General features: G+C 46.2%; 1 protein-coding gene across 1 annotated transcript; it reads right to left on the bottom strand.

The window, feature by feature from the left end:
* Positions 1-53,421: 53,421 nt before the first annotated feature.
* Positions 53,422-251,053, bottom strand: LOC149438005 (receptor-type tyrosine-protein phosphatase kappa-like). Its single transcript, XM_089660339.1, has 28 exons — positions 250,909-251,053; positions 201,568-201,744; positions 199,976-200,158; positions 169,295-169,477; positions 161,357-161,620; positions 156,151-156,248; positions 146,779-146,968; positions 144,659-144,740; positions 139,776-140,031; positions 134,383-134,422; positions 133,408-133,513; positions 132,605-132,654; positions 126,015-126,151; positions 125,619-125,706; positions 120,284-120,354; positions 120,148-120,184; positions 119,270-119,367; positions 94,294-94,409; positions 85,229-85,384; positions 83,112-83,247; positions 82,134-82,283; positions 78,595-78,694; positions 74,440-74,519; positions 68,989-69,123; positions 66,481-66,606; positions 61,913-62,070; positions 58,206-58,341; positions 53,422-53,915 (listed from the first exon to the last, which is right to left on the bottom strand). The coding sequence occupies exons 1-28, from the start codon at positions 251,048-251,050 to the stop codon at positions 53,841-53,843; spliced, it is 3,570 nt and encodes a 1,189-aa protein (XP_089516465.1). The 5' UTR covers positions 251,051-251,053; the 3' UTR covers positions 53,422-53,840.
* Between the last annotated feature and the right edge of the window lie 37,305 nt (positions 251,054-288,358).

Raw genomic sequence — 288,358 nt, 5'->3', positions numbered from 1 at the left:
AGCATAAAATACACATCTAATTTTCTGACTACCTTTCACATTGCTGGAGGCCTGGAGTGCCAGGACAGGAGAAACACCTACAGAATGTAAGGTTCTGCACTTGGGGTCTACGAATGTGCATGCATCATACATACTAAGGGAAGTACAACTGGGGGGAATCAATGGTGGAGAAGGATCTGGGAGGGTCAGTGGTGGAGAAGGATCTGGGAGGGTCAATGGTGGAGAAGGATCTGTGAGTTCTGGTTGATCAGAAGCTTAATAATGGCATGCAATGCCAAGCTGCGGGTCAAGCAAGCAAAATCCTCTCTTGTATTAGGAGAGGTATAGACTCCAGAAAGATAGAGAACATCCCTCCCCCCGGTACAAATCATTAGTAAGACCTCATCTGGAATATGCAGTTCAGTTTTGGGCTCCAATTCACAAAAAGAACATTGGGGAACTGGAGAAAGTACAGAGAAGGGCAAGCAAACTGATACGAGGCATGGAGGAGATCAGCTATGAGGAAAGATTAGAGGAACTGAATTTATTCTCTCTTGAGAAGAGGAGATTAAGGGGGGATATGATCTCCATGTATAATACATAAGGGGGGATATGATCTCCATGTATAGTACATAAGGGGGATATGATCTCCATGTATAATACATAAGGGGGGATATGATCTCCATGTATAATACATAAGGGGGATATGATCTCCATGTATAATACATAAGGGGGGATATGATCACCATGTATAATATATAAGGGGGGATATGATCACCATGTATAATATATAAGGGGGGATACAATCTCCATGTATAATACATAAGGGGGATATGATCACCATATATAATACATAAGGGGGGTATGATCTCCATGTATAATACATAAGGGGGGATATGATCTCCATGTATAATACATAAGGGGGGATATGATCTCCATGTATAATACATAAGGGGGGGATATGATCTCCGTGTATAATACATAAGGGGGGATATGATCTCCATGTATAATACATAAGGGGGGATATGATCTTCGTGTATAATACATAAGGGGGGGGGATATGATCACCATGTATAATACATAAGGGGGATATGATCTCCATGTATAATACATAAGGGGGGATATGATCTCCATGTATAATACATAAGGGGGGATATGATCTCCATGTATAATACATAAGAGGGGGATATGATCTCCATGTATAATACATAAGGGGGATATGATCTCCATGTATAATACATAAGGGGGGGATACAATCTCCATGTATAATACATAAGGGGGGATATGATCTCCATGTATAATATATAAGGGGGGATATGATCTCCATATATAATACATAAGGGAGGATATGATCTCCATGTATAATACATAAGGGGGGATATGATCTCCATGTATAATACATAAGGGGGGGATATGATCTCCATGTATAATACATATGGGGGATATGATCTCCATGTATAAAACATAAGGGGGGATATGATCTCCATGTATAATACATAAGGGGGGGGATATGATCTCCATGTATAATACATAAGGGGGGGATACAATCTCCATGTATAATACATAAGGGGGGATATGATCTCCATGTATAATATATAAGGGGGGATATGATCTCCATATATAATACATAAGGGGGGATATGATCTCCATGTATAATACATAAGGGGGGATATGATCTCCATGTATAATACATAAGGGGGGATATGATCTCCATGTATAATACATAAGGGGGGATATGATCTCCATGTATAATACATAAGGGGGGATATGATCTCCATGTATAAAACATAAGGGGGGATATGATCTCCAGTTATAATACATAAGGGGGGATATGACCTCCATGTATAATACATAAGGGGGGGGGGTATGATCTCCATGTATAATATATAAGGGGGGGGGATATGATCTCCATGTATAATACATAGGGGGGATATGATCTCCATGTATAATACATAGGGTGGGATATGATCTCCATGTATAATACATAAGGGGGGATATGATCTCCATGTATAATACATAAGGGGGGATATGATCTCCATGTATAATACATAAGGGGGATATGATCTCCATGTATAATACATAAGGGGGATATGATCTCCATGTATAATACATAAGGGGGATATGATCTCCATGTATAATACATAAGGGGGGATATGATCTCCATGTATAATACATAAGGGGGGATATGATCTCCATGTATAATACATAAGGGGAGATATGATCTCCATGTATAATACATAAGAGGGGATATGATCTCCGTGTATAATACATAAGGGGGGATATGATCTCCATGTATAATACATAAGGGGGGATATGATCACCATGTATAATACATAAGGGGGGATATGATCTCCATGTATAATACATAAGGGGGGGATATGATCTCCATGTATAATACATAAGGGGGGGATATGATCACCATGTATAATACATAAGGGGGATATGATCTCCATGTATAATACATAAGGGGGGGATATGATCTCCATGTATAATACATAAGGGGGATATGATCACCATATATAATACATAAGGGGGGGTATGATCTCCATGTATAATACATAAGGGGGGATATGATCTCCATGTATAATACATAAGGGGGGATATGATCTCCATGTATAATACATAAGGGGGATATGATCTCCATGTATAATACATAAGGGGGGATATGATCTCCATGTATAATACATAAGGGGGGATATGATCTCCATGTATAATACATAAGGGGGGATATGATCTCCATGTATAATACATAAGGGGGGATATGATCTCCATGTATAATACATAAGGGGGGATATGATCTCCATGTATAATACATAAGGGGGATATGATCTCCATGTATAATACATAAGGGGGGGTATGATCTCCATGTATAATACATAAGGGGGGGTATGATCTCCATGTATAATACATAAGGGGGGATATGATCTCCATGTATAATACATAAGGGGGGATATGATCTCCATGTATAATACATAAGGGGTGATATGATCTCCATGTATAATACATAAGGGGGGATATGATCTCCATGTATAATACATAAGGGGGGATATGATCTCCATGTATAATACATAAGGGGGGGATATGATCTCCATGTATAATACATAAGTGGGGGATATGATCTCCATGTATAATACATAAGGGGGGGTATGATCTCCATGTATAATACATAAGGGGGGGATATGATCTCCATGTATAATACATAAGGGGGGGATATGATCTCCATGTATAATACATAAGTGGGGGATATGATCTCCATGTATAATACATAAGGGGGGGTATGATCTCCATGTATAATACATAAGGGGGGGATATGATCTCCATGTATAATACATAAGGGGGGATATGATCTCCATGTATAATACATAAGGGGGATATGATCTCCATGTATAATACATAAGGGGGGATATGATCTCCATGTATAATACATAAGGGGGATATGATCTCCATTTAAATATTTTTGGACTGATCATATACCAGATATTGTATTTTGTGAATTATAAAAATTAACCAACTGAATGACAATCAATGTACAGTAATGGTGGCCTCTATACAAGTGGTCGGGGAATACAGCTTAGTGTAGCATCACCTATAGCAGCTCCCAGTTTCTAGAAGTCAGGCGTGCCTAGCCTACTGATTCTAGACATATGGATGTGACCTCCTGAATCAATGAAGCTCCAGCCTGGCTGTTTATATTCAGTGGCCGGATGGGAGGTGGTTGAGATGGAGATTAGAGAGGTTGAGGTGGGGAGGCTCAGAGGTTTTCCTATGGAGCTCCGTCACTATCACACAAAGACCTGCTGCTGGCTACACATGACAGACATGTGGGTCAGTGTCCACCACTAGGCCAGCTTCCATAATGGAGATCCTGCATTCAAAGTTCAGAAATTACATACACTCATCTTAACGAACACTAAAACAAGCCCACATTAACCACTGTGGCTATCAGCATTGTGGAGAAATTCATCTTCAAAGTTTTCAGCAGAGATTGAGCGCTCAACTCATTTCTGAATATTCTCCAGCAGTCTTCCACCCCTCCAATATAAATACACGGAAGATGATGAAGCTGTTAGAAACAGACTTCAGTTGGAATCTCCTAGAGTAAATAATTTCACAGTATTAGCAGCTAGAGAGTTCAGTGATGTCTTATATACAGTTGTGTTCAAAATAATAGCAGTCAGACATCACTAACCGGATCAATCACTGTTTTTGGTGGAAATTAGAGATAAGCGAATTATTCAAAAATTTGATTCGGCTGATTCGCTGAATTTGTGGAATAAATTTGATTCGATGCAAATTTATTCGCTGCGAATTTAACTTATAAAAGGGTGTTTCTAGGCTTCAGAGAGCCTTTATATTAGTGCAGAACACTGTACCTTTAATTTAAATGCCCTTGGAGTCTGCTGGGGAAGAGAAATAATACTGTCAGTCAGTATGACATGCAGATGAGTGCCGTCGATCTTAGAATCACCGCACACTTCACTCATTTGGGCAGTCACGGGGCCAAAACCAGAGTGTGGAGCCACAGTGTGGCGGTGGAGGCAGCAGCAATGGGAGGCCATACAGCACCCGCGGCAATAGTGGGCAAATCGGACGATTTTTTGCCGATAAAAAATCTGCGCATGAGCAGTGACCTGCAAGAGGAAGACAAAAAGAAGAAAAAGAAGAAGAGGAAGAGGATGAAGAAGAGGATGAAGAAGAAGACGAAGAAGTAGGATGAGGATGAAGAAGAAGAAGAAGAAGAAGGAGGAGGATGAGGATGAAGAAGAAGCAGAAGTAGGATGAGGATGAAGAAGAAGAAGAAGTAGGATGAGGATGAGGATGAAGAAGAAGAAGGAGAAGAAGGAGAAGAAGAAGTAGGATGAGGATGAAGAAGAAGAAGAATTAGGATGAGGATGAAGAAGAAGAAGAAGAAGTAGGATGAGGAAGAAGAAGAAGAAGAAGAAGTAGGATAAGGAAGAAGAAGAAGTAGGATGAGGATGAAGAAGAAGAAGAAGAAGAAAAAGTAGGATGAGGATGATGAAGAAGAAGAAGAAGAAGAAGAAGAAGAAGAAAAAGTAGGATGAGGATGAAGAAGAAGAAGAAGTAGGATGAGGATGAAGAAGAAGAAGAAGAAGTAGGATGAGGATGAAGAAGAAGAATAAGAAGAAGAAGTAGGATGAGGATGAAGAAGAAGAAGAAGAAGAAAAAGTAGGATTAGGATGAAGAAGAAGAAGAAGAGAGAAGAAAAAGAAGAAGTAGGATGAGGATGAAGAAGAAGAAGTAGGATGAGGATGAAGAAGAAGAAGAAGAAGAAGTAGGATGAGGAAGAAGAAGAAGAAGAAGAAGAAGTAGGATGAGGATGAAGAAGAAGAAGAAGTAGGATGAGGATGAAGAAGAAGAAGAAAAAGAAAAAGAAGAAGTAGGATGAGGATGATGAAGAAGAAGAAGTAGGATGAGGATGAAGAAGAAGAAGAAGTAGGATGAGGATGAAGAAGAAGAAGAAGAAGAAGTAGGATGAGGATGAAGAAGAAGAAGGAGAAGTAGGATGAGGATGAAGAAGAAGAAGAAGAAGAAGAAGAAGAAGTAGGATGAGGATGAAGAAGAAGAAGTAGGATGAGGATGAAGAAGAAGAAGAAGAAGAAGTAGGATGAGGATGAAGAAGAAGAAGAAGTAGGATGAGGATGAAGAAGAAGAAGTAGGATGAGGATGAAGAAGAAGAAGAAGAAGAAGTAGGATGAGGAAGAAGAAGAAGAAGAAGAAGAAGTAGGATGAGGATGAAGAAGAATAAGAAGAAGAAGAAGTAGGATGAGGATGAAGAAGAAGTAGAAGAAGAAGAAGAAGTAGGATGAGGATGAAGAAGAAGAAGAAGAAGTAGGATGAGGATGAAGAAGAAGAAGAAGAAGGATGAGGATGATGATGAAGAAGAAGAAGAAGAAGTAGGATGAGGATGAAGAAGAAGAAGAAGGATGAGGATGATGAAGAAGAAGTAGGATGAGGATGAAGAAGAAGAAGAAGAAGAAGTAGGATGAGGATGAAGAAGAAGAAGAAGAAGAAGTAGGATGAGGATAAAGAAGAAGAAGAAGAAGAAGAAGTAGGATGAGGAAGAAGAAGAAGAAGAAGGATGAGGATGAAGAAGAAGAAGAAGAAGAAGTAGGATGAGGATGAAGAAGAAGAAGAAGGATGAGGATGAAGAAGAAGAAGAAGAAGAAGAAGTAGGATGAGGATGAAGAAGAATTCCATTCCAGCAAAAAGTGTATCTGCAGAGAGCTCCGCTATTTCTGACAGTTCTCTGACAGTTCCTTCACATTTACAGCGGTTGAAACATTGTATCTATTTGTTTCCGAATAAAAACATCTGTATCCTAAATGGAAACAAATAGATACAATGTTTCAACTGCTGTAAATGTGAAGGAACTGTCAGAGAACTGTCAGAAATAGCGGAGCTCTCTGCAGGAACACTTTTTGCCGGCTGTAGAAGGGATGAAAATCGGCCGATCGGGGAAAATTCGATTCGCGCATCCGAAGTTTGCTAATATTCGGATTCGACGCAAATCGAATTTTTCCTAATATTCGAAACGAATTCCACTTCGCCAGGTTCGATTCGCTCATCTCTAGTGGAAATGATATTTCTACATGGCAAATAATTTCCTAGCAGGTGTAGTAGAGTCATAGAAATCCAACAGACCCAACAGTCATGACATGCATGCTGCTGATTCTGTGTCATTGAATCACTCATTGAAAGGGGCGTGTTCAAAATAATAGCAGTGTGGAGTTCTATTAGTGAGGTCATTCATTCTTTGATAAACAGGTGGCAATTATTGCCCTTATTTAAGGAAGGAAGGCAGCAAATGTTGGACATGCTGGTTACAGTGCATTTCTCTCTGAAATTCTGAGGAAAATGGGTCGTTCCAGACATTGTTCAGAAGAACGGCGTACCTTGATTAAAAAGTTGATTGGAGAGGGGAAAACATATAAAGAAGTGCAGAAAATGATCGGCTGCTCAGCTAAAATTATGGCAAATGCTTTAAAATGGCAACCAAAACCTGAAAGACGTGGAAGAAAGCGAAAAACTACCATTGGAATGGATAGAAGAATAGCCAAAATGGGGCGGACTCAGCCAACAATCAGCTCCAGGAAGATGAAAGAAGGTGTGACGTTCCCTGTGAGGACTCAGCCAACAATCAGCTCCAGGAAGATGAAAGAAGGTGTGACGTTCCCTGTGAGGACTGTTACAATTAGAAGACGCCGATGTGAAGCCAAGCTATCTGCAAGAAGTCCCCGCAAAGTCCCACTGTTGGGAAAAAGACGTGCTGAAGAGGTTACAATCTGCCAAAGAGCACATTGACCGGCCTAAAGAGAAATGGCGCAACATTTTGTGGGCTGATGAAAGTAAGATTGTTCTTTTTGGGTCTAGTGGGCGGAGACAGTTTGTCAGACGACCCCCAAACACTGAATTCAAGCCACAGTACACTGTGAAGACCGTGAAGCATGGTGGTGCAAGCATCATGATATAGGGATGTTTCTCATACTACGGTGTTGGGCCTATTTATCGCATACCAGGGATCATGGATCAGTTTGAATCCATCAGAATACTTGAAGAGGTCATGCTGCCTTATGCTGAAGAGGAAATGCCCTTGAAATGGGTGTTCCAACAAGACAACGACCCCAAACACACCAGTAAATGTGCAACATCTTGGTTCCAGACCAACAAGATGGACGTTATGGAGTGGCCAGCCCAATCCCCGGATTTTCATCCAATAGAAAACTTGTGGGGTGACATCAAAAATGCCGTTTCTGAGGCAAAACCAAGAAATAGAGAAGAACTGTGGAATGTGGTCCAATCATCCTGGGCTGGAATACCTGATCACAGGGGCCAGAAGTTGGGGGACTCCATGCAACACAGATGTACAGCAGTTCTCAGAAACAGTGCGACTACAACCAAATATTCATGAAGTCATTCAAAGGAAAGCAAAATCTTCAAACATTTCTCAGTTTATATAGTGAATGTTGGAGTTTGTAAAGAAGAATACAAACACGGCCATTTTTTGAACCGTCTAATATTCACTTTTCTTCTATTTTTTTAGAGGAACAACACAAATTTGATGTATTTTTCTTCATGTTGTGATTTGGAATAGAATGTGTCGTGTTCCCAATGCATTTGTGTGGATGGAAATAAAAGGATTAGAAGGATTTTCAGCTTTATTCACTTTTTTCAGCACACGGCTATTATTTTGAACACAACTGTATATAGAAAGTGTAGCGCTTGTTTTAGAGCTTTTTTACTACTTTTTATGAATATGCAAATACTTTAATTTCGATGGTCTGGGCAGAGGGCACTTTAAGGTTCAGTGCGTTGTGGATTCCAATATACTCTCCATCTCAGAACAGTTGTATGTAGTGATTATCTGAGTGATCAGAGCCTTTCTGTCAGCTCCAACCAGTCTGGCCATTCTCCTCTGTCCTCAATCAGATATTTCCCTCCTAAACTCTAGAGAACCCTTTCTTCATCTTTTTAACATGGGGGAACCCTTGAAATAATTTCCTGTGCTGGAGGATCCCTTGCTAATAATATCTCCATCTTTCAGCCTGTGATAGTAATAAGCGTTGGACCTTACCTTCCCCCTCCGGAGAGTTGCCATCAACTGGTATCACTTGGTGGAGGAGACAGACGGTGATCAGTAGATAAGACCCCAGTGCAGACATGGCAGGTGGACCCCCAGCTACAGTCAGTGTGCGCAGTGCTCCGTCCTATCGCTGCCTGTTCTGCACATCTGACACTCTGACAGAGGAAGACGTTCACAAAGACTGTAATCAACAACACATATGAGAGAGTCCTTCTTCCTCTTTTGTGGTAAAAGTAAAGGTCTGCTCAAGATTTTGAAACCCGGAAATTCTTAAGACTCAAAAAGTCGAGTGTGGCCTCCCTGGTGGGTACCACGGCTTCTCCATGACCAGTACACCTCAGGATCCCCATTTTATAAATCCACATGTACACGGGAGAATTGGCAGAGAGTGTTCAATCAATCGAGGAACTGATAATTCTATGTAAGACACATAGAATGCTCCCAGACTGCACCGTGCAGACACACCACCCCTGGCTATTCTCCAGCAACCACATGGGCTCCTCAGGATGGTGGAGCCCTCAACTGCTGACATGCCTTAAGTTATAAAGGTCGTGGTCACCTGTAGACTCAGCCTGCTGGTTCCTGGCAAGACCCGGACTCTAGATTGGAGACTCCTCACCTCCCAAACCATTTTGGGGAGACTGAGCTCCAGCCCCTGATTGGGGAATTACAAAACCCGGAGAAGGAATAAAACCCGCCTCTCTCCACTCAGAACTGGCACTCTGGAGTCCCACACTCAGCATTGGTGCAAACCCCGGGCCACATTCTCCAACATCCCCTGTCACACCCCCATTGATCAACCTGGACTCAGGGGGGGAAATGGCACCCTGTTTAAAATTTCATTTTGCAAAAATATTTTTTTCATTTTAACTTCCTTAGCGGTATTCCCGAGTGTAGCTCGGGGTAAAATTTCTATACCAAGAGCGGTAACCCCCCCCCCCCCCAGAACAACACTCGGGCTTACCATACGGCACTGCTCAGGGAGTCCCTGCAGCACTTACCTTGTCCTTCGCTCCCGCAATGTGTCCCCTGCAGCGTCCCCGGCCATCTCCTCCGGCCGATGCCGGCATCCGGCTTCCATGTTTCGGTCCCTGTGACGTCGGGACGTACGGCGGGAAATTTGAAATTTTTCAAAAATGTCATTTTTGCTGTCATTGCTGTTTCAATGCATTTCACATACATTTTGTCCCGAGTGCTTTGTCCTGCGCCCTGCCTGCATTTTGAATGTTCTTTCTGCCTGGAAACTGAGAAACGTCCATGGCGTCCAAAAAGCGTCCCTTTAGGTCAAAAGCGGTTTTAGACCGGCTAGAGAACAGCGATAGTAAATCAGAACCACTTGCAGAATTGAGTGATAATGATTCATGGGGGAAATTCGTCATCAGACACTGAAAACGATTTTGCGACTTTGCTCAGTGATGTGCGAATTTGCCTCTGTATTTCAAATTTCAGTGTTTTTGGTTTGATTATATTATTGAATTAAATGTATTATTATATTATTATTTTTTATGATTAATCAATTATAATTTATGATTTTGTGTTTCAAGTTTTATCCTCCCCGGGATGTTTACTAGACTCTTGTTCGGACAGATTTCAGTGAGTTATTCCTAAAAATTACAGCCTACAAAAAAAAACTACATATTTCCATGCAAAAAAATGTACCGCTTTCCGCACAAAAAATCGGAAAGAATCATACCGCCGAGGAGGTTAAAGCATTTTCTGCCTAGTTTTCCAGTAATAGGTTTCTATTAATAATTCTAATTTTTAAAACATAAATAATTCACATTTTCTAATTAGATTCAGTTAGGAGAATCCTTGGTGACAATTGTGTGAATCTCGTGTGAAAACATTTATAAACTGACCACTGATACTGAAAGTAAAAGGTGAAAAATGTCTTCTTTGATTTATTAATAATGAGACTAAAATTACATTTCTACTGGAAATGACGGCGAGGTGATTTACAAATGAAATTTTTTTTAGAATTTTGTGCATTTTGTTTATAAATGTAAAAAACAAAAATAACAACAATGAAAAAAAATACATTTAATATAAAAAAATCTTTAATCTGGATCTTCACCCTTCTCATAAAAATGACAACACAGACACCTTTAGAAATGTTCAGTAATGGCAATGTTTATAGCAGACTTTTTATTCTTTCAAACTTTAATTTGTTTACTCTCCATTCTTGTCAGGGTGGCCATTTTTAGTAAGGGCAGAATAATCCATTTCCTTTAATGTCATGGAACTCTGGGACAGCCTCCTGGAACATGTCACAGGAATTTCCTAGGATGCATCTCTGAGGCCCTGGTTACATCAACAACATCTCAATCAACCAGGAAGTAAAAAAGAAATATTGGAAATAAACTAGTTTTGGATACTGGACGTGTTACACACGCCCAAAAAAGTCATCGTAATACACAGGACAGGTGTAGCACATCCATCCCTTCCACCCTGCTGCCATGACCAAGTCCCCCCAGCTGCCTGGAAATTATCAGACGGGAGATACAAAGTAACATTATTTATCTACAACATAAAGATGTGAGATAGAAAGATACAATGTAATACTGTTTATAAACATCGATCAGAGGGGAGATGGAGGGATACAAAGTAACATTGTTTATAAACATCGATCAGATGGGAGATAGAGAGATACAAAGTAACATTGTTTATAAACATCGATCAGACGGGAGATGGAGGGATACAAAGTAACATTGTTTATAAACATCGATCAGACGGGAGATGGAGGGATACAAAGTAACATTGTTTATAAACATCGATCAGACAGGAGATGGAGAGATACAAAGTAACATTGTTTATAAACATCAATCAGACGGGAGATAGAGAGATACAAAGTAACATTGATTATAAGCATCAATCAGACGGGAGATAGAGAGATACAAAGTAACATTGATTATAAACATCAATCAGACGGGAGATAGAGAGATACAAAGTAACATTGTTTATAAACATCGATCAGACGGGAGATAGAGAGATACAAAGTAACATTGATTATAAGCATCAATCAGACGGGAGATAGAGAGATACAAAGTAACATTGTTTATAAACATCGATCAGACAGGAAATAGAGAGATACAAAGTAACATTGTTTATAAACATCGATCAGACGGGAGATAGAGAGATACAAAGTAACATTGTTTATAAACATCGATCAGACGGGAGATAGAAAGATAAATGATCGCTAAAAATACTCTAACAATAATTGTTATATAGTTGTCTGCCAGTATACAGTGCCTTGAAATACAAGTGCCTTGAAAAAGTTTTCCTCCCCCTTGAAATGTCCCCCATGTTGCCATGTTACAATGTATCCCCCCCATGTTGTCATGTTACAATGTATCCCCCCCATGTTGTCATGTTACAATGGATTGGGATTGGATGTGATGGACCGACACAACGTGAAGTGGAAGGAAAATTAATACATTGAATAAATCCCAATAAATACATTGTAACATGACAACATGGTGGGGGGGATACATTGTAACATGACAACATGGGGGACATTTCAGGGGGGGAATACATTGTAACATGACAACATGGGGAACAATTTAGGGGGGAGGGGGAATACATTGTAACATGACAACATGGGGGACATTCAGGGGGAGGGGAATACATTGTAACATGACAACATGGGGGACATTTCAGGGGGTGTGAAGACCTTTTCAAGACCCTGAGAACAGACATATCCTGCCTTCCTCATTATAGTCAGACAAAAGAAAGTGTTGCCGGAGGAAAGAGGGAAGGAAATGGTTGCGATAACCTGAGTGATAATGTTGCTCTGCTCCCCGCAGTTCACTGATACATTGTATCTTCTATCCAATCATAGAGACTCCAATATACTCCCCGTCCAGCCCCAGCCAATGTCAGCCTCTCATAGCGTTTGACCTGCTGCCAGCAAACCGTCAAAATCTGCACACCGCGCCATACAATCTATACTACACACAGACCCGCTCTGCACACTGCTCTGTACAATCTATACTACACACAAACCCGCTCTGCACACTGCGCTGTACAATCTATACTACACACAGACCCGCTCTGCACACTGCGCTGTACAATCTATACTACACACAGACCCGCTCTGCACACCGCGCTGTACAATCTATACTACACACAGACCCGCTCTGCACACCGCGCTGTACAATCTATAATACACACAGACCCGCTCTGCACACCGCGCTGTACAATCTATACTACACACAGACCCGCTCTGCACACTGCGCTGTACAATCTATACTACACAAAGACCCGCTCTGCACACTGCGCTGTACAATCTATACTACACACAGACCCGCTCTGCACACTGCGCTGTACAATCTATACTACACACAGACCCGCTCTGCACACCGCGCTGTACAATCTATACTACACACAGACCCGCTCTGCACACTGCTCTGTACAATCTATACTACACACAAACCCGCTCTGCACACTGTGCTGTACAATCTATACTACACACAGACCCGCTCTGCACACTGCGCTGTACAATCTATACTACACACAGACCCGCTCTGCACACTGCGCTGTACAATCTATACTACACACAGACCCGCTCTGCACACTGCGCTGTACAATCTATACTACACACAGACCCGCTCTGCACACTGCGCTGTACAATCTATACTACACACAGACCCGCTCTGCACACCATGCTGTACAATCTATACTACACACAGACCCGCTCTGCAGACCGCACTGTACAATCTATACTACACACAGACCCGCTCTGCACACCGCGCTGTACAATCTCTACTACACACAGACCCGCTCTGCACACCGCGCTGTACAATCTATACTACACACAGACCCGCTCTGTACACTGCGCTGTACAATCTATACTACACACAGACCCGCTCTGTACACTGCGCTGTACAATCTATACTACACACAGACCCGATCTGCACACCACGCTGTACAATCTATACTACACACAGACCCGCTCTGCACACTGCGCTGTACAATCTATACTACACACAGACCCGCTCTGCACACTGCACCGTACAATCTATACTACACACAGACCCGCTCTGCACACCGCGCTGTACAATCTATACTACACACAGACCCGCTCTGCACACTGCGCTGTACAATCTATACTACACACAGACCCGCTCTGCACACTGCGCTGTACAATCTATAATACACACAGACCCGCTCTGCACACTGCGCTGTACAATCTATACTACACACAGACCCGCTCTGCACACTGCGCTGTACAATCTATACTACACACAGACCCGCTCTGCACACTGCGCTGTACAATCTATAATACACACAGACCCGCTCTGCACACCGCGCTGTACAATCTATACTACACACAGACCCGCTCTGCACACCGCGCTGTACAATCTATACTACACACAGACCCGCTCTGCACACTGCGCTGTACAATCTATACTACACACAGACCCGCTCTGCACACTGCACTGTACAATCTATACTACACACAGACCCGCTCTGCACACTGCGCTGTATAATCTATACTACACACAGACCCGCTCTGCACACTGCACTGTACAATCTATACTACACACAGACCCGCTCTGCACACTGCGCTGTATAATCTATACTACACACAGACCCGCTCTGCACACCGCACTGTACAATCTATACTACATACAGACCCGCTCTGCACACCGCACTGTACAATCTATACTACACACAGACCCGCTCTGCACACCGCGCTGTACAATCTATACTACACACAGACCCGCTCTGCACACCGCGCTGTACAATCTATACTACACACAGACCCGCTCTGCACACCGCACTGTACAATCTATACTACATACAGACCCGCTCTGCACACCGCACTGTACAATCTATACTACACACAGACCCGCTCTGCACACTGCGCTGTACAATCTATACTACACACAGACCCGCTCTGCACACCGCGCTGTACAATCTATACTACACACAGACCCGATCTGCACACCGCGCTGTACAATCTATACTACACACAGACCAGCTCTGCACACCGCGCTGTACAATCTATACTACACACAGACCCGATCTGCACACTGCTCTGTACAATCTATACTACACACAAACCCGCTCTGCACACTGCGCTGTATAATCTATACTACACACAGACCCGCTCTGCACACTGCACTGTACAATCTATACTACACACAGACCCGCTCTGCACACTGCGCTGTACAATCTATACTACACACAGACCCGCTCTGCACACTGCGCTGTACAATCTATAATACACACAGACCCGCTCTGCACACTGCGCTGTACAATCTATAATACACACAGACCCGCTCTGCACACCGCGCTGTACAATCTATACTACACACAGACCCGCTCTGCACACTGCGCTGTACAATCTATACTACACACAGACCCGCTCTGCACACTGCTCTGTACAATCTATAATACACACAGACCCGCTCTGCACACCGCGCTGTACAATCTATACTACACACAGACCCGCTCTGCACACCGCGCTGTACAATCTATACTACACACAGACCCGCTCTGCACACCGCACTGTATAATCTATACTACACACAGACCCGCTCTGCACACCGCGCTGTACAATCTATACTACACACAGACCCGCTCTGCACACCGCACTGTACAATCTATACTACACACAGACCCGCTCTGCACACTGCGCTGTACAATCTATACTACACACAGACTTGCTCTGCACACCGCACTGTACAATCTATACTACACACAGACCCGCTCTGCACACCACGCTGTACAATCTATACTACACACAGACCCGCTCTGCACACCGCGCTGTACAATCTATACTACACACAGACCCGCTCTGCACACCGCGCTGTACAATCTATACTACACACAGACCCGCTCTGTACACTGCGCTGTACAATCTATACTACACACAGACCCGCTCTGTACACTGCGCTGTACAATCTATACTACACACAGACCCGCTCTGTACACTGCGCTGTACAATCTATACTACACACAGACCCGCTCTGCACACCGCACCATACAATCTATACTACACACAGACCCGCTCTGCACACCGCGCTGTACAATCTATACTACACACAGACCCGCTCTGCACACTGCGCTGTACAATCTATACTACACACAGACCCGCTCTGCACACCACGCTGTACAATCTATACTACACACAGACCCGCTCTGCACACTGCGCTGTACAATCTATACTACACACAGACCCGCTCTGCACACTGCACCGTACAATCTATACTACACACAGACCCGCTCTGCACACCACGCTGTACAATCTATACTACACACAGACCCGATCTGCACACCGCGCTGTACAATCTATACTACACACAGACCCGCTCTGCACACCGCGCTGTACAATCTATACTACACACAGACCCGCTCTGCACACTGCGCTGTACAAGCTATACTACACACAGACCCGCTCTGCACACCGCGCCGTACAATTTATACTACACACAGACCCGCTCTGCACACCGCGCCGTACAATCTATACTACACACAGACCCGCTCTGCACACCGCGCCGTACAATCTATACTACACACAGACCCACTCTGCACACCGCGCTGTACAATCTATACTACACACAGACCCGCTCTGCACACCGCGCTGTACAATCTATACTACACACAGACCCGCTCTGCACACTGCGCTGTACAATCTATACTACACACAGACCCGCTCTGCACACCGCGCCGTACAATCTATACTACACACAGACCCGCTCTGCACACCGCGCTGTACAATCTATACTACACACAGACCCGCTCTGCACACCGCACTGTACAATCTATACTACACACAGACCCGCTCTGCACACCGCGCTGTACAATCTATACTACACACAGACCCGCTCTGCACACCGCGCTGTACAATCTATACTACACACAGACCCGTTCTGCACACCGCGCTGTACAATCTATACTACACACAGACCCGCTCTGCACACTGCACCGTACAATCTATACTACACACAGACCCGCTCTGCACACCGCGCTGTACAATCTATACTACACACAGACCCGCTCTGCACACTGCGCTGTACAATCTTTACTACACACAGACCCGATCTGCACACCGCGCTGTACAATCTATACTACACACAGACCCGCTCTGCACACCGCGCTGTACAATCTATACTACACACAGACCCGCTCTGCACACCGCACTGTACAATCTATACTACACACAGACCCGCTCTGCACACCGCGCTGTACAATCTATACTACACACAGACCCGCTCTGCACACCGCGCTGTACAATCTATACTACACACAGACCCGCTCTGCACACCGCGCTGTACAATCTATACTACACACAGACCCGCTCTGCACACCGCGCTGTACAATCTATACTACACACAGACCCGCTCTGCACACTGCGCTGTACAATCTTTACTACACACAGACCCGATCTGCACACCGCGCTGTACAATCTATACTACACACAGACCCGCTCTGCACACCGCGCTGTACAATCTATACTACACACAGACCCGCTCTGCACACCGCACTGTACAATCTATACTACACACAGACCCGCTCTGCACACCGCACTGTACAATCTATACTACACACAGACCCGCTCTGCACACCGCGCTGTACAATCTATACTACACACAGACCCGCTCTGCACACCGCGCTGTACAATCTATACTACACACAGACCCGCTCTGCACACCGCACTGTACAATCTATACTACACACAGACCCGCTCTGCACACCGCACTGTACAATCTATACTACACACAGACCCGCTCTGCACACCGCGCTGTACAATCTATACTACACACAGACCCGCTCTGCACACCGCGCCGTACAATCTATACTACACACAGACCCGCTCTGCACACCGCACTGTACAATCTATACTACATACAGACCCGCTCTGCACACCGCACTGTACAATCTATACTACACACAGACCCGCTCTGCACACTGCGCTGTACAATCTATACTACACACAGACCCGCTCTGCACACCGCGCTGTACAATCTATACTACACACAGACCCGCTCTGCACACCGCGCTGTACAATCTATACTACACACAGACCCGCTCTGCACACCGCGCTGTACAATCTATACTACACACAGACCCGATCTGCACACTGCTCTGTACAATCTATACTACACACAAACCCGCTCTGCACACTGCGCTGTATAATCTATACTACACACAGACCCGCTCTGCACACTGCACTGTACAATCTATACTACACACAGACCCGCTCTGCACACTGCGCTTTACAATCTATACTACACACAGACCCGCTCTGCACACTGCGCTGTACAATCTATAATACACACAGACCCGCTCTGCACACTGCGCTGTACAATCTATAATACACACAGACCCGCTCTGCACACCGCGCTGTACAATCTATACTACACACAGACCCGCTCTGCACACTGCGCTGTACAATCTATACTACACACAGACCCGCTCTGCACACCGCACTGTACAATCTATACTACACACAGACCCGCTCTGCACACTGCTCTGTACAATCTATAATACACACAGACCCGCTCTGCACACCGCGCTGTACAATCTATACTACACACAGACCCGCTCTGCACACCGCTCTGTACAATCTATACTACACACAGACCCGCTCTGCACACCGCACTGTATAATCTATACTACACACAGACCCGCTCTGCACACCGCGCTGTACAATCTATACTACACACAGACCCGCTCTGCACACCGCACTGTACAATCTATACTACACACAGACCCGCTCTGCACACTGCACTGTACAATCTATACTACACACAGACCCGCTCTGCACACCGCGCTGTACAATCTATACTACACACAGACCCGCTCTGCACACCGCGCTGTACAATCTATACTACACACAGACCCGCTTTGCACACTGCGCTGTACAATCTATACTACACACAGACCCGCTCTGCACACTGCGCTGTACAATCTATGCTACACACAGACCCGCTCTGCACACTGCGCTGTACAATCTATACTACACACAGACCCGCTCTGCACACTGCGCCGTACAATCTATACTACACACAGACCCGCTCTGCACACTGCACCGTACAATCTATACTACACACAGACCCGCTCTGCACACCGCACTGTACAATCTATACTACACACAGACCCGCTCTGCACACTGCGCTGTACAATCTATACTACACACAGACTTGCTCTGCACACCGCACTGTACAATCTATACTACACACAGACCCGCTCTGCACACCACGCTGTACAATCTATACTACACACAGACCCGCTCTGCACACCGCGCTGTACAATCTATACTACACACAGACCCGCTCTGCACACCGCGCTGTACAATCTATACTACACACAGACCTGCTCTGTACACTGCGCTGTACAATCTATACTACACACAGACCCGCTCTGTACACTGCGCTGTACAATCTATACTACACACAGACCCGCTCTGTACACTGCGCTGTACAATCTATACTACACACAGACCCGCTCTGCACACCGCACCATACAATCTATACTACACACAGACCCGCTCTGCACACCGCGCTGTACAATCTATACTACACACAGACCCGCTCTGCACACTGCGCTGTACAATCTATACTACACACAGACCCGCTCTGCACACCACGCTGTACAATCTATACTACACACAGACCCGCTCTGCAGACTGCGCTGTACAATCTATACTACACACAGACCCGCTCTGCACACTGCACCGTACAATCTATACTACACACAGACCCGCTCTGCACACTGCGCTGTACAATCTATACTACACACAGACCCGCTCTGCACACCGCGCTGTACAATCTATACTACACACAGACCCGATCTGCACACCGCGCTGTACAATCTATACTACACACAGACCCGCTCTGCACACCGCGCTGTACAATCTATACTACACACAGACCCGCTCTGCACACCGCGCTGTACAATCTATACTACACACAGACCCGCTCTGCACACTGCGCTGTACAAGCTATACTACACACAGACCCGCTCTGCACACCGCGCCGTACAATTTATACTACACACAGACCCGCTCTGCACACTGCGCTGTACAAGCTATACTACACACAGACCCGCTCTGCACACCGCGCCGTACAATTTATACTACACACAGACCCGCTCTGCACACCGCGCCGTACAATCTATACTACACACAGACCCGCTCTGCACACCGCGCCGTACAATCTATACTACACACAGACCCACTCTGCACACCGCGCTGTACAATCTATACTACACACAGACCCGCTCTGCACACCGCGCTGTACAATCTATACTACACACAGACCCGCTCTGCACACTGCGCTGTACAATCTATACTACACACAGACCCGCTCTGCACACCGCGCCGTACAATCTATACTACACACAGACCCGCTCTGCACACCGCGCTGTACAATCTATACTACACACAGACCCGCTCTGCACACCGCACTGTACAATCTATACTACACACAGACCCGCTCTGCACACCGCGCTGTACAATCTATACTACACACAGACCCGCTCTGCACACCGCGCTGTACAATCTATACTACACACAGACCCGTTCTGCACACCGCGCTGTACAATCTATACTACACACAGACCCGCTCTGCACACTGCACCGTACAATCTATACTACACACAGACCCGCTCTGCACACCGCGCTGTACAATCTATACTACACACAGACCCGCTCTGCACAATGCGCTGTACAATCTTTACTACACACAGACCCGATCTGCACACCGCGCTGTACAATCTATACTACACACAGACCCGCTCTGCACACCGCGCTGTACAATCTATACTACACACAGACCCGCTCTGCACACCGCACTGTACAATCTATACTACACACAGACCCGCTCTGCACACCGCGCTGTACAATCTATACTACACACAGACCCGCTCTGCACACCGCGCTGTACAATCTATACTACACACAGACCCGCTCTGCACACCGCGCTGTACAATCTATACTACACACAGACCCGCTCTGCACACCGCGCTGTACAATCTATACTACACACAGACCCGCTCTGCACACTGCGCTGTACAATCTTTACTACACACAGACCCGATCTGCACACCGCGCTGTACAATCTATACTACACACAGACCCGCTCTGCACACCGCGCTGTACAATCTATACTACACACAGACCCGCTCTGCACACCGCACTGTACAATCTATACTACACACAGACCCGCTCTGCACACCGCACTGTACAATCTATACTACACACAGACCCGCTCTGCACACCGCGCTGTACAATCTATACTACACACAGACCCGCTCTGCACACCGCGCTGTACAATCTATACTACACACAGACCCGCTCTGCACACCGCGCCGTACAATCTATACTACACACAGACCCGCTCTGCACACCGCGCCGTACAATCTATACTACACACAGACCCGCTCTGCACACTGCGCTGTACAATCTATACTACACACAGACCTGCTCTGCACACTGCGCTGTACAATCTATACTACACACAGACCCGCTCTGCACACTGCGCCGTACAATCTATACTACACACAGACCCGCTCTGCACACTGCGCTGTACAATCTATACTACACACAGACCCGCTCTGCACACTGCGCTGTACAATCTATACTACACACAGACCCGCTCTGCACACCGCGCCGTACAATCTATACTACACACAGACCCGCTCTGCACACCGCGCCGTACAATCTATACTACACACAGACCCGCTCTGCACACCGCGCCGTACAATCTATACTACACACAGACCCGCTCTGCACACCGCGCCGTACAATCTATACTACACACAGACCCGCTCTGCACACCGCGCCGTACAATCTATACTACACACAGACCCGCTCTGCACACCACGCCGTACAATCTATACTATACACAGACCCGCTCTGCACACCGCGCTGTACAATCTATACTACACACAGACCCGCTCTGCACACTGCGCTGTACAATCTATACTACACACAGACCCGCTCTGCACACCGCGCCGTACAATCTATACTACACACAGACCCGCTCTGCACACTGCGCTGTACAATCTATACTACACACAGACCCGCTCTGCACACTGCGCTGTACAATCTATACTACACACAGACCCGCTCTGCACACCTTGCTGTACAATCTATACTACACACAGACCCGCTCTGCACACCGCGCTGTACAATCTATACTACACACAGACCCGCTCTGCACAATCTATACCACACACAGACCCGCTCTGCACACCGCGCTGTACAATCTATACTACACACAGACCCGCTCTGCACACCGCGCTGTACAATCTATACTACACACAGACCCGCTCTGCACACTGCGCTGTACAATCTATACTACACACAGACCCGCTCTGCACACCGCTCTGTACAATCTATACTACACACAGACCCGCTCTGCACACCGCGCTGTACAATCTATACTACACACAGACCCGATCTGCACACCGCTCTGTACAATCTATACTACACACAGACCCGCTCTGCACACCGCGCTGTACAGTCTATAAAATTTTACATATAATCTATGTAAAATCTAAGCTGCCCTAGACTCCCTAGCACCCCTAACCACATGTAGCATTAGACCCCGACCGCTTCAACCCTGGCAGAAGGACCACACTAAACATCTAAACGATGCAGCCGCGCGCTGGAACAATTATGGCACAAAACCAGATCCTCTCAAGCGTTCTCCATCTACAAATCCACCTTCCTCACCTCGCCTCCTCCCTCCACGCCACCAAACAAGCCTACTTCATAACCCTCATCAACACCCTCTCCACCTGTCCTCACCGGCTCTTCTCCACTTTCAAATCCCTACTCTCTCCCCCCCACCCCCACCCAGTACCTCACTCACTGCCCACAAGATTGCCAATCACTTCCAAAATAAGATCGATGCAATCCATAAGGACATCACCAATGCTCAACCTACCTCCCTACCCAGCCTCCCTCCCACCATTACCCCATCAACTCTCCCCTCCTCTGACCTTGCAACCGCCCTGCCCCCCACCACACCTATCGTCCCGCACACTATTGTAGTGGATTGTGATAGACAGTCCACGTTTTATTAGATGATCAGTAAAATGACAATTTTATAGTCTTGCTACTTTCTGTTTCTTGCTCTTTAAAATTCCTTACTCTCTTAAGTAAACAATCAGATATAGGTTGACAGAACAATGATGATAATTAAGACGGCGCCTTCATCCGGAGTCTCACCCTTGGTGACTCATTAGGAGAAAAGTATCTTTTAATGTTAACAACCCCCATAAAAGGGAATGAGTCTCTTTGGGGACAATGATTGGAAGGTATCAACACGGATGGACGAACACGCAGAAACCCAGTGGACTTTTCACCCAATCAATGTATATGCTTTGCCTGCATCATAAGCCCTATAAATGATACTGTTAGTTCCTCAATAAAACAGAATTTTAGGAAGTTGGCAAACTGCGAAGTGTCAGTGTCTTACTTCCACGTGCACGTCTTCTCACATTAATTTGGCCCACTGGTAGATCACGGTAAATGGTCTGTAAGTGACCGAGTCCAAAACACTATAACCTCCCCAACACTCCGCTCCTTCAGCCTTGCTACCACTGAAGAGGTTACTAAGGTCTTCTTAGAAGCCCATCTCACCACTTGCCCACTTGACCCTGTCCCCACACAACTCCTCCGGTCTCCCTCCTCCTCCATCCTACACTCACTCACCCACATCTTCAATCTTTCCCTTTCTACTGGCACATTCCCCTCCCCCCTAAAGCATGCACACATCACCCCCATACTCAAAAAACCCTCCCTGGACCCCACCGACCTGAACAACCTTAGACCCATCTCCCTGCTGCCATTTACTTCCTTGAGCGCTTAGTCTACAATCAACTAAGCACCCACCTCACTGACAACAATCTCCTAGATCCACTACAGTCTGGCTTCCGTCCCCTACACTCCACCGAAACCACTCTACTCAAAATCACTAATGACCTGCTAACCGCCAAACCTAATGGCCACTACTCAGTCCTCCTACTCCTCGACCTCTCCGCGGCCTTCGACACAGTTGACCACCCCCTCCTCCTTAATAAACTACATTCCCTTGGCATAAGAGACTCCGCTCTCTCCTGGCTCTCCTCCTATCTATCACAACGCTTCTTCAACATTACCTATAATGCTACCACCTCCCCCACCCTCCCCCTCTCTGTTGGGGTCCCCCAAGGCTCTGTCCTCAGGCCCCTTCTCTTCTCCATCTACACCTCCTCTCTCGGCAAACTCATACACTCCCACGGCTTCGACTATCACCTCTATGCCGATGACACGCAAATTTACCTCTCCACCCCTCAACTCACCCCTTCAGTCTCCGCCCGTATCACCCACCTACTGAACGACATATCAGACTGGATGTCGCTCCATTTCCTCAAATTGAACCTTTCCAAAACTGAACTCCTGATTTTCCCCCCAGCCCGTGCCCCCCCCCCCACCCTCTCCATCACGACCAACAACGCCACCATCAGTCCCACCCCACAAGCCAAAGTCCTAGGTGTCACTCTAGACTCAAACCTGTCCTTCCAACCCCATGTCCAATCGCTGGCAAACTCATGCAGACTCCACCTCTGCAACATCTCCAAAATACGTTCGTTCCTAACCCCAGACACTACTAAACTACTCGTTCACTCCCTTATTATCTCACATCTGGACTACTGCAACTCCCTCCTCACCGGCCTGCCTCATCGCAGACTATCCCCGCCTCAGTATATCCTAAACTCAGCAGCCAGATTCATTCACCTCACCAACCACTCCGCTTCTGCCACCCCCTCTGTCGTTCCCTGCACTGGCTGCCGATTGCCCAACGCGTTAAATTCAAACTACTAACACAGACATACAAAGCCATTCATAATGCTGCCCCATACTACCTCACTGACCTGATACCCAAATACCACCCTACCCGTAATCTTCGCTCCTCACAAGACCTCCTACTTTCTAGCTCCCGGGTATCCACCTCCCACGCTTGACTGCAGGACTTCTCTAGGACTTGCCCCATCCTCTGAAACTCACTACCCCTATCCGTCAGACTGTCACCTATCCTCCTCACCTTTAGGCACACCCTGAAAACCCATCTCTTCAGGGAAGCCTACCCCGCCCTCACCTAACAGCCGATCTCCTCCACTCCTCCTACCACTCCATCCCCCACAGCCACTTCCTTCTGTACCACTACCCCCTCCCTCCTAGATTGTAAGCTCGAAAGAGCAGGACCCTCGATCCCCTCATGTTCTGTTTTGTTACTGTATTGTCTCATGTTCTGTCCCCACTATAATGTACAGAGCTCAGCAAACCTTTTAGCGCTATATAAATACTGTATAATAATAATAATATTGTAACCATTCTGTCTCCCTGTATATTGTAGAGCGCTGGGCACACTGTTGGCGTATATAAATCCTGAATAATAATAACAATGATAATAATTCCGGGATATCTTGGTGTTCCTGTATATACCAGGACTCTTCTTTACCCGAGGTGATGGGTTTTCCTGTGCCTGGTGGGTAGGTGTACATACTATATACTAAATATAACATCGCGAAGACAGAAGTATGAGATTTGACAATTGATGTCATTTGTTTCAACATTTTTAGTATTCAGAGATTGCATCCGAGAATATGTGAGATTTGCATAACATCTGCTTTTATTTCCCTTTTACTGAAATCTTGTCTGGCCGGCAGATTTGAATTAGAGGATTTCCTAACCATGAAGACGGCCTTCCCCATTTCATTCATCGAGTTACATAAACTTCAGAAGGACTTTCATTGTTATAGATTGTTCACATTCAATTCATTCCCAAAGTCCCTCCTGAACACCTGTCTGTAAAAGGCCGCCTGGGACATCTCCATCATCCAGGGATCGTTCAGTAACTGTATGAAAATATAACTAACGTCACAATATACAGAAACAGGAACATTCTTCAGGAAGGTGCCATCATTTATGATTGAAAAGTCCTCCATGACCTCCAGTCAGTGACTTTGCCTGGACTGAGATGAAGTCATCAGTCTGCTGCAGGTGAAGGACCCTGACCCAGTGGGAGATCCCTCCCTACCCCTTCAGCATAGTCCTCTTCTGGAAAGAGATGTATTTACTGCAAGGTAAACAAGGTGCTTGCCTAGGGTGGCATTATTCAGGAGGATTACGCCACCCCCGGAAGAAGAGACACATGTGGCATGGGGACCGGGTGGGATTCAAGAGAGGTTCTTGAGGTGCTTGATGGTGTATGCAGAGCCCAACTCTCGTTCCCAGTGATATCCAGAGCTGTGAAGGCGAGTGTCTTTCCTTCACCGGGGAAGGAGGGGGGTGGCGGTGGTTGTATGGAGGGTGGTGGTAGTGGAGGGCCAGGGGGTGGGGTGGTGTTGGTCGGTGGAAGGCGGCCAATATTTGTGTTGCCTAGGGCTTCACAAAACCTAAATACAGCACTGCTTCTGCCTGTAATATACCCAAATGGTCTCCTGCCCACAATGACCATCCATGTGAACGGCAATTTCCCACAGTTATGCAGTGTGAAGGGTCACTTCTTCACCGATCACCAGTGCAAGGGGGCTTTTCTCCACTCCCTACTAATGTAAGGAGGCTTTTCTCCACTCCCTACTAATGTAAGGAGGCATTTCTCAACTCCCTACTAATGTAAGGAGGCTTTTCTTCACTCCCTATTAATATAAGGAGGCATTTCTCCACTCCCTATTAATATAAGGAGGCATTTCTCCCCTCCCCACTAATGTAAGGAGGCATTTCTCCACTCCCTATTAATATAAGGAGGCATTTCTCCCCTCCCCGCTAATGTAAGGAGGCTTTTATCCACTCCCCACTAATGTAAGGAGGCTTTTCTCCACTCCCCACTAATGTAAGGAGGCATTTCTCCACTCCCTACTAATGTAAGGAGGCATTTCTCCACTCCCTATTAATATAAGGAGGCATTTCTCCCCTCCCCGCTAATGTAAGGAGGCTTTTATCCACTCCCCACTAATGTAAGGAGGCTTTTCTCCACTCCCTACTAATGTAAGGAGACTTTTCTCTACTCCCCACTAATGTAAGGAGGCATTTCTCCACTCCCTACTAATGTAAAGAGGCTTTTCTCCACTCCCCGCTAATGTAAGGAGGCATTTCTCCACTCCCCACTAATGTAAGGAGGCTTTTCTCCACTCCCTACTAATGTAAGATTTTTCTCCACTCCCCACTAATGTAAGGAGGCATTTCTCCACTCCCTACTAATGTAAAGAGGCCTTTCTCCACTCCCTACTAATGTAAAGAGACTTATCTCCAATCCCTACTAATGTAAGGAAGCTTTTCTCCACTCCCTACTAATGTAAAGAGACTTTTCTCCACTCCCTACTAATGTAAGGAGGCTTTTCTCCACTCCCTACTAATGTAAAGAGACTTTTCTCCACTCCCTACTAATGTAAAGAGACTTTTCTCCACTCCCTACTAATGTAAAGAGACTTTTCTCCACTCCCTACTAATGTAAGGAGGCTTTTCTCCACTGACCGCTAATGTTAGGAGGCTTTTCTCCACTCGCCACTAATGTAAGGAGGCTTTTCTCCACTGACCGCTAATGTTAGGAGGCTTTTCTCCACTCGCCACTAATGTAAGGAGACTTTTCTCCACTCCCTACTAATGTAAGGAGGCATTTCTCCACTCCCTACTGTCAGGGCAGGGCTGTGGAACGGACAGGTAGGCCTAGTGGCAGGGTAACGCACTGGCTGACAACAACCACCACCAACAGACCGAAGTCCCTCAGGGCGCGGAGTCTAGGTCCCAGGCTGCCCTTCACCAGGGCCCCTGATGGTGGGGATGGATTTGACGCAGCCAGGTACCAGGTCGCGGCCCCCGAGACACCCCGACTGCGGTAATGGCCGCCGCCAATGGCATGTAGCTGGTGAGAATGACAATAGCGTAGTCAGGCAAGCTGGGTCGACAACAACGGGACAAAACGGTACAGCACAATAGACAGAGAATCACAGGTCACGGGCCGGGTTCAGCAACGGAAGGTCAGATTGAAGGAAAACACAAAGAATGGTCTTAGTCACAAGCCGAGTCAGAATACCAGAAGAGTCACGAGCGTATACACAGAGCTGTAGGAAGACAAAGACACAAGACACAAGTGCAAAGAGCATGTGCGGATCACAGGCTTATATGTACTCAGCCACACCCCTCTGGGGGATGGACCTCAGAGACCTGAAGGCATAAAAGGATTCCCATCATGCACAGCAGAATCCAAGATGGACGCCAGCACATGGAGTAACAAAACTTCAGGGAAAAGGTAGGACCTTGACACCTACTAATGTAAAGAGACTTTTCTCCACTCGCCACTAATGTAAGGAGACTTTTCTCCACTCGCCACTAATGTAAGGAGACTTTTCTCCACTCGCCACTAATGTAAGGAGACTTTTCTCCACTCGCCACTAATGTAAGGAGACTTTTCTCCACTCGCCACTAATGTAAGGAGACTTTTCTCCACTCCCTACTAATGTAAGGAGACTTTTCTCCACTCCCTACTAATGTAAGGAGACTTTTCTCCACTCCCCACTAATGTAAGGAGACTTTTCTCCACTCCCCACTAATGTAAGGAGGCATTTCTCCACTCCCTACTAATGTAAGGAGGCATTTCTCCACTCCCTACTAATGTAAAGAGGCCTTTCTCCACTCCCTACTAATGTAAAGAGACTTTTCTCCAATCCCTACTAATGTAAGGAAGCTTTTCTCCACTCCCTACTAATGTAAAGAGACTTTTCTCCACTCCCTACTAATGTAAAGAGGCTTTTCTCTACTCCCTACTAATGTAAAGAGACTTTTCTCCACTCCCTACTAATGTAAAGAGGCTTTTCTCCACTCCCTACTAATGTAAAGAGGCTTTTCTCCACTCCCTACTAATGTAAAGAGGTTTTTCTCCACTCCCTACTAATGTAAGGAGGCTTTTCTCCACTCCCTACTAATGTAAAGAGGCTTTTCTCCACTCCCCACTAATGTAAAGAGGCTTTTATCCACTCCCTACTAATGTAAAGAGGCTTTTCTCCACTCCCTACTAATGTAAGGAGGAATTTCTCCACTCTCTACTAATGTAAGGAGACTTTTCTCCATTTCCTACTAATGTAAGGAGGCATTTCTCCACTCCCTACTAATGTAAGGAGACTGTTCTCCACTCCCTACTAATGTAAGGAGGCATTTCTCCACTCCCTACTAATGTAAGGAGACTTTTCTCCACTCCCCACTAATGTAAGGAGGCTTTTCTCTACTCCCCACTAATGTAAGGAGACTTCTCTCTACTCCCTACTAATGTAAGGAGACTTTTCTCCACTCCCCACTAATGTAAGGAGGCATTTCTCCACTCCCTACTAATGTAAGGAGACTTTTCTCCACTCCCCACTAATGTAAGGAGGCATTTCTCCACTCCCTACTAATGTAAGGAGACTTTTCTCCACTCCCCACTAATGTAAGGGGGCAATTTTTCAGTGACCACTAACCTATATGCTTGGGAACTTTCTGGATTGGCTCTGCAATGCCGGAATTTTGAACCAGTTGCTGGGTCATTGCGTTGTTAATATTCAGGCTATGTGTGTGATATCATTCCTATGAGTTGTACACACTGTGCTCTGCACTGATTGGTGGGCTGCCTGGAGAGGAGGAGGAAGGAGGTTTGGAGTGCTGTGCCATGCAAGAGTCTGGCAGTGGTGGTCCGAGGTCTCTGAGTTGGGGGCACAGACAGAACCAAGGTAACAGCTCAGCAGGTAAGTGAGACCCACTACACCCCCAAGAGTGGCCGTATTGGGCAAGTGCGGAGGGTCTGGGCTGGCCAGCAAGAGACCCAGGAAAAGTTACCACTTACCTGGTGATGGGTGGGTAGGTCTCAGCCAAGTGCACTGTGAATGTCACTGGAATAGTGTTTCCACTTGGCTCCCACCTATCTTACCCCACCTATTCACCACTGAAGACACCGGACCTATCCTATAAGTCCTCCCCCACTTTAAAACACATCTTGTTCACGCCTATCATTGTTGCTTAGCCCTGCCCATCAATCCACTCACAATCTTGGGAATAAAAGTGAATCTGGAGTGCTGGCGACACTATGCCACTCCGAAACCTTCATTTTGTTTTTTTAGCCATTTAGAGGTGTATTTGCTGGTGTGTTTTGGTTCATTGTCCTGCTGTATAACCCAAGTGTGCTTGAGCTTGAGGACAGGAACTAATGGGCAGATATTCTCCTTCAGGATTTTCTGGTAGAGCGCAGAATTCATGGTTCCATCAATTATGGCAAGTCGTACAGATCCTGAACCCAGACACTACCACCACCATGTCTCACTGTTGGGATGATGTTCTTTTTATGAAATGCTGTGTTAGTATTACACTAGATGTAACGGGACGCACAACATTAAAAAAGTTCTATTTTTGTCTCATCAGTTCACAGAATATTTGCCCCACATTATCTTGGGGATAATCCAGATGTTTTTTGCCCAATGTAAGATGTGCCTTAGTGTTCTTTTTAGTCAGTAGCGGCTTTGGCCTTGGAACCCTCCCATGGAGGCAATTTTCACCCGGTCTCTTTCTTATTGTTGAATCATGAACACCGACCTTACCTGAAGCAAGTGAGGCCTGAAGCTTTTTAGATATTGTTCTGGGATCTCTTAATGACCTTCTGGATGAGTCGTCGTTGTGCTCTTGGAGTCATTTTGGTAGGTCAGTCACTCCTGAACGTTCACCACTGTTATGGCTCTCACCATAGTTGACTGGAGTCCCAAAACCTTAGAAATGGCTTTGTAACCCTTTCCAGACTGATACATGTCAGTTACTTTGTTTATCATCTGTTCTTGAATGATGTGTTGCTTTTTGAGATCTTTTAGCATGCTTCACTTTGTCAACCAGCCTCTATTTAAGCAAATTCTTGATTCAACAGGTCTGGCAGTAATCAGGCCTGGGTGCGGCAAGTGAAATTTAACTCCAAAACATGTGGTTCATCACAGCTCATTCACAATTCAGCAAAGGGGGGGCAATTACATTTTCACATAGGGCCAGGCAGGCTTGGACAGCTTTTTTCCTTGCAAATTAAATAATTCTGCATTTCGTGTTATCTTGTGTGATAGTAGAATTTGTTTGATGATCTGAATCCATTAAGTGTGACATATATATATATATATATATATATATATATATATATATATACGTATTTTTTATATGCATGTTCAGAATTGAGTATTCAGGATTCCTGAGTGCAGCAATCCATCTCTGTATTCAGGCAAGCGCGAGGTTTCAATATATATTTTTTACACAAGTGTGACCAATGTGATGAAAAAAAAAATCAGGAAGGGGACAAATACTTTTTCACAGCACTGTATACATATATATCTGGATTGGGACGCACTGCTATTCATTCTAAATGGCACTCCAGATCACATATACAGTACCTGTGCTATAGCGCCCCCTGACACACAGATGTGAATCCTCTGTACACCGTAATGGGCTGCATGGTCAGAGATAGTGCGGGTCCATCGTGTGCTGAGCTGTGTTGGGATCTCATTGGGAATGAATGGACGGCCTGGACACAACACAAGTACAAACTCTACATCAAACATTTCCTACAATTGCTGGTCGGTGAAGTCCGCCATGAACTCGGCTTCTTAGTTGATGAAGAGAAAGATTTATTAGATGCCGTTTCAGTAACATTGTGATAATGTCTTCACACTTCCAGCAAGTTCCTCTTTCTGCAACTTAGAAGTATGAGTGAAGTACGAGAAAAGCTGAGATTTTGTATTAATGAAGAAGCGGCTCAAACAAATCCAGCTCATCATAAAGGGGAAGTGCAGAGTATTCTCAGCGGGGGCATATTCTGGGCTATTATTACTTCCAGAAAAGAGAGCTTTGTCTATGCATGGCAAAGCAGCAGCACATACTCACCTGTCCTTCAGTTCTTTGTTGCTCCATTCATCCTCTGAGAGTGAGATTACACCGGACTTTCTTTTTCATGTGATGGTGCTTGTGATTAATTGGCCAAATGTCAAAATGTGCTCCATGTTTGCTGGAGAGGTTAATAGCAGCCCTGGGAGGATGCATCCAACAAACCAACCAACCAGTGTCTGCTACCTCTCTCTGCCAATCTCTCCACTGGCCTCCATTCAGTGTCCTCTACCCCTATCTACCAATCCCTCCACTGGCTTCCATTCAGTGTCCTCCACCCCTCCCTACCAATCTCTCTACTGGCCTCCATTCAGTGTCCTCCACCCCTCTCTGCCAATCCCTCCACTGACCTCCATTCAGTGTCCTCCACCCCTCTCTGCCAATCCCTCCACTGACCTCCACTCAGTGTCCTCCACCCCTCTCTACCGATCCCTACACTGACCTCCATTCAGTGTCCTCCACCCCTCTCTGCCAATCCCTCCACTGACCTCCATTCAGTGACCTCCACCCCTCTCTGCCAATTCCTCCACTGGCTTCCCATTGCCCAACTTATAAAATTTAAAATACTAACAACTTCTTACAAAGCAATCCACATCTCTGCCCCCCGGCTACATCACCAACCTGGTCTAAAAATATCAACCAAACTGCTCTTTTAGATCCACCCAAGACCTTCTACTCTCTAGTTCCCGTGTCACCTCTTTCCATGCTTGCCTCCAGGATTTCTCACGAGCTTTTCCCATCCTATGGAACTCCCTACCTCAATCTCCTAGTCTATCCACCTTTAGACAATCCCTGAAAACCTCTTTCTTTAAAGAAGCCTATCCTACTTCTAACTAAACTGCCTTTTATTTCCCCCATCAGCTCCTCCCCCCACAGCTATTACCTTTTGTATCACTCAACCCTTCCCCCTAGATTGTAAGCTCCCAGGATCAGGGCCCTCTGTCTCCTCTTGTACCAAATTGTATTGTAACTGTAATGTCCGCCTTCATTTTGTACAGCGCTGAGCAAACTGTTGCACTATATAAATCCTGTATAATAATATTAACCATGTGGGGTACCCAGAAAACTTGAGGGGGAGTGATGCTGGAAGAAACCAGAGTGCAATGAGGACAGGCCAGTGATTGGGTGGAGACATTTTGGGAATGCAGTGGCAGTTGGGGCCTAGTTATAAACTGAATGTTTTACAATTGGGTGTTGTGCTCAGCTCACATTCAAGACCTTGGAAACACTAGTATGTGTTAAACTGCAATTAGATTAGGATGATTAAACAGAACCTGTGCCTCATTATATCAGGTGTCCCTATCAGAGTCCCATTTACATCATGAGTACTCCTCATCAGTGTCCTCCTTTATGTCATGAGTACTCCTCATCAGTGTCCTCCTTTAACTCATGAGTACTCATCAATGTCTTCCTTTATATCATGAGTACTCATCAGTGTTCTCATTTACATCATCTGTACTTATCAGTGTCCTCCTTTATGTCATCAGTGCTCATCAATGTCCTCCTTTTAGTCATGAGTACTAATCAGTGTCCTCCTTTATATCACAAGTGCTAACCAGTGTCCTTATTTATGTCATCAGTACTCATCAGTGTCTTCCTTTACATCAGGGTCCCCATGAGCTTGCCTCTTTACATTAGGGTCCCCACCAGAGTGCCCCCTTACATCAGGGTCCCCACCAGAGTGCCTCCTTACATCCGGGTCCCCACTGGTGTGCTTAAATACATCAGTGTCCCCACCAGAGTGCCCCCTTACATCTGGGTCCCCGCCAGAGTGCCCCCTTACATCAGGGTCCCCACCAGAGTGCCCCCTTACATCAATGTCCCCACCAGAGTTCCCTCTTACATCAGGATACCCACCAGAGTGCCCCCTTACATCAGGGTCCCCACTAGAGTGTCTCCTTACATCCGGGTCTCCACCAGTGTGCTTACATACATCAATGTCCCCACCAGAGTGCCCCCTTACATCAAGGTCCCCACCAGAGTTCCCCCTTACATCAGGGTCCCCACCAGAGTGCCCCCTTACATCAGGGTCCCCACTAGAGTGCCCCCTTACATCCGGGTCTCCACCAGTGTGCTTACATACATCAGTGTATCCACCAGAGTGCCCCCTTACATCAAGGTCCCCACCAGAGTGACCCTTTAAATCCGGGTCCCCAACAGTTGCCTACATACATCAGTGTCTCCACCAGAGTGCCCCCTAACATCAGGATCCCCCTCAGAGTGTCCCAACTAGCATTCCTCCTTACATCAAAGTTTCCACCCCCCTTGCCTTCTGTCCCTCTGTCCTTTTCATTTGATCAGTCCCTTCCTCCCCCTTGCAGATTCCTCTCCTCCTGCCACAGCCTACATCAAAGGCTGTGCAGGAAGGGAGGAAATGCCCCCTGTGGTGTGGGTAGCAGCTCTCTGGCCCCCCCACCAGGAATCCCTGGCGCAGGCCACCGGGGTGTCTCCACACGTCCCCCCGGCAGGTGCAGCGCGGGCACGAGGCTTCCCGCGCTCTGCGCCTGCCGTAGACATAGGTCGCGGTCCTGAAAGCGCAGCCAGAGTCAGGGGGCGTGCCTCATTGCCCTGGCAATGCAACGCTGGGCCAGCCATTGCTGAGGCAACTGGAAAGCATCCTGCTCCGGCTTAAGAAGGCCAAAGCAGGACCCAGCCTGTGTATTTGATCTCGGTCACCGTGAGCTGCTGCTGGGAGGTCTGAGCTGAGGCTAGACCCCCGCAGCCATCCCCGCTGAGCACACTGCCGATCCCTGGGACTAGGGTTCCCTGCTGCCTGTTACCCGCTGTGTGCCTTGGATTACCGCTACCTGTCTGCTGTGTGTGTGCCCAGGAATACTCGGCTGTTACCCGCTGTGTGCCCAGTAGTATCATTACTTGCTGGCTGTTGCCCACTGTGTGCCTTGGATTACCGCTACCTGCCTGCTGTGTGTGCGCCCAGGAATACTCGGCTGTTACACGCTGTGTACCAAGGAGTATCATTCCCTGCTGGCTGTTACCCGCTGTGTGCCCAGGAGTACCGCTACCTGCCTGCTGTGTGTGCGCCCAGGAATACTCGGCTGTTACCCGCTGTGTGCCCAGTAGTATCATTCCCTGCTGGCTGTTACCCGCTGTGTGCCCAGGAGTACCGCTACCTGCCTGCTGTGTGTGCGCCCAGGAATACTCAGCTGTTACACGCTGTGTGCCAAGGAGTATCATTACCTGCTGCCTGTTACCCGCTGTGTGCCAAGGAGTATTGTTGCCTGCTGCCGGCTGTGTGTGCCAGAGGTGACCCCTACCAGAACTTTGAGTGTCTGTCAGGGATACAGGTGTGACCAGAAGTGTGTGGACTGACACAGGGAAACGCAGGCTTCAGATATGGTATAAATAAGACGCTTTATTAAAGACTAACAATACAAACATAAACGCAGTGCACCCAACCCCAAGCTAACACAAATACATACAACAAGGTGAAACAAACCCAAACCTAAACGGATACAGATACACAGGTACATACACATGTAGAGCACAACGTAGTCAGGCAGGCCGGGTCGATAACTATCGGGTAGGTAGGTACAGGAGGAGCAGGCGGAGAGAATGGTCAGGGTCACAAGCCAGGGATCAAAACAGGAGAAGTCAGCAGAGGTCCGGATCAGGCCGGGTCGGCAACAAGTCAGGCAGGAACAGAAACAGGAACAGGAACGCAGGTTACAAGATACAGGGGCCCATGGAAAAACACACACCAAGGCACAGACTGCAGGTCTGGCCATCCCTTAAATACACCTGCAATCAGCCCCAGGTGATGGCTAATTGCTGAAGTGAACCTCTGGTTGTTAAGAGCACCCGCTGGCCAGCCCTGGTACTGCAGCCCACAAGGCAGGTGAGTCCCACCACTATTGGCAAGTCTATTCCTGACAGTACCCCCCCCTCAAGGAGCGGCCTCAGGACGCTCCAAACAGTCCTAGCTGGGCAAAATGTTCCACCGCCAGGGTCCGGTGACTGGCGGGATATCAAAGACTGGCACATCAGGCTGGGCACCGGATGGAGGCACTTCGAGCTGGGCACCGGACGGAGGCACTTCGAGCTGGACACCGTACGGAGGCACTTCGAGCTGGTCACCGGACGGAGGCACTTCGAGCTGGACACCGGACGGAGGCACTTCAAGCTGGACACCGGACGGAGGCACTTCGAGCTGGACACCGGACGGAGGCACTTCGAGCTGGACACCGGACGGAGGCACTTCGAGCTGGACACCGGACGGAGGCACTTCGAGCTGGACACCGGACGGAGGCACTTCAAGCTGGACACCGGACGGAGGCACTTCGAGCTGGACACCGGACGGGGGCACTTCAAGCTGGACACCGGACGGAGGCACTTCGAGCTGGACACCGGACGGAGGCACTTCAAGCTGGACACCGGATGGAGGCACTTCGGGCTGGACACCGGACGGGGGCACTTCGAGCTGGACACCGGAACTTCGAGCTGGACACCGGACGGAGGCACTTCGGGCTGGACACCGGACGGAGGCACTTCGGGCTGGACACCGGACGGGGGCACTTCGAGCTGGGCACCGTACGGAGGCACTTCGGGCTGGGCACCGGATGGAGGCACGTCGGGCTTGGCAACGGACGGAGGCACATCAGGCTGGACGCCGGATCACCAGGCGGAACAGTGGGCACCGGGCCACCAGGCGGAGCAGCGGGCACCGGGCCACCAGGCAGGGCAGCAGGCACCGGGCCACCAGGCAGGGCAGCAGGCACTGGGCCACCAGGCGGAGCAGCAGGCACCGGGCCACCAGGCAGGGCGGCGGGCACCGGGCCACCAGGCGGAGCAGCAGGCACCGGGCCACCAGGCAGAGCGGCGGGCACCGGGCCACCAGGCAGGGCAGCAGGCACCGGGCCACCAGGCAGGGCAGCAGGCACCGGGCCACCAGGCAGGGCAGCAGGCACCGGGCCACCAGGCAGGGCAGCAGGCACCGGGCCACCAGGCACAACATCGGGCACCGGGTCATCAGACATTGGATCGTCTTGCTCGATCGCAGGCACCAGGTCATCTGGCTCAACAGCGGGCATCGGGTCACCAGGCACGACAGCGGGCATCGGGTCACCAGGCATCAGGTCATCTGGCTCGACAGCGGGCACCGAGTCACCAGGCGTGACAGCTGGCTCTGAGTCAACTGGCACGACAACGGGCATCGAGTCATCAGGCACGACAGCGGGCATCGGGTCACCAGGCATGACAGTGGGCACTGGGTCATCAGGCATTGGATCGTCTGGCAAGACTGCGGGCACCGAGTCATCTGGCAAGACCGCGGGCACCGAGTCATCTGGCAAGACTGCGGGCACCGAGTCATCTGGCAAGACCGTGGGCCCCGAGTCACCAGGCACAACAGCGGGCTCTGAGTCAACCGGCCCGACAGCGGGCTCTGAGTCAACTGGCGGAACAGCGGGCACCGAGTCGTCTGGTAAGACTGCGGGCCCCGAGTCGTCTGGCAAGACTGCGGGCACCGAGTCGTCTGGCAAGACTGCGGGCACCAAGTCATCTGGCAAGACTGCGGGCACCGAGTCAACTGACGGAACAGCGGGCATCGAGTCACCTGGCAAGACTGCGGGCACCGAGTCGTCTGGCAAGACTGCGGGCACCGAGTCAACTGGCGGAACAGCGGACATCGAGTCGTCTGGCAAGACTGCGGGCATCGAGTCGTCTGGCAAGACTGCGGGCACCAAGTCGTCTGGCAAGACTGCGGGCACCGAGTCAACTGGCGGAACAGCGGGCATCGAGTCGTCTGGCAAGACTGCGGGCACCGAGTCAACTGGCGGAACTGCGGGCATCAAGTCGTCTGGCAACACTGCGGGTATCGAGTCGTCTGGCAAGACTGCAGGCACCGAGTGGTCTGGCAAGACTGCGGGCACCGAGTCAACTGGCGGAACAGCGGGCATCGAGTCGTCTGGCAAGACTGCGGGCACCAAGTCGTCTGGCAAGACTGCGGGCATCGAGTCGTCTGGCAAGACTGCAGGCACCGAGTGGTCTGGCAAGACTGCGGGCACCGAGTCAACTGGCGGAACAGCGGGCATCGAGTCGTCTGGCAAGACTGCGGGCACCAAGTCGTCTGGCAAGACTGCGGGCATCGAGTCATCTGGCAAGACTGCGGGCACCGAGTCGTCTGGCAAGACTGCGGGCACCGAGTCCACTGGCGGAACAGCGGGCATCGAGTCGTCTGGCAAGACTGCTGGCACCGAGTCGTCTGGCAAGACTGCGGGCATCGAGTCGTCTGGCAAGACTGCGGGCACCGAGTCGTCTGGCAAGACTGCGGGCATCGAGTCAACTGGCGGAACAGCGGGCATCGAGTCGTCTGGCAAGACTGCGGGCACCGAGTCGTCTGGCAAGACTGCGGGCACCGAGTCAACTGGCGGAACAGTGGGCATCGAGTCGTCTGGCAAGACTGCGGGCACCGAGTCAACTGGCGGAACAGCGGGCATCGAGTCGTCTGGCAAGACTGCGGGCACCGAGTCGTCTGGCAAGACAGCGGGCACCGAGTCATCTGGCGGAACAGCGGGCATCGAGTCATCTGGCATAATAGGATCATCAGGCTGGATCAGTTCATCAGGCTGGGTAGAAACATCATGCTGGGTAGAGACATCAGGCTGAATGGAGACATCAGGCTGAATAGTGACATCAGGCTGCGTAAAGACATCAGGCTGAATTGTGGGCGCCGAGGCACCAGGCTGCACCATGGAAGGCAGGTTCTCAGATGGGAGGCTGACCGGTTTGGATACTGGCAGGATGGTATTGGTTGGAAAGAACTTTCGCCTTTTCCTGGTTTTAGTTACCGGAGCACTGCAAGTAAGTGCAGGTTTGTAAACGGATGGAGCAGCTGGAGATAGAGAAGAGCTGGAGGATGGAACAGAGGAGGGAGCAGTTGCTACAGAGGACTTCTTTACAGGGTTAAAGGCAGGATAGGTGCAGCGAGTGGGAGCAGAGGACTGATATGTGGTAGTTAGCAGAGTATACTGGGCCGTCACTGGGGGTGCTGTCGGGGATGCAGGAAGAGTGCCTTGAGCAGAGGAATGATGTTGCAAGCCAACTGAGGCTGGGTGTAACAAATCTGTCCATGTCTGCAGTACTGGTTTAACAAAACTCAGCTTACACCTAGCCTGTCTGATCAAAGACTGCACTGCGTTTATGCAATCCATAAGCACATGTGATGGACATGCTGCATAGTGCTCATGGAAACAATCTGGATCATCCTCCAACAACCATACCAGTGATTCCACTTGATCCACACTAAATGGGGGAAAAAAGTCATTCCTGCTTTCAGGGGTACAGGACCGAGCCAACTCAGCACAAACCTGGATCAATGGCTGCACCTCAGAAAACTCTGTGCCCTGATCTACTAGAACATGAGCGATCCGTATACACTCTAGTAGTTGATCCCGGGGATACTCCTTCAGAGTCTGATAAGCATAGTCTTTGTCATCAAACACTAGCAGAGATAAATACACAACCTCATCAAGATCCATCCTTCCCAGCAACAATAAGCCAAGATGGCCTCCCTGTGCAGCCACTTCTGGTCAGGATTGGCCATGGTGTAATGTCAGGGATACAGGTGTGACCAGAAGTGTGTGGACTGACACAGGGAAACGCAGGCTTCAGATATGGTATAAATAAGACGCTTTATTAAAAACTAACAATACAAACATAAACGCAGTGCACCAAACCCCAAGCTAACACAAATACATACAACAAGGTGAAACAAACCCAAACCTAAACTGATACAGATACACAGGTACATACACATATAGAGCACAACGTAGTCAGGCAAGCCGGGACAATAACTATTGGGCAGGTAGGTACAGGAGGAGCATGCGGAGAGAATGGTCAGGGTCACAAGCCAGGGATCAAAACAGGAGAAGTCAGCAGAGGTCAGGATCAGGCAGGGTCGGCAACAAGTCAGGCAGGAACAGAAACAGGAACAGGAACAGGAATGCAAGTTACAAGATACAGGGGCCCATGGAAAAACACACACCAAGGCACAGACTGCAGATCTGGCCATCCCTTAAATACACCTGCAATCAGCCCCAGGTGATGGCTAATTGCCGAAGTGAACCTCTGGTTGTTGAGAGCACCTGCTGGCCAGCCCTGGTACTGCAGCCCACAAGGCAGGTGAGTCCCACCACTATTGGCAAGTCCATTCCTGACAGTGTCCATACCCCCCCCCCCGCCTGGACTGTCTGTGAACTCCCTATTTGCCTCACCTGGACTATCCGTGAATCCCTCTATTTGCCCTGCCTGGACTATCCGTGAATCCCCCTATTTGCCCTGCCTGGACTATCCGTGAATCCCCCTACTTGCCCTGCCTGGACTATCCGTGAATCCCCCTATTTGCCCTGCCTGGACTATCCGTGAATCCCCCTATTTGCCCTGCCTGGACTATCCGTGAACCCCCCTATTTTCCCTGCCTGGACTGTCTATGAATCTCCATTACCCCGCCTGGATTAATACTTGCTCGGGCCATCGCTACCCAAATCGCCCTATCGTGGGCCGGATTACAATTATTTTGGGCTCTTCCCCTCTCTTGGACTGCCCATTGAACACTCATACCTTTTATGCTGGGATTGCCCCTGGAACCTCTCTATTACCCTTGCCGGACTTGCCCGCTTGGATTAATACTTTCTGGGGCCATCGCTACCCAAATCACCCTATCGTGGGCCGGATTACAATTGTATCAGGCTCTGCCCCTCTCTTCCCCTTTTTTGGGTACCCGGACACTACCTTCCTACCCTGATTGAGTGTCTCCCATATTTCAATAAAGCTTTGTGTGTTTATCATCCTCCGTGTGTGTTCTGTCCTGCCTACGCTTCCATCACAATGTCCATCTCAGGTGTCCCCACAAGAGTCTCCCTTACATCAGGGTCCCCATCAGCATGCACCCTTACATCAGGTGTCCCCACCAGCATGTACCCTTACATCAGGGTTCCCACCAGCATGTACCCTTACATCAGGTGTCCCCACCAGAGTGCCCCTTTACATCAGGGTCCCCACCAGCATGTACCCTTACATCAGGTGTCCCCACCAGAGTGCCCCCTTACATCAGGGTCCCCACCAGCATGCCTACTTACATCAGGGTCCCCACCAGCATGTACCCTTACATCAGGTGTCCCCACCAGAGTGCCCCCTTACATCAGGTATCCCCAACACAGGGCTCCCTTACAAGGGTTGTCCCAAACAGAGTGCCCCTTACATCATTAGACTGGTTTCTGGATCAGTGGAAGCATTCTCAGAGACCTGGAGAGGTGCAGCCTAAATCTGGGGGAGCAAAGCCCACCCCTGCAGCACCCCCTAGACTAGGCGCCGGCTGTAATCAGCCTGCAGTATGGAGTAACATTGTTGTGTCCAATGAAGAGAGGATATTGGTAGCCATTCTCCTTTACTGAGTTGCTGTAAAATGCCTGATATTTATAGAGGGGAAAAGCTGGAGCTCAAACTACACACACAGCTTAATGAGTCAGCACAGTAACCCCTCCCCCTCATCCTGCTCTATGTGGCTCAATAAGGCTCCATTCACATCTGTGTGTAGCGTTTCTCAGCAGTTTTTACACGTTTTTTTGTGCGTGTTTTTTGCATGTTTTCATACAGTGATTTTATCCGTTTTTGAGCGTTTGCGGTTTTTCATTAGCCAATAGAGAAATATGTCATCTGTCGCATCATTTGTTGCTATGTTTTTCTGGGTTTTTGTTGTAGTTTTTCCATCAGCTTTTATATTTTGCTATTACTATTATTCATTTTTTACTATTTTGTTTGGGTAAGGGGTTAAGAGCTAAGGGGAGGGGAAGGAGGGGGAAGAGGAGGAGGAGGGGGAGGAAGAGGGGGAGGAGATAAAATAATAATACTAATAATGTATTATTATTAATGTCTTTTGGTGTTTGGGTGTTTATTAACTTATCACAATTTTTTTGATTTATGTGTATTTATTTTACATGTATTTATTCATATATTATTACTATTTTCTTCTCTTTTTTTCATTTGAACAGAAAATTGCACAATACATGTGCAAAAATGCACAATTTACGCGTTTCTATTCCTTTCTATGAGAATAAAAATGCGCCAAAAACATGCGCATCTGCCTAAATTGAACTCCAAAAGCATCTCCAAAGCTTTTTTGAGCTTCAGACGTTCTGCTTCCCGTGACTTGGAGTGGAGATGTGAACCATCTCCATAGAGGAATATTAATTTTGCCCCCCCTCAGTGTTTTGGAGCATCGAGCTTCGCGCTACAAAACACTCAGGTGTGAATGGGGCCTAAGAAGCAATCAGAAGGGAGAAGGCGCTGCTGTACTCTCTTTTCAGAAAAGCAGAATGTTCTAAACACGAGGGTCATTGGGGCCCATATATTCAGGATTTATTTGTAAAATTTGTATTTTATATTAATATTAATGATTCAAATGTAACGATATTTTAACCTAAATAGAAATATAAAAACATATTGTTTAATAAAAGATTACATCGATCCAAATCCAGTATATTTTCTTTTACTCTGTATAGGACTTTTATTGAAGTAAAACATTCAGTACGAATATCAACGTCAAATATCACATGAATATCAACGTCAAATATCACATGACTATCAACGTCAACTATCACATGAATATCAACGTCAACTATCACATGAATAGCAACGTCAAATATCACATGAATATCAACGTCAAATATCACATGAATATCAACGTCAAAAATCACATGAACATCAACGTAAAATATCACATGAATATCAACGTCAAATATCACATGAACATCAACGTCAACTATCACATGAATATCAACGTCAACTATCACATGAATATCAACATCAAATATCACATGAACATCAATGTCAAATATCACATGAATATCAACGTCAAAAATCACATGAATATCAACATCAAATATCACATGAATATCAACGTCAACTATCACATGAATATCAACATCAAATATCACATGAATATCAATGTCAAAAATCACATGAATATCAACATCAAATATCACATGAATATCAACGTCAACTATCCCATGAATATCAACATCAACTATCACATGAATATCAACATCAAATATCACATGAATATCAACGTCAACTATCCCATGAATATCAACATCAACTATCACATGAATATCAACATCAAATATCACATGAACATCAACGTCAAATATCACATGAATATCAACATCAAATATCACATGAATATCAACGTCAAATATCACATGAATATCAACATCAAATATCACATGAACATCAACGTAAAATATCACATGAATATCAACGTCAAATATCACATGAACATCAACGTCAAATATCACATGAATATCAACGTCAACTATCACATGAATATCAACATCAAATATCACATGAACATCAATGTCAAATATCACATGAATATCAACGTCAAAAATCACATGAATATCAACATCAAATATCACATGAATATCAACGTCAACTATCACATGAATATCAACTTCAAATATCACATGAATATCAACGTCAAAAATCACATGAATATCAACATCAAATATCACATGAATATCAACGTCAACTATCACATGAATATCAATGTCAAATATCACATGAACATCAACGTCAAATATCACATGAATATCAACATCAAATATCACATGAACATCAACGTCAAATATCACATGAATATCAACATCAAATATCACATGAATATCAACGTCAACTATCCCATGAATATCAACATCAACTATCACATGAATATCAACATCAAATATCACATGAATATCAACGTCAACTATCCCATGAATATCAACATCAACTATCACATGAATATCAACATCAAATATCACATGAACATCAACGTCAAATATCACATGAATATCAACATCAAATATCACATGAATATCAACGTCAAATATCACATGAATATCAACATCAAATATCACATGAACATCAACGTAAAATATCACATGAATATCAACGTCAAATATCACATGAACATCAACGTCAAATATCACATGAATATCAACGTCAACTATCACATGAATATCAACATCAAATATCACATGAACATCAATGTCAAATATCACATGAATATCAACGTCAAAAATCACATGAATATCAACATCAAATATCACATGAATATCAACGTCAACTATCACATGAATATCAACTTCAAATATCACATGAATATCAACGTCAAAAATCACATGAATATCAACATCAAATATCACATGAATATCAACGTCAACTATCACATGAATATCAACTTCAAATATCACATGAACATCAATGTCAAATATCACATGAATATCAACGTCAAATATCACATGAACATCAACGTCAAATATCACATGAATATCAACGTCAACTATCACATGAATATCAACGTCAAATATCACATGAACATCAACGTCAAATATCACATGAATATCAACGTCAACTATCACATGAATATCAACATCAAATATCACATGAACATCAACGTCAAATATCACATGAACATCAACGTCAAATATCACATGAACATCAACGTCAAATATCACATGAATATCAACGTCAAATATCACATGAACATCAACGTCAAATATCACATGAATATCAACATCAAATATCACATGAACATCAACGTCAAATATCACATGAATATCAACATCAAATATCACATGAATATCAACGTCAAATATCACATGAATATCAACATCAAATATCACATGAACATCAACGTCAAATATCACATGAATATCAACGTCAAATATCACATGAATATCAACGTCAAATATCACATGAATATCAACGTCAAATATCACATGAATATCAACGTCAAAGCCTAGTGCCTACCTGTGACTGACTGTGCGACTCACGTAGGCAGGCAGTTGTGGCCCCCATGCTTCTACTGCACAGTGCAGGCACCACAATGTGGTAGGCAGGTCGCTCAGCACAGGAAGATCGGCTATTATCGAGTCTTAGCACACGTGTCACCTGAGCAGGTACAAAGGGACCCATCCTGTGGTAGGCAGCGCACTCACTGATTTTTTTTTTTGCCCTTTGTACCTACTCATACTGAACACTCACAACCTTAGAGCTCATTCACACTCAAACTTGGGGGATAAAACCATATGGTAGAACAACATTTTTACTGCCCCCATCTACTCCCCCTTTGCTTCATGGCTGTGAATGGATTTGATCCCCTTCATGTTCGGTGGCACTATGGCCAGGCAAACTTGACCCATTTAGGTGAATGGGGCTGAGCTGCACCTGCAATGCACGCGGTTGTGGTTTGGCTTTCAGGGGGTTCAAACAGGAAGTGAGACATATCACCTCCGCACCGCCTATACAATACCTCTGAAAGCAATCCAAGCGTGGATCACTTTTCAGAGAAGTGGCAGTCTTTGCCTAGAAAGCCCTCACTGAGCAGATGCAAACAGTAACATCTTGTGTCAGGAAGAGCACTCACAGATTTATATGTTTTCATTTGACAGAAAAGATCCCTTGTCCCTGCCCTGACCTGGGATTCCCCCGCTGATTTAGCTAAAGTAACAGCCAGTGACCGGACCTTAGACCCCTATAGACAGAGGGCTGGGAGTGATCCTGGGGGATTGGGAGATGTGAGGTATGAGTGGGATCAGGGCAAGTTGTACAGGGTCCACGGGGGAGCAGGGGTGGGCGCTGCCCAAATACCTCACCGGCAGATGGTAGTACAGAAGAAGTATTGGTGTGACCTCCTCCAGATTACGCATGATATTCCCCTTGCTGGGCATTTGGGCAAGCGACGGGCCCCGCATCGCTTAACCCAGAGTTTCTTCTGGCCAGGAGTATCGGGGAACGTTCTGGACTACTGTCGGTCTTGTGAGGTCTCCCAGAAGGTAGGGAAGCAGGGAGACAGGCCCAGGGCCACTCTGAGGCCCCTACCCATAGTCGGGGAACCTTTCAGTCGTATCGCTGTGGACCTAGTGGGGCCCCTGAAAAGGCCTAGTCCCACAGGCAAGAAGTATATCCTGACCATTGTCGACTACGCCACCCGGTACCCGGAGGCCGTAGCGCTGAGAGATGTGCAGGCAGAAACAGTTGCTCAAGCCCTGCTGCAGATATTTACTCGGGTAGGATTTCCTTGGGAGATCCTGATCGACCAAGGCACGCAGTTCACGACTGAGCTTACCCAACAACTTTGGAAGTTGTGTGGGATCAGACCACTGTACAGCTCTCCCTGCCACCCCCAGACCAATGGGCTCTGCAAACGGTTTAACGGTACGCTGAAACAGCTCCTCCGAACATTTACCATGTCCCATAAGGACTGGGAGTGGCATCTTCCCAACCTCTTGTTCGCCTACCGAGAGGTACCGCAGGAGTCCACTGGGTTCACTCCCTTCGAGCTGCTGTACGGCCGGTGGGTTCGGGGACCCCTGGATCTCCTACTCGAACACTGGGAGAGAGCAATGGCCAAGGAGGGGACCTCGGTGGTGGCCTATGTGCTGCAGCTCAGGGAGAGGCTACAACGGTTGACGAACTTAGTACGAGACAACCTTGAGGCTACCCAGAGCCAACAGAAACAGTGGAACGACCGATCTGCCCGAGACCGAAAGTTTCACTTAGGACAGAAAGTGTTGGCCTTGAAACCAGTCAGGCATGACAAATTACAGGCTGCCTGGCAGGGTCCGTACCAAGTGGTGGAGCAACTCTGTGATACCACATACATTGTAGCTCGCTGTTCGGATGGAAGGATCCGGCAAACCTTCCATGTGAATATGCTGAAACCGTTCATCGAACGACAGGAGGACATGATCTGATCCATGCTCCCATTTTGGCTGCTCCTGACCCTTCCAAACGGTTTTGTGTTCACACCGATGCCTCCACCTCTGGATTGGGCGCTGTTCTGAGCCAAATCGGGGACAACGGGAATGACCATCCAGTGGCCTACCTAAGTAGAAAGTTGTTACCCTGGGAGGTGGCCTATGCTGCTGTGGAGAAAGAGTGTCTTGCCTTGGTATGGGACCTCAAGAAATTGAAGCTCTACCTGTACGGGCGCTCCTTCACCGTATTCACTGATCACAACCCCCTGGTATGGCTAAACCGGGTCTCTGGGGATAATGGTCGTCTGCTGCGGTGGAGCTTGGCCCTCCAACCCTATAACTTTACAATCCAGTACCGACAGGGGAAGCAAAACGCCAACGCGGATGGGTTGTCCCGGCAAGCCGAGTTGGAGATGTAACCCTCTGAACTGACCAGCCCCAAGAGGAGCCGTTTGAAGGTCTCGCTAGGTCTGGCGGGGGTTACAAAACGGGGGAGCCTTGTGAGGAACTGTCCCTTTGTGATAACATTTTGCCCTTTCTGTTCCAGTTTTCTCCCCTTTGTAAAGCTGTATATGTTTCACAGACATTCTACATGGTTTGTTTAGGGAAATGTGACCTTCACTTCTAATAGAGTTCATACTGTATTGTTGGTTGTAGGGTTTTGTTGTGGGTGGGGGAAACCCAGTGCCAGGCTGTCTGGTGGGGGTGAAGCTGTATATACTGAGCTGTGTTTAATAAAGAGTCATTCATTTTCACCTACATGAAGTTCCAACTCGTGGTTTGGGAGAGCAGGGAAGGGAGTGTTTTGAGCTATAATACCTGCCTTGGCAGAGCACTGAAAGCCTTGCTGGAAAAGGGGACCATTGGCTGAGACACACTGCTCCACACGAGGAAGCTCAGGCGGAACAGTTCCACCACACCTAAGCACAGGAAGTACACTGATATGAAAAGGGATATGAGAAGTGCCTAGGCACAGGAAGTGCACTGGTATGGAAAGGGATACAAGTAGTTTCTAGACACAGGAAGTGCACTAATATGAAGAGGGATACAAGCAGTGCCTAGGCACAGGAAGTGCACTGGTATGGAGAGTGATACAAGCAGAACCTAGGCACAGGAAGTGCACTAATGTGAAGAGAGATTTAAGAAGTGCCTAGGCACAGAAAGTACACTGATATGAAGAGGGATACAAGCAGTGCCTACGCACAGGAAGTGCACTGGTATGGAGAGTGATACAAGCAGAACCTAGGCACAGGAAGTGCACTAATGTGAAGAGGGATTTGAGAAGTGCCTAGGCACAGAAAGTACACTGATATGAAGAGGGATACAACCAGTGCCTAGGCACTGGAAATACACTGATATGAAGAGATATGAGAAGTGCCTAGGCACAGGCAGCGCACTGATATATTTCCGAAGTTAGACAGGACTGAAGGCACATCTTTCAGAGCACTGCTGAGGCACAAGTAACATTTTCAGATGTTCTCTATAAGATGACAAATCACCCTTTTTGAGTCCCTGTCCTCCTCTCTGTCCTCCTCTCTGTTCTCCTCTCTGTCCTCCTCTCTGTCTTCCTATCTGTCCTCCTATATGTCCTCCTCTCTGTCTTCCTATCTGTCCTCCTCTCTGTCCTCCTCTCTGTCCTCCTCTCTGTCCTGCTCCCTGTCCTCCTCTCTGTCCTCCTCTCTGTCCTCTCTCTGTCCTCCTCTCTGTTCTCCTCTCTGTCCTCCTCTCTGTTCTCCTCTCTGTCCTCCTCTCTGTTCTCCTCTCTGTCCTCCTATATGTCCTCCTCTCTGTCTTCCTATCTGTCCTCCTCTCTGTCCTCCTCTCTGTCCTCCTCTCTGTCTTCCTATCTGTCCTCCTATATGTCCTCCTCTCTGTCTTCCTATCTGTCCTCCTCTCTGTCCTCCTCTCTGTCCTCCTCTCTGTCCTGCTCCCTGTCCTCCTCTCTGTCCTCCTCTCTGTCCTCTCTCTGTCCTCTTCCCTGTCCTCCTCTCTGTCCTCCGCTCTGTACTCCCCCTGTTCCCCTCCCTGTCCTCTCTGTCCTCCTCTCTGTCCTCCTCTCTCCTCTTCTCTGCCCTCCTCCCTGTCCTCCCCCCTGTCCTCTCTCTCTTCTCTGTCTTCCTCCCTGTCCTCCTCCCTGTCCTCCTCTCTGTCCTCCTCTCTGTCCTCCCCTCTGTCCTCCTCTCTGTCCTCCTCCCTGTTTTCTCTGTACTCCTCTCTGTTCTCCTCTCTGTTCTCCTCTCTGTCCTCCTCTCTGTCCTCCTCTCTGTCCACCTCTCTGGCTTTCCTGTCCTCTCTGTCCTCCTCCCTGTCCTCCTCTCTGTCCTCCTCTCTCTCCTCTTCTCTGTCCTCCCCCCTGTCCTCTCTGTCTTCTCTGTCTTCCTCCGTGTCCTCCTCTCTGTCCTCCTCCCTGTCCTCCTCTCTGTCCTCCACTCTGCCTCCCTTTGTCCTCCTCTCTGTCCTCCTCTCTGTCCTCCTCTCTGTTCTCCTCCCTGTCCTCTCTGTCCTCCTCTCTGTCCTCCTCTCTCTCCTCCTCTCTCCTCTTCTCTGTCCTCCCCCCTGTCCTCCTCCCTGTCCTCTCTGTCTTCTCTGTCTTCCTCTCTGTCCTGCTCTCTGTCCTCCTCCCTGTCCTCCTCTCTGTCCTCCCCTCTGCCTCCCCTTTGTCCTCCTCTCTGTCCTTCTCTCTGTCCTCCTCTCTGTCCTCCTGTCTGTTCTCCTCCCTATCCTCTCTGTCCTCTCTGTCCTCCTCTCTGTCCGCCTCTCTGTCTTCCCTGTCCTCTCTCTCCTCTTCACTGTCCTCTCTCTCCTCTTCACTGTCCTCTCTCTCCTCTTCACTGTCCTCCCCCCTGTCCTCCTCCCTGTCCTCTCTGTCTTCTCTGTCTCCCTCTCTGTCCTCCTCTCTGTCCTCCTTACTGTCCTCCTCTCTGTCCTCCTCTCTGTCCTCCTGTCTGTTCTCCTCCCTGTCCTCTCTGTCCTCTCTGTCCTCCTGTCTGTCCTCCTCTCTGTCCGCCTGTCTGTTCTCCTCCCTGTCCTCTCTGTCCTCTCTGCCCTCCTCCCTGTCCTCCTCCCTGTCCTCTCTCTCTTCCCTGTCCTCCTCCCTGTCCTCCTCTCTGTCCTCCTCTCTGTTCTCCTCCCTGTCCTCCTCTCTGTCCTCCTCCCTGTTATCCTCCCTGTCCTCCTCCCTGTTCTCCTCCCTGTCCTCCTCCCTGTTCTCCTCTCTGTCCTCCTCTCTGTCCACCCCTCTGTCTTCCCTGTCCTCTCTGTCCTCCTCCCTGTCCTCCTCTCTGTCCTCCTCTCTCTCCTCTTCTCTGTCCTCCCCCCTGTCCTCCTCCCTGTCCTCTCTGTCTTCCTCTCTGTCTTCCTCCCTGTCCTCCTCTCTGTCCTCCCCTCTGTCCTCCTCTCTGTCCTCCTCTCTGTCCTCCTCTCTGTTCTCCTGTCTGTCCTCCTCTCTGTCCTCCTGTCTGTCCTCCTCTCTGTTCTCCTGTCTGTCCTCCTCTCTGTCCTCCTGTTTGTCCTCCTGTCTGTCCTCCTGTCTGTCCTCCTGTCTGTCCTCCTCTCTGTCCTCCTCTCTCTTCTCCTCCCTCTCCTCCTCTCTGTCATCCTCTCTCTCTTCCTCTCTGTGTAGTCACGCTCATCTCTCCTTCTTGCCTCCCCCAGGCACTGGCGGTACGGCGGCCATCATACCTGGTTGGTTTCCGATCTCCGAGGAAAAGACGAGTGCGCCTATCTGGTGGGCGGACATTCCTGGAATCATGACAACTGTTCCCTCCAACTGATGTACATCTGTGAGAATAAACGCATCCTACTGTAATGGCGGGAATCAGAAAATCGTCCAGCCGGCCTCATGATCTCTCTGCGATGCCCTCTAGTAGCGGGACTTTACTGGGGGATAATTATTATATCACATACATTGTTCCTGGCATTGCAACATTTTATTGTTTTTGCATTTATTTTAATTGATTAAAAGTTATTTTGTTATTAAAAAATAAGGTGATTTTTTTTTTCCTGATGGGGTTTCATAAGGTCCTTCGATGGATTGACGTACATCATTTATCCCCGGTTCACATCGACGCAACTTATCATGCGATTTGCAGCGCAAAAAGCCGCACAACAATTCAAAACATATTCATTTTAACCACTTCAAGTCCAAACACTTTCACCCCCTTCCTGCCCAGGCCAATTTTCAGCTTTCAGCGCTCTCACACTTTCAATGACAATTGCGCGGTCATGCAACACTGTACCCATATGAATTTTTTAGCATTTTTTTGAGATAGATAAAACTTTATTTTGGTGGTATTTATTCACCGCTGGGATTTTTTTTTTTTTGCTATATAAACGAAAAAGTCCAAAAATTTTGAAAAAAAGTGTTTTCTTGTGAAATTTTGCAAATAAATAATCTTTCTTCGTAAATATTGGCAAAAATGTATTCAGCTATCTATTTAGTAAAAAATAACCCAAATTAGTTTTTAATCAAAAATTATAATTTTTCAAAACATTTCTTTTACATTCTTATTTTATTTTTTTTATTATTATTATTTTTTTTTTTTAACATACTATCACCCTAGCAGTATAGGATCACCATGGTGACACTGTACTACTTGTGGGGGTTGATGAAGATTTTTTTTTTACATTGATTGCTTTTACACCCATAAAGGCTGTAAAAGCAATCATTTCTCCTTCTCTCTGGCTGCATTCTTGCAGACATTGAGAAATACTGTGCGAGCTGTGATTGGTCACAGCTTGTCACATGGTACAAGGCTGCTGTGAATAGCCCTGTACCATGTGATCTCTGTGATCATTCACAGATTTCACATGTAGTAAGCAATGATGTTAGGAAGTGACATTACTACTCTTCATGTGATCACTGATTGGCCAATCAGTGATCACATGATCGGGACCTCACACAGAGGTCCCGTACAGCGATCGGTGTTCCACTGTGTCCTCACAGGATCGCGCATAGGGAGGGAAGTAGGAGGACATTTATTAACGTCCACCCGCTCCTGCAGTGCTCCCGTCCAGCTGTTTATGTACATGGGCCGGACGGGAAGTGGCGCAGCAACTCACGTCTCCTGGACTACTTTCCCAAGTCTTTGGAGACAGACGCAATCTTTCTCGGTCTGCCTGACCTCGGCTCAGTATCAAGAGATGCCCAGTATTTCCACTTCTTAACATCTTCGCGCCGGCGCCTACAAGCCCTTTAAGAGTTTTGGGGGGTAGGGTTTTAGGGTCATGTGACCGCCATGATTCTCTGTCACGGTGGTCACATGATCGGAAAAGGTCCTGATCGCAAGGGGAGATCGGGACCTTTCTATGTGTCACGGACATACGTACTGGGAGCGCGCTCTCAGCACATATGTATTTTTTAATGGCATGCAAATATGCGGCCACGTGGTGTCAAGGGGTTAATGAGTGCCAGATCAGCACTGACTGATGTATTCAAGGCTTTGTATATCCTTTTCCATCTTTATAAGTCTCCATGCGCACTGGGGAGTGTTTTAATAATGCTGATAACGTTAGCTGTGTAACACGTGAGTTTTTCAGCTTTTTTTAGCGTTTTTGCATTAACGTTTAGCGTTTTTTAGTGATCTTTTTTAACTAAAATAAAAAAAAAATTGGTTTTGTCAAAAAAAAAAATTACCTTGTTTTGTTGCATTCTTCAGTCTTTTATTACAGTCTATGTGCAAATGATACATTAACTTGTTACGCAGGTCTTTTGACAGTTCTTGTCTGCTCCCCATGGCTCAGTATCCAGCCTGCTCAGTTCATCCACGTGAGAGAGAACAAGCTCACTGACTGTTTATATGAAGACACTGATTGCAATTTTAAAAGCCACAGATGTGGGGAATTAACTGTTTAATTGGCATTGGCCCCCGTGTGTCTGTACCAAGGCCGAACATTCCCGGGGAGACTGGTCTGGAGACACTGAGACTGGTATGACAGTGATCAGAAATATTGTTGCTAGCTTATACTGTTCTGGTGACACTGGGACTGACCATTCTAGTGATCAGGAACACTGTTTCTGGCTTACACTGGTCTGGTGCCACTGGGATTGGTGCGGTGGTGATCAGGAACACTGTTGCTGGCTGCACTAGTCTGGTGACACTGGGACTGGTGTGGTGGTGATCAGGAACACTGTTGCTGGCTGCACTAGTCTGGTGACACTGGGATTGGTGTGGTGGTGATCAGGAACACTGTTGCTGGCTGCACTAGTCTGGTGACACTGGGACTGGTGTGGTGGTGATCAGGAACACTGTTGCTGGCTGCACTAGTCTGGTGACACTGGGACTGGTGTGGTGGTGATCAGGAACACTGTTGCTGGCTGCACTAGTCTGGTGACACTGGGACTGGTGTGGTGGTGATCAGGAACACTGTTGCTGGCTGCACTGGTCTGGTGACACTGGGATTGGTGTGGTGGTGATCAGGAACGTCGTTGCTGGCTGCACTGGTCTGGTGACACTGGGACTGGTGTGGTGGTGATGAGGAACGTCGTTGCTGGCTGCACTGGTCTGGTGGCACTGGGACTGGTGTGGTGGTGATGAGGAACGTCGTTGCTGGCTGCACTGGTCTGGTGGCACTGGGACTGGTGTGGTGGTGATGAGGAACGTCGTTGCTGGCTGCACTGGTCTGGTGGCACTGGGACTGGTGTGGTGGTGATGAGGAACGTCGTTGCTGGCTGCACTGGTCTGGTGGCACTGGGACTGGTGTGGTGGTGATGAGGAACGTCGTTGCTGGCTGCACTGGTCTGGTGACACTGGGACTGGTGTGGTGGTGATCAGGAACGTCATTGCTGGCTGCACTGGTCTAGTGGCACTGGGACTGGTGTGGTGTGATCAGGAACGTCGTTGCTGGCTGCATTGGTCTGGTGACAGTGGGACTGGTGTGGCGGTGATCAGGGACACTGTGCCTGGCTGCACTGATATAGCAACAGTGTACTGAAATGTTTAGTGCGCACTGAGTGGCTGTATTCGCATACTGTGTCACCAAAGCAGCCAGTCAGTGTCCCTGACCACTAATCATCCTGCATGGTGAACATGAATCATTTCTTGGCTGTTGGAGCTGACGGTAAGATTTGCTGTGATTGAGGGAAACAGCGAAGTGCAATCACTGTGCAGCACCACCAGATACAATGAATGGATAGACATGATACAGAATTACAAACTATCCATGGAAACAAGGTGTCGGCACTGACACACATTCATAAAACTCATCACTGGAATAATCACAGTGTTTATTATTGATATAATTATTATGCAGGATTTATATTGCCCCAACAGTCTGCACAGCACTTTACAAAAAAAAAAAGATTTACATATAGAACACATTAAAAAAAATCAAATTAATGCTTAGATCCCTTTTTTACAGTTAAGTCTCTATATTGTGAGCTGCGTAATTTACAGAAAGGTCCAAAAGCCCTTCAAGTGTGACGGCACGTCCCCCTTCATCCTGTACTCCCCTTATCCTTCGATGGGTCCCATGTGGACCACCATGCAGAGACCCAGAATGCATTGACGGCATGTCCAGTTCTGTCCATAATTTGGAATTTCATTGAGCCGGCTTACTGGCTGGATTCTGCTGGTTCCATGGCTGGGGACATCCCTGTATAACAGGTTTATTATTTAGGGATTATTCATTATTTGAAGTTCCCGTAGGTTTCAAATGAATCCAGATAACTCTGAGCCAGGGTGTAGCAGAAGGAGTGTTGTTCCTGCAGAAAGAGGAAAGCACACTTATTTACAGTCACATTATGGCATCCAAATGGAACTAGACTCTGCTGAACTCTACATTTCCAACATCCACCCTTCTTAACCACTGACACCACCAAGATAATAATGGACTTCCTTATCACTTGCCTTGACAATTAGAATGTCCTTCTCATTGGCCTACCTCTACACAAACTATCCCCCTTCAGTCTATTATGAGTGCTGCCGCCAGACTTATCCATCTTTCCAACCACCCATTGACCTCCACCCCTCTCTTCCAATCCCTCCACTGGCTTCTATTCAGTGTCCATGACCCCTATTTACCAATCCCTCCACTGGCTTCTATTCTCTATTCTTCACCCCTCTCTTCCAATCCCTCCAATGTACTCCACTCAGTGTCCTCCACCCCTCTCTTCCAATCCCTCCACTCATTGTCCTCCATCCTTCTCTACCAATCCCTCCACTGGCTTCCATTCAGTGTTCTCCACCCCTCTCTGCCAATCCCTCCACTGTCTTCCATTCAGTGTCCTCCACTCCTCTCTGCCAATTCCTCCACTGGCCTCCACTCAGTGTTCTCCATTCCTCCATCTTTCTCTACCAATCCCTCCACTGGCTTCCATTCAGTGTTCTCTACCCCTCTTTGCCAATCCCTCCACTGTCTTTCATTCAGTGTCCTCCACCCCTCTCTGCCAATTCCTCCACTGGCCTCCACTCAGTGTCCTCCATCTCTCTCTACCAATCCCTCCACTGGCTTCCATTCAGTGTCCTCCATCGCTCTCTGCCAATCCCTCCACTGGCTTCTATTCAGTGTCCATGACCCCTATTTACTAATCCCTACACTGGATTATATTCAGTGTACACGACCCCTATTTACTAATCCCTACACTGGCCTCCATTCAGTGTCCTCCAACCCTCTTTGCCAACCCCTCCAGTGGATTCCATTCAGTGTCCCCCCCCCCTTTGCCAAACTTTCCACTGGCTTCCGTTTACCCAATGGATAAAATTCAAAATACTAACTACAACATACAAAGCCATCTGCAACTTTTTCCTGAGTTGCATCACCAACATCATCTCAAAATGTCACCCAAAAGGTCCACTTCACTGCTCTCAAGACCTCTTGCTTGCTCCCTAGTAACGTCCTTCCTTGCTCACCTCTGTAACTTCTCCGGAGCCTCTCCTTTGTTCTGGAATTCCCTACTCTGATCTATCCAGAGCCTCTCCCATCCTCTGGAACCCTCTACCTCTATCAGTCTACCTGACTATCTCCTAATCTGTCCACCTTCAGGCAATTCCTGAAAGGTCAACTCTTCAGGGAGGTCTTCTTGAGTAGCCAGGTTAGGTTTATGTAACTCCAAGGCATACTGAGCTGAGCATGTATGGCCAAAGGAGCAGTCAGGAAACAATTGCTGGCAGGTAGCTGGGAAACTTTTATTGTTGTATATCTAGATTGTCTCTTTAGAATCTCCCCTGTAATAAAAGCCTGCAGACAATGTTTTGTTTGAAAGTCATAACTGCAGTTTAACTGCTGGTGTTGGTCCACTGTGCTTCATTAAGTCCAGGATCAACGCAGCCGTCTACCAGGAGATTTTAGAGCACTTCATGCTTCCTTCCGCAGACGAGCTTTATGGGGATGCTGACTTCATTTTCCAGCAGGACTTGGCACCGCCCACACTGCCAAAAGCACCAAAACCTGGTTCAATGACCGTGGGATTACTGTGCTTGATTGGCCAGCGAACTCGCCTGACCTGAACCCCATAGAGAATCTATGGGGCATTGCCAAGAGAAAGATGAGAGACATGAGACCGAACAATGCAGAAGAGCTGAAGGCCGCTATTGAAGCATCCTGGTCTTCCATAACACCTCAGCAGTGCCACAGGCTGATAGCTTCCATGCCACGCCACATTGAGGCAGTAATTGCTGCAAAAGGGGCCCAAACCAAGTACTGAGTACATATGCATGCTTGTACTTTTCAGAGGTCTGATATTGTTCTATGTACAATCCGTGTTTTATTGATTGCATGGAATATTCTCATTTTCTGAGATTGTGGATTTGGGGTTTTCATGAGCTGTAAGCCATAATCATCACAATTATGACAAATCACGGCTTGAACTATCTTGCTTTTCATGTAATGAGTCTATCTCGTATATTAGTTTCACCTTTTAAGTTGTTGCACTGAAATAAATGAACTTTTGCATGATATTCTAATTTTTCGAGTTTCACCTGTACATACCAAATTTTCCATTTAGGACTTTCTTGCCCATTTTTATTCAGAAGAAAATTCATATACCAGAAAATGTTACCCTTACCTTTACGGATTGTCATACCTTCTATGCATCACGGTACTGAAACTCTGGAGAACACAGTTGGCACCAAATGTGTCAAAATCTACTGCTCTAATGAGAGTCAACTATTGCTAATGAAAAATCTCTGTCCCCAAGCATTGCCTTCTAAACCACCTTTGAGAAATGATAGAAACACTGGGTCAATTGGTGTAACAGCAGAATCTCTGATTGTGAGGATTGTTCTTGGAGTTTTATTGTTGTACTGTAAACCCAATGTGAAATATAAGGCTGTATTGTTTTGCAGTTTTACAATGGAATTGGCAAATGCTCCTTTGCATTAAAAACCTATTGCAACAAACCCCCTGGCCATACCTGCACCTTTGGCTGATCCAGAGGGAGGAAGGAGCTCTGAATTGTTACTAACAACTATACTAAAAGGGCTACACCTACAGTACATGAGTTCTGGTAAAACATGGACCCAGGATTGGAGAATTCATCCCTTCCAAGTCCTTCAAAGCCTCCATCCTCTCTACCTCATATCAGGTTCCATCAATCTCTGAAACCAAAAATTCAGTTTCCTCCACATGGCATAAGAACCATGGAGCCCCTCAACTCATATCCAGTGAACGGCAGTTGTGTGGAGGAAAATGCTTTGTTGATGTCAGAGGAGAATGGGCAGACTGGTTCCAGATGAGAGAAAGGCAACAGTAACTCAAATAACCACTTGTTACAATCAAGGTATGCAGAATACCACCTCTGGATGCACAACTCTCCCAACGTTGAAGCACATGGCCTACAGCTGCAGAGGACCTCACTGGGTGCTACTCCTATCACCTAAGAATAGAAAACGGAGTCTACAATCCACACAGGCTCACCAAAATTGGACAATAGAGGATTGGAAAAACCTTGCCTGATCAGTCTGGATTTCAGCTGTAACAATCAGATGGTAGGGTCAGAATTTGGCGTAATCAGTATGAAAGCATGGATCCATCCTGCCTTATATCAACAGTTTATGGATGTGAAGCCAACATATCTGCAGCAACTGCATCATGCTATCATGTCAATATGGACCAAAATCTCTGAGGAATGTTTCCAACACCTTGTTGGATCTATGCCACAAAGAATGAAGTAGGTTCTGAAGGAAAAAGTGGGCCAGCCCAATACTAGCAAGGTGGACCTAATAAAGTGGCCGATGAGTATATATTGTGGGGAGATTATACTCGTGTGGCAGATGCTTTTCCATTGAGTTGTGCCAGTCCAAACTGTAATTAAGGGCATGGCAGCCCACTTTTATTAAACCAAATGGAAAGTTCACATAGACATCAGTTGCCCATTTAGGGATACTTTCACATCAATATGAACAAAATAAAGTACCGAACCACCTAAATCCCTTCTTGTCAGCACCACTGCTTTTCTTACCAGTTCCTCTGACTATGTTGTCCAGCTCTACTGGTTCCCTTGGCTCTCTTAGCCTTTAGTTGCAGTGCTCTGTCCTGGCCTCTGGATATGGTTTCTCCTGACACCAAGAAAGGAGACCTCTGCCCCCTGGGACAAGACCTCCTGTCTCTTGGCTCCTGGCTGGGGCTCCTCTGACCCCTGGGTGAGACCTCCTGTCTCTTGGTTCCTGGATGGGGCTCCTCTGACCCCTGGGTGGGACCTCCTGTCTCTTGGTTCCTGGCTGAAACTCCTAACCCCTGGGTGAGACCTTCTGTCTCTTGGCTCCTGGCTGGGGCTCCTCGGCCCCCTGGGTGAGAACTTCTGTCTTTTTTCTCCTGGCTGGGGTTCCTCTGACCCCTGGGTGAGACCTCCTGTCTCTTGGCTATATATATATATATATATACACATACACACACTTTTTTTTTACATACATAACACACATACATATACACACATTCACACAGTATCTCATTTCCCCCTTAGTTGTCATCTATAGGGGGCTGGTGTATTGGGAAGGAGAAGATACAGGGTATAGGATGATGACATATCTCAATAGTGCTAAAATACACAACATACCACATCAGGAATGAACTGGCAGCGTCTCCTCCGGAGGGAACGCACAGCCTGCGACACATCTAGACAGCCGTCACTGCGGATCTGGTCACAGAGTATGATTCCGGCACAGAAGAGACCTGAGCGGCTTGCTCCATCGCTGTGCAAACACAAAGGATATAAAGAACGCTGGGTAATTATTCTGTTGGCCATTTTTGGTGAATACAATGCATGATGCAGACATTTTGTATCTTTGCAGCAAGTCTAGTATATATTTATAGAATGGCTGGTGGCCATGTAAATACAATCAAAGCATCCTGCACACTTACAAGGCCTGAGCAGACCATGAGAGCGGTAATAGACCTGAGATAACCCACTTGAAAACAGCAAAATTGGGCCAGCCCCTATGTATGGATAACCTAAGCTCCAATGAATGACACAAAATAGATGTGCAGCCTGATAAATGATGTGTGCAAAGTTACAGGACCAGGGATGGACTGACCATTTGGAAACTCCGGCACTGCCCGAGGGCCCGGGGTCAGTAGGGGGCCCCATGAGATGCCCCTGGTACCTTTTTCATAGGCTTTTTTGAGTTTGGGCAAGGACACAGGGGCCCCATGATCCCCTATTGCCCGGGGGCCCCATGAGTTGTCAGTCCGCCCCTGTACAGGACTGTTCAGAAAGTTAACCAATGATACCACAAAGCTACTAATTCACTCAATTATTGCAACTCCCTTTCCACTGGCCTACCTCTGCAAAGACTATCCTCCCCTTCAGTCTATCATGAATACCTCTGCCAGACTCACTTACCAACCCCTCAGTGTCCACCACTCCTCTCTGCCACTTCCTCCATTGGCTTCCACTTACTCAAAGAAGAAAATTTGAAATGCTAATAACTTCTAAAGCTATATGCAACCCCTCTGAAACCTGCTACCCCAATCTGTCTCCCACTCTGTTGGCTTTTGCCATTCCCTGAAAATGTATCTCTTTTTGGAATGCTATCCCACCTCTACATAACAGCTAAATGTACACTTACCTATCAACTCATCCACCCACAATTACTGCCACAAGAGTGGACAACAACATCACCCCAGTGTAATTCAAGCATGTCTTCTTTGGTGAGAATTGGGTACTATCAACCAAACATGAGAAATGTCCTCCACCATCCCACCGTTCTTCATCATCCCACTGTCCTTTACCATCAACACCATCCTGACATATACAGTGAGGAACAGAAGTATTTGAACCCCCTGCAATTTTGCAAGTTCTCCCACTTAGAAATCACGGAGGGGTCTGAAATTCACATTGTAGGTGCATTCCCACTCTGAGAGACAGAATTTAAAAAAAAATTCAGGACATCACATTGTATGTTTTTTAAAGAATGTATTTGTCTCGCACGGCTGAACAGAAGTATTTGAACACCTGAGAAAATCAGTGTTAATATTTGGTACAGAAGCCTTTGTTTGCAATTACAGAGGTCAAATGTTTCCTGTAGTCCTTGACCAGCTTTGCACTGCAACAGGGATTTTGGCCGACTCCTCCACACAGATCTCCTCCAGATCTGTCAGGTTTTGGGGCTGTCGCTGAGCAACACGGAGTTTCAGCTCCCTCCAAAGATGTTCTATTGGATTTAGGTGTGGAGACTGGCTAGGCCACTCCAGAACCTTGATATGCTTCTTACGGAGCCACTCCTTGGTTCTCCTGGCTGTGTGCTTCGGGTCGTTGGCTCGTGGCTGGGTCTTCCAACATGACATCTTCAATTCTCTGACTGAGGGAAGGAGGTTGTTGCTCAAAATCTCACAATAAATGGCCCCATTCATCCTCTCCTTAATACAGTGCAGTCGTCCTGTCCCCTTCGCAGAAAAGCACCCCCAAAGCATGATGTTACCACCCCCATGCTTCACAGTAGGGATGGTGTTCTTGGGATGCAACTCATCCTTCTTTTTCCTCCAAACACGACGAGTGAAGTTTAGACCAAAAAGTTCTCCTTTGGTCTCATCTGACCACATGACTTTCTCCCATGCCTCCTCTGCATCATCCAGATGGTTATTGGCAACCTTCAGACGGGCCTGGACATGTGATGACTTGAACAGGGGAACCTTCAGACGGGCCCGGACATGTGATGACTTGAACAGGGGAACCTTCAGACGGGCCTGGACATGTGATGACTTGAGCAGGGGAACCTTCCATGCAATGCATGATTGGAAACCATGACGGCGTAGTGTTCTACCGACAGTGACCTGTGAAACTGTGGTCCCAGCTCTCTTCATGTCATTGACCAGCTCCTCCCTTGTAGTTCTGGGCTGATTCCTCACCTTTCTTATCATCAGTGATACCCCACGAGGTGACATCTTGCATGGAGCCCCAGTCCGAGGGAGACTGACAGTCGTCTTTAGCCTCTTCCATTTTCTTACAATTGCTCCAACAGTTGATCTATTTTCACCAAGCTGCTTGGCAATTACCCCGTAGCCCTTTCCAGCCTTGTGGAGGTCCACAATTTTGTCTCTGGTGTCTTATGACAGCTCTTTTGTCTTGCCCATGGTAGTAGTTGGCGTCTGACTGACTGTGGGGTGGACAGGTGTCTTTAAAGAGCTCAGACAGGTGCTACTAAGTTAGATGAATGAGTGGAGTAGAGGTGGACTTTTTAAAATGGCGCAGTAACAGGTCTTTGAGAGACAGAATTCTTGCTGTTTCTCAGGTGTTCAAATACTTCTGTTCAGCAGTGCAAGGCAAATCAATTCTTTAAAAATCATACAATGGGATTTCCTGAATTTTTTTTTTTAATTCTGTCTCTCAAATTGGGAATGCCCCTACAATGTGAATGTCAGACCCTCCATGATTTCTAAGTGGGAGAACTTGCAAAATCGTAGGGGGTTCAAATACTTCTGTTCCTCACTGTACCTTTTCCTTCCCTTCCCCTTTATATGTTAGGCTCTCCTGAGCAGGGCCCTACTAACCCTCTTGTCTTGATTTATATTGTAAATGTACTGTCCCCCCTTACCTACTCCAGGGATACTGTAAATCATTTTTGTAGCTCCTGTGACATCATCCTAGGTGCTACAGAATTCTGACAGCCACCGTAGCCAGGAATGAAGAGAGTGCCTTTAGGCCCTTGTGGGATGGCAATTGCTCCTCCTCTCAGCCATCATAGGCCATGCTGTCCTCTCAATCACAAGGCTTGGGGGTGTGGCCATATTTGATTGGCATTGGGGAGAATGGGTCTCTCCTGTAACAATGGTAAGAACCCTCCACCACTGCCTACATATTGGTGAAGTGCTCAACAGGGTGACAACAATACAATTACTTCACTGCAAATGAAGATTTTGTTGTCAGAATGCTGAAGGAGGTTTCAAGCATTGGCAGAGTCACAAGGCATAAAAGCCCCACAATAGAAATCATACAATGCAATATGCAGTGTGTTCTTTTAACATTTTAAGCTGCTGTTTTTAAAAAAATTACTATAGTTCTGTTTTAAGTCCTGTGGTGCTAGTCCTGGCCTCCCTGGCCTCAACTCACACTTGGCATGAAGTCTGTATGTATGTCTGGGCTTCCTCTGTGCATTCTGGTTTCCGCTCACAATTCAAAACAATTCCACCTAAATCAGTTCACCAGTAGGGCACCAACCCATCATACATCACCAGTCCCTGCATGAGCCATGATCCAATATCGGAACAATTTAAGGTACATTTTTATAGCCAGCTGCCATACCACAGAGGAAATGCTGAACTTACAGGCAGGTCACCAGGATGTGACTTTCCGGCACAGTCAACTGGTGCTTCTCCACCTCTCCAAGTAGGCTGATGAAGGCTGATGGATTCTCCGGGAGAGGTTTGTCCAAGGGCCAGGAGTCCAAGCACCACAGCTTCACCTCCAGGATGTTGTCATAGGTCTGTGGATAACAGAGCTCACTTGTTAGTTAGATCCATTGTTCCTGCTATTGAATATACAATACAATCTGAGAAAGTAGAGCCTAAAAGAATTGATCTCTGTCATTTCAAAGCCATTGTTTCCAAAATTTAGAGACTCTGTAATGACTGGCATAGTACCACTTGATTGGCGTAAGGCCAACGTGGTGCCAACATTAAAAAGGGGTCAAAATCTTTACCAAGTAATTCTAGACCTGTTAGTGTAACTTCTATAGTTGGGAAGATACTGGAGAGTGTAATAAAAGACCACATAGATGAGTTCTTGCTGGAAAAAATATTTTAAGCAACAGACAGCATGGATTCATGAAAGACAGAAGTTGTCAAACAAATCTGATTTCTTTTTATGAGGAGGTGAGCAAAACCTTGGACAGAGGGGTGGAGGTGGACGTGGTATACTTGGACAGAGGGGTGGCGGTGGACGTGGTATACTTGGACAGAGGGGTTGCGGTGGACGTGGTATACCTGGACAGAGGGGTGGCTGTGAACATGGTATACTTGGACAGAGGGATAATTGTGGACATGGTATATGTGGACAGAGGGGTGGCTGTGGACGTGGCACACTTGGACAGAGGGGTGGCTGTGGACATGGTAGACTTGGACAGAGGGGTGGCTGTGAACATGGTAGACTTGGACAAAGGGGTGGTTGTGGACGTGGTAGACTTGGGCAGAGGGGTGGTGGTGGATGTGCTATACATGGACAGAGGGGTGGCTGTGGCCATGGTATACTTGGACAGAGTGGGGGCGGTGGATGTGGTATACTTGGACAGAGGGGTGGAGGTGGACGTGGTATACTTGGACAGAGGGGTGGGTGGTGGACATAGTATACTTTGACAGAGGGGTGGCAGTGGACGTGGTATACTTGGACAGAGGGGTGGTGGTGGACATGATATACTTGGATTTTGCAAAAGCATTTGACACAGTTCCCCACACACGGCTAATGTGTAAGGTAAAGTCTATGGGCTGGAAAAGTCTGTATGTAAATGGATAGAAAACTGGCTAAAAGATCGTATTCAGAGAGTAGTGGTTAATGATTCATACTCTGAATGGTCTAGGGGTGTCAGTGGTGTACCCCAAGGTTCAGTGTTGTTAGTGGGGTACCCCAAGGCTCAGTGTTATTAGTGGTGTACCCCAAGGTTCAATGTTATTAGTGGTGTACCCCAAGGTTCAGTGTTGTTAGTGGGGTACCCCAAGGCTCAGTGTTATTAGTGGGGTACCCCAAGGCTCAGTGTTATTAGTGGTGTACCCAAAGGTTCAGTGTTATTAGTGGGGTACCCCAAGGTTCAGTGTTATTAGTGGTGTACCCCAAGGCTCAGTGTTATTAGTGGTGTACCCCAAGGTTCAGTGTTATTAGTGGTGGACCCCAAGGTTCATTGTTGGAACCCTTACTTTTTAATCTATTTATAAACAATATGGGGTCGGGGATTATAAATCCCATTTCAGTCTCTGCAGATGACACCAAGCTGTGCCGGGAATAACGTCCTTACAGGATGTCTCCAACTTACAAGCCGCCCTCAATGCTCTGTGTATTGGGGGACAATTGGGCCAATGAGGGCTAATGTTGATAAATGTAAGGTTCTGCACTTGGGGGCTAAGAATATGCATGCATCATACATATTAGGGGGGTACAACTGGGGGGGACAATGGTGGAGAAGGATCGGGGGGGGTCAATGGTGGAGAGGGATTGGGGGGTCAATGGTTGAGAAGGATCTGGGGGGGGGTCAATGGTGGAGAAGGATCTGGGAGTTCTGGTAGATCACAAGCTTAATAATAGCATGCAATGCCAAGCTGCTGGTTCTAGAGGTATAGACTCCAGCCAGAGAGAGATATAATTTCCCCCGGTACAGATAATTAGTAAGACCTCATCTGGAATATGCAGTTCAGTTCAATTCACAAAAAAGAATATTGGGGAACTGGAGAAAGTACAGAAAAGGGCAACTAAACTGATAAGAGACAACTATGCTCAACTATGAGGAAAGATTAGAGGAACTGAATTTATTCTCTCTTGAGAAGAGGAGATTAAGGGGGGATATGATCTCTGTGTATAATACATAAGGGGGGATATGATCTCCATGTATAATACATAAGGGGGGATATGATCTCTGTGTATAATACATAAGGGGTCTATGATCTCCATGTATAATACATAAGGGGGGATATGATCTCCATGTATAATACATAAGGGGGGATATGATCTCCATGTATAATACATAAGGGGGGGATATGATCTCCATGTATAATACATAAGGGGGATATGATCTCCATGTATAATACATAAGGGGGATATGATCTCCATGTATAATACATAAGGGGGATATGATCTCCATGTGTAATACATAAGGGGGGGATATGATCACCATGTATAATACATAAGGGGGGATATGATCTCCATGTATAATACATAAGGGGGGGATATGATCACCATGTATAATACATAAGGGGGGATATGATCTCCATGTATAATACATAAGGGGGATATGATCTCCATGTATAATACATAAGGGGGATATGATCTCCATGTATATTACATAAGGGGGATATGATCTCCATGTGTAATACATAAGGGGGGGATATGATCACCATGTATAATACATAAGGGGGGATATGATCTCCATGTATAATACATAAGGGGGGGATATGATCACCATGTATAATACATAAGGGGGGATATGATCTCCATGTATAATACATAAGGGGGATATGATCTCCATGTATAATACATAAGGGGGATATGATCTCCATGTATATTACATAAGGGGGATATGATCTCCATGTATAATACATAAGGGGGGTGATATGATCTCCATGTATAATACATAAGGGGAGATATGATATCCATGTATAATACATAAGGGGGGATATGATCTCCATGTATAATACATAAGGGGGGATATGATCTCCATGTATAATACATAAGGGGGATATGATCACCATGTATAATACATAAGGGGGGGGATATGATCACCATGTATAATACATAAGGGGGGATATGATCACCATGTATAATACATAAGGGGGGGATATGATCTCCATGTATAATACATAAGGGGGATATGATCTCCATGTATAATACATAAGGGGGGATATGATCTCCATGTATAATACATAAGGGGGGATATGATCTCCATGTATAATACACAAAGGGGGATATGATCTCCATGTATAATATATAAGGGGGGATATGGTCTCCATGTATAATACATAAGGGGGGATATGATCTCCATGTATAATACATAAGGGGGGATATGATCTCCATGTATAATACATAAGGGGGGATATGATCTCCATGTATAATACATAAGGGGGGATATGATCTCCATGTATAATACATAAGGGGGGATATGATCTCCATGTATAATACATAAGGGGGATATGATCTCCATGTATAATACATAAGGGGGGATATGATCTCCATGTATAATACATAAGGGGGGATATGATCTCCATGTATAAATACATCAGTGGTTCATATAGTGAACTCAGTGTAGAGCTATTCACCCTGAGGTCATCACAGAGGACAAGGGGGCGCTCTCTATGTCTGGAGGAAAAGAGATTTAATATCCAAATATGGAAAGGCTTCTTCACAGTGAGAGCTGTGAGCATGTGGAATAGACTCCCTCAAGAGTTGGTTCTGGCCAGCTCAGTGGATTGCTTTAAAAAAGTCCTGGATAGGTCTCTCCCAAACGGTGGACACGGGTAACTTCTGGAGAATGGAAAGTCCTAAGTCTCTCTTTTCTTTCTATCTTTTTCTACTTCTTTTTGTTCATTATTGTTTTCAAGACACACATCCAGTACTTTGTCTTCGAGGTGGACGGTCATATTGTCTATATTACTGATAGCCTAGCAAAGATCTGTCTGATTACCTGTAACATCTCTGATCCAGGGCTGCCTCTTCTGAGCTAAACTTTCTCTTCATATGCTATTGATAGGATTATTGTCCATCAGGCACTGTTATCAGTTTACCTGCCTGCGTGCCGCCATTATCCCTTGCAATTGTATTGTATGTTGTACAAGATGATTCATTTAAAAAGTAATAAAAATTGCTAATTATACAAAAAGTCCTGGATTCTTTCTTGGATACACAGAATATAACTGGATATAACATTTATAGGTAAAGTTGATCCAGGGAATATCCGATTGCCTCTCGGGGGGTCAGGAAGGAATTTTTCCCTGCAGGAGCAAATTGGATCATGCTTTGCTGGGGGGGTTGCCTTCCTCTGGATCAACTGTGGATAAAGGATATACACTCCCCCCCCCCCTTTTATGGTTGAACTCAATGGGCTTGTGTCTTTTTTCAGCCAGACTAACTATGTAACTATGAATATAGAGATTTTCCAGGTTACTGGCTCCTTCAGGTAGCTGCCCCCTGATCTCACCTCTTTGGCCTTCCTCAGGCTGAACGTAAAGCCTGTAAATCCATTCCTAGAGGTCCTTGAGGTCATCCTGACCTTGTACATCCCGTAATTGTTCTCTCCTTTATGTGGGAAGAACCAGCAACTGTTCTGTAGAAGATAAAATGGTTATACTCGTTCCAAGCCACAGGGTTCCAGAATACATGTGTACAAATGATAAAAATTACAAAGTACTCTTAAGCTAATTGTGTGCAATATTTTCTGAAATGTTGCTATGCTGGTGGAGTCATCTTTCCCCTTTGTTGATACTACAGAATGTCCTGAATAGCCATGTTGGAGAGCTCACTTTTCTCTGCTGCAGTCAAAGAATGCAGAGTGGTCACCTCCCCACCAGCAGCCTCTGACTGGACAATGAAAAAGCAGCAGAAGTTAGAAGAGGTCATCTCTCTCTTCACATTAAAACCAATTGACTCCTAGTGCTGTCCCTCCCTCTTCCGGTACTATACCACAGATAACAGGGAACTGATAGCAAAACATCTTAAAGAACTTACACTCCTTTCATTAAAAGAAAAAAAACATGGATAATATAATAATGAACATAAAGGAATGTGGGATGGTGAAGGACAGTTGGATGGTGAAGGATGGCGAGATAGTAAAGGAAGGTGGGATAATGAAGGACAGTGGGATAATGATGATGGTGAAGAACAGTGGGATGTTGAAGAAAGGTGGGATGGTAAAGGAAGGTAGGATGGTGAAGGACAGTGGCATAATGAATGAAGGTGGGATGGTGAAGGAAGGTGACAAGGTGAAGGACAATGGGATGGTTAGGGATTGTGAAGAAAGGTAGGACGGTGAAGCAAGGTGGGAGGTTGAAGCATGGTCAGATGGTAATGGACAGTGGGATGTGTCATGGAAATTTTGTATTGTTGGTTGAACTTTAAATGTGTCATATATGAGCGTTATTCATATGTCTCTCGTGTGGCTTAATTAAAGCTCTGAAGGCTGCAATTGGGCCATGCGCATGTACAATGTATGTATTACAGTACTCAGCTCAGTAATGGATGAGATAGCAGATCTGCGCTTATAGACCGGCGTGTATACCACCACGGCATTCGATGCGAATGCCGCCGGCGGTAGGCCGCGGGCCTGTATCCACATATCAGCAGCATAGTACCACATGGATTTCATAATGCAAGGCGCCAAGCGGTGTGAACACCGCGTGTAGGCTTATCTATATCTTACAACCCATTACCGACCTGAAACTGTATCTGGATGGATGTGTTTTAATAAAGATCGTATCGGGCCCATCCAGGTACAGACTGATGTTCCTAGGGAATGCTTGTACAAAGAATTTACATACCAATAGGAGCTAGTAGGACAGGAAGTCTGCTGACCTCAGAGGGCTCATGGGGGGAAGGGGAGGAAGTCTGCTGACCTCAGAGGGCTCATGGGGGAGGACCAGTGATAGATAATAGGAAAGGCTATGCTCCAATCGGAATGTGCATCCTGTGTATAGGCACTCCCCATGCATTGTTCTGTGGGAGGGGATTGACCTTATTCATGTGGGGGGCATGTGTGTGCTTGTAATAAAACCAGAGGCTGAGAATGAAAACGCTCTCTATGTGAATTCAACCATCAACCTGAGAGTGTCGTGTGATCATTTCCAGGTATAGGGAGCTCCATTCCCCACATCTCAACATAGCTAAAGCAGTTGGAGGGGCAGGAATCTTGGGGCTAAGCTGCAGTCGTGGTAAGCGAGATTCGCACAGCTTTATGGGGGATTTCTGCGCATCCAACTGCGAGTACTCACGGTAAGGAGAAATTCGTTAAAGCGAATTTCCAAGACAGATGGTAAAAGATGGTGGGATGTGGAAGGATGGTGGGATGGTTAAAAAACATAGGGTTGTGAAGGAAAGTGGGATAATGAATGAAGGTGGAACGGTGAAGGACAGTGGGATAATGAATGAAGGTGGGATGATGAAGGATATTGGCATAATAAATGAAGGTGAAATGGTGAAGGAAGGTGACATGGTGAAGGACAATGAGATGGTTAGGGATTGTGAAGAAAAGTAGGATGGTGAAGGAAGGTGGGAGGGTGAAGAACGGTGACATGGTAATGGATGGTGAGATGGCAATGGACAGTGGGATGGTAAAAGATGGTGGGATGTGGAAGGATGGTGGAATGGTGAAAAAAAATAGGATTGTGAAGGACAGTGGGATAATGAATGAAGGTGAGATGATGAAGGACAGTGGGATAATGAATGAAGGTGGGATGATGAAGGACAGTGGGATAATGAATGAATGTAGGATGGTGAAGGACAGTGGGATAATGAATGAATGTAGGATGGTGAAGGACAGTGGGATAATGAATGAATGTAGGATGGTGAAGGACAGTGGGATAGTGAAGGACTGTGAGATGATGAAGGAAGGTGGGATAGTAAAGGAAGGAGGGATGGTACAGGATGGTGGTATGGTGAAGGACAGTGGGATGGTAAGGAATATGAGTAACAATGGAGTAATGTCCATGCTAACCTCATGCAGGTCCTGAGCTCTCTGCATCATCACCATCACTGTACATTTATAATCCCAGACCAGTGCCCAGAAATCGACCAGCGTCTGCCTCATGGGTAGTTGGGTGGCGATCAGGATGTCTTCCTTGCTGTTGGACTGAAAGAACAGAGGAACACTGTAGTTAAATAATATTCCTAGAAGAGAAGACCACTAAGATACAAAAATAAACTACTAAAATAATGATGCTCCTCTAATGCCGTGTAGGATTTTTTTTTTCAAAGTTAAAAGGGGAAAATGATCACTTTGATGTTTTACAACCATGTCTGGAGGTGCATTTAAAGTGTGTTTCAGTAGAAGTGAATGGGGATGGTTACAAAGCGTCAATACCTGCTGAACTCTGCAAGCAGCATTCATTTTGTGTGGCAATGCTAATGCTGCCGTATATGTACACGGCTCAAAAAAAATTAAAGGAACACATTTTAATCAAAGTCTAGCATCAAGTCAATGAAACTCCTGGGATATTGATCTGTTCGGGTAAAGTAGCAGAGGGGGATGTTCATCAGTTTCAGCTGCTTTGGTGCACTAGATGGGCAATAATGACACAACCCCCAAAACAGGAATGGTTTTACAGGTAGAGGCCACTGACATTTTTTTCTCTACTCATCTTTTCTGACTGTTTTTCACTAGTTTTGCATTTGGCTCGGGTCAGTGTCACTACTGGTAGCATGAGGCCATACCTGGACCCTACAGAGGTTGCACTGGCAGTCCAACTCCTCCAGGATGGCACATCAATACGTACCATTGCCAGGTTTGCTGTGTCTCCCAGAACTGTCTCAAGAGCATGGATGAGATTCAAGGAAACAGGCAGTTACTCTAGGAGAGCTGGACACGGTCGTAGAAGGTACTTGACCCATCAGCAGGACCGGTATCTGCTCCTTTGTGCAAGGTGGAACAGGATGAGCACCGCCAGAGCCCTACAAAATGACCTCCAGCAGGCCACTGGTGTGAATGTTTTTGACCAAACAATCAGAAACAGACTTCATGAGGGTGGCCTGACGTCCTCTAGTGGGCCCTGTGCTCACTGCCCATCACCATAGAGCTGGATTGGCATTTGCCATTGAACCCCAGAATTGGCAGGTCCACCACTGGCGCCCTGTGCTTTTTGCAGATGAGAGCAGGTTCACCCTGAGCACATGTGACAGACGGGAAAGGGTCTGGAGAAGCCGTGGAGAACGTTCTGCTGCCTGTAACATGGTTCAGCAGGACCGATTTGGTGGTGGATCAGTGATGGTCTGGGGAGGCATATCCATGGAGGGACGCACAGACCTCTACAGGCTAGACAATGGCACCCTGACTGCCATTAGGTATTGGGATGAAATCCTTGGACCTATTGTCAGACCCTACACTGGTGCAGTGGGTCCTGGGTTCCTTGGTGCAGGGGGTCCTTGGTTCCTCCTGGTGCATGACAATGTCCGGCCTCATGTGGGAAGAGTATGCAGGCAATTCCTGTAGAATGAAGGAATTGATACTATTGAATGGCCCCCACGCTCGCCTGGTACCTAAATCTAATAGAACACCTCTGGGATGTCATGTTTTGGTCCATCTGATGCCAGGTTGCACCTCAGACTGTCCAGGAGCTCAGTGATGCCCTGGTCCAGATCTGGGAGGAAATACCCCGGGAAACCATCCATCATCTCATTAGAAGCATGCCCCAATGTTGACAGGCATGCATACAAGCATGTGGGGGCCAAAAAAACTACTGAGGACCATTATGAGTTGCTGCAATGACATTTCAGCCAAATGGACACGCCTAAATTCAGTCCTCTGTAGATTGATAATTTTAATTTCCATCAAACAATGGGGCATCCTTACATCCCTAACACACTACCACGTCTATATCAGTATAGAGATCCAGCAGGAGATTCGTCCCCATTGAGATCTGATGTGTTTTCAAAGTCTTCCTTTCATTTTTTTGAGCAGTGTACTTCCATCCACTCCTTCATTTAACCATTTTGAGTGGTGTTGATAGGCGGTTGGTAAGCAGAAAAAGTTCAACCCAACTGCTTGTGAAGGAGCCCCTACAGAGTAAGAGAATTAAACTATACTGCCAAAAGTACTGGGATGCCTGCCTTTACACGCACAGGAACTTTAATGTCCGTAGAGTTCAACATTGAGTTGGCCCCGCCCTTTGCAGCTATAACAGCATCAACTCTTCTGGGAAGGCCATCCACAAGGTTTAGGAGGGTGTCTATGGGAAGGTGGGACCATTCTTCCAGAAGCACATCTGTCAGGTCAGGCACTGATGGAGGGGGAGGAGGCCTGGCTCGCAGTCTCCGCTCTAATTCATCCCAAAGGTGTTCTATGGGGTTGAGGAGGTCAGGACTCTGTGCAGGGCAGTCAAGTTTCTCCATCCCAAACTGGCTCATCGATGTCTTTATGGACCTTGCTTTGTGTACTGGTACACAGTCATGTTGGAACAAGAAGGGACCATCTCCAAACTCTTCCCACAAAGTTGGGAGCATGAAATTGTCCAAAATGTCTTGGTGTGCTGATGCCTTAAGAGCTCCCTTCACTGGAACTAGGGGGCCAAGCCCAACCCCTGAGAAACAACACCACATCATAATCCCCCCTCCACCAAACTTTACACTTTGCACAATGCAGTCAGGCAAGTACCGTTCTCCTGGCAACTGTCAAACTCAGACACATCCATTGGATTGCCAGACAGAGAAGTGTGATTGGTCACTCCAGAGAACACGTCTCCACTGCTCTAGAGTCCAGTGGCGGCATGCTTTACACTACGGCATCCAACGCTTTGCATTGCACTTGGTGATGGAAGGTTTGGATGCAGCTGCTCGGCCATGGAAACCCATTCCATGAAGCTCTCTACGCACTGTTGTTGGGCTCATCTGAAGGCCACACCAAGTTTGGAGGTCTTTATCTATTGACTCTGCAGACAGGTGGCAACTTCTGCGCACTATGCGCTTCAGCATGTGCTGACCCCGCCCTGTCATGTGACGTGGCCTACCACTTGGTGGCTGAGTTGCTGTTGTTCTCAGTTGCTTCCACTTTGTTATAATCCCACTAACAGTTGAGCGTGGAATATTTAGTAGCAAGGAAATGTCACGGATGGACTTATTGCCCAAGTGGCCACCTATCACGGGACCACGCTTGGAGTAACTGAGCTCCTGAGAGCGATCCATTCTTTCACCAATGTTTGTAGAAGCCTTCTGCCTGCCTAGGGGCTTGATTGTATACACCTGTGTCCATGGAGGGGATTGGAACATCTGAATCCAATGATTTGGAGTCCGGAGCCAATACTTTTGGCAATATAGTGTATATCACAGCCCCACCTCCTGATACATGACAGAACTGGCACATTCAGTATATAATACAAATCTGTTAAGTTAATAAATATTCATAAACCAGTGAATTTGTGTTAATTTTTGATTGGTGGATGTAATGTGAAACGCACACTTTATAGGGACTGGGATCTTTCAGCTTGGCTCGGCTTGGTCCCTCCTGTTTGGGAAGTTACTTTCCTTTCAGAATCAACATTTTCTCTGGGGTACTATACTACAAATTCCTCCCACAAATGCTGACAATTGATTGCAGACAAGATTTATTCATTTGCACACACAAAAAAGTATTTTTCCTACCAAATTCATCCCAGATCATGTTGCAAAAATGAATACACCCCAATGAAAGTCTAAGGAGCAAAGCTACATTTTAGACACCAAAATCCTAATGAACAAGAATTCAACTCCAGGTGAGTCTAATTATTCATTAAACAGGTGTCCAGCAGACAGGTGATTATAAAAGGGCGTTACTTAACAAAGAAAACCCCGCTTCACTTCATGCTGTCAGCGATGGCACCACATGGAAGAGAAATGTCACAAGGCCTGAGAAAGAAAATAATTTCTTTATACAAGAAAGGTGAAGGCTACAAGAAGATCAGCAAAGCTTTACTTATCAGTCAGAATGTTGGAGCAAAAGTGATATAAATATTTAACAAAGATGGGACTGCAACCATCTCACAGAGATGTCCAGGCCGTCTACAGTAGTTAACACCTCGACAGGAGCATCTTCTGATGGGAGTTTTTTTTTTAAATTGCCACGCAAGTTCACTGCAGTTAGCTAAAGAAGTAGAACACCAAACTAGGGTGATTGTTTCTCGTGACACAATACAGAGTACACTGCAGAGGAATGGCATGCATGGGTGTTGTCCATGAAGGAAGCCTCTTCTACAGTCCATGCACAAAAAAGCCCACCTAAAATTTGCCAGAGCCCAGGCTGGAAAAGAAGGAGACTACTGGGACTCTGTACTCTGGAGTGATGAGACCAAGATAAATGTTTTTGGAACTGATGGCTTTAAAATTGTATGGTGTCACAAAGGTGAGGAGTACAAAGAGAAATGCATGGTGCTTACAGTGAAACATGGTGGTGGCAGTGTCCTCCTGTGGGGCTGCATGAGTGCTGCTGGTGTCGGTGAGCTGCATTTCATTGATGGTGTCATGAATTCACAGATGAACTGCTCTATATTGAAGGAGAAGATGCTCCCATCACTCCATGCCCTCGGTCGTTGTGCACTTTTCCAACATGACAATGATCCAAAACACACATCTAAGGCCACTGTTTGCATTTCTGAAGAAGAATAGAGTGAAAGTGATTCAGTGGCCAAGTATGTCTCCTGATCTGAACCCAATCCAACACCTATGGGGAATTCTGAAGAGACAAGTTGAGCATCACTCAACATCCAGCCTCCAGTATCTAAAAGAGGTTGTTCTTGATGAATGGAAAAAGATCGATGTTGCAATATGTCACCAACATGTTCATTCCATGCCTAGAAGACTTGGTGCTGTCTCTACAAATCATGGAGGTCATACAACATACTAGATGGAGGAGTTCTTGTTGTGGGGTGGATTCATTTTTGCATCAACTCATTTGAGTAAAACAGAAGATTTTGTCATCAAAGTTCGATTATTAACCTTACTTTCATGTCATGAGCCTAACAAATGTTTGGAAATTGTTCTTGATTGATTAAAATCTTAGTTTTCAAAAGGGGTGTTCTCGTTTATGCTGAATACTGTGTATATATATATATATATATATATATATATATATATATATAAAATATCTAAAAAAAAATAATATATATATATAAAATATATATTATATATATATACACACACACAGTATATATATATACACATATATATATATATATATATATATATATATATATATATATATATAAAATATCTAAATATATATATATATATATATATATATATATATATATATATATATATATATACACATACAGTATATATATATAAATAAAATATATATTAAAAAATGTTGCAATAATATATAAATATACTATGTTTATGTTGCTTTCTAATAATGATGCTCCTTTATAATAATCCCGCCTTTTTCCGTGACCGGGAAGCACTGAGTTGGGATGATCCTTACATTCACAAACACAGCATTGATATATCCAGGAGCCCCCCGCGTGTTCAGTGCGGACATCAGGGCTGGCCGCCAGTGATCACCTGCAGACAGAGAGAACACTTTAGGTGAGAAGACATCTGGCCATGTGTCAGAGTTTTACTTTATCTTTTGGCTGTAAAATCCCCACCAAAAACCTGTTTCTTAGTTTTGTAAGGATATTGGGAGGGTTAGAAGGGTCAGCATACAAAGGAGTGCTTTATAGTAAGAGTGGTACAGCTGAGGAAAGTCACAGACTGTAAAGGAGGACTTGTACCTCACAACTTGTTATAGGATCACATGTGAGCTGGAAGCTTCATTGACAATTAAACCTTCAGCCTGAATGTAAACGCTGCCACCTACCTGCTGCAGTGGGATCTGCCGTACCACTTGTTTGATAGTGTAATTGTCAGATACAGTTGCATTATTAAAAATAATAATACATTTATTGTAAAGAGTAGAAATGTTATTTTCCCTAAATTATTGTCAATGTCTAATAAATACAATATATCCAAATAAAGATTTTTTTTTAGGTATTCAAATTAGTCATAGAGTTATTATCAAGTTAACTGATGCATGGCTACACTGCGTACAAATAAGGTTTCATTTGGAAATATTTTGATCCAGGGACTACTTCTAACTGCCTTTGAGGTATTTGGGGAGCGACATAGGAAAAAATGATAACAGGATCTCCAAATGTTGCAATAAAGTCTTTTTTTTTTACTTCTAATATACACTCACTGGCCACTTCATTAGGTGCACCTGTCCAATTGTTTGCTGACACAAATTGCTAATCAGCCAATCAGATGGCAGCAACTTAATGCATTTAGGCATGTAGATGTGGTGAAGACCACTTGCTGAAGTTCAAACCGAGCATCAGAATGGGGAAGAAAGGGGATTGAAGTGACTTTGAATGTGGCATGCTTGTTGGTGCCAGACGGGCTGGTCTGAGTGTTTAAAAAACTGCTGATCTACTGGGATTTTCACGCACAACCATCTCTAGGGTAAGAACCCTGGAGCCCCTCAGCTCAAGGTCACCATAATATCACAATATATACACTCAGCAGCCACTTTATTAGGCCCACCTGCTCAATTGCTTGGTAACACAAATTGCTAATTAGCCAATCACATGGCAGCAACTCAATGCATTTAGACATGCAGATGTGGGGAAGACTTGCTGATGTTCAAACCGAGGATCAGAATGGGAATTTAATGGACTTTGAATATGACATTAATGTTGGTGCCAGAGGGGTAGTCTGAGTATTTCTGAGTATTTCAAAAACTGCTGATCTACTGGGATTTTCACGTACAACCACCTCTACAGAGAATGGTCTGAAAAAGAGAAAATATCCAGTGAGAAGCAGTTGGGTGGAGGAAAATGCCTTGTTGATGTCAGAGGAGAATGGGCAGACTGGTTGGAGATGATAGAAAGGCAACAGTAACTCCCATAACCACTCGTTACAACCAAGGTATGCAGAATACCATCTCTGAATGCCCGACACATCCAACCTTGAAGCAGATGGACTACAGTAGCAGCAGAAGACGACTCTGGGTGCCACTCCTGTCAGCTAAGAACAGGAAACGGAGGCTACAATTGGCACAGGCTCACCAAGATTGGACAATAGAAGATTGGAAAAACGTTTCCTGGTCTGATGAGTCTGGATTTCAGCTGCGCCATTCAGATGGTAGGGTCAGAATTTGGTGTAAAAAACATGAAAGTATGGATCCATCCTGCCTTGTATCAACGGCTCAGGCTGGTGGTGTCATGGTGTGGTGGATCCATCCTCCCTTGTATCAACGGTTCAGGCTGGTGGTGTCACGGTGTGGTGGATCCATCCTGCCATGTATCAATGGTTCAGGCTGGAGGTGGTGGTGTCATGGTGTGGTGGATCCATCCTGCCATGTATCAATGGTTCAGGCTGGAGGTGGTGGTGTCATGGTGTGGTGGATCCATTCTGCCTTGTATCAACAGTTCAGGCTGGTGGTGGTGGTGTCATGGTGTGGTGGATCCATCCTGCCTTGTATCAATGGTTCAGGCTGGTGGTGTCATGGTGTGGAGGATCCATCCTGACTTGTTTCAATGGTTCAGGCTGGTGGTGTCATGGTGTGGAGGATCCATCCTACCTTGTATCAACGGTTCAGGCTGGTGGTGGTGGTGTCACGGTGTGGAGAATCCATCCTGCCTGGTATCAACGGTTCAGGCTGGTGGTGGTGTCATGGTGTGGAGGATCCATCCTGCCTTGTATCAATGGTTCAGGCTGGTGGTGTCATGGTGTGGAGGATCCATCCTGCCTTGTATTAATGGTTCAGGCTAGTGGTGGTGGTGTCATGGTGTGGAGGATCCATCCTGCCTTGTATCAACAGTTCAGGCTGGTGGTGTCATGGTGTGGGAGATCCATCCTGCCTTGTATCAATGGTTCAGGCTGGAGGTGGTGGTGCCATGGTGTGGAGGATCCATCCTGCCTTGTATCAACGGTTCAGGCTGGTGGTGGTGTCATGGTGTGGTGGATCCATCCTGCCTTGCATCAACGGTTCAGGCTGGTGGTGTCATGGTTTGGTGGATCCATTCTGCCTTGTATCAACGGTTCGGGCTGGTGGTGGTGGTGTCATGGTGTGGTGGATCCATCCTACCTTGTATCAACGGTTCAGGCTGGTGGTGGTGGTGTCACGGTGTGGAGAATCCATCCTGCCTGGTATCAACGGTTCAGGCTGGTGGTGGTGTCATGGTGTGGGGGATCCATCCTGCCTTGTATCAATGGTTCAGGCTGGTGGTGTCATGGTGTGGAGGATCCATCCTGCCTTGTATTAATGGTTCAGGCTAGTGGTGGTGGTGTCATGGTGTGGGGGATCCATCCTGCCTTGTATCAATGGTTCATGGATGCGCAGCTGACAAATCTGCAGCAACTATGTGATGCCATTATGGACCAACATCTCTGAAGAATGTTTCCAATACCTTGTTGGATCTATGCCAAGAAGAATGAAGGCAAAAGGGGGTCCAACCCGGAACTGGCAAGGTGGACCTAATAAAGTGGCTGGTGAGTGTACATCTAAAAAAAACAGGTGCAATACCAAAATCATGTATAATTCTACATTCCTGTAAATAGATCAAATATCACATGAAGTGGAATATATGTCATCCGTATATAAAAAGTCTGAATGCACAAATGGCAGCCTCAGTGTAGAACTTGAAGCAGGTTCTGTATGTTGGATACAAAATGACAGAAGAGAGGCGCCCCGAATATTCGAATAATGAAACATTTTTCCGAATTTCGATTCAGAACAAAACAAACCGCACATGTATAGCAACCAAACAAGCACAAACTGTGCTTGAATAGCTACTTTGGAAGGCAAGGGAGACATCAGGGAGCTGATAGACCCCTGATAACTCCATAAAGAGAATCTGTCTCCTGTCCAGGCTACCACATAGGAGGCTTGTTAACACCCTGTTATAGCAATAAGGAAAAAAAAAGTATAAAAAAAACTTTTATAAAATAAACAAAAATAATAATATGTTCTGTGTCTAAAAGCAGTGGTTGTACCACACGTGATGTATCATCGTAAACAGTGAGTTTACGAGTGAGAACAATAATTCTAGGACTGTAACTCGCGGTTATCTTTGAACGGATAAGCTGTAAAGGTTTATATAGCGTCACCTATGGGCAATTTCAGGTACTGTAGTCTGTCACTATTTCACAGGTGAGCCCAATTTTACATATTTGGTATCTTGTTACTTGACAAAACCACATATTTTATATTTTACCATCAAGTGTGGATATTCTATTCTGTGTTTTCTGCATTAAAATTCATTTTGGTGTGTTTTTTCCCTGAAGATATGCACTTGTAAATGACTGTGGCAAATATCATTGCGACATAACAAATTTGCTACATAAAACATTGCTACAGCCGCAATTTTATTCTCCGAGGTCTTTTCTTTAAAAATATACTGTATATAATGTTTGGAACTTCCAAGTAGTCTTCTAGTAAAAAATGCTGATTTGAGTGTGAAAAAAAAATTGCTCCAAAGGGCAAGTGGTTAATCGATAATTAATAAAATACATCATTTATTTAAATAAAAAGAAAAAAAAAAGACACAATTGGCCAAAAAAATTACATTGTTCCCCAATAAAACAGTCATATCACCTGGCAGGATATGGGGGTTGCGATTCTTCTCCAGGTTTTCCAGTTTATTTCCTTCTTTACATTGATAGATCTGATATAATTCTGTGAGTTTCTCCAGATCCTGAAAGGAAAATATTTTATTAAAGATTTACACTATATTCCCAAATGTATTGTCCCCGCCCTCCCAATTATGTGATTCAGGTGCTCCAATCCCCTCCATGGACACAGGCGTATACAATCAAGCCCCTAGGCATGCAGACTGCTTCTACAAACATTGGTGAAAGAATGGGTCGCTCTCAGGAGCTCAGTGACTCCAAGCGTGGTCCCGTGATAGGTGGCCACCTGGGCAATAAGTCCACCTGTGACATTTCCTGGCTACTAAATATTCCATGCTCAACTGTTAGTGGGATTATAACAAAGTGGAAGCAACTGGGAACAACAGCCACTCAGCCACCAAGTGGTAGGCCACGTCACATGACAGGACGGGGTCAGCGCATGCTGAAGCGCATAGTGCGCAGAAGTCGCCAACTGTCTGCAGAGTCAATAGCTAAAGACCTCCAAACTTGGTGTGGCCTTCAGATGAGCCCAACAACAGTGTGTAGAGAGCTTCATGGAATGGGTTTCCATGGCTGAGCAGCTGCATCAAAACCTTCCATCACCAAGTGCAATGGAAAGCATCGGATTCTGTGGTGTAAAGCACGCCGCCACTGGACTCAGTGGAGACATGTTCTCTGGAGTGACCAATCACACTTCTATGCCTGGCAAGCCGATGGACGTGTCTGGGTTTGGCGGTTGCCAGGAGAACAGTACTTGCCTGACTGCATTGTGCCAAGTGTAAAGTTTGGTGGAGGGGGGATTATGGTGTGGGATTGTTTTTCAGGGGTTGGGCTTGGCCCCCTAGTTCCAGTGAAGGGAACTCTTAAGGCGACATTTTGGACAATTTCATGCTCCCAACTTTGTGAGAAGAGTTTGGGGATGGCCCCTTCCTGTTTCAACATGACTGCGCACCAGTGCACAAAGCAAGGTCCATAAAGACATGGAGGAGCCAGTTTGGGGTGGAGGAACTTGACTGGCCTGCACAGAGTCCTGACCTCAACCCCATAGAACACCTTTGGGATGAATTAGAGCGGCGACTGCGAGCCAGGCCTCCTCCCCCGACATCAGTGCCTGACCTGACAAATGTGCTTCTGGAAGAATGGTCCAACCTTCCCATAGACACCCTCCTAAACCTTGTGGACGGCCTTCCCAGAAGAGCTGAAGCTGTTATAGCTGCAAAGGGTGGGGCCAACTCAATATTGAACCCTACGGACTAAGACTGGAAGGACATAAAAGGTCATGTGTGTGGAAAGGCCGACGGCCCAATACGTTTGGCAATATAGTGCATATTATCTTTTATATATGACATAGAAGAATTATGACCAAAAATTTTGAATGAGGTGGTGTGGAGTAGAGAAGGTACAGGACGGTGTACAGAATGAGGAATTGTGGAATAAGCAACATACAGTTCAATGTATAACACACAGTATATACAGAGCAGTATAGAGCACCACACTCCACAGGTGTGAGATTGAGGTTTCCAGAGGTTCAGCTTATGAACCAGTAGAAGGTCCTCTGAGACTTCTGTCCAATGCGGACTTCCTGCTCGAGTCACACACTGGATTATGTGTGCCACTCACACAGCTTCAGAATCTGAGGTCTGGCAGATGGATACAGAGGAAGCAGAAGTGACTGCACCAGGCAATGGCAGCCGCCACAACACCAGCCAGTTCCTGAAACTACTTCTCAGTGTCCTGAATCATATGGGACAGCCCAAAGGACATGGGCACTGCAGGACACTGGACTGTTCCACAAGATCTGGTATACTTGGCAACCTTACAGTCGACATACCAAATGTACACCTGTGTAAGCTCTATCTATGACCAACATGGAGCTTACATAGGAATTAGAGTCATGGCTCTAGAAGAGGAACACAGCAGAGTTACCAGGGGTAGCGGTCGACCTATCAGGAGAACCTGTTGCCATACCTGGGATGGGCAGTGTGACAGATTCCCTTTAACATGTTTAGCACCCTCCTAGGAAAACTAGGGGGAGTTAGATAATTATTTTTTAGACAGGAGGCTGAATAGCAGCTGGAAGAAATAGCCAGAGGGGTCAAATTTGGGTCAGGGCTGAGAGGCTCTGCAGATCAACTCTCTGAAACCTTCCCCTGATCTAGAGATTTGGAGAAGTCTCTAAAGCACAGTGGGCGGGGGTGACGAGTGGCTGGGCTGTTTGCCTAAAGGATCTCAAACAGTCCCCAAGCAGGAGGTTTGGCAAGGGGTTGGGACAGCTTTTAGGCAGAGCTGAGCCTGCTCAGTAGAAGAGGGAGAGTTCGGGTGGAAGGTGTGAGAGCAGGAGCTGGAGTGTGAAGCCTGGGATGGGGCTCAGGAAAGGGGCCTGCTATGAGGATAGATTTGACAAAGGGAAAGCTGAACATCCCCAGCTATCTTAGAGAGGACCATCTGTGGAGCTCCCCAGCCCCCTGAGAGAAGACCATCTGTGTAGCTCCCCAGCCCCCTGAGAGAGGACCATCTGTGGAACTCCCCAGCCCCCTGAGAGAGGACCATCTGTGGAGCTCCCCAGCCCCCTGAGAGAGGACCATCTGTGGAGCTCCCCAGCCCCCTGAGAGAGGACCATCTGTGGAGCTCCCCAGCCCCCTGAGAGAGGACCATCTGTGGAGCTCCCCAGCCCCCTGAGAGAGGACCATCTGTGGAGCTCCCCAGCCCCCTGAGAGAGGACCATCTGTGGAGCTCCCCAGCCCCCTGAGAGAGGACCATCTGTGGAGCTCCCCAGCCCCCTGAGAGAGGACCATCTGTGCAGCTATTGAAGGAGCCAGCTCAGCAGAAGGCCTGAAGGCAGCTGCCAACCTACAGCTTGCAGAAGAGGGACAGTGAGTACTTCTACATCTCTTGGACTGGAGTAGGGGAGAGGGCATTTGGGTGGGAAACCTGACTAGCCCCCGGCTGGACTGTGCTTTTAAAGTGTCAGACACTAGATCCCCTTGTCCAGGGATTCTTACACCAGGAGAGGCTGGATAGCTCTCCTAGAACATAAACCCTTCTGAGCACTTGTACATAGTTTCAGGAAGTTGTCCTCAGCTGAACAGTTCCTTGGGCATCCCATGCATTCCTCATCCCCATCCATGTTCCATTCTCCTAATAAAATCTAAAAAAAAAGTTCAAGGACTGTCTCTGTTATTGTCTCTGAAGTACAAGTCTAGAAGGGACTGCATGTTGCCTAGCTGTGCAGGACAATAAGGGGACCCAAAATGTCAGCAACTCCTAAAGGGGTAGTGCTTCAGTGGATAAAAAGTTCTTGGAGAGCCAATATCAAATAAATTCCTGACTGAATGAGGTACCATTAATAAAGTCCACTGAGGGTTGGGTTGTTTTGTGGAGATGTGACGGCCTCCAGTGTTGGTGGTGGTGCGGCTCTCTCGTGTAGAAAGCGTTGGCTCACCATATGTGGTGTTTGCTTCCACTATACAAATTCACTTTATATGAACACAACTGTCTCATTACCTGGAATTCCTTGTCGTACCCGCTCATGTTGGTCCTCCTATCCCGTACTGACATGTGACGGATGTGTTTCTGGATGTCTGATACCGAAACAATGGTGTTCCCACAGAGGAGAGCTTCCAGCAAGGCGTCATAGAGGAAGATGTACTGCTCCTACCGGGAGGGGGGAAAGGTAATATATTCTGACCATTGTCACCTGGTGAAGTCATGAGGAACAGAGAGGCTGTGGGGGGACATTAGAATGTAAGCTCCTTTGGTACAGAGACTGAGGTGACCGTGGGGGAGGGGACATTAGTAAGCTCCTCTGGTGCAGAGACTGATGGGACTGTGTGGGGAGGGAACATTAGAGTGTAAGCTCCTCTGGTACAGAGACTGATGGGACTGTGGGGGAGGCAACATTAGAGCGTAAGCTCCTCTGGTACAGAGACTGATGTGACTGTGGGGAAGGGGACATTAGAGTGTAAGCTCCTCTGGTACAGAGACTGATGTGACTGTGGGGGAGGGGACATTAGAGTGTAAGCTCCTCTGTACAGAGACTGATGTGACTGCAGGGGAGGGGACATTAGAGTGTAAGCTCCTCTGGTACAGAGACTGATGTGACTGACTCAGTGTTCTCTGTACAGCGCTGCGGTATATGTCAGAGCTAAATGTATAATAATAAGAATAGTGTGTGACTGTGGGGGAGGAGACATTAGAGTGTAAGCTCCTCTGGTACAGAGACTGATGTGACTGTGGGGGAGGGGACATTTGAGTGTAAGCTCCTCTGGTACAGAGACTGATGTGACTGGCTCAGTGATCTCTGTACAGCGCTGTGGTATATGTCAGAGCTATATAAATAATAAAGAGTATCATCTATAGCCATTTATTAGCTATTTGTTGTCTATCAGGGAGAATAGGGAATCAGGTGACATTGGATTAGGTGTCATGTGATGGTGAAGTCAGTGGTGTGACATAAAGGAGGACAATAGAACATGAACAAACCTTTTCCTGCACCATCTTCACTCTCTTCTTCCGCAGTTCTGACACACACTTATACACATTCACTTTCTTCACTGCATGCGCCATCTTCAGGAGAATATCCAGTGCTATAAATGTGCCCGTTCTGCCAATCCCAGCACTGCAAACATGGAAGACCACTGGGGTGTGAATTGGATTTATAGGAAGAAAGAAATTACTTGACCCCCCAAAGAAAGCATGCCCCCTACATGAAGCCAGGCATACAAGACTCAAAGGAGTCTAATAATAAACAATTTGCTGTGTGAATGGCTCAGCACAGCCACCATGATTAATCCCCATAATAAATGTATTTCCTATGATCGTTAGCTCCATCCAAAGGCCATACAGTGGGGCAAAAAAGTATTTAGTCCCCACCAATTGTACAAGTTCTCCCACTTACAAAGATGAGAGAGGCCTGTAATTGGCATCATAGGGAGACCTCAACTATGAGAGACAAAATGAGAAAACAAATCCAGACAATCACATTGGCTGATCTGGAAAGAATTTATTTGCAAATTATGGTGGAAAATAAGTATTTGGTGAATATGAAAAGTTCATGTCAATACTTTGTTATATATCCTTTGTTGGCAATGACAGAGGTCAGACGTTTCCTGGAAGTCTTCACAAGGTTGGCACACACTGTTGCTGGTATGTTGGCCCATCCTCCATGCAGATCTCCTCCTCCATGCAGATCTCCTCTAGAGCAGTGATGTTTTGGGGCTGTCGCTGGGCAACACGGACTTTCAACTCCCTCCAAAGGTTTTCTATGGGGTTGAGATCTGGAGACTCGCTAGGCCACTCCAGGACCTTGAAATGCTTCTTACGAAGCCACTACTTCGTTGCCCGGGCGGTATGTTTTGGGATCATTGTCATGTTGGAAGACCCAGCCACGTTTCATCTTCAATGCCCTTGCTGATGGAAGGAGGTTTGCACTCAAAATCTCATTATACATGGCCCCATTCATTCTGTCCTGTACATGGATCAGTCGTCCTGGTCCCTTTGTGGAGAAACAGCCCCAAAGCACGATGTTGCCACCCCCATGCTTCACAGTAGGTATGGTGTTCTTTGGATGCAACTCAGCATTCTCTCTCCTCCAAACACGACGAGTTGTGTTTCTACCAAACAGTTCTATTTTGGTTTCATCTGACCATATGACATTCTCCCAATCCTCTTCTGGATCATCCAAATGCTCTCTAGCAAACTTCAGATGGGCCCGGACATGTACTGGCTTAAGCAGGGGGACACGTCTGGCACTGCAGGATCTGAGTCCCTGGCGGCGTAGTGTGTTACTGATGGTAGCCTTTGTTACGTTGGTCCCAGCTCTCTTCAGGTCATTCACTAGGTCCCCCCGTGTGGTCCTGGGATTTTTGCTCACCGTTCTTGTGATCATTTTGACCCCACGGGGTGAGATCTTGCGTGGAGCCCCAGATGGAGGGAGATTATCAGTGGTCTTGTATGTCTTCCATTTTCTAATTATTGCTCCCACAGTTGATTTGTTCACACCAAGCTGCTTGCCTATTGCAGATTCAGTCTTCCCAGCCTGGTGCAGGTCTACAATTTTGTTTCTGGTGTCCTTCGACAGCTCTTTGGTCTTCACCATAGTGGAGTTTGGAGTGTGACTGTTTGAGGTTGTGGACAGGTGTCTTTTATACTGATAACAAGTTCAAACAGGTGCCATTGCTACAGGTAATGAGTGCAGGACAGAGGAGCCTCTTAAAGAACAAGGTACAGGTCTGTGAGAGCCAGAGATCTTGCTTGTTTGTAGGTGACCAAATACTTATTTTCCACCATAATTTGCAAATAAATTCTTTCCAAATCAGCCAATGTGATTGTCTGGATTTGTTTTCTCATTTGTCTCTCATAGTTGAGGTCTACCTATGATGCCAATTACAGGCCTCTCTCATCTTTTTAAGTGGGAGAACTTGCACAATTGGTGGTGAATATATACTTTTTTTGCCCCACTGTATAATGGTACGTTCCTGAAATACTGCAATCAGGAAAATATCACATTATGGACACTAGATGGAGCTGATAATGATAGGAAATAAACACTACTCGGGGCAATGTACTTTTATGGATGCGAACTGTACCTAGCACCATACCTGCAATGTACGATGGTGGGTCCGGACCCGGGGGTCCTACGCTTGTCCATCAGTTCTATCAGTTGCACCAGGTCAGACGTGTTCCTAGGCACCCCATGATCCGGCCAGCGCAAGTACTGGAGCTGATCCACCGTAACCTGCACCATAGCCTGAACCGGAGAGATGTACATAAGACAGCATTGCCACCGTATTACAGGAGGAAAAAATAAGATATCTACTGGTGGGATCAACAGATAAAAGAAGGTTACGGGGGGGACTCAAAAACAAAGACTGCTGTAATGCTGCTCACTGACCTCATCATATATAAGGTTTGTATTTGCTTGCTTTAACATTGTTAATAAACAACGATCAAATGGGAGATAGAGAGATACAAAGTAACATTGTTTATAAACATCGATCAGACGGGAGATAGAGAGAGGGGCGGAGCCTGAGCATGGCGGTGCAGGAGAGCACGCGGTGAGTGCTCTTCGGTAAACCTCCATAGCCACCACCCCGAGAACCCGCATGTAGCGGTGCGTGGAGACCTACCTGAGTCGGCTGGGCCTGGGACATGAGATGCTGTAGCTGGGAGAGGGGCGGGAGTGGAGACTGGCCCCAATCCCTAGGAGACGATCCCCCGAAGACCTGAGAGACGGCAGTGGAGCTGCCGAGGTGACGGAGTGATGCGGCGTGACCACGTGGTCTGCCGCAAAGTAGCATTGGGAAGGGGAGAAGCTGGCCGGCATTCAGGGAGGAGAGGAAGAGGTCGACTTACTCCCTAACCCACTGGGCAGCAGAAGCAGTGGAGGCAGCGGTCGAACAGCCATCAGCAGACGTCAGAGGACTGAAGGAACCCTGTAGGAATCCCCCGGGACATATTCTAGGAGAGAGAGGTGGACAGTCGTGGTCTGGGGCCAGCTCACAGGAGAATATACATGAAGGAGGGTGAGTGAAGATGGCCTAAGTTAATAGTAATATGTGAATTCTATGGTGTCTTGGACTGTGTGATATGTAGCTAAAAAATCCTGTAAAGAAGAGCAGGGGGATTCCCAGGGGGATTCCCAGGGGGATTTTAAGACATCTGGAAGAAGATAAGAGATTACTGGCTTGGGAAGAGAAGAGGAAAAGAACTCTAATATATATCCTAAAGTCTCCCATTAGGCTGTCTAAAGAGAAATAGATACACAGAAGGGATGAAGAATAAGGGTGAAAAGGAAGCGGACTTAAAGGGTCCCAGACAGGTACGATTAAAAAATATACGTCCCAGGGGAATGTGACTCCAGAAAGGTCTCAAAGTGGAAGTGAAAAAGGGGAAATGGAAATCAGCCTGGAAAATAGCCCTAGATTATCGCTGGGCCTGAATAGTAGCAGCCAACAAAGGTCAGAAAATATAGAGAGGAAGGACCTGGAAAATGACTTACAAATGCCGAATAAAAGAGAAATGGCAGAAATGTTTAAAGATCTGGAAAAAGCCTTAAAGCAAGAAATGACAACTATACGACAGGATTTGGGGCATTTGTTATTGAGAGTGGAAGAAACGGAGGAAAAAGTTAAAAATCATACCCAAAACATTTCAGATCTAGGGAAAAGGATTGCTACTATTGGGAACACTCAGAAAAATTGTTGTATAAGATGGAAGTACAAGAAAATAGAGATAGGAGAAACAACCTTAGGATACGAGGAGTCCCAGAAATCTTTAAAGGAGAAGAATTGAGAAAAACAGTTTGTAAAATTTTTAACTCCATTCTGGATAGACCTGAAACAGAGTTGGTCAAGTTGGAGGGAATCTATAGATCAGGAAAGTTTCACCAAGGAAAGGAGAAGGAAAAAACAAGAGATACAATTGCTCAGCTGCACAAGTATGGGGATAAGGAGGAGATTTGGAGAAGGATTAAAGGAAAAACAATTATTAAGTATGGAGAAATGAACATTCAGATCTTTGCGGACTTATCACTTGAGATTTTATGGAGAAGGAGATCTTTGAAACCCCTGCTTGAGCAGATGAGAGAACGGAATGTACACTATAGATGGGGTAAACCAGAGTGTTTAATCGGATGGAAGAATGGTGTTACAGCATACCTGAGATTTCCAGAGGACCTGAGAGACTTTTGCGATAGACTGGAATTACATAGAACAGTTATTAGTGGGTGGGAAGAAGAGGGAGAAATGGAGGTTAGTGGAAAGGAGGCTTGGAAGATTGTTAGATAACGGTAATGAGGAGGAGTAGAGAGGTGTTGGGGACATGTGTGGGTTTTTTTTCTCTTTCTCTCTCTCTCTCTCTCTATCCCCGCACCATTTTTTCCTCCCAATGACGCTTCCTCTAGATGACGTCTCAGTGTTTTTTTTTTCTTTTTTTCTCCTCACACACCGTGAAAAATAAAGTTAACAGAAATAAATAGATAGATGGAGGGTATTTGGGGTGGTTGGAAGGAGGTAGTGCCGTTCATGAGTGGAGTTCAACCCTAAGGTTTAATCAAGGGTGGGTATAGACCCACAAATGATTAATAGGCAAATTAGAGGCCTAAAAATGGGAGGGGTGGTGGGGGGGTGGGAGGGGAAGAGAGTAACAGGGGAGGGTGGATAGGAGGGAAAGGGGAGCTGGTACTAAAAATAACACTCTGCATAAGGAAGGGTAGTACAAGGGAATTGAGGGTGGAAAAGAGGAAATTGAGGAGAACAAAAAAGATACAAGAAATATGGAAGAGCTACGGTTTATAACATATAATGTAAATGGGTTGAATTGTCCTGGGAAAAGATTTAAGCTATTTAAGAAGTTACAATTTTGAGAAGCTTCTGTGGTCTTTTTGCAGGAGACACATCTGGAGATCAAGTCAAATAATAAGTTGAATTCTAGAAACTATCCAACATGGTATTATGCAGATTCCCCAATTTGGAAAGCAAAGGGAGTAGCAATAGGGTTTGCAAAAAATATAAGGCTTGAGCTGGAGGAAAGAGTAATAGATCCAGAAGGGAGATTTTTGTTTTTGAGAGGTAGGTTGCAGGAAATGGAATGTACAATCTCGAATATTTATTGCCCAAATAAGAGACCGGAGTTGTATTTGAAAAGTGTTTTGAGAAAATTGATGGCCTTTAAAAAGGGGTGTTTGATAGTGGTGGGGGACTTGAACTTTTGTATGTATCCAAAAATGGACACGACCTCTCCTGTGCAGTGAGAGGGAGGTAGGTCTCTGAGAATTTTAAAGAAGGTGATGCATGAGTGCCAACTGGTGGATATTTGGAGAATAATACATGGAAAAGAGAGACTATACCTTCTTCTCTAATGCACACGAGATGTACTTGAGATTGGACTATATATTGGTGGATCATCAACTTACTGAGATGGCGGCTAAAGTAGAGATAGAGGCAATGTCTCTCCCAGACCATGCCCCTGTTATATTGAGATTAGGGTGGGGGAGGCGGAGGACAGGGGGTATTGGATGGAAGTTGAATGAGGCTCTTCTCTTGGATCAGGAGATTGATCAGAAGATTAGAGAAGAGATCAAAAGATTTTTTAAGAAGAATGAGAAAGGGGAAGTGTCGGCAGCCACAGTATGGGAGTCCCACAAGGCTTATATAGGAGGTATACTGATAGCGTCTGGGGCAAAAAAGAAGAGGGAAAGAAGAGAGAAACTTACTGGGCTGTTGAAATAAATATTTGACCTGGAGCAGATACATAAAAATAGAATAACAAAAGAGATAAGACAGAAGATAATAAAAAAGAAAGAAGAACTAGAGATACTGATGGAAGAGGAGAGAAGAGTTTTTATTAAAGTGGCAAGTGAGAGGTATAGATGGGGAGATAGACCAGGAAAATTTTTAATGAGAGCTTTGAGGAAAAAGAAAAACAGGAATTATATAGAAAAAATAAGAAACCCCAAGGGAGAAATGGTTCATTTTACCAAAGAGATCGCCAAGGTGTTTAAGGAATATTATAGCAAGCTGTATAATATTACTTCCCAGGATTCAATAAATAAAAGTGGGAATGTGAGTAAAGAAAAAAGAAGGAAATACTTAAAAAACGCTGGACTATCGAAGTTAAATGAAGAGCAATTGATGTCCCTCGATTTAGAAATTACACAGGAGGAAATAAAAGTAGCATTAAAAAGTTCAATGACGGGGAAAAGTCCAGGCCCAGATGGTAATACTGCGAGGTACTATAAAAAATATAGTGATTTGTTGATACAGAAATTGAAGAAATATATGAACGCTCTAGGTGGAGAGATGGAGATGAGGCGAGAATCTTTACAGGCCCATGTGGTACTTATTCAAAAGGAGGGGAAGGATGCGTCTCAGTGCTCTAGCTATAGACCAATCTCACTGTTGAACATAGACACTAAGTTATATGCAAAGGTTTTGTCAAATAGACTGAAAGATTTAATGCCAGAATGGATCCAGGGGGACCAGGTGGGATTTGTAACGGGGAGGGAGGGTAGAGACAATGGGTTGAGAACTCTGTTGCTTATCCAAAAAGCCAGGAAGGGGAAAACTCCGGCGGTGGTGCTTTCAATCGACGCTGAGAAAGCATTCGATAGAGTGGATTGGAGTTTTATGATAGACACTCTGGAGACTCTAGGATTGGGAGTTAGAATGAGAGAGTGGATAGGAAAGCTGTATAGAAAGCCCTCCGCGGTTATATTGGTTAATGGAGAGAGGTCGGAACCTATCGGGATGTCAAATGGAAAAAGACCGGGATGCCCACTGTCCCCATTGTTGTATGTATTATCATTGGAACCCTTGCTGGCAACAATTAGGAATAATATGGATATAAAAGGAATAGAGATAGGAGGAATAGAACATAAAGTGGCTGCCTTTGCGGACGATCTGTTGTTCTATGTGGGAAATCCTAGGATAACACTTCCAAATTTAATGAAGAGCTTAAAGGATTATGGGGAGTTATCAAATTTGAAAAAAACTGAGATCTTAAATGTAAATCTTCCAAATAGTGAAAAAGAAAAGATATAAAAAGAATTCCCTTTTATATGGAAAGATAGAGAGATAAAATATCTAGGGGTTAAACTCACTGCTTCACATATGGATTTGTATAAGATAAATTATATCTTACTTTTAAATGAGATTAAGGAGGAACTAAAGAAATTAGGAGGAGGTAACCCGTCTTGGATAGGGCGCATAAATCTGATAAAAATGGTAATCGTACCTAAAATCCTATATAAATTCCAGATGATCCCAATTAGGCTTCCGGAGGTTTTTTTTTTAAGGTAATTAAGAAGATGTTAACAAGATATATATGGAAAAATAAAAAACCCAGAATATCTTATGACTTGTTGAGTAGAAATAAAGAGAAGGGAGGATTGGGAATGCCAGATATCAAGAGGTATTATAGAGCAGCAGTTCTTGCAAGAATTTATGACTGGACACACAATCCAGAGGGGAAAAGGTGGGTTAAAATTGAAAATGAACTAAGCGGAGTTAACTTGAGTAGAGTAGTGTGGGTGCAGCACAATATAGAGGATTAAAAGATCCCACGAGTGTTTATACATTAAAAGTTTTAAGGGTTTGGGATAAATTGCACAAGCTTATGAAGTGAGATTTTAACTCACAATTAATGTCACTGAGGAACACGGAGTATTTTCCCCCAGGGAGGGAGGAGAGCACAGGAAAATGGTTTAAAAAGGAGGATATTCAGCTGAGAGATACTATGGAAGGGCAGGAACTGAGAACTCTTAAGGACTTGAAAAAGGATAAAAGGGAACTATTTATTAACCACTTCCTGTCCGGACACTTTTACCCCCTTCCTGTCCAGGGCAATTTTCAGCTTTCATCGCTATCACACTTTAAATGACAATTGCGCGGTCATGCAACACTGTACCCAAAGGAATTTTTTACCATTTTTTTGAGACAGATAAAGCTTTATTTTGGTGGTATTTATTCACTGCTGGGATTTTTATTTTTTTTTTGCTTTGTAAATGGAAAATTCCCAAAATTTTTAAAAAAGTGTTTTTTTTTTTATAAAATTTGCAAATAAATAATATTCCATCATAAATCTTGGCCAAAATTTATTCTGTTATCTTTTTAGTAAAAAAAAAAAAAATCCAAATTAGTTTATAACCAAAAATTATAATTTTTAAACATTTTTTTTTACATTTTTATTTCATTTTTTCATATTATTTTTTATTTTTATTTTTGTTTTTTACATACTGTCACCCTAGCAGTACAGTGTCACCATGGTGACACTGTACTACTTGTGGGGGGTGATGAAGATTTTTTTTTTTTTTTTACACTGATTGCTTGTACACCCATATAGGATGTAAAAGCAATCATTTCTCTTTCTCTCTGTCTGCATTCTTGCACTCATTGAGAAGTACTGAGTGAGCTGTGATTGGTCACAGCTTGTCACATGGTACAAGGCTGTTGTGAATAGCCTTGTACCATGTGACCTCTGTGATCATTCACAGATTTCACACGTAGTAAGCAATGATGTCACAAGTGACATCTTGCTTACTACTTTGCATGCGATCACTGATTGGCCAATCAGTGATCACATGATCGGGACCTCATACAGAGGTCCCGTCCGACGATCGGTGTTTCACTGTGTCCAGAGGACACAGCGGGCACCGGATCGCGGTGCTGCATGCTCCCAGGGAGCGCGCACAAGCAGGGTGCGGGGAGGCCGTTTATAAACGGCCACCCGACCCTGCAGTGCCACCGTCCGGCCGTTTATATGCAACGGCCAGTCGGGAAGTGGTTAAGATAGATGAGTGGAGATATCACCAATTGAAACACTTTGTTGGGAGTCTTCCGATACCTTTGAGACTGAGAAAGGATTGGAATATGTTTGAGAAGCTGTTGGAATCACGTGGAGATGGGAAACGGGCACGGCAAGAGTTTATAGGATTCTCACTGAGTTAGACACACACACAAAGCCAATGTACATAACAAAATGGGAAAGGGATTTGGTAATAGGGATAGATGAAGATAAACAGAGGAAAATATATAGATTAACACACGAGAACGTAAGCATGAGAGAGGTGGAGATAAACTATAAGTGTTTAACAAGATGGCACATTTTACCGAACATAGAATATAAGATGAGTGGGGAGAATACACCAGAGTGTTGGCGGGGGTGTGGAAAGGTAGGTACTTTATATCACATATGGTGGGAGTGCCCAAAGATTCAAGGTTTTTGGGAGACAATGGTTCGCTTAATTGGGATAATCTCTGGGATAAAGATAGGATTGGGAAAATGGGAGGATTTTGTGTCCAAGGTGAAATATATGAAGCAGTAGAGTGGGATATGTGAAAATATGTAAGAAAAAATGTAATGGAGAAATACAGAGTGGGTGGGGGTATTAGATAGGTGGTGGGGGGGGGGGGGCAATGGGAATAAAGATAGAAAGGGATATAAATGATGGTTTTGTATGTTATATGAGAGTAATGATGGAATGTTGTATTTTGTATGGAAAATTAATAAATATTTAAATTAAAAAAAAAAAAAAAAGACGGGAGATAGAGAGATACAAAGTAACATTGTTTATAAACATCGATCAGATGAGAGATGGAGAGATACAAAGTAACATTGTTTATAAACATCGATCAGACGGAGATAGAGAGATACAAAGTAACATTGTTTATAAACATCGATCAGACGGGAGATAGAGAGATACAAAGTAACATTGTTTATAAACATCAATCAGACGGGAGATAGAGAGATACAAAGTAACATTGTTTATAAACATCGATCAGATGGGAGATGGAGAGATACAAAGTAACATTGTTTATAAACATCGATCAGACGGAGATAGAGAGATACAAAGTAACACTGTTTATAAACATCGATCAGATGGGAGATGGAGAGATACAAAGTAACATTGTTTATAAACATCAATCAGACGGGAGATAGAGAGTTACAAAGTAACATTGTTTATAAACATCGATCAGATGGGAGAGAGAGAGATACAAAGTAACATTGTTTATAAACATGGATCAGACCGGAGATAGAGAGATACAAAGTAACATTGTTTATAAACATCGATCAGACGGGAGATAGAGAGATACAAAGTAACATTGTTTATAAACATCGATCAGACGGGAGATGGAGAGATACAAAGTAACATTGTTTATAAACATGGATCAGATGGGAGATAGAGAGATACAAAGTAACACTGTTTATAAACATCGATCAGACGAGAGATGGAGAGATACAAAGTAACATTGTTTATAAACATCGATCAGACGGAGATGGAGATATACAAGGTAACATTGTTTATAAACATCGATCAGACGGGAGATAGAGATACAAAGTAACATTGTTTATAAACATCGATCTAGACGGGAGATAGAGATACAAAGTAACATTGTTTATAAACATCGATCAGACGGGAGATGGAGAGATACAAAGTAACATTGTTAATAAACATCGATCAGACGGAGATAGAGAGATACAAAGTAACACTGTTTATAAACATTGATCAGACGGGAGATAGAGATACAAAGTAACATTGTTTATAAACATCAATCAGACGGGAGATGGAGATACAAAGTAACATTGTTTATAAACATCAATCAGACGGGAGATGGAGATACAAAGTAACATTGTTTATAAACATCAATCAGACGGGAGATGGAGATACAAAGTAACATTGTTTATAAACATCGATCAGACGGAGATAGAGAGATACAAAGTAACATTGTTTATAAACATCAATCAGACGGGAGATGGAGATACAAAGTAACATTGTTTATAAACATCGATCAGACGGAGATAGAGAGATACAAAGTAACATTGTTTATAAACATGGATCAGACCGGAGATAGAGAGAAACAAAGTAAGTAAGTTAGTTTCCTGATGATTTTTTTTTCTATTTTTATTAATAAATAATAAAAATGTTTTTGTTTTTATTTTGCTTGCTAGGATTTTAGATTAAAAAAAAGCACAAAAATGCAAAAATATAAATAAATAATTTGTAAATAATTTTGCAATGCTTTGTTGCATAGTTTTAGTTCCATTTCAATGAGACAAATTAGACAAAAAAAGAATATAAATAGAAAAAATAGAAAAATAGAATTTTTGGTTCTATTAAATTTTTTTCTATTTTTAGGATTTCATAAAAAATAATAAAATTTTTACTTTCTTCAGGCTGAAGGTGCGGCTGATGATGGCGGCAGTCTGGGTGATTTTCTGGACAGACACTGTGATGTCACCGTAGGTCTCGCTCTGCTCCGGCCAGTAGCACTCACATTTGACCTGAGGGGATTCAACATTTAAAACTGAAATGAGTTGGGACGTTTATAAACAAATCTGAACTGCAGACATAAAAGACACAAACCAATGCAGTGCTGTAATCATGAACACGTCATTCCGTGTGTTTTATAAATACAAGCAGTGTCAGTACTGGAATGTCACCTGGTATCAGCTTTTGCACTCACTGGACAACAGCAGATCAGACTTTGGGTTTGAGAAGCAGCACCAGAGGCCAATCAGCTCATGTATTGACAATGAGCATGCTGATAGGATGTGAGAACAGAGTAAAAGAGAGCGGAGCTCATCCAAGTGCTGCTTCACATTTCATTATCCAGTCAGGGGCTGGGGGTGGATCCATGATGGCTTGGGCTGGATCCATGATGACTTGGGCTCAGAGGAAATGGGTTGTCTGATGCTATCCATGATTAAAATCTCATCAGACTGAGGACATCTAGTGGCAGAAGAGTACTTCAGGGGACAGATGCAGGTTACTGGTACTGCTTTAAGTACTGTGTACTGCACCACTTTTACAAAATAGGACTCTGAGCAGAAACGGAGAGTCTACAAGCAGGAAGAGTTACACCATCTGGACAACATCACATCCACCTTTACTGTCCAGCATCTTTCCAGTCTATAATCTCTCCCTCATTGTCCACCCTTCCATACCCACAGTTCACCCTTCCGTACTCATCACAGTTCACCCTTCCATACCCACAGACCACCCTTCCATACCCACCGTCCACCCTTCCGTACCCACCGTCCACCCTTCCGTACTCATCACAGTCCACCCTTCCGTACCCACCGTCCACCCTTCCGTACCCACCGTCCACCCTTCCGTACTCATCACAGTCCACCCTTCCGTACTCATCACAGTCCACCCTTCCGTACTCATCACAGTCCACCCTTCCGTACTCATCACAGTCCATCCTTCCATACTCATCACAGTCCACCTTTCCGTACTCATCACAGTCCACCCTTCCGTACTCATCACAGTCCACCCTTCCGTACCCAGAGTTCACCCTTCTGTACTCATCACAGTCCACCCTTCTGTACTCATCACAGTCCACCTTTCCGTACTCATCACAGTCCACCCTTCCGTACCCAGAGTTCACCCTTCTGTACTCATCACAGTCCACCCTTCCGTACTCATCACAGTTTACCCTTCCGTACTCATCACAGTCCACCCTTCCGTACTCATCACAGTCCACCCTTTCGTACTCATCACAGTCCACCCTTCCGTACTCATTACAGTCCACCCTTCCGTACTCATCCCAGTCCACCCTTCCGTACTCATCACAGTCCACCCTTCCGTACTCATCACAGTCCACCCTTCCGTACTCATCACAGTCCACCCTTCCGTACTCATTACAGTCCACCCTTTCGTACTCATCACAGTCCACCCTTCCGTACTCATTACAGTCCACCCTTCCGTACTCATCCCAGTCCACCCTTCCGTACTCATCACAGTCCACCCTTCCGTACTCATCACAGTCCACCCTTCCGTACCCAGAGTTCACCCCTCCGTACTCATCACAGTCCACCCTTCCGTACTCATCACAGTCCACCATTCCGTACTCATCACAGTCCACCCTTCCGTACCCAGAGTTCACCCTTCCGTACTCATCACAGTCCACCCTTCCGTATTCATCACAGTCCACCCTTCTGTACTCATCACAGTCCACCCTTCCGTACTCATCACAGTCCACCCTTCCGTACCCACAGTCCACCCTTCCGTACTCATCACAGTCCACCCTTCCGTACTCATCACAGTCAACCCTTCCGTACTCATCACAGTCTACCCTTCCATACCCAGAGTTCACCCCTCCGTACTCATCACAGTCCACCCTTCCGTACTCATCACAGTCCACCCTTCCGTACTCATCACAGTCCACCCTTCCGTACCCAGAGTTCACCCTTCTGTACTCATCACAGTCCAGCCTTCCATATTCATCACAGTCCACCCTTCCGTACTCATCACAGTCCACCCTTCCGTACTCATCACAGTCCACCCTTCCATACTCATCACAGTCCACCCTTCCGTACTCATCACAGTCCACCCTTCCGTACTCATCACAGTCCACCCTTCCGTACTCATCACAGTCAACCCTTCCATACTCATCACAGTCCACCCTTCCATACCCAGAGTTCACCCCTCCGTACTCATCACAGTCCACCCTTCCGTACTCATCACAGTCCACCCTTCCGTACTCATCACAGTCCACCCTTCCGTACTCATCACAGTCCACCCTTCCGTACCCACAGTCCACCCTTCCGTACTCATCACAGTCCACCCTTCCGTACTCATCACAGTCCACCCTTCCGTACTCATCACAGTCCACCCTTCCGTACTCATCACAGTCCACCCTTCCGTACTCATCACAGTCCACCCTTCCGTACTCATCACAGTCCACCCTTCCATACTCATCACAGTCCACCCTTCCGTACTCATCACAGTCCACCTTTCCGTACTCATCACAGTCCACCCTTCCGTACACATCACAGTCCACCTTTCCGTACTCATCACAGTCCACCCTTCTGTACTCATCACAGTCCACCCTTCCGTACTCATCACAGTCCACCCTTCCATACTCACAATCCACCCTTCCATACTTATCACAGTCCACCCTTCCGTACCCACAGTTCACCCTTCCATACTCATCACAGTTCACCCTTCCGTACCCACAGTTCACCCTTCCATACTCATCACAGTCCACCCTTCCGTACTCATCACAGTCCACCCTTCCGTACTCATCACAGTCCACCCTTCCGTACTCATCACAGTCCACAATTCCGTACTCATCACAGTCCACCCTTCCGTACCCATCACAGTCCACCCTTCCGTACCCATCACAGTTCACCCTTCCGTACTCATCCCAATCCACCCTTCCGTACTCATCACAGTGCACCCTTCCGTACTCATCACAGTCCACCCTTCCGTACTCATCACAGTCCACCCTTCCATACTCATCACAGTCCACCCTTCCGTACTCATCACAGTCCACCTTTCCGTACTCATCACAGTCCACCCTTCCGTACACATCACAGTCCACCCTTCCGTACTCATCACAGTCCACCCTTCCGTACTCATCACAGTCCACCCTTCCGTACTCATCATAGTCCACCCTTCCATACTCACAATCCACCCTTCCATACTTATCACAGTCCACCCTTCCGTACCCACAGTTCACCCTTCCATACTCATCACAGTTCACCCTTCCGTACCCACAGTTCACCCTTCCATACTCATCACAGTCCACCCTTCCGTACTCATCACAGTCCACCCTTCCGTACTCTTCACAGTCCACCCTTCCGTACTCTTCACAGTCCACCCTTCCGTACTCTTCACAGTCCACCCTTCCGTACTCATCACAGTCCACCCTTCCGTACTCATCACAGTCCACCCTTCCGTACTCATTACAGTCCACACTTCCGTACTCATCCCAGTCCACCCTTCCGTACTCATCACAGTCCACCCTTCCGTACTCATCACAGTTCACCCTTCCGTACTCATCACAGTCCACCCTTCCGTACTCATCTCAGTCCACCCTTCCGTACTCATCACAGTCCACCCTTTCGTACTCATCACAGTCCACCCTTCCGTACTCATTACAGTCCACCCTTCCGTACTCATCCCAGTCCACCCTTCCGTACTCATCACAGTCCACCCTTCCGTACTCATCACAGTCCACCCTTCCGTACCCAGAGTTCACCCCTCCGTACTCATCACAGTCCACCCTTCCGTACTCATCACAGTCCACCCTTCCGTACTCATCATAGTCCACCTTTCCGTACCCAGAGTTCACCCTTCCGTACTCATCACAGTCCAACCTTCCGTACTCATCACAGTCCACCCTTCCGTACCCAGAGTTCACCCTTCCGTACTCATCACAGTCCACCCTTCCGTATTCATCACAGTCCACCCTTCTGTACTCATCACAGTCCACCCTTCCGTACTCATCACAGTCCACCCTTCCGTACCCACAGTCCACCCTTCCGTACTCATCACAGTCCACCCTTCCGTACTCATCACAGTCCACCCTTCCGTACTCATCACAGTCCACCCTTCCGTACTCATCACAGTCCACCCTTCCGTACTCATCACAGTCAACCCTTCCGTACTCATCACAGTCAACCCTTCCGTACTCATCACAGTCCACCCTTCCATACCCAGAGTTCACCCCTCCGTACTCATCACAGTCCACCCTTCCGTACTCATCACAGTCCACCCTTCCGTACTCATCACAGTCCACCCTTCCGTACCCAGAGTTCACCCTTCTGTACTCATCACAGTCCACCCTTCCGTACTCATCACAGTCCACCTTTCCGTACTCATCACAGTCCACCCTTCCGTACCCAGAGTTCACCCTTCTGTACTCATCACAGTCCACCCTTCCGTACTCATCACAGTTTACCCTTCCGTACCCAGAGTTCACCCCTCCGTACTCATCACAGTCCACCCTTCCGTACACATCACAGTCCACCCTTCCGTACTCATCACAGTCCACCCTTCCGTACTCATCACAGTCCACCCTTCCGTACTCATCACAGTCCACCCTTCCGTACACATCACAGTCCACCCTTCCGTACACATCACAGTCCACCCTTCCGTACTCATCACAGTCAACCCTTCCGTACTCATCACAGTCCACCCTTCCGTACACATCACAGTCCACCCTTCCGTACTCATCACAGTCAACCCTTCCGTACTCATCACAGTCCACCCTTCCATACCCAGAGTTCACCCCTCCGTACTCATCCCAGTCCACCCTTCCGTACTCATCACAGTCCACCCTTCCGTACCCAGAGTTCACCCCTCCGTACTCATCCCAGTCCACCCTTCCGTACTCATCACAGTCCACCCTTCCGTACCCAGAGTTCACCCTTCTGTACTCATCACAGTCCACCCTTCCGTACTCATCACAGTTTACCCTTCCGTACTCATCACAGTCCACCCTTCCGTACTCATCACAGTCCACCCTTTCGTACTCATCACAGTCCACCCTTCCGTACTCATTACAGTCCACCCTTCCGTACTCATCCCAGTCCACCCTTCCGTACTCATCACAGTCCACCCTTCCGTACTCATCACAGTCCACCCTTCCGTACTCATCACAGTCCACCCTTCCGTACTCATCACAGTCCACCCTTCCGTACTCATTACAGTCCACCCTTTCGTACTCATCACAGTCCACCCTTCCGTACTCATTACAGTCCACCCTTCCGTACTCATCCCAGTCCACCCTTCCGTACTCATCACAGTCCACCCTTCCGTACTCATCACAGTCCACCCTTCCGTACCCAGAGTTCACCCCTCCGTACTCATCACAGTCCACCCTTCCGTACTCATCACAGTCCACCATTCCGTACTCATCACAGTCCACCCTTCCGTACCCAGAGTTCACCCTTCCGTACTCATCACAGTCCACCCTTCCGTATTCATCACAGTCCACCCTTCTGTACTCATCACAGTCCACCCTTCCGTACTCATCACAGTCCACCCTTCCGTACCCACAGTCCACCCTTCCGTACTCATCACAGTCCACCCTTCCGTACTCATCACAGTCAACCCTTCCGTACTCATCACAGTCTACCCTTCCATACCCAGAGTTCACCCCTCCGTACTCATCACAGTCCACCCTTCCGTACTCATCACAGTCCACCCTTCCGTACTCATCACAGTCCACCCTTCCGTACCCAGAGTTCACCCTTCTGTACTCATCACAGTCCAGCCTTCCATATTCATCACAGTCCACCCTTCCGTACTCATCACAGTCCACCCTTCCGTACTCATCACAGTCCACCCTTCCATACTCATCACAGTCCACCCTTCCGTACTCATCACAGTCCACCCTTCCGTACTCATCACAGTCCACCCTTCCGTACTCATCACAGTCAACCCTTCCATACTCATCACAGTCCACCCTTCCATACCCAGAGTTCACCCCTCCGTACTCATCACAGTCCACCCTTCCGTACTCATCACAGTCCACCCTTCCGTACTCATCACAGTCCACCCTTCCGTACCCAGAGTTCACCCTTCCGTACTCATCACAGTCCAGCCTTCCGTATTCATCACAGTCCACCCTTCCGTACTCATCACAGTCCACCCTTCCGTACTCATCACAGTCCACCCTTCCGTACCCACAGTCCACCCTTCCGTACTCATCACAGTCCACCCTTCCGTACTCATCACAGTCCACCCTTCCGTACTCATCACAGTCCACCCTTCCGTACTCATCACAGTCCACCCTTCCGTACTCATCACAGTCCACCCTTCCGTACTCATCACAGTCCACCCTTCCATACTCATCACAGTCCACCCTTCCGTACTCATCACAGTCCACCTTTCCGTACTCATCACAGTCCACCCTTCCGTACACATCACAGTCCACCTTTCCGTACTCATCACAGTCCACCCTTCTGTACTCATCACAGTCCACCCTTCCGTACTCATCACAGTCCACCCTTCCATACTCACAATCCACCCTTCCATACTTATCACAGTCCACCCTTCCGTACCCACAGTTCACCCTTCCATACTCATCACAGTTCACCCTTCCGTACCCACAGTTCACCCTTCCATACTCATCACAGTCCACCCTTCCGTACTCATCACAGTCCACCCTTCCGTACTCATCACAGTCCACCCTTCCGTACTCATCACAGTCCACAATTCCGTACTCATCACAGTCCACCCTTCCGTACCCATCACAGTCCACCCTTCCGTACCCATCACAGTTCACCCTTCCGTACTCATCCCAATCCACCCTTCCGTACTCATCACAGTCCACCCTTCCGTACTCATCACAGTCCACCCTTCCGTACTCATCACAGTCCACCCTTCCATACTCATCACAGTCCACCCTTCCGTACTCATCACAGTCCACCTTTCCGTACTCATCACAGTCCACCCTTCCGTACACATCACAGTCCACCCTTCCGTACTCATCACAGTCCACCCTTCCGTACTCATCACAGTCCACCCTTCCGTACTCATCATAGTCCACCCTTCCATACTCACAATCCACCCTTCCATACTTATCACAGTCCACCCTTCCGTACCCACAGTTCACCCTTCCATACTCATCACAGTTCACCCTTCCGTACCCACAGTTCACCCTTCCATACTCATCACAGTCCACCCTTCCGTACTCATCACAGTCCACCCTTCCGTACTCTTCACAGTCCACCCTTCCGTACTCTTCACAGTCCACCCTTCCGTACTCATCACAGTCCACCCTTCCGTACTCATCACAGTCCACCCTTCCGTACTCATTACAGTCCACACTTCCGTACTCATCCCAGTCCACCCTTCCGTACTCATCACAGTCCACCCTTCCGTACTCATCACAGTTCACCCTTCCGTACTCATCACAGTCCACCCTTCCGTACTCATCTCAGTCCACCCTTCCGTACTCATCACAGTCCACCCTTTCGTACTCATCACAGTCCACCCTTCCGTACTCATTACAGTCCACCCTTCCGTACTCATCCCAGTCCACCCTTCCGTACTCATCACAGTCCACCCTTCCGTACTCATCACAGTCCACCCTTCCGTACCCAGAGTTCACCCCTCCGTACTCATCACAGTCCACCCTTCCGTACTCATCACAGTCCACCCTTCCGTACTCATCATAGTCCACCTTTCCGTACCCAGAGTTCACCCTTCCGTACTCATCACAGTCCAACCTTCCGTACTCATCACAGTCCACCCTTCCGTACCCAGAGTTCACCCTTCCGTACTCATCACAGTCCACCCTTCCGTATTCATCACAGTCCACCCTTCTGTACTCATCACAGTCCACCCTTCCGTACTCATCACAGTCCACCCTTCCGTACCCACAGTCCACCCTTCCGTACTCATCACAGTCCACCCTTCCGTACTCATCACAGTCAACCCTTCCGTACTCATCACAGTCAACCCTTCCGTACTCATCACAGTCCACCCTTCCATACCCAGAGTTCACCCCTCCGTACTCATCACAGTCCACCCTTCCGTACTCATCACAGTCCACCCTTCCGTACTCATCACAGTCCACCCTTCCGTACCCAGAGTTCACCCTTCTGTACTCATCACAGTCCACCCTTCCGTACTCATCACAGTCCACCTTTCCGTACTCATCACAGTCCACCCTTCCGTACCCAGAGTTCACCCTTCTGTACTCATCACAGTCCACCCTTCCGTACTCATCACAGTTTACCCTTCCGTACCCAGAGTTCACCCCTCCGTACTCATCACAGTCCACCCTTCCGTACACATCACAGTCCACCCTTCCGTACTCATCACAGTCCACCCTTCCGTACTCATCACAGTCCACCCTTCCGTACTCATCACAGTCCACCCTTCCGTACACATCACAGTCCACCCTTCCGTACACATCACAGTCCACCCTTCCGTACTCATCACAGTCAACCCTTCCGTACTCATCACAGTCCACCCTTCCGTACACATCACAGTCCACCCTTCCGTACTCATCACAGTCAACCCTTCCGTACTCATCACAGTCCACCCTTCCATACCCAGAGTTCACCCCTCCGTACTCATCCCAGTCCACCCTTCCGTACTCATCACAGTCCACCCTTCCGTACCCAGAGTTCACCCTTCCGTACTCATCACAGTCCAGCCTTCCGTATTCATCACAGTCCACCCTTCCATACTCATCACAGTCCACCCTTCCGTACTCATCACAGTCCACCCTTCCGTACTCATCACAGTCCACCCTTCCGTACTCATCACAGTCCACCCTTCCGTACTCATCACAGTCCACCCTTCCGTACTCATCACAGTCCACCCTTCCGTACTCATCACAGTCCACCCTTCCGTACTCATCACAGTCCACCCTTCCATACTCATCACAGTCCACCCTTCCGTACTCATCACAGTCCACCCTTCCGTACTCATCACAGTCCACCCTTTCGTACTCATCACAGTCCACCCTTCCTTACTCATTACAGTCCACCCTTCCGTACTCATCCCAGTCCACCCTTCTGTACTCATCACAGTCCACCCTTCCGTACTCATCACAGTCCACCCTTCCGTATTCATCACAGTCCACCCTTCCGTACCCAGAGTTCACCCCTCCGTACTCATCACAGTCCACCCTTCCGTACTCATCACAGTCCACCCTTCCGTACTCATCATAGTCCACCTTTCCGTACCCAGAGTTCACCCTTCCGTACTCATCACAGTCCACCCTTCCGTACTCATCACAGTCCACCCTTCCGTACCCAGAGTTCACCCTTCCGTACTCATCACAGTCCACCCTTCCGTATTCATCACAGTCCACCCTTCTGTACTCATCACAGTCCACCCTTCCGTACTCATCACAGTCCACCCTTCCGTACCCACAGTCCACCCTTCCGTACTCATCACAGTCCACCCTTCCGTACTCATCACAGTCCACCCTTCCGTACTCATCACAGTCCACCCTTCCGTACTCATCACAGTCCACCCTTCCGTACTCATCACAGTCAACCCTTCCGTACTCATCACAGTCCACCCTTCCATACCCAGAGTTCACCCCTCCGTACTCATCACAGTCCACCCTTCCTTACTCATCACAGTCCACCCTTCCGTACTCATCACAGTCCACCCTTCCGTACCCAGAGTTCACCCTTCCGTACTCATCACAGTCCAGCCTTCCGTATTCATCACAGTCCACCCTTCCGTACTCATCACAGTCCACCCTTCCGTACTCATCACAGTCCACCCTTCCGTACCCACAGTCCACCCTTCCGTACTCATCACAGTCCACCCTTCCGTACTCATCACAGTCCACCCTTCCGTTCTCATCACAGTCCACCCTTCCGTACTCATCACAGTCCACCCTTCCGTACTCATCACAGTCCACCCTTCCATACTTATCACAGTCCACCCTTCCGTACTCATCACAGTCCACCTTTCCGTACTCATCACAGTCCACCCTTCCGTACACATCACAGTCCACCCTTCCGTACTCATCACAGTCCACCCTTCCGTACTCATCACAGTCCACCCTTCCGTACTCATCACAGTCCACCCTTCCATACTCACAATCCACCCTTCCATACTTATCACAGTCCACCCTTCCGTACCCACAGTTCACCCTTCCATACTCATCACAGTTCACCCTTCCGTACCCACAGTTCACCCTTCCATACTCATCACAGTCCACCCTTCCGTACTCATCACAGTCCACCCTTCCGTACTCATCACAGTCCACCCTTCCGTACTCATCACAGTCCACCCTTCCGTACTCATTACAGTCCACCCTTCCGTACTCATCCCAGTCCACCCTTCCGTACTCATCACAGTCCACCCTTCCGTACTCATCACAGTCCACCCTTCCGTACTCATCATAGTCCACCTTTCCGTACCCAGAGTTCACCCTTCCGTACTCATCACAGTCCACCCTTCCGTACTCATCACAGTCCACCCTTCCGTACCCAGAGTTCACCCTTCCGTACTCATCACAGTCCACCCTTCCGTACTCATCACAGTCCACCCTTCCGTACTCATCACAGTCCACCCTTCCGTACTCATCACAGTCCACCCTTCCGTACTCATCACAGTCCACCCTTCCATACCCAGAGTTCACCCCTCCGTACTCACCACAGTCCACCCTTCCGTACTCATCACAGTCCACCCTTCCGTACTCATCACAGTCCACCCTTCCGTACTCAGAGTTCACCCTTCCGTACTCATCACAGTCCAGCCTTCCGTATTCATCACAGTCCACCCTTCCGTACTCATCACAGTCCACCCTTCCGTACTCATCACAGTCCACCTTTCCGTACTCATCACAGTCCACCCTTCCGTACTCATCACAGTCCACCCTTCCGTACTCATCACAGTCAACCCTTCCGTACTCATCACAGTCCACCCTTCCATACCCAGAGTTCACCCCTCCGTACTCATCACAGTCCACCCTTCCGTACTCATCACAGTCCACCCTTCCGTACTCATCACAGTCCAGCCTTCCGTACCCAGAGTTCACCCTTCCGTACTCATCACAGTCCAGCCTTCCGTATTCATCACAGTCCACCCTTCCGTACTCATCACAGTCCACCCTTCCGTACCCACAGTCCACCCTTCCGTACTCATCACAGTCCACCCTTCCGTACTCATCACAGTCCACCCTTCCATACTCATCACAGTCCACCCTTCCGTACTCATCACAGTCCACCTTTCCGTACTCATCACAGTCCACCCTTCCGTACACATCACAGTCCACCCTTCCGTACTCATCACAGTCCACCCTTCCGTGCTCATCACAGTCCACCCTTCCGTACTCATCACAGTCCACCCTTCCATACTCACAATCCACCCTTCCATACTTATCACAGTCCACCCTTCCGTACCCACAGTTCACCCTTCCATACTCATCACAGTTCACCCTTCCGTACCCACAGTTCACCCTTCCATACTCATCACAGTCCACCCTTCCATACTCATCACAGTCCACCCTTCCGTACTCATCACAGTCCACCCTTCCGTACTCATCACAGTCCACCCTTCCGTACTCATCACAGTCCACCCTTTCGTACCCATCACAGTCCACCCTTCCGTACCCATTACAGTTCACCCTTCCGTACTCATCACAGTCCAGCCTTCCGTATTCATCACAGTCCACCCTTCCGTACTCATCACAGTCCACCCTTCCGTACTCATCACAGTCCACCCTTCCGTACCCACAGTCCACCCTTCCGTACTCATCACAGTCCACCCTTCCGTACTCATCACAGTCCACCCTTCCGTTCTCATCACAGTCCACCCTTCCGTACTCATCACAGTCCACCCTTCCGTACTCATCACAGTCCACCCTTCCATACTTATCACAGTCCACCCTTCCGTACTCATCACAGTCCACCTTTCCGTACTCATCACAGTCCACCCTTCCGTACACATCACAGTCCACCCTTCCGTACTCATCACAGTCCACCCTTCCGTACTCATCACAGTCCACCCTTCCGTACTCATCACAGTCCACCCTTCCATACTCACAATCCTCCCTTCCATACTTATCACAGTCCACCCTTCCGTACCCACAGTTCACCCTTCCATACTCATCACAGTTCACCCTTCCGTACCCACAGTTCACCCTTCCATACTCATCACAGTCCACCCTTCCGTACTCATCACAGTCCACCCTTCCGTACTCATCACAGTCCACCCTTCCGTACTCATCACAGTCCACCCTTCCGTACTCATTACAGTCCACCCTTCCGTACTCATCCCAGTCCACCCTTCCGTACTCATCACAGTCCACCCTTCCGTACTCATCACAGTCCACCCTTCCGTACTCATCATAGTCCACCTTTCCGTACCCAGAGTTCACCCTTCCGTACTCATCACAGTCCACCCTTCCGTACTCATCACAGTCCACCCTTCCGTACCCAGAGTTCACCCTTCCGTACTCATCACAGTCCACCCTTCCGTACTCATCACAGTCCACCCTTCCGTACTCATCACAGTCCACCCTTCCGTACTCATCACAGTCCACCCTTCCGTACTCATCACAGTCCACCCTTCCATACCCAGAGTTCACCCCTCCGTACTCACCACAGTCCACCCTTCCGTACTCATCACAGTCCACCCTTCCGTACTCATCACAGTCCACCCTTCCGTACTCAGAGTTCACCCTTCCGTACTCATCACAGTCCAGCCTTCCGTATTCATCACAGTCCACCCTTCCGTACTCATCACAGTCCACCCTTCCGTACTCATCACAGTCCACCCTTCCGTACTCATCACAGTCCACCCTTCCGTACTCATCACAGTCCACCCTTCCGTACTCATCACAGTCAACCCTTCCGTACTCATCACAGTCCACCCTTCCATACCCAGAGTTCACCCCTCCGTACTCATCACAGTCCACCCTTCCGTACTCATCACAGTCCACCCTTCCGTACTCATCACAGTCCAGCCTTCCGTACCCAGAGTTCACCCTTCCGTACTCATCACAGTCCAGCCTTCCGTATTCATCACAGTCCACCCTTCCGTACTCATCACAGTCCACCCTTCCGTACCCACAGTCCACCCTTCCGTACTCATCACAGTCCACCCTTCCGTACTCATCACAGTCCACCCTTCCATACTCATCACAGTCCACCCTTCCGTACTCATCACAGTCCACCTTTCCGTACTCATCACAGTCCACCCTTCCGTACACATCACAGTCCACCCTTCCGTACTCATCACAGTCCACCCTTCCGTGCTCATCACAGTCCACCCTTCCGTACTCATCACAGTCCACCCTTCCATACTCACAATCCACCCTTCCATACTTATCACAGTCCACCCTTCCGTACCCACAGTTCACCCTTCCATACTCATTACAGTTCACCCTTCCGTACCCACAGTTCACCCTTCCATACTCATCACAGTCCACCCTTCCATACTCATCACAGTCCACCCTTCCGTACTCATCACAGTCCACCCTTCCGTACTCATCACAGTCCACCCTTCCGTACTCATCACAGTCCACCCTTTCGTACCCATCACAGTCCACCCTTCCGTACCCATTACAGTTCACCCTTCCGTACTCATCCCAATCCACCCTTCCGTACTCATCACAGTCCACCCTTCCGTACTCATCACAGTCCACCCTTCCGTACTCATCACAGTCCACCCTTCCATACTCATCACAGTCCACCCTTCCGTACTCATCACAGTCCACCTTTCCGTACTCATCACAGTCCACCCTTCCGTACACATCACAGTCCACCCTTCCGTACTCATCACAGTCCACCCTTCCGTACTCATCACAGTCCACCCTTCCGTACTCATCACAGTCCACCCTTCCATACTCACAATCCACCCTTCCATACTTATCACAGTCCACCCTTCCGTACCCACAGTTCACCCTTCCATACTCATCACAGTTCACCCTTCCGTACCCACAGTTCACCCTTCCATACTCATCACAGTCCACCCTTCCGTACTCATCACAGTCCACCCTTCCGTACTCATCACAGTCCACCCTTCCGTACTCATCACAGTCCACCCTTCCGTACTCATTACTGTCCACCCTTCCGTACTCATCCCAGTCCACCCTTCCGTACTCATCACAGTCCACCCTTCCGTACTCATCACAGTCCACCCTTCCGTACTCATCATAGTCCACCTTTCCGTACCCAGAGTTCACCCTTCCGTACTCATCACAGTTCACCCTTCCGTACTCATCACAGTCCACCCTTCCGTACTCATCACAGTCCACCCTTCCGTACTCATCACAGTCCACCCTTCCGTACTCATCACAGTCCACCCTTTCGTACTCATCACAGTCCACCCTTCCTTACTCATTACAGTCCACCCTTCCGTACTCATCCCAGTCCACCCTTCTGTACTCATCACAGTCCACCCTTCCGTACTCATCACAGTCCACCCTTCCGTATTCATCACAGTCCACCCTTCCGTACCCAGAGTTCACCCCTCCGTACTCATCACAGTCCACCCTTCCGTACTCATCACAGTCCACCCTTCCGTACTCATCATAGTCCACCTTTCCGTACCCAGAGTTCACCCTTCCGTACTCATCACAGTCCACCCTTCCGTACTCATCACAGTCCACCCTTCCGTACCCAGAGTTCACCCTTCCGTACTCATCACAGTCCACCCTTCCGTATTCATCACAGTCCACCCTTCTGTACTCATCACAGTCCACCCTTCCGTACTCATCACAGTCCACCCTTCCGTACCCACAGTCCACCCTTCCGTACTCATCACAGTCCACCCTTCCGTTCTCATCACAGTCCACCCTTCCGTACTCATCACAGTCCACCCTTCCGTACTCATCACAGTCCACCCTTCCGTACTCATCACAGTCAACCCTTCCGTACTCATCACAGTCCACCCTTCCATACCCAGAGTTCACCCCTCCGTACTCATCACAGTCCACCCTTCCTTACTCATCACAGTCCACCCTTCCGTACTCATCACAGTCCACCCTTCCGTACCCAGAGTTCACCCTTCCGTACTCATCACAGTCCAGCCTTCCGTATTCATCACAGTCCACCCTTCCGTACTCATCACAGTCCACCCTTCCGTACTCATCACAGTCCACCCTTCCGTACCCACAGTCCACCCTTCCGTACTCATCACAGTCCACCCTTCCGTACTCATCACAGTCCACCCTTCCGTTCTCATCACAGTCCACCCTTCCGTACTCATCACAGTCCACCCTTCCGTACTCATCACAGTCCACCCTTCCATACTTATCACAGTCCACCCTTCCATACTCATCACAGTCCACCTTTCCGTACTCATCACAGTCCACCCTTCCGTACACATCACAGTCCACCCTTCCGTACTCATCACAGTCCACCCTTCCGTACTCATCACAGTCCACCCTTCCGTACTCATCACAGTCCACCCTTCCATACTCACAATCCACCCTTCCATACTTATCACAGTCCACCCTTCCGTACCCACAGTTCACCCTTCCATACTCATCACAGTTCACCCTTCCGTACCCACAGTTCACCCTTCCATACTCATCACAGTCCACCCTTCCGTACTCATCACAGTCCACCCTTCCGTACTCATCACAGTCCACCCTTCCGTACTCATCCCAGTCCACCCTTCCGTACTCATCACAGTCCACCCTTCCGTACTCATCACAGTCCACCCTTCCGTACTCATCACAGTCCACCCTTCCGTACCCAGAGTTCACCCTTCCGTACTCATCACAGTCCACCCTTCCGTACTCATCACAGTCCACCCTTCCGTACTCATCACAGTCCACCCTTCCGTACTCATCACAGTCCACCCTTCCGTACTCATCACAGTCCACCCTTCCATACCCAGAGTTCACCCCTCCGTACTCACCACAGTCCACCCTTCCGTACTCATCACAGTCCACCCTTCCGTACTCATCACAGTCCACCCTTCCGTACTCAGAGTTCACCCTTCCGTACTCATCACAGTCCAGCCTTCCGTATTCATCACAGTCCACCCTTCCGTACTCATCACAGTCCACCCTTCCGTACTCATCACAGTCCACCCTTCCGTACTCATCACAGTCCACCCTTCCGTACTCATCACAGTCAACCCTTCCGTACTCATCACAGTCCACCCTTCCATACCCAGAGTTCACCCCTCCGTACTCATCACAGTCCACCCTTCCGTACTCATCACAGTCCACCCTTCCGTACTCATCACAGTCCAGCCTTCCGTACCCAGAGTTCACCCTTCCGTACTCATCACAGTCCAGCCTTCCGTATTCATCACAGTCCACCCTTCCGTACTCATCACAGTCCACCCTTCCGTACCCACAGTCCACCCTTCCGTACTCATCACAGTCCACCCTTCCGTACTCATCACAGTCCACCCTTCCATACTCATCACAGTCCACCCTTCCGTACTCATCACAGTCCACCTTTCCGTACTCATCACAGTCCACCCTTCCGTACACATCACAGTCCACCCTTCCGTACTCATCACAGTCCACCCTTCCGTGCTCATCACAGTCCACCCTTCCGTACTCATCACAGTCCACCCTTCCATACTCACAATCCACCCTTCCATACTTATCACAGTCCACCCTTCCGTACCCACAGTTCACCCTTCCATACTCATCACAGTTCACCCTTCCGTACCCACAGTTCACCCTTCCATACTCATCACAGTCCACCCTTCCATACTCATCACAGTCCACCCTTCCGTACTCATCACAGTCCACCCTTCCGTACTCATCACAGTCCACCCTTCCGTACTCATCACAGTCCACCCTTTCGTACCCATCACAGTCCACCCTTCCATACCCATTACAGTTCACCCTTCCGTACTCATCACAGTCCTGCCTTCCGTATTCATCACAGTCCACCCTTCCGTACTCATCACAGTCCACCCTTCCGTACTCATCACAGTCCACCCTTCCGTACCCACAGTCCACCCTTCCGTACTCATCACAGTCCACCCTTCCGTACTCATCACAGTCCACCCTTCCGTTCTCATCACAGTCCACCCTTCCGTACTCATCACAGTCCACCCTTCCGTACTCATCACAGTCCACCCTTCCATACTTATCACAGTCCACCCTTCCGTACTCATCACAGTCCACCTTTCCGTACTCATCACAGTCCACCCTTCCGTACACATCACAGTCCACCCTTCCGTACTCATCACAGTCCACCCTTCCGTACTCATCACAGTCCACCCTTCCGTACTCATCACAGTCCACCCTTCCATACTCACAATCCTCCCTTCCATACTTATCACAGTCCACCCTTCCGTACCCACAGTTCACCCTTCCATACTCATCACAGTTCACCCTTCCGTACCCACAGTTCACCCTTCCATACTCATCACAGTCCACCCTTCCGTACTCATCACAGTCCACCCTTCCGTACTCATCACAGTCCACCCTTCCGTACTCATCACAGTCCACCCTTCCGTACTCATTACAGTCCACCCTTCCGTACTCATCCCAGTCCACCCTTCCGTACTCATCACAGTCCACCCTTCCGTACTCATCACAGTCCACCCTTCCGTACTCATCACAGTCCACCCTTCCGTACTCATCATAGTCCACCTTTCCGTACCCAGAGTTCACCCTTCCGTACTCATCACAGTCCACCCTTCCGTACTCATCACAGTCCACCCTTCCGTACCCAGAGTTCACCCTTCCGTACTCATCACAGTCCACCCTTCCGTACTCATCACAGTCCACCCTTCCGTACTCATCACAGTCCACCCTTCCGTACTCATCACAGTCCACCCTTCCGTACTCATCACAGTCCACCCTTCCATACCCAGAGTTCACCCCTCCGTACTCACCACAGTCCACCCTTCCGTACTCATCACAGTCCACCCTTCCGTACTCATCACAGTCCACCCTTCCGTACTCAGAGTTCACCCTTCCGTACTCATCACAGTCCAGCCTTCCGTATTCATCACAGTCCACCCTTCCGTACTCATCACAGTCCACCCTTCCGTACTCATCACAGTCCACCCTTCCGTACTCATCACAGTCCACCCTTCCGTACTCATCACAGTCCACCCTTCCGTACTCATCACAGTCAACCCTTCCGTACTCATCACAGTCCACCCTTCCATACCCAGAGTTCACCCCTCCGTACTCATCACAGTCCACCCTTCCGTACTCATCACAGTCCACCCTTCCGTACTCATCACAGTCCAGCCTTCCGTACCCAGAGTTCACCCTTCCGTACTCATCACAGTCCAGCCTTCCGTATTCATCACAGTCCACCCTTCCGTACTCATCACAGTCCACCCTTCCGTACCCACAGTCCACCCTTCCGTACTCATCACAGTCCACCCTTCCGTACTCATCACAGTCCACCCTTCCATACTCATCACAGTCCACCCTTCCGTACTCATCACAGTCCACCTTTCCGTACTCATCACAGTCCACCCTTCCGTACACATCACAGTCCACCCTTCCGTACTCATCACAGTCCACCCTTCCGTGCTCATCACAGTCCACCCTTCCGTACTCATCACAGTCCACCCTTCCATACTCACAATCCACCCTTCCATACTTATCACAGTCCACCCTTCCGTACCCACAGTTCACCCTTCCATACTCATCACAGTTCACCCTTCCGTACCCACAGTTCACCCTTCCATACTCATCACAGTCCACCCTTCCATACTCATCACAGTCCACCCTTCCGTACTCATCACAGTCCACCCTTCCGTACTCATCACAGTCCACCCTTCCGTACTCATCACAGTCCACCCTTCCGTACTCATCACAGTCCACCCTTTCGTACCCATCACAGTCCACCCTTCCGTACCCATTACAGTTCACCCTTCCGTACTCATCCCAATCCACCCTTCCGTACTCATCACAGTCCACCCTTCCGTACTCATCACAGTCCACCCTTCCGTACTCATCACAGTCCACCCTTCCATACTCATCACAGTCCACCCTTCCGTACTCATCACAGTCCACCTTTCCGTACTCATCACAGTCCACCCTTCCGTACACATCACAGTCCACCCTTCCGTACTCATCACAGTCCACCCTTCCGTACTCATCACAGTCCACCCTTCCGTACTCATCACAGTCCACCCTTCCATACTCACAATCCACCCTTCCATACTTATCACAGTCCACCCTTCCGTACCCACAGTTCACCCTTCCATACTCATCACAGTTCACCCTTCCGTACCCACAGTTCACCCTTCCATACTCATCACAGTCCACCCTTCCGTACTCATCACAGTCCACCCTTCCGTACTCATCACAGTCCACCCTTCCGTACTCATCACAGTCCACCCTTCCGTACTCATTACTGTCCACCCTTCCGTACTCATCCCAGTCCACCCTTCCGTACTCATCACAGTCCACCCTTCCGTACTCATCACAGTCCACCCTTCCGTACTCATCATAGTCCACCTTTCCGTACCCAGAGTTCACCCTTCCGTACTCATCACAGTTCACCCTTCCGTACTCATCACAGTCCACCCTTCCGTACTCATCACAGTCCACCCTTCCGTACTCATCACAGTCCACCCTTCCGTACTCATCACAGTCCACCCTTCCGTACTCATCACAGTCAACCCTTCCGTACTCATCACAGTCCACCCTTCCATACCCAGATTTCACCCCTCCGTACTCATCACAGTCCACCCTTCCGTACTCATCACAGTCCACCCTTCCGTACTCATCACAGTCCACCCTTCCGTACCCAGAGTTCACCCTTCCGTACTCATCACAGTCCAGCCTTCCGTATTCATCACAGTCCACCCTTCCGTACTCATCACAGTCCACCCTTCCGTACTCATCACAGTCCACCCTTCCATACTCATCACAGTCCACCCTTCCGTACTCATCACAGTCCACCTTTCCGTACTCATCACAGTCCACCCTTCCGTACACATCACAGTCCACCCTTCCGTACTCATCACAGTCCACCCTTCTGTACTCATCACAGTCCACCCTTCCGTACTCATCACAGTCCACCCTTCCATACTCACAATCCACCCTTCCATACTTATCACAGTCCACCCTTCCGTACCCACAGTTCACCCTTCTATACTCATCACAGTTCACCCTTCCGTACCCACAGTTCACCCTTCCATACTCATCACAGTCCACCCTTCCGTACTCATCACAGTCCACCCTTCCGTACTCATCACAGTCCACCCTTCCGTACTCATCACAGTCCACCCTTCCGTACCCATCACAGTCCACCCTTCCGTACCCATCACAGTTCACCCTTCCGTACTCATCCCAATCCACCCTTCCGTACTCATCACAGTCCACCCTTCCGTACTCATCACAGTCCACCCTTCCATACTCATCACAGTCCACCCTTCCGTACTCATCACAGTCCACCTTTCCGTACTCATCACAGTCCACACTTCCGTACACATCACAGTCCACCCTTCCGTACTCATCACAGTCCACCCTTCCGTACTCATCACAGTCCACCCTTCCGTACTCATCACAGTCCACCCTTCCATACTCACAATCCACCCTTCCATACTTATCACAGTCCACCCTTCCGTACCCACAGTTCACCCTTCCATACTCATCACAGTTCACCCTTCCGTACCCACAGTTCACCCTTCCATACTCATCACAGTCCACCCTTCCGTACTCATCACAGTCCACCCTTCCGTACTCATCACAGTCCACCCTTCCGTACTCATCACAGTCCACCCTTCCGTACCCATCACAGTCCACCCTTCCGTACCCATCACAGTTCACCCTTCCGTACTCATCCCAATCCACCCTTCCATACTCATCACAGTCCACCCTTCCGTACCCATCACAGTCCACCCTTCCGTACTCATCACAGTCCACCCTTCCGTACTCATCACAGTCCACCCTTTCATACCCATCACAGTCCACCCTTCCTTACTCACAGTCCACCCTTCCGTACTCACAGTCCACCCTTCCGTACTCACAGTCCACCCTTCCGTACTCACAGTCCACCCTTCCGTACTCACAGTTCACTCTTCCGTACCCACAGTCCACCCTTCCGTACCCATCACAGTTCACCCTTCCGTACTCATCCCAATCCACCCTTCCGTACTCATCACAGTCCACCCTTCCGTACCCATCACAGTCCACCCTTCCGTACTCATCACAGTCCACCCTTCCGTACTCATCACAGTCCACCCTTCCATACCCATCACAGTCCACCCTTCCGTACTCACAGTCCACCCTTTTGTACTCACAGTCCACCCTTCCGTACCCACAGTCCACTCTTCCGTACCCACAGTCCACTCTTCCATACCCACAGCTCACCGTTCCATACCCACAGCCCACCATTCCTTACTCACTGTACACCATCCTATACTTATGGATCACCATCTCATTATCATGGCACATTATCTCTTTATGGCCCATCACCTCAGCTTCAGGATCCATATCCACATCCACTTTACACTCCACCACCTCATTCTCAGGGTCCACTGTGACAAACTGTCTGACACCCTGACTGGGTATCTCCACCAAACTACAACTTCCTCACCCCTGGAACCAGAATACAGCAAATTTACTCCAGGCATCAGACAGAACCAATGTTGGAGTAAAACAGGACTGACTTAATTAAGAAACAGCACAGAATTTATACACAAAAACCTTCCCCGTAGACAGGTATGGCACACACTACAAGTCCCAGGAGAAAATTACATTGCATAAAAAAACCAAACAATCAAACACAAGAAAACAATGGATTTCTTCCAGACACCTGGAAGTCTGGACTCTGGAAGTGATTAAACAAAGGTTTATCACCTAAATCTAATTACAGCAAACAACAGCTGATGCCAGGAAACCTGTCACAGAAAATAGGGTTCCTTAACCCCATGTATACTGAAATCCCCCCCCCCCACATAACAGATCACTCTAAGATAAAAGTTACACTATGCACAGTATGCCAAGGGGTCCTATAAACAGTCCCTCCAGCCCTAATTGCATGGAAAATGTAGCAAGGATGATTCACTGCCAGCCAGATACTCAGGAAGGGGTATAAACCTCTTGGGCAAAAGGTTCCTGGTAACTTCAAGAGGTGGGTCTCCTTAGTTTTGGGTCCTTAGTCAGTGGAAAGGAGGCTGGCCCCTCCAGGAGCCCAAGTCACGGTGGTTTCTGTGACATTTCTTAGCCCCAACCCAAGGTAGACTAACCAGGTCTCAGACCCCCAACTGGTCTGGATCTTTGTTAGTTGGGTAGTAGGGATCCACATAGTCTGTCCACATGATCTACTGCCTTGACTGCTGGGGAGAAGCAAAGACGATGGCTTCTCCCTGAGATTTCTGTGTTGCTGTAAGTGTGGAGCAGAAGCTGTGGATGCTCTCTCCGGTTGCCAGCACTTCAGCTGGGAGATCTTTACAGTTCCAGGGCTTGATCTGGTGCTGAGAGAGGGGCCAACTGCCCTAACTCCCTGGAGCCATGAAGGCACTGTAGGTGCTAGGCAGAGGTCTGTCCTGTTGCCAGCGCTTCAGCTGGGAGTTGGAGCTTAATTACATCAGCCTATCACTTGGGGGAGGGGCCACCTGCCCTGAGATGTTGCTGGTGCTGGGCAAAGTTGTTTGCACTGTGCCCTATTGTCAGTGCTTCTGCTGGGGGATCCCACATCCTCCGCTCTGGCTGGCTGATGGGGTGGGGGAGGACAACTTCCTCTTCTCTTGAGACTCTTAACTGCCACTGGAGAGGGAAAACAGCTACCATCTGCATCTCAGACTACCGCTGGGGAGTGAGGAAGGCTTCCTCCCCTCCCTGCTGCTCCAGAATTGCTCAAGATCTAAGGCACAAGCTGGCGGCACTCAGACCCAGGGCCAGTGCTTTGGTAGGTGACTCATAAGAAATTAAATTCATGGGTGCTGGGGCATAATGTTGAGCTTCATCAAACAGTCTCTTATGTGCTTTTTCCTGCTCTCATTCTTGTGTGACTATAAAGTCCAAGTCACTGCTCAATCCAAGCTCACTAGGAAGGTCCAACTCCCTAAAATCTCAGCTGTCCTCCCATCTTTACTCCTCTGCACTACCAAACTGCAGATCCTCCTGAAGCATCTCAAAAATCATTCCCAGGCAGCCAAAGTCATAGCCTTCTATGGGATTGTTCTCCAGCGATGGACACACTTGGGTGGCATATCATTGCAATACCCGATACCCATCACCCAGCATCAGCACCAGCCTATCCAGCTCCGTCAGCCATTCCTCCGAGGATGCTCTTCTAAGAACAGTATACACAAGTTCAGCTGCAACCAGTACTGATCCATGGGCATAGGGAAGACCTTTCCATAACGGTCTTGCTCCACCTAAAGTACCTCCCTCCAGAGCTTCTGGCGGATTGCGTCTCTCAATTCCACTACGTCCCGGGCAGAACCAGGCTCTCCTTACTGGGTGAACGTCTCTTTCATTCACGACTGGAACTCTTATTCCATGGTGACCGGTTCTTGGAACACTTCTGCAAAATCATCCAACACTGGGTCCCAGTGGTGGTTTGGACTGCCTGTAGGGAAGAAGCAGATCCCACTGCTGCCACCAAATGTGATGGACTGCCTGGCACCCCTACTGGATATCTCCATCAAACTACAGCTTCCTCCATTTTGGAACCAGAATAAAGCAAATTTACTCCAAGCATCAGGCATAAGCAATGTTGGAATAAAACAGTACTGATTTTATTAACAAACAGCACAGCATTTATATAAAAAATCTTCCCCCTAGACAGGTATGGCACATATTACAAGTCCCAGGAGAAAATTACATTACATAAGCAAATAAACAATCAAGAAAACAATGGATTCTTTCCCAGCACCTAGCAGTCTCCAGTCTGGAGGTGATAAAACAAAGCAAGAGATTATGACTCAAACCTAATTACAGCAAACAATAGTTGGTGCCAGGAAACCTGTCACAGACAATAAAGTTTCTTAGGCCCACATATGCTGGAATTCATCCCCTGCACATAGTTCCATTATAAATAGTATGCCAAGGGGTTCCAGAAACAGTCCCTCCAGCTCTAATTGCATGGAAAGGGTAGCTGGTATAATTCATGGACAGCCAGATACCAAGGGAAGTGATATGACCCTCTTGGGGAAAAGGTTCCTTGTAATTCCAAGAGGGGGATCGCCTTAGTCCTGGGTCCATAGTCAGTGGGAAGGAGGAGGCCCCCAGGCCCCTCCAGGAGCCCAAGTCACGGTGGTTTCCATCCACCATCTCAGTCCTAAGGTCCACCATTTCATCAAATGGCCCATCATCTCAATTATTATGGTCCATCATCTCAGCCAGAGGGTCCACCATTCAATACTCATTGTTCACCATATCACACTCCTTATCAACTATTCCATACTTGGGGCCCACTATCTTATTATCATGGCACACCATCTCAGTGTCATGGACTATCATCTCAGTCTCATGGTTTACCAACTCACCGCATGGCCCATCATCTTATTAGCATGATACATCACTCAGTTTCGTGGTCCACTAACCAATGTTCACTGTTCACTATGTCATATTCATTATCCACTATTCCATACTTTGTGCCCATCATCTTATTATCATGGCCCACCATCTCAGCTTCATGGTCCACAATCTTATCTTCATGAGCCACTATCTCACATTATTATTTTTTCTATCTTTACTGCCCACTGTCTCATGTTCTCTTTCTACCATTCCACCTTCACTATTCACCATGGTCCTCCATCTCAAGCTAACCATACTTTTTCTTATTTTCACTGAATATTTATCTCACTTTTATTACCACCTCAAGTTCACTGTGTATACTTTGTCAGCCTTTTACAACCTGACCTGTCTTCTTGGACATCTCACGTTTACAGTTTATCACACACCACACATTCACTATCCATTATTTACCCTTCACTATATCTATCAAAGATTCCTATCCTCTCAGCTTCATTGTCCTCACATCCATAGTCACCGCTCCTTCACTATTCATCACCTCACCTTGTTCTGCTCCTGCAATCCCGTCAGCATGACAATGACGGAACTGTTCTCCTGCCACACCATGCTCCAGAAGTCTGCCAGAGTCTCAGGAAGGGGACCTGGAAGACGAGTAATAAGTCTGAAATAAATGATCATAAAACATTCCACGCCATTCCTGCAGACAAATGTCATTAGACTATATTGCTGTTATAAAAATACATTCCATGTAGAAGACTTTGGGCTGTACAGATCTTACTCAACCCATTACTGGAGGATATATGAGCTACAAATTCCCAGCTCTGCATCCCTTTACATACAGACTTAAAGCAGAGCTCCACACAAAAGGGGAAGTTCCACTTTAAGACTTTATCCCCCACTACCTGGTAAGGACTGGCATCTTTGGGGAGCAGGTACCCAATCCCACTGCGATTGCCTAGGCGATCAGAAGCAGAAGTTGTCCTTCCTCCCTCCCTGTAGTCTTCTGGAACACGTGACAGATCCCAGAAGACTACGGGACCATTCACAAGGCCCAGTGCTACTCGTGTATGTACCGTGGGCACCCGGCTGTGAAGTCGCAAGCTGCTACAGCTGGGTGCCCACACTTAGGATGCCACCGAGCGAGAATGGCCAGTGAAACCGGCTGCGGTGAGGACAATGCTGGATCGAGGGACAGGTGAGTGCCTGTTTTCCTAAAAGCCAGCAGATACAGTTTTTGTAGCTGCTGACTTATTTTTTTTAGATTTTGACTGGAGCTTCGCTTTAAGTCTGGTCGACAAGACGTTACAGTGATTTACTGATGACCTCATGGCAACTGGGCAGTATGAAGCCTTGATGGCAGAGTCTGATATGTAGAGCCTTATCTGGTGCACACAGTATAATATGTATGAGCGGTCACTCACCTTGTGTTGCTATGTATAATTTTGGAGCTTTGTATCCCTGGAAAATAAGATATTTGACACACATATACTGTATTGTACAGTTTTATTTATGAATAGATATATACAGGAACAAATCTGGATAGAGCTCAATACTTACATCAACGTAGGAGGCATTTATATAATCTGATCTGGAGGGACTGGACCTCAGGACCACCCGAGAGTCATCATCTGTATAACAAAGACAGAAGTCATGATACCCCCAGGTATGGCACATTTGTATACTGAGAATATGAACACTCTGCTAAACAAAATATTGAGACTTTCCAACCCCAATTTTGTAGAGTTAGGAATTACAGAACATCGGGGTGCCGTGATGTGGCTCTGTGGCTTACACATGTATTTGCAAATGTGTGCCAACTAAACCCCTGTTTTGAACGCATACTGTCAGACAGGATAATTCGGTTTGTTTGCAGGCTGGTTGGCAAGTTAGAGCTGGGAATTTTTCTCTTTTGTTGTATGACATGTGTCGCTCTTCCATGCGCTCCTTGCTGTGAAGGCCAGTTATGGACTGGGGCAGTGGTCATTTTTTGTACTGTTGAATGTTTGGTTGAAGGGGTACACTGGACACCTTAGCTGCCATTGTGCTACATGCTGGGTGTCCAGTGAGCTCCTGTACCTTTAAGGAGGGGTGGGCTCCCTCAGGTCCACCTGTCCTTGGTCTATCCATTAAATACATGCTTCTACTATGGGGGCTCTCAAAATTTGTAGAGTTAGGAACTACAGGACATCGGGGTGCTGTGACGAGGCTCTGTAGCTTACGTGTGTATTGGTTGGCAAGCTGAGCTGGGAATTTTTCTCTTGTTTTTTGACATGCATCGCTTTTCCATGTGCTCCTTGCTGTGAAGGCCAGTTATAGACTGGGACAGTGGACATTTTTTGTATTTTTTGTTTTATTAGGATGTAAGATGATCTAAGAATTGGGACTTCTGTCACTCTGGCAGACTATGCCCCTTTCTGGGGGCCCAGTTGGGGTTCCCTATGGGGCTGAGAACTCCTATGGACTTTTAGCTGCCACCCATTGACTTTGTGGATTACTGCCAGATCATGGACTGTAAAGGACTACTTGCTACCTCTGGATTCACTATCTAAATGGACTCTTGCCTTGATGGGATTGCTTGAATGAACTTACCATCTGCCTAAAGTACAGGCACTTTATGGGGCACTTTGAGAACCCTGTACAGGAATATAGGTGAAGTTGCTTTGGAAGAACCGTTCCCGTATGCCTTTGCACTACTTCAGTAAAAATATTTGTTATTTCTTAAAATGCCTGGTCTGACGTCTGTCAAGAAGATGCAATGCATGGCGTAACAAAAGAACAGGGCTTATAACAAGGGATAAACACCAAAGGTTCACGAGTGGAGAATACTGCAAGTAACAGATCTAATTGCCATGAGTAACCAGTGGAGTGTTCGGTGCTTAAGCTGCCAGCTGGGGTGTGTACCATGTGACTAGGTAAGGATGACGGTGTGCTCTGGTCACAAGGAGGTTACTAAGTGAACCCCATCCCTAGTGGCCGGTGCCCCATACCCAGGACCGGAACCACAACACGGAGTCCCCATGTATCTAGCTGTGTGTCAAGGGAGAGAAAATGCAAGAGGATCCTCAATAGCAAGTCACTGATTGTGAAATGGCATCAAAGCTGGGCTGGAGGGCAGGATGAAGGTTCCACAGTATCCCCTCACAAGTGCTGCACCATGGAAGGAAGTCTGTGTACAGTCAGTCATGTAAAATCCCTATGAAGTGAGTGAGACTTGACAGGTTAATTGTGCCACAACAAGTGCTCATTTCTAAGTAGGAGTCCCGCTTTAATGCAGATTTCCCATGACCGTGGCCTCCACCTACATGGTTGGGCATTAGCAAAAGAAGAGTTTAGAGTTCCCTTTTAAGCCCCGCCCACACCGACTCTGCTTCTTAGTATCAGAACACAGTGATTGTACCTTACTGCTTCTGTATCTCATTGTATATGGTCAAAACCGTAAAAACACATATTAAAGAGGAGCTGGGATGGGTCTATGGAGGTTGGTCAATGCATAAAGTTACATTGTAAACAGAACACAAACCTTAGAAACATATGAAGCACCCCCTTGTGTACATAGTGTGGATAGGTTAGGTAAGTTTAGTTCAGCTTCACTGCTAGTGCAGTCAGGGTTATTTGGGGTTGTTTACAGGTTAGCTGGCCAGCTATGAGGGCTGAGCCTCTGTCACCTCCCCCTGGCTTCTGGAAGCTTCCAGAACTTAGTGGGTGGAGGTATAGAGATAGAAGCCTGAATATTTATGGGAGTGCTACCAATCCCTGTGTAGGTAGAGTCCAGAAGGTGGAGAGTTGGCTCATATATTCTTAGGAGCCTGGTCATGTGGGGATAGAATCCAGGATCCAGAGGCCTGAATGGGACCCCTGTGCTGGGGGGCTCTGCCTCCCGGCAGAACATAAGAGAGAGACAGTGTGCTGAGAGAAAGGAGGAAGGAAGTTGAGAGGAGCCCTCACCCCTTCAGTCTCCTCTTGACTGATTGAGACACCCTGTCAAGGCCTGGACAGAAATTGCCATCTATGCGGCAGGAATAAAAGGGACTAAGTTAGTCTGTTTCACCACCCAAAGCCTATAGAGGAGAGGCAGCCAGGTGCAATACCCAGCTAACCATCCGGGAGGGACAGTTTTTGACCTTCAACCCCTGCTTGGGATACTCTTGTGCTAATGTGCCAGTGCTGGGATCAGTATTGGAAGTGCTATACCAGTCTGTTAAAAGTAATTTCATCTGAGAACACAATCTGGAGTTTTGTGCTAAGAAAACAGTTTAGCCACAGTTGTCCTTGAAGTTCTTCTACACTTTTCACCCCCCAGAGCCTATGTAGCGCTACCCCCTTAGGAGTCACTAGAGATATGGGTCCCCCTATAGTTCTGCACAGCCAGGCAACACGCATTTCCTTCCAGACTTGCACTCCAGTGACAGCAAACAGTCCTTGAACTTGGTTTTTTGGATCTTATTAAGGGGTAAATAACTTGGATGGGGTGGGATGTCCAAGGAACTGTAAAACTGAGGAAAACTTCCTGGAACTATGTACATGTAGTCAGAAAGGATTTTTTCTCTCCTTGGAGAGCTAGCCAGCTTCTCTTTGTGTACCTCCTCAGACCCCAGATGAAATCTCCTCTTCATCCAGCTGCCCGAGGGAATCCCTGGCCAAGAGGTCCCAGAAGCTGCCACCTTAAATGAAAGAAGTTCCAGATGGGGGTTAGTCAGGTTTCACACCCGAATGCCCTTTCCCCTACTCCAGTCCAGGAAATGTTGAAGCACTGTCCCTCTTCTGCAAGCTGCAGGTTGACATCTGCCTTCAGGCCTTCTGCTGGGCTGTCTCCTTCCATAATTCCTCCAGGGGGTATGGCGTTACTCACTCAGTCTCTCCTGCAAGCTTGTGGGTTGGTGGCTGCCTTCAGGCCTTATGCTGGGCTGGCTCCTTCTCTGCTTCCCAGGCTGTCCTTCCTCAGGGAACAGTGAGGCTGAGAGATCCTCTCTTCCAGCTCCTCTTCCTGCAGGTAGGCCCCTCTCCTTGACCCCCTTCCAGCCTCCACACACCATCCTGCTCAGTCCATCTTCCACCCAAACTTTCCTGCTGCTGAGCAGGCCCAGTCACTCTTTAGGGGTGTCCTGACCCCATGCCAATCTTCCTGCCTGGGGATTGGCCAGGATCCCTTCAGAGTGCAGACCAGCCACTCCTCACCCCCTCCCACTGAGCTCTAGAGATTTCTCCAAGTCTCTAGATCAGGGGGGAGTTCCAGAGAGCTGGTCTGCAGTGCCTCTCAGCCCTGACTATTCCACCGGGCTGCTACTCAGCCTTTAACTAAAAAATAATCATCTAGCTCCCCCTAGCTACCTAGGAGGGTGCCACATGTACAAGGGAGATCGCAGCCTGGTGTGATATTCAGCTATCGTTCAGGAGGGACAATATACTGTTATCCTCCACCCTTGTTTGGGGAATTCTCAGTTGCAGCCAGGTGCGCTGGCATTTTGCAGGGAAGATTAAAGTACTTGAAATCAAGTTAGGACTTTTGGCTAGCCAGGATGTACAGATATTTTGGAGGGAGTACATTCTGGGATCTTTGCTAAAAGTCTGTGATCACTCAAGTTGTCCTCAAAGTTCCACATTGACCAAGTTCTGGGCATTTCATGACCCCCCCAACCCCATCCAAGTTATTTACCCCTAATAAATAACAAAAACAAAGCCTTTGGACTGGCTATCTGACTAAGTGTGCCTTCTGAAAATGGATGTTGCCTGGCTATGAAGATGAAGGGGGGACCAAAATCCAGCAGCTCCTGAGGAGGGAACAGGACACACAGAAAGGAGGAACAGAGCAAAAAAAAAATGGAAGAGTTCAAGATCATTGAAATTGTTAATAAAATGGTCACGTATTTCCAAGACCAAATCTCTCCTTTTTCATCACATCTCAACACGAGATAAACCTTGAATGGGCAGCCACCATACAGGTGAAACTCAAAAAATTAGAATATCGTGGAAAAGTTGATTTATTTCAGTGCAGCAACTTAAAAGGTGAAACTAATATATGAGACTCATTACATGCAAAGCAAGATAGTTCCAGCCGTGATTTGTCATCATTGTGATGATTATGGCTTACAGCTCATGAAAGCCCCAAATCCACAATCTCAGAAAATGAGAATATTGTGAAAAGGTGCAATTCACATGACACAATTCTCTGCTCCTTTAGTACATCAACTCCAATGTGTAGAGCAGTGTTTCTCAACCAGAGTGCTGTGGGGTGCCATTTGGATTCCCATGGGGGACCACAAGCATAATACCCATTTTGTCCATGATTGGAGATAGATGAGAGGACTCTATGATGGGGGCGTTCCATGGTAATGGGGATATTGTGATGTAAAGGGGGGAAATTTGTCATGGGGTACCCTGATGTGATGGGGACTTTATGTATAGGGGGGAAGTGATGTGATGGGGGGTTTTCAATCTGTGATGGGGAACTTTATGGTGATGGGGGCCTCTGATGTATAGAGGGAACTTGTGATGGAGTACTCTGATTTGAGGGGGGGGCTCTGACAGAATGGGGTCTCTGACATAATGGTTGAATCTCTAACAGGATAGGGGCCTGTGATGTTAAAGGGGACTCTGAAGTAAAGAGGAGGCTCTGATGTGATAGAATGTCTCCTCTGGTGTGAATGGGGGCTTCTTATGTGATGGAAGATCTCCTCTGGTGTGAATGGGGGCTTCTTATGTGATGTTAATTTCATCAAGGTGCTTGTGTGCATTTTCCTAGGCTCAAGTTTCCCCCCTGATAAGACATTTACATTTTATTACATTTCAGACTGGGGGGTTCTTCAAGATTTTGTGTCCAATTAAAGGGTGCCATGACTGAACAAAAGCTGAGAAACGCTGGTGTAGAGTACATTATCGGAGAGCTCATACTTACATGGTAAGACCTTTTTGTAGCGATTCTTAGCTTGGTTCTCCTCAGCTTGGCCTACAGTGCAGGAACTCATCAACCCCCCGGGAAGATCCTACACAGAGATATTGGAATCACTTGAAGTAAATATAAACCCAACCATTAAAATCTCATACAAGCTTCATCATGTTAAACCAATTCTAAAAGTAATTTTCAGTCTTTAAAAATCTGTACTTGGTCACACAGAGGACTTCCAGTCTAGTGGGGGCATTTTATGTGTACAACAAGAGTTTCCAGATCTTGGATGAACTCATCCTCTCCATAATCCCATCATAGTCTTGTCTTTGTATGGAAGACTCCAATCTGTTGAATGTCTGACAACTCTTGGGCCATGTGTGAACACCAAACCGTACGGTGTCCTACCTGGTATTCCAGGTACCGTCCAACCGGGGAAATGTTTGCGTTCTCTTCCTCCACTTCAACCTGGTCCGCTAATTCCTTCTTCCGGAAATTTTTCACAACTTCCAAGAATTTGTCTACAGGGATGTCTCTCTTTTTACCTGGAAGGGGTGTAGGAAAATAGTTATCCATCAGGGAAACGGCTGGACAGGAACAATGCAGGAGCAGGTTGCCATTTATAAACGTCCTCCTTCATTCCCTGCCTGTGCATGCTCCCTGGGAGCTCATGCACCACGATCTGGTGCCCACTGTGGAACATCAATCAATGTACAGGACCTCTGTGTGAGGTCCCGATCATGTGATCACTGATTAGCCAATCAATGATCACATGAAGAGTAGTAAGCAAGATGTCACTTCCTGACATCATTGCTTACTACGTGTGAAATCTGTGAATGATCACAGAGATCACATGGTACAGGGCTATTCACAACAGCCTTGTACCATGTGAAAAGCTGTGACCAATCACAGCTCACACAGTATTTCTCAATGGCTACAGGAATGCAGCCAGAGAGAAGGAGAAATAATTGCTTTTACAGCCTTTATGGGTGTAAAAGCAATCAGTGTAAAAAAAAAAAAATCTCCATTACCCCCCACAAGTAGTAGTGACACTGTACTACTAGGGTGACAGTATGTTAAAAAAAAAAAATAATAATAATAATATAAAAACAATAAAAAATATAAAAACAATTTTTTAAAAACTAATTTTTGGTTATAAACTATTTTTTTTTTTTTTTTACTAAAAAGTATATCTGAATACATTTTGGCCAAGATTTATGAAGAAAGATTATTAATTTGCAAAATGTTATAAGAAAAACACAATTTTTTCAAAATGTTTGAATTTTTCACTTCTATAGCAAAAAAATAAAAATCCCAGCGGTGAATAAATACCACCAAAATAAAGTTTTATGTCTCAAAAAAATGCTAAAAAATTCATATGGGTACAGTGTTGCATGACCGCGCAATTGTCATTCAAAGTGTGATAGCGCTGAAAGCTCAAAATTGGCCTGGACAGGAAGGGGGTGAAAGTGTCCAGACTGGAAGGGGGGGAAAGTGTCCGGACAGGAAGGGGGGGAAAGTGCCCGGACTGGAAGGGGGGGAAAGTGCCCGGACTGGAAGGGGGGGAAAGTGTCCGGACTGGAATGGGGGGAAAGTGCCCGGACTGGAATGGGGGGAAAGTGTCCAGACTGGAAGGGGGGAAAGTGTCCAGACTGCAAGGGGGTTAAAGCGTCCGGACTGGAAGGGGGGGGAAGTGTCCGGACCGGAAGTAGGGGGAAAGTGTCCGGACCGGAAGGGGGGGGAAAGTGTCCGGACCGGAAGGGGGGGGGAGAAGTGTCCGGACCGGAAGGGGGGGGGAAGTGTCCGGACCGGAAGGGGGGGGGGAAGTGTCCGGACCGGAAGGGGGGGGAAGTGTCCGGACCGGAAGGGGGGGGAAAGTGTCCGGACCGGAAGGGGGGGGGGAAAGTGTCCCCGGAAGGGGGGGGGGGAAGTGTCCGGACTGGAAGGGGGGGGGAAAGTGTCCGGACTGGAAGGGGGGGGGGAAAGTGTCCGGACTGGAAGGGGGGGGAGTGTCCGGACTTGAAGGGGGTGAAAGTGCCCGGACTGGAAGGGGGGGAAAGTGCCCGGACTGGAAGGGGGGGAAAGTGCCCGGACTGGAAGGGGGGGAAAGTGCCCGGACTGGAAGGGGGGGAAAGTGCCCGGACTGGAAGGGGGGGAAAGTGTCCGGACTGGAAGGGGGGGAAAGTGCCCGGACTGGAAGGGGGGGAAAGTGCCCGGACTGGAATGGGGGGAAAGTGTCCAGACTGGAATGGGGGGAAAGTGTCCGGACTGGAAGGGGGTGAAAGTGTTCGGACTGGAAGGGGGGGAAAGTGTCCGGACTGGAAGGGGGGGGAAGTGTCCGGACTGGAAGGGAGGGGGGAAAGTGCCCGGACTGGAATGGGGGGAAAGTGTCCAGACTGGAATGGGGGGAAAGTGCCCGGACTGGAAGGGGGTGAAAGTGTTCGGACTGGAAGGGGGGGAAAGTGCCCGGACTGGAAGGGGGTGAAAGTGTTCGGACTGGAAGGGGGGGAAAGTGTTCGGACTGGAAGGGGACGAAAGTGTCCGGACTGGAAGGGGGGTGAAAGTGTCCGGACTGGAAGGGGGGTGAAAGTGTCCGGACTGGAAGGGGGGTGAAAGTGTCCGGACTGGAAGGGGGGGGAAGTGTCCGGACTGGAAGGGAGGGGGGAAAGTTTCCGGACTGGAAGGGGGGGAACAAAACCCCTAGTGTGCATGGAGCCTAAAAGTAAGAGTGCAAAATCTGGGGCAGCTGCGCATGGTAGCCAATCAGCTTCTAACTTCAGCTTGGACAACAAAACCTGGAAGCCGATTGGTTTCTATGAAGAAGTGAGCCTGATTTTGCACTCTCCAGCTTTAGTACATAAACCCCATAGATTGACGTCACAATTATATTTATATAGATGACCATTAAGTGAGATATCAAACAAACAGAGTGATTGGGTGGAGTTAGGACATGTGCAGAATGGAAAAATGTATTTTGTTGTGGATAAATTTGTTATATTACTAATTTAATTTTGTGGATTAATTTCATAATTCGTTTAGTTTACATTTTTTCTATTATAAGGAATTCCACATTTTCAAAATGATTTGAATTGGTTGAAAATTTGATCTGAATTCTGTGTGAAGAAAAGCTGGTTGTTAAGAAGAGGACCGGGAAGTCGGTCTCCACATCCTTAGCAACCGATGACTCCTCAGCTGTCAGTGGTTTCCCCACTGATGGCTGAATGTAAAAAAATGAATGAAAAAATAAGAAAAAAAAATGGCGTGGGATACCCCCCATCCATACCCTTTGGGTCTGGTATGAAATTTAAAAAAAAAAGAAAAAAAAGGCATGCCCCCCCCCCACAATCCATACCAGGCCCTTATCTGAGCATGTCAGGAAAGGGAGCGCCCCCCATGAACCATACCAGGCCACATGCCCTCAACATGGATGGCAGCTTTGGAGTAGGGGGGCTCCCCCCCAAAGCACCTTGTCCCCATATTGATGGGAACAAGGGTCTCTTCCCCAAAAACCTGGCCTGTGGTTGTGGGGGTCTGTGGGCAGGGGACTTGTAAGAATCTGGAAGCCCTCTTTAACAAGGGGGCCCCCCAGATTCCAGCCCCCCCATTTGAATAAATATGGGGTATATAGTACTCTTGCTCATTCACCAAAAAAGTGTAAAAAGTGAGAAAAAACACAACACCAGTTTTTGACCTCTATTAACAAACAAAAAATAAAAAATAAATGTCCCCCGAAGTAGATCCATCATCAATCACAATGAACACCGGCCACCGACCTGAAGGAAAAAAAAAGATCTCCGTACCCGACAATCGCACCCACCATCTGACAATTCTTAAACAACAAAGGGACAGGCCCACCCGATGATGTCACCATGTGACCCCGCCCCCTTGTGACTTCATTGACCCAGCATGACCCAGTCAATGATGTCAAAAGCTGGCAGGATCACCCAGCAACATCATTGGGTGGCCCTTCCCCTTTGTTATTTACCCGCCTCCCACCCGCCATATAGTCCAATGATGGGTGCAAGGTGGTTTTCTCGTTCTGGGAGGATGTCAAATGACGTCCTCCCATTTTCACTGTGCATGTGCGGCTCCGGGAGTGCGCAGCGCGGCGATTGCCAGTGCACTGTGTCCATCGGACACAGCAGATCACCAATCCACAGAAAGAGCTGAAGATGTCGGCTCGGTCATGTGATCAGCTGTGTCCAATCACAGCTGATCGCATGTAAACAGGGAAATGCTGGTTATCGGCATTTCTCTCCTCTCGAGCTGTCACGCTGACAGAGGAGAGGAGAGCCGGTAATCGGCATTCCTCGGAGGGGACATCTACTGATCATCGGGGCACTGATCAGTGTAGCCCCAGCAGTGCCACCTGTCAGTGTCCATCAGTGCCAGCTGTCAGTGCTCATCCACGCCACCTGCCAGTGCCCATCAGTGCCACATCAATGCCACTTAGTGCCCATCTGAGCTGCCTTTCAGTGTCACCCATCAGTGTCAGTCAGTGCCACCTATCAGTGCTTCCAATCAGTGCCACCTATCAGTACTGCCAATCAGTGAAACCTATCAGTGCCAGTCAGTGCCGCCTATCAGTGTGCATCAGTGCCCATCAGTGCTGCCTATCAGTGCCGCCTAACAGTGTCAGTCAGTGCCACCTAACAGTGCCAGTCAGTGCCGCCTATCAGTGCCACCTATCTGCCGCCTATCAGTTCCGCCTATCTGTGCCATATATCAGTGCTGCCTTTCAATGCCCATCAGTGATGCCTGTCAATGCCCACCAGTGCCACCTACCAGTGCCCATCAGTGCCACCTATCAGTGCCCATCAGTGCCACCTATCAGCGTCCATCAGTGCAGCCTATCAGTGCCCATCACTGCAGCCTCATTAGCGCACATCAGTGAAGGAGAAAAATCACTTATTTACCAAATTTTATAACAAAAACTAAGAAAAAACTTTTTTTTTTTTCAAATTTTTTAGTGGTTTTTTGGTTTAAGAAAAAATAAAACCCCCGAGGTGATTAAATACCACCAAAAGAAAGCTCTATCTGTCACAAAAAAATTATAAAAATTTCATATGGGTACAGTGTTGCATGACCGCGCAATTGTCATTCAAAGTGTGACAGCGCTGAAAGCTGGAAATTGGCCTGGACAGGAAGGGGGTAGAAGTGCCCGGTAGGCTAGTGGTTAAGAACTGTCATTCAGTGGAGCTGTCAGACGGCGGGAGCCTTCGTAGGGTGCGGGGCTCTTTTTTTTTTTTTCTTTCTTCAGGTCAGCGTCTGGCGTTCATTGTGACTGACGTTGGATCTGCTTCGGGGGACATTTGTTTTTTGTTTTTTAAAAAAGGACTTCCAGATTCCAATAAGCTCCCCACCCGCAGACCCCCACAGTCCAGGGTTGTGGGGAAGAGACCCTTGTCCCCATCAATATGCCCTGGTATGGTTCAGGAGGAGGTGGCTCCCGCTCGCCCCCCCCTTTTCTGGCCTGTTGGGCTTCATGCTCAGATAGGGGCTTGGTATAGATTTTGGGGGGTCACATGCCATTTTTTAATTCTTATTTTGGTGTTGGGTTCCCCATAAAATCCATACCAGACCCATAGTGCCTGGTATGGATGGGGGGGGGGGGGGGGGGGGGCAACGCCATAAATAAATAAATAATTTCTGGCAATTCTTTTTTTTTTTTTACATTTCGTTGTCAGTGGGGAAACCACTGACAGTTGATGAGCCATTGGTTGCTAAGGAGTCCAGTTTCCCAGCCCTCTCCTAAACAACCAGCAATTCTTCATACAGAATTCAGATCGGTCAATTAATTTTTGGCTGATTCAAATTGAAATCATTCTGAAAATTTGGAATTTGTTAGAAAACAAACTAATGAAACTAAAAGAATTTTAATGAAATTTGTTACTATATTTATTCGGAAATTTGGATGCATCCAAATCTCCGAATAACCAAAAATCAGTTTGAATTTAGATTCGGACTGAAATAAATTGCACATGTCTAGTAGTTAGAGTAATAGTGACCTTTCTAACAAAACAAAACAGATCTTTTTGGCTCCTCTCTCTCTTTCTGTTGGGCTACCCCAAGGCCCCATCCTTGGACCTCTCCTTTTCTCACTCTACATCTCCTCCCTGGGCCATAAAATGCTGTGCAAACTGTAGGCACTATATAAATCCTGTATAATAGCAATAATACTGCCACACTCATCTTTGCTGGGATCCAGTGCTGGGTGCCCTCTCCAGGAGGTGTCCACCACCACTTCATCTGGATCACTGGTGCCATGACCAGTAAGGAGTCAGCTCTTCCGTTCACTGTGGCAGCCAACAGGGAAACAGTTCTCCTGATTAGCAATGCTTTAATTGTGAATGGTTTGGCTGTCAAGCAATACATCGCTGTGCTTTAGCTGAACCTCCCATATGCAGTACTCATCTGTACCCTCCATACCTGCTTCCAGCGGTAGTACTCACCAGTACTCATCGGTTCTCTCCATGCCTGCTTCCAGTGGTAGTACTCATCTGTACCCTCCACCATACCTGCTTCCAGCAGTAATACTCACCAGTACTCATCTGTTCTCTCCATGTCTGCTTCCAGTGGAAGTACTCATCTGTACCTTCATGCCTGCTTCCAGTGGCAGTACTCCCCAGTACTCATCTGTACCTTCATGCCTGCTTCCAGTGGCAGTACTCCCCAGTACTCATCTGTACCTTCATGCCTGCTTCCAGTGGCAGTACTCCCCAGTACTCCTCTGTACCCTCTATGCCTGCTACCAGTGGCAGTACTCACCAGTACTCATTTGTAGCCTCCATATCTGCTTCCAGCAGTAGTACTCATTTGTTCTCTCCATGCCCGCTTCCAATGGCAGGCCTCACCTGTACTCTCTGTACCCTCCATGCCTGCTTCCAACCTCTCTTCTCATGAAACAGATAGGTAATTAAAGTAGACTTGGGGTGTTTGAACCCCCAGTACCCTCCACCCCAGATATTTTCCAAAAAATATAACGATTTTCAACTTACCCAATCCAGTTTGAGCCTTTAATGGGATATCAGATGAACGTCTTGATTTACTGCTGAGAAAAAAAAAGCTATATTTATGGGTCACACCAAGACTACTAGTGATAGAACTGAAGCAGGGGCAGACTGACAACTCATGGGGCCCCCGGGCAATAGGGGATCATTGGGACCCCGTGTCCTTGCCCAAACTCAAAAAAGCCTATGAAAAAGGTACCAGGGGCATCTCATGGAGCCCCCTACTGACCCCGGGCCCTCGGGCAGTGCCCGAGTTTCCAAGTGGTCAGTCCGCCCCTGAACTGAAGCCCTTCCTATGCATATGACTAGTTTAAACACTTCTTCAAATCAGATAATATTGGCATTTTGAAATCCATAAATAAATTTAAAAAAAAACAAAAAAAACATGGTGGACACCTCTCTGGCACCCACATCTCTGGCACCCAATTTCAGCTCGTGTGCTCCCCTTTTGGCTGGCCAGTCTTGGGCAGTTGAGTACAGTAGTTGCCCTGTTACTATACTGTGTCTTCTAATATTGCTTTGGCTCTGCTTTTACTGTAAATGTACCAATGTATTACATGTATTAAAGTTGATGCCGTACACTATTCCAGTATGATTTGAAGGTACATCAATTTGAAGGTTCCTTTTGTTATCCAATTGATATATCTACCTATGCTTAGAGTTTGGAAGAAGCATGGGTACACTTTATTATGTTACTTCCAAGTCTGCAATCCAAGGATTTCATCCAGAGGAATTTTAATCTAAATGACAATTTAAAATATTTTCCTATATTCTCAGAAACAGACACAAACCGTGAAGAGCGTCTCCTCCATAGGATCACCAGGAGAAGAAGGATGAGCAGTAAAATGACAGTGGAAATCGACCCCACAATGATGTGAATGTTGCTGCTCACAGGAACTGTGATGGAAACCAAAAGAGAGAACTATTATTAGATAATACATTCCAGGGTATTGATGTGGACAATGCACTCTAGTATATCAATATGGAATGGGTTCCATGTACACCAGTCAACAGTGGTCAATTGAGGTACGTGAGTAAGATGAGATAGAGCTCTCTCTGTTTGTCCTGGTGAAAGAAAGTAAGAGGAAATCCAAAACGTTAGAGTTGTCCCCCCCAAAAAAGGTGAGAGGAAAACTTCTAATAGGGACTTCTGTTCCAGGTGGGGTTCCTCTCACTTTGGGAGAATTCCTTCAATTTCCCATTGCGCCTGGGACAGAAAGTGAAGGTTATTTCCCCCAATGGTGCACAGACAGAGAAAAAGGGGTTTTAACCCTTCACTGCTCTATCTTAAACTACAAAAATAGCTATACACATGAAGGAGAAGAATAAACCTTTTTTTGTAGGAGCCTGTAAAGCATTCAGCAGGTTGCGGGTGCAATGCAAGGCTCCTGCAGACTGTCAGAGTATTTGTCTGCTCATACATCACATGGGCAGGCCGTTACAGAAAGAAAGGAGGACTCAATGGACTACAAGAGTGCTCACCAGCGCCCCTGCATTGAGAACTACAAACTGTCAGCCACAAAGGCTATTGGCACTTGCAGTTCATTTATTCACAGAAGCCTGTGCATGAATGATGTGACTGTGCGGGGCTCCGCCTCTTTTCAAAATGTGACAGCAGGTGTGGGCAGAAGATCCCCGGCCTGCTGTCACAGAGAAGAGGGGGGCAAGGAGAGGCTACAGGAGTAGGAATATGTTGCATGTTCCCAAAGGTGAACTTAGCCTTTAAAATCATAAAACAGCATATATATACAAACACACAAACTTACTTTGAAGGAACCCTGAAAAAGCACATGATGATTTCTCCACCTTGGAGCAGAAAAAAAATAAATAAATACATTACAACTCATGTGGGGACTTTTAAATAATCAAAGTCTACAGATGCTCATCAGACAACCAGCCAGCCACACCAATGTGTACAATTCATTCCAGACTCTTCCGTGGCCGATCTGGACAGCCAGTCATACCAATGTGTACAATTCATTCCAGACTCTTCCATGGCCGATCTAGAAATCCAGTCGTACCAATGTGTACAATTCATTCCAGACTCTTCCATGGCTGATCTGGAAAGCCAGTCGTACCAATGTGTACAATTCATTCCAGACTCTTCCGTGGCCGATCTAGAAATCCAGTCGTACCAATGTGTACAATTCATTCCAGACTCTTCCATGGCTGATCTGGAAAGCCAGTCGTACCAATGTGTACAATTCATTCCAGACTCTTCCATGGCTGATCTGGACAGCCAGTCATACCAATGTGTACAATTCATTCCAGACTCTTCCGTGGCCGATCTAGAAATCCAGTCGTACCAATGTGTACAATTCATTCCAGACTCTTCCATGGCTGATCTGGAAAGCCAGTCATACCAATGTGTACAATTCATTCCGGACTCTTCCATGGCCGATCTGGAGAGCCAGTCATACCAATGTGTACAATTCATTCCACACTCTTCCATGGCTGATCTGGAAAGCCAGTTCTACCAATGTGTACAATTCATTCCGGACTCTTCCATGGCCGATCTGGAAAGCCAGCAATACCAATGTGTACAATTCATTCCACACTCTTCCATGGCTGACCTGGTCAAGTGGAGTTACCCTTTAACTGCTTCCTGACCACCCTATAGCAGAAACACTGCTACAGGATGGCAAAGCAGTGTGCTTACAGTGAAGCACACGGACACAGGACTTAGAAAAACAGCACACAGTTAGCCCTTTGATCACCCCACATGTTAACCCCTTCCTTCCCAGTGCCATTAGTACAGTGTCAGTGTTTTTTTTTAGCGCTGATCACTTTGTTGGTGTCACTGGGGATGTCAGTGACCCCAAGTCAGTTCCACCCCCCGGTGTCAGAAGGTTCACTGCAGTCCCGCTATAAGTCGCTGATCGCTGCCATTACTAGAAATTTTTTTTAAAAAAATCCCAGTATCTATACCGCCATTTGTAAACGCTATAACTTTGACGTAAACCAGGGGTGGGCAACTGTGACCCTCCAGCTGTTGGTGAACTACAAGTCCCATCATGCCTCTGCCTTTGGGAGTCAAGCTTGTAACTGTCAGTTTTGCAGTGCTTCATGGGACTTGTAGTTCTACACAGCTGGAGGGCCACAGTTGCCCACCCCTGACATAAACCAAATAATTTACACGTATTGGGATTTTTTTTAGTGAAGACACGGAGCAGAATACATTTTGGCTGAAATTTATGACGAAATTTGATTTTTTTACATTTTTTTTTACAGGACATGTTTAATAGCAAAAAGTCAAAAATATTGTTTCTCAAAATTGTCAATATTTTTTTTTTATAGCACAAAAAATAAAAACCGCACAGGTGATCAAATATCATTGAAAGAAAGCTCAATTTATGGGAAAAAAAGGAATGTAAATTTCATTTGGGTGCAGCGTTGCACGAAATATTGTTTATTTTCTCAAAATCGTCTTTCTTTTTTTTGCTTATAGCACAAAAAATAAAAAAACTGCACACGCGATTAAATACCACCGAATGAAAGCTTAATTTGTGGGGAAAAAAGGACGTAAATTTAATTTGGGTGCAGTGTTGCACGACCGCGCAATTGTCAGTTAAAGTAACTCAGTGCTGTACTGCAAAAAAAATGGCCTGGTCAGGAAAGGTGGAGAAATCCTCTGGAGGGCGAGGAGTTAAAAAAGGGAAATCAAAACCATTTCAAACCTTTATGAAGCGGCCAGTTAAAGGTCAACTCCAGTCCTTTTTAATGGACGGGGAAGGGCTGGACTTGTTAAATGTTTTGTCTTCACAAAGGAGATATTTATCCTCTCATAGCTCTGTCTGGACCTGCCGCATGGACCGCAAATGAAGTGAAATCTCCCTCATGGGGCCCCCTTAATAATCGATTTATAGAAAAAAAAAATGTTTGCGACCACAAATGACCATGAAAGGACTGATTGTAGCCGTATTAGTGCACTTGCCACAGAAACATAGTACTGTCTGTGATCCTTTTTTTTGCACTAAAATACAATTTCAGGACAAGCTTTTGTGGTGTGTCCCCTTCTTCAAGGTCCAAACCTTGCACTGCTTGGACCATGAAGAAGGGGGCATACCCCAAAAGCTTGTCCTGAAATTGTATGTTAGTGCAAATAAAAAAAGTATCACAGACAGTACTACATTGTTTCTGCATGAAAGGACTGAACACAAATAACTTTGTTCCATATAATATATACCTCAAAAAATGTGTTACCACCAAATGCAAAAGTTAAATGTAAAATAAATGTCTATAAATCAAATAGTCCCCACACCATGTGGAATGAATACGAAGCTTGCCGTGGTCTCCTCTGTGAGATCTCAGACAGTACCGATCGCCATCACTGCGACAGGAGTCACTTTGGGTGGGGGGCCCATGGAACCCAGCTCACTTCGGAAAGGTGGGGAGACCCCTGTCTCAGTTCCCCATATCCCTTGTATGTGTAAATCACCCTGTGCCTGTTAGGGGTGATCTGTCCTAATATTGGGGGGATTTGTCTCAGACTGTGTAGACATGTCTAGGAGATAGGTGGGGTGGGGGTTGTGGATTGTCTGGTGTTATGTGGCTGCATCTCATTGTTCTATTGTTTGTCTTGCTTGGGAGCAAACTGTTATGGGATGTATGTGTTTGTGTATTAGCTTAGTGTGGGGGGGGGGTGTCTCCAGCAGCCTTCCCTCCTGATGGGACTGTCTGCTGGTGTGAAGTTTGAATACCTGTGTGTCTCTTGTTACTAACTGTAGATTGCCCCACCCTGTGTCATTATGCAGGGAGGGGGGACTGTCCCCTGAGTGTATATATCTTGTATCTGTGTTCAAATAAACTAGTCTACCTCCTGGTTTACTTCAAGACTGGTGTCGTCTGGATATTGGGGTAACAATAGCCAGATTCACTGTCTCGAGTTCCAGCAGCTTCTTGACGGAGAAATGCGTTTTTATTACAAAATATATGAAAAATATTTTTTAAAATACATTTTCAAGTATTCTGTATGTCCTGAAAATACAAATCTATATTTTTGGAATGCATTTACAAATATATGTGTGATGGAGATCAGAAATGTTGTTTTGTTTTTGTGTTGTTTGTTGAACTCGATGGGGGTGTCCAGCAAGCAGTGTGTCTGCTTAGTTAAATCTCAGAGTTCCTATTCCCCGCAGGGTGTGGGAGATGAGGTGGATCTCAAGCAGGGGGCCCAGACAGCATGGTTTCCTGTGGCTGTGAAAAGCCAGTTGTGTCGGCACCAGGGGCTTGAGGCTTGGGGGAACTGGAAAGGACCTATGTGGGGAGAGGGACTCTTAGAATGTGCAGAGCTTGAGTCAGGATGGAAAGAGCAGCTCATGGCTGCAGTCTTAACTAGGAGATGCATTGAACTGTGTCTTGCTTTGTGCACTGCTGGGACTTGTGGTTCTACATTGCCTGTGTGGTCTTGAAGCTGCGGCCAAGACACACAGCCCTCTGACTGCCCCTGCGGAGTTGGTGCCTATCTGTCTAGACTTCCTCTGCTGGGGCCACTGCTGGCTGGTGAGTCCCTGAATTGCTACCCTGTGCTCTGCCCGTGTGCTGTGTGCCAGCCCCTGTGCTGAGGATCCAGCCTGGACTTAATTCTTGGCTGCCCAAGTTCTGCCACCCTGTTGGGTGCGATTTGGATTTAATTCATTGCCTGCCATAGACTGCTACCTGTTGTGTGCCATTCGGACTTAACCCTTTGCTGCCCTTGAGCCTGGTGGACTTAACCCTTTGCTGCCAGTGAGCCTGCTGCCCGGAGCTCTCCCCTGGTGGATGTAACTCTTTGCTGCCTGGAGCTGCCTATGTGAATTGGCCATGAGTTGCCTGTGTGGACTGTAACCCTCCATGTCCGGCTCTCCGCTTCCAGTAAGTGGGCTAACCCCATGTTGCCCAAAAGACTGAGCCCAATTCTTCCCATGAACCTCAATTCCCACGGAACCTCCACCCCTCTGTCCTGTTGAACCTGGAGGAGTATTGGCCCCCTGTTGTCCCATATTGCCTTCCAGAGAACTTTACTGTGTTGCTGAGTCTGGTGTTGATCTGTGGACACCAGATCTATTGTCTGTACCCCAAAAAACTCCAATAAATGCCCGCACATCAGGTTCCATGCAATCTGTCTGCTTGTGCTCTCTCTCTGCGCTCCTAGTATGTGACAAAATGTAAAAATGACTTTTATATGTTGAAAAAAAGAAGAATATATTTAAAAATATATATATTTTTAAAAATATTTTCATACATTTTGTAATATATACAAAAACGCATTGCAACGTGCAGTATATATTTATATATGTATTGAAATATATTGAATACGGCCAAAATTGTAGCATTTCAAATATATATCAATATATTTGGGAAGAATATTTTAAAAATATATTTTGAATATATTTTTCTCATGTGGGCATCCTTAAAGATTCCCATATAAATTGGATTTGAGGTTCTTTTAAATGTGATAGATTAGTAGCTAACAAAGCATCACTTTGTTTAATATTGGTATAAAGTGGCTCAATGTCTACGGTCACCAAATAAATATGGTCCCCAACAGGGACATCCTTTAAGATATTAATCGATAAAGAAGGGGAAGAAAGTTGTGAGGAACTTGGTTCCTCTGACTTCCTGCGGTCACAAGGAGGCAGCTGTCTGAATGGACGCTGGCACCCCATGTGACTTCAGTGGCCATCTTGGGTCAGGCAGAGACTATTTAAGGCTCCTGGGTTTGCAATTAAGCAAGTGGTTAGTATATGGACAGGATACGCGTCTGGTAGGGACAGTGCTTAGTGGTAGGGAAGGTTCCGGAGGAGGGTGGACAGTGTAGGGACTACGTCTACCTCACTTCAGGAAGCCTCCAATTTGGGTGCAAAATGGCCAGGTCGCATTCCACTCCTCGTTGCAGACACTGTCGGCATCTTTCAAGTCTCCAGACCAATGTCACGGTTCATAAGCGGCTCAAGACAGTTGTGCCTTTGTACTGCACCCTTCTCACAAGCACTCACTGAAACATAACTCTCTAGGAACCATAACACACCAAATATGTTAATTAAATGACTTGTCCTTAGATTCCTATTCATGAATCTGCAATTATTTCCACAATCTCCAAAAAACAGCGACTCTCAGCCCTCATTCATGGCACTCACACACCAGGAAGACATCAGTATAGACATCAGTATAGACATACGTGTTTCCAGTGGCTGGTGACCCGAATGTAGACGGTGTAGTTGTGGTTGGGGATAAGAGGAGCATTGTGGAACCCATTATAATGGTGGTTATCCCCCAGGATGAAGGTTCTGGGTCCGGTGAGGTCCTCTGCAGGAAGGACAGCTGCAGTATAACGGCCTGAAGTCCAGCTGGAGTTGTATAGGGTGTTTTTGAAATTCAGACACTCCTTTGTTGAATTGCCTTCCTGACCACCAAAGACAATGATCTCATAAGATCTGGAGGAGGAAAATACCAGAATAATCTCAGCTATGCAATATAATGTGTGTCCTTATCTCTGCTGTCCTTAAAGCAGAGGTCCAGTCAAATTTAAAAAAATAAAAGTCAGCAGCTACAGTACAAAAACTGTAGCTGCTGACTTTTAAAAAAAAACAGACACTCACCTGTCCCTGGATCCTGTGGAGTCATCGCTGCAGCCGGGTTTACTGGCCGTCCTCTCTCCCCAGTGCCGGAATCTTCAGTGTGGGCACCCGGCTGTGACAGCTTGTGGCCTCAAAGTTGGGTGTCCACTGTGCATGCGCGAGTAGTGCTGTACTTTTTGAATGGTCACGTAGTCTTCTGGGACCAGTCATGTGTCCCAGAAGACCACGGAGGGGGGGGGGACAGCTTCCTCTTCCGATCGCCTTGGTGATCACAGTGGAAGTGGGAGCGGGTACCTGTCAAATTCAGGTACCCCCCTCCCCAAAGATGCAATGAGGAGAGGGGGATGAAGACTTAAAGTGAAACTTCTCCTTCTAGGTGGGGCTCCGCTTTAATACATATAATTTCCCAGCTTTGATTATTATATCAACACAAATGAAGAAATTCTGATGAACTGTAAATCCGTCATATTTCATGAAATTTTTTTCAAACACTGAAGAATCTTAGGGACAGACATGTAAATAGATAGATGCTCCCTTGTTGGTTCAAATCGGAGGTGTTGTTAGGATTCTAAAGACCCAGGGCTTCCATATGCACCTTAAAGTAGAACTGTACCCATAACAACTTGATAAAAAATTATGTTCGTTAGCAAGGACCATACATTCCACATTAATATGATGCTACCAAAATGAATGTGTGCCGTAAATTGCCTCCAGCATTGCTCCTGGTTCTTCTTTCTGCAGGAGGCAATTTTTCTGAAGCTTCAGAGCCCCTGAGCAGCAGTAAATCTTTAGTCTGTCAGAGGATCGGCTTCTACAAAATCAGCACAATGCCAAAAATAGAGAGCAACCGAGCATGTGCAGAGCAGGTGGGACAGTGTATTACTGGATTTAAAACAGTATGTGCATTTTTTTGTAATGATTTATATAGATATACCTGCAAAAGGGGCCAGCCTGAAGTGCTGTAGCGGGATGTAATTTACTGACTAAAATTCCACTTTAATGTGAAAGTTGAGGGCTGTGTATAATAACATAAGGGAAAACAGATGAGTCGGTTCTCCTCCACCTTTCTCTTTGTTGTCCTCCTTCTCTTTGACCTCTCCCTTGGAATGTACTTTTTACAGACAATAGACTGAATCAAGAATAGCAGGAGAATCCAAAGGACACAAAAGTACCCAGCATTTCCACTGCTTCCACCAATCCACCATTTGTAACTGTAAAGTCCTCTTTAGACTTGCCCTGTGAGTCGCAGTACATGCGCATGCACATCAATGTGTGTGATTTCTCCCTTTAACATGCACTACATTAAGGAAGCCCATTTTTTAATGGGCTTCCAACACAGCAAAATGTAAAATTCTTCAAATTTGTGAGTCTTTAGTGCCTTCCCCTAGAAGGGCCTTGTGCTAGCAAGGGGTACTCTCTTCTACCAATACCTTGTCCTAGGTTATGCTATTCCTACACTCTCTAGCGGAAGTAGTGGCCAATTTAAGGAAAAGAGCTGGGTTAGTAAATTGCTGGATGATCTTCAGCTGTTACCTGCAGCTTGAACTCCAAACCTGTTCCTAAAATCTGCTTCCCCATTGTTGATGCCCTTGCATGTCTTTGAACTTGTCCCTACTCTGCTGTTGACCTGTGCGAGTTTCTGACCATGGTTTGTCTCTGCTAAATCCTGGTTTTACCTCGGCAAGTTCCTAACCATAACTTGTCTCTGCTGATTCCTGGTTTAATCTTGGCAATTTTCTGGTCATAGCTCGTATCTACCGATTCCTGATTTGACTTTGGCTAGTTCTTCACAACAGCTTATCTCTGCTGATTCCTGGTTTGACTCTGGCTAGATCTTGACCATGGCTCTTCTATTCTGGTTTTTGGTGTAACCATGGCTTGCCTTCTGAGCAAGACTTTGCTTACTACTTTGCCTGCTGTCTGTCTTCTTGGCTACCAACCACCACTTGTGCAGATCTTACTTTCAGCCTGCTGTGTATTCTAGTGCCCTAACCAGATGAATTCTGGTCTGTCTGCTCCCAGGAACCCCGCTTTCAGTTTGCGTAAGCCCTCACAGTCAAGCCTGCCTTCAGAAGGAAGTTTCTGTGGATTGAGCTTCTGGCACCCATGCCACAATGTGCCATCCTGCTCCCTGTTCTACACTTCAGTGGTGTCTGGTCCACAGGTATAAAGGAAGCCCTCCTATTTTCTCTGCCTACAACCAGGTACGGGATGGTACCAAAGCACCAAATCCCAGCAGAGGTCTTGGAGAACATCAAAACAATTCAAATCAAGTGCTAGGAAACATCTCTAAATTATCCTTTTACTTAATCCGATCATGTCACTGATGATCATCTTGGGAATAGATGCAACAATGCATCCCCACTCACATTTTATTTACACAAAACAGTAACTAGATAGAAAGTCTTATTTATTTTATATTAGCAGTGCGTCCAAATGTAGCAATGACTCTGGTGGGGGACACAGTGGTCATGTGAGATGGCCCTCACCCCATGACCATTGCATCTTCTCACACAAAAGAGGTTATGACAAAGTGCAAAAATAGCATAAGATCCAGTGACTTAAGTGATCACATATATTCTGTCACGAGCAAGGTGACAAATGGTGTAATCAAAACAAGGCTTGTCCTAGTATGGATGTAGGAGATTCAGTGTTCTCCATTAGAGAGTGATCCTTCCAAGCCGTGGTGTTATAACCGGTGAAAAAATGAAGGCTGTGCACTCACCAGATGCAGTGTGACTGTGCATCAAGAGACAATATTCTCTTATGGTTCTGTTGATGGCTCCTGTGTACATGGATCTGGTCAGGCTGGGTGTTCCTCACTCATTCTTGCCGTTAATGCAATTCAGTCTCCCCTACTATAAGCGGCTCTATGACCGTGAGATGAGTATAAAGATGGCAACCGGGACCACGTGATGCCAACGGCGTGACATCACGACGCTGTAGCTCCTTCGTGCTAAACGCACATAATCAAAGGGGGTATGCTTTATACTCATCTCACGGTCAGTGTGTTTCTTCCTCATGTTACACTACTTATTCAAATAAATCCATTCCTTAAAATGGGATTACGCTATTGGCCTCCTCTTTTCTTTTGGCCCCTGGTGAGCCATTCACTACCCATAGAGCCGCTTATAGGAGGGGAGACTGAATTGCATTAACGGCAAGAATGAGTGAGGGACACCCAGCCTGACCAGATCCATGTACACAGGAGCCATCAACAGGTCCATAAGAGAATATTGTCTCTTACTGCGCAGTCACACTGTGCATCTGGTGAGTGTACAGCCTTCACTTTTTCACCGGGTATAACACCACGGCTTGGAAGGCGCACTCTCTAATGGAGAACACTGAATTTCCTACATCCATACTAGGACAAGCCTTATTTTGATTACACCATTTGTCACCTTGCTCGTGACGGAATATATGTGATCACTTAAGTCACTGGATCTTATGGTATTTTTGCACTTTGTCACTGGACACTTTACTCATGATTATTCTGTTATTTTTGCTTTTAGACATTTTATTCATGTTATATGATTTTAATATTTTAGCGCTGCACCATTTTGTATATTTTGAGTTTTGAAAGGTTATTTGGTACCCTTTTGGTGCTTTGGCTGCTATTTGCTTTCTAGCGCTCGCTTTACATTATACGACAAAAGAGGTTATGTACTTATGTTGTGTCAAATACCTCCAGCAGTCGAGGAACAGCAAAGCAACAGTTTCAATACATGGGCCTCCAGAAAGGTATATGTTGCAGTCAAGGGTCAGGCTCGGAGACCAGTAGCTATAACAGCGAAGAGGCTTCCACCAACCAGCAGGATAGGTTTACAAGCAGGTCACCCTGACAGATAACATGGGCTCACCTGAGGTGCGGAGTCTCAGCACTAACCGGTATTCAGCAGAGCTCCTGATGGTGGAGATGCGTTTTGCTGCATGTTAGTACCAGGTTGCAGTCCTCAGGATAGGCCCACAAAGGTTGAGGAAGCCAGGGACCAGTAGTATATAACAGGCAGGGATCAAACAGAAGCATAGTCAGTAACCAAGCCAAAGATAGTAGTGGTACCGGTTGGGATCAGGCAGAAGCATAGTTGAGGAGCAAGTCAAAGGCCGGTAAAGAGTGGTAGCAAAGTTATGGACGGCAGCAGGAGAGACAAGAGCGAGATATTGGCTGGAGAGAGCACAATAATCTGGCAAAGAGGAAGTGCAGAGGCATGGCTTAAATAAGGAAGTTCAGGGGAGGAGCAAGAGATTCAAGGTTCATAACAAACAAGGTCAAGGAAGGATCATTCAAGGAATTGTTCAGGGAGCTATCCAGTATTCCAGGTGGCTCAACAGGGAGAGACATTGTCAGACACAGCCAAGGTCTCTGGTTTGAACCCAGGCCCTGACAGTAAGTATAAAACAATTTCTTTTGCAGGCTGGGCTTATTTGACCTTTGATCCTGAAGTTCCAAGAACGCATTAGTCATTTTTAAGCAGTTCCTCACCTGATTGGCCCATTCAGACTGAGAACTGGTTGGAGTTGTAAAGTGGCATCACTTATTGTCTTCTCCATGTGAAGAGGAGGATCTGGAAAAGAAGATTCATTAATGAGGAAACAGAACTGATCTGCTGTGTGCTGGTTAAGGCTTTCTGACCAGAGGTGATATGGAAATTGCACCCTGTATAATTAGATCAGACTTGGATCAAACATTGTAAATGATTTGAAATATCTGAAATAAACCATTACCCAATCAGCATGCAGGCAAACAGGGCAGCGTTTTTTTTTTCAGGGGGGCAGCACCCCCCCAGGAAGAAGGGACATATGCAGCACGGGGACCAGGTGGGATCCAAAAGAAGCTGCTTGATTGTGTATGCAGAGCCCGACTCTCATTCCCGGGGATATCCAGAGCTGTGAAGGTGAGTGACTTTCTCTTTGTTTCCGGGGGTGGGGGGGTGTTGATGGAAGGCTCTCTTGGGTGGGGGGGGTAGGGGGTGTTGGTAGGTGTTAGGCTATCTCCGCTTGGCAGGCGTCTGATTTTTCTGTTGCCTAGGGCAGCAAAAAACCTAAAGACACCACTGATATGGACATATTATTAGTTAGGATGAGCTGATTCACCAGCAGCAGCCCCAAGGAGTGAGTCAAGAAAACTGAATTATACTGGCTGGAATATAAAAAAAAAAAAGGGAGGACAGTGGAGCCTCTTGAACCGGTCAGTCCTCAGGAGGTGCACCTCCTATGGCTCATGTGGCTTTGCTTTCTTCTTTTTTTGTGTGTAACCCCAGAGGGTTCCTTATGGGCCAATATTGTGGATTTTTAATTGATTCCACTATCCAGTTTCATTTTTAAGTGTGGTCTCTGCCATTACAAAAGCCACGTCACCGTCCAGGCTTGCAAGTTTGAATTTTCTTTATATCCTGCCCAGTATGATTACGTTTTGATTATTGGGTTGAATATGGACATTTGGGCACCGCTTGTGCTGTTCTGGACCTACCTCCTGGGGTTGCTGCTGGTGGACACAGAACAGAAAATAGAATTAGTTTTTTCTTGGAAAATTTTCAGTCTTTTTTATATAATAATAAAATCCAGTGGTGATCAAATACCACCAAAAGAAATCTCTATTTGTATGAAACAAATTATATAAATGTCATTTGGGGACAGTGTTGCATGACCGAGCAATTACCAGTTAAAGTATCACAGTGCTGAATAGCAAAAAAATCCCTAGTCATGAAGGGGGTAAAACCTTCCGGAGGTCAAGTGGTGAAATGTAATTAGTATGATGATGATAAGGAGGAGGGAGGAACCAGGGAAGGCAAAACATAAGCAGATTAATTTCCAGTTTCAACAATAGAGAAGTCCATACCCAATACCCCCTCTCCAGTCTGGTAGTGGATATCTCAGGTGTTCTGAAATCTATAAAGCCTTTTCTCCAGCTCTTCTCCAGACACATTGGGGGAGATTTACTAAAACTGGAGCACACGGAATCGGGTGCAACTTTGCATGGCAGCCAATCAGCTTCCAGCTTCAGCTTGTTCAAATAAGCTTTGATAATAAAACCTGGAAGCCGACTGTCTTCTATGCAGAGCGGCACCAGATTTGGAACCCTTTAGTTTTAGTAAATAACCCTCACTGTCTACACTCCCATTGACCCATAAAGAATGGTCTCCTTGATACATTGGATTGTCCATGTCCCCTATACCCTATAGCTGATCATCAAGGCTCTGCACCAGATTTGGAACCCTTCAGGTTTCGTAAAAAAACCCTCACTGTCTACACTCCCACTGACCCATAAAGAAATGGTCTCCTTAATAAATGGGATTGTCCATGAACCCTATACCCTATAGCTGATCATCAAGTCTCTGCACCAGATTTGGAACCTTTCAGTTTTAGTATATAACCCTCACCCTCTACACTCTCATTGATCCATAAAGAAATGGTCTCCTTAATAAATGGGATTGTCCATGACCCCCATACCCTATAGCCGATCATCAAGGCTCTGCAGCAGATTGGTGTCAGAGGTGAACCTTCCATTGTGACACAACATCAAACATCCCGCTGATATAAATATATAAATAATAATGTTTCTACCTAATGGCTCCCAACTCCCATGTCTGCCAGTGTACTCACCTCCAATATCAGTCTCAATGTGCTGGATTGTGACGTCCCCGGCTCCGGCTGATGTGAATCCTCGGAGGGTGATGGTGTAGTTGGTTCCATACTGGAGGGGGATTTTATATTCCGTCACATTGGATGGAAACTGGAGAGATTCATCCACAGCAAAGGACACATTGTAATCCCTCCAGGCTGAGATATTCATCTACAAGGAATCATTTCATAGGTTATATCTTATGTCACTCATTTTATCACCGCATAACAAATACAATAAATAAGTAAATCAGTTCTATTTAGTAACCCAAAAAAGGAAATCTGTGATGATTTAGGCTCCTTTCACATTGCGGCAACTTGGGATCTGACTTGTGAGATCCTAAGTCACATGACATGTGAAATTCCATGTTAGTCAATGAAAGCGGTCTTCTTTAGCATGACTGAAGTCGCTTTAGAAAAAGTTCCTGTAACTACTTCAAGTCGACATTTATCCTACTTGGATACATGGATGTCTCCAAGTCGGACCCTCATCTATATTGATGTGATTTGGATCCGACATTACAGGAAGATTACACAAGCATGGCAAGAAAGTCACTTCAAAGTTGCATCAAATCGCACCAAAAATCATACTCACGTCGCATCAAATTGCCAGCATATCACTGGCAAAGTTGCACCATAAGTCGTGCAACTTTCAGGTCACAGTAGTGCGTACCGAGCCTTAAGGTCAATGCTTGTATTTACTATACAGGTGTACCTCAGTTTATGAGCTTTACGTAATGTTCGGTTTACGAAAGAAAATCCATTGAAAATAACGCCTCCGTTTATAAATTTTTTACAATTTGTTTTCGTAACATGAAGTGTATGTCGGTGCCGATTTTTAAATCCAATTGCCGTTTTTTTTTTTCTTCACTATAGCTCACAGAATTAGCTGTCACTTTCCCCGGAGCTCAAGGAAACTTTCTTTTATCTCGGGAAAGAAACTAAAAGGAAACTTTGTTTCTTTTATCTTGGGAAAGAAACTAAAAGGAAACTTTGTTTCTTTTATCCGGGGGGAATGTAACGATTGAATCTCTGAGCTATAGTGAAGAAAAGAAAAAGCCAGTAATTACATTTAAAAACCGGCACGGACCTATAGTGACAGCCATAAAAAAACAATATTGGTGAAGCGCTTCACATGAAAAACGAAACAAGTAGGTGCAATGATATAAAAACACATATAAAGTGCCCACACTGTATTTTTCTATCATTGCACCTACTTATTTAGTTTTTCATGTAAAGCGCTTCACCAATATTGTTTTTTTATGTCATACATCCTATGGTATTGGGAATAGGTGGTAGCAGCTTGTATATATTTGGGGTTGTGTTTGTTCATACCAGTGGAGCACAGGGGGATTATATATTTTTATAGTGACAGCCAGTCACACATACACTGCTCCTCTCCTGCCTTTCTCACCCCCCCCCCCCCTCACATCTGCAGTACACACGGTCTCCTGTATCGGCTGCATTTTTCCTATCAGCAGAATGCCGATAGAGCTATTTTCGGCTGATATGTTTTGGTGGATGGAATTTCTGTGCATCCCTAGTATTTATGCCTTTAAAGTGCACTTTATAAAGAGTTTTGAACAGATAAAATACTTTTTAAACATTTTTCTGACCTCCGGAACGGATTCATTGGTTTTCAATGCATTCCTATGGGAAACCGCATTTTGGTTTATGAATTTTTCGCAATATGAAACGTCCCGGAGAACGCATTAAATTCGTAAACCGAGGTACACCTGTATATATTTTTTAATTGTTTAATGTTGGTAACATGTAATACAAGATGCATCCCTGGCGGAGGATGTAGAGAGCGTTATGGTTTATCATAAGCAGCCTTTCTGAACCAAGGTTCCTCCATAGGTTGGTAGGGGTTCCTTTAGCCTCTTGAGGACCTCCCTATAGCACATACAGTGAAGGAAATGCGTATTTGCTCCCCTGCTGATGCTGAATGTTCGCCCCTCACACAGAAATGATCGGTCTAACAATGGAATGTTCGGTGTAACACTGAGAGACAGAATACAACAACAAATTCAGCAGAAATGCGTCTAACAAATGATGACTGATCTGCATGTTCATGAGGGAAAGAAGGATTTGATCCCCTATCATTCAGCAGGATTTCTGGCTACCAGGTGTCTTTCATACAGGTAACAAGCTGAGATTAGAAGCATTCTCTTAAAGGGAGTGCTGCTAATCTCATTGTGTTACCTGTATAAAAGACACCTGGCCACAGGAGCAATCAAACCATCAGATTCCAAACTCTCCACCATGGCAAAGACCAAAGAGCTGTCCAAGGATGTCAGGTACAAGATGGTAGACCTACACAAGGCTGGACTGGGCTACCAAACTATGGCCAAGCAGCTTGGTGAGAAGGTGACAACAGTTGGTGCAATCATTCACAAATGGAAGAAACACAAAACAAGTGTCAGTCTCCCTAGGTCTGGTGCACCATGCAAGATCTCACCTCGTGGAGTGTCAATGATCATGAGAACAGGGAGGAATCATCCCAGAACTACACGTGAGGATCTTGTCAATGATCTCCAGGCAGCTGGGACCACAGTCACCAAGAAAACAATTGGTAACACACTACGCCGACAAGGACTGAAATCCTGCAGTGCCCGCAAAGTCCCTCTGCTCAGGAAAGCACATGTCCAGGCCCGTCTGAAGTCTGCCGCTAAAAGTCGCTGATCGCTGCCATTACTAGTAGAAAAAAAAAAATCCCAAATATCTATACCGCCATTTGTAGACGCTATAACTTTCATGTAAACCAATTAATTTACACATATTGGCATTTTTTTTTAGCAAAGACATGTTGGCCAAAATGTATGAAGAAATTTGATTTTTAAACTTTTTTTACAGGACATGTTTAATAGCAAAATGTCCAAAATATAATGTTTTTTTTCTCAAAATTGTCAGTCTTTTTTTGCATATACACCGTGTTCCAAATTATTATGCAAATGATATTTTTCTAATTTCCCTCAATAATTGATGTAAATAACAGTCGGCAGAATTCTCAGGTTACAACTATAAGAGGACAATTCACATTTTATTGAACAAACCTCCTAATGATAACAGGATTTTTGTTCCAAATTATTCCGCACAGGAAGTTTCAAAACACTTTCTAGGTTGTAAAGAACTGAAAATTGTCATTTGTTGTGTTTGCAGCAAATTTACTGAAATCAAAAGCTATTTCAATCAAACTTCTAACAACATTGTAACTTTGTAACCATTTGAAGCGGTCACGTTACATTGTAACATAGGAGCCCTTATCTGATAGCAGATCACAAGTCTGGCATCCATTGAACTTGGGAGTTTTTGGACAGTTTCTGCTGGAATTTGTTTGCAAGATGTCAGAATAGCCTCCCAGAGCTGCTGTTTGGATGTAAACTGCCTCCCACCCTCATAGATCTTTTGCTTGAGGATGCTCCAAAGGTTCTCAATAAGATTGAGGTCAGGAGAGGATGGAGGCCACACCATGACTTTCTCTCCTTTTATCCCCATAGCAGCCATTGATGCAGAGGTATTCTTTGCAGCATGAGATGGTGCATTGTCATGCATGAAGATGATTTTATTACGGAAAGCATAGTTCTTCCTTCTGTACCAGGGAAGAAAGTGGTCAGTCATAAACTCCACATACTTTGCAGAGGTCATCTTTACACCTTCGGGGACCCTAAAGGGGCCGACCAGCTCTGTTCCCATGATTCCGGCCCAAAACATGACTCCACCACCGCCTTGCTGACATTGCAGCCTTGTTGGAACAGGGTGGCCGTCCACCAACCATCCACTACTCCATCCATCTGGACCATCCAGGGTTGCACGGCACTCATCAGTGAACAGGACTGTTTGAAAATGAGTCTTCATGTATTTTTCTGTCCAATGCAGCCGTTTCCGCTTGTGAGCATTGGTTAGTGGTGGCCGAATAGAAGGTTTATGCGCAGTTGCAGGACTCTGGAGGACTCTACACCTTGATGTCCGTGGGACTCCAGAGGCACCAGCAGCTTCAAATATCTGTTTGCTGCTATGTAATGGGATTTTAGCAGCTGCTCTCTTGATCCGATGCCCGGATCTGGCAGAAATCTTCCTCAATGTGCCTTTATCTGCACCAACCCGTCTGTGCTCTGAATCAGCCACAAATCTCTTCATAGTGCGATGATCACGCTGACGTTTTCCTGAAATATCGAATGTTTTCATCCCTCGTCCAAGGCATCGAACTATTTCACTCTTTTCGGCAGCAGAGAGATCCTTTTTCTTCCCCATATTGCTTGAAAATGGCGCTCTGCTTAATAATGTGGAACGCCGTCCTTTAGTAGTTTTTCCTTCAATTGGGCTCCCCGGCCAATCTAATTATCTCCGGTGTCCCAGATTGTTTTCAGTGATCAAAAGAGCCCTGACACACAATGCCATCCATGAGTTACACTGAAAAACAAAATATTTCATCTTTGTGACACTTAAATAGAATTTGCATAATAATTTGGAACAGGGTGTAGCACAAAAAATAAAAAATGTACAGGCGATCACCACCGCAACAAAGCTCAATTTTGTGAGAAAAAAAGGACGTAAACTTCATTTGGGTGCGGTGTTGCATGACCGTGCAATTGTCAGTTAAAGTAACGCAGTACTGTTTTGCAAAAAATGGCCCGGTCAGGAAGGTGGGGGGGGGGGGGGGATCCTCAGGAGAGTGAGAGGTTAGCAGTGGTGGAATAAACTCTCACCTGATGGTACCAGAACCAGCAGCATGGGGCCAGCAGAGTTTCTTCTCTATTTTGGCAGGTAACACCATTGATCATGATAACTGTATGTAAATGGGGGAATTCTATCCACTGACCACCATTGTACCATGAATTCTTCCCAATTACCTCCAGGTTGATGGACCCGTTCTCTCACTGACCACAAATGTAGTGTAGCTAATGTACCAACAATTGTATACAAAACCAAGGCTCAAAATATCAAGTCCTGAGCTACTAGCCAGGCCTTAAGAGTTGCTCACCACCAGTTGCCCCACCCTGCCCCACCCCTAATCCCACCCAACCCCTACCCTGCCGCACGCTTAATCCCACCCAATAAACACGTCCTCATAAACTATCTCATGAATGACACTTTGTCATGTTTTATGCAGAATAAAGTTACAACTAAATATTAGCAACAACTTTAACAATATTAACATGAGGCAATGTAAACATAAAAGCAAAATAAGTGTCCCCCATCAGAGTCCCCGCAGAAACGCATATTTCCCACACTGCAAGTGGTGTGAACCAGCGCTCAGGAAAAAAAAAATCTTTTGGCTTCTGATTAAAAAAAAAATTCCATGCTGTCTGTACTGGGAGGATCCATGGATCACCTGGGTTGGGATGAGCACCCAATCATTACATGGGGAGGAGGTGAGCTGCAATCCTGCACAGTCCACTGCCTGGATGTAGAAGTATCTGATGGGAGGCTGATGAGGGCATCCAGCCCGGGACCCCACAAAAGGTTTCCCCTCTGGGCCCAGCCTCAGCACACACACAGGGAACACACATAGGGCCAGGGGGATGAGGAGGAGCGGGGGCCCTGGAGAGACTGAGAGCAGGGAGTATGTCATGTGTGCCCTGAGCTCTTCCCAACTCCGCTCCGCCAGGCATTCAGGGAGGGGGCTGGAAGATCTGGCCACTTCTGATTGGTGCTCTGTGGAGGGGACAATCTGCAAAGACCCTGCTGACTGGGGAGAAAGAGTGTTCCTCCATCGATGCATTGTGTCTGGGACACAACCCCATGTTATTTCCACTCGTCAAATGTGAGCAGGCGAGTGGAAATTTTGAGCCCTGACCTAAACATTACTTACAGTGTCATTAAACCCAAATCAATGGAAACATGCTATATTACATTGTGTGCATACTCTGCTACTAGAGCATTCGTTTTCCTGTAGATTGTAAAAAGCCTGGTTGATCCTGCTGTTCACTGTCCCTCCCTCCTTCTCTGTGTCCCCGCTGCAGCCTCAGATAATGCACACCAGCTACTGTCATCTACTGAGCATGCTCAAATTTCAGTCCCCTTCTAAGCTCTTCATTTCCTCCTTTTTCTTATTTGTGCAGCCCATGTGACTATAGAGTTACACATGTGGGAGTATACACAGTGGTAAATGACACTCCCCTCCCTCCCTCCTCCATATCCCTGCTAAACACTATAGGGATGGGATATTAGATGGTGATTGATGGAGTCTTCACCTCCCTGCTATTCCCAGCACATACACACCTTATACAAAGGTTGGAGGGGCATGACACAGCTTGTGATTGGCAGAACCTCCCCCTGATATCTTTACATTGAACAATGTGAACGCTATTGTCAGACAACTTAAACTCAGCCTACACCATGTTATCGCAAATAAAAGAAATCAACATTTTCTTTTAAATATAGATTTGTAATACACTTTAAAACACTTTGTAGCAATTCATGATCTATTTTGATTCTCTATACTGAAACAGTTTTTTAATGTCTTGTGACTGGTACAGCACCAATCAGCTCTGTGCGGACACAGATTCATACATCAGCAGAGTACTAGAAACTCCTCCCCCAAATCTTTTCCTGAGAATGGGAAAGACCTGGGAAACGTCAGGTGACCTCTGAAAAACAATGAATAAATACACTACTCAGATGGTTTCTTATAATAAATTAAATACATTGGCATACTCTATGCTCTATACAGTGCCTTGAAAAAGTCTTCACACCCCTTGAAATTTTCCACATTTTGTTATGCTACAACCAAAATCGTCAATGTATTTTATTGTGATTTTATGTGAGAGACCAACACAAAGTGACACATATTTGTGAAGTGGAAAGAAAATGAGAAATATCTGAAAAGTGTGGCGGCATTTGTATTCAGCCCCTTTTACTCTGATACCCCTAGCTAAAATCTAGTGGAACCAATTGCCTTCAGAAGTCACCTAATTAGTAAATAAAGGCTCCCTCTGTGTCATGTGATCTCAGTATAAATACAGCTGTTCTGTGAAGCCCTCAGAGGTTTGTTAGAGAACATTAGTGGACAAACAGCATCATGAAGGCCAAGGAACACACCAGACAGGTCAGGGATAAAGTTGTGGAGAAGTTTTAAGCAGGCTTAGGTTATAAAAAAAATCCCAAGCTTTGAACATCTCCCAACATATCCCAAGCTTTGGAAAGAGCACTGTTCAAGCCATCATCTGAAAATAGACAGAGTATGGCACAACTGCAAACCTACCAAGACATGGCCGTCCACCTAAACTGACAGGCCAGGCAAGGAGAGCATTCATCAGAGAAGCAGCCAAGAGGCCCATGGGAACTCTGGAGGAGCTGTGAAGATCCACAGCTCTGGGGGGAGAATCTGTCCACTGGACAACTATTAGTCGTGCACACCACAAATCTGGCCTTTATGGAGGAGTGACAAGAAGAAAGCCATTGTTGGAGGAAAGCCATAAGAAGTCCCGTTTGCAGTTTGTGAGAAGCCATGTGGGGGGCACAGCAAACATGGAGGAAGAAGGGGCTTTGGTCAGAGGAGACCAATATGGAACTTTACAGTCTAAAAGCAACACGCTATGTGTGGTAGAAAACTAACACTGCACATCACCATGAACACACAATCCCCACCGTGAAACATGGTGGTGGCAGCATCATGTGGTGGGGATGCTTTTCTTCAGCAGGGACAGGTAAGCTGGTCAGAGTTGATGGGAAGATGGATGGAGCCAAATACAGGGCAATCTTAAAAGAAAACCTGTTATAGTCTGCAGAATGCTTAAAACTGGGATGGAGGTTCACCTTCCAGCAGGACAACTACCTGAAACATCCAGCCAGAGCTACAATGGAATGGTTCTGATCAAAGCATCTTCATGTGTTAGAATGGCCCAGTCACAGTCCAGACCCAAATCCAATGGAGAATCTGTGGCCAGACCTGAAAATTGCTGTTCCCAGACGCCCTCCATCCAATCTGACAGAGCTTGAGGGATTCTGCAAAGAAGAATGGGCAGAAATGTCCCTCTCTAGATGTGCAAAGCTGGTAGAGACATCCCCAAAAAGACTTGCAGCTGGAATTGCAGCCAAAAGGGGTCCTACAAAGTATAGACTCTGGGGGGGCTGAATACAAATGCCGCCACACTTTTCACAGATTTATTGGTCACAAATGTTGGAAACCATTTCTCATTTTCCTTCCACTTCACAATTATGTCCCACTTTTGTGTCGGTCTATCACAGGAGTCTCCAAAATTTCTAAACAAAGGGCCAGATTATTGTCCTTCAGACTTAGGTGAGCCGAACTGTGAAAATTTTAGATCTGCTCAGCTGTCATTGGCACAACGATGGCCAACCTCAGAATTTCATTGTTTCTTATTGGGCTTCCAAGCCCGGGCTGCTCGTGGACAATGCAGAGCCCTTTGAAAAGCAGAGGGATTTAGGAGGGAAGGCTGGGGAGGATTCTCAGCAATGGTGTACAAACAGCTGGTTGGTGGGATTTTTCTGGAAGGAGATGTCTGCTGACCAGCAATGAAAGTCATGTGAAGATCTTTCCGTCAGGAATGGACAAGGCTCTGTTCCAGATGTTATAACAGTGGCTTTATCTGTGTGTATTGGTTGGCCTCTATGAATCGTGGTCTGTGTTTTCACTCCCATCAGGAGAAGACCTATTGGTTGGACAGAGCTGGTGGCCTACATTGGTGGACAATTTGTAGAACAGCAGAATATATAAACGTGTAACATCTCATTGTGCTGTTTACAATCCTGGTTTACAGATGGGATTTCTTTATTCCTGAAATGTTGCTATGCTGTGGAATTGTGAAATCCCAGAGAAGAATTGGCTGCAGGAAAGACAGAACTGACATTCTTGGGGTGGTATTTATTTCTTAAAAAGCAGCAGCTACATCATTTGTTGCTTCTAGCTTTTAAATATTCACACACTGGGGTGAAGTTCATCTTTAACAAAGTTATACTGTTTTACAAATCCTCTAATACTTTGTAGACAAGAGTCTGTTGTTTACAGAGCTCAGTAGTTCAAGCTGAAATCAACAGACACAAGTGAAGGAGTCTGAGCAGTGACTCCTCCCCCTCCCTCCAAACAGTTCCACCAAAGGTTTCAGAGATATACTGTCTGAAAGTAGACAGCTAGTGCTGAGTTCTCTCCTTAGATAACCCACAGTGCTCTGGGAATCTTGTGTCATGGGTACACTCTGTATTAAATGTCTATTTGTAATTACTTTATATTACCAAAAAAACTTACAATTCATTTTTAAAACACATTCACTTAAAAAAGTCAAAGAAGATTGGCTCAGTCATTAGCTTTAGATTTGTTTTCAACAGGTAAACAGTAACTGTCCAATATGGAATTGAGGTTAAAATATACAAAATGTAGGATTATCTTACCTGGAATCCAGTTATTTTTCCCCATTCCTCAGACAACTTCCATCCTATTATGTTGTTTTTCATTGATGGAACTTTCATTATTTCAGGTTTCCCTGGCACTGGATGAAGAAAAATAAATAAATGCAATAAATTCCAGTACACTGTCCATGTACACAGAGGTCAGAGCATCCATCCCCCCCATACTCATCTACAGAACCAGAATATGGAAGTATTAAACAGAGAAAGATGCCCCTGGACTAGCAGGGGAGTGCAGAGGAGGTCTTGGTCTGGGGGGAGTGCAGAGGAGGCTCTGGACTGTGGGGTGGGGGGGGGTGCAAAGGAAGCCATGGACCAATAAAGGGGAGGGTGGGTATGACAAAGACCCTGGATTAGGGGTTGGGGTACAGAAGAGGCTCAGGACTAAGAAGTAAGTGCAGAGAAGGCCATGGACTAAAAGGGGAGTGCAGGGGAGGCCCTGGACTGGGGGGGGGCAGAGATGGCCCTGGACTTGAAAAGGAGGGTTGGCATGGCAAATTACTTGGATTAGCAGGGGGGTGCAGAGGAGGCCCTGGACTTGAGAGGGGGAGTGCAGAGGTCTTGAACTTTGGGGGGCTGCAGAGGAGGCATTGGATTTGGAGGGAGGGGTGCAGAGGAGGCCTTGAACTTGGGGCATGGCAGAGGCACCCCTGGACTTTGAGGAAGGGATGCAGAGGAGGCCCTGAACTTGGGGTGTGGCAGAGGAGGCCTTGGGCTAGGTAAAGTGGATTGGTGTGGTATAGACCCTGGATTGGGGGGGGGACAAAGGAGACTCTGGACTAGGTGAGGGGGTGCCTGGAGGTATCAGACTAGAAAATGGGATGTCTGGAGGTCCTGGACTAGGAGAGGGGGAGCATGGAGTCCCTGGACTAGGAAAGAGATCTGACAACTTCCACAGTTTTGGCATATTTTATTACCACATACCATTTTTTTGGGGGGGAGAAGTGAAAAAAATGCCCAACCCCAGGAGCCAGATGTTATAGCTATGCCACTGTCATCAGACCCCACTCCTATTCTTTCTCTTCCACCAGCCCCTCTCTCCTGTTCCTTCTCTTCCACCAGCCCCCCTCTCCTGTTCTTTTATTCCTCCAGACCCCGCTCCTATTCCTTCTTTTCCACCAGTCTCCTCTCCTGTTCCTTCTATTCCACCAGACCCCGCTCTTATTCCTTCTATTCCACCAGATCCCACTCCTATTCCTTCTATTCCACCAGACCCCGCTCCTATTCCTTCTATTCCACCAGAAACCGCTCCTATTTGTTCTATTCCACCAGACCTCACTCTTGTTCCCTCTACTCCACCAGATCCCACTCCTATTCCTTTTATTCCACCAGACCCCACTCCTAATCCTTTTACTACACCAGACCCCGCTCCTACTCCCTCTATTCCACCAGACCCCACTCCTATTCTTTCTATTTCACCAAACTCTGCTCCTAATCCTTCTACTCCACCAGACCCCACTCCTATTCCTTCATTTCCACCAGACCCCATTCCTATTCCCTCTATTCCACCAGGCACCGCTCCTGTTCCTTCTATTCCACCAGATAAGATACCGCCCCTATTCCCTCTACTCCACCAGATACCGCCCCTATTCCCTCTACTCCACCAGACCTCGTTCCTATTCCCTCTATTCCATCAGACCCCGCTTCTATTGCTACTATACCACCAGACCTCACTCTTATTCCTTCTATTCCACCAGACCTCACTCCTATTCCTTCTGTTCCACCAGACCTCACTCTTGTTCCCTTTATTCCTCCAGACCCCACTCCTATTCCTTCTATTCCACCAGAACCCACTCCTATTCCTTCTATTCCACCAGACCCCGCTCCTATTTCTTCTATTCCACCAGACCCCGCTCCTATTCCTTCTATTCCACCAGACCCCACATCTATTCCTTCTATTCCACCAGACCCCGCTCCTATTCCTTCGATTCCACCAGACCCCACTTCTATTCCTTCTATTGCACCAGATCCCACTTCTATTCCTTCTATTCCACCAGACCCCACTACTATTCCTTCTGTTCCACCTTACCCCACTCCTATTCCTTCTATTCAACTAGACCCTGCTCCCATTCCTTCTGTTCCACCTTACCCCACTCCTATTCTTTCTATTTCACCAGATCTCACTCCTATTCCTGCTGTTTCACCAGACCCCACTCCTATTCCTTCTATTTCACCAAACTCTGTTCCTAATCCTTCTACTCCATCAGATCCCACTCCTATCCCTTCAATTCCACCAGATCCCACTCCTTTTCCTTCTGTTTCACCAGACCCCACTCCTATTCCTTCCATTCCACCAGACCCCATTTCTCTTCCCTCTATTCCACCAGACACCATTCCTGTTCCTTCCATTCCACCAGACCCCATTTCTCTTCCCTCTATTCCACCAGACACCACTCCTATTCCTTCTATTCCACCAGATACTGCCCCTATTTCTTTTATTCCACCAGATCCCACTCCTATTCCTTCTATTTCACCAAACACCACTCCTATTCCTTCTTTTCCACTAGACCCCACTCCTATTCCTTCTATTTCACCAAACACCACTCCTATTCCTTCTTTTCCACCAGACCCCACTCCTATTCCTTCTATTCCACCAGACCCCACTTCTATGTCTTCTATTCCACCAGACCCCGCTCCTATTCCTTATGTTCCACCTGACCCCTCTCCTATTCCTTCTGTTCCACCAGATCCTGCTTTTATTCCTTCTATTCCACCAGACCCCTCAATTTACATGAGTAGCACCCTCCTAGTAAGCTAGGGGGAGCTAGACTCCAATTGTTATTGAGGAGGGCTGAGTAGCAGCCTGGGTGTGATAGCTAGCATGGGTCAAATTAAGGTCAGAGCTGAGAGGCTCTGCAGACCAGCCCTCTGGAATTTCCCCCTGCTCCTGAACTTTGGAGAAAGGTCTAGAAGCAGTGGGTGGATCTGAGGAGTGGCTGATCTGCACTTTTGAGGGATCCTGGCCAATCCCTAACAGGAGGCTTAACAAGGAGCCAGCACAACCCTTAAAAGTGAGAGAGATTGCTCAGCAGCTGGAGAGTTAGGGTGGAAGACAGAGAGGATGAGAGGCTGAAGGCAGGAGCCTAGGAGGATCCCAGATGGGGAGGGGCTCACCTACAAGCAGTGGAGATGGGAAGGAGGAAAGCTCAGACCTTTACCGGTCCCCAGAGAGAGGACCACCTATGTAGCAGGAAAGGAGCGACCCAGCTAGAAGGCCTGGTAGCAGCCAACAACCAACCAGCCACGCAAGGAATGCGTGAGTAAACCTGCACCCCCTGGGACAGAAAGGGGAAGAAGGCACTCTAGTGGGGAGCTGGATTAACCTTCCACCCAGCACTGTTTCTCTTAACTCCGGATCCTCTGCTCAGGGATTCCTCCAGACAGCTGGGTAAAGAAGAGGATTTATCTGGGGTCTGAGGTGGTACAACAGGTGACACTGGCTAGATCGCCAAAAGAAACTGTTTTGCGGTGAAGACTTGTAAATAGTTCCAGGAAATTTGTCCTCGGTTTCTCGGTTCCACTGAGTATCCCACACATCCCTTACCCAATCCAAGTTATTAACCAATTTAATAAGAAACAAAAAAAACAAACTAAAGAACTAGTTACTGACTCCTGGATGCAAGGTCATGAAAATGCGTGTTTTCATGGCTGTGCCATTACTATACTATACAGCGATGGTGAACCTATGGCACGCGTGTCACAGCTGACACACAGAGCCCTCTCTGTCGGCACTCGAGTGGCTTGCTACCCCCCAGCAGCCATCATCAATGCGTACGCTCAGAACTTAGTTGCAGCTTGTCCAGTGACGTCATTGTGCCTGACACCTGGCTCCTGAGCATACCAGCCATCTCTTCTGGATCCTTCACACACACAGCTGGCTTCCAGACCCAGCAGAGCGGTGTCACCTGCGGCACGGCGGTATCCATGACGATTTCATACTTGGGCACAGCAAGCCTTGTTGTTCCACAGAATCATGGCAATGCCTATATCTGTCTACAAAAATGTAAGTTGCTTTCATACAGACTTGTATATAGCCATATTTTGAGAACATTCACAGACATATCTTATATGGGTGGGGTTAGTAAATCATTTTTGTTATTTTTGTGTTTTTCTAGACTCCAAGTATTGAACACCAAAAAATGAGCGCAGCAAAAATAAGCAAAACTGAAAACATAGTGGAAGATCATTCCAAGAAACCTTGACAGAGTCATTTGGAAAAATACATGTAGAAGTTTTTTTTTTTTTTAATAAAAAACTATTTGTATTATTGAAAGCTCTATTATTGTGTTTTTCTTTTAAGACAAAATATGTTAATTATTTCGGACAACTGTATGAGTTGTTTTTTTCTAAACTAAAACCTCAATATTCAAGTTTAATTGCAGTTTGGGCACTCGGGCTCAGAAAGGTTCGCCATCACTGCCATAGGGGGACCCAAAACTATGTAACTCCTATGGAGGTAGGGCTACACATGATTATTTTAATTTGTTCTAAGTGACCTCATCCTTTGGGAAAGTATCCCATGTGTATGGAGCCATGTAATAAGGGAGGAACCGAAGGAACAAGGCTGGCCATGAATTGGTACACACTTACTGAAGAAGACGGGTATTTGGGAAGACATTCACTTTGCACATGATGCTGAGACATTTGTGCCTGTGCCTTTATCTGCTAGACCCCCATTATATTCTGATATCATCTTCCATGTGCTGAATATCCTTCTGTCATCCACCTTTATCACTTTATTTAAGGAGAGTCTTTATTTCACCACAGCCACCAATCAGAATCAAACTGCCATTTTCCAGGTTAATCTGATTGGTGGGTGTCAGGACAACATTTGTATATACAGTATAATGGACATCTGGATGTAATTGTTGATTGAAGGAAAACACAGATAAATTCATAAAGGAAACGTGTCATTGGATAAAGTGGAGGTTGCCATTCCTGATCTTGCTTTAGTATACCTGGACTGAACATTACACTAGAATCACAACTCGTATTTCCTTCTCAGTTATTTTAGAAAATAAATCCAGAGACAGCCAGGCAATGAATATTTTCAGGATTTGGCAGCTTCTGTATTTCCCTCAGTACAGGTTTCCTTTAGGACAAATGATAAATGACGGGGCTGAGTATTGTGTCCAGTGTTGGCTGATATCAGAGCCGACAATACTTGTATAAGAACAGACCATTCTCTCACCTGACTCCTCCGTCCTGATATCTCTGATCTCCAGACTGTATGTTGTTTGGTCTATAAGTATGTTGGTGTGTATTCTATACAGAGAGACCGGCTGTAGATCGATGAATGTCACACTTTCACCATATGACGTGTTACAGGATCCAGAATAATACGGCTCGGCACAGCATTGCACAATAAATCTCCAGGTCTGGGGACATTGAGGAGTGCAGGAGATCCGGGCGCTGATACTGGTCGCGGTGACCCTCCAATCCATCATTGTGACTCCTGATAAAGACAACATGGAGACATTAACCCCTCGCCCTCCAGAGGATTCCCCCCCCAATCGCCCTCCAGAGGATTCCCCTCAAATCGCCCTCCAGAGGATTCCCCCCCTTCCTGACTAGACTAGTTTTTGCGTTGTGGTGTTGTGTTACTTTAACTGACAATTACGCGGTCATGCAACACTGTCCCCAAATGAAATGTATGTCCTTTTTCTCCACAAATTGAGCTTTCTTTATTTATGGTATTTGATAGTCTGCATTTTTTATGTTTTGCGCTATAAAAAAAAAAGACCGACAATTTTGAGAAAAAAAAAACTATATTTTTGACTTTTTGCTATTAACCGCCTCCCTCCCGCCATATAAGGTAATGAGAGGTGCAAGGCGGTTCTCTCATTCTGGGGGGACGTCATATGATGTCCTCCCACTCTATAATCGTGCATGCGTGGCTCCGGGAGTGTGCAGCGCGGCGATCGGCGGTGCTCTGTGTCCAATTACAGCTGATCGCATGTAAATAGGGAAATGCTGGTTATCGGCAGTTCTCTCCTCACGAGCTGTCACACTGACAGAGGAGAGGAGAGCCGGTAATCGGCATTCCTCAGAGGGGACATCTACACTGATCATCAGGACACTGATGATAAGTTTGCCCTGATGATCAGTGTAGCCCCAGCAATGCCACCTGTCAGTGTCCATCAGTGCCAGCTATCAGTGCTCATCTATGCCACCTGCCAGTGCCCATCAGTTCCATATCAATGCCAAATATCAGTGCCTACCAGTGCACATCAATGCCACATATCAGTGCCCATCTGAGCTGCCTTTCAGTGTCACCTATCAGTGCCAGTCAGTGCCGCCTATCAGTGCCAGTCAGTGCTGCCTATCAGTGCCAGTCAGTGCCGCCTAACAGTGCCAGTGAGTGCTGCCTATCAGTGCCTGTCAGTGCCACCTATCAGTGCCGCCTAACAGTGCCAGTCAGTGCCGCCTATCAGTGCCAGTCAGTGCCGCCTATCAGTGCCCTTCAGTGCCGCCTATCAGTGCCACCTAAGAGTGCCAGTCAGTGCTGCCTATCAGTGCCAGTCAGTGCCGCCTATCAGTGCCACCTATCAGTGCCATATATGAGTGCTGCCTTTCAGTGCTCATCGGTGATGCCTGTCAATGCCCATCAGTGCCACCTACCAGTGCCTCATCCATGCCACCTGCCAGTGCCCATCAGTTCCATATCAATGCCACATATCAGTGCCTACCAGTGCACATCAATGCCCATCTGAGCTGCCTTTCAGTGTCACCTATCAGTGCCAGTCAGTGCCACCTATCAATGCCAGTCAGTGCCACCTATCATTGCTGCCAATCAGTGCCACCTATCAGTGCAATCGGACTGATGCGCTGGTGTCGGAAATCCGATCCCCAACTTGGTGATTCAAGCCAGACTTGGTCCAATTGACCCTGGGGGGTGTTCCTGTACCTGCCCACAGGATGTTCTACGTGCCGAACTGCCCAAGCTCAATCGGACCAAGACCGGCTTGAATCACCAAGTCGGGCATTGGATTTCCGACACTAGCGCATCAGTCTGATCGTGACAGTACCAATCACTGTCGCAATCCAGCGCCGCCTAACCATTTCCTGCATTTTCCTGGTATTCTACCTAATCCACAAATATGTCGATGTGACCCACAGAGTTCCCCATCAGAAGGAAGTATTTTCATCTCTGCAATTAATATTTTAGCTTTTATGAGGGATGAAACATACCCCTTTGATGTATTTATATTCTTTTAGAGCTCCCCATGTCAGGGAGACAACTTGTCTCCAGCCGTTTCCTTCCTGGTTTCCCCAGAAGGTGACAAAATCTTATTAGCACCAAGGTGTCACTTCCAGAGGAAGCCAGGCTTTTCAGGTGCTAATTGATGACCATCTGTCCCTGAACACCTCATTTCCCCAATGACAAGGACTGAAACTACTCTTAGGATTACATATTGTTACAGGTCACATTTTATCTACTCAAATCTGTACATTTTATGTCCCAATGTCTATTAAAATTTTTTAAAAAATCAAATTTCATCATGAATATAGGCCAAAATGTATTCTGCTCCGTGTCTTTGCTGAAAAAAATCCCAATACGTGTAAATTAATTGGATTACGGGAAAGTTATAGCATCTATAAATGGTGATATATGTACTGGTATTTTTTTTCATCTTTACTAGTAATGGCGTAATCACCGACTTGTAGCGGGACTGCAGCGGACATTCTGACACTGGGGGGGAACTGACTTGGTGTCACTGACATCCCCAGTGACAAGAATACAGTGATCAGTGCTAAAAAAAAGCACTGAAACTACTAATGGCACTGGGCAGGAAGGGGTTAACATGAGGGGCGATCAAAGGGTTAACTGTGTGCTGGGAGTGTAATCACATTGCTGTGGATGGCTGTGCTGTGCAGTGTGCTGACAGGGACGAGAACTGTTAGTAAACAAAAAAGTCCTCCTCCCCGTTGGAGATCCTCGGAAATCACCAAGCACAGACGAGTGATTACTGGCCGAGGCCCAGTGATTGACAGCAGTGGCCGCAAATGACGACGCAGGTAGGGCATGCGTGTGGTTTGCACACGCCCCCTACCCAGAAATGCAAAATCACACACATATATACTGTATATGTGATTTTGGGCACCTCTGCCACCCTGTAGCAGTATTTCTGCTATAGGGCTTCGGTAAAAGCGTTTAAACTCTCAGAGATGACTTATAATAAAGAGAAGATATCCGCTCCCCATTATATTCAGCAGTATATCTCAATGCCAGGATCTGAATTTTGCAGCCCATTCATAAAACGGATCCTGAAAAGGTTCATGGAGTTCTCCCTGGTTACCACAGCAGAGAGCTCTGTGATTGGAGGAGAGCCCACCAAAGTCGCATGACCGGAATCTCCTACCGACTTCTTTTCACATCTCCATTCCTTTGAGAACCCCAGTGAGATCCCACCCCCTGCACACCCACCTTGGTCTACCCCAGTGAGATCCCACCCCCTGCATATACACCTTTTTTTGATTGAAAATATACTTTTATAGCAGAAGCATCAAAAACAACATGTTACTTGTAATCGGGGTACATCTCACCCTGTACTGCGACGCAGCGCACCACATTGCAATACAGTTCCAAGCATACGATAAATACATTCAGAAATAAATACATTCGCTCAGCGGTATGATGCCTGACGTGATGTGCGTGGAGGATGAATCCCCCGGACCACCACGTCATGCATGACACCGCTTACCCCAAAAACTGTAGCATCCTAATACAATGTACATTTCCTGCATATACACCTTGGTTTACCCCAGTGAGATCCCCCCCTGCACACACACTTTGGTCTACCCCAGTGTGATCCCACCCCCTGCATATACACCTTGGTCTACGCCAGTGAGATCCCACCCCCTGCACACACACCTTGGTCTACCCCCATACCTCTGCTTCTACATGGAGCTCAGTGTCAGTGTCTTCTCATAGGAAGATCTGTCTGTGTATGGACAGTGTGCAGTCAGTGCTGGAAGTGGGAGGACACACAAGAAGGTCACCTGCTGTCCTCATCCAGTGGAATGTTTTCCAAAGCTTTGTTTAGATGGGTAGATGCAGCCTGCTTTCATTTGACCTTCTTCAAGCTAAGTTTGTATTCTCACATACTGTAATTGTATGGTGTGTGCTGGGGGTGGGTTTTCACTGTGATAGACCAAGGTGTATGTGCAGGGGGTGGGATCTCACTTGGGTAGACCAAGGTGTATATGCAGGGGGTGGGATCTCACTGGGGTAGGGCAATGTGTGTGTGCTGGGACTGGGATCTCACTGGGTTAGACCAAGGTGTATGTGTAGGGGGTAGGATCTCACTGGGTAGACCAAGGTGTATGTGCAGGGGGTGGGATCTCACTGGGGTAGACCAAGGTATGTGAGTTGGGGGTGGGATCTCACTGGGGTAGACGAAGGTGTGTGTGCAGGGGGTGGGATCTCACTGGGGTAGACCAAGGTATATGTGCTGGGGGTGGGATCTCACTGGGGTAGGGCAATGTGTGTGTGCTGGGGGTGGGATCTCACTGTGGTAGACCAAGGTGTATGTGTAGGGGGTGGGATCTCACTAGGGTAGACCAAGGTGTATGTGCTGGGGGTGGGATCTCACTGGGGTAGACCAAGGTGTGTGTGCTGGGGGTGGGATCTCACAGGGGGAGACCAAGGTGTGTGTGCTGGGGGTGGGATCTCACTGGGGTAGACCAAGGTGGTTGTGCTGGGAGGTAGGATCTCACTGGGGTAGACCAAAATGTATTTGCAGGGGGTAGGATCTCACTGTGGTAGGGCAATGTGTGTGTGTTGGGGGTGGGATCTCACTGGGGTAGACCAAGGTGTATGTGTAGGGGGTGCGATCTCACTAGGGTAGACCAAGGTGTATGTGCTGGGAGTGGGATCTCACTGTTGTAGACCAAGGTGTGTGTGCTGGGGGTAGGATCTCACGGGGTAGACCAAGGTGTGTGTGCTGGGAGTGGGATCTCACTGGGGTAGGCCAAGGTGTGTGTGCTGGGGGTGAGTTTTCACTGTGGTAGACCAAGGTGTATGTGCAGGGGGTGGGATCTCACTGGGGTAGACCAAGGTATATGTGCTGGGGGTGGGATCTCACTGGGGTAGGGCAAAGTGTGTGTGCTGGGGGTGTGATCTCACTGTGGTAGACCAAGGTGTATGTGTAGGGGGTGCGATCTCACTAGGGTAGACCAAGGTGTATGTGCTGGGGGTGGGATCTCACTAGGGTAGACCAAGGTGTGTGTGCTGGGGGTGGGATCTCACGGGGGGAGACCAAGGTGTGTGTGCTGGGGGTGGGATCTCACGGGGGTAGACCAAGGTGTATGTGCAGGGGATGGGATCTCACTGTGGTAGGGCAATGTGTGTGTGTTGGGGGTGGGATCTCACTGGGGTAGACCAAGGTGTATGTGTAGGGGGTGGGATCTTACTAGGGTAGACCAAGGTGTATGTGCTGGGAGTGGGATCTCACTGGTGTAGACCAAGGTGTGTGTGCTGGGGTCGGATTTCACTGTGGTAGACCAAGGTGTATGTGCTGGGGGTGTGATATCACTGGGGTAGACCAAGGTGTGTGTGCAGGGGGTTGGTTCCCAATGGGGTAGACCAAGGTGTGTGTGCTGGAGTGGGATCTCACTGGGGTAGGCCAAGGTGTGTTTGCAGAGGGTGGGATCTCACTGGGGTAGACCAAGGTGGGTGTGCTGGGAGGTGGGATCTCACTGGGGTAGACCAAGATGTATTTGCAGGGGGTGGGATCTCACTGTGGTAGAACAAGGTGTGTGTCCTGGGGGTGAGATCTCACTGGGGTAGACCAAGGTGTGTGTGCTGGGGGTGGGATCTCACTGGGGTAGACCAAGGTGTATGTGCAGGGGATGGGATCTCACTGGGGTAGACCAAGATGTATTTGCAGGGGATGGGATCTCACTGTGGTAGAACAAGGTGTGTGTGCAGGGGGGTGGGATCTCACTGGGGTAGACCAAGGTGGGTGTGCAGGGGGTGGGATCTCACTGGGGTAGAGAAATATGTGTAGTGGAGGGGGTGGGATCTCACTGGGGTAGACCAAGGTGGGTGTGAAGGGGGTGGGATCTCACTGGGGTAGAGCAATATGTGTAGTGGAGGGGGTGGGATCTCACTGGGGCAGGGCAATGTGTGTGTGCTGGGGGTGAGATCTCACTGGGGTAGACAAAGATGTGTGTGCTGGGGTAGAGCAATATGTGTAGTGGAGGGGGTGGGATCTCACTGGGGCAGGGCAATGTGTGTGTGCTGGGGGTGAGATCTCACTGGGGTAGACAAAGATGTGTGTGCTGGGGTAGGGCAATGTGTGTTGTGGAGGGGGTGGGATCTCACTGGGGCAGGGCAATGTGTTTAATGGAGGGGGTGGGATCTCACTGGGGTAGGCCAATGTGTGTGTGCTGGGGGTGGGATCTCACTGAGGTAGGGCAATGTGTGTGCTGGGGGTGGGATCTCACTGGGGTAGGGCAATGTGTGTAGTGGAGGGGGTGGGATCTCACAGGGGCAGGGCAATGTGTGTAGTGGAGGGGGTGGGATCTCATAGGGGCAGGGCAATGTGTGTAGTGGAGGGGGTGGGATCTCACTGGGGTAGGGCAATGTGTGCAGTGGAGGGGGTGGGATCTCACTGGGGTAGGGCAATGTGTGTAGTGGAGGGGGTGGGATCTCACTGGGGTAGGGCAATGTGTGTAGTGGAGGGGATGGGATCTCACTGGAGTAGGGCAATGTGTGTAGTGGAGGCGGTGGGATCTCACTGGGGTAGGGCAATGTGTTTGTGCTGGGGGTGAGATCTCACTGGGGTAGGGCAATGTGTGTGCTGGGGGTGGGATCTCACTGGGGTAGGGCAATGTGTGTAGTGGAGGGGGTGGGATCTCACTGGGGTAGGGCAATGTGTGTGCTGGGGGTGGGATCTCACTGGGGTAGGGCAATGTGTGTAGTGGAGGGGGTGGGATCTCACTGGGGTAGGGCAAGGTGTGTAGTGGAGGTGTGGGATCTCATTGGGGTAGGGCAATGTGTGTAGTGGAGGGGGTGGGATCTCACTGGGGTAGGGCAAGGTGTGTAGTGGAGGTGTGGGATCTCACTGGGGTAGGGCAATATGTGTGCTGGGGGTGGGATCTCACTGGGGTAGGGCAATGTGTGTAGTGGAGGGGGTGGGATCTCACTGGGGTAGGGCAAGGTGTGTAGTGGAGGTGTGGGATCTCACTGGGGTAGGGTAATTGGTGTAGTGGAGGGGGTGGAATCTCACTGGGGTAGGGCATTGTGTGTAGTGGAGGGGGTGGGATCTCACTGGAGTAGGGCAATGTGTGTGCTGGGGGTGGGATCTCACTGGGGTAGGTTAATGTGTGTAGTGGAGGGGGTGGAATCTCACTGGGGTAGGGCATTGTGTGTAGTGGAGGGGGTGGGATCTCACTGGGGTAGGGCAATGTGTGTAGTAGAGGGGGTGAGATCTCACTGGGGTAGGGTAATGTGTGTAATGGAGGGATGGGATCTCACTGGGGTAGGGTAATGTGTGTAGTGGAGGGGGTGGGATCTCACTGGGGTAGGGTAATGTGTGTAATGGAGGGATGGGATCTCACTGGGGTAGGGTAATGTGTGTAGTGGAGGGGGTGGGATCTCACTGGGGTAGGGCAATGTGTGTAGTGGAGGGGGTGGGATCTCACTGGGGTAGGGCAATGTGTGTAGTAGAGGGGGTGGGATCTCACTGGGGTAGGGTAATGTGTGTAGTGGGGGGGGTGGGATCTCACTGGGGTAGGGTAATGTGTGTGTTCTGGGGGTGGGATCTCAATGGAGTAAGGCAATGTGTGTGTACTGGGGGTGGGATCTCACTGGGGTAGGGCAATGTGTGTAGTGGAGGGGGTGGGATCTCACTGGGGTAGGGCAATGTGTGTAGTGGAGGGGGTGGGATCTCACTGGGGTAGGGCAATGTGTGTAGTGGAGGTGTGATGTCACGGCTGGAGCATGCTCTGTTCAGCTAAATTCATGATTGGGGGCAGAACCCTCCGGGCCACATGGCAAAGTGGAAGCAGATATTACATTGTATATTATGAAGGAAGGATATGTATATTTGTTCTGAATATATTGTACATAGTGCTATTCTCATACTGTGTATATGATGGACGTGTCACATGTTGTACTCACCTGTACAGGTAACAGTGGGAGGAGCCCACTCCTGGGAGGTGTGGGGGTTGTTACATCTCATTGTGTAAGATGGAGGATAATATCCAGATTTACACCGTACTTCCACTGATTCTCCCTTCTTATAATACTCCTTGTCTATGGAGAGACTGTCCACATGGTCTATGGTGGGCTTCTTACACTGAGCTGTGGAAGAAGGAGATAAAAGCAGATGATTATACATGATATACAGTGTGAGGAGTAAAGTGATTGTGTGTGATGGGACGGATCCATTGATGGGACCTTTCAGTGGTCTATGGACCATGGTCTGACCTCCTCATTATGGGAGGTTCCTGGGATCTGTCTGCTCCATACGGAGGGCTTCCTGCTGGATGTTCTAGTAATGACCTTCATAGACGAAGAGTGGAGGGGAGTTGTGATATGTGAGGAGCCATGACCTGGGACATGTAGGGGACTGAAGGGTACATTCTATTCATGTTTCCTTTCAGGTGTCAGAAAAGGTTCTTAAAGTGTTGTTAAGGCTCGAGGGTTGTACCTTCCTGCATTCTATGGATGAAGGGAAAACTGTCTCTGTGCAGCATCCCCCCAGTACTTATCTGAGCCCCATTATGATCCAGTGATCTGCACAAGACACTCAGCTCTTCGGGGAACCTCACTGCTCATTGGCTGAGACAGCAGCGGGAGCCATTGCTGTCAGCCAAAGGCAGTGAACCAATGAGGAGAGACAGGGGGTGGGGCCGAGCCACAGCTGTGTGTGAATGGACAGAGTAGAGCAGCAGCTTGGGAGCGCGCCTGCCTGGGTTCCCCCAATGCATGCTGCTTGTACTGGGGGCACTCGGCAGCGGGGGGAGGGGCCAGGAGTGGCGACCCAAGAAGAGAAGGATCTATTACAGAGAGGTATGTTTTTTTTAATTGTTGCCTTTAAAGGATAAGTTCACCTTTCATAACATGTTACCCCAATATTCAGGGTGTAACATGTAACATGATATGAATGGACTGGCCCCTCCCCTCTCCACTCCGACTCTTTGACAGATATAGGGGGATATTCTCCACCCCCTCCCCCCACAAACTATCAAATTGTAAAAACATGCAGACATGCGGGGCTCCGCCTACTCGACCGCACCGCTCATTCACAGTCCTCCATGAATGATAAAGTACATGTCCTGCCCTAACGGCTGTCGGCTTGTAGTTCTCAATGAACAACTGATACAACGGTTTTGCCTTTCATTTCTATTTTACACCGAATGGTCAGGAAGGTATATTATGTCCCCGATGTACAATCACATCCCCCCCCCATGGGGTTCGCTGATATCGGTTCTGATTACAATGATAGATGGAGATTGAGTTGGACAGCATCCAGTATTCCCATGTTCACTATACAAAGTGTATCTAATATACAGGGCTATGTATGTAATAAGGCCGTACAGACAGGAATGAGGTGTAGAGGGCAATGCACCAATCAGGTTTTATGTTACATCAGTTTAGATGAGTCACACCAAAGAGAGGTGGCTGCTGATTGGTTGGTCTGGGTTCCTGTAGTCTGTATATTGAGGTTTACTATTCACCTACACAGGGGCGGACTGACAACTCATGGGGCCCCCGGGCAGTAGGAGAAAATGGGGCCCCTGTATCCTTGCCCAAACTCAAAAAAGCCTATGAAAAAGGTACCAGGGGCATCTCATGGGGCCCCCTACTGACCCCGGGCCCTCGGGCAGTGCCCGAGTTTCCAAATGGTCAGTCCGCCCCTGCGCATACACTATGTGGAGGATTATCCCACTCAAAGAAGGATCCACGATCCACACATTGTACAGAGGATGGAGATGGCTGATATCCCACCGGACACTTTACTGTCACTGTATCCCCAATATTATAAAATGTCTTCTCTGGAACCATCTTCAGTATTGTCTCCTCCGGCTTCCTACACAGAGCTGGAAAGTAATTAGAAGAATGAATTATATCTGAGGAAACACTTTTTTAGTCTAGCATCAAGACCATGAATCTCCTGGGATATGGATCTGGTCAGATAAGTAGCAGAGGGGATTGTTCATCAGTTTCAGCTGCTTTGGTACTAATGAAATGAACAACAGGTGCACTATATAGGTAACAATGAGACGACCCCCAAAACAGGAATAGTTTTGCAGGTGGTCACTGACATTTTTTTCCCTACTTATCTTTTCTGACTATTTTTCACTAGTTTTGCATTTGGCTCGGGTCAGTGTCACTACTGGTAGCATGAGGCCATACCTGGACCCTACAGAGGTTCACAGGCAGTCCAACTCCTCCAGGATGGCACATCAATACCTGCCATTGCCAGAAAGTTTGCTGTGTCTCCCAGTACAGTCTCAAGAGCATGGAGGAGATTCCAGGAGACAGGCAGTTACTCTAGGAGAGCTGGACAGGGCCGTAGAAGGTCCTTAACCCATCACCAGGACCAGTATCTGCTCCTTTGTGCAAGGAGGAACAGGATGAGCCCTGCCTGAGCCCTACAACATGACCTCCAGCAGGCCACTGGTGTGAATGTCTCTGACCAAACAATCAGAAACAGACTTCATGAGGGTGGCCTGAGGGCTCGACATCCTCCAGTGGGCCCTGTGCTCACTTCCCGGCACCATAGAGCTGGATTGACATTTGCCATTGAGCACCAGAATTGGCAGGTCCACCACTGGCGCCCTGTGCTTTTCACAGATGAGAGCAGGTTCACCCTGAGCACATGTGACAGACGTGAAAGGGTCTGGAGAAGCCGTGGAGAACGTTCTGCTGCCTGTAACATGGTTCTGCATGACCGTATTGGTGGTGGGTCAGTGATGGTCTGGGGAGGCATATCCATGGAGGGACGCACAGACCTCTACAGGCTAGACAATGGCACCCTGACTGCCAGTAGGTATCGGGATGAAATCCTTGGACCCATTGTCAGACCCTACGCTGGTGCAGGGGGTCCTGAGTTCCTCCTGGTGCACAATGCCCGGCCTCATGTGGTGAGAGTATGCAGGCAGTTCCTAGAGGATGAAGGAATTGATACCATTGAATGGCCCCCACGTTCGCCTGACTTAAATCCAATAGAACCCCTCTGGGATGTCATGTTTCGGTCTATCCAACGCCACCAGGTTGCACCTCAGACTGTCCAGGAGCTCAGTGATGGCCTAGTCCAGATCTGGGAGGAAATCCCCCAGGACACCATCCGTGGTCTCATTAGGAGCCTCCCCCGACATTGTCAGGCATGCATACAAGCACATAGGGGCCACACAGACTACTGAGGACCATTCTGAGTTGCTGCAATGACATTTCACCAACATGGACTCGCCTGCTGCATCATTTCTTCACTTTGATTTTTGGGGAATCTTTGAATTCAGTCCTCTGTAGGTCGGTCATTTCCATCAAACGATGGGACGTCCTTACGTTCCTCACATATCCCCCGTCCATGTCAGTATAGAGATCCACCAGGAGATTCCTCCCCATTGGGATCTGATGGGTTTTAAAGTCTTCCTTTCAATTTTTTGAGCCGTGTTTATGCAATTTGAATTGTAGAAGATAGTTCTATTTTATTCTATTGTTTTTCTATTCTATTCTTTGATTTTCTATTCTAAACTTTTCTTTTCTGCTCTTATTGATTCTATTCCTTTCTATTCTATTCCTTTATTTTCTATTCTATTCTTTTCTTTTGTATTTTGTTCTACTTTTTTTCTATTCTGTTCTTTTTTCCTCTATTTTTTATATTGTATTCTAATCTTTTATATTCTATTCTTTAATTTTCTATTCTATTCTAAACTTTTCTATTCTAATTGAGTCTATTCTTTTCTATTCTATTCTAATTGATTCCATTATTTTCTCTTCTATTCTAATCTTTTCTATTCTATTCCTTTATTATTTATTATATTTTATTCTGTTTTACTTTATTCTTTTCTATTCTATTTTTTTCTATTCTTTTGTGTTATATTGTATTCTAATGTGATCTATTTGAAATTCAAAATTTTTGGAAGACAGTTATACTTTTTCTATTTTATTCTATTCTGTTCTATTTTTTATTTTCTATTATAGTTTATTCTATTTTTTATATTTTATTCTATTTTGTTCTGTTTTACTCTATTCTTTACTATTAACTTATTTAGTATTCTGTTCTATTCTTTTCTATTTTATTATTTTATATTTTATTCTAATATATTTTATTCCAATTCAAATTCATGCTATACGAAATTCAAATTTTGGAAGATAGTTATTTTCTTTCTATTTTATTCTTTTGTATTGTTTTTCTTTTCTATTTTTTTTTTATTTTCTATTCTAATCTTTTCTATTCTAATTTAGTCCATTCTTTTCTATTCCTTTATTTTCTACTCTACTCTTTTCTTGTTTATTCTGTTCTATTCTTTTATTTTGTATTCTGTTATTTTTTCCTCTGCTCTTTTCATTCTATTCTATTTTTTATTTTATTTTCTATTCTATTTTAGTTTTTTCTTGTTTTTGAATTCAAATTCAAATTTGTTTTAAAATGTGTTTTCAAATTCAAATTTGTTTTAGAATTTGACTTGTTTTCTAATTGATTCAAATTTCAGCCGAATTTCATATAAATTTGTTACTATTGTAATTCAGATACATCCAAATCTCTGCATAACAGAAAATTCATCCGAATTTCGATTCGGAATGAATGACGAGAAAACATCAATGTATTTGCTGGGGGTGGGATTTCACTGGGGAAGACCAATGAGTGTGCTGGGGGTGGGATATTACTGGGGAGAGACCAATGTGTGCGCAGTGGAGGTGTGATGTCACGGCTGTAGCATGCTCTGTTCAGCTCAGTTCAGTACTGCAGGCAGAGGAGGGAGGAGGCCTGGCTCACAGTCTCTGCTCTAATTCATCCCAAAGGTGTTCTATGGGGTTGAGGTCAGGACTCTTTACAGGCCTAGTCAAGTTCCTCCACCCCAAACTGGCTCCTCCATGTCTTTATGGACCTTGCTTTGTGCACTGGTGGGCAGTCATGTTGGAACAGGAAGGGGCCATCCCCAAACTCCTCCCACAAAGTTGGGAGGATGAAATTATCCTAAATGTCTTTGTAAGCTGACACCTTAAGAGTTCCTTTCACTGGAACTAGGGGGCCAAGTCCAACTCCTAAAAACAACCCCACACCATAATCCCTCTCCACCAAACGTTACACATGGCACAAGCAGTCAGGCAAGTACCGTTCTCCTGGCAACCGCCAAAACCCAGACACGTCCATTGGATTACCAGAGAGAGAAGCATGACTGGTCACTCCAGAGAACACATCTCCATTGCTTTAGAGTCCAGTGGCAGTGTGCTTTACACCACGGTATCCGACTGTTGGAATATTAGAGTTGTGAAAAAACTCTATTAGTATTCCTGTATTTGTAGGTGGTTGTGTGAAGAAATCCTTTTGGAAGCCAGTTAGGAAAAAGCAGTGTGACTTTATTTAATCACACACCAAAAGATACAAAGTCAATATAAAAATAGCAAATTCAAATACAAAAAGATATGTAGCTTAACATAAAATAAAAAATATAAGTTGTTCGTTCCTTGAATATAAGAAGAAAATGTAGTTTGTTCTCTTAGCATGCCATGTGCTCCTTTGTTCTCTTAGCATGCCATGTGCTCCTTTGTTCTCTTAGCAGGCCTTGGCCTAGACCATTTGCTTCTTCTTTGTGTAAGTGTGTGACAATGTGTCTGTGTGAGTCTCCTTTGTAAGAAGTGACTCCTTTTCTAAGCTAACATGTGCTTAAACTGTTCAAGAAAACCAAGCCCTCCCACAATTCTTTGTTTCAAATTCGCGGGCTCATTAACCACTCCCCTTGTCTCCTCCCAGTGTATCCAGTTAATAACGTGTTTCTTGTTCAGTCACAGCTAGGCTAATTAACATGACTGACACTCTAGAAGGGAACACTGAAGTTCTTATGTTACCTATACAACTGTCTGAATACATGATTTATGAATACAATTTAAACTCTCAGACACATTATATGAAAACAAAACAAGATATACTTGAGGACAAACCTGAGGGAGGAGCCTGAGCATGGCGGCGGTGGAGGGCTTGATGTAGGAGCTCTCACTTAAGCTCCTCCACTAACCTCCCCAAGGGCCCTCCAAATGGAGTAAAGAGCAGTGGAGAGACTTACCCGAGTGCCAGGGGTGTTGGCAAGGGAGCGGAGGCACCGAGCTGTGAAGGGGAGAGAGAGGTCCATCTGGAGTCCGGCAGATCAGAGAGCCGGGTTGCCGGGAGATGGAAGAGCAGGTTGGTCACGTGTCCATCCGCAAAGGAGTACTGGGAGCGGAGGAAGCCGTCCGGCGTGCTGAGTAGGGGAGAAGGCGGCTTTCTGCTCCATGTGTTCTGCTCCCTAGTCTGCTCCCTGGATGGCCGTGCATAGGGGTGAGGACGTGGACACAGCCTCTCTGTGGAGGACCCCTATGGAAACGGGAGAAGAAGGAGAAGCAGCCATGTGGATTCCCCCCCAAGGTAAAAACTGTGCAGAGGAGCTGGATACCTGAAACCCCTACCTGTTTCACAGCAAGGGACGAGAGACACGGGTGAGTGAGAGAGACTGGAACTGTTATATTTTAAATGTCCCATAGTGCTGCTAAGGAGAATAAGGGGTGAGGGGGAGAAAAGGGGGATCCCCAGGGGCTTTTGAAATAGAAGAAGAGGAGGGAAAAAAGGAAGAAAAGAAGATTAAGCAACTTAAAAGAGGAGGAAAATTGGTCACTAATTGGGCTAAGTTGGGACCTTTATATCTATGTGAACCATCTATGTATAAAAGAGAGTAAGGCCCATGAAAGAAATGAAGAACAAAAGTAGTAAAGGAAGTGGGCCAAAAGTGTTCCAAACGGGAACGATTAAACAATATACATCCCAGGGAAAAGTGACCCCAGAAAGATCTCAAGGTAAAAACGGAAAAGGTGAAGGGGATATCAGTTTGGAAAGCAGCCCTAGACTATCGTTGGGTCTAAATGTTAGTAGTCAACAAACAATAGGAGCCATGGAGATGAGAGAGAGTGAAAGTGAACTACAAGTACCAAACAAAAAAGAAATGGCAGAGATGTTTAAAGATTTAGAGAAGACAATAAAGCATAAAATGGCAACTATTCGAAATGATCTGGGGCAGGTGTTGATGAGAGTGGAAGAAACGGAGGAGAAAATTAAAAATCAGGCCCAAAACATTGCGGAATTAGAAAAGAAAAGAAAGAATATGGGGAAAATGCAGAAAAAATTGATATATAAGATGGAGGTACAAGAAAATTGGGACAGGAGGAGTAACCTTAGGATAAGAGGAGTCCCAGAGAATGCAAATTAGTAGGTAAAATCTTAAACTCCATAATGGACAGACCTGCCCTAGAGGTGATTGACCTGGAAGATATTGCGAGAGTAGGAAAGTGCCAACAAGGCACTGGGAAAGAAGAACCAAGGGATACAATTGTTAAATTTAACAAATATGGAGATACAGAAGCAATCTGGAGAAAGATCAAAGGAAAAGCATCAATTAGATATGGAGAAATGGATATCCAGATATATGCAGATCTTAAACCGGAGACTTTGTGGAGAAGGAGATCCCTGAAACCCCTTTTAGCGCAGATGAGGAAAAAGAATGTGTTTTATAGATGGGGGACCCCAACGTGCTTAATTGGATGGAAAGATGGAGTTACAGCTTATTTGAGATTTCCGGAAGACATGAGAGATTTTTGTGATACACTTGAGTTGCAAAGAATGGAGATTACCGGATGGGAGGAAGATGGGAGAGAGAGATAGGAATAATGAGACAAGAGGACTGGCAGTCTGTCAGAGGGAGGAATTAGGGTGGGGAGGGAGGGGGGGGGGGAGAGAGGGTTGTGTTTTTTTTTTTTTTTCTCATGCCTCTCTCTCTTTCTTCTTCTTTGCCCTTTAGTCTTTCTTATAGTATGATATTTAGTTCTGTTTTCAAGGGGCACCTGGAATTTTAAGGAGTTAATAAAAAGATGGAGGGTACTGGGGAGGTGGGAGGGAGGAGGGGCCGTCCGTGGGTGGAGTTTGACCCCTAGTATTAACTCAAAGGTGGGGAGTTTGACCCACAAATGATTAGTAGGTATAATAGTTGCCTAAAAATGGGAAGGGGGGAGGGGAGGGGGGGAGGGGTATTGCTATTAGGGTTAACACTCTGCAGGATTGAGGGGGGTATTAAAGCCAGGGAAAAAGAGGAGGAGGGTTGGAAGGGTAAAGGAGGGATATAAGAAAGATGGAAGAACTACAAGTTATCACTTATAACGTAAAGGGGGTGAATTGTCCTGGGAAGAGATTTAGGTTATTTAAAGAACTACATCATAGAGTAGCTTCAGTGGTTTTTTTGCAAGATACACATCTTGAGATAGAATCCAAGGCTAAGTTAAAATCTAGATATTATCCAACATGGTATTATGCAGATTCCCTGATTAGGAGAGCAAAAGGGGTGGCAACAGGGTTAAAAAAAAAAGATTTGAATTGGAGGATAGAAAAGTGGACCAGAGGGGAGATATTTGTTTTTGAAGGGTAAAATGCAAGAGGTGGAGTGTACAGTAGCTAATATATATTGTCCAAATAAGAAACCGGAGATGTATTTGAAAGGTGTGCTAAAAAAACTGATGGATTTTAAAAAGGGTTGTTTGATATTGGCCGGGGATTTTAATTTATGTATGGACCCACAAAAAGATACAACCTCTTCTTGTTCAAACATTTTTATTAACAAAAAATCATAATAACACAAACAAGGAGAATTTGGTAATGTACATTGGACATTGAAGTGGCAGTAGGACATAGAAAAAAATGGATGAGGATCGCATTACAAATGTCTATACTTTTCTAGCGGAAACAGGTAAATAAGAGTTGACAACAGATGACATTATTGTCCCAGCCAATCAGAGTAACGTCTCCCAAGTGCATTAAAGAAATAGGGGGAAGTTTGGATGGGGGTCAGACGGGGGTGGAAGGGAGGGAAGGGGAAGAGGAACAACAACGATGACTCCATGAGCACTCATCAAATTTACAGCAGACCCCACGTGTTGCCTGCGAAGGGCTATTGACAGTATCCTTGGCGCACAGTTTACAAATCAAGGGAAAAGGAGTGATTCATCAAAGTTAGGCGGGAGGAAGCGCTCTACCCAGGGGCTCCATATGCGCAAGAATTTAGGAATCTTGTCTAGAATTGTGGCTTCCACCTTTGCATGTATCATGGCTTGTGTTAGTCTGGTTTTTACAGCCGCAACACTTAGGGTGGGGTATTTCCAGGATTTCGCTATAACCTGCTTAACTGCCATCGTAACTTGCATAAGGAGCTTGAATTGCGAGTTGGAGACGTCAGGGGGGCACTGATTGAGTAGGGCTGTTGTTGGGTCGGGTCGTAGAGTGATAGTGCTAAGTGTAGATATCATGGTGAAAATTTCATCCCAAAAGACTTGGGCCACTGGGCATTCCCACCACATATGAAAGTGTGTTCCTGAATCCGTGCAGCCTCTAAAACAGTTGGGCGAGTAATTAGGGGTAAATTTTGCGATTCTCGCTGGGACCAAGTTCCAGCGGGTTAAAACTTTATAATTTGTTTCCAAAGCTACAATGTTCTGCGAAGATGATTTTGTGTTGGCCCAAATGTGATCCCAATCAGATGGGTCGAGTTTCTTACCTAAATCCACTTCCCACTTATGAGTATACCGAATAGGCTGAAAGAGCTTATGCCTGAATGGATACATGGAGACCAGGTGGGCTTTGTCCCAGGAAGGGAGGGCAGGGACAATGGGTTGAGATCCCTGATGCTTATTCAGAAAAGTAGAAAAGGGGAGATACCAACGGTGGTTCTTTCGATCGACGCCGAAAAGGCCTTTGATAGAGTAGACTGGGGCTTCATGATGGATACCTTAGAAGCCCTGGGAATTGGAGCCAGAATGAGGGAATGGATTAAAAAGTTGTACAGGGAGCCCTCCGCAGTTGTAATAGTAAATGGGGAAAAAACAGAGCCCATTGGGATGTCAAATGGAACAAGACAAGGTTGCCCTTTGTCCCCCTTGTATGTTTTGTCATTGGAGCCCTTGCTGTCCACAATAAGGAAGAACAGAGATATAAAGGGAATTCAGATAGGAGACATAGAGCATAAAATGGCGGCCTTTGCGGATGATCTGTTATTTTATGTGGGGAATCCTAGGATAACACTCCCAAACTTAATGAAGTCGCTGAAGGAATATGGGGAATTATCAAATTTAAAAATTAACCCAACAAAAATTGAGATCCTAAATATAAATATCCCAAAAAGTGAAAAAGAGAAAATACAAAAGGAATTCCCCTTCATCTGGAAAGAAAGAGATATAAAATATTTAGGAGTAAGGCTCACTACGGCGTATAAGAATCTGTATAAACTAAACTATATTTCATTATTAAACGAAGTGAAGGGGGAATTAAACATTAGAAAGAGGAGTTCCATCATGGATAGGACGTATAAATTTGGTAAAAATGATAATTGTACCGAAAATCTTATATAGATTTCAAATGATCCCAATTAAACTCCCAGAAGCCTTTTCCAAAGTAATAAAAAGAATGATAACAAGATACATCTAGAGGAATAAAAAACCGAGGGTGTCCTATGAAATATTAAGTAGAGACAAAGGGAAGGGTGGTCTGGGAGTTCCAGATATTAAGAGATATTACAAAGCAGTAATATTAGGGAGAATTTTCGATTGGACGTTCAATTTAGAGGGGAAAAGTTGGGTAAAAATTGAAAATACACTTAGTGGAACTAATTTGAAAAGAATCATATGGTTACCAGCACAATATAGAGGATTGAAGGAGGATTTAAGTTTATACACTGTGAATGTATTAAGGGAATGGGATAAAGTACACAAATATATGAAGTGGGAATTTAACTCTATATTAATGCCACTAAGAAATACAGAATTCTTTCCCCCAGGTAGAGAGGAGATAACAGGTAGTTGGTTTAAAAAGGAAGATGTCCAACTGAGAGATATAATGGGGGAGGGGAAATTGAAGTCTTTTAAAGATCTGGCAAAGGAAAAGGGAAAGATTTTCACTAGGTTAGATGAGTGGCATTATCACCAATTAAAATGTTTTTGGGGAAATCTCCCAAAACCTCTGAGAATGAAAAAGGACTGGAATTTGTTTGAAAGGTTGTTGGATACACGGGGGGATGGGAAACACGGAACAGCTAAAATATATAGAATTCTCACAGAATTAGACACAAGCACTAAACCAATGCACATAGCAAAATGGGAAAGAGATATGGGGGTGGTATTAGATGAAAAAAAACAGAAAAAAATAAATAGATTAGTCCACGAAATGTAAGTTTGAGGGATGTAGAAATAAATGATAAATGTTTGATAAGATGGCACATTACACCGAGTGTAGAATATAAGATAAGTGGGGAGAAATCACCGTGGTGTTGGCGAGGGTGTGGGGAAGTGGGGACAGTGTATCATATTTGGTGGGAATGTCCAAAAATTCAAGTATTCTGGAAAACAATAGTACATTTAATTGAGACCATAACTGAGATAAATATCGGGTTAGACCAGCAATGGGCAAACTACGGCCCGCGGGCCGTATACGGCCCGGCGGACCTTTTAATCCGGCCCGTGGAGCGTGGCAAACATCGGCTGTCAGAATGTGTGTAGGCGGGGCAGCGTGAGAAACGTGAGGGGAGGGGAGCTAGGCTCCTCTCACAGTCCGCCCTGAAGACCGGAACGGCGCGGGAACTCGGCGAGAGGAACACGCGGAGCACAGGTAAGTGAATTGACACAGGGGGGACTTGGGGACTTAATATGGGGGATGAATTAATATGGGGAATGAATTACTATAGGGGGGATGAATTACTATATGGGGGATGAATTACTATGGGGGATGAATTACTATATGGGGGATGAATTACTATGGGGGATGAATTACTATATGGGGGATGAATTACTATGGGGGATGAATTACTATGGGGGATGAAATACTATATGGGGGATGAATTACTATGGGGGATGAATTACTATGGGGGATGAATTACTATATGGGGGATGAATTACTATATGGTGGATGAATTACTATATGGGGGATGAATTACTATATGGGGGATGAATTACTATGGGGGATGAATTACTATATGGGGGATGAATTACTATATGGGGGATGAATTACTATGGGGGATGAATTACTATATGGGGGATGAATTACTATATGGGGGATGAATTACTATATGGGGGATGAATTACTATGGGGGATGAATTTCTATATGGGGGATGAATTACTATATGGGGGATGAATTACTATGGGGGATGAATTACTATATGGGGGATGAATTACTATATGGGGGATGAATTACTATGGGGGATGAATTACTATATGGGGGATGAATTACTATATGGGGGATGAATTACTATGGGGGATGAATTACTATATGGGGGATGAATTACTATATGGGGGATGAATTACTATGGGGGATGAATTACTATATGGGGGATGAATTACTATATGGGGGATGAATTACTATGGGGGATGAATTACTATATGGGGGATGAATTACTATGGGGGATGAATTACTATATGGGGGATGAATTACTATGGGGGATGAATTACTATGGGGGATGAATTACTATATGGGGGATGAATTACTATGGGGGATGAATTACTATATGGGGGATGAATTACTATATGTGGGTTGAATTATTATATGGGGGATGAATTACTATGGGGGATGAATTACTATATGGGGGATTAATTACTATATGGGGGATGAATTACTATATGGGGGATGAATTACTATATGGGGGATTAATTACTATGCTTACTATGGGGGAATATTGCTATACTTACTATGGATGACACATACACATCATTCATCTACTCTTGGTCCGGCCCCCGGGTCCAATATATGAACCCATTGCGGCCATCAAGTCAAAAAGTTTGCCCACCCCTGAGTTAGACCCAGAGATGTCTTTGCTGCATAGCTCAGAGCTATCAGTTAGCAAATATAAGAAATTAGGTTTAGGGTATTATATGAACGCTGCAAAAAGTCTGATCCCTAAATATTGGAGGAAAACAGAAGTACCGAAAGAGGAGGAGTGGATAGAAAGAGTGAACTGGATTAGTAGGATGGAGAAACTCTACTATATGCAGGAAGATAAGATGGAGGTATACCATGCAAAATGGGAAAAATGGGAAAACTCTGGAGTAAATGTGAAAAAGTGAAATGTAGGATGAAATAGAGTGGGTGGATGGGTAGGATATTCTTACTTTAGATAAAAGGTAGTGAAAGAATTGCAGAGTGGGAGGCTTGGGGAGGGGGGAGGGGGTAATGTTTTAATGAGGGAAAAAGAAAAGGGAATAAAAAAGAAAAATAGTCATGTATATTTATTATGAATGTCATGAAATTGTTTATGTTATTACTATGAAAAATTAATAAATATTTAAATAATAATAAAAAAAAAAGATCTCACATTATTATAGGATTCCTGATTGTATCTCACCACTAGTCTGATTGAATTCACAATTCCTGGTCAGTCCCGTTCCCTGACCTATAATAACCTTTAGGGCCGGTTCACACTACATGTGTTTCAGTTGCTTTTTTTGCATCCAAAACGCACAGAAAGAAGGTTATATGGTTCTCAATGTCATAGTTCACATCAGCGCTTGCAGTTCCAGTGCGTTGCAGGTGCTGCCAAAAAAAGTTGAACAGACTGCATTGTTTATGCATAGAACTGTACCGGAACGTGGTAAAACGCCCTGGAACGCACTAAAATGCACATGTCCCTAATTAAGTTGAAGAAAAAGAGAGGGAAAAAAATTAACTGGAATGCATAAAAAAATGCACTGGAACACGTCAAAAACACATCCAAAATGCACTGGAACACACAAAATGCATCCAAAATGCTCTGGAACATGCTAAACATGCATCAAAAAAGTGCATGCAAAAACGCATCTGGAACACATCTAGACTGTTTCTATAGTGTGAACTGGCCCTTAGGACTTGTTCACACCATTGGTGGTGCAGAAACGCATGCAAGAACACACATTTTCCTGCACAGCAAAGAAATGCAATGCCCTCTGCAGATGTGTGCAAGTACCATGATGAAAACTTAATTGCCTAGTAAACACAGATGCATTCACAGCCACCAAAACGCATGGCCCCACACTACTGTGCGGTTAGGTACAACACACGTTTACAATAACATGCCTGCAGTATCTCTGCATGTTCCCACACGTTAGGCAGCCCATTGAAATTAATGAGCTGAGGAAAAAAAAAGTAAAAAATGCCCCATTTACACAGGTCCTCTGTCCTGTACAGCATGAATGAAGGGGTTGTTTATGTGGCTAGAGCCACCTGTTACACTATGGGGACACAGCAGGTGTATGAACACAGGTTGTCATCTGACAGGTGTGAAGGTGTGGGGAAGTGGCCCTGAATGCTCACTGTCTGTGTTCAGGGCTGTACACCTTCACCCATATGCCTGTCAAATTAGGACCTGCAGCATTTCCATAGTGTAACATAGGTTGCCTGCAAACGGCGACAGCCACAAAAACCAACCACTGATTCCCACTCTACAGGCCACAGCACCCATGTGAATGAGCCCCAAGACCTCCATTACACACACAGCTTGATTTATGAACTCATTACAGTTTTATCATTTAGATTTCACAGGAATATGGTTGGGATGATGTCCATTAATAATGTTTTTAGTGTATTTTTAGCATAAATATAATTTGGATATTTTGTCTGGTGGTGGGGGGCTGTCAGGTATACTGTACGGGGCCCCGTGATATCTAACAGTGGCCCTGGGTGTACTGTATGCTTGTGTCTGTGCCACCTGTATAGTTAGGAAGAACCTTGAACCTCTGCTATGTACCTCAATGGATCTAGGAATTGGACATGTTTCCTCATGAAGATACAATTATTAGTAATGTTTCCCCGGCCAATGAGGATCAGCTCCTTGGTGGAGAACAGCGATCTCGCCATGTCCAGATGTGGTCTGGAATTCCACAAAAGAACAATTCACAAAACTAAAAAATAGACTTGTAAATTACCTCTAAACTCTCCTAACTACACTCCCATCCACTCACACTCCTCACTACCACTTCTGGGTGTGTGCAAACGTCTTGCCGCCAACGTCATGACGTATTTCCGGTATGACAGCTGCTCTAGCGCCTCCTCCAACAGAAGTCTTGGCGTTTATTTGTGCACCATAGCAATTTTACATGCGGCTCCATTGTGTATATGACATTGGTGAATGTATGCTTGCAGCTATACTGTGTATATGACATTGGTGAATGTATGCTTGCAGCTCTACTGTGTATATGACATTGGTGAATGTATGTTTGCAGCTCTACTGTGTATATGACATTGGTGAATATATGTTTGTATCTCTACTGTGTATATGACATTGGTGAATGTATGTTTGTATCTCTACTGTGTATATGACATTGGTGAATATATGTTTGTATCTCTACTGTGTATATGACATTGGTGAATGTATGTTTGGATCTCTACTGTGTATATGACATTGGTGAATGTATGTTTGTATCTCTACTGTGTATATGACATTGGTGAATGTATGTTTGCGGCTCTACTGTGTATATGACATTGGTGAATGTATGTTTGCGGCTCTACTGTATATATGACATTGGTGAATGTGTTTGCAGCTCTACTGTGTATATGGCATTGGTGAATGTATGTTTACAGCTCTACTGTGTATATGGCATTGGTGAATGTATGTTTGCAGCTCTACTGTGTATATGACATTGGTGAATGTATGTTTGCGGCTCTACTGTGTATATGACATTGGTGAATGTATGCTTCCAGCTCTACTGTGTATATGGCATTGGTGAATGTATGCTTCCAGCTCTACTGTGTATATGACATTGGTGAATGTATGCTTCCAGCTCTACTGTGTATATGGCATTGGTGAATGTATGCTTGCAGCTATACTGTGTATATGACATTGGTGAATGTATGTTTGCAGCTATACTGTGTATATGACATTGGTGAATGTATGTTTGCAGCTATACTGTGTATATGACATTGGTGAATGTATGTTTGCAGCTATACTGTGTATATGACATTGGTGAATGTATGTTTGCAGCTATACTGTGTATATGACATTGGTGAATATATATTTGCCAGTAAAGGCCCAAAGTCAACATAAATTGGGGGCCCAATTTATTACTGTTAAGAGGATTGTAGAAGAAGAATAGCTAGCTGCACATTGAACACGACTTATTCATTGGTACATAACATGGTCTTGAGGTGCAATAGGGGGCTTTTGGTTCATTTGGACATACTTACATATGTGCGCTCTAACAAGGAAGATTTGGGCATATTATATAGCTAGCAAAAATAAGTGTTAGGAGTGCGAGTACATTTATTTATTTCAGGTATTTATATAGCACGTCAATTTACGCAGCGCTTTACATATATATGTTATAAATTCACATCAGTCCCTAACCCTCAAGGGGCATACAATCTAAGGACCCTAACTTACATTCATACATACACATATTAGGGCCAATTTTGACAGGATCCAATTAACATACCAGCATGTCTTTAGAGTGTGGGAGGAAACCAGAGTACTTGGAGGAAACCCACACAGGCACAGGGAGAACATGCAAACTCCAGGCAGGAGGTGCCATGGATGGGATTCAAACCAACGATCCTAGTACTGCCAGGTGGAGGAGATAACCATTTAGCCACTGTGCTACATTCAACTAGAACATTATTATTATTATTACATCGATTTTATATAGCGCCAAAGGGTTTGCTCAGTGCTGTACAATAGAGGGGGGGGGACAATAAATGAAACAGTACAGCAACAACAAACAGCACATGAGGGGATAGAGGGCCCTATTCTTTCGAGCTTACAATCTAGGAGATGAAATAATCCCCCAAAAAACACATAGTCCAAATGTTTATTGATCAAATACACATTCCACATTTATTTGGACAGCAGCAACAAGTAGGTACATTCAATTTCTTGGTGGGAAAAAAAAGCAGGATTGATGTTGCTAAAATAGAACGGTCCTGCTCATGAGAGCTTACAATCTAAAAGATTATACTTCTAATGAACTGTGTTTTCACAGGTTACAGCAGGAAACAAACGATTAATATGAATCACTTAGGCTTATCCACAAAACAAGCTGCAGATCAAAATATCAATATAAAAATACATACGTGCCAAAATAAAACTCCTCCCACCTCCCCAAATCCCCCACACATACATTTCTCACCATGTTTGTCTGAAAACTGCATTTCAGTCTAAATAAAGCAAACTTGGAAGAGCAGAGCAATTGACATGTGTTAGGATTACAATGCAAAGGTAATAAACACAATCATTGTACAATAACACACAAACACACCTTAGAAGGAAGAACATGCAAAACATTTACAGCCCAATTCAAAACACAACGTGAGTGTGGCCTGGAGCTGTCACAAGTTAGCCTGAAGCCTCCTGTTGCTTTGTCTTACCTCCTTGCTGTTTATGTTTTCTTCACATGTGTGTCTCTCTCTGCTCACCTATGGGTGTCATCTGCTATTCCCTGGGTTTTATGTTCTTCCCTTTCATCACTTCCTGGCCCGCCTCCTTGTCTGCCTATCTATTTAAGACCTGCTCAGTCTGTCCCACATTGCCTGAGCAACGTTTGTTGTCTGTGCTCCCCAGTGTTCTTCCAAGTATCCGGTTTAGTGTTTCTGTGTACCGACCCCGGCTTTGTCCCTGATCTCTCTCCTACATCGTCCACCTGTGTACCGACCCCGGCTTCGTTCCTGACCTTGCTTGTCTTCCGCCTGTCCCGACTTCGGTTTGTCTTCTGGATCTCCTAGTCTACTCCCATTGCACCCTGTCCCAGCTAGAAGTCTCTTCTACCACAGCTGGGTGTACCTGAGGGCTGCAACCTGGTTCCAGCCTGCTCCAGGTCCATCCCCACCATCAGGGGCTCTGGTGAACAAGCAGGCTGGGGCTTAGACTCCACGCCCTGGGGAACCCCAAGCTGTGGATTAAGAGCTCACCACCACAGGTGTTGACAGCTCAGGCCATGAGCTCCTCAGAGACACCGCTGCCTCTCCTGGAGCAACTTCAGGGTTTAATGCAGAGAGTCGATGTCCAGCAGGCCTTCCAAGAGCATATTATGCATTGCCTTCAGGAACTCTCCTCACAGTTGGATCAGCTACAGGCTGGGGCCAATGCCTCACCCTCTGCTTCGGCTTTGGTTCCGGGCCCCGGCTCCGGCTCCTGCTGTTCCACCTTCCGCTGTTCTCCCACTGGAACACCATCCTTCAAGACTCCAGTTGCCTCCTCCGCCTCGCTTTTCAGGTGATCCCAAGGCTTGTCGAGGTTTTATTAATCAGAGCTTGATTCATTTCGAACTTGCAGCCGATCTTTTCCCTACCGATCGTTCCAGAGTGGCATACATGATTTCCCTCCTTTCTGGTGAAGCACTGGCTTGGGCCTAGCCACTGTGGGAGCGTCAAGACCCCACTATCTCTAGTCTCCCAGCCTTCCTGCAAGCCTTCTGGAAAACCTTTGACGTGCCTGGCATGACTTCATCTGCTGCGGGAGCTCTTCGGCTACGCCAAGGTAGCATGACGGTCAGTCAGTATGCAGTACAGTTCCGCACCTTGGCTTCAGAACTTGCATGGAACAATGAGGCCCTTACTGCAACCTTTTGGCAAGGTCTTGAAGACCGTATTAAAGACAAATTAGCCGGAAGAGACATACCCACCATCCTGGATGACTTGATTGTGCTTAGCAACCAAATCGATGTCCGCTTCCAGGAACAAGATCTGGAAAAGTCTGGTCCTCGTCACTCCCAAGTGGGCTCATTTGCTCCTGTGTTCCAAAAATGCCCTGAGCCATCTACCTCCACAGCCGGGCTGACTTCTGAGGAACCTATGCAGTTAGGCCGTACATGCCTCACTCCACAAGAGTGATCATGTCGCTTAAGACTTGGTCTATGCCTTTACTGTGGGGCTAAGGGTCATATAATTAAGTCTTGTCCAGTCCGACCGGGAAACTCTTGGGTCTAGGTCACCTTGGGGGTGGTGATCTAGACCAGAACCTGAACTCCGCCCCCTTCCCTCGATTCTATATACCTGTCTCCATCCATTGGGCTCTGAACTCCTATCAGGTTTCAGCTTATGTGGACTTTGGGGAGCCGGAAATTTCATCGATCAATCCCTGGCTGCTGAATTGGGAATTCCTCTTGTTCCTTTGATGACACCCATATCAGTATCTGCAGTTGATGGCTCTATCTTGGCCTTAGGACCTCTACGCTTTTGAACTGGCAGCATAACTATGCATGTGGGTGTTCTACACCGTGAGGAAATCTCCTTCCTGGTCCTTCCAAAGTCTTCAAGTCCCATCATACTGGGACTTCCAAGGTTGCAGAGACATTCACCCTATCTAGACTGGAACTCTGGCCAAGTATTGTCGTGGGGGTCACAATGCCATCAGACCTGTCTTCCTAAAGTGTGTCCTCCTAGGAGTGTACCCATGGCTGAGGTCATCACCTCACCGATACTCCCTCCACACTATCGGACCTTCCAAGATGTCTTTTGCAAGAAAGTGGCTGACTCTTTGCCACCTCACCATCCCTATGACTGGGCTATTGACCTCCAACCTGGGTCTTCACCCCCACGAGGTAAAGTTTACCCCCTCTCCCTTCCTGAGACTCAAGCCATGTCTGAATATGTCCAGGAGAACCTGCAGAAAGGATTTATCCATAAGTCCAATTCTCCTGCTGGGGCTGGCTTCTTCTTTGTGGAGAAAAAAAGATGTACAAGACGACCCTGCATTGATTATAGAGGTCTCAATGCTATCACCGTTAAGAATCAGTACCCTTTACCTCTGATTTCGGAACTCTTTGACAGACTCTGGGATGCTCAAATTTTTTCTAAGCTAGATCTCCGGGGAGCATACAACCTGGTTAGGATCCGTGAGGAGGATGAGTAGAAGACAGCTTTCAATACCAGAGATGGGCATTATGAATATCTAGTAATTCCCTTCAGCTTGTGTAACGCTCCTGCCGTCTTCCAGAACTTTGTTAATTAAATTTTTTCTAATCTGCTGTATGTTTATGTCATTGTCTATCTGGATGACATACTCATTTTTTCCCCAGATTTAGAGACTCATCGTCAGCACGTAAGTTCTATCTCCTACGTCTTCTCTTTGAACAAACCCAGGTCCCTTTTCTAGGCTACATAGTCACGGATAAAGGACTGCTTATGGATCCTGCCAAACTCCAAGCCATCTCGAACTGGCCTCAGCCCTCTGGGTTGAAAGACACACAGCGCTTCTTGGGATTCACTACCTTTTATCGTCAGTTCATCCCTGACTATTCTTCGCTGATGGCCCCAATCACGTCTTTGACTCAAAAGGGTTCCAACGCCAGAACCTGGTTTTCTGAGGCAGTCGACGCCTTCCACAGACTAAAATCCGCCTTTCTCTCTGCATCAATTCTCGTACGTCCGGACATTTTTCAGCCCTTTTTCTTGGAGGTGGATGCTTCATCCTTGGGAGTGGGGGCCATCCTGCTCCAAATGCATGATGGTAAGCTCCGTCCTTGTGCCTTCTTCTCTAAGAAATTTTCAGATGCTAAAAAGAATGACACTATCGGTGATTGGGAGTTGCTGGCGATAGAGCTGGCATTGCAGCAATGGCGACATCTGCTGGAGGGATCTCCACATCTCATTCTGATTTATACGGATCATAAGAACCTTCAGTATCTCCAGTCCGCCCAGTGTTTGAATCCCAGACAAACACGATGGGCTCTATTCTTCGCCAGATTTAATTTTGACATTACCTTCCGGCCCGGTTCCAAAAATGCCTGTGCGGATGCCTTGTCCAGATCATTTGACAGTGCTGACTCTGAGTGTCATATTGAACCAGAACCTATCATTTCCGCCAATTGGATCCTAGCCATCACTCATCTTCAGCCTAAACGCATCCCACCCGGAAAGACCTTTGTGGTTCCCGCCCTTCATCCCAAGCTACTCAAATGGGCACATGACTCTAAACTCTCTGGACATCCCGGGGTACAGCGCACCTGTGCCTTCCTGCAGCGTTATTACTGGTGGCCCTCACTGCGTAAGGATGTTGAAGAGTATGTCCAGGCTTGCTCCATTTGTGTGCAATCTAAGTCCTCCACGTCTGCTCCAGCAGGTCTCCTTTTACCTCTACCGGTTCCAGATGAACCTTGATGTTGCATTTCCATGGACTTTATTTCCGAACCTCCCCCTTCAGCTGGTTCTACTGTTATCTGGGTGGTTGTGGACAGGTTTTCTAAAATGTGCCACCTAATTCCACTTCCTGGATTTCCTTCGGCCGTTACGTTGGCCTCCAACTTTATTAAGGAAATCTTCCGTCTTCACGGTATGCCTTCTCACATCGTTTCGGATAGAGGAGTTCAATTTACTGCACGCTTCTGGAGGCCTCTATCCACGTCCTTCGGTGTCGAGTTCGACTTCTCTTCAGCTTTTCATCCACAGTCTAATGGAACGCTATATTCGTGCTTTCATTTCGGTCCATCAGGATGATTGGGTAGACCTTCTACCATGGGCAGAGTTTGCCCTTAATAACCATGCCAGTGCCAGTACTGGTGAGTCCCCCTTTTTCACAGTGTATGGTCATCATCCTTCGGTGCCATTTCCTGTTCCTATCTCCTCTACGGTACCCGCGGCTGCAGATAAACAACGATTATTCAATTCCATTTGGGCAGAGGTTTCTAAGAATTTACATCTGGCAGCTTCCAAGTACAAAACAGCTGCAGATCGACATCGCCACGTGAGTCACAAATTCCTCCCTGGTGACAAGGCTTGGCTCTCTACCAAGAATATCCGTTTACGAGTACCCTCTATGAAGTTTGCTCCTCGTTTCATTGGTCCATTTACCATTCTCCGCCAGGTCAACCCTGTTGCTTTCAAGCTTTGTCTCCCTTCACATCTTAGAATCCCTAATATTTTCCATGTTTCTCTTTTGAGACCAAATATTATCAGCAGGTTTTCCCGTCCTCATCGTCATCCTTCCCTAATAGCGAGTACTTCGGATCAGTATGAAGCCAAGCAAATCTTGGATTCTAAGTTCATCAGAGGGAAGCTTTTGTATCTTATTGACTGGAAGGTATATGGTCCTGAGGAGAGGTGTTGGATTCCTTCTGCTGATGTTTCTGCACCCTGTCTGGTGGATTTTTTTCATCGGAAGTTTCCCCTTAAGCCTGGCCCTAAAAAAGGGGAGAGGCCTCGTACGTGGGGGGGGGGGGGTACTGTCACAAGTTAGCCTGCAGCCTCCTGTTGCTTTGTCTTACCTCCTTGCTGTTTATGTTTCCTTCACATGTGTGTCTCTCTCTGCTCACCTATGGGCGTTGCCTGCTATTCCCTGGGTTTTATGTTCTTCCCTTTCATCACTTCCTGGCCCGCCTCCTTGTCTGCCTGTCTATTTAAGACCTGCTCAGTCTGTCCCACATTGCCTGAGCAATGTTTATTGTCTGTGCTCCCCAGTGTTCTTCCAAGTATCCAGTTTAGTGTTTCTGTGTACCGACCCCGGCTTTGTCCCTGACTTCTCTTCCCTACATCATTCACTTGTGTACTGACCTCGGCTTTGTCCCTGACTTCTCTCCTACATCGTCCACCTGTGTACTGACCCCGGCTTCGTTCCTGACCTTGCTTGTCTTCCGCCTGTCCCGACTTCGGCTTGTCTTCTGGATCTCCTAGTCTACTCCCATTGCACACTACTCCCGCTAGTGGTATCTTCTACCACAGCTGGGTGTACATGGGGGTCACGACCTGGTTCCAGCCTGCTCCAAGTCCATCCCCACCATCAGGGGCTCTGGTGAACAAGCAGTCTGGGGCTTAGACTCCACGCCCTGTGGAACCCCAAGATGTGGATTAAGAGCTCACCACCACAGGTGTTGACAGGAGCAACCACAATATCTCTTCCTCCCCAAACCACCATAGCCAAGGACTTGCAGAAAATAATGTACCTGTACAAGGCAAACATCACCCACTACTGCATCTTTTTATATAACATAGGCCACACCCACCACTGTCATTCATTTGGTCAGAGAAAGTGGTTACACCTGATGAATCCTCTTCCCACCTGCGTTAACCCTTGGTATACAGGCCCCACAAATCAGAGTCAGAAAGAAAGCCACAGTGACGTGTACCTGTGCAGCATACAACAGAACATTGAACAGGGATGTGAAAGGGAACCCTATTGGTAATATTTCTTGGCCCTATGGGCACAATTCACTCCAGATTATCGCATGAGTTAAGGCAGTCCAATAAATTGGAAAAACACTCAGGAAATCAAACATAAAAAGGCCTTACACTGCGGTCACATCAAAGCCGTTTTAGAAATTGTGCGACGTACAGTGAAGATGCCGATTTCCTTGCAATTTGCAAGACATCTGACACAGATATCTATGCAAATTGCCACAAAAGTAGTACATGTACTACTATAGAAATCAGTGTCGGAAACACACCCATGTGACCGCTCTAATAGCAGAGAATAGAATGCGACTTGGCATACGATTTGCAAGTTGCATGTCATGCAAATCACATGCCAAGTCGCACTCAATGTGACCGCTATTAGAGCGTTCATATTGGTGTGGTTCAAACTTGGTTGGAGCCGCAACAATTTCTAAAGTAATGAATAAACTACTTTTCATGCGATTTGCAGAGACATCTGTGTCAGATGTGTTGCAAATCACACTTTAAATCAGCATGTCCCCCGACTTTGAATTCATGTGACTTCACTGTAAGTCTCATGATGTGACCGTAGTGTAAGTCCCACCACTTCAAAATCTGCTTTGATGTGACCGGGGTGGCCCCCAGTGACATTGGGTGCAATTTGGCATGCGATTTGCATGCTAGGCGACTTGTAAATTGTAGGCCAAGTCGCACCCTATTGTCCACTATAGGCTTCGTTCACATACAATCTGATTTTGAAATCGTGCGACCAGGGGCGGACTGACAACTTATGGAGCCCCTGGGCAATAGGGGATCATGGGGCCCCTGTGTCCTCGCCCACACCCAAAAAAGCCTATGAAAGGTACCAGGAGCATCTCATGGGGCCCCCTACTGAACCTGGGCCCTCGGGCAGTGCCTGAGTGCTCGAATGGTCAGTCCTCCCCTGAATGCGGCTTCACTGTAAGTTGCCCAATTTCCAAATCGGATTAGATGTGACTGTGGTGTTAGGTGTCACATCTGGTACAATTTGGCATGCAATTTGCAAGTCGCAGGGCATGCAAATCGCATGCGAAGTCGCATCCAGGGTGCACGATTTCAGGTGCAATTTGGGAATTGAAATTGTACCTGATATTATTATCATTATACAGTATTTATATAGTGCCAAAGGGTTTGCTCAGCGCTGTACAATAGCGAGGGGGACAGAATAGGAGACAAAACGATAACAGTACAACACACGAGGGGTTTGAGGGCCCTGCTCTTTCGAGCTTACAATCTAGGAGGGAGAGGAAGGTGGCACAGGAGGAGATGGCTGTGGGGGATGGAGTGGTAGGAGGAGTGGAGGAGATCAGCTGCTAGGTAAGGGTGGGGTAGGCTTCCCTGAAGAGATGGGTTTTCAGGGTGCGCCTGAAGGTGAGGAGGGTAGGTAACAGTCTGATGGATTGGGGTATGGAGTTCCAGAGGATGGGGGAAGTCCTGGAGAAGTCCTGCAGTCGGGCGTGGGAGGAGGAGACCAGGGAGCTAGAGAGTAAGAGGTCCTGTGAGGAGCGAAGGGCACGGATAGGGTGGTATTTGGGTATCAGGTCAGTTATGTAGTTTGGGGCAGCGTTATGAATGGCTTTGTATGTCAGAGTTAGTAATTTGAATTTGATGCGCTGGGCAATCGGGAGCCAATGGAGGGAATAACAGAGGGGGAGGCAGATGTGGAGCGGTTGGTGAGGTGGATGAGTCTGGCCGCTGAGTTCAGGATAGACTGGAGTGGGGATAGCGTTTGTTTGGGTAGGCCAGTGAGATGGGAGTTGCAGTAGTCGAGACGTGAGATGATGAGGGAGGCCAGTGAGAAGGGAGTTGCAGTAGTCGAGGCGTGAGATGATGAGGGAGGCCAGTGAGATGGGAGTTGCAGTAGTCGAGGCGTGAGATGATGAGGGAGGCCAGTGAGATGGGAGTTGCAGTAGTCGAGGCGTGAGATGATGAGGGAGGCCAGTGAGAAGGGAGTTGCAGTAGTCGAGGCGTGAGATGATGAGGGAGGGTACGAGTTGTTTAGTAAAATGATATCAGATCTAATGAATGTGGATGTGAGTGTCTTAACGTAAGCGATTTGCTGCAACACAATTTCAAAAGTAGTTCTTGTCTAACTTTTTCAGCATTTTGTAGTGATTTCACATATAGACTACAATAGAAATCGCAATGCAAAACACAATTGAAAATGCAATAACTCGTTGGTAAATCTACAGAAAACACGGTGAAAAAAAACAAAATTTAAATTGCATCTAGTGTGAACCAAGCAGGCAATTCAACAAAGGAAATAAATCTTTGAAGGCATGCGGTATCTGCATGCTCAGATAAGGGTCTGTTATGGATGTGGGGGGGACTCCATGCCATTATTTTATTTTTTTCTTTAATCCTTTTCTCTCTCGCTCACTCTTCTCATGGTTTGACAAACCTTCCCAAAAGGGATGGAGTGCAAACCAGCATTATCCAATCAGTCATTAGTCCAGGCCCTTATCTCATCCCATCGTTTGACATTCACATAAGGTGCAGCTTTAAAGGTGTTTGAACAGACAAGGCCTCATTCTAGGGATCATTTAGACAGAAAGCAGAGATGCTGCCACCAGCACATGTATGTTAGGGTAGCCACATGTAGATCATGCAAATTCATTGCCATGGTTGGGATTCAAACCCACAACCCTAGTGCTGTGAGGCAGCAGTGCTAACCACTAATCCACGGAGCTGATGAACACTAATCCTGCCTGTATTTCTGTGGTGTGAATCAATCCTAGGTCCCTGGGCAAGGTCAGTGTAACTACCAGATATCTCCAATGTGACACAAATATTGTGCTATGTTACCAATTCTGATGTATGTTGGTTCTATGTATCCCAATACAAAGGATTGCAATACTAATACAGGCGTACCTCGGGGTCCCAACACCTCGGTTAATGTAATTTTCAGTTTACGAATGAAAATCCATTGAAAATAATGCCTCGGTTTACACAATTGTTAATAATTTTTTTTATAATACAAAGTGTATGTCGGCGCTGATTTTCAAATGCAAATGCCGCCTTTTTTTATTTTCTTCACTATAGTTCACAAGCTTAGAAGTCACTTTCCTCGAAGTTACAGAAAACTTTGTATCTTTTAATAAACTCAAAGTAAACATTGTTTCCTTTAGGGATATAAATTCCAAGAAAACTTTCTCTTTTAGCTGGGGGGGAGGGGAAGTGACAGGTGAATTTCTGAGCTATAGTGAAGGAAAAAAAGGGAGAATTACATTTAAGAACCAGCACCATAATAAATAAAAAATGGCATGGGGTCCCCCCTCCCATCCATACCAAGCCCTTCGGTTCTGGCATGGATATTAAGGGGTAACTCCACGCCAAAATAAAAAAAAATGGCGACGAGTGAGCGCCCCCCCCTTCCTGAACCATACCAGGCCACATGCCCTCAACATGGGGGGGTGCTTTGGGGTAGGGGGGCTTATCATAATAATTTTGGCGTGGAGTTACCCCTTAATCCATACCAGATCCGAATGGCTTGGTATGGATGGAAGGGGGGACCCCACACTGTTTTTTTAATTATTTATTTAATTGACAGGAATTATTTTACATTCAGCTGTCAGTGGGGAATCCTGCTGACAGCTGAAACATTAACACATGGCTGCGCTACTAAAATCTCGCATGAGTTATTTTATCAACTCATGCAGCGTTTTAGTAGTGAAAACCAATGCAGCGTTCATGCTTCAGCTGTCGGCGGAGTTCCCCACTGACAGTTGAATGTAAGAGCATTGTAGGTAATTATAATTTTTTTTTAAAGAAAACGGCGTAGGGTCCCCCCACCCATCCATACCAAGCCCTTCGAGTCTGGTATGGATATTAAGGGGTACCTCCACGCCGAAATTAAAAAAAAAAATGGTGTGGGGTTCCCCTCAAAATCCATACCAGACCCTTATCCGAGCATGCAGCCCGGCAGGTCAGGAAAGGGGGGGATGAGTGAGCGGCCCCCCCTCCTTAACCATACCAGGCCACATGCCCTCAACATGGGCGGGTTCTTTGGGGCAGGGGGGCTCTCCCCCCAAAGCACCTTGTCCCCATGTTGATGGGGACAAGGGCCTCTTCCCCACAACCCTGGCTGGTGGTTGTGGGGGTCTGCGGGCGGGGGGCTTATCAGAATCTGGTACCGCTACTCATTCACAAAAAAAACAAAGTGTAGTGTAAAAAAACCACAGTACAGGGTCTTTGACAAGTCCTTTAATAAAACAATGTCCCCCGAAGTATATCCAACATCAATCACAGTGTCAGGCAGCGGCGACCCAAAAAAAGTTCCGCTCCCGACGGAGGCTACCAGCCTTATGTAGTGAGTCTCGCTGACAGTTCTTAAATAGGTAAGGGGCGGGGCTAGCCAGGGACATCATCTGAGTGACCCTGCCCCATGGAACATCATTTATGTCACATGGGGTATGATCACATGCTTGATGTCCCCGGCTGGGTAAGGGGCGGGGCCATCCGGGGACATCAAGCATGTGATCCCACCCCATGTGACATTAATGATGTTCCATGGGGCGGGGTAATCGGATGATGTCCCTGGATGGCCCCGCCCCTTACCTATTTAAGTGCTGTCACCCTGGCTCACTGCATAAGGCTGGTAGCCTCCGTCGAGAGCGGAACTTTTTTTTTCTTTTTTCGGGTCGCCGCTGTGACATCATGATTGATGTTGGATCTACTTCGGGGGACATTGTTTTATTAAAGGACTTGTCAAAGACCCTGTACTGTGTTTTTTTACACTACACTTTTGCTTTTTTGTGAATTAGTAGTGGTACCATGTACCGCATACTCATTCACGTACGGGGGTTGGGATCTGGGGGCCACCTTGTTAGAGGGGGCTTCCAGATTCTGATAAGCCCCCTGCCCGCAGACCCCAACAACCACCGGCCAGGGTTGTGGGGAAGAGACCCTTGTCCCCATCAACATAAGGGCAAGGTGCTTTGTGGGGAGCCCCCTTGCCCCAAAGCACCCCCCCATGTTGAGGGCATGTGGCCTGGTATGGTTCAGGAGGGGGGGTGCTCACTCGTCCCTTCCCCTTTCCTGACCTGTCGGGCTGTATGCTCGGATAAGGGTCTGGTATGGATTTTGGGGGGAACCCCACGCTGTTTTTTATTTAATTTCAGCATGGAGTTACCCCTTAATATCCATACCAGACCCGAAGGGCTTGGTATGGATGGGAGGGGGGACCCCACGCAGTTTTTTTTTTTATTGCAGAACTTTATTTTTACATTCAGCTGTCAAAATAAATATCTAGACCTTCGAAAAAAGTAAAATCATTACAGAAATAATTATAAAGGATAAGAAACAAAAATAGACTCACTAGAACTCAGGAAATCAAATGAGAATACATAAAAATATGCCGAGTGCTGGTTGTCAAACACAGGAGACGCGACCGAGTGCCGCCTGTCAGAGGACTCCACACACAGTAGATGTGACCGAGTGCCGTCTGTCAGAGGACTCCACACACAGTAGATGTGACCGAGTGCCATCTGTCAGAGGACTCCACACAGAGATTTACTATTGAACAGCATCTAAAAAGAAAGCGCCCACAGAGGACGTCTAAAATGTGTTCTGCACATGCGCATTTATATCGGCCAAAGACGCTGGAAAAGCATCTAGTTTTTTACTGTGACTAGTTTTAAAAAAACGATTTTTTACACATTTTAAAATTTTTTTGAAATGTTAGATATTGTTTAAAGTGAAGTCCTGATATTTGGCAAAGCAAATTTCAATGTGAACATGTCTCTGCAGTGATTTTTCATGGTGTTAGAAGTGCTTCTTAGCACGTCTGCTTTTTGGGTGTGATTTCTGGACTGTGTCTAGTTAGTAAATTTGATTTGGTGTTTACTTGTAGACGCTGTTGTTTAGTAAAGGTCTTTGCCCTCTAAAAGTAGACGGTTGCTATTAAAAAGTAGACGCTAGCCCACGGAAATGCACCTAGGAACAATAGTAAATCAGGGTCTATATGTCACTTATGTTTGGGTTGTGGTCCCCCTAGGAGGGATGATTTGTATGCAGGTGATGTTCTCAGGGGTCCAGAACCAGTGTAGAGTGTGGGGTTTGGGGTAGTCCAGTCAGAGAGGAGGAGACTGAATTATAATCCTCTCTGAGTTAGTAAATTCTCCATTGGGACCTAGAATTTGGAGAGATATTTTAGTGGGAATGAACCCCCAACCCAGATTTCAGGGCCTGCACTCCCAAAAGAGTTAACCTACCTCCAGGAAGAGGCTCCTAAAGACAGGAAGTTCCTTGAGTAGGTGGGAAGTAATGAGCTGAGAGTGGGGAACTGTGTGGAAACTAACTGAAGAACTCACTATGGAAAGACAAATGTATGCGCTGGAAGTGGGATGTCACTGGGGGGGGGGGGGGAACAATGTGTGCACTGGATGTGGGATCTCACTGGGGAAAGACCAATGCATGTGTGCTGGGGGTGGGATATCACTGGGGTAGACCAAGGTGTGTGTGCAGGGGGTGGGATCTCACTGGGGTAGACAAAGGTGTGTGTGTTGGGGGTGGGATCTCACTGGGGTAGACCAAGGTGTGTGTGCAAGGGTGGGATATCACTGGGGTAGACAAAGGTGTGTGTTCTGGGGGTAGGATCTCACTGGGGTAGGGCAATGTGTGTGTGCTGGGGGTGGAATCTCACTGGGGTAGACCAAGGTGTTTGCTGGGGGTGGGATCTCATTGGGGTAGTCCAAGGCATGTGTGCAGGGGGTGGGATATCATTGGGGTAGACCAAGATGTGTGTTCTGGGGGTGGGATCTCACTGGGGTAGACCAAGGTGTGTGCAGGGGGTGGGATCTCACTGGGGTAGACCAAGGTGTGTGTGCAGGGGGTGGGATCTTACCGGGGTAGGGAAATGTGTGTAGTGGAGGGGGTAGGATCTCATTGTGGTAGAACAATGTGTGTAGTGGAGGGAGTGGGATCTCACCGGGGTAGGGCAATGTGTGTAGTGGAGAGGGTGGGATTTCACTGGGGTAGGGCAATGTGTGTAGTGGAGGGGGTGTGATCTCACCGGGGTAGGGCAATGTGTGTAGTGGAGGGGTGGGATCTCACTGGGGTAGGGCAATGTGTGTAGTGGAGGGGTGGGATCTCACTGGGGCAGGGCAATGTGTGTAGTGGAGGGGGTGGGATCTCACTGGGGTAGGGCAATGTGTGTAGTGGAGGGGTGGGATCTCACTGGGGTAGGGCAATGTGTGTAGTAGAGGGGGTCGGATCTCACTGGGGTAGGGCAATGTGTGTAGTGGAGGGGGTCGGATCTCACTGGGGTAGGGCAATGTGTGTAGTGGGGGTGTGATGTCACGGCTGGAGCATGCTCTGTTCAGCTAAATTCAAGATTGGGGGCAGAATCCTCCGGGCCACATGGCAAAGTGGAAGCAGATATTACATTGTATATTATGAAGGAAGGATATGTATATTTGTTCTGAATATATTGTACATAGTGCTATTCTCATACTGTGTATATGATGGACGTGTCACATGTTGTACTCACCTGTACAGGTAACAGTGGGAGGAGTCCACTCCTTGGACGTGCGGGGGTTGTTACATCTCATTGTGTTAGATGATGGATAATATCCAGATTTACACCGTACTGCCACTGATTCTCCATTATAATAATACTCATAGTCTATGGAGAGACTGTCCACATGGTCTATGGTGGGCTTCTTACACTGAGCTGTGGAAGAAGGAGATAAAAGCAGATGATTATACATGATATACAGTGTGAGGAGTAAAGTGATTGTGTGTGATGGGACGGATCCATTGATGGGACCTTTCAGTGGTCTATGGACCATGGTCTGACCTCCTCATTATGGGAGGTTCCTGGGATCTGTCTGCTCCATACGGAGGGCTTCCTGCTGGATGTTCTAGTAATGACCTTCATAGAAGAAGAGTGGAGGGGAGTTGTGATATGTGAGGAGCCATGACCTGGGACATGTAGGGGACTGAAGGGTACATTCTAGTCATATTTCCTTTCAGGTGTCAGAAAAGGTTCTTAAAGTGTTGTTAAGGCTCGAGGGTTTTACCTTCCTGCATTCTATGGATGAAGGTAAAAAACTGTCTCTGTGCAGCATACCCCCCCCAATACTTACCTGAGCCCCATCATGATCCAGCGATCTGCACAAGATCCTCAGCTCTTCAGGGAACCTCACTGCTCATTGGCTGAGGAGGAGCCATTGCTGTCAGCCACAACCAGTGAGCCAATGAGGAGAGACAGGGGGTGGGTCCGAGCCACAGCCCTGTGTGTGAATGGAGATGCAGAGCAGCTGCTTGGGAGCACACCTGCCTGGGTACCCCCATTGAATGCTGCTTGTACTGGGGCACTTGGCAGTGGGAGAGGGGCCAGGAGTGGTGGTGGGGAACCCGAGAAGAGAAGAATCCTGCTGCTGCTCTGTGCAAAACCATTACAGAGAGGTAGGTATGTTTTTATTAATTATTGCCTTTAAAGGATAAGTTCACCTTTCATAACATGTTACCCCAATATTCAGCATGTAACATGTAACATAATATGAATGGACCAGCCCCTCCCCTCTCCTCTCCGCTCCCCCTTTTTGACAGCTAGAGGGGGATCTTCTCCACCCCTCCCCCCTGCTAGCTGTCAAATTTTAAAAACATGCAGCCATTCGGGGCTCCGCCTGCCCGGCCGCTCCGCTCATTCACAATCCTCTCTGAATGAGGAACGTCCTGCCCTAGTGGCTGTCGGCTTTTGTTCTCAATGAACAACGGATACAACTGTTTTGCCTTTAATTTCTATTTTACACCGAATGTCCAGGAAGGTATATTATGTCCCCAATGTATAATCACACCCCCCCCCCCATGGGGTTCGCTGATATCGGTTCTGATTACAATGATAGATGGAGATTGAGTTGGACAGCATCCAGTATTCCCATGTTCACTATACAAAGTGTATCTAATATACAGGGCTATGTATGTAATAAGGCCGTACAGACAGGAATGAGGTGTAGAGGGCAATGCACCAATCAGGTTTTATGTTACATCAGTTTAGATGAGTCACACCAAAGAGAGGTGGCTGCTGATTGGTTGATCTGGGTTCCTGTAGTCTGTATATTGAGGTTTACTACTCACCTATACATTGTGGAGGATTATCCCACCCAATGGAGGTTCCACTCTTCACACATCGTACAGAGGATGGAGATGGCCGATATCCAACCGAACAATTTACTGTCACTGTATCCCCAATATTATAAACTGTCTTCACTGGATCCATTGTCAGTATTTTCTCCTTCGGCTTCCTACACAGAGCTGGAAAGAGATCAGAAGAATGAATTACATCTGAGGGATTTGGGTGACAATGTATGTATCTGTAGTAGGATCAGTAGGGATGAATGACCTGACAATGTATGTATCTGTAGGGTGATCAGTAGGGATGAATGACCTGACAATGTATGTATCTGTAGGGTGATCAGTAGGGGTGAATGACCTGAAAATGTACATATCTGTAGGGTGATCAGTAGGGATGAATGACCTGACAATGTATGTATCTGTAGGGTGATCAGTAGGGATGAATGACCTGACAATGTACGTATCTGTAGGAGGATCAGTAGGGATGAATGACCCGACAATGTACGTATCTGTAGGGTGATCAGTAGGGATGAATGACCTGACAATGTATGTATCTGTAGGGTGATCAGTAGGGATGAATGACCTGACAATGTATGTATCTGTAGGGTGATCAGTAGGGATGAATGACCTGGCAATGTATGTATCTGTAGGAGGACCAGTAGGGATGAATGACCTGACAATGTACGTATCTGTAGGGTGATCAGTAGGGATGAATGACCTGACAATGTACGTATCTTTAGGAGGATCAGTAGGGATGAATGACCTGACAATGTATGTATCTGTAGGAGGATCAGTAGGGATGAATGACCTGACAATGTATGTATCTGTAGGAGGATCAGTAGGGATATATGACCTGGGCTGGGAGAGGATATAAATACGCTACTCAAAAAAATGAAAGGAAGACTTTGTAATCTGAGTCGCATCGAGTCCATGACACTCCTGGGATATGGATCTGGTCAGGTAAGTAGCTACTGACATTTTTTCCCTCCTCATCTTTTCTGACTGTTTTTCTCTAGTTTTGCATTTGGCTAGGGTCAGTGTCACTACTGGTAGCATGAGGCCATACCTGGACCCTACAGAGGTTGCACAGGCAGTCCAACTCCTCCAGGATGGCACATCAATACGTGTCATTGCCAGAAGGTTTGCTGTGTCTCCCAGCACAGTCTCAAGAGCATGGAGGAGATTCCAGGAGACAGGCAGTTCCTCTAGGAGAGCTGGACAAGGCCGTAGAAGGTCCTTATCCCATCAGCAGGACCGGTATCTGCTCCTTTGTGTAAGGAGGAACAGGGTGAGCCCTGCCAGAGCCCTATAAAATGACCTCCAGCAGGCCACTGGTGGGAATGTCTCTGACCAAACAATCAGAAACAGATTTCATGAGGGTGGCCTGAGGGTCCGACGTCGTCTAGTGAGCCCTGTGCTCACTGCTCGGCACCATAGAGCTGGATTGGAATTTGCCATTGAACATCAGAATTGGCAGGTCCACCACTGGCGCCCTGTGCTTTTCACAGATGAGAGCAGGTTCCCCTGAGCACATGTGACAGACATGAAAGGGTCTGGAGAAGCCGTGGAGAACGTTCTGCTTCCTGTCACATGGTTCACCATGACCGTTTTGGTGGTGGGTCAATGATGGTCTGGGGAGGCATATCCATGGACGGACGCACAGACCTCTACAGGCTAGACAATGGCACCCTGACTGCCATTAGGTATGGGGATGAATTCCTTGGACCCATTGTCAGACCCTACACTGGTGCAGGGGGTCCTGAGTTCCTCCTGGTGCAGTGGGTCCTGGGTTCCTCCTGGTGCATGACAATGCCCGGCCTCATGTGGTTAGAGTATGCAGGCAGTTCCTGGAGGATGAAGGAATTGATATCATTGAATGCCCCCCACGCTCCCCTGACCTAAATCCAATAGAACCCCTCTGGGATGTCATGTTTCGGTCCATCCGACGCCACCAGGTTGCACCTAAGACTGTCCAGGAGCTCAGTGATGCCCTGGTCCAGATTTGGGAGGAAATCCCCCAGGACACCATCTGTGGTCCCATTAGGAGCCTCCCCCGATGTTGTCAGGCATGCAGACAAGCACATGGGGGCCACACAGACTACTGAGGACCATTCTGAGTTGCTGCAATGACATTTCACCAACATGGACTCGCCTGCTGCATCATTTCTTCACTTTGATTTTCGGGGTGTCTGTGAATTCAGTCCTCTGTAGGTCGATCATTTCCATCAAACGATGGGGCGTCCTTACATTCCTCACCCATCCCCCGTCCATGTCAGTATAGAGATCCAGCAGGAGATTCCTCCCCATTGGGATCTGATGGGTTTGCAGAGTCTTCCTTTCTTTTTTTTGAGCCATGTGTATGCAATTTGAATTGCGGAAGATTGTTTTATTCTATTTTATTCTATTGTTTTTCTATTCTATTATTTGATTTTCTATTCTAATCTTTTCCTATCTGCTCTTATTGATTCTATTCCTCTCTATTCTATATCTTTATTTTCTATTCTATTTTACTCTGTTTTTTTCTATTCTGTTCTTATTTCCTCTATTCTATTTTTTCTATTCTGTTCTTTTTTATATTCTTTTGTAATCTTTTTTATTAATTTTCAATGTTATTTATTGAGGATTTTTAAACAGTACATGTTATCAAAGTACGGTTAAAGACAACAAGTTTCAGGACTAGGAAAATACACATGCGAAATACAATCCCCACCATTTGGCTGGGGACATATGTAACATCGTTTAAGTTATCCTGAGAGCTGGTTGGGTAAAGAACCATAACTGTGTGTGAAAACTATATATATAAAACAGAGAGCAAAAAAGTGAGCGCTTTCAATAGACAAGCAGCTGAAGCACACAGGATAACCAAAAAAATCCTCACATGAAAATAAAATAAAAGTGCAGCGCTAAAAATTAAATGTGACACAATAAAAAGTGATCATAAAAAGTCCCAATTAAGGTGACCTAGGGTAACAGTGCACACTAACCAGAAGTGCACATAAATAATGCAGTGTAGTAAGGATGGAATTCATAAAGTAGTCATCAGCATGGAGAGGGTAGATGTATTCCCTTGATCAATGAAGGTCCACAGGATGATACAAAGCTAGGCAAAGAAAATCCACTAGATGGCAGAAGATGATCACGACTCCACCAAAGAAAAAACTGCTCCTCCACTGTACACCAGTATTATTGTCCTGTCAGATGTAGTGGCTGCCGGAGCTCCACGATGCTCCGACAGCGTGACGTCAAGGCGTGCGTAGGCTCCCCTTACGCGTTACGTGCCAAGTACATCTTCAGAGAAAGAACTGATTTATGTGCACTTCTGGTTAGTGTGCACTGTTACCCTAGGTCACCTTAATTGGGACTTTTTATGATCACTTTTTATTGTGTCACATTTAATTTTTAGCGCTGCACTTTTATTTTATTAAAACTATATATATGTATATAAAGAAAAAAGGAGGGGGAATAGGAATAAGGGTCAGGTTGGGGGGGGGGGTTACAGGTAAAAGAAGGGGGGAGAACAACATACCAGTCTAATGCAAGAGATTCATAGTTACGTACATTCAAGTAATCAGCATTTTACAGAACAATTTGGGCTTCGTAGCCATCTAGCCAAATGGAATGTACACTTATGGTTGGAGGAATTGTTTCGGGCTGATCTTCTCTCCATATCGCAGTGGACGTTAAGATCTGTTATAAGTGCAGCAAGATGGGGAGTTTTGGTAGAATTCCACAGTTTTGTAAGATTTGTTTTAGCGGCAGCTAGTATGTGGATGATAATAGTATGAGATTCCCTTGGGAACTGATCAATTCCTACATGGAGTAATGCAAGGGCAGGGTTAGATGTAATTGGGGCTTCAGCTAGTGTTGAGATTAATTGGAAAGCAGAGTTCCAGTGTGATGTAAGGGATTTGCACGTCCAGAGGATATGGAGAGTCCACCCTGCGTCCCCGTACTGTCTCCAGCAAGCAGGGGAGCGTTGAGGATAAAACAGGGAAGGCTTAACCGCTGTCAGGTACCATTGGTGTAACATTTTTAAGTACGTATCCCAGTGGGAACTGCATCGAAAAGCTTTATAAGTGAAGTTAAAGGTTTTTTCCCATGTTTGTGGCGGGATTGGCTGTGAGAGAAGTTTCTCCCAGTTGCTTAGAGAAGTTGTCTGTAAGGAAAATTGAAAATTTGTGATGTATGTGTAAAAGGTAGATATCCCTCTTCTCGGGTATTGAGATTTGTTAAAGAATTTATGTACAGAAGTAGGGATGTTCAACATAAGTGGAACAGTTGTTTTCTGTAGAGAGTGTGCTATTCTCAAGTAGGTGAAATTTTCCAAGTCAGGGAGATTGAGTTTACTTTGTAAGATGGGGAAGGGATCTAGAATGTTTTTCGTATATAAGTCTTGTATATGAGCTATTCCTCATTGTCACGGAGCTGGCCCTTCCCCCCCCCATCCTCTAGGCTTGCTGCATGCCACCCCCACCCTTCAGCAGCCCCTCACTCTTCTGTCCCATCCATGCTGGGACTTCTAGTCTTCCGTGTCCCTGACACAGGTATCCTTCAGCAGCCCCTCACCCCCTTGGCTTGAAGTCTGTCCTCCTGCTGAAGGAATACACAAACAGGCCCCCTCCACTCTTCCCCCTCATGCACAAATTCCTGGGCTCCCTGGGCAGGTCTGGAGACCTGGGAGACAAGGCCCGTTGCCATGGTAACCCGACAGGGTTACCAGCTCTATTCTTAAGGGTGAGCAGGAAACCCCATGTGTTCTTCTGGCTGCCTGTGTGAGGGAAGACTGTGCTGAGGGCTAGCTTCTCTCATCCGACCATCCCCGTCCTCCTCATCATCTCTCGGACTGTCTGTGCTGCCTGGAATCCCTGCACTGTGGAGGAATCTTCTGCTGTCCCTGTGCATCTGCCTGCCTGGATCTATCCCCTGCCTGGACTTAACCCTTCCCTGTCTGGAGCCTCCTGTGTGGATTAACCCTGTGGATTACAATACCCCTGTTGTTCCAGCCGGTGGCTGGAAAGGGAGAAGGCAAACTCCCCTGAGCAGATCATTCAGGCCATCCTGAAGGAACAATTCCTTTTCAAGTGCCCCCCCCGAGCTCCGACAGTGGGTGCGTGAGCAGAAACCCACCACCCTAGAAGAAGCTGCAGCCTTAGCGGATGAGGCTCTCCTCAATAACCCGCAATTGAAGAAGCCTGCGGCCGAGGCACCCCAAGTGGCCAGGATGCCCCATCCTACACCGGTGCTCTACACGCCTCCCCATCACCGGATGGCCCCACAAACAGTGCCAGTGCTATGGCCCTTACTACCACCTCGTTCAGCCACCTCACAACGGGGCCCCAGACCGGCCTTAGATAGGCGGTGCTTTGGCTGTGGACAGATTGGTCACTACTAGGCCAGCTGCCCCGCCAAAAAACACACTCTCGGGCCTAGCTTGCCCCAGCCAGTGAATTCTGTGGATCTGTATCAAGCTCCCGAGGACTTGCTACCACCCCCTTCAGACTGGGATCTCACTCCCACGGACAAGGACACCCCCCCAGGAGTCTTTGGCCTACAGCCGGTGGCTGCCCCTACCCAGAGCCTCCAAGGAAAGCACTTGCAAGAGGTCACTGTGGATGGACAAAGGGCAGTGGGCTTCCGAGACTCAGGGGCCTTCCTCACCATTGTGGACCCCCGAGTGGTGCACCCTGACGCTGTACAGCCTGGCCCTGGGATAGTGATTCAACTAGCAGGGGGCACCAAATGCTTCATCCCTCTTGCTACTGTCAATCTGGACTATGGCTTGGGGCCTAAACGCGGAAACATGGGTGTAATGGGAGGACTGCCTGCAGATGTGCTTCTTGGGAATGATGTGGGTGATCTTCAATGCCACATTATGAGAGCCGTCACACGAAGTCAGGCCTGCCTGGAAACTGCTGAGAGGAAGGAGTCACCCCAGCATGTGGACGGACCTCCACTGCCCGCGGTGAGTGACTCAACTCTGACTGCTGACAATACTGGGGTGACATGGGACCAGGACAAGTTTCAAGGGGACCTAGCCACCGACCCTACTCTGACAAGCTTCTGGGCCCGAGCAGGGCTGACTGATCCGGGGACCGGCAAAAGAATAGTGCAGGAAAATGGGTTGCTGTACCGAGTGGTGGAGACCGACGCCGAAGGGGGGTCCCAGACCTTGGCTAAACATCTGATAGTTCCCCAACAATTCTGGACCCAACTGCTACACCTTGCTCATGATTTTCCCATGGCTGGGCATCAGGGAAAGCTATGGACCGAAAGGAGGTTGGCCCAGGCCTTCTATTGGCCTGGGATATCCCAATTGGTAGCTTGCTACTGCCATACCTGTGATACCTGTCAGCAACATAGAAGAACAGGTGGCCTGCGGGCCCCCCTACAGCCCCTACCCATTATTGAGGAGCCATTCCAACGAGTAGCTATTGACATTCTAGGTCCCTTAGCTCACCCCAGCAAATCTGGAAAGCGGTACATCCTGACCATCGTGGACTATGCTACTCGTTATCCCGAAGCAGTCGCCCTGTCCAGCATCACAGCTCCCAAAGTTGCAGAAGCCATGGTTACCGTTTTCACCCGAGTGGGCTTCCCTGCTGAAATCCTGTCAGATCAGGGGACTCAGTTCATGTCAGGCCTTGTTCAGTCCCTCTGGCCGACCTGTGGAGTGCGGGCCATCCGGACAACCCCCTATCACCCCCAGACCAATGGACTGTGTGAACGCTTCAACGGGACCCTGAAGGCCATGCTATGGGCCTTTGCAGACCTACAGCCAGACTGGGAAATATACCTGCCCCACCTCCTCTTTGCCTACCGGGAGGTGCCCCAGGAATCTACCAGATTTTCCCCCTTTGAACTGCTGTATGGGCGGAAAATCCGTGGCCCCCTGACCCTACTGAAGGAATACTGGGAGGATCAACTACCAGATACCGGGGTCCCTGTGGTGCCCTATGTCTTGGAACTGCGTGAAAAGATGGGACAACTAGCTGGCCTAGCAGCTGACCATCTCCAAGCAGCCCAGGCCCGGAAAAAGACACGGTATGACCGCAAGGCACGCACCCAGGAGTTTACTGAAAACCAACAGGTCCTCGTGATTGTCCCAAATCCCCAGAACAAATTGCAAACCACATGGGAGGAACCCTTCCGTGTCATTAGGAAAGTGAATGACACTAACTATATTCTTGGACTAGATGTTCGGGGGAGATGGCAGAAAACAGTACATGTCAATATGATCAAGGAGTACCATGACCAAAAACCCCCTTGTTATGGCCGTCTGTCCAATACCCTCTGAGGAGGAGGAAGAGGCCGTACCGGACCTCCTGGAAGCAGCACGCCATCCAACTGATGTGCACCAGGTGCCCCTGAGTCTGCAGCTGCACCCGGGGCAACAGAGGGCCATGAATGCTGTCCTGGGGCAGCGCAGTTCCTTTTTTTCAGCACTGCCTGGAAAAACCACTATCACCACTCACCATGTGGAGACCCTGGGAACCCAACCCCTCCAACAAGCCCCATATCGTGTCCCCGAAGCCGTTAAGAACACTATGAGACAGGATCTGAATGAAATGCTGGATCTGGGAATTATTCAGCCCTTCCAGAGCCCCTGCGCCTCTCCTGTTCTTGTCCCCAAGAAAGATGGTAGCATCCGCTTTTGTGTTGACTACCGATGCCTCAATGACCGCACAGTTAGTGACGCCTACCCAATGCACCGTATCGATGATCTGCTGGACCGGCTGGCTGGAGCCCGCTATGTCACTACTCTGGACTTGAGCAAGGGCTACTGGCAAATCCCCTTATCTGCAGAGGGTCGGGAGCGCTCTGCCTTCATCACCCCCTTTGGCCTGTTCGAGTTTCTCAACATGCCTTTTGGCATGAAGAATGCTTCTGCCACCTTCCAGCGCACGGTGGACCAGCTTCTGCGGGACGGTCATGACTTTGCCTGCGCCTACCTGGATGACATCGCCATCTTTAGTGAAACATGGGAAGACAACCTCCAGCATGTGGGCTTTTGTCCTGGACCAAATTGCAGGGGCCAACCTCACCATTCGACCAGACAAGTGCCAGATGGGGATGGCGGAGGTGCAATATTTAGGACACAGGGTGGGAGGGGGTAAACTGCGCCCAGAACCGGCTAAAATAGAAGCCGTTAGGGAATGGCCCACCCCCCAGACCAAGAAACAGGTTATGGCGTTTCTGGGCACTGCTAACTATTACCGCAAATTTGTTCCTCATTTCAGCACGATTGCGAAGCCCCTCACAGATCCCACCAAGAAGACCATGCCCCAGATGGTAACCTGGACCCCGGCCTGCCAGACTGCATTTGATCGGCTGCAGGATGCCCTTTCCTATGACCCCGTCCTAGCAGCGCCCAACTACCAGTGAAGGTTCCTCGTACAGATGGACGCCTCCACTTATGGGCTGGGGGCCGTCCTCAGCCAGGTAAATGAGGGGGAGGAGCACCCTGTGGCCTTCCTTAGCAGGAAAATATTAGCCCGGGAGGTTGCCTATGCCACCATAGAGAAGGAGTGCCTGGCCATAGTGTGGGCATTGAAGAAACTTCAACCCTATTTGTATGGCTGGGAGTTCACCATCCTCACGAACCATAACCCCCTCACCTGGCTGAATCGAGTCTCCGGGGATAATGGCCGCCTCTTACAATGGAGTCTGGTCTTACAACCCTACAATTTCACCATCCAATACTGACAGGGAAGCCAGCACCACAATGCAGATGGGCTGTCTTGTCAGCAAGACCCCCAGTAAATGCAGTCCACAAGTGCCTCTAAGGGAACCTGTTGAGGTTCCCCTGGCGGCACTTGTAGAATGGAGGGGGGAGGGGTTGTCACAGAGCTGGTCCTTCCTCCCCCATCCTCTAGGCTTGCTGCATGCCACCCCCACCCCTCAGCAGCCCCTCACTCTTCTGTCCCGTCCATGCTGGGACTTCTAATCCTCCGTGTCCCTGACACAGGTAGCCCTCAGCAGCCCCTCACCCCCGGGCTTGCAGTCTGGCCTCCTGCTGACTTGTATAACTTATCTATCGTAGAGGTGAGTTTTTTTCCCAGGTAGGGAATACTATGTTGTTCCCAAGAAAAGGGAAATTGTTCAGTTAGTTTTTTTTGGATGTTAGTAGGGGTATGGAAATTTAAAATAGAGGATTTGGGCTCGTTAAGTTTATAATAGGAAACTGAATATGTTTGAAGATGTGAGAGAATTGTGAGGAGCGATTTGTGTGGATTAGTTATCATCAATATAATATCATCTGCGAAGAGGCTGATTTTGTGTTCTCTGTTGAGGTGGGTGATACCTGTGAATAGCGGGTCAGTTCTGAGGTTGGAGGCTAAGGTTGCGGTGAGTGAAGAGTGTTTAATTTGTGGAGGAGGGATAAAAGTGTTCTAGTTGCGTCTGGGGCTTGGTGACCTGGGATATATCCTACTTGGTCTGGGTGAATTAGTGTAGGCAGTAGAGGGAGTAGTCTTTGGGCTATTATTTTGGCATAAAGTTTAATGTCTGTGTTTAGTAGGGAAATTGGTCTGTAGTTCTGGACTAGTTGGGGATCTTTGCCTGGTTTCGGAATGGTTGTAATTATGGACTGTAGCATTTCACTAGGGAATGTACCCGTAGAAGCGACATGGTAAAAAGCGTAGTAAGACGTGGGGCGAGATTCTGGGCAAACGTTTTATTAAATTCGTTAGTGAAGCCGTCATTTCCTGGGGATTTATTATGAGGCAATGTTTTAATGGTTTTTTCAATTTCTATAGATGATATTGGGGTAGATATTGACTGGAGTTGTGTTGGTGTTAGGTGGGGGAGATTCGTGGTAGTTAAACATTTTTGTATTGAAGTGGTTGATGGTTGGATTGTGTTTGGGTCGTCTTTGATATTGTACAGTGTTGTGTAATAAGACGTGAAAGCATTAGCTATATCTTGTGGGTTTGTAAGGGAAGAATGTGATGTTGGGTGTTTGATCGAGGAGATTTTAGATTTAAGATGCCTTTGTTTAATAATTCTTGCTAAAAGTGAATTTGCTTTGTTACCTAGGGAGTAAAACTGAGCTTTGGATTTTTGTAGGTTGAGGTCATATTTATACAGTAACAGGATACTGAGTTTGTTTCTGTCTAAATTTAAGGATGCAGATGTAGAGGGATTAGGATTTTTTTTATTGGATTCTTCTTTAGTCTGTATGGATATTAAAAGTTGGTCAGTTTGGTGTGTCCTGGTCCTATTGATGCGTGCGTTGAGTTGAATAAGAATCCCTCTCATATATGCCTGGTGAGCGGGCCATAATGTGGATATAGACATTTCTGGTGTATCATTACAATCAAAGAATAAATCATGAGCTTTTAACAGGTACTTTTGGTTGTCCGGGTTCATCAGAATCATTGAGTTTAGTCGCCAGATGCGGGGGATTGAGGAATGTTGGGTGTTGTCCAAGGTTATGTTGATTGGAGCGTGATCTGACCAGGTTATGGTGCCAATAGTGGAAGATGTGATATGTTGTAAAGTCCATTTATCAGTAACAAAGAAGTCAATTCTGGAGCATGATAGGTGGGATGGGGAGTAGTATGTATAATCTTTTTCTGTACTGTGCTGACATCATCAGATATCGTAGAGATCATGGGTATAAAAAAAGTTATTGAAGCATTGTTTAGGGGAACGCTTGTCTGAAGAGGAGTCCAGAAGTGGGTTTCCAATGACATTGAAATCTCCTCCAATGAGGAGTCTGCCCTGTTTTTGAGAGAATACGGTAGAGTAGAGTTTCTTGTAGAATAGCAACTGTTTACTGTTGGGACCGTACACATTAACCAAAGTGTACGGGATCTCATCAATATTGCAGACTAGGATATGGTATCGACCCTGGGGGTCCGCTATTTCAGAGATGAACTGGAATTGCGTAGAATCTTTAATAGCTGTAATGACGCCGTTTTTTTTCTTAGGGTTATTAGCCATATAAATGTGAGAAAACTGATGTAAAGAGAATTTGGGAATCTTGGCAGATGCGAAATGTGATTCTTGTAAGAAGATAATATCGGTGTGGAGTGTACGGGCTTCTTTTTGGAGCATGGACCTCTTAAACGGAGAGTTTAAGCCACGGACATTAAGAGATTAAGTGATGTTAATCATCTTGATAGTCGGCGATCGGGTAATTGAAGTAGGTTAGTCGTTTCTGGTGGTGCCAAGGGACGTTGGGTGCGTGCAGTCTCCAACGCAGGGAGCCAGTGTTGATAATAGGGCAGTGTTGGCTCAAACAAAACATCATATGGTGCGTTCCAGTAAGAATTGCCAGTTGCAAGAAAAGAGTTAAGACAGATGCTTGACTGGTAATGCAGGAAGGGAGGAAGATAAAAGGGGGTAAAAAACACTTGCAAAAAACGCAAGTTAGATGAGTAGCGGAGTATGCTACCTCAAAAGAGGGGGTTGCAAGTAGGTCGTGACCACAACAGAGGTCATACCGAACAATAACTCGTAACATAGGTAATGATGAAAAGGGCCATTTGTCAGAACTAAGTATATTGGTACGTTGCCTGAGAGTAAACAATTGTGGTTCTTTGAGGGTGCACTAGGCCGAGGTCACTCTGCCTCCATTTGTTGGCTGTTATGAAAGGCGGAGCATGGTGGGTCTGTGGGAATTATGTTCCAAGATTTTAGCAAGTCAATGCCTGTCTCCAAATTTTTAATAGTGTACATTCTACCCTGATGTTTTGTAGGAAAACCCCACTGGTAATTTATTCCATGATTTTGTATGGCTTTAGTAATGGTAACCAGCTTTTTGCTGTTGAGGAGTGTGGCTTTGGACAGATCAGCGTATAACTTGATATGTGCATGTGATGACGGGAGTGGTGGGGGATTTCTGGTTGCAGCCATTATTTTTTCCTTTACGTGATAAAAAAGAATGCGGGCCAAAACATCTCTCAGGATTGAAGCTGAGAGGAAGGATGGCTTAGAGATGCAGTGTGCTCTGTCTATGGCGAGCTCAAGATCAGAGATAGATGGGTGAGGTGTTTCATGCGTAATGCGTCATTAGTAATATTCTCCGGGATACCTCTCACTTTGATATGGTTGCGTCTGGAGCAGTCCTCCAGGTCCGCTAGTTTCAGATTTATTTGTTCAATATCTGTGGTATGGTCCACATGTAGGTCAATTAGGTCATTATGCGCCATGACCATTTCTCCCATTCTCCTCTCAATGTGGTGTATTCTGTGGTCTTGGTGCTGAATCTCAGTGGAGATTTGGGATAGTGATGCTGTTATATCACTGTGCAACGTTTGACGTAGAGACAATAGCATATTTTTCAAACAAACTTCTGTGATAGGTTGATCAGACGCTGGAAATGTTTCTATTACTGATGGCTCAGCATTGGCATGAAGACATAGAGGGATAAGCAGTGGGCTTTCTGAGCAGGAATCCCCCTCTAAGCGGGGCTTTGATTTGACTGGGCTGCTTATGGTGGGTGAGAGGGGAGGAGATGACTGTCCTGGGTCTCCAGGATACAGAGGAGCCCTCAGCCACACATCTGGGTGCTGGGAGATGCTGTCTCCTACCTGGCTGTTGTTTCTGCCTGTGGAGGAGCCGGCGCCATCTTGGATTCCCGCTGACATGGCCAGGAAAAGGTTTGTAAGTTTCCCTGGTAGTCCAGGGGATTTGCGGCAGCGTGTCATTGTCTGTGAGGGTTGTACACCCTTCATGGACATCTCCTGTCGCTGTGGAGTCTCAGGGCCGATGTGTGCCAAGGTGAATCTGGCCGAGGGACGGAGCGGTAATCAAGCTGCGTCCATCCAGTAGCCGGCCGCTCATGCACCCCCTAATCTTTTATACTATATTCTTTAATTTTCTATTCTATTCTAATTAAGTCTACTCTTTTCTATTCTATTCTAATTGATTCCATTATTTTCTATTATATTCTTTTTTACTCTATTTGTTTCTATTTTATTTTTTTATTTTCTATTTTCTTCTATTCTATTATTTTAAATTCAATTCTAATGTGATCTATTTAAAATTCAAATTTTGGGAAGACAGTTATACTTTTTCTATTTTATTCTATTTTTTATTTTATATCATAGTTTATTAAATTTTTATTTTTTATTCTATTTTGTTCTGTTTTACTCTATTCTTTACTATTAATTTCTTTTGTATGCTGTTCTATTGTTTTCTATTCTATTATTTTATATGTTATTCTAATGTATTTTATTCCAAATCAAATTCATTTTATATGAAATTCGAATTTTGGAAGATAATTATTTTCTTTCTATTTTATTCTATTGTATTGTTTTTCTAATTTATTCTCTTCCTTTTTTTATTTTCTATTTTAATTTTTTCTATTATAATTTAGTCCATTCTTTTCTATTCCTTTACTCTTTTCTTGTTTATTATGTTCTATTCCTTTATTTTGTGTTCTGATATTTTTTCCTCTGCACTTTTCTATTCTATTTTTTAATTTTCTATTCTATTTTATTATATTCTTGTTTTTGAATTCAAATAAAATTTGTTTTAAAGTGTGTTTTCAAATTTGTTTTAGAATTTGATTTGTTTTTGAATTGATTAAAACTTCAGCCGAATTTCATATAAATTTGTTAGTATTGTAATTCGGAATTCAGATACATCCAAATCTCTGCATAACAGAAAATTCATCCAAATTTCAATTCGGAATGAATGTCTATAAAACATCTAACGAAAAATAGCAGTGTGACAGATGCAGTCCTGCTCAAACAAAAGTGGTTACTTGAAAATCCATGCGGAATCATATTATCATACAAAAAACTTTATTCGATCACATGGATCATATAGAGGTTAGACATAGATATGGTAAACAGATAATAATAAAATCACTTAAAAACATTTGGCGTCTCCAAATAAAGTAGTTGTTCGGCAATTAAGGATCCACATAAGGCAATGGAGTTCCTAACTACTAGATCAAAGAGTTTTCCATACAAAGCCAGCATAGGGAGATCATTCTTCAAAAACCATTTTGGTAATAATCACAATAAGTAGAATGACTTCCTGAAATGGAAAAACCAAAAAAGAATGAGATCATAGTAGGTGGAACTGAAATAGGGTAAATGCACTGGGCAAATATGTTAGCCCAGTAGACACATAATTAGTGTATATTTTAATCATTACCTTCTCAAAAGCTTGACCATCATTGAAGGATGGATATATGGCCTTCCTGGGTAACCATCCCAGATGAAAGTGTATCCACAGTAATAGATGATTCTACAAAAGTGTATAGATGTGAAACATCAATGACAAAAAACATATACCTGAATAAACTGAATAGAGGTAAAAAAATCTAAATATTACCATATAGAAGATCAAGAGGACTCAATCCCACTTGAAGTACGATCAGGTCTTGATGAAAAGAGTGAGTGCAGGGGTGGGAAGCCAGGTAGTAAATGTATAAAGTCCAGACTGATATAGCTCAGTCTAAATATATTGTGATATATATGCCCAAAGCTGGGTTTCCAAAAATTGCTCAATGATGAGGAAGTAATGTAGTTCCTTGTGGATATATGAGACTATTTTCACATGCCACAGCACATATATATCGTATTAAATACGTATTACTCCAATAGGAGTTCAAAATATTCCCCCAACTCTGAAGTAAAATAAGCACAGATTTTTCAGAGGTGTAAGAATATACCTCATATACAGATTAGGGCTCAAGCCTTAATGGCCTACACGGCTAATAACTTGCCACCGGTGGAAGTAGGCTGTGACTCAGAATCGCCATGTGCGGGCTGCTTAAGATGGTGTATTCATCGTAATTTGAATGTCTCCTGCCTTTCAAATGTGGAGCTGAAGCAAACCGCTTCTTCCTTCCTCGTGGGCACCGCGCCCTATGGAGACGCCGAGCGTAATGATGTCATCACGTTGACGCGTTTCGTCCGCCAATCACCGCAGACTTCGTCAGAACTGGGAGGGGACTGTTATTCCATTGCCTTATATAATGCCCCAACTACATATAACGTTGTTTATGTTGCCCTCTTGTGTTGAAAAAGCATCACTACATCTAAAATCAAAAGTTATTTTTCGTTAGGTATATATTGGTTTCATAAATCCACACTAATTATGAGTGAGACAGAGATATCAATATGACATATCTTTACGTGTCATATTAGGTGGCTTTCTCTCGTTTGGTTGTTTAATAAGTATTCTTAAAGGTCAATATGACCTGTTCTGCCACCTTTTTTTGAGGTTATTCTATAGAAATTTCTTTCTTTTTTTGACATTTTTATAGTAAACAATACCGGGTGACTAGAAACAAAAACGGGGAAAAATGGCCTGTCAGATTAATGAGGAAATGGATGCAGAAATAAAATCTGCATTCACAAAAAAACAGACAAACAATGGTAATGTGGATATTAGAATTACATTTAAAATCCATAAGAAATTAACTTCCAAATATTTGAATAGGAAATGGGATATTACCTCCCTGGAATCCTATATAGAAAAGGGCATTGTCCCCAGAGGCTTATGGGAGAGAGTAATTCCAGCAGAGCATCTCCATACTCCTAGGTTTTTGGAAAAATGGAAGGATGTCTGTATTAAACATGGCATCGAAGTGATGCGAATAATAGTGGAGTAAGAGAAGGTTCAATTAGATGAATTATCGATACAAATGGGAGCTAGCATTAAATCTCTGGACCCTCTGAAGGACAACCCTGATTTTGAAAAGTATAACGATTTTCTTAAAAAGCAGATAGAAAAAATACAAAAGAACTTGAAATTTACTAAACAACAGAAATTTAAAAGAGACCTGGAAGATTGGGAAAGGGGAGAGATCTTTGATCTGTCCATTAATAGAGGAAGAAGTAGATCTAGACGTAAGAGATATTTTTCTAGAAATAGTAGACAACATTCATCTATGAGTGAGGATGAGGATGACACTAATAGAAAATCAGTTAGTTTTTTAGAGGAGGAAAAAACCATTGGGGAAAGTCAAGGTATCTTAAAACAGGTAAACAAACCAATGGGTGTAACAAAAGACGAAAGGAATATAACAGCTATGCCCAAATCCTCCAACCAAAATCGAACTCGAATTCACAAGAGATAGAATTACGGGAGAATACCGAAGATCTAAAGGTAATCAATCTGTCTAAATTTAAGTTAGAAAAAAGACACTATGACTTACTATGTAAGGGATTAACCTTTTCCCCAACAGATAAAATGAATCTGTTTGAAGTTTATAAAGACTTGAACCTATTTCTGAGAAAAATGTTGCTAAGAATTCCATATATTTCTGGAGAAAACAAGACATTTGCTCTAGATTCAGAGAACAGCAAGCAATTCTAGATCTTGTGAGCCTCCTAGATGAGACACCCATTGCAAAAGATCTGGAGGAAGATTATACCCCAGATATTTGGAAAAGACATACTAGATTAACAACACCATCCAGGAGAATGCCTAATATTAGAGAAAATAAATGGCTTAGTACCTTTCTGGATCTAGTACATAATGACTTGTGCAAAATTGATTGGTCTATGAGGAACCCCGATAATCTTACCAAAGAGGAAAGAAGAGCACTTTTTGAGTTAAAAAATGCGAAAGATATTGTAATAAAGAGGAGTGATAAAGGGGGAATGTCGTATTACTACAAAGTGATGATTATGAGAAGGAAATCTTAAGACAACTAAGAGATCCTAATACTTATTGTAAATTACATATAAACCCTTTCCCCAAGATAGTTGAGGCACTAAATAGAAAGATAAAATGGGAATTTGAAGTAAACCTTTTAACAAAACGGGAATATGATATGTTGACAGTCGATATTTACAACATCCCCACATTTTATGTTATTCCTAAAATACACAAAAATCCTACTCAACCACCAGGGCATCCTATAGTATCAGCTATAAAAGGCCCATTAGAAACAATTGGCAAATTTGTCAATGACCTTGTTAAAGATATGGTCATCGAACTTAAGTCTTATGTAAGAGATACTAGAGATGTACTGGAAAAAATCAGTAATTTGGAAATACCTAAGGGAGCACTTTTAGTGGGTATTGATGTTGAATCACTATATACCTTGATCCCACATATCTAGGGATTGAGAGCTATAGCTTTTTTCTTAGAAGTACACTTTCCAGGAATGGAGGCACAGAACAAATTTATTTTGGATCTCATAGAATTTATGCTGATGCATAATTGTTTTCAATTCCTGGGGGCATGGTACCAACAGGTATGTGGCACATCCATGGGGGCACCCTGGGCCCCGGCATATGCATGTCTCCGTCTAGGCCTATGGGAAGAGGACCTGGTATATCCATCCATGCCCTTTAATCAACATGTAGTTAAATGGCTGAGATATATAGATGATGTCCTGTTGATATGGAATGGTGACATGACACAATTGGAATGTTTTCTTGAACTCTTGAATGGGAATGATAGAAACATTAGGCTAACATATACAGCTGATAGAGAAGTGATTTCTTTTTTAGATCTGTCTATTTCAATTTGTGAAAATAGATTAATTACAAAAACCTTTAGAAAAGAAACAGCAGCAAATACACTTTTGCACGCCACTAGTTACCATCCGGAAAGTTTAAAACAAGGTATACCAATTGGCCAATTCCAGAGAAATAGAATGAACTGTACTAATCATGTCCAATATAAAACTGAATCTATTCAACTTTATAATAGATTTAGGGAAAGGGGATATTCACATAGGACTCTGAGAAGAGCAAGACGTAGAGCTTCCTATAAAACAAGAAATGAACTAATCTCTAACTCCAAAACTAAAATAGATGACAATCCTCTAAATCAACCAGTAAGATTTATAAATAAATTTGGACAACAATGGAATGAGGTTAGAAAAACCCTGGATTCGCACTGGCATTTATTAACTCAAAACTCGGGAATAGCACAAATAGTGGGAGATAATCCACACATGGTAGCAAAAAGAGCTCAAAATCTGAATGATATCTTGGTGCAATCAGAGTTTCAAAGAATTCCTCAAGCTAACTGGCTAAACAAACAAACCCGTACAACCGGGATGTTCCCCTGTGGACATTGTCAAGTTTGCCTGTTTGTACATAAGACCAACCAATTTTATAATGCAGATGAATCTCAGAGATTTAAAATAAGGAATTTTATCAACTGTTCTAGTAATAAGATAATCTATATGATAGAATGCCCATGTAAAAAGAAATATATAGGGAAAACGAAGAGGACCCTTAGAACTAGAATTGGTGAACATCTGAGAGATATTAGAAATGAAAATAAGTATAGAAATAATAAAGAGAGAGAAAATCCACTTGCCCAACACTTTAAAGAAGTACATGGGGGAAAAATTGAGGGCCTAAAGGTCAAAGGAATTTTCCAACTAAATATTTCAGCTAGACGAGGGGACTTTGATAAATTCTCCTCCAAAAGGAAAAATATTGGATATATTCTCTCAATACACTAGTCCCTTATGGACTAAATACTGAATTTAATTTCAAAGTATTTTTGAATTGAGTTAGAGAACTATCTTAATGTTTAAAATATATCCACATTGCCATTGGGGTCAAAAGAACCATTGATATAAGTATGTCTTTTTAAAGGTGATCCTCTTTCTGATAAATAAAGGCCTTCCTGTAATGTCACCATTGAGTATATGTTTTATTGCATGACTTTTGATTTTAGATGTAGTGATGCTTTTTCAACACAAGAGGGCGACATAAACGTTATATGTAGTTGGGGCATTATATAAGGCAATGGAATAACAGTCCCCTCCCAGTTCTGACGAAGTCTGCGGTGATTGGCGGACGAAACGCGTCAACGTGATGACATCATTATGCTCGGCGTCTCCATAGGGTGCGGCGCCCACGAGGAAGGAAGAAGCGGTTTGCTTCAGCTCCACACTTGAAAGGCAGGAGACATTCAAATTACGATGAAAACACCATCTTAAGCAGCCCGCACATGGCGATTCTGAGTCACAGCCTACTTCCACCGGTGGCAAGTTATTAGCCGTGTAGGCCATTAAGGCTTGAGCCCTAATCTGTATATGAGGTATATTCTTACACCTCTGAAAAATCTGTGCTTATTTTACCTCAGAGTTGGGGGAATTTTTTGAACTCCTATTGGAGTAATATGTATTTAATACGATATACATGTGCTGTGGCATGTGAAAATAGTCTCATATATCCACAAGGAACTACATTACTTCCTCATCATTGAGCAATTTTTGGAAACCCAGCTTTGGGCATATATTTCACAGTATATTTAGACTGAGTTATATCAGTCTGGACTTTATACATTTACTACCTGGCTTCCCACTCCTGCATTCACTCTTTTCATCAAGACCTGATCGTACTTCAAGTGGGATTGAGTCCTCTTGATCTTCTATATGGTAATATTTAGATTTTTTTACCTCTATTCAGTTTATTCAGGTATATGCTTTTTGTCATTGATGTTTCACATTTATACACCTCTTTAGAATCATCTATTACTGTGGATACACTTTCATCTGGGATGGTTACCCAGGAAGGCCATATATTTATCCTTCAATGATGGTCAAGCTTTTGAGAAGGTAATGATTAAAATATACACTAATTATGTGTCTACTGGGCTGACCTATTTGCCCAGTGCATTTACCCTATTTCAGTTCCACCTACTATGATCTCTTTCTTTTTTGGTTTTTCCATTTCAGGAAGTCATTCGACTTATTGTGATTATTACCAAAATGGTTTTTGAAGAATGATCTCCCTATGCTGATTTTCTATGGAAAATATGGAAAACTCTTTGATCTAGTAGTTAGGAACTCCATTGCCTTATGTGGATCCTTAATTGCCGAACAACCACTTTATCTGGAGATGCCGAATGTTTTTAAGTGATTTTATTATTACCTGATTACCATATCTATGTCTAACCTCTATATGATCCATGTGATCGAATAAAGTTTTTTCTATGATAATATTACTCCGCTTGGATTTTCAAGTAACCACTTTGTTTGAGCAGTACTGCATCTGTCACACTGCTATTTTTCGTTAGGTATATATTGGGTTCATAAATCCACACTAATTATGAGTGAGACGGAGATATCAATATGACATATCTTTACGTGTCATATTAGGTGGCTTTCTCTCGTTTGGTTGTCTATAAAACATCAATGTATTTGCTGGGGGTGGGATATTACTGGGGAGAGACCAATGTGTGCATAGTGGAAGTGTGATGTCACGGCTGTAGCATGCTTCAGTACTGTAGGCAGAATCCACCAGGAACACCACGGGGCAAAGAGAGAGTCCAACTGATATTTTATGTTATCAAGAATATATACACACACTATATTGCCAAAAGTATTGGTCGGCCGGCCTTTCCACGCACTTGAAATTTAATGTCCTTCCAGTCTTAGTCCGTAGGGTTCAATATTGAGTTGGCCCCGCCATTTACAGCTATAACAGCTTCAACTCTTCTGGGAAGGCCGTCCACAAGGTTTAGGAGGGTGTCTATGGGAAGGTTGGACCATTCTTCCAGAAGCACATTTGTCAGGTCAGGCACTGATGTCGGGGGAGGAGGCCTGGCTCGTAGTCTCCGCTCTACTTCATCCCAAAGGTGTTCTATGGGGTTGAGGTCAGGACTCTGTGCAGGCCAGTCAAGTTCCTCCACCCCAAACTGGCTCCTCCATGTCTTTATGGACCTTGCTTTGTGCACTGGTGGGCAGTCATGTTGGAATAGGAAGGGGCCATCCCCAAACTCTTCCCACAAAGTTGGGAGCATGAAATTGTCCAAAATGTCGCCTTAAGAGTTCCCTTCAATGGAACTAGGGAGCCAAGCCCAACCCCTGAAAAACAACCCCACATAATAATCCTCCCTCCACCAAACTTTACACTTGGCACAATGCAGTCAGGCAAGTACTGTTCTCCCTGCAACTGCCAAACCCAGACACGTCCATCGGATTGCCAGACAGAGAAGTGTGATTGGTCACTCCAGAGAACACGTCTCCTCTGCTCTAGAATCCAGTGGCGGCATGCTTTATACCAGGGCATCCAACGCTTTGCATTGCACTTGGTGATGTAAGGCTTGGATGCAGCTGCTCGGCCATGGAAATCCATTCCATGAAGCTCTCTATGCACTGTTGTTGGGCTCATCTGAAGGCCACATCAAGTTTGGAGGTTTTTAGCTATTGACTCAACAGACAGTTGGCGACTTCTGCGCACTGTGTGCTTCAGTATGCACTGACCCCGCTCTGTCATGTGACGTGGCCTACCAGTTGGTGGCTGAGTGGCTGTTGTTCCCAGTGGCTTCCACTTTGTTATAATCCCACTAACAGTTGAGCGTGGAATATTTAGTAGCCAGGAAATGTCACGGATGGACTTATTGCCCAGGTGGCCACCTATTACGGGACCACGCTTGGAGTCACTGAGCTCCTGAGAGCGACCCATTATTTCACCAATGTTTGTAGAAGCAGTCTGCATGCCTAGGGGCTTGATTGTATACACCTGTGTCCATGGAGGGGATTGAAGCACCTGAATCACATGACTGGGAGGGCGGGGCCATTACCTTTGGCAATATAGTATATATATACATTTGTTCTTAGTATATCATACATAATGTAGTTCTCATACTGTGTATATGATGGACGTGTTTTGCGTTCTTTTACTCACCTATACAGGTAACAGTGGGACGAGTCCACTCCAGGGAGGTGCCGGGGTTGTCACATCTCATTGTAGATGATGACGGATAATATCCAGATTTACACCGTACTGTTATCATTTCATTTTTATTATAATACTGATTGTCTTCAGAGATACTCTTCATATTTGTGATATTTGGACGGGCACATTGGGCTGTGGAAGAAATCAAACCTTTATATGTATATAGTAAAGGTGTACATGAAATATATCTAGAATTGGTCTGACCAATAAAAACACCACAGAGGAGACTTCCACCAGGGAGTCAGTGACAGACAGTGTGCGTTCGGATCCGTGGACCAGTTTCTGCATGGATGGTACATTTTGACATGTGGCTGTGTCCATGCAGCGGCTGCTTCTGCATCCACCTGTAAGCAGGTTTATACTATTATGTTCTGTGATTGGGACGGGTTACTTCATCCGGATTTATGTGTACCAACCATTTGTTACAATGTAGGGTTATTGCGCTGTCCTGGGCTGACCTGTTGAGCTGGTGGTGACAGAGAAAGAAGGGTTATCACTGGGGGTCAGTTTTTCGTGCTCTTTTCAGGGAGGTTACCACAAGCTGCAGGTCACAGCATATAAATAGGGGCTCATTGGGGAGGGAGAGATGTAGCCATCACCCTGTCACACTATACCCCCTTGTGGGACCCCACTTTGGGCTCCAAGGGGAATGGATATGTATGGGCTTACATGGAATTATGCTGCCAGTCGTGGATTTACTACCTTCTATGGATTATTGCTACCTTGTGTGGATTTACTGCCAATAATAGACTCTTGTCTTGCAAAGAACTTTTAAGGGACTTTACTACCTAACTCAGGTATGACCAGGGGCGGACTGACAACTCATGGGGCCCCCGGGCAATAGGGGACCATGGGGCCCCTGTGTCCTTGTCCAAACTCAAAAAAGCCTATGAAAAAGGTACCAGGGGCATCTCATGGGGCCCAATACTGACCCCGAGGCCTCAGACAGTGCCCGAGTTTCCAAATGGTCAGTCCGCCCCTGGGTATGACTACCTCATGGGGCACTTCAAAAAAGGCACTTAGAGAACTTTGTCAGGAATGTATACTGGAGATGTCTTGGAGAACTGCTCCTGTACTACTTTCCACTACTTCAGTAAAATAACTTGTTATTCAGTTCCCTTGCCTGGTCTGACGTTATTAAAGGGGAGCATGCATGGTGTATCAAAGGAACAGGATTTATTCAAGGGGATGAAAGATGTTACAGAAGATAGAGTACAGGGGGTCTAACGAGCAGAGAAACTATCCTTGGGAGGCTATGTTGCCATTTCTAATGACTACCGTACTTGTGTCACAACAGCCAACCAGCCAGGAAGCGGGTGACATGTGAAGGGTAATGGAGTCTGTGGGAGTGAAGTAGTGTTATGCTTGGCCCCTTCACTAGCAACTGGTTCCCCACATACTGGGATGGGCCTGGGACTGGTCTCCGTCTGTGGTGCAGGCATCAGCGAGCGCTGTTTCAGTGTCCCCGCTTGGGTGTGTTAAGCTCCGCCCACAACTTGGCATAGTCAGCAGGATACACCTCCTGCTTGCACTTGACATCAGCTAATAAAGAGACCATGGCATGTAGACAGAAACATGATTAGACATATGAAAGGAAGTGTGCCCAGCGCATGATCAGTGACATCAGAACGCACTCTGCCTAGTGATTGGCTGTTGTGACTGTAGCAACTGGATATATATGCCTGGGTGTGGGAGCACCCTGCCCCCATCACATGAGGATTGTAAGTGGAGACACTGTTGGGATGTTATGCGCAAGCCTCCCCTGAAGAAGCGGCCTCTGTGGGAGGATCCAGAAGTCTGTGTGTTAGATTCTGGTCTGAAGTTAAGTAATATTAAACCATTTTTTTATATTAAAATAATAAACATGTTATACACACCTGCTCTGTGTAATGGTTTTGCAGAGAGCAGCCCTGATCCTTCTCTTCTGGTGCCCCCCGTTGGTGCTCCAGGCTCCTTCTCATTGGTAAGTGCCCCCATAGAAAGCTGATTTCTATAGGGGCACTCGTGCTTGAGAGATCTCGAGCTGTCCTGTCTGCATCCATTGTCATAGACTGGGAGCTTCGGCCCAATCCATCACTCCCTCGTCACAGCATTTGCTTGACAACAGTGGGAGCCAATGGCTCCCACTGCTATCCATCTGCCCAGGGAGGAGGGAGACATTAGTGAGAGACACTGCTCTTGTGCACAATGCTGGACTAGGATCGGGCTCAGGTATGTATAAGGGGGTGCTAGGGGCATCCTGTATGCATTGAGGTAAAAAAAAAAAACTTTAAAGCTTTAGAACTACTATAACTCATTGTTGCATTGAGGGTCAAGATACCCTACGGGTAAACTGTGGTACCTACAGCCACTGATAGACTGATTTCTCACCATAGGCCTATTTTTTGGCATGTTAAACTCCATTATTTCAAATGTCTCCAGGCTCTGGAAATCCCTGTCAGCTGGGCACAGATGATTTTCAAAGGTTACATCTGTAGATTGGGGGTGTCAGACAACGGATATTGCGGATATTATTGCAGGTTCTCCTCAGGAATCCCAGTTGGTCTGCAGGTTGAGCCTTGACTCAAAAGTGCTTGTTTGGGCCAGGTCTGCCCTCTGAGGAGGCAAAGCGAATGAAAACTGTGCCTCCACGCTTTTTGGGTTCAACAAGTGTCTTTCTTGGCCCAGGATGACAGTCCATCCCTTACCACTACTGAAGAAGAGTTTTGGTCTCCTCCAGTGCTTGGAGCTGGAACATTCTGATGAACCCTCCCCCTCCTTGGAGGTGGGCCAGGGCTGACTCTCCTACTGCTAATGAGCTCCATTTTACTACATTGGTACCTTTTGTGGATGTATAATCCCAGATCTGGGAATTACAGTCTTCATCTGAGGGGAGTGGCATAACTGATGTGTCCTCTTCTCAGTCGCCACTCTCTGATCAGCGGATCCATGATCCCTGGGGTAGCCAGGTTTGGTGTGTTCTAGAGCAGCCTTTGTCAACCAGGGTGCCTGTCTTTTGGTTACACAAAGCCACAGATTTTCATTGTGCACCATTACAACCTGCTAGCCAGTGTGCTAAAAACCAGTGACATTGATTGATAACGAGGAGGTCGGGTGCCTGCACAGCATCCTTGTTTACCCCTCCCCCACCCCTTTTCATCAGCACTGAGATCACATTAGCTGTGTGATGGAGAGAAACTGAGGGAAAAGAGAAACACTGGAATACTAGTCAGTACCAGTGTGCAAAGGTGTATTGCTTAGTAAGTGTAGCAGTAACCCCTTAGGAGTTGCTGAGGATTTGGATCCCCCTATAGTCCTACACAGCCAGGCAGCATGCTTTTCCTTCTAAACCTGCACTCCGGAGACAGTAAACAATCCTTGATCTTGTTTTCTTTTTTTTCATTTGGGAATTTGACCTTGGATGGTGATGAGGGATACATGGGATGCCCAAGTAACTGTTAAACGGAGGACAACTTCCTGGAACTATGTACAAGTGTTCCTCTTCCTTGGAGAGCTTTCCAGCCTCTCCTGGTGTACCACCCCAAACCCCAGATAGTTCACTGCTATCCAGCTGTCTGGAGGAATACCTGGACAATTGGACCCAGATTCTGCCACTTTAAAGTACAGTCCAGCAGGGGGCTAGTCAAGTTTCCCGCTCAAATGCCCTCTCCCCTACCCTGGTCCAGGGGGTGTAGAAGTACTCACTGTCTCTCTTCTGCAAGCTGCAGGTTGGTAGCTGCCTTTAGGCCTTCTGCTGGGCTGGCTTCTTCCTTAGCACCACAGATGGTCCTCTCTAAGGTGGGTGAGGATCTGCATTCCCTCTTTCAAGATCCTTCCTGGAGATGGAACCCCCCAGGTTCCATACTTCAGCTCCTGCTCTCACATCTTCCACCCGAACTCTCCCTGCTACTGAGCAGGCTCAGCTATGGTTATAGGCTGTCCCAACTCCATGCCAAGACTCCTGCTTGGGGACTGGTTGAGGTACTTTGAGCATACAGATCACCCACTCCTCACCCTCACCCACTGAGTTCCAGAGACTTCTCCAAGTCTATAGATCAGGGGAGGTATTAGAAAGCTGATCTGCAGAGCCTCTCAGCCCTGACTCAAATTTGATCCCTCTGGCTATTTCTCCCAGCTTCCACTCAGCCTCCTGCTAAAAAAAAAAAATCAACTTTCCTAGCAGGATGCTGCAGAAGAACATATTACCTCTAACATGGGGTGTCCTACATATGTGGGTGTTGCTGCATTACGTAAAAATACTAGTTTCATTCTTTACATGTTAGAATGGGGTGCCTTGAGATTGGGCATAATTGTAAAGGGTGCCTTGACTGAAGAAAGGTTGAGAAATACTGTTCTAGAGGAACCCCAGTACTATGGTAGTAATATGCAGGCCCTGGATGCTTACTTGCCACCTGGAACAGGGCAAAGTGAGTTTCCAGTTCAGATGGCTCCATTACAACAGTATTTACTTTGATATGTTACTTCCCGCTACGGGCTGGAGATTCTGTACATACCAGAAGACATTTTTGCACCCTTAAAGATTGCTAATGGAACTGTATTCATGCTGTTTGGGATGCTTTGCAAATACCTTACCCTTTCTGAAATTGCCAAAATCAGGATAGTCATACCATTGTGGAGTTCCACCAGAAATATAAGGACTTCAATGTGTGTCTATATATCTATGCTGATCGCTTAGACATTGTTCTGTTAATGGTGTATGGCCCAGTTGTTCACCATGTAGCACCCCCCAGTAGACCCTGATGGCTAGCGAGGAGCTGATTAGCAGCTCATGTGAGATATTCAGAGGGGTCTAATTCTGGTCAGGACTGAAGAGACTCTCAGACCAGCCCCTCTGGAATTTCCCCTTGCTCTGAAGCTTTTGGAAGTGGGTGGATATGAGGAGTGGTTGGCTGCACTTTAGAAGGACTTCAGCCAATCCCCAACAGGAGGCTTGGCAAGGGGCTGGACTGCCTTAAAAAGTGTTGGAGTCTGCTCAGTAGCAGGAGTGTGCTGGTGGGAGAGAAGTGTGAGACAGGAAGATGTGAGGCTGGAGGAAGAAGGCTACCAGGATGCCTGCTGGGATGGAGCCTACCTGCAAGCCTGGAGATGCAAAGGAGGAAACCTCCAAGAAGGGGGAGAGAGGACCACCTGTGTGGGAAGAAAGGAGCAGCCCAGTTGATAGACCTGGTAGCAGCAGCCATTCCACAAGCTGCGCAGGAGAGAATCTGAGTGAGCACACCTACACTCCTTGGGAGGACAGGGGAAGGAGCACTCTTGTGGGAAACAATTTTAGCCCCATCCTAGTGACTGTGCACATAAATCAAGGGAACAGGAGCCAGATCCCCTGCTCAGGAAGAACACCACCAGATTGCTGGGTGAAGAGGAGTTTATCTGGAGTCTGGAGTAGTACAACTGGAGGTGCTGGATAGCACTCCAACAGAGACTGTGTGTCAAAGAGGAGAAGCTAAGAATAATTCAGGAAGTTTTTTCCTCTGATTTTGGTTCCCTTGGGCATCCTATACACCCCTTTACCCTATCCAAGTTTAATCCCTTCAATAAAAAAAAAAAAAAAAATCTTCAAGGCCTGATTTCTGTCTATGGATAAATGCTTGTGTGGAAAATGCTAACTGACTTGCTGTGCAGGACTGTAGGGGGACCCAGATTTACCAGCAACCTGCAAGGGGGTAGTGTTACATGTCGGGGCTCGTATGGGATTCACCTATAGCAACCTGCTGCCACCACCCCTAGAAATGAACAAGCCTGAGAAAAAGAAAGTGTGATGGAACCCAGTAAACCATTCCTGGGCTATCAAAGAATCTTTATGTTGCTCCCCAGGTGGCTTCTTACAAAGACTGTGCCTTGTATGTGTTGCTGAGCCTTTGTGAAGTGTCCAATGTACCCGCTGTCCTGTCCACCATCGTCCGGAGCAACCGGGCCGGCTCCTCAGTGCACAGACATCCTTTGGCTGCTCCCCAGGTGGCCACCAACAAAGGCTATGTGATTGTAAGGGACAGTAATGTGCTCACCATGTACAGTATGTGCTTGCCGTTGCCCAGAGCAACCAGGACGGCTCATTGCTGCAAATCAGTATGTGTGGTGCTGTACAAGTGGCGACAAGTGACTCTGCTCAGACAGTAATCTGCCTCTTTGCTATGATCGATGGATTACAAATATTTTATTGCCTCATGAGGATTGAACCTGACAACTCTGATTATGACCTTGCATTCAGCGGGGGGGGTTAGTAACCACTGTGGGGCAGCATTGCTCTCAGCTTTCGTTGTGTACATGAAACATGCACATGAAATCCAGCTATTCGGTGATGGTTGGAAACCAATGTTCAGCGCTAACCAGCAAACTGCCAGCAGGATACAACCATTAACGTGATTGGAGTTTGGCCCAAGTCAGCAAATCAGGGGTTATCTGTTAGTGGGAAAGTCCCAGCACAGCAGTCTGGCCGGCACCAGGAGATCACGAGGAAGGGCCCGATACCTTTGACAATATAGTGTGTGTGTATACAGTTGTGTTCAAAATAATAGCAGTGTGGAGTTCTTTTAGTGAGGTCATTCATTCTTTGAAAAACAGGCGGCAATTATTGCCCTTTGTCACGGACTGCCAGTGCCTCTCCCATCCCCCACCATATCCCTCCACCCCTCCCTTCCCCCTTGCACATTCCCATGTCTGCGGAGCTTCCATTGACAGGGCTGGGCCGGCCGTTGCCGAGGCAACCTAGCCGCGTCCCACATGGTTTTCAAAAGACCCGCACAGGAAGCAGCCCTCTTCTCTCTGTTCCTGTCCATGCTGCTGGAATCATCTTGCTCCCAGAAAGATGCTGGGAGGCTCGGGTGAGGGGGACCGAGCCTCCCCAGCCATCCCCCTGCGCACTCTGCAGACCCCCAAAAGGTCAGGACTGTAGCCCTCTGCAATACCCCAGGGTTGGGAGTCTCCACAGCTCTGCATGAGCCTTCCCCTCAAAGGTCAGACCCCACAGCTGAGACCCTGCCAGCCTGTCTACTGAGCACCCTTGCACCCTGTCTGCTGCTGAGTGCCCTGGGAGCTGCTGCTGAGGGACCCTGCACACTGTCCGTGGCTGCGTGTCCCTGGAAGCCGTCCGCTGTTGAGTGCCTGGGGAGCTGCTGCTGTCTGCTGATCGCTGGTTGTCCCTGGAATGCTGACCTCTGGTCGTCCCTGTCTGGAGCTGCCTGCCGCTGAGGGTCTGCAAGCTGCTTACTGTGAGTGTCCTGAACTGTCCCTGTTGTGCGCACTGACCACCTGTGTCCTGAACTGTCCCCGCTGTGTGCACCAACCACCCGTGTCCTGAACTGTCCCCGCTGTGTGCACCAACAACTCGTGTCCTGAACTGTCCCCGCTGTGTGCACCGACCACTCGTGTCCTGAACTGTCCCCGCTGTGTGCACCGACCAACCGTGTTCCGAACTGCCCCACTGTGTGCACTGACCACCCGTGTCCTGAACTGTCCCTGTTGTGTGCACAGACCACCTGGGTTATGCACTGCCCTACTACACGCCTAGACTACCCTTACTTGAACCGCCCCATGGCATGCCCAGAGTATAGCTACTTGTGGTGCCCCTGAGTGCTTGAGCCATCGCTACCTGTTGAGTCCCCGTGAACCCAATGGCTGGGTGGGAGCTGTGCTGAGGCCAGACTCCACAGCTAGAGTCCCATTGAGTCCCCGAGACCCCTGCCCAAGGGTAGATTGCCGCCTGTTGCCCGAGGCCCCTGCCCAGTGGTAGGTTGCCTCCTGTTGCTCGAGACCCCTGCCCAGGGGTAGATTGCCGGCTGTTGCCTGAGGTCCCTGCCCAGTGGTAGGTTGCCGCCTGTTGCCCGAGGTCCTTGCCCAGTGGTAGGTTGCCGCCTGTTGCTCGAGACTCCTGCCCAGGGGTAGATTGCCACCTGTTGCCCGAGGCCCCTGCCCAGTGGTAGGTTGCTGCCTGTTACCCGAGGTCTCTGCCCAGGGGTAGATCGCCGCCTGTTGTCCAAGGTCCCTGCCCAGTGGTAGGTTTCCGCCTGTTGCCCGAGGTCCCTGCCCAGTGGTAGGTTGCCACCAGTTGCTCGAGACCCCTGCCCAGGGGTAGATTGCCGCCGTTTGCCCGAGGTCCCTGCCCAGTGGTAGGTTGTCGCCTCTTGCTTGAGACCCCTGCCCAGGGGTAGATTGCCGCCTGTTGCCTGAGGCCCCTGCCCAGTGATAGGTTTCCGCCTGTTGCCCGAGGTCCCTGCCCAGTGGTAGGTTGCCGCCTGTTGCCCGAGACCCCTGCCCAGTTGTAGATTGTCGCCTGTTGCCCGAGGTCCCTGCCCAGTGGTAGGTTGCCGCCTGTTACTCAAGACCCTTGCCCAGGGGTAGATTGCCGCCTGTTGCCCGAGGCCCCTGCCCAGGGGTAGATTGCCGCCTGTTGCCCGAGACCCCTGCTCAGGGGTAGGTTGCCCGCCTGCTGCCCGAGTCTCCAATCTGCTGTCCAGTCACGGAGGGAGCTCGGCTGAGGCCCCGAGCCAAGGGGGGGAGATTGCTTGCCTGTCGCCGAAGGCCCCCCGTGCCTGGAATCGACCCAGGTTTGCGCACACATCACCCTCCCTGCCATTTCCCCATTGAGTGTCTGTCATTTTGTTGCTTCAATAAAGCTTTGTGCGTTCCCCATCTTCTCCGTGTGCTCTGTCCTGCCTACGCTTCCGTTACACCCTTATTTAAGGAAGGAAGGCAGCAAATGTTGGACATGCTGGTTACAGTGCATTTCTCTCTGAAATTCTGAGGAAAATGGGTCGTTCCAGACATTGTTCAGAAGAACAGCATGTCGTGTTCCCAATGCATTTGTGTGGATGGAAATAAAAGCTATTAGAAGGATTTTCAGCTTTATTCACTTTTTTCAACACACTGCTATTATTTTGAACTGTGTATATATACAGTTATCAAAATAATAGCAGTGTGTTGCAAAAAAAGTGAATAAAGCTGAAAATCCTTCTAATAGCTTTTATTTCCATCCACACAAATGCATTGGGAACACGACACATTCTATTCCAAATCACAACATGAAGAAAATACATCAAATTTGTGTTGTTCCTCTAAAAAAATGGAAGAAAAGTGAATATTAGACGGTTCAAAAAAATGGCCGTGTTTGTATTCTTCTTTACAAACTCAAACATTCACTATATAAACTGAGAAATGTTTGAAGATTTTGCTTTCCTTTGAATGACTTCATGAATATTTGGTTGTAGTCGCACTGTTTCTGAGAACTGCTGTACATCTGTGTTGCATGGAGTCACCCAACTTCTGGCCCCTGTGATCAGGTATTCCAGCCCAGGATGATTGGACCACATTCCACAGTTCTTCTCGATTTCTTGGTTTTGCCTCAGTAACGGCATTTTTGATGTCACCCCACAAGTTTTCTATTGGATGAAGATCCGGGGATTGGGCTGGCCTCTCCATAACGTCCATCTTGTTGGTCTGGAACCAAGATGTTGCACGTTTACTGGTGTGTTTGGGGTCATTGTCTTGTTGGAACACCCATTTCAAGGGCATTTCCTCTTCAGCATAAGGCAGCATGACCTCTTCAAGTATTCTGATGTATTCAAACTGATCCATGATCCCTGGTATGCGATAAATAGGCCCAACACCGTAGTATGAGAAACATCCCCATATCATGATGCTTGCACCACCATGCTTCACTGTCTTCACAGTGTACTGTGGCTGGAATTCAGTGTTTGGGGGTCTTCTGACAAACTGTCTCCGCCCACTAGACCCAAAAAGAACAATCTTACTTTCATCAGTCCACAAAATGTTGCACCATTTCTCTTTAGGCCCGTCAATGTGCTCTTTGGCAGATTGTAACCTCTTCAGCGCACGTCTTTTTTCCAACAGTGGGACTTTGCGGGGACTTCTTGCAGATAGCTTGGCTTCACATCGACGTCTTCTAATTGTAACAGTCCTCACAGGGAACATCACACCTTCTTTCATCTTCCTGGAGCTGATTGTTGGCTGAGTCCGCCCCATTTTGGCTATTCTTCTATCCATTCCAATGGTAGTTTTTCGCTTTCTTCCACGTCTTTCAGGTTTTGGTTGCCATTTTAAAGCATTTGTGATCATTTTCTGCACTTCTTTATATGTTTTCCCCTCTCCAATCAACTTTTTAATCAAGGTACGCTGTTCTTCTGAACAATGTCTGGAACAACCCATTTTCCTCAGCATTTCAGAGAGAAATGCACTGTAACCAGCATGTCCAACATTTGCTGCCTTCCTTCCTTAAATAAGGGCAATAATTGCCACCTGTTTATCAAAGAATGAATGACATCACTAATAGAACTCCACACTGCAATTATTTTGAACACGCCCCTTTCAATGAGTGATTCAATGACACAGAATCAGCAGCATGCATGTCATGACTGTCGGGTCTGTTGGATTTCTATGACTCTACTACACCTGCTAGGAAATTATTTGCCGTGTAGAAATATCATTTCTGCCAAAAACAGTGATATAACTGTATATGTGTGTATATATATATATATATATATATATATATATATACACATGTGTTCTTAGTATATCATACATAATGTAGTTCTCATACTGTGTATATGATGGATGTGTTTTGCGTTCTTTTACTCACCATTACAGGTAACAGTGGGAGGAGTCCACTCCAGGGAGGTGCGGGGGTTGTCACATCTCATTGTAGATGTTGACGGATAATATCCAGATTTACACCGTACTGTTATCGCTTCATTTTTATTATAATACTCCTTGTAATCAGAGATACTCTCCATGTCTGTTATAGATGGACGGGCACATTGGGCTGTGGAAGAAATCAAACCTTTATATGTATATAGTAAAGGTGTAGATGAAACATATCTAGAATTGGTCTGACCAATAAAAACACCACAGAGGAAACTTCCACCAGTGAGTCAGTGACAGACAGTGTGCATTCAGATCCGTGGACCAGTTTCCACATGCACGGCAAATTTTGACATGTGGCTGTGTCCCTGCAGAGGCTGCTTCTGCATCCACCTGTAAGCAAGTTTTATCACCTCCCCAACGCTCCACTCCTTCAGCCCAGCTACCACTGAGGAGGTCTCTAAGGTCTTCACTGAAGCCCGCCTCACCACCTGCCCCCTGGACCCTATCCCCTCACAGTCACCCCCCCTCCATCATTTGCTCCCTCACCCACATCTTCAATCTCTCCCTCTCCACTGGCACATTCCCCTCCCCCCTAAAGCATGCACCCATCACCCCCATACTCAAAAAACCTTCCCTTGACCCCACTGACCTAAACAACCTTAGACCCATCTCCCTGCTACCATTCACTTCCAAGCTCCTTGAGCGCCTGGTCTACAATCGCCTAAGCGCCCACCTCACTGATAACAACCTCCTCGATCCACTACAGTCCGGCTTCCTTCCCCTACACTCCACCGAAACTGCCTTACTTAAAATCACTAATGACCTGCTAACCGCCAAAGCTAATGGCCACTATTCAGTCCTCCTACTCCTTGACGTCTCTGCGGCCTTCGACACAATCAACCACCCCCTCCTCCTTACTAAACTGCACTCCCTTGGCATCAGGGACGCTGCTCTCTCCTGGTTCTCCTCCTACCTTTCCCAACGCTCCTTCAGCGTCACCTATAACACTGCCACCTCCCCCTCTCTCCCCCTCTCTGTCAGAATCCCCCAAGGCTCTGTCCTCGGACCCCTCCTCTTCTCCATCTACACCTCCTCCCTTGGCAAACTAATACACTCCCACGGCTTCAACTACCACCTCTATGCCGACGACACACAAATTTACCTCTCCACCCCTCTCCTCACCCCCTCACTCTCCGCCCGCATCACTCACCTCCTGAACGACATATCAGACTGGATGTCGCTCCATTTCCTCATAATAAACCTGTCCAAAACCGAGCTCCTGGTCTTCCCCCCAGCCCGCGTCCCCCCCCATCCTCTCCATCACTACTAACAATGCCACCATCACTCCCATCCCACGTGACAAAGTCCTGGGTGTCACCCTGGACTCAAACCTTTCCTTCCAACCTCACGTCCAATTACTATCAAAGTCATGCAGGCTCCACCTCCGCAACATCTCCAAGATACGCACATTCCTCACCCCAGACACCACTAAACAACTCGTACACTCCCTCATCATCTCACACCTGGACTATTGCAACTCCCTCCTCACTGGCCTACCCAAACGAACGCTATCCCCACTTCAGTCTATCCTGAACTCAGCAGCTAGACTCATCCACCTCACCAACCGCTCCACATCTGCCACCCCCCTCTGCTAATCCCTTCACTGGCTCCCGATTGCCCAGTGCATCAAATTCAAACTGCTAACTCTGACCTACAATGCCATTCACAACGCCGCCCCAAACTACATAACTGACCTGATACCCAAATACCACCCTACCCATGCCCTCTGCTCCTCACAGGACCTCCTACTCTCTAGCTCCCTGGTCTCCTCCTCCTACGCCCGATTGCAGGACTTCTCCAGGACTTCCCCCATCCTCTGGAACTCCCTATCTCAATCCATCAGACTGTCACCTACCCTCCTCACCTTCAGGTGCACCCTGAAAACCCACCTCTTCAGGGAAGCCTACCCCACCCTCACCTAAAAACTGACCTCCTCCACTCCTCTCACCACTCTATCCCCTACAGCAATTTCCTCCTGTACAACTTTCCCCTCCCTCCTAGATTGTAAGATCGAAAGAGCAGGGCCCTCAAACCCCTCGTGCATTGTATTGTTACTGTCTTGTCTCATGTTCTGTCCCTCTTGCTCTTGTACAGCGCTGAGCAAACCCTTTGGCGCTATATAAATCCTGTATAATAATAATAATAATAATATACTGGAGATGTCTTGGAGAACGGCTCCTGTACTACTTTCCACTACTTCAGTAAAATAACTTGTTATTCAGTTCCCTTGCCTGGTCTGATGTTATTAAAGGGGAGCATGCATGGTGTATCAAAGGAACAGGGCTTATTCAAGGGGACGAGATGTTACAGAAGATAGAGTACAGGGGGTCTAACGAGCAGAGAAACTATCCTTGGGAGGCTATGTTGCCGTTTCTAATGACTACCGTACTTGTGTCACATGCTTAAACAGCCAACCAGCCAGGAAGCGGGTGACATGTGAAGGGTAATGGAGTCTGTGATAGTGAAGCAGTGTTATGCTTGGCCCCTTCTCTAGCAACTGGTTCCCCACATACTGGGACAGGCCTTGTGGCACAGAGTACCTGGGGACCTAGCCTGGAGTCACAGAGAGATGTAGAAGGGGCCCTGGAGGAGAACAAACATGAAGTTATGGAGTAGTGTGCTTCCTCTATCTAATAGCAACACACAGAACATTGTCACTGGGAGGGAAGTCAGAGGACTGCTGAGCTGGTGGAACCCGGTACAGGTTCTGCGGTACCGGCTCAGAAATGCTGCACACCCGGGGAGAGGTGATCTCTAACAGAAGATGTTTCCATAATACATTATCATCAACAGTGTAGAAGTTTGGCCATGGGTTACAGAGTGACAACTGTGGAAGCTGCTTGCTTCTAAGTCAGGAGTGCCGCCTTATGTTGAATTCACATGACCATGGTCTCCGCCTGTGGTGCAGGCATCAGCGAGCGCTGTTTCAGTGTCCCCGCTTGGGTGTGTTAAGCTCCACCCACAACTTGGCGTAGTCAGCAGGATACACCTCCTGTTTGCACTTGACATCAGCTAATAAAGAGACCATGGCATGTAGACAGAAACATGACTAGACATATGAAAGGAAGTGTGCCCAGCGCATGATCAGTGACATCAGAACACACTCTGCCTAGTGATTGGCTGTTGTGACTGTAGCAGCTGGATATATGTGCCTGGGTGTGGGAGCACCCTGCCCCCATCACATGAGGATTGTAAGTGGAGACTCTGTGGGGATGTCATGTACAAGCCTCCCCTGAAGAAGTGGCCTCTGTGGGAGGATCCAGGAGTCTATGTGTTAGATTCTGGTCTGCAGTTAAGTAACATTAAACCATTTTTATATTAAAATAATAAACATGTTATACATACCTGCTCTGTGTAATGGTTTTGCACAGAGCAGCCCTAATCCTCCTCTTCTGGGGCCCCACGCTGGTGCTCCAGGCTCCTCCTCATTGGCATGTGCCCCCATAGGAAGCCACTTTCTATGGGGGTACTCGTGCTTCAGAGATCTCGAGGTGTCCTGTCTGCATCCATTGACATAGATCATGAGGGTTGGCCCCATCCATCACTCCATCGACACAGCATTTGCTTGATAGCAGTGGGAGCCAATGGCTCCTGCTGCTATCGATCTGCCCAGGGAGGAGGGAGACATCAGTGAGAGCCGCTGCTCTTGTGCACAATTCTGGATTGGGATCAGGTATGTATAGGGGTGGGGAGGTTGGGGGCATCCTGCAGCACAGATGGTTTTTTACCTTAATGGATAGAATTCATTGAGGTAACAAAAAACGTTAAGGCTTTAGAACCACTATAACCCATTGTTGCATTGAGGGTCAAGATACCCTACGGGTAAACTGTGGTACCTACAGCCACTGATAGACTGATTTCTCACCGTGGGCCTGTTGTTTGGCATGTTAAACTCCATTATTTCAAATGTCTCCAGGCTCTGGAAATCCCTATCAGCTGGGCACAGATGATTTCCCAAGGTTACATCTATAGATTGGGGGTGTCAGACAACGGATATTGTAGATATTATTGAAGTTTCTCCTCGGGAATCCCAGTTGGTCTGCAGGTTGAGCCTTGATTCCCTAGTGTTTGTTTGAGCCCGGTCTGCCCCCTGAGGAGGGAAAGCAAATTAAAAGGATGCATCCACCCTTTTTGGGTTCAACAAGTGTCTTTCTTGGCCCAGGATGACAGCCCATCCCTTACCACTACTGAACAAGAGTTTTGGTCTCCTCCAGTGCTTGGAGCTGGAACATTCTGATGAAACCTCCCCCTCCTTGGAGGTGGGCCAGGCCTGACTCTCCTACTGCTAATGAGCTCCATTTTACTACATTGGTACCTTTTGTGGATGTATAATCCCAGATCTGGGAATTACAGTCTTCATCCGAGGGCAGTGGCATAACTGATGTGTCCTCTCCTCAGTCGCCACTATCTGATCAGCAGATCCACGATCCCTGGGATAGCCAGGTTTGGTGTGTTCTAGAGCAGCCTTTTTCAACCAGGGTGCTTGCCTTTTAGTTACACAAAGCCACAGAGTTGGGATCTCAATGGGGTAGACTAAAATGTATGTACAGGGGGGTGGGAACTCACTGGGGTAGACCAAGGTATGTGTGCCGGGGGGTGGGAACTCACTGGGGTAGACAAAGCAGTATGTGCAGGGAGTGGGATCTCACTGAAGTAGACCAAGGTGTGTTTAACGAAACCGGACCCCGACTGCGCTAGGGTATTTCCGTTAGACTCCCGTCACATATCTCCCCTTTCGGCAGGAGACTAACGCAGGAGTAAATCCCAGACGAATGGACTCCGAAGTTAGTCTGTACTTCTAGTCCCCCGATGCCAGCACCCACACAGTACCCAAAACAAATTGTCCCACACAAAGCATTACTCACCCAGCCAACCTCTGCCTCTCTCGTAGAACATACCCGCCGCTGGGGAGAAGTACGGACTGGTCCTTCTCCCTGAAGTCCTCTCAGCCGCTGGGGAGAAGATAGGGTGGCTGGGCCGGCTCCATCATGCGGTGGGGGATCTGGGCCGACTGCCCAGCATCCCTGGGGTATCCAGGTGGCGACTGTAGTCTCATCCACTTTGACTTGATGGAAATCCCCCAGTGTTTGCAAAGTAAGGTTGACATCCTCTTGTCCCAATGCCAGACCATTTTCTGGGGTTGTGTCAGTGGCGACCGAAGTCCCATCCACGGATATCAGCTCAAGCTGCCGTTGTGAGGTGCCGATTGCATCCTCTTCCTGTAGCTCCTGCGGTGCTGATTGTTGTGGGCAGAGGTCAACCACGCCATGCCCTGATGCCAGCTCAGCTGCGGGAGATGTGCCGGCTGGTTCCTCCTCAGCAGAAAAGTTAATCAAATCCCCAGTCTCTGGAACTGGTGTATGGGGATAGGGGTTCACCATCTCCTGCCCGTGGAACTCAGAAGATGTTACCAGTGCTGGGCAGAGTTCAGTAATGTTTGGCCCTGTTGCCAGGTCTTCTGTTGGAGGCTTACCAGGTTGTTTTTCCTCCAGAAAAGTCTATCAAATCCCCAGTCTCTGGGATTTCCACTGCCGATTCTTGGGCATGCTGCCGAACATGTTTTAGTAGTTGTGTCAGGGACCCCAGATCTGGCCGCGATCGCGCACGGGTTTGCGCATGCGCGGTATGCCCGGCCGCACTAGCGTGCGAGCATTGTGACCCGGGCACGACGGCAGCGGCGGTCGTGCATGCGCACTCGCGATCGCGGACACGCGCCTGGCACCAATCAAAGCCCAGGGCGCCCTATTTAAAATAGGACAGGTCTGTCTTCTAATTGCCATATGGTCTTACCTGTATCCTGTGTTACTGAAGATTAGATTACTTTGTTGCTGACCCTGCATGACCTTTGATGTGCTGACTGTTTCCTGCTCTGAACCTTTGCTTGCCTGACCATTCTCCTGTCTAATGGTTTTGATCTTCTGTTACCAAACCCAGCTTGTGACCAGTTTATCCTTCTGTCTGCTGTTTTTTACTGTGCTGCCTCCACTGCTACCGACCCGGCCTGCCCAACCCTGCTCTTTCTATCTCGTTACATCAGACTCTCACCTGCTATACACCTCCGGCAAGTGCTTCTACCACAGCTGGGTGCACCCAGGGGCCATGACCTGGTTTTGGCCTGCTCCAAGTCCATCCCCACCATCAGGGGCCCTGGTGAACAAGCAGGTCCCCAACAAGTTGCCTGTATGCCCTTTCCAGATGCAGTTCTTTCTTCAGCAGGTATTCCAGATCTGGTTCAAGCTCTGAGACCCCTGTGGGACCAAACATAGCCTCTCTGCCTTCTTGCAACTCCTCCAGGGTAGTGTCTTCTTCATCGCCAAACACAAAATGACCTGTAAGGCTCTCTCACAGCAATCCAGGGCCACGGAAGTCATATCCCTCAGGAGAACATTCTGTTGTCACCCCTAAATATTCCTGCTCTGCGTACCATTGCAGAGCCCGATATTGGTTGCCAGCTCTATCTCCTGCTGGACTAGCCTGTCCAACTCAGTCACCCATTGCTCCTGGGGTCGCTCTCCCAGGAACGGAATCTATAACTTCCGATGGTCCTGGCCCGTTCCCCTGGGGTTGGATAGCACTTGCCCTTGTCCATACCAGCAACCTGGAGGGCTCCTCTCCTAAGGACCCTCGAAATCCGCTGCCTGAACTCCAGGTACTGATCCGTAGACACAGTCCTGGGGTATGTTGCAAGAATGGTCTGCAGCAGCCCTGGGAACTCTGATGCCAGGTCCATATCTCCCCTGGGGTGAATGATGTCTCCTTTCCTCATCTTGAATCTCGGTGGTGGCTTGGACATGTTCACAGTTTGGAAGCACAATCCCACCGCTTGCCACCAATGTAAGGGAACCGGACCCTGACTGCGCTAGGGTATTTCCATTAGACTCCCGCTTCCCTGTCCGAACACAGATCCACAGACACCACCGCTGACCATAGAGGATGAGACAGCACCAGGCTTCTTAAGACAGGAAGTCAACAGCTTTATTTTAACACAAACACAAGATATATACACAGGGCGGGGCAATACAACCAGTAACAAGAAACACATCAGCAGGCAGTCCCACCAGGGGGAAGGGCTGCCAGAAACACCCCCATCAAACCAAGACACACAATAGAACAATGGAATACACCACTTGGCAGTAGACAATACAGGAACACATGCATCCCATAATAGTTTGCTGGCAAGCAAGACACAATAGAACAATGGAACAATGAACAACCCCACACCCCACCTATACATGTCCACACAATACTAGGACATTCCACCCTGTACCCCTAACAGGCACAGGGTGACTCACACATAATGGAAATATGGAGAGCAGAGACAGAGGTTTCCCCACCTCTTCAAAGGGGGCTGTGTTCCATGGGTCCCCCACTAAAAGTCACTCCCATCACAGTGTGTGTGCGGGGGGTGAGATATCGCTGGGGTAGACCAAGGTGTGTGTGCTGGGGATGGGATCTCAAAGGGGTAGACTAAGATGTCTCCTAGATTGTAAGCTCCAAGGAGCAGGGCCCTCAAATCCCTCTTGTATTGAACTGTATTGTTACTGTATTGTCTCCCGTTATATTGTACAGCGATGAGCAAACTGTTGGACCCATAAATCCTGTATAATAATAATAATTATTATTATACAGTATTTATAAAGCACCAATAGTTTGCTCATCGCTGTACATTACAACGGGGGACAGAACATGTGACAGAACAATACCAATACAATGCAAAACATGAGGGGTTCGAGGGCCCTGCTCCTTGGAGCTTACAATCTAGGAAGGAGGGGATAGTGGTACAGGAGGAAAAGCTGTGGGGGATGGAGTGGTAGGAAGAGTGGAGGAGATCGGCAATTAGCAGGGGGCGGGGTAGGCTTCCCTGAAGAGGTGGGTTTTCAGGGTGCGCCTAAAGGAGAGGAGAGTAGGTGATAGTCTGATGGATTGGGGTAGGTAGTTCCAGAGGATGGGCGATGCCCTGGAGAAGTCCTGGAGGCGGGCATAGGAGGAGGAGACCAGGAAACTAGAGAGAAGGAGGTCTTGTGAAGAGCGGAGAGTGCGTTTTGGGTGGTATTTGGATATTAGGTCGGTGATGTAGTACGGGGCAGTATGGTGGACAGCTTTATACGTCAGTGTAAGCATTTTGAATTTGATCCGTTGGGCAATCGGAAGCCAGTGGAGGGATTGGCAGAGAGGGGTGGTGGAAACGGAGCGGTTGGTAAGGTGGATGAGTCTGGCTGCCATATTCAGGATAGACTGAAGCAGGGATAGCCTGTGGTGAGGCAGGCCAGTGAGGAGGAAGTTGCAGTAATCGAGTCGTGATATGATGAGGGAGTGGATGAGCTGTTTAGTGGTTTCTGGGGTTAGGAACGTGTGGATTTTGGCGATGTTGTGGAGGTGGAGTCTGCATGAGTTTGTTAGCGATTGGACTTGGGGCTGGAAGGATAGATTGGAGTCAAGAATGATACCAAGTACTCTGGCTTGCGGGGTGGGCCTGATGGTGGCATTGTTGGACGTGATGGAGAAGTCAGTGGGGGGAAGGTGTGTGGGCTGGGGGGAAAACTAGGAGCTTGGTTTTGGAGAGGTTCAGTTTAAGGAAGTGGAGTGACATCCAGTCTGATATGTCGTTAAGTAGACTGGTGATTCGGGTGGAGACTGAAGGGGTGAGGCGAGGGGTCGAGAGATAGATTTGCGTTTCGTCAGCATAGAGGTGGTAGTTGAAGCCGTGAGAGTGTATCAGTTGGCCAAGGGAGGAGGTATAGATGGAGAAGAGAAGGGGCCCAAGGACAGAGCCTTGAGGGACCCCGACAGAGAGGGGGAGTGAGGGGGAGGTGGAAGCGTTATAGGTAACGCTGAAGGAGTGTTGTGATAGGTAGGACAAGAGCCAGGAGAGAGCAAAGTCTCTGAGGCCAAGGAAGTATAGTTTTTTTTTGAGGAGGAGGTGGTCGACTGTATCGAAGGCCATGAAGAATAGTGAATAGTGGCCATTAGCTTTGGCGGTTAGCAGGTCGTTGGTGAGTTTAAGTAAGGCAGTTTCGGTGGAGTGTAGGGGAAGGAAGCCGGACTGTAGGGGATCAAGGAGGCTGTTGTTGTTGAGGTGGGAACTCAGGCGATTATAGACTAAGCAATCAAGGAGTTTGGATGTAAATGACAGCAGGGAGATGGGTCTAAGGTTGTTCAGGTTGGTGGGGTCCAGGGAGGGCTTTTTGAGTATGGGAGTGATGTGCGCGTGCTTCAGAGGGGAGGGGAATGCGCCAGAAGAGAGGGAGAGATTAAAGATGTTGGTGAGGGAGCGTAGGATGGAGGAGGAGTGAGGTCATAGGAGTTGTGGGGGGACAGGGTCGAGGGGGCAGGTGGTGAGGTGGGCTTCAGAGAAGACCTTAGTGACCTTCTCAGTGGTGGTAAGGTCGAAGGAGTGGAGTGTTGAGGGGGCTTCAGTGTGAGGGATGTTAGGTGGGGTGGAAGTCTGAATAGTGGTGAGGCCAGGGGAGAGGGGTGTTGAGGGGGTTACCACGTGAGAGGTGAGGAGGAGGTCTGGGCAGCGGCGATGTCCCTGCAAATTGTATCAATCTTGTTTTTTAAGTGATTGACAATCTCGAGGGCAGTGAGTGAGGTGCTGGATGGAGGTGGGGGCGAAGAGAGTAGAGAGTTGAAGGTAGAGAAGAGCTGGCGAGGACTGGAGGAGAGAGTATTGATGACGGTCAGAAAGTAGGCTTGTTTGGCAGCGTGGAGGGAGGAGGTGTAGGTGTGGAAGGTGGATTCATAGCGGGTGAACGCTAGTTGGGATCTGGTTTTGCGCCATAGTTGCTCCAGCGCATGACTGCGTTGTTTGAGAGTTTTGGTATGATCAGTCTGCCAGGGCTGGATGTATAATAATGTAGTAATAATGTATGTGCAGGGGGTGGGATCTCACTGGGGTAGACCAAGGTGTGTGTGCAGGGAGTGGGATCTCAAAGGGGTAGACTAAGATGTATGTGCAGGGGGTGAGATCTCACTGGGGTAGACCAAGGTGTGTGCGCAGGGGGTGGGATATCACTGGGGTAGACCAAGGCATGTGTGCTGGGGATGGGGTCTCAAAGGGGTAGACTAAGATGTATGTGCAAGGGGTGGGATCTCACCGGGGTAGACCAAGGTGTCTCTGCAGGGAGTGGGATATCACTGGGGTAGACCAAGGTGTGTGCTGGAGGTGGGATCTAACTGGGGTAGATCTAGGTGTGTGGGCAGGGAGTGGAATCTCACTGGGGTAGACCAATGTGTGTGTGTGTGTGTAGGGGGGAGATCCCGGGGGTAGACCAAGGTGTGTGTGTGCTGGGGTGGAATTCCAAAGGAGTAAACTAAAATGTATCTGCAGGGGGTGGGATCTCACTGGGGTAGATCAAGGTGTGTGTGCTGGAGGTGAGATCTAACTGGGGTAGACCAAGGTTTGTGTGCTGGGGATGGGATTTCACTTGGGTAGACCAAGGTGTGTGTGTGTAGGGGATGAGATCTCCCTGGGGTAGGCCAAGGTGTGTGTGCAGGGCGTGGAATCTCACTGGGGTAGACCAAGGTATGTGTGCTGGGGGTGGGATCTCACTTGAGTAAAGCAAGGTGTGTGTGATGGGGGTGGGATCTCACTGGGGTAGGGCAATGTGTGTGTGCAGGGGGTGGGATCTCACTGGGGTAGACCAAGATGTGTTTAGGGGATGAGATCTCCCTGGGGTAGACCAAGGTATGTGTGCTGGGGGTGGGATCTCACTGGGGTATGTCAAGGTATGTGTGCTGGGGGTGGGATCTCACTGGGGTAGGTCAAGGTATGTGTGTTGGGGGTGGGATCTCACTGGGGTAGGGCAATGTGTGTAGTGGAGGTGTGATGCTATGGCTGGAGCATGCTCTGTTCAGCTAAATTCAAGATTGGAGGCAGAATCCACCTGGCCACATGGCAAAATGGAAGCAGATTTTACATTGTATATTAATAAAGCGAAGCTCCATCCAAAAGAGGAAGTTCCGCTTTAAGGACTGGTCCCCTGATCCCTTTTAAGGATTGGCACTTTTGGGGGCTGGGGGAGTGAGTACCCAAAATTGACAGGTACTCGCTCTCACGCTGTGATCACCTAAGCCAGTGGTCTCCAAACTGTGGCCCTTTGCTTGCCTTTATTTGGCCCTTGGTGCACTATTCCACCAAATTACCCCACTGATGGAGCACCATTTCTCCTAATGACACCAATGGGGCACTATTCCTTCCCTTTAAAACCAATGATGGAGCACTGGTTCCGGTAAATTTTTTACTCTTTATGGCTACAGTCTGGCTCCGCTAAAGCCCAAAGGATGGTAAACTGGCCCTTTGTTTAGAAAGTTTGGAGACCCCTTGTCTAAGTGATCGGAAGCAGAAGTTGTCCCCCTCCCTGTAGTCTTCTAGGAAACATGACAAGTCCCAGAAGACTACGGGGTCATTCACAAGGCACATCACTACTCGCACATGTGCAGTAGGCACCCAGCTGTGAGGCCGCAAACTGCCACAGCCGGTGCCCACACTGAAGATGCCGGTGCCGGGAACACAGAGCGGTTGGTGAAACCAGCTGCAGGGAGGACACTGAGGGATTGAAGGACAGGTAAGTGTCCGTTTTTTAAAAGACATCAGATACAGTTTTTGTAGCTGCTGACTTTTATTTTTTTTATTTTCAGTGGCACTGACCTATAAGGAAGGATATGTATATTTGTTCTGAATATATTGTACATAGTGCTATTCTCATACTGTGTATATGATGGACGTGTCACATGTTGTACTCACCTATACAGGTAACAGTGGGAGGAGTCCACTCCTGGGAGGTGCGGGGGTTGTCACAACTCATTGTGTAATATGGAGGATAATATCCAGATTTACACCATACTGTCACTGATTCTCCTTTATAATAATACTCATAGTCTGTGGAGAGACTGTCCACATGGTCTATGGTGGGCTTCTTACACTGAGCTGTGGAAGAAGGAGATAAAAGCAGATGATTATACATGATATACAGTGTGAGGAGTAAAGTGATTGTGTGTGATGGACGGATCCATTGATGGGACCTTTCAGTGGTCTATGGACCATGGTCTGACCTCCTCATTATGGGAGGTTCCTGGGATCTGTCTGCTCCATACGGAGGGCTTCCTGCTGGATGTTCTAGTAATGACCTTCACAGAAGAAGAGTGGAGGGGAGTTGTGATATGTGAGGAGCCATGACCTGGGACATGTAGGGGACTGAAGGGTACATTCTATTCATGTTTCCTTTCAGGTTCTTAAAGTGATTGTAAAGGCTCGAGAGTTTTACCTTCCTGCATTCCCTCCCAATACTTACCTGAGACCCATTGTGATCCAACAATCTGCACAAGAGCCTCAGCTCTTCAGGGAACCTCACTACTCATTGGCTGAGACAGCAGCGGGAGCCATGGGTGCCAACCAGTGAGTCAATGAGGAGAGACAGAGGGTGGGGCCGAGCCACAGCTATGTGTGTGAATGGACATGTAGAGCAACTGCTTGAGAGTGCGCCTGCCTGGGTGCCCCCATTGCAAGTTTCTTGCACTGGGGGCACTCGGCGGGGGGAGGGACTAGGAGTGGCAGCGGGGGACTGGAGAAGAGAAGAATCCTGCTGCTCTGTGCAAAACCACCATATATAAGGCAATGATGGGCACAAGGCGGTTCTCTCGTTCTGTGAGGACATCATATGAAGTTCTCCCACTCTAACCACGCGTGTGCGACTCCGGGGGCACACGCGGTGATCGGTTGTGTGCTGTGTCCCTTGGACACAGCAGATTACTGAGCAACGGAAAGAGCCGAAGATGTCCAATCACAGCTGATCGCAAGTAAACAGGGAAATGCCGGTTATAGGCAGTTCTCTCCTCACGAGCTGTCACGCTGACAGAGGAGAGGAGAGCTGGTAATCGGCATTCCTCAGAGGGTGCATGCACACTGATAACACTGTTCAACAGGTAAAAAGTTTTGGGCATAAAATTAGCTAATCTTACATAATTTTGGGGTGCTGAAAATGAAAATGACCCTAAAAAATGTTGATTGGCTCTAGTTTCCATGATATATTCACCCATCTAATGACGTAAGCCATTCAAAATTATGATGCAACTTCAGCTGCATATTGCGCAATTGATACTGGTGACCAATAGAAAATGTCATGTATACTGAGATGATGCAATATTAGCCTTTAATTGCATCACTTCACTGCATAAAAGCTGCAGTATCTGTAGCTGATTGTAGTTCGTCTTTACATTTCGTTTTCTGCTTATATAGGCTACTCCGTAATGCCTCGAACTTGTGTGAATAAAGCAGATAATTTCTGCTATATCTGCGGTGAAATAACTTTTATCTCACAAAAAAGGAGGATAACAGGAATGATTAAGAAAGCCTACAACTTGTATTTTGGCTGCAAGATAGGAGACCAGGACAAGAGCTGGGCACCACATATATGCTGCAATTCTTGTGGGACGGCACTGGAGCAATGGTTGAATGGAAAAAAGGCATCTATGCCTTTCGCTGTGCCAATGATTTGGAGAGAGCCAACAGATCATGTTAGTAATTGTTACTTTTGTATGGTGCCTCCAATTGTAAAAGGGCTAAATAAGAAGAAAAAGTTATCTGTGCACTATCCAAATATTCCATCGGCAATACGTCCAGTTCCTCATGGAGAGGGGCTACCAATTCCTAAAGCACCAGAATCCTTCGTGGTTGAGTGAAGTGAGGAAGAACCTGAAGCGTGTAGTCACGTGCAGTTGTAAGAGATAGCCCTTTCCTCGAATACAAGAGAAAAGCCAAGAGAAGCAAAACCGACACAAACTGAAGACAAAACTAGTGAGAATCCTAAGTATTAAAATGATTCAACTTAGCTTATGGCTATAATTTTTCTTGGTAATCCTATGCAATATATTATGCCATTTAGGCTGTTATGTAGTCATATCACTTGCTTTATATTTGTGGAAAGACATCTATCTATATAATTATTGTGCATTATGTAGTCATTACGCCTATAGTAGAAAACTTTCCGTTTACAGAAAAACTAGAGCCAATTGACAAATTTCATTGTTATATTTGAACTCAGAATGTGAAATTCATTAAGAAATGGATCCTTTTGTTTCCAAAACTGGCAAAAAATAAAAATTTGTTGAACAGTGTCATCGGGGCACTGATGATCAGTGTGCCCTAATGATCAGTGTAGCCCCAGCAGTGCCACCTGTCAATGTAAATCAATGAAAGCTGTCAGTGCTCATCAATGCCACCTGCCAGTGCCCATCAGAGCCACATCAATGCCACATATCAGTGCCTACCAGTGCACATCAATGCCACATATCAGTGCCTTTTAGTGCCACCTATCAGTGCCAGTCAATGCCAACTATCAGTGCCAGTCAGTGCCAACTATCAGTGCCAACTATCAGTGCTGCCAATCAGTGCTGCCTATCAGTGCCCACCAGTGCTGCCTATCAGTGCCGCCTAACAGTGTCAGTGAGTGCCACCTATCAGTGCTATATGAGTGCTGCCTTTCAGTGCCCATCAGTGACGCATGTCAATGCCCATCAGTGCCACCTATCAGTGCCTCCTCATCAGTGCCCATCACTGCAGCCTCATTAGCGCACATCAGTGAAGGAGAAAAATCACTTATTTACAAAATTTTATAACAAAAACTAAGAAAAAACATTTTTATTTTAAAATTTTCAGTTGTTTTTGGTTTGTTTAGCAAGAAATAAAAAACCCCGAGGTGATTAAATACCACCAAAAAAAGCTCTATCTGTCACAAAAAAATTATACAACTTTCATGTGAGTGCAGTGTTGCATGACCGCTCAATTGTCATTCAAAGTGTGACAGCGCTGGAAGCTGAAAATTTGGTCTGGGCAAGAAGGGGGTAGAAGTGCCCAGTAGGCAGGAAGGGGGTAAAAGTGCCCGGTAGGCAGGAAGGGAGTAGAAGTGCCCGGTGGGCAGGAAGGGGGTAGAAGTGCCCTGTAGGCAGGAAGGGGGTAGAAGTGCCCTGTAGGCAGGAAGGTGGTAGAAGTGCCCTGTAGACAGGAAGGTGGTAGAAGTGCCCTGTAGGCAGGAAGGGGGTAGAAGTGCCCGGTGGGCAGGAAGGGGGTAGAAGTGCCCTGTAGGCAGGAAGGGGGTAGAAGTGCCCTGTAGGCAGGAAGGGGGTAGAAGTGCCCTGTAGGCAGGAAGGGGGTAGAAGTGCAGGAAGGGGGTAGAAGTGCCCTGTAGGCAGGAAGGGGGTAGAAGTGCTAGGTAGGCAGGAAGGGGGGTAGAAGTGCCCGGTAGGCAGGAAGGGGGTAGAAGTGCCCTGTAGGCAGGAAGGGGGTAGAAGTGTCCTGTATGCAGGAAGGGGGTAGAAGTGCCCTGTAGGCAGGAAGGGGGTAGAAGTGCCCTGTAGGCAGGAAGGGGGTAAAAGTGCCCGGTAGGCAGGAAGGGAGTAGAAGTGCCCGGTGGGCAGGAAGGGGGTAGAAGTGCCCTGTTGGCAGGAAGGGGGTAGAAGTGCCCTGTAGGCAGGAAGGTAATAGAAGTGCCCTGTAGGCAGGAAGGGGGTAGAAGTGCCCGGTGGGCAGGAAGGGGGTAGAAGTGCCCTGTAGGCAGGAAGGGGGTAGAAGTGCCCTGTAGGCAGGAAGGGGGTAGAAGTGCTAGGTAGGCAGGAAGGGGGGTAGAAGTGCCCGGTAGGCAGGAAGGGGGTAGAAGTGCCCGGTAGGCAGCAAGGGGGATAGAAGTGCCCTGTAGGCAGGAAGGGGGTAGAAGTGCAGGAAGGGGGTAGAAGTACCCTGTAGGCAGGAAGGGGGTAGAAGTGCTAGGTAGGCAGGAAGGGGAGTAGAAGTGCCCGGTAGGCAGGAAGGGGGTAGAAGTGCCCGGTAGGCAGGAAGGGGGATAGAAGTGCCCTGTAGGCAGGAAGGGGGTAGAAGTGTCTGGTAGGCAGGAAGGGGGTAGAAGTGCCCTGTAGGCAGGAAGGGGGTAGAAGTACCCTGTAGGCAGGAAGGGGGTAGAAGTGCTAGGTAGGCAGGAAGGGGGGTAGAAGTGCCCGGTAGGCAGGAAGGGGGTAGAAGTGCCCGGTAGGCAGGAAGGGGGTAGAAGTGTCCGGTAGGCAGGAAGGGGGTAGAAGTGCCCGGTAGGCAGGAAGGGGGTAGAAGTGCCCGGTAGGCAGGAAGGGGGTAGAAGTGCCCGGCAGGCAGGAAGGGGGTAGAAGTGCCCGGTAGGCAGGAAGGGGGTAGAAGTGCCCGGTAGGCAGGAAGGGGGTAGAAGTGCCCGGTAGGCAGGAAGGGGGTAGAAGTGCCCTGTAGGCAGGAAGGGGGTAGAAGTGCCCGGTAGGCAGGAAGGGGGTAGAAGTGCCCTGTAGGCAGGAAGGGGGTAGAAGTGCCCGGCAGGCAGGAAGGGGGTAGAAGTGCCCGGTAGGCAGGAAGGGGGTAGAAGTGCCCGGTAGGCAGGAAGGGGGTAGAAGTGTCTGGTAGGCAGGAAGGGGGTAGAAGTGTCCTGTAGGCAGGAGGGGTTAAAGGATAAGTTCACCTTTCATAACATGTTACCCCAATATTCAGGGTGTAACATGATATGAATAGCCCGGCCCCCCCCTCCACTCCCCCGCTTTGACAGCTAGAGGGGGATCTTCTCCACCCCCTCCCCCCACTAGCTTTCAAATTGTAAAAACATGCAGACATGTGGGGCTCCGCCTACCCGGCTGCTGCACTCATTCACAGTCCTGCCCTAGCGGCTGTCGGCTTGTAGTTCTCAATGAACAACTGATACAACGGTTTTGCCTTTCATTTCTACTTTCAACCGAATGTCCAGGAAGGTATATTATGTCCCCGATGTATAATCACACCCCCCCCCCCATGGGGTTCACTGATATCGGTTCTGATTACAATGATAGATGGAGATTGAGTTGGACAGCATCCAGTATTCCCATGTTCACTATACAAAGTGTATCTAATATACAGGGCTATGTATGTAATAAGGCCGTACAGACAGGAATGAGGTGTAGAGGGCAATGCACCAATCAGGTTTTATGTTACATCAGTTTAGATGAGTCACACCAAAGAGAGGTGATTGCTGATTGGCTGATCTGGGTTCCTGCAGTCTGTATATTGAGGTTTACTACTCACCTATACATTGTGGACGATTATCCCACCTAATGGAGGTTCCACTCTTCACACATTGTAGGGAGGGGTAGGGATTGTGATATCCAACCGGACAATTTACTGTCACTGTATCCCCAATATCATAAAATATCTTCACTGGATCCATCTTCAGTATTGTCTCCTCCGGCTTCCTACACAGAGCTGGAAAGAGATCAGAAGAATGAATTACATCTGAGGGATTTGGGTGACAATGTATGTATCTGTAGGAGGATCAGTAGGGATGAATGACCTGACAATGTATGTATCTGTAGGAGGATCAGTAGGGATGAATGACCTGACAATGTATGTATCTGTAGGAGGATCAGTAGGGATGAATGACCTGACAATGTACGTATCTGTAGGGTGATCAGTGGGGATGAATGACCTGACAATGTACGTATCTGTAGGGTGATCAGTAGGGATGAATGACCTGACAATGTATGTATCTGTAGGAGGATCAGTAGGGATGAATGACCCGACAATGTACGTATCTGTAGGAGGATCAGTAGGGATGAATGACCCGACAATGTACGTATCTGTAGGAGGATCAGTAGGGATGAATGACCCGACAATGTACGTATCTGTAGGAGGATCAGTAGGGATGAATGACCCGACAATGTACGTATCTGTAGGGTGATCAGTAGGGATGAATGACCTGACAATGTATGTATCTGTAGGAGGATCAGTAGGGATGAATGACCTGACAATGTATGTATCTGTAGGGTGATCAGTAGGGATGAATGACCTGACAATGTACGTATCTGTAGGGTGATCAGTAGGGATGAATGACCTGACAATGTATGTATCTGTAGGGTGATCAGTAGGGATGAATGACCTGACAATGTATGTATCTGTAGGAGGATCAGTAGGGATGAATGACCCGACAATGTACGTATCTGTAGGGTGATCAGTAGGGATGAATGACCCGACAATGTATGTATCTGTAGGAGGATCAGTAGGGATGAATGACCTGACAATGTATGCATCTGTAGGAGGATCAGTAGGGATGAATGACCTGACGATGTATGTATCTGTAGGAGGATCAGTAGGGATGAATGACCTGGACTGGGAGAAGATATAAATAAGATGCTCAAAAAAATGAAAGGCAGACTTTGTAAGATGGGCAACAATGAGATGAACCCCAAAACAGGAATGGTTTTACAGGTGGACACTGACTTTTTTCCCTACTCATCTTTTCTGTCTGTTTTTCACTCGTTTTGCATTTGGCTCGGGTCAGTGTCACTACTGGTAGTATGAGGCCATACCTGGACCCTACAGAGGTTGCACAGGCAGTCCAACTCCTCCAGGATGCACATCAATATGTATCATTGCCAGAAGGTTTGCTGTGTCTCCCAGCACAGTCTCAAGAGCATGGAGGAGATTCCAGGAGTCAAGAGCATGGAGGAGATTCCAGGAGACAGGCAGTTCCTCTAGGAGAGCTGGACAGGGCCGTAGAAGGTGCTTAACCCACCAGCAGGACCGGTATCTGCTCCTTTGTGCAAGGAGGAACAGGATGAGCCCTTCCAGAGCCCTACAAAATGACCTCCAGCAGGCCACTGGTGGGAATGTCTGTGACCAAACAATCAGAAACAGACTTCATGAGGGTGGCCTGAGGGCCCAACGTCTTCTAGTGGGCCCTGTGCTCACTGCCCGGCACCATAGAGCTGGATTGGCATTGGCCATTGAACCCCAGAATTGTCAGGTCCACCACTGGCGCCCTGTGCTTTTCACAGATGAGAGCAGGTTCCCCCTGAGCACATGTGACAGACGTGAAAGGGTCTAGAGAAGCCGTGGAGAACGTTCTGCTGCCTGTAACATGGTTCAGTATGACCGATATGGTGGTGGGTCAGTGATGGTCTGGGGAGGCATATCCATGGAGGGACACACAGACCTCTACAGGCTAGACAATGGCACCCTGACTGCCATTAGGTATCGGGATGAAATCCTTGGACCTATTGTCAGACCCTACTCTGGTTCAGTGAGTCCTGGGTTCCTCCTGGTGCGGTGGTTCCTGGGTTCCTCCTGGTGCAGTAAGTCCTGGGTTCCTCCAGGTACAAGACAATGCCCAGCCTTTTGTAGCGAGGGTATGCAGGCAGTTCCTGAAGTGTTCCTGACCTAAATCTAATAGAACCCCTCTGGGATGTCATGTTTCAGTCCATCCGACGCCGCCAGGTTGCACCTCAGACTGTCCAGGAGCTCAGTGATGCCCTGGTCCAGATCTGGGAGGAAATCCCCCAGGACACCATCCGTGGTCTCATTAGAACCCTCCCCCGACGTTGTCAGACAGGCATACAAGCACGTGGGGGCCACACAGACTACTGAGGACCATTCTGAGTTGCTGCAATGACATTTCACCAACATGGACTCGCCTGCTAAATCATTTCTTCACTTTGATTTTCGGGGTGTCTTTGAATTCAGTCCTCTGTAGGTCGATCAATTTAATTTCCATCAAATGATGGGGCGTCCTTACATTCCTCACCCATCCCCCGTCCATGTCAGTATAGAGATCCAGCAGGAGATTCCTCCCCATTGGAATCTGATGGGTTTTCAGAGTCTTCCTTTCATTTTTTTGAGCAGTGTATTTGAAATTTGAATTGTAGAAAATAGTTCTATTCTATTTTATTCTTTGTTTTTCTATTCTATTCTAATCTTTTCCTTTCTGCTCTTATTGATTCTATTTCTTTATTTTCTATTCTGTTTTGTTCTGTTTTGCTCTGGTTTCTATTCTATTCTTTTCTTTTGTATTTGGTTCTATTTTTTTCTCTATTCTGTTCTTTTTTTCCTCTATTTTTTTCATTCTATTCTAATCTTTTATATTCTATTCTTTAATTTTCTATTCTATTCTGAACTTCTCTATTCTATTCTGTTCTAATTGAGTCTACTCTTTTCTATTCTATTCTGATTCCACTATTTTCTACTCTATTCTAATCTTTTCTATTCTATTCCTTTATTTTGTTTTATATTTTATTCTGTTTAACTCTATTCTATTCTTTTCTATTCTTTTATTTTCTATTTTTTTTCTATTATATTATTTTTATATTCTATTCTAATGTGATCTATTTGAAATTCAAATTTTTTTTTTCTATTCTAATATTTTATTCTAATGTATTTTATTCCTATTCAAATTCATTCTAAACAAAATTTGGATTTTGGAAGATAGTTATTTTCTATTTTATTCTAATGTATATTTTTTTCTCTTTTATTCTTTTATATTCTTTGATTTTCTTTTCTAATCTTTTCTATTCTATTCTAATTGAGTCCCTTCTTTTCTATTCCTTTATTTTCTACTTTACTCTTTTCTTTTTATTCTGTTCTATTCTTTTATCTTCTATGCTGTTCTTTTTTCTTCTGCTCTTTTCTATTCTTTTTTTTATTTCCTGTTTTATTGTTTTCTGTGCCTTATTTTCTATTCTATTCTTGTTTTCAAATTGTTTTCGAATTCAAATTTGTTTTAGAATTTGACTTTGTTTTTAATTGATTTGAATTTCAGCTGAATTTTATATAAATTTGTTACTATTGTAATTCGAAATTAAGATACATCCAAATCTCCACATAACAGAAAATTCATCCGAATTTCAATTCAGAATGAATGCCTAGAAAACACCAATGTATTTACTGGAGGTAGGATTTCACTGGGGAAGACCAATGAGTGTGCTGGGGGTGGGATATTACTGGGGAGAGACCAATGTGTGTGCAGTGTAGGTGTGATGTCACGGCTGTAGCATGCTCTGTTTAGGCAGAATCCACCAGGAACGCCACGGGGCAAAGAGAGAGTCCAACTGATATTCTTACATCTTATGTTATCAAGAATATATATATATATAGTGAAGAAAATGTGTATTTGCTCCCCGGCTGATGGTGAATGTTTTCCCCTCACAAAGAAACGGTCGGTCTAAAAATCGAATGTTCGGTGTAACACTGAGAGACAGAATACAACAACAAATTCAGCAGAAATGCATCTAACAAATGATGACGGATCTGCATGTTCATGAGGGAAAGAAGGATTTGATCCCCATCATTCAGCAGGATTTCTGGCTCCCAGGTGTCTTTCATACAGGTAACAAGCTGAGATTAGAAGCAGTCTCTTAAAGGGAGTGCTGCTAATCTCATTGTGTTACCTGTATAACAGACACCTGTCCACAGGAGCAATCAAACCATCAGATTCCAAACTCTCCACCATGGCAAAGACCAAAGAGCTGTCCAAGGATGTCAGGGACAAGATGGTAGACCTACACAATGCTGTACTGGGCTACCAAACTATGGCCAAGCAGCTTGGTGAGAAGGTGACAACAGTTGGTGCAATCATTCACAAATGGAAGAAACACAAAACAAGTGTCAGTCTCCCTACAAATACAACACAGAGGAAACTTCCACCAGTGAGTCAATGACGCACATGAATATAATGGCCCCCCAGTCTTAGTCCGTAGGGTTCAATATTGAGTTGGCCCCGCCCTTTGCAGCTATAACAGCTTCAACTCTTCTGGGAAGGTCGTCCTCAAGGTTTAGGAGGGTGTCTATGGGAAGGTTGGACCATTCTTCCAGAAGCACATTTGTCAGGTCAGGCACTGATGTCGGGGGAGGAGGCCTGGCTCGCAGTCTCCGCTCTAATTCATCCCAAAGGAGTTCTATGGGGTTGAGGTCAGGACTCTGTGCAGGACAGTCAAGTTCCTCCACCCCAAACTGGCTCCTCCATGTCTTTATGGACCTTGCTTTGTGCACTGGTGCGCTGTCATCTTGGAGCAGGAAGGGGCCATCCCCAAACTCTTCCTACAAAGTTGGGAGTATGAAATTGTCCAAAATGTCTTGGTATGCTGATGCCTTAAGAGTTCCCTTCACTGGAACTAGGGGGCGAAGCAAAACCCCTGAAAAACAACCCCACACCATAACCCCCCCTCCACCAAACTTTACACTTGGCACAATGCAGTCAGGGAAGTACCGTTCTCCTGGCAACCGCCAAACCCAGACATGTCCATTGGATTGCCAGACAGAGAAGTGTGATTGGTCCCTCCAGAGAACACGTCTCCATGCTCTAGAGTCCAGTGGCGGCGTGCTTTACACCACGGCATCCAACGCTTTGCATTGCACTTGGTGATGGAAGGTTTGGATGCAGCTGCTCGGCCATGGAAACCCATTCCATGAAGCTCTCTACACACTGTTGGGCTCATCCAAAGGCCACACCAAGTTTGGAGATCTTTAGCTATTGACTCTGCAGACAGTTGGCGACTTCTGCGCACTGTGCGCTTCAGCATGCGCTGACCCCGCCCTGTCATGTGACGTGGCCTACCACTTGGTGGCTGAGTGGCTGTTGTTCCCAGTTGCTTCCACTTTGTTATAATCCCACTAACAGTTGAGCGTGGAATATTTAGTAGCCAGGAAATGTCACAGATGGACTTATTGCCCAGGTGGCCACCTATCATGGGACCACGCTTGGAGTCACTGAGCTCCTGAGAGCGACCCATTCTTTCACCAATGTTTGTAGAAGCAGTCTGCATGCCTAGGGGCTTGATTGTATACCCCTGTGTCCATGGAGAGGATTGGAGCACCTGAATCACATGATATGGGGGGGATTGGAACACCTGAATCACATTATTTGGAGGGCTGGCCCGGTACCTTTGGCAATATATAAAAAACTCGAAAAATAAGAATATGGTGCAAAAGTTCATTTATTTCAGTGCAGCAACTTAAAAGGTGAAACTAATATATGAGACTCATTCCATGCAAAGCAAGATAGTTCAAGCCGTGATTTGTCATCATTGTGATGATTATGGCTTACAGCTCATGAAAACCCCAAATCCACAATCTCAGAAAATGAGAATATTCCATGCAATCAATAAAACACGGATTGTACATAGAACAATATCAGACCTCTGAAAAGTAGAAGCTGCATATGTACTCAGTCCTTAGTTTTGGCCCCTTTTGTAGCAATTACTGCCTCAGAACTTTAGGAATATGACATTTGAAGCCCCTGTCCAGGATCTGTCTGTGTGTGGTGGCTCTTGATGCACTGACTCCAGCCTCAGTCCACTCCTTGTGAAAGTCCCCAACACTTTTGAATGGCCTTTTCCTGACAATCCTCTCCAGGCTGCGGTCATCCCTGCTGCTTGTGCACCTTTTTCTTCCACACTTTTCCCTTCCACATAACTTTCTATTAATGTGCTTTGATACGGCACTTTGGGAACATCCAACTTATTCTGCAATTCCCTTTTGAGGCTTTCCCTCCTTATGGAGGGTGTCAATGATGGTGTCAGGTCAGCAGTCTTTCCCATGATTGTGATTTCTACTGAACCAGACTGAGAGACCATTTAAAGGCTCAGGAACCCTTTGCAGGTGTTATGGCTGAATGAGCTGATTAGAGTGGGACACTTTGAGCCGAGAAAATTCCACCTTTTCACAATATTCTCATTTTCTGAGATTGTGGATTTGGGGTTTTCATGAGCTGTAAGCCATAATCCTCACAATGATGACAAATCACGGCTTGAACTATCTTGCTTTGCATGTAATGAGTCTCATATATTAGTTTCACCTTTTAAGTTGCTGCACTGAAATAAATGAACTTTTGCACCATATTCTAATTTTTTGAGTTTTACCTGTATATATACATACATTTGTTCTTAGTATATCATACATAATGTAGTTCTCATACTGTGTATATGATGGACGTGTTTTGCGTTCTTTTACTCACCGATACAGGTAACAGTGGAAGGAGTCCATTCCGGGGGGGTGCGGGGGTTGTCACATCTCATTGTAGATGATGACGGATAATATCCATCTATACACTGTACTGTTATCATTTCATTTTTATCATAATACTCCTTGTCTTTAGAGGCACGCTTCATGTTTGTTATACTTGGATGGGCACATTGGGCTGTGGAAGAAATCAAACCTTTATATGTAGATAGTAAAGGTGTACATGAAATATATCTAGAATTGGTCTGACCAATAAAAACCCCACAGAGGAAACTTCCACCAGGGAGTCAGTGACAGACAGTGTGCGTTCGGATCCGTGGACCAGTTTCTGCATGGATGGTACATTTTGACATGTGGCTGTGTCCATGCAGCGGCTGCTTCTGCATCCACCTGTAAGCAGGTTTATGCTATTATGTTCTGTGATTGGGACGGGTTACTTCATCCGGATTTATGTGTACCAACCATTTGTTACAATGTAGGGTTATTGCGCTGTCCTGGGCTGACCTGTTGGGTTGGTGGTGACAGAGAAAGAAGGGTTATCACTGGGGGTCAGTTTTTCGTGCTCTTTTCAGGGAGGTTACCACAAGCTGCAGGTCACACCATATAAATAGGGGCTCATTGGGGAGGAAGAGAGGGGGACCAAGATGTAGCCATCACCCTGTCACACTGTACCCCCTTGTGGGACCCCAGTTTGGGCTCCAAGGGGAATGGACATGTATGGGCTTACATGGAATTATGCTGCCAGTCGTGGATTTACTACCTTCTATGGATTATTGCTACCTTGTGTGGATTTACTGCCAATAATAGACTCTGGTCTTGCAAAGAACTTTTAAGGGACTTTACTACCTAACTCAGGTATGACTACCTCATGGGGCACTTCAAAAAAGGCACTTAGAGAACTTTGTCAGGAATGTATACTGGAGATGTGTTGGAGAACGGCTCCTGTACTACTTTCCACTACTTCAGTAAAATAACTTGTTATTCAGTTCCCTCGCCTGGTCTGATGTTATTAAAGGGGAGCATGCATGGTGTATCAAAGGAACAGGACTTATTCAAGGGGACGAGAGATGTTACAGAAGATAGAGTACAGGGGGTCTAACGAGCAGAGAAACTATCCTTGGGGGGCTATGTTGCCGTTTCTAATGACTACCGTACTTGTGTCACAGGCTTAACCACTTGAGCCCCAGAGGATTTACCCCCCTTAATGACCACGCCTTTTTTTGCTGTTTGGCGCTGCACTAATTCAAATGATAATTGCGCGGTCATGCAATGCTGTACCCAAACTAAATTTACGTCCTTTTTTTCACACAAATAGAGCTTTCTTTTGGTGGTATTTTATCACCTGTGTGCTTTTTATTTCTTGCGCTATAAACAAAAAAACCACAAAAATTTTGAAAAAAAACAATATTTTCTACTTTCAGCTATAAAAAATATATCGTAAACTCAAAGTTAGTCATAAATTTAAGCCAAAATGTATTCTGCTCCAAGTTTTTGGTAAAAAAAATCCCGTGCATTAGCGGGCAAACTGGCGCTATCTAGGAGGGGCGCTAACACTATCGGAAGTCACCAGTGACACTAATACAGTGATCAGTAAAAATCTGTTCACTGATCAATGACACTGGTGACAGGGCAGTGAAGGGGTTAACTGGGGGGGGGCGATCAAGGGGTTAAATGGGATTTCTGGTGCACTAGCGGGCAAACTGGCGCTATCTGGGAGGGGCGCTAACACTATCAGAAGTCGCCAGCGACACTGATACAGTGATCAGTAAAAATCTGTTCACTGATCAATGACACTGGTGACAGGGCAGTGAAGGGGTCAACTCGGGGGGGGGGGGAGCGATCAAGGGGTTAGACGGGATTATTGGTGTATGAGCGGGCAATCTGGCGCTATCTGGGAGGGGCGCTAACACTATCGGAAGTCGCCAGCGACACTGATACAGTGATCAGTAAAAATCGGTTCACTGATCAGTGACACTGGTGACAGGGCAGTGAAGGGGTTAACTGGTGGGGGGGCGATCAAGGGGTTAAATGTGTCCTAGGTGTGTTCTAACTGTAGTGTAGTGCTTGTGTACTCACTTTTACTGTGTCTTCTTCTCTGTCTGGAACGGAATGTGTCCAGGCAGAGAAGAATGACATCATCTCCTGTCCTGTGTAAATGTCAACACAGGACAGGATAGGACAGGGACCGATCATCTGATTTCAGCCAGAAATCACTGGCTGAAATCTAATGATTGATCCCTCCTGGATCAAATCGTGTCACCCGTGGGTCAGCGGGAGCGCGCGCGCCCCCTACCCGCGAAAGTGACGGGAGCGCGGAGCCCGTTTTAAAACGTGCTTTTGCGCTCCACTGCCGCCCTGCACACATATATATACAGTGGCAGGGCGGCAAGTGGTTAAACAGCCAACCAGCCAGGAAGCGGGTGACATGTGAAGGGTAATGGAGTCTGTGGTAGTAAAGCAGTGTTATGCTTGGCCCCTTCACTAGCAACTGGTTCCCCACATACTGGGACGGGCCTTGTAGCACAGAGTACCTGGGGACCTAGCCTGGAGTCACTGAGAGAGATGTAGAAGGGGCCCTGGAGGAGAACAAACATGAAGTTATGGAGTAGTGTGCTTCCTCTATCTAATAGCAACACACAGAACATTGTCACTGGGAGGGAAGTCACAGGACTGCTGATCTGGTGGAACCCGGTACAGGTTCTGTGGTACCGGCTCAGAAATGCTGCGCACCCGGGGAGAGGTGATCTCTAACAGAAGATGTTTCCATAATACATGATCATCAACAGTGTAGAAGTTTGGCCATGGGTTACAGAGTGACAACTGTGGAAGCTGCTTGCTTCTAAGTCAGGAGTGCCGCCTTATGTTGAATTCACATGACCATGGTCTCCGCCTGTGGTGCAGGCATCAGAGAGCGATGTTTCAGTGTCCCCGCTTGGGTGTGTTAAGCTCCGCCCACAACTTGGCGTAGTCAGCAGGATACACCTCCTGCTTGCACTTGACATCAGCTAATAAAGAGACCATGGCACGTAGACAGAAACATGACTAGACATATGAAAGGAAGTGTGCCCAGCGCATGATCAGTGACATCAGAACGCACTCTGCCTAGTGATTGGCTGTTGTGACTGTAGCAGCTGGATATATGTGCCTGGGTGTGGGAGCACCCTGCCCCCATCACATGAGGATTGTAAGTGGAGTCTCTGTTGGGATGTCATGCGCAAGCCTTCCCCTGAAGAAGTGGCCTCTGTGGGAGGATCCAGAAGTCTATGTGTTAGATTCTGGTCTGAAGTTAAGTAATATTAAACCATTTTTTTATATTGAAATAATAAACAGTTTATTCATACCTGCTCTGTGTAATGGTTTTGCACAGAGCAGCCCTGATCCTTCTCTTGTGGGGCCACCTGCTGGTGCTCCAGGCTCCTTGTCATTGGCAAGTGCCCCCATAGAAAGCCGCTTTCTGTGGGGGCACTCATGCTTGAGAGATCTCAAGGTGTCCTGTCTGCATCCAGTGACATAGTCCGGGAGGTTCAGCCCTATCCATCACTCCCTCGTCACAGCATTTGCTTGACAGCAGTGGGGGCCAATGGCTCCTGCTGCTATCAATCTGCCCAGGGAGGAGGGAGACATCGGTGAGAGACACTGCTCTTGTGCACAATGCTGGATTCTGATCGGGCTCAAATAAGTACATGGGAAGGCAGCTGGGGGCATCCTGCAGCACAGAAGTTTTTTTACCTTAATGGATAGAATTCATTGAGGTAAAAAAAACTTTAAGGCTTTGGAACTACTATAACCCATTGTTGCATTGAGGGTCAAGATACCCTACGGGTAAACTGTGGTACCTACAGCCACTGATATACTGATTTCTCACCGTGGGCCTGTTGTTTGGCATGTTAAACTCCATTATTTCAAATGTCTCCAGGCTCTGGAAATTCCTGTCTGCTGGGCACAGATGATTTCCCAAGGTTACATCTATAGATTGGGGGTGTCAGACAATGGATATTGCGGATATTATTGCAGTTGCTCCTCGTGAATCCCAGTTGGTCTGCAGGTTGAGCCTTGACTCCCTTGTGCTGGTTTGGGCCGCGTCTGCCCCCTGCGGAGGCAAAGCGAATGAAAACTGTGCCTCCACACTTTTTGGGTTCAACAAGTGTCTTTCTTGACCCAGGATGACAGTCCATCCCTTACCACTACTGAAGAAGAGTTTTGGTCTCCTCCAGTGCTTGGAGCTGGAACATTCTGATGAACCCTCCCCCTCCTTGGAGGTGGGCCAGGGCTGACTCTCCTACTGCTAATGAGCTCCATTTTACTACATTGGTACCTTTTGTGGATGTATAATCCCAGATCTGGGAATTACAGTCTTCATCTGAGGGGAGTGGCATAACTGATGTGTCCTCTCCTCAGTCGCCACTATCTGATCAGCGGATCCATGATCCCTGGGGTAGCCAGGTTTGGTGTGTTCTAGAGCAGCCTTTCTCAACCAGGGTGCCTGCCTGTTAGTTACACAAAGCCACAGATTTTCATTGTTCACCATTACAACCTGCTAGCCAGTGTCCTAAAAACCAGTGACATTGGTTGATAATGAGGAGGTCGGGTGCCTGCACAGCATCCTTGTTTACCCCTCCCCCGCCCTTTTTCATCAGCACTGAGAACACATTAGCTAAGTGATGGAGATAAACTGAGGGAGAAGAGAAACACTGGAATACTAGTCAGTACCAGTTTGCAAAGGTGTATTTGCTTAGGAAGTGTAGCACTACCCCCTTAGGAGTTGCTGAGGGTTTGGGTCCCCCTATAGTCCTGCACAGCCAGGCAACATGCTTTTCCTTACAAACCTGCACTCCAGAGACAGTAAACAGTCCTTGATCTTGTTTTCTTTTTTTCATTTGGGAATTTGACTTTGGATGGGGATGAGGGATACATGGGATGCCCAAGTAACTGTTAAACGGAGGACAACTTCCTGGAACTATGTACAAGTGTTCTTCTTCCTTGGAGAGCTCTCTGGCTTCTCCTGGTGTACCACCCCAAACCCCAGATAGATCACCACTATCCAGCTGTCTGGAGGAATACCTGGACAATTGGATCCAGATTCTGCCATTTTAAAGTACAGTCCAGCAGGGGGCTAGTCAAGTTTCCCGCCCAAATGCCCTCTCCCCTACCCTGGTGCAGGGAGTGTAGAAGTACTCACTGTTCCTCTTCTGCAAGCTGCAGGTTGGTAGCTGCCTTCAGGTCTTCTGTTGTGCTGGCTTCTTTTTTAGCTCCACAGATGGTCCTCTCTAAGGGGGGTGAGGATCTGCATTCCCTCTTTCAAGATCCTTCCTGGAGGTGGAACCCCCTCCCAGGCTCCACGCTTTAGCTCCTGCTCTCACATCTTGTACCCAAACTCTCCCTGCTACTGAGCAGGCCCAGCTATGGTTATGGGCTGTGCCAACTCCATGCCAAGCCTCCTGCTGGGGAACTAGTTGAGGTACTTTGAGCATACAGATCACCCGCTCCTCACCCCCACCCACTGAGTTCCAGAGACTTCTCCAAGTCTATAGATCAGGGGAGTTTTAGAAAGCTGATCTGCAGAGCCTCTCAGCCCTGACTCAAACTTGACCCCTCTGGCTATTTCTCCCAGCTTCCACTCAGCCTTCTGCTAAAAATAATAATCAACTTTCCTAGCTTTCCTAGCAGGGTGCTACAGAAGAATATATTACCTCTAACATGGGGTGTCCTACATATGTGGATGTTGCTGCATTACGTAAAACTACTAGTTTCATTCTTTACATGTTAGAATGGTGTGCCTTGAGATTGTGTATAATTGTAAAGGGAGCCTTGACTGAAGAAAGGTTGAGAAACAGTTCTAGAGGAACCCCAGTATTATGGCAGTAATATGCAGGCCCTGGATGCTTACTTGCCACCTGGAACAGGGCAAAGTGAGTTTCCAGTTCAGATGGCTCCATTACAACAGTATTTATTTTGATATGTTACTTCCTGCTATGGGCTGGAGATTCTGTACATACTGGAAGACAATTTTTGCATCCTTGAAGAATGCGAATGGAACTATATTCATGCTGTTTGGGATGCTCTGCAAATGCCTACCCTTTCTGAAATTGCCAAAATCAGGATAGTCATACCATTGTGGGGTTCCACAAGAAATATAAGGACTTCAATGTACTTCTATATATCTATGCTGATTGCTTGAACATTGTTCTGTTGAAGGTGTTTGGCCCATTTGTTCACCATGTAGCACCCTCCTAGTAGACCCTGATGGCTAGTAAGGAGCTAATTAGCAGCTCAGATGAGATATTCAGAGGGGTCTAATTCTGGTCAGGACTGAAGAGACTCTCTGGCCAGCTCCTCTGGAATTTCCCTTTGCTCTAAAGCTTTTGGAAGAGGGCCTTGGATTTAGTGGGTGGATATGAGGAGTGGTTGGTTGGCTGCACTTTAGAAGGACCTCAGCCAATCCCCAATAGGAGACTTGGGAAGGGTCTGGACTCCCTTAAGAAGTGTTGGGCGTCTGCTCAGTAGCAGGAGTGTGGTGGTGGGAGAGAAGTGTGAGACAGGAAGATGTGAGGCTGGAGGAAGAAGGCTACCAGGATGCCTGCTGGGATGGGGCCTGCCTGCGAGCCTGGAGATGCAAAGAAGGAAACCTCCAAGGAAGGGGAGAGAGGACTACCTGTGTGGGAAGAAAGGAGCAGCCCAGCTGACAGGCCTGGTAGCATCAACCATTCCACAAGCTGTGCAGGAGAGAATCTGATTGAGTACACCTACACCCCTTGGGCGGATAGGGGAAGGAGCACTCTTGTGGGAAACCGGATTAACCCCCTCCTAGTGACTGTGCACCTAAATCAAGTGAACAGGAGCCAGATCCCCTGCTTAGGAAGAAAGCCACCAGATTGCTGGGTGAAGACGAGTTCATCTGGAGTCTGGGGTAGTACAACTGGAGGTGATGGCTAGCACTCCAACAGAGAGGAGAAACTATGAATAATTCAGGAAGTTTTGTACTCAGATTTCGGTTCCCTTGGCCATCCTATACACCCCTTTACCCTATCCAAGTTTAATCCCCTCAATAAAATAAAAAAAATAATGCTCAAGGTATCCCCTCTGAAGATTTGCTTGGGCATGAAAGGCCTTAGGAGGAACCGACAGAGCATGACGTCATATCCGCCCGGAGCCACGAGGTAGCCCTGGCGGCCATTTTAACTAAGGGGTCAGTATCATTGCTGCACACTCTGCATTGTTTATACAGTTATTGAAGCTCTATACTACCCTGTATTCACTCATTTTTCTGCTAATAAATATTTCAAACCTACTACACAATGGGTACCTGTTTTTTGGCTCCTGTTTGGAGCTAATTAACTCGCAGGACACCTGTAGTCTGATCCACTACCACCAGAGGGAGGGAGCCCTGGATCCAGGCTGAGCATCCTATCATCCTTAAGGGGACCTCTGGACCTAGCAATATATTCTTCCAGGCAGGACGCTCCATAGATGGAAGCTCACCTATTTTGCCTACCATAAAGATTCCAGAGGATATTGATTATATGCGCATTATCCATGCGCGTCCGGTGAGTGCGCAATTCTATCATTGGTTCCTGCTCTAATTAGTTATCCTGGAATTCTGATATATAAGTGGATCACCAACATTATTATCATTTACGAACTATTCTTTTTGTACTTATTTTACTCACTTTAGCGCTGCACTTTGTTTACAATGCTCAATTCCTGATTTCTTTCTATGGATAAATGCTTGTGTGGAAAATGCTAACTGACTGTCTGTGCAGGACTACAGGGGGACCCAGATTTACCAGCAATCCGCAAAGGGGTAGTGTTACATGTGGGGGCTCGTCCGGGATTCACCTATAGCAACCTTCTGCCACCACCCCTAGCAACGAACAAGCCTGGGAAAAAGAAAGTGTGATGGAACCCAGTAAACCATGCTTGGGCTATCAAAGAATCTTTATGTTGCTCCCCAGGTGGCTACTTACAAAGACTGTGCCTTGTATGTGTTGCTGAGCCTTTGTGAAGTGTCCAATGTACCTGCTGTCCTGCCCACCATCGTCCGGAGCAACCGGGCCGGCTCCTCAGTGCACAGACATCCTTTGGCTGCTCCCCAGGTGGCCACCAACAAAGGCTATGTGATTGTAAGGGACAGTAATGTGCTCACCATGTACAGTATGTGCTTGCCGTTGCCCAGAGCAACCAGGACGGCTCATTGCTGCAAATCAGTATGTGTGCTGCTGTACAAGTGGTGACAAGTGACTCTGCTCAGACAGTAATCTGCCTCTTTGCTATGATCGATGGATTACAAATATTTTATTGCCTCATGAGGATTGAACCTGACAACTCTGATTATGACCTTGCATTCAGGGGGGGGGGGGGGGGAGGGGTGCTACATAACCTGACGATGCCCATAGCTACCACTGTGGGACAGCATCGCTCTCAGCTTTCATTGTGTACATGAAACATGCACATGGAATCCAGCTATTCGGTGATGGTTGGAAACCAATGTTCAGCGCTAACCAGCAAACTGCCAGCAGGATACAACCATTACCGTGATTGGAGTTTGGCCCAAGTCAGCAAATCAGAGGTTATCTGTTAGTGGGAAAGTCTCAGCACAGCAGTCTGGCCGGCACCAGGAGATCACGAGGAAGGGCCCGATACCTTTCACAATATAGTGTGTATATATATATATGTGTTCTTAGTATATCATACATAATGTAGTTCTCATACTGTGTATATGATGGATGTGTTTTGCGTTCTTTTACTCACCGATACAGGTAACAGTGGGAGGAGTCCATTCCGGGGGGGTGCGGGGGTTGTCACATGTCATTGTAGATGATGACGGATAATATCCATCTATACACTGTACTGTTATCTCTTCATTCTTATTATAATACTTCTTGTATTCAGAGATACGCTTCATATTTGTGATATTTGGATGGGCACATTGGGCTGTGGAAGAAATCAAACCTTTATATGTATATAGTAAAGGTGTACATGAAATATATCTAGAATTGGTCTGACCAATAAAAACCCCACAGAGGAGACTTCCACCAGGGAGTCAGTGACAGACAGTGTGCGTTCGGATCCGTGGACCAGTTTCTGCATGGATGGTACATTTTGACATGTGGCTGTGTCCATGCAGCGGCTGCTTCTGCATCCACCTGTAAGCAGGTTTATGCTATTATGTTCTGTGATTGGGACGGGTTACTTCATCCGGATTTATGTGTACCAACCATTTGTTACAATGTAGGGTTATTGCCCTGTCCTGGGCTGACCTGTTGGGTTGGTGGTGACAGAGAAAGAAGGGTTATCACTGGGGGTCAGTTTTTCATGCTCTTTTCAGGGAGGTTACCACAAGCTGCAGGTCACACCATATAAATAGGGGCTCATTGGGGAGGAAGAGGGGGGACCAAGATGTAGCCATCACCCTGTCACACTGTACCCCCTTGTGGGACCCCAGTTTGGGCTCCAAGGGGAATGGACATGTATGGGCTTACATGGAATTATGCTGCCAGTCGTGGATTTACTACCTTCTATGGATTACTGCTACCTTGTGTGGATTTACTGCCAATAATAGACTCTGGTCTTGCAAAGAACTTTTAAGGGACTTTACTACCTAACTCAGGTATGACTACCTCATGGGGCACTTCAAAAAAGGCACTTAGAGAACTTTGTCAGGAATGTATACTGGAGATGTCTTGGAGAACGGCTCCTGTACTACTTTCTACTACATCTGTAAAATAACTTGTAATTCAGTTCCCTTGCCTGGTCTGACGTTATTAAAGGGGAGCATGCATGGTGTATCAAAGGAACAGGACTTATTCAAGGGGACGAGAGATGTTACAGAAGATAGAGTACAGGGGGTCTAACGAGCAGAGAAACTATCCTTGGGAGGCTATGTTGCCGTTTCTAATGACTACCGTACTTGTGTCACATGCTTAAACAGCCAACCAGCCAGGAAGCGGGTGACATGTGAAGGGTAATGGAGTCTGTGGTAATGAAGCAGTGTTGTGATTGGCCCCTGCTGACTGAATGGCCCCTCAGACTGCTGAGCTGGTGGAACCCGGTACAGGTTCTGCGGTACCGGCTCAGAAATGCTGCGCACCCGGGGAGAGGTGATCTCTAACAGAAGATGTTTCCATAATACATGATCATCAACAGTGTAGAAGGTTGGCCATGGGTTAAAGAGTGATAACTGTGGAAGCTGCTTGCTTCTAAGTCAGGAGTGCCGCCTTATGTTGAATTCACATGACCATGGTCTCCGCCTGTGGTGCAGGCATCAGTGAGCGCTGTTTCAGTGTCCCCGCTTGGGTGTGTTAAGCTCCACCCACAACTTGGCGTAGTCAGCTGGATACACCTCCTGCTTGCACTTGACATCAGCTAATAAAGAGACCATGGCACATAGACAGAAACATGACTAGACATATGAAAGGAAGTGTGCCCAGCACATGATCAGTGACATCAGAGCGCACTCTGCCTAGTGATTGGCTGTTGTGACTGTAGCAGCTGGATATATATGCCTGGGTGTGGGAGCACCCTGCCCCCATCACATGAGGATTGTGAGTGGAGACTCTGTTGGGATGTCATGTGCAAGCCTTCCCCTGAAGAAGCGGCCTCTGTGGGAGGATCCAGAAGCCTATGTGTTAGATTCTGGTCTGAAGTTATGTAATATTAAACTTTTTTTATATTAAAATAATAAACATGTTATACATACCTGCTCTGTGTAATGATTTTGCACAGAGCAGCTCTGATCTTCCTCTTCTGCAGCCCCCCGCTGGTGCTCCAGGCTCCTCCTCATCAGCAAGTGTGCCCATAGAAAGCCTCTTTCTATAGGGGCGCTCGTGCTTGAGAGGTCTCAAGGTGTCCTGTCTGCATCCATTGACATAGTCCGGGAGGTTCGCCCCCATCCATCACTCCCTCGTCACAGCATTTGCTTGACAGCAGTGGGGGCCAATGGCTCCTGCTGCTATTGATCTGCCCAGGGAGGAGGGAGACATCTGTGAGAGCCACTGCTCTTGTGCACAATGCTGGATTGGGTTCAGGTAAGTATAAGGAAGGGGGGGGGGGGCAGGGGGCATCCTGCAGCGCAGAAGGTTTTTTACCTTCATGGATAGAATGCATTGAGGTAAAAAAAAAAATTTTTAGGCTTTAGAACCACTATAACCCATTGTTGCATTGAGGGTCAAGATACCCTACGGGTAAACTGTGGTACCTACAGCCACTGATAGACTGATTTCTCACCGTGGGCCTGTTGTTTGGCATGTTAAACTCCATTATTTCAAATGTCTCCAGGCTCTGGAAATCCCTGTCAGCTGGGCACAGATGATTTCCCAAGGTTACATCTGTAGATTGGGGGTGTCAGACAATGGATATTGCGGATATTATTGCAGTTTCTCCAAGGGGAATCCCAGTTGGTCTGCAGGTTGAGCCTTGACTCCCTAGTGCTTGTTTGGGCCGGGTCTACCCCTTGCGGAGGCAAAGCAAATGAAAAGGATGCCTCCATGCTTTTTGGGTTCAACAAGTGTATTTCTTGGCCCAGGATGACAGCCTATCCCTTACCACTACTGAAGAAGAGTTTTGGTCTCCTCCAGTGCTTGGAGCTGGAACATTCTGATGAACCCTCCCCCTCCTTGGAGGTGGGCCAGGGCTGACTCTCCTACTGCTAATGAGCTCCATTTTACTACATTGGTACCTTTTGTGGATGTATAATCCCAGATCTGGGAATTACAGTCTTCATCTGAGGGGAGTTGCATAACTGATGTGTCCTCTCCTCAGTCACCACTATCTGATCAGCAGATCCATGATCACTGGGGTAGCCAGGTTTGGTGTGTTCTAGAGCTGCCTTTTTCAACCAGGGTGCCTGCCTTTTAGTTACACAAAGCCACAGATTTTCATTGTGCACCATTACAACCTGCTAGCCAGTGTCCTAAAAACCAGTGATGTTGGTTGATAACGAGAAGGTCGGGTTCCTGCACAGCATCTTTTTTTAACCCCCCCCCCCCCGCCCTTTTTCATCAGCACTGAGATCACATTAGCTGTGTGATGGAAAGAAACTGAGGGAAAAGAGAAACACTGGAATACTAGTCAGTACAAGTTTGCAAAGGTGTATTTGCTGAGGAAGTGTAGCACTTCCCCCTTAGAAGTTGCTGAGGATTTGGGTCCCCCTATAGTCCTGCACAGCCAGGCTTTTCCTTCCAAACCTGCACTCCGGAGACAGTAAACAGTCTTTGATTTTTTTTTATTTTTTTTTATTTGGGAATTTGACCTTGGATGGGGATGAAGGATACATGGGATGCTCAAATAACTGTTAAATGGAGGACAACTTCCTGGAACTATGTACAAGTGTTCCTCTTCCTTGGAGAGCTCTCCAGCCTCTCCTTGTGTACCACCCCAAACCCCAGATAGGTCACCGCTATCCAGCTGTCTGGAGGAATACCTGGACAATTGGACCCAGATTCTGCAACTTTAAAGTACAGTCCAGCAGGGGGCTAGTCAAGTTTCCCACCCAAATGCCCTCTCCCCTACCCTGGTCTAGGGGGTGTAGGAGTGCTCACTGTCCCTCTTCTGCAAGCTGCAGGTTGGTAGCTGCCTTCAGGCCCTCTGCTGGGCTGGCTTCTTTCTTAGCTCCACAGATGGTCCTCTCTAAGGGGGGTGAGGATCTGCATTCCCTCTTTCAAGATCCTTCCTGGAGGCGGAACCCCCTACCAGGCTCAAACGCTTTAGCTCTCACATCTTCCACCCAAACTCTCCTTGATACTGAGCAGACTCAGCTATGGTTATGGGCTGTCCCAACTCTATGACAAGCCTCCTGCTTGGGGACTGGTTGAGGTACTTTGAGCATACAGATCACCCACTCTTCACCCCCACCCCCACCCACTGAGTTCCAGAGTGCCAAATACTTCTCCAAGTTTATAGATCAGAGGAGGTATTAGTAAGCTGATCTGCAGAGCCTCTCGGCCTTGACTCAAACTTGGCCTCTCTGGCTATTTCTCCCAGCTTCTACTCAGCCTTCTGCTAAAATAATAATCAACTTTCCTAGCTTTCCTAGGAGGGTGCTACAGAAGAATATATTACCTCTAACATGGGGTGTCCTACATATGTGGATGTTGCTGCATTACGTAAAACTACTTTACATGTTAGAATGGGGTGCCTTGAGATTGTGCATAATTGTACAGGGTGCCTTGATAGAAGAAAGGTTGAGAAACACTGTTCTAGAGGAACCCCAGTATTATGGCAGTAATATGCAGGCCCTGGATGCTTACTTGCCACCTGGAACAGGGCAAAGTGAGTTTCTAGTTCAGATGGCTCCATTACAACAGTATTTACTTTGATATGTTACTTCCCGCTATGGGCTGGAGATTCCGTACATGCTGGAAGCCCTTTTTTGCATCCTTGAAGAATTCTAATGGAACTATATTCATGTTGTTTGGGATGCTCTGCAAAAGCCTACCCTTTCTGAGATTGACAAAATTAGGATCGTCATACCATTGTGGAGTTCCACCTGAAATATAAGGACTTCAATGTGCTTCTATACAGGTGAAATTCAAAAAAATGAGAATATGGTGCAAAAGTTGATTTATTTCAGTGCAGCAACTTAAAAGGTGAAACTAATATATGAGACTCATTACATGCAAAGCAAGATAGTTCAAGCCGTGATTTGTCATCATTGTGAGGATTATGGCTTACAGCTCATGAAAACCCCAAATCCACAATCTCAGAAAATGAGAATATTCCATGCAATCAATAAAACACGGATTGTACATAGAACAATATCGGACCTCTGAAAAGTAGAAGCTGCATATGTACTCAGGACTTGGTTTGGGCCCCTTTTGCAGCAATTACTGCCTCAATGCGGCGTGGCATGGAAGCAATCAGCCTGTGGCACTGCTGAGGTGTTATGGAAGACCAGGATGCTTCAATAGCGACCTTCAGCTCTTCTGCATTGTTCGGTCTCATGTCTCTCATCTTTCTTTTGGCAATGCCCCATAGATTCTCTATGGGGTTCAGGTCAGACGAGTTTGCTGGCCAATCAAGCACAGTAATCCTACGGTCATTGAACCAGGTTTTGGTGCTTTTGGCAGTGTGGGCGGTGCCAAGACCTGCTGGAAAATGAAGTCAGCGTCCCCATAAAGCTCGTCTGTGGAAGGAAGCATGAAGTGCTCCAAAATCTCCTGGTAGACGGCTGCATTGACCCTGGACTTAATGAAGCACAGTGGACCAACACCAGCAGATGACATGGCTCCCCAAATCAACACAGACTGTGGAAACTTCACACTGGACTTCAAGCATCTTGCAGTGTGTGCCTCTCAATTCTTCCTCCATACTCGGGGTCCTTGGGCCTCTCCATTCTTCCTCCATACTCGGGGTCCTTGGGCTCTCCATTCTTCCTCCATACTCGGGGTCCTTGTGCCTCTCCATTCTTCCTCCATACTCGGGGTCCTTGTGCCTCTCCATTCTTCCTCCATACTCGGGGTCCTTGGGCCTCTCCATTCTTCTGCCATACTCGGGGTCCTTGGGCCTCTCCATTCTTCCTCCATACTCGGGGTCCCTGGGCTCTCCATTCTTCCTTCATACTCGGGGTCCTTGGGCCTCTCCATTCTTCCGCCATACTCGGGGTCCTTGGGCCTCTCCATTCTTCCTCCATACTCAGGGTCCTTGGTTTCCAAATGAGATGCAAAAGTATCTCTCATCAGAAAAGAGGACTTTGGTCCACTGAGCAACAGACCAGGTCTGTTTTTCTTTAGCCCAGGTAAGACACTTCTGACGTTGTTTGTTGTTCAGGAGCGGCTTGACAAGAGGAATACGACATTTGAAGCCCATGTCCAGGATCCGTCTGTGTGTGGTGGCTCTTGACGCACTGACTCCAGCCTCAGTCCACTCCTTGTGAAAGTCCCCAACACTTTTGAATGGCCTTTTCCTGACAATCCTCTCCAGGCTGCGGTCATCCCTGCTGCTTGTGCACCTTTTTCTTCCACACTTTTCCCTTCCACATAACTTTCTATTAATGTGCTTTGATACAGCACTTTGGGAACATCCAACTTCTTCTGCAATTCCCTTTTGAGGCTTTCCCTCCTTATGGAGGGTGTCAGTGATGGTGTCAGGTCAGCAGTCTTTCCCATGATTGTGATTTCTACTGAACCAGACTGAGAGACCATTTAAAGGCTCAGGAACCCTTTGCAGGTGTTATGGCTGAATGAGCTGATTAGAGTGGGACACTTTGAGCCGAGAAAATTCCACCTTTTCACAATATTCTCATTTTCTGAGATTGCGGATTTGGGGTTTTCATGAGCTGTAAGCCATAATCATCACAATGATGACAAATCACGGCTGGAACTATCTTGCTTTGCATGTAATGAGTCTCATATATTAGTTTCACCTTTTAAGTTGCTGCACTGAAATAAATCAACTTTTGCACCATATTCTAATTTTTTTGAGTTTTACCTGTATATATACATATATTTGTTCTTAGTATATCATACATAATGTAGTTCTCATACTGTGTATATGATGGACGTGTTTTGCGTTCTTTTGTGCTTTGATACAGCACTTTGGGAACATCCAACTTCTTTTGCAATTACCTTTTGAGGCTTTCCCTCCTTATGGAGGGTGTCAGTGATGGTGTCAGGTCAGCAGTCTTTCCCATGTTTGTGATTCCTACTGAACCAGACTGAGAGACCATTTAAAGGCTCAGGAACCCTTTGCAGGTGTTATGGCTTAATTATCTGATTAGAGTGGGACACTTTGAGCCGAGATTATTCCACCTTTTCACAATATTCTCATTTTCTGAGATTGTGGATTTGGGGTTTTCATGAGCTGTAAGTCATAATCATCACAATGATGACAAATCACGGCTTGAACTATCTTGCTTTGCATGTAATGAGTCTATCTCATATATTAGTTTCACCTTTTAAGTTGCTGCACTGAAATAAATGAAGTTTTGCACAATATTCTAAGGTTTTGAGTTTCACCTGTATATCTATGCTGATCGCTTGAACATTGTTCTGTTGAAGGTGTCTGGCTCATTTGTTCACCATGTAGCACCCTCCTGGTAGACCCTGATGGTTAGTAAGGAGCTGATTAGCAGCTCAGGTGAGATATTCAGAGGGGTCTAATTTTAGTCAGGACTGAAGAGACTCTCTGGCCAGCCCCTCTGGAATTTCCATTTACTCTGAAGCTTTCGGAAGAGGGTCTTGGATTTAGTGGGAGGATATGAGGAGTGGTTGGCTGCACTTTAGAAGGACCTCAGCCAATCCCCAACAAGAGGCTTGGGAAGGGGCTGGACTCCCTTAAAAAGTGTTGGAGTCTGCTCAGTAGCAGGAGTGTGGTGGTGGGAGAGAAGTGTGAGACAGGAAGATGTGAGGCTGGAGGAAGATGGCTACCAGGATGCCTGCTGGGATGGACCTGCCTGTGAGCCTGGAGATGCAAAGGAGGAAACCTCCAAGGAGGGGGAGAGAGGACCACCTGTGTGGGAAGAAAGGAGCAGCCCAGCTGATAGGCCTGGTAGCAGCAGCCATTCCAAAAGCTGTGCAGGAGAGAATCTGAGTAAGTACACCTACACCCCTTGGGTGGATAGGGGAAGGAGCACTCTGGTGGGAAACCAGATTAGCCCCCTCCTAGTGACTGTGCACCTAAATCAAGGGAACAGGAGCCAGATCCTCTGCTCAGGAAGAAAACCACCAGATTGATGGGTGAAGAGGAGTTAATCTGGAGTCTGGGGTAGTACAACAGGAGGTGCTGGCTAGCACTCCAACAGAGAGGAGAAACTATGAATAATTCAGGAAGTTTTGTCCTCAGATTTCAGTTCTCTTGGGCATCCTATACACCCCTTTACCCTATCCAAGTTTAATCCCTTCAATAAAATAAAAAAAAATGTTCAAAGCCTGATTTCTGTCTATGGATAAATGCTTGTGTGGAAAATGCTACCTGATTGGCTTTGCAGGACTATAGGGGGACCCAGATTTACCAGCAATCAGTAAATGGGGTAGTGTTACATGTGGGGGCTCGTATGGGATTCACCTATAGCAACCTTCTGCCACCACCCCTAGCAACGAACAAGCCTGAGAAAAAGAAAGTGTGATGGAACCCAGTAAACCATGCCTGGGCTATCAAAGAATCTTTATGTTGCTCCCCAGGTGGCTTCTTACAAAGACTGTGCCTTGTATGTGTTGCTGAGCCTTTGTGAAGTGTCCAATGTACCCGCTGTCCTGCCCAACATCGTCCGGAGAAACCAGGCCGGCTCCTCAGTGCACAGACATCCTTTGGCTGCTCCCCAGGTGGCCACCAACAAAGGCTATGTGATTGTAAGGGGCAGTAATGTGCTCACCATGTACAGTATGTGCTTGCCGTTGCCCTGAGCAACCAGGATGGCTCATTGCTGCAAATCAGTATGTGTGGTGCTGTACAAGTGGTGACAAGTGACTCTGCTCAGACAGTAATCTGCCTCTTTGCTATGATCGATGGATTACAAATATTATATTGCCTCATGAGGATTGAACTTGGCAACTCTGATTATGACCTTGCATTCAGCAGGGGGGGGGGGGGGTGCTACATAACCTGACGATGTCCATAGCAACCACTGTGGGGCAGCATCGCTCTCAGCTTTCATTGTGTACATGAAACATGCACATGAAATCCAGCTATTCGGTGATGGTTGGAAACCAATGTTCAGCGCTAACCAGCAAACTGCCAGCAGGATACAACCATTACCGTGATTGGAGTTTGGCCCAAGTCAGCAAATCAGGGGTTATCTGTTAGTGGGAAAGTCCCAGCACAGCAGTCTGGCCGGCACCAGGAGATCACGAGGAAGAGCCCGATACCTTTCACAATATAGTATATACAGTGGGGCAAAAAAGTATTTAGTCCCCACCAATGGTGCAAGTTCTCCCACTTACAAAGATGAGAGAGGCCTGTAATTGGCATCATAGGGAGACCTCAACTATGAGAGACAAAATGAGAAAACAAATCCAGACAATCACATTGGCTGATCTGGAAAGGATTTATTTGCAAATTATGGTGGAAAATAAGTATTTGGTCTCCTACAAACAAGCAAGATTTCTGGCTCTCACAGACCTGGACCTTCTTCTTTAAGAGGCTCCTCTGTCCTGCACTCATTACCTGTATCAATGGCACCTGTTTGAACTTGTTATCAGTATAAAAGACACCTGTCTACAACCTTAAACAGTCACACTCCAAACTCCACTATGGTGAAGACCAAAGAGCTGTCGAAGGACACCAGAAACAAAATTGTAGACCTGCACCAGGCTGGGAAGACTGAATCTGCAATAGGCAAGCAGCTTGGTGTGAACAAATCAACTGTGGGAGCAATAATTAGAAAATGGAAGACATACAAGACCACTGATAATCTCCCTCGATCTGGGGCTCCACACAAGATCTCACCCCGTGGGGTCAAAATGATCACAAGAACGGTGAGCAAAAATCCCAGGACCACACGGGGGGACCTAGTGAATGACCGGCAGAGCTGGGACCAACGTAACAAAGGCTACCATCAGTAACATACTACGCCGCCAGGGACTCAGATCCTGCAGTGCCAGACGTGTCCCCCTGCTTAAGCCAGTACATGTCCGGGCCCGTCTGAAGTTTGCTAGAGAGCATTTGGATGATCCAGAAGAGGATTGGGAGAATGTCATATGGTCAGATGAAACCAAAATAGAACTGTTTGGTAGAAACACAACTCGTCGTGTTTGGAGGAAAGAGAATGCTGAGTTGCATCCAAAGAACACCATACCTACTGTGAAGCATGGGGGTGGAAACATCATGCTTTGGGGCTGTTTCTCCTCAAAGGGACCAGGACGACTGATCCATGTACAGGACAGAATGAGTGGGGCCATATACCGTGAGATTTTGAGTGCAAACCTCCTTCCATCAGCAAGGGCATTGAAGATGAAACATGACTGGGTCTTCCAACATGACAATGATCCCAAACACACCGCCCGGGCAATGAAGGAGTGGCTTCGTAAGAAGCATTTCAAGGTCCTGGAGTGGCCTAGCCAGTCTCCAGATCTCAACCCCATAGAAAACCTTTGGAGAGAGTTGAAAGTCCGTGTTGCCCAGCGACAGCCCCAAAACATCACTGCTCTAGAGGAGATCTGCATGGAGGATGGGCCAACATATCAGCAACAGTGTGTGCCAACCTTGTGAGGACTTCCAGGAAACGTCTGACCTCTGTCATTGCCAACAAAGGATATATAACAAAGTATTGACATGAACTTTTCATATTCACCAAATACTTATTTTCCACCATAATTTGCAAATACATTCTTTCCAGATCAGCCAATGTGATTGTCTGGATTTGTTTTCTCATTTTGTCTCTTAGTTGAGGTCTCCCTATGATGCCAATTACAGGCCTCTCTCATCTTTGTAAGTGGGAGAACTTGTACCATTGGTGGGGACTAAATACTTTTTTGCCCCACTGTATATATATACATTTGTTCTTAGTATATCATACATAATGTAGTTCTCATACTGTGTATATAATGGATGTGTTTTGCATTCTTTTACTCACCGATACAGGTAACAGTGGGAGGAGTCCATTCCGAGGGGGTGCGGGGGTTGTCACATGTCATTGTAGATGACGGATAATATCCAGATTTACACCGTACTGTTATCTCTTCACTCTTATTATAATACTTCTTGTCTTCAGAGATACGCTTCATATTTGTGATTGTTGGACGGGCACATTGGGCTGTGGAAGAAATCAAACCTTTATATGTAGATAGTAAAGGTGTACATGAAATATATCTAGAATTGGTCTGACCAATAAAAACCCCACAGAGGAAACTTCCACCAGGGAGTCAGTGACAGACAGTGTGCGTTCGGATCCGTGGACCAGTTTCTGCATGGATGGTACATTTTGACATGTGGCTGTGTCCATGCAGCGGCTGCTTCTGCATCCACCTGTAAGCAGGTTTATGCTTTTATGTTCTGTGATTGGGACGGGTTACTTCATCCGGATTTATGTGTACCAACCATTTGTTACAATGTAGGGTTATTGCCCTGTCCTGGGCTGACCTGTTGGGTTGGTGGTGACAGAGAAAGAAGGGTTATCACTGGGGGTCAGTTTTTCGTGCTCTTTTCAGGGAGGTTACCACAAGCTGCAGGTCACACCATATAAATAGGGGCTCATTGGGGAGGAAGAGGGGGGACCAAGATGTAGCCATCACCCTGTCACACTGTACCCCCTTGTGGGACCCCAGTTTGGGCTCCAAGGGGAATGGACATGTATGGGCTTACATGGAGTTATGCTGCCAGTCGTGGATTTACTACCTTCTATGGATTATTGCTACCTTGTGTGGATTTACTGCCAATAATAGACTCTTGTCTTGCAAAGAACTTTTAAGGGACTTTACTACCTAACTCAGGTATGACTACCTCATGGGGCACTTCAAAAAAGGCACTTAGAGAACTTTGTCAGGAATGTATACTGGAGATGTCTTGGAGAACGGCTCCTGTACTACTTTCCACTACTTCAGTAAAATAACTTGTTATTCAGTTCCCTTGCCTGGTCTGACGTTATTAAAGGGGAGCATGCATGGTGTATCAAAGGAACAGGACTTATTCAAGGGGACGAGAGATGTTACAGAAGATAGAGTACAGGGGGTCTAACGAGCAGAGAAACTATCCTTGGGGGGCTATGTTGCCGTTTCTAATGACTACCGTACTTGTGTCACATGCTTAAACAGCCAACCAGCCAGGAAGCGGGTGACATGTGAAGGGTAATGGAGTCTGTGGTAGTGAGGCAGTGTTATGCTTGGCCACTTCACTAGCAACTGGTTCCCCACATACTGGGACGGGCCTTGTGGCACAGAGTACCTGGGGACCTAGCCTGGAGTCACTGAGAGAGATGTAGAAGGGGCCCTGGAGGAGAACAAACATGAAGTTATGGAGTAGTGTGCTTCCTCTATCTAATAGCAACACACAGAACATTGTCACTGGGAGGGAAGTCACAGGACTGCTGAGCTGGTGGAACCCGGTACAGGTTCTGTAGTACCGGCTCAGAAATGCTGCGCACCCGGGGAGAGGTGATCTCTAACAGAAGATGTTTCCATAATACATTATCATCAACAGTGTAGAAGTTTGGCCATGGGTTACAGAGTGATAACTGTGGAAGCTGCTTGCTTCTAAGTCAGGAGTGCCGCCTTATGTTGAATTCACATGACCATGGTCTCCGCCTGTGCTGCAGGCATCAGCGAGCGCTGTTTCAGTGTCCCCGCTTGGGTGTGTTAAGCTCCGCCCACAACTTGGCATAGTCAGCAGGATACACCTCCTGCTTGCACTGACGTCAGCTAATAAAGAGACCATGGCATGTAGACAGAAACATGACTAGACATATGAAAGGAAGTGTGCCCAGCGCATGATCAGTGACATCAGAACGCACTCTGCCTAGTGATTGGCTGTTGTGACTGTAGCAGCTGTATATATGTGCCTGGGTGTGGGAGCACCCTGCCCCCATCACATGAGGATTGTAAGTGGAGACTCTGTTGGGATGTCATGCGCAAGCCTTCCCCTGAAGAAGTGACCTCTGTGGGAGGATCCAGAAGTCTATGTGTTAGATTCTGGTCTGAAGTTAAGTAACATTAAACCATTTTATATATTAAAATAATAAACATGTTATACATACCTGCTCTGTGTAATGGTTTTGCACAGAGCAGCTCTGATCCTTCTCTTCTGGGGCCCCCCAATTGTGCTCCAGTCTCCTCCTTATCGGCAAATGCCCCCATAAAAAGCCGCTTTCTATGGGGACACTTGTGCTTGAGAGATCTTGAGGTGTCCTGTCTGCATCCATTGACATAGCCTGGGAGGTTCAGCCCCATCCATCACTCCCTCGTCACAGCATTTGCTTGACAACAATGGGAGCCAATGGCTACCACTGCTATCAATCTGCCCAGGGAGGAGGGAAACATTGGTGAGAGCTGCTGCTCTTGTGCACAATGCTGGATTGGGCTCAGGTAAGTATAAGGGGGGGCAGGGGGCATCCTGTAGCACAGAAGGTTTTTCACCTTAATGAATAGAATGCATTGAGGTAAAATAAAAACTTTAGGGCTTTGGAACCACTATAACCCATTGTTGTATTGAGGGTCAAGATACCCTACGGGTAAACTGTGGTACCTACAGCCACTGATAGACTGATTTCTCACCATAGGTCTGTTGTTTGGCATGTTAAACTCCATTATTTCAAATGTCTCCAGGCTCTGGAAATCCCTGTCAGCTGGGCACAGATGATTTCCCAAGGTTACATCTGTAGATTGGGGGTGTCAGTCACGGGACATTGTGGATATTATTGCAGTTTCTCCTCAGGAATCCCAGTTGGTTTGCTCAGCTTTGAATCCCCAATGGAGACAAAGTGAATAAAAAGGATGCCTCCAGCCACCCTTCTGGGGTACAAGAAGTGTCTTTCTTGGCCCAGGATGACAGCCCATCCCTTAACGCTACTGAAGACGAGTTGTGGTCTCCTCCAGTGCTTGGAGCTGGAACTTCCAGATAAACCCTCTCCTTCCTTGGAGGTGGGCCAGGCCTGACTCTCCTACTGCTAATGAGCTCCATTTTACTACATTGGTACCTTTTGTGGATGTATAATCCCAGATCTGGGAATTACAGTCTTCATCTGAGGGGAGTGGCATAACTGATGTGTCCTCTCCTCAGTCGCCACTATCTGATCAGCAGATCCATGATCCCTGGGGTAGCCGGGTTTGGTGTGTTCCAGGCACCCTGGTGTGCTTTCAGGTTTCTTCTAGGGTGCCTTTGCAAAATGCTTAAACATTACCCACTGGCTTGTATTCACATTTTGGGTGACTCAAGCTTGCCTTTTAGTTACACAAAGCCACAGATTTTCATTGTTCACCATTACAACCTGCTAGCCAGTGTCCTAAAAACCAGTGAAATTGGTTGATAACGAGGAGGTCGGCTGCCTGCACAGCAACCTTGTTTACCCCTCCCCCGCCCCTTTTCATCACCACTGAGATCACATTAGCTGAGTGATGGTGAGAAACTGAGGGAAAACAGAAACACTGGAATACTAGTCAGTACCAGTATGAAAAGGTGTATTTGCATAGGAAGTGTAGTACTACCCCCTTAGGAGTTGCTGAGGATTTGGGTCCCCCTATAGTCCTGCACAGCCAGGCAACATGCTTTTCCTTCCAAACCTGCACTTCAGAAACAATAAAAAGTCCTTGATCTTGTTTTCTTTTTTTTGCATTTGGGAATTTGACCTTGGATGGGTATGAGGGATACATGGGATGCCTAAGTAACTGGTAAATGGAGGACAACTTCCTGGAACTGTGTACAAGTGTTCCTCTTCCTTGGGGAGCTCTCAGCCTCTCCTGGTGTACCACCCCAAACCCTAGATACTTCACCACTATCCAGCTGTCCGGAGGAATACCTGGACAATTGGACCCAGATTCTGCCACTTTAAAGTACAGTTCAGCAGGGGGCTAGTCAAATTTCCCACCCAAATGCCCTCTCCCCTACCCTGGTCCAGGGGGTGCAGAAGTACTCACTGTCCCTCTTCTGCAAGCTGCAGGTTGGTAGCTGCCTTCAGGCCTTCTGCTGGGTTGGCTTCTTTCTTTGCTCCACAGATGGTTTTCTAAGGGGGGTGAGGTTCTGCATTCCCTCTTTCAAGATCCTTCCTGGAGGTGGAACCCTCTCCCAGTCTCCACACTTTACCTCCTGCTCTCACATCTTCCACCCCATCTCTCCCTATTACTGAGCAGGCTCAGCTATGGTTATGGGCTGTCCCAACTTCATGCCAAGCCTCCTGCTTGGGGACTGGTTGAGGTACTTTGAGCCTACAGATCACCCACTCCTCACCCCCACCCACTGAGTTCCAAAGACTTCTCCAAGTCTATAGATCAGGAAAGGTATTAGAAAGCTAATTAAAATTAAAATAAATACTTGTGAGCCACTAGAAGTATTCTTACACTTTAAATAATTATGTGCTTATATGATAATCATGTGATTATTGTGAATTACTGGGATACTATTCTAATTAATTAATCAAGTGTTTAAATAAATTCTTTATAAAATTAAAATATATTAGATCGCTAGGTACTTATTACACCCTCTCCAGGTGTATGGATGTATATATTAAATGTCAATACTGTACCGCGCTCCAATGTATACAACTCTCAATAATAATACAAATCCAATTTTCTATAATAATGTTATTAAATGACTCCGTGTATCTTCAATATATCAATAATTAAATCAACCAAAAATCATAATTGATAACACCATTAATTCATATATACAAAGTGAAAAAATGAAAAAATATATTGTGCATATAAACCAGAAAAAATATATATGGAAATGACAATTCAGTTCATCAGAGATGCGATGGTATTTAAAGTTCAAACTAATCTGTATGATGGATCAGTGTTCACAGCCGTGAACCTCTCCCTCCTTTCTTCTCTCCTCTCTCCCCAACACAGCCTCCTCAATAGAACTTTCTCCACTGGCTGCTTATTCCTCCATGCTCGATACATATAAAGAGAGAAACAGAGACATAGTGTCTTATCCGGGATAAAAGTTATTTATTTAAAGCTATTGGTTTCCCACTCACATGCTCTAAACAAAAGTAGCGCTTTGTGTGCAAATGTATCCAAAAAGTATCCAAATCCTACTATACAACCAGCCTTGCAGGTGTGTCTGCCTTCACTGAATGTGCTTGCCGTTCCTCCGTGGATGCGTGATGACGTCACCGCCCCTCCCCTACGCGTTACGCTACAGGGACTCGTAGCTTCCTCTGGGGGATGTAGTTTATCATGTCATCATGCACTGAGGCTATTTATATTCTACCGGCGCCATTTTTGCTGTGATTTATATAATCCTCATTCCTCCTCCATATTCTTGTAGTCCAGTATGTATCTCAATGTTATCTATTATACATATGAACAAGAGTGCGTCTCAGCATCCTACGGTTGCACATTCAATGCTACCAAACACACCCTTCACAATTCAGATTACAATATCATATTTTCTATTCATTTTCATCGCCATTTATCTTATTCATTTGTCTTATTCATGTTTATATTAACCACAGTATTCATTCTTTAATTTTAATAATTTCCAAACATTTAATAAACTTTAAATTAAAATTAAAATCAGATTTAATATAAAATATTATTTTTAAAAATTATAAAAAAAAAAAAAAAAAAAAAAAAAAAAGAAGTAAAATAAAATAAAAATAATTAAAAAGATATATAAAAATAAAATTAAAAAATGCCTAAAAAAATTCTTATTTATTATTTTTATTTCCTCATAAATTAAATAATTAAAACCTATAATCATACTAGAATTATTTTTTACATAATAGTTAATAAACTACTTCCTCATTATTCCATCTATATCTTCCTCCTAATATTGTACTTGAAATGTATTCTTATGCTCATTATTCTTTATGGTATATAATAATATCAATTATCACTTAGGAAACAAGCTAAGTCAAATTCCTTATTTAACCCTAAAGGGTGCAAAGAATTCATTTGATAAATCCACTGGGATTCTTTCTTACTAATTTCTCTAATAAGATTATCCCCTCTCCAGTGTGCCTTATGTTTTTCAATTCCCCAAAATTCTAATCCTTCTGTTTTCTGTCCATGATATAATTTGAAGTGTAGTGATACATTATGATACTTATATCCTTTTGAAATATTACGAACATGCTCCTTTATTCTTTCTTTTAGCATGCGTTTCGTTCTTCCTATATAAATTTTATTGCACGGACATTTTAGTGCATATATTACCCCCTTGGTGTCACATGATATAAATTGATTTATTTTAAATGTTATTCCACTTATTAAATTAGTAAACTGCATTCTCTTTCTGGGGTTATTTTTTGTTCTAATACAACTGTAGCATCTTCCACATTTATAGAATCCTATTTCCTTGAAGAACGAAAATGGATTTTGTTTGGGGGGATCTAGTATATTCTTTACTACCTTATCTCTGATATTCGGAGCTTTTTTGTAAATGAATCTTGGATTGTCAGGAATGTTATCTTTCAGATCTTTATCCAACTTTAATATATCCCAATGTTTTTTAATTATTTTTTGCACATCCTTATATTGTTTATTATATGGCATTATGATAGTCATAACATTATCCATACTGTTATTATTCTGTCTTTCTGTTAGTAATTTGCTTCTATCTAGTGTTCCTGCCCTATCCCTTTCTTCACCTATATACTCTTTTTTATAACCTTTATTGATGAATCTCTTTAGAAGGATGTCACTCTGTTCCTGATAATCTATATCATGTGTACAGTTACGTCTTAGTCTCGTAAACTGTCCTCTAGGTATGTTCTTTATCCATGTTTTGTGATGGCAACTATGGGTAGGTATATATGAATTTCTATCTGTATTTTTGAAGTGATTTTTTGTAGAGATAAATGATCCCTCTTTTACTAGCCATATATCTAAAAAGTTAATTTTTATGTCACTGCTATTCCAGCTGAGTTTTATATTATTTTGGTTATTATTTAATTCTATATAGTATTCTGCTAATGATGTATCATTTCCTCTCCAAACTAGGATGATATCATCAATATAACGATGGTATGCTATAAGTTCTTGTTTTTGATTATTAAATATATTGTCTTCCTCCCATTGTGCCATGTATAAATTTGCTATGCTGGGGGCAAATTTTGCCCCCATCGCTACACCTTTGACCTGTAAGTAGTACTTGTTATTATACCAAAAAAAGTTGTGTTTAAGACAGAATTTTAAACACTTGATTAAGTATTTTTTCTGTCTTTTATGTAAATCAGAATACTTTTCCAATGCCCACTTTGCCGCTTTTATTGCTCCATCATGGTCAATGTTTGTGTACAATGAGGTGACATCAGCTGTACTTAATATACTATCTTCAGTGAGTGTTAGATTTTGCATCAAATGAATAATATGTCTAGTATCCTTCAAATATGCCTTCGTTTGCACCACTAATGGTTGTAGATATTGATCAATATATTCTCCCATCCTTGCCGTTAAAGACTCTATCCCATTTATTATAGGTCTAATTGGTGGATTCTCAAGGTTTTTGTGAATTTTTGGTATTGAGTATATTATAGGCAGTTTACATACTGTTGGCACCAGATACTTTGCTTCTTTCTCATTTAATATGTGCTTTTTCTTTCCATAATTTACTAGCTCTATTAACTCTTTTTTATACTCTTTGTTTGGATTATTCTTAAGCTCCTGATATGTACTTTCATCTTTTAACATTTCCTCCATAGATTGTTCATAAAATGTTTTTGATAATATAACTATGCCCCCCCCCTTATCTGCCGGCCTGATTACTATATTTTTTCTCTCCTTGAGACTTTTAATTCCTTTCTCAAGGTTATAATTATGTTTGAATTTTTTTGTTTGCAATTTTTCTAGATCTTTAGTCACTAATTTTTTAAAAGTTGTTATATATGTATTATCACTGGATTTGGGGTTGAAAACAGATTTATTTTTCAGATCACTGTGTTGATATTTTGATATTTTAGCCTCCTGATTATGTTCTATTGGGTTTTGAACATAATATTTTTTAATATTTAATTTTCTTATAAATTTTTGTAAACTTATATACATTTCAAATTTATTTAATCCTTTATAAAAATATCTGAAAGAAAAAATTATACCTAGAAAATTAAGATGGGATATACCCATAGCTGATGGGCTGTTAGAGGAAGATGATGTGATGGAATGGTTCAATTTTTTTAGTGAGAAGAGTATGGAACTCATAGTGTTCTTAATAAAGAGAAGGCAGAGAAAAATGCGCAAATTGGAAAATGTATTAAAGGAATATAGAGAGAAGGTAGAAATACATAAAGAACATCCAGAGTTTAACAAATACATGACAGAATTAGGAAAAAATGTGAAAAATAAGGATTTGGAGATTCAGAATAGGAAGAAGAAAAAATATCAGAAAGTAACGCAAGAATATAATTTGAAACAAATATATAAATGGCAACAGCAAGATATGACAGAAGGATTGAAATCTACAGATAGTACTCCAGTTACGAAACAAAAAAATAATAAATTGACAACTAAAAAAACCTTAAATTTTGTCAATAACTCTACTAAAGAAGTCCATCAACATACACCCAAAATACCACTGAAAAAGATACCGATGCAACAACAAGAACAAATTACCTTACCATCACAAGTACCACAAAAACCACTTACATCACAACAGGTTAGAGAAGTACATAATAATAAAAAGAGTTATACACAATACCCCAACAATGACTATAGGGGACAAACACCTTATTATTACCAAAATAGAGGTCCACCACCATATCAACCATCAAGAGGTAGACCTTACTATAGAAATGGAAATAGAGGTCAAAATTATAGAGGACATCAAAATTACTATAATCAGGGCCAATATAATTACAATCAAGGTAGAAATTATGGACCTAATTATAGGAATGAATACAGGAATGATAACACATATGCATATACTACAGAATATGCAATTAATAATCAAATGAGAAACACACCACAGTCATTCAATCTTCCTTTATCAAACAAGTATTCTCCATTAGAATCAGAAGAGTCATATACGCCTTTACCAAACCCTTTTTTAGAGTTAAATCAACATCCAGTAGAAACAAATCAAAACATTGTAGAAAGAGGGGAAACAGAGGAGGAAGAAAACACAAACAAAAAAAGAAGGAGAGTATAAAGGGGGAAGGTATTTTCAACCTTAGTGGAACACCCCTTAAACAAGAGGAAATCTACGCATTAGATCAGGGCTTGAAGTTTGCTCCTAATAAAGGATTAAATAAATTTGAAATGTATATAAGTTTACAAAAATTTATAAGAAAATTAAATATTAAAAAATATTATGTTCAAAACCCAATAGAACATAATCAGGAGGCTAAAATATCAAAATATCAACACAGTGATCTGAAAAATAAATCTGTTTTCAACCCCAAATCCAGTGATAATACATATATAACAACTTTTAAAAAATTAGTGACTAAAGATCTAGAAAAATTGCAAACAAAAAAATTCAAACATAATTATAACCTTGAGAAAGGAATTAAAAGTCTCAAGGAGAGAAAAAATATAGTAATCAGGCCGGCAGATAAGGGGGGGGGCATAGTTATATTATCAAAAACATTTTATGAACAATCTATGGAGGAAATGTTAAAAGATGAAAGTACATATCAGGAGCTTAAGAATAATCCAAACAAAGAGTATAAAAAAGAGTTAATAGAGCTAGTAAATTATGGAAAGAAAAAGCACATATTAAATGAGAAAGAAGCAAAGTATCTGGTGCCAACAGTATGTAAACTGCCTATAATATACTCAATACCAAAAATTCACAAAAACCTTGAGAATCCACCAATTAGACCTATAATAAATGGGATAGAGTCTTTAACGGCAAGGATGGGAGAATATATTGATCAATATCTACAACCATTAGTGGTGCAAACGAAGGCATATTTGAAGGATACTAGACATATTATTCATTTGATGCAAAATCTAACACTCACTGAAGATAGTATATTAAGTACAGCTGATGTCACCTCATTGTACACAAACATTGACCATGATGGAGCAATAAAAGCGGCAAAGTGGGCATTGGAAAAGTATTCTGATTTACATAAAAGACAGAAAAAATACTTAATCAAGTGTTTAAAATTCTGTCTTAAACACAACTTTTTTTGGTATAATAACAAGTACTACTTACAGGTCAAAGGTGTAGCGATGGGGGCAAAATTTGCCCCCAGCATAGCAAATTTATACATGGCACAATGGGAGGAAGACAATATATTTAATAATCAAAAACAAGAACTTATAGCATACCATCGTTATATTGATGATATCATCCTAGTTTGGAGAGGAAATGATACATCATTAGCAGAATACTATATAGAATTAAATAATAACCAAAATAATATAAAACTCAGCTGGAATAGCAGTGACATAAAAATTAACTTTTTAGATATATGGCTAGTAAAAGAGGGATCATTTATCTCTACAAAAAATCACTTCAAAAATACAGATAGAAATTCATATATACCTACCCATAGTTGCCATCACAAAACATGGATAAAGAACATACCTAGAGGACAGTTTACGAGACTAAGACGTAACTGTACACATGATATAGATTATCAGGAACAGAGTGACATCCTTCTAAAGAGATTCATCAATAAAGGTTATAAAAAAGAGTATATAGGTGAAGAAAGGGATAGGGCAGGAACACTAGATAGAAGCAAATTACTAACAGAAAGACAGAATAATAACAGTATGGATAATGTTATGACTATCATAATGCCATATAATAAACAATATAAGGATGTGCAAAAAATAATTAAAAAACATTGGGATATATTAAAGTTGGATAAAGATCTGAAAGATAACATTCCTGACAATCCAAGATTCATTTACAAAAAAGCTCCGAATATCAGAGATAAGGTAGTAAAGAATATACTAGATCCCCCCAAACAAAATCCATTTTCGTTCTTCAAGGAAATAGGATTCTATAAATGTGGAAGATGCTACAGTTGTATTAGAACAAAAAATAACCCCAGAAAGAGAATGCAGTTTACTAATTTAATAAGTGGAATAACATTTAAAATAAATCAATTTATATCATGTGACACCAAGGGGGTAATATATGCACTAAAATGTCCGTGCAATAAAATTTATATAGGAAGAACGAAACGCATGCTAAAAGAAAGAATAAAGGAGCATGTTCGTAATATTTCAAAAGGATATAAGTATCATAATGTATCACTACACTTCAAATT

Source organism: Staurois parvus, unplaced genomic scaffold (assembly GCF_062004578.1).
Source record: "Staurois parvus isolate SC_StPar_1 unplaced genomic scaffold, SC_StPar_1.0 ptg001227l, whole genome shotgun sequence".
In the NCBI taxonomy this organism is placed as follows: domain Eukaryota; kingdom Metazoa; phylum Chordata; class Amphibia; order Anura; family Ranidae; genus Staurois; species Staurois parvus.
Note: the sequence above shows the minus strand (reverse complement) of the source record. Positions and strands in the feature narration are given on the sequence as shown.

Coding starts and splice junctions, on each gene's coding strand:
- LOC149438005 (XM_089660339.1), bottom strand. CDS start 251,050: ATGGATCCAGTGAAGATATTTTATGATATTGGGGATACAGTGACAGTA. Junction 119,368..120,147: donor ATTATACATAGCAACACAAG/GTGAGTGACCGC, acceptor CTCGTCTTCCAG/GTCCCCTTCCTGAGACTCTG. Junction 78,695..82,133: donor GGTACGACAAGGAATTCCAG/GTAATGAGACAG, acceptor TTTTCCTTTCAG/GATCTGGAGAAACTCACAGA.